This window comes from Oryctolagus cuniculus, chromosome 5 (genome assembly GCF_964237555.1).
Source record: "Oryctolagus cuniculus chromosome 5, mOryCun1.1, whole genome shotgun sequence".
In the NCBI taxonomy this organism is placed as follows: domain Eukaryota; kingdom Metazoa; phylum Chordata; class Mammalia; order Lagomorpha; family Leporidae; genus Oryctolagus; species Oryctolagus cuniculus.
Window position 1 is genome coordinate 123,088,900 of NC_091436.1, and position 282,264 is coordinate 123,371,163.

Below are 282,264 nucleotides of genomic sequence, written 5' to 3' on the forward strand. Positions count from 1 at the left end.
AATTTTCTTTTTTTAACTTTTATTTAATGAATATAAATTTCCAAAGTACAGCTTATGGATTACAATGGCTTCCCCCCCCATAACTTCCCTCCCACCCGCAACCCTCCACTTTCCCACTCCCTCTCCCCTTCCATTCACATCAAGATTCATTTTCGATTCTCTTTATATACAGAAGATCAGTTTAGCATATATTAAGTAAAGATTTCAACAGTTTGCACCCACATAGAAACACAAAGTGAAAAATACTGTTTGAGTACTAGTTATAGCATTAAATCACAATGTACAGTACTTTAAGGACAGAGATCCTACATGAGGAGTAAGTGCACAGTGACTCCTGTTGTTGACTTAACAAATTGACACTCTTGTTTATGGCATCAGTAATCACCCTAGACTCTTGTCATGAGTTTCCAAGGCTATGGAAGCCTTTTGAGTTCACCAACTCTGATCATATTTCAGCAAGGTCGTAGTCAGAGTGGAAGTTCTCTCCTCCCTTCAGAGAAAGGTACCTCCTTCTCTGATGACCTGTTCTTTCCACTGGGATCTCACTCACAGAGATCTTTCATTTAGGTCATTTTTTTTTTCCAGAGTGTTTTGGCTTTCCATGCCTGAAATACTCTCATGGGCTCCTCAGCCAGATCCAAATGCCTTAAGGGCTGAATCTGAGGCCAGAGTGCTGTTTAGGACATCTGCCATTTTATGGGTCTGCTGTGAATCTCACTTCCCATGTTGGATTGTTCTCTCGAAGGGATACATAAATTTAAAAACTTGATACAAACTTACTGACATACTCATACCAGCTGTATATGAGACTGCTAATTTCCTGTTAATGATCTTTTGACTTTTGCTTACCAGACAGGTGAAACATGATATTTCATCTATCCTTTATTCTTTAATTTTAGAGTTCTAACAGATATTTCCTTTTCATTTATTTTAAATAATTTGTATATTTTTTGTTTATTCATATCACTTCTTCCAATTACCTCTTTTTTATTTATTTATTTATTTTTATTTTTTGACAGGCAGAGTGGACAGTGAGAGAGAGAGACAGACAGAGAGAAAGGTCTTCCTTTTGCCGTTGGTTCACCCTCCAATGGCTGCTGTGGCTGGCGCGCTGTGGCCGGCACATTGCGCCGATCCGATGGCAGGAGCCAGGTGCTTCTCCTGGTCTCCCATGGGGTGCAGGGCCCAAGGACTTGGGCCATCCTCCACTGCACTCCCTGGCCACAGCAGAGAGCTGGCCTGGAAGAGGGGCAACCGGGACAGAATCCGGCGCCCTGACCGGGACTAGAACCCGGTGTGCAGGCGCTGCAAGGTGGAGGATTAGCCTAGTGAGCTGCGGTGCCGGCCCCAATTACCTCTTTGATTACATTGTTTGTTTATTGATTGTCTGGATTTTGACCTTAATTTAGAAATGACTTTGTCATTAAATCAACAAATCATTAAAAATGTATCAACAAGAACCTTCTTTTCTCGTCTAGTTTCTTTAGGGTTTCATATTTTATATTTAATTTTTAATCTATATGAAACTAATTTTGGTGTATACTATGTGTGGGAGGGATTCATATTTGTATAATCTCTAATCTCTAAATGAGTACCTTTGCAGATGAGGGCTGGTAGGCTTTGGACCAAGGATATACAAATATTTCTTTGTAATCTTTAGTTTTGTGTCTTGTTCAATGTGAAATATACCAAACTGTCATCAAAACAAGGAAATTTCTGGACATCTGAAGAAAAGCACTAGGAAGGGAATTTTTGCTGTGCTCCAGTTGAACATCACCCTGCAAGAATACTGAACCAGTGTTGTCAGATCTTCCTGTTTTGTAAAAGAAGCTGTAATCTGGATTTTCTTGTGAAATCCCCTGATGTTTAAATGTTGGCAACTAATTCAGAGTTCTAAAAACACAGCATGGTCCAAACAAAACACATCTGCTGGCCAGATGGGGCCCACAGGGTGCCAGTTTGGGACCTGTGGTTTAGCCATTTCTTCCTCTTACATCAAAGATTCATTCAAGTGCCTCTTCTATGGCCTTCGGTAGTGTAATGTGGTCATCCTTCACACAGTGTCCTTCAGCTGATTGCTGCTGGCCTAGCCTTTCCATCGACCCATAAGACCCATGAAGGCAGTGGGTAGAGATTTTGAGATCTCAGGGCCTCACACATGATCTGTAACTAGTAGACGTTTTATATCCATGCTTGTTGAATGAATAACCATTGCTTCACCTGGAATCCTTGCTCTGAAGATCTGGACCGGCAGCTCAGGCTTACTTCCCCATCAAGTTCCTCAGGGAATCAAAACAATTGAAACCCACAGTGTTTAAGGAACAGGTGGCCTCTTCCATGCTGTGACTCTTGGCCACTAGATGTCTCCCTTTGCTCAAATGCCACTGTGAAATGCAGGGGTCAACCTGCGGTTTGCTAAAAAGAAGCAACACTTAAGTGAAAAATAGTGTCTTCATCCCAGGCCACATCTTTCAGATGCTTGTCCTCATGAGGAAGTTGAGCACAGCCACAAGATCAGGGCAGAAGTGCCCAGGGATGGAATCAGATTTGTTTTGTTCTAGGAGAGTGTCTCATCCACAGGAATGCAGCCTCTACAGACTGAGTGACAGGCTGCCGGTTTTAGCTGCTAATCCAGCAGATTTGTGGAATCTTGTTTGTGGTACTTTTCTCTGCTACCTTGAGCTGGTGGAGAGATGTATTTTCCTGTTAACAGTATAGGCCTCTAGAATCTGCATGGTAAAGAGCAGGACTCTGAAATCAGAGCAGGTTGAGCTTCTCCTTTGAGGCTGTCCTGACCCCAGTGTGAATTACACCTGTGGCTATGCTTCTCTGTGATCTCAGGAGGGTGGTTTTTTTTTTTTTTTTTTTTTTTTGTTTGTTTGTTTGGTTTTTTTTTTAACAGGCAGAGCAGACAGTGAGAGAGACAGAGAGAAATGTCTTCCTTTTCCATTGGTTCACCCTCCAATGGCCGCCGCAGCTGGCGCACCACGCCGATCTAAAGCCAGGAGCCAGGAGCTTCTCCTGGTCTCCAATGCGGGTGCAGGGCCCAAGCACTTGGGCCATCCTCCACTGCATTCCTGGGCCACAGCAGAGAGCTGGCCTGGAAGAGGAGCAACCGGGACAGAATCCGGCGGCCCGACTGGGACTAGAACCCTGGGTGCTGGTGCCGCAGGCGGAGGATTAGCCTATTGAGCCATGGCACCGGCCAATCAGGAGGGTCTTTTGAGCTTGGAGAGGTGAACTACAGGAGGCTGTATAATTATCATCTTAAAGACAGCTGAATGACAGAGAGAAGAAAGCACATCTATTTTATAGTCCACAGCTTTTTCTTCTCAATGTAGCCCTCTCATATTGAAACACAGTATATTCTGCATTGATTAAAGGTGGTGGAAGTTGTCTTTTTGTGGCCTTACCAAACTTTCCCAGGCCATTGAATTTGGTGGTGCTTAAAATGTAGGTGTTAAGTAAAATGGGAATATGTGTTCTAAAGGTTTTTTTTAAAGATTTATTTATTTATTTGGAAGTCAGAGTTACACAGAGAGAAAAGGAGAGGTAAAGAGTGAGAGAGAGAGGTCTTCCATCTGCTGGTTCACTCCCCAACTGGTCTTACTGGCCAGAGCTGCACTGATCTGAAGCCAGCAGCCAGGAGATTCCTCTGGGTCTCCCATGTGGGTGTAGGGACCCAAGGACTTGGGCCATCTTCTACTCCTTTCCCAGGCCATAGCAGAGAGCTGGATTGGAAGTGGATCAGCTGGGACTCGAACTGGTGCCCACATGGGATGCCGGCACTGCAGGCAGTGGCTCTACTTGCTACACCACAGCAACAACCCCCTAAAGGAATCTGATGGCTCTCCAATTGGTTGTGGAACGTTCAGATGAAAAGAAAGCTCTGTCTCCTTAGCATCTGTGTTTGCCTCTGCATTTTCTTTGATTGCTTATCAGGGATTGGTGTCTTCTATATATGGTTCTCATCTGCCCTGGGAAAGCAGTTGAGAACAGGTTAACAAAAGAGACTTTGATGTCAGGCTATGTCAGTTTCCTGGCTCATCTTTACTTAACTGCTCTGTAGGGATAAGACTCATAATGACCCACATAGTGCACATGGAAACTGCTCAGAACAACACTTGCCACATAGTAAGTACTCAGTAAATCTTAGCTGATGCTAAGTGCTTGGTAGTTCATGTCATCATCTAATTTGCTGTTATGCCAGCTCCCTTGTTTGAGGTTTGCTGTTCTTGTTTCTGATTTAGTATGGTAAATGTTTCCCAGTTTTAAGAACTCTCCTGTTTATTTGAGTGTCCTTTATTTTACTGCCAAGTAGCAATACAAATTTTATGCAATGCCCACCCCATCCCTCAACAAAAGAGAGTCTCAAAGTCCCATTGATCGACCAAAGCTTAGCCTCCAATAGTCTAGTCATTCCCTATCCTCTTCACTTTATTTTGAGCATGGGTTCAGAGTGTCAAGATTCCATTTCAGCTTTAATTCTTACCATATTAGCCTGGAAAATCTTTTCAGTATCATCTATATTTTATAGTCAACTCTTCTTTATTATTCTTTTCAGTTTTTAAAAATTATGTTTCAAGTATTTTTATCACACTTAAACATTTGGGGATTATGAAATAAAGTCAGGGCCTTTATGAAGTACAGATTATGAAGTAGTTCAGGGCTTTCATTCCCTTGAATCCCCACATCATTCAAGCCTGCCTTTTGTGTTTGCAGGTGCTGTAGTAGAGCTTCTTCCAGATCAGCTCAAGTAATGTCCAGCGTATCTGATGAATGAACCTGCCATCAGGATCTTTGTCTGGAGTGATCTACATGCCAACCTGTCTGATTTAGATGCTGCCCCATATCTGTAGTGACTCATGAGAAATTTGTTGGCATACATGATTTTCTTTTCCCTTTTAATTAATGCCTACAATTGTATGTATTTATAGGGTTGCATGGATATTTTGATACATGTATACATTATATAGAGTCCAATCAGAGTAAATATATCTATCTCTTAAACACTTATAATTTATTTATGATGAAAGCATAAAAAATTATTTCTTCTGGCTTTTTTTTTAAACATGATGTCTTTAGTTACCCTACTGTGTAATAGAACACTAGGACTTCTCATTCCCAGTTGATTACTACTGAGTTTCCTTTAGCTACTTCCTTTATGTCTTCACCTCTACTATCCTCTCGAGTCTCTGTTCACCATGATTCTGCCCTCAACTTCTCTGAGGTCAGCTGTTTTAGATCCCACTTACGAGTAACATCATGCCATACCTGTCTCTCTGTGCCTGGTTTGTTTCACGACATTATGATTTTAGATAACTAGTTCTAATAGCATGATTCTTTCTGCCATCTCCTTCCTCCCAGAACTCAGGTTTGCTGCTGCGTATTCCTGCGACTCTGTTCCTTTGCAGGGAAACCAAGCCATCAATCTGTTTAAAAATTAATATAAACAAACAGATGAAGTTAAAAGGATTGGAAGTTTTCCTTAGCTCCAGGCTTTTCTTCTTGATTTCTGCATTTGTGGAATGCTGTCTCTAGAGTGGAGCCTTCTAGAAAAAGAAATGTAAAGTAGCCAGATGGACCCAAATGCATTTGTTTAGCTGGATTTGTGTGATCAGGTAAATAGCTTCTTTGTGCTTTATAGGCTACCCTGTGATATTTTGCAGTAGATGGTGAATAACAATCAATCTAGAGGGGCAAATCTTAATTCATTTCTGCCCTCAAGGACAGTTAGCTTTGTGCTAGGTTCATAATATAATGATATCCCAATGCAGTTGCAAACGCCCAAACCCATATGCTTCCTTTTGTTTTGTCCTTCGCAGGGACCAGGAGCCCCACAACCCAACCAGAAGTGTTCACCACAGATGTGATAGCAGATTCAGAGAAGGAAACTAAAAGCTGTGAGTGAATGGCTTATTGGTGAGTCACAGGTTTCAGAAACACACCCAATTTTTGAAATAACCTCAATGTTGGACATAATATAATCTCCTATCAAATATGGAATTAAAAAAACTATAAATGTATTCATTTTTTGGATTCTGATTTTCTTCAAAACCAATGGACACATGAAATCACTGATGTTTACTACTTGTCCAATTTTATTGTATTTGCTAAAACATCTTTGGTCTAACAAGAAACTGTAGGATTTTCTTTGGTTCTGAGGGCCATGTGCTGGTCCCTAGGGAATTACTGGGCTTAGTGACACCATGGGCTGAAGGTAAGAAAAAGAACTTGCATCTGAGCCTCAGCCTTTGTCACCTTCTGCTCCACACCACCTGGTCATTCTATTTGTCCTTCCATGGCTTCCTTTACTGCACCTACCCAATTTTATAGTCACTTTCCTGCCCAAATAATCTCTAGATTACTAGACCCACATATAAACCCTTTCCTACTAAGATGTCTGTGATTTTTTTTTACTCCTACAAGCAGCTGCATCTTAACACAAACAATAGGAAAAGGGCAATGCTGAACTGAAAAGATGGGGTCACTGGTCTCACTGGATTGGAGGAGCTGGATGAGAGTATGTACTTCTAGAAGTCCTTCACCTCTGTGTTGAATGGAAATTTGGTCTCCACCTACAGTATTCTGAAAAAGGCAAGGCCCTGCAGAAGAAGCACATGAGGAAAGTGGAATTAACTTGACTAAATTATGAGATCAGCTATATTTCACACTGAATGGTAGGGGACAAAGGAACAATGAAAGGTTCTCAGGTCGGCCCCTTTCTCTTGACAATGTTTTTTCTGGGGCTAGATGTGGACTTGATGATGAATAGCTATGGTATGGATCAAGTGATTCACCTGGTATGGGAAACAAGAGTCATGAGTGGGTTTATGCTTGCATGGTGGTTAAAGTCTTCAAAATGAAATTAGTGGCCCAAATGTCATCGGAAATATTGTTAATTCTAAAAAAGGCATTTCTGTTAGAACGTACTGCCCCAAAGACCATTTCCAATACCCTGGGAAGATGATGCTTCCTCTTATCTGCTAATGAGAATAACGTGCCTGACCAACTACCCCCCTCCTCCCTTTTTTTAACTTCCAGGAAGTCTTTTTCCATTGTGTTAAGTTCCAAATTTATTTATTTGTTTTTTAAGATTTATTTTATTTATTTGAAAGAATTACAGAGAGAGGTAGAGACAGAGAGAGAGGTCTTCCATCTGCTGGTTCATTCCCCAGTTGGCCGCAACAGCTAAGCTGCACTGATCTGAAGCCAGGAGCCAGGAGATTACTCCGGATCTCCCATGTGGGTGCAGGGGCCCAAGGACTTGGGCAATCTTTTAGTGCTATCCCAGGCCATAGCAGAGAGCTGGATCCCAAGAGGAGCAGCCGGGACCAGAACCAGCGCCCATATGGAATGTCAGTGCTTTAGGCCAGGGCTTTAACCTGCTGTGCCACAGTGCCGGCCTCAAGTTTCAAATTTATAAAACATGATAATGTCACAGGTTGTTATTTGTGTTAGTTTTTAAAATTGATTCTCTAGTTTTATAATTTCCCTTTCTGTAGTTCATAGAGTTTATATAGAGCTTTCATAGTTCATGTTTACTTATTTCTAGTCTAATACCATTTTGTTTCATGTGTTTGCATTCTAAGCTACTGTAGTCATTTGCAGAATATGGAGTACTCCAAGGAAGCCAAGGAAAATTAAGAAATTAATTGAATTCAGAGACAGCTTTTCCTTTCCTTTTGGGGGCATTTTCTAGAGTGAGCAAATCATCGCCCCCTCATTTTTGCGTTGCAGAATACACATGGCTGTCAGCATCTGTAGTTTCTTTGACCAACACTTACAGATGTAACACATAAGAGATTTGACCCTTCTTAGTTTTCAAATTGGATGGCCTCTGAGGAAGGAAATCAATCTTTATTAAAGACGTTCATCAGGTTTCACTTGAGATTTTTTTAGAGACAAAGAACAGCTGAAAACATTCGCCCTCAGCCTATACCCTGCGGCCCTCTCTGGCCAACATCCATTCCATACCATCACACACAGAAGTAGAAAGTTGACTCATCAGCCTGAGTGGTAAAGTTAAAAAAGAAAAAAATAAAATTTATCTGCACCCCACCCCAGTGCAATTACCCACCTCCCCTCAAAGGAATTTCACATGAAAGGTTACATTCCTTAAGCTTTACGGTGTGTGACCCAGAATGTCCAGAGGCTGGAAAGGAGAGCTCCATAGAACGGCACATTGTGGCAAACTAATCTAGGGCAGAGGTGTTCCCTGTTTACCTAAAGCATTTTCTTCCTACTTTTTTTCTGTGAATTGAGGCACCTGTCTGCTGGGAGAATCCACACCTTTTGGTCTGTGAACTCCTTCCTCTTACCAGACCTGGTATGGCCTCTAAAGTGGGAGGGAGAGTTAGCAGAAAAGTATTTCTCTCTTCCTTCTTGAAGGGGGTGTGTCCTGTGCTTGTGTGCCTGCAAGGGCAGTTAATGTGGGCCAGAAGTTGCTGATGAATCAGCGGACCTGTGTTGGTGCCTGGGAGTTGCGGAGGTCCCGGTCTAGAACCAGTGTTGTCTCTCTGAACAGCAGAAGTGGTTGAGCCACAAGTTTCTTGGAAGAAAGGCTCCCTCGGGCTGTGGTGTCACAGAGCCATCACCAGGTAAGCCCTGATGGCTGCAGTCTGATTCTTTGGAACAGCTGTTAATTTGAGATGGCTTTTTCTCCAGGCAGGAAAAAATTTGGGCCTTAATATCTTATTTCCTGAAGAAGGCTTTAAAAAAAAAAGGACAGATATGGAAAAAAGAATGAGGGAAAATAATAGAGTTCAGTTCCTAGCTATCTGATTAACTTGAAGTGGTGTGCTGAGTCCTGAACTCCAGGTTCTCTGAGTTGAATCACACTCCTCTGTCTCCTGATGGTAACACAGCAACCCTTATTCTTCCACTGTGCCTGAGAGAAATATTGACTGGCTCCAACAAGGATGCTTGTTAAAAATGTCAATCACATGATTTCCATTAATTAGTAACATGTTAACCAAATCAATCTCTTAAAATAAAATGGTGTTTAAGAGGATTAACCTTGTTTTCATTTTAAGATAAATTGGTTTAATCTTTATCTGAACCAGTATGCTCAGCTTACCCCTCTCCTTGAACTCCAAACAGTCACCAGATTAAGTCTCATAACCATTCCCTTACTCTTTCCACAATTAAAATTGAAATGATACCCTGTATTTTATGACCAACAGGCCTCGGAAAGTCATGAATTTCTTCTTTTTTATGAAAAATTCTTTCATATAAACTTGATACCCTGTGTAATCCACCAACGCTGGAGATTAAATGATAAAAAATACTGAAAGAGGCAAGGAAAGAAGGTTGTTTGGGAGAGGTGTGGAGAAGTGGTGACCTTGTCTTTTTCATAGTGATACCCATTAAGCTAACTTGATAGTTACACATAGAGGCTGCAGATGACAGAGGACAAAGCAACAAAAAGGAATATATTCTGTGTTTTGTCAGACTATTAGCACAAGCTTTTTATTATGCTCTTTTCCACATAAAAAACAATGTTGTAATGATGACCACATAAACCACTTACCAATATCACTGATAAGTATTAAATCCTGAGCAAATTATTTGACTTTTCTTGTTCTGATTACTTCATTTGTAAAATGGTAGCAATAAACATGAGCACTGAAAATCGCAATGTGTGTATGTTGAGTCTTACAAGTTTGACTTGCAAACCATTCTCATTTCAAATATAGTCACAAACTAATGTGAATTGTTGCTGAATGTCTCCTATGTCTTGTGTCTCCACAAAGGCAGTAAATTTCTTAAAAACAGAGTGCTCATTAGAGGACCTATGTCTTAAAGGGTTGACCACAAGGGTAACATCATACTTTCATTTCTTTTTAAAGGCTTAACCCTTGGGACTCTTTATTTGCTTATTTTAACATTCTGGTTCATTTATTTGAAAGACAAAGAGTCAGAGATCTGCCATTTACTGGTTTCACTTTCTAAATTTCCATAACAGCTGGGACTGAGCATTCCAAAGCTAGTAGCCAGGAACTCAGTCTAGGTCTCCTACATGGGTTGCAGGTAGCTAACTACTTGAGCCATCACCTGCTGCATTCTAGGGTGCAGGAGACTGGGATTTCGAGTGGAACTGGGCAGGCACTCTGATATGAATGTAGGTGACCCAAGCAGCATCTTAACTGCTACCGAGAATGCCTACCCTGAGCACTGTATTTTCACTTAAATATGCCCTCTGGTGTCTTTCATCCTAAATGAACAAAATTCTAATTTCCTCTCAGGAAAAAATAAACAAGCACGTTCATTCAAACTAGGGTATAAGTGAATTATTTTAGTGCTTTGGTTGGGAGCAAGTGAAAACTTGAAGAGACAGGAGGGTAGTGGGGATCTAAGGGATAGCGGTGATGGGAGAATCACAGAAGTGAAAAGAGAAGGGGCACCCCATGACAAATGTCACTGTAAACACTGTTTTGCTTAAGGTCAGCCTTAGGAAACCATGTGCCACGTAGACCACCCAGTATAAACCTATGTATTTGAAACTTTCAAACGATTCTGTCCAGTTCTTGTTCTTTTTAAAGCATTTATTTATTTATTTATTTAACAGAGAAGCAGGACGGGGGTGGGGGTGGAGTGACACCCTGGATTACTCTCTAAATGCTCACAACAGTCCCTGGTGTTTAGGGGCTGAAACTGAGAGCTGGAAACTCAATCTAGTCTCCCACATGGATGGCAAGAACCCAATTACATTAGTCATCACTGCTGCCACCCAGGGTCTCCATTAGCAGGAAGCTAGAGTCAGGAGCCAGACTGGGCATTGAACCCAAGTATTCTGATATAAAACCTCTAGGCCAAATGCCTGCCACTGGTTCTCCTTTTAACGCTGTTTGATAAGGAATAGTCATAGTTACATAGGAGTGGAGACACTTAGAATTTTGCCTATGCAGTCTTTGTCTTAGCATATCAAGTGCTCACATGATGTCAAGGTTTCTACAGTACTGGATGGATAGATATATGGTTTTAAGAGTTGTAAAATAAGTTAGGAACCTGTAGAGATAGTGTAAAAGGTCTGTAGCATTATAATCTGAAATATACTCTGTCCTAGCCTTGTTCAATTCCTCAGCTATACAGCACAAAACCAGTAGGGGGCCAGTGCTGCAGCTCACTAGGCTAATCCTCTGCCTGTGGCACCGGCACCCCAGGTTCTAGTCCCGGTTCGGGCATTGGATTCTGTCCCGGTTGCTCCTCTTCCAGTCCAGCTCTCTGCTGTGGCCCAGTAAGACAGTGGAGAAGGCCCAAGTGCTTGGGCCCTGCACCTGCCTGGGAGATCAGGAGAAAGGACTTGGCTCCTGGCTTCGGATCTGCGCAGCGTGTTGGCCGTGGTGGCCATTTAGGGGGTGAAAGGAAGGAAGACCTTTCTCTCTGTCTCTTTCTCTCTCTCCTTGTCTAACTCTGCCTGTCAAAAGAAAAAAAAAATCCAGTAGGGAGATAAGATCTCTTACCATACTCCCTCTCCAGTAAGCTACCTATAACCTCATAGAATTTCCTATTCAATGGATGATGGAAATCAAGGCTCTGGCATGTTGAGAATGAAAATCCATAGGAATTAATATTAGAGGTAGGGGGCCCGGCGCTGTGGAGCAGTGAGTTAACACCCTGGCCTGAAGCGCTGGCATCTCATATGGGTGCTGGTTCGAGACCCAGCTGCTCCACTTCTGATCCAGCTCTCTGCTATGCCCTGGGAAAGCAGTAGAGGATGGCCCATGTCCTTGGCTCCCTGCATCCACGTGGGCGACCTGGAGGAGGCGCCTGGCTCCTGGCTTCGGATAGGCACAGTTCAGGCCATTGCAGCCAGTTGGGGAGTGAACCAGCGGATGGAGGACCTCTCTCTCTCTCTCTGCCTCTTTTCTCTCTGTGTAACTCTGACTTTTGAATAAATAAATAAATCTTTAAAAAATTAGAGATAGAAAACATATCAACATTTCATAGAGTTACAGATACCACTAATTCTTTTTGTGCAGCTCGTTAAATACATAGAAAGCAAAGAGGTGAACATTTGCAGGGTAAGTTAAGTCTTGTGGTTGAGAATTATGAATTCTTCATGGTGTCTCTGGCTCTTCAGTGCAAATGTCAGCTTTTAGTCTCTGAAGACTCTCAATCTTGGAAACTCTAGAGTTTTGTTTGTTTTAGATAAAAATAAAAGATGAAGACGTTCAATAAAGACTTTAAGAAAATTTATCATTGACTTATTTACCATAAAATAAAAGTCTAGAAGGCTGACCAGAGGAGTTGCTTTATCATTTAGGCATAAGCAGACATTTATTATACATTTGTAATGTTAGGACAGCTCTTTTTGGGGCAAGGCGAGTGTGTGTTAAATAAATTATAATTCCCATGAAACTCTTTCACCCTTGTGTTTGTACTTTAGCCTACCTGAGGGTGTACCTATACTCAGTCCCTTAGAGAATCAGGCTAAATATTTCTAATATGACACTTAATGCCATAAGTTTCTTAGGCATATAACCCCCTTCTATGTTGTTGAATAAGACATGAATAAAGTAAATAATTAGTAAAAGAAAGGCACAAATAGCAACAGAGTTTTTAAATAAATTATCAGAATTTTAGTATATGAAAGGGTGGTCTTTAAAACTGATGAACAATTGCCAAGGTGGTCTTGATAAGGAACGGTTTAGTCAACAAATACGGTTGGCCCAACTGTCTATTCACTTTGAGGAAATGAAAGTAAATCTTTTTTCACCAAAAGCTAACTCCTGAAGGACTGAAGATTTAAATATATTAAAGATTTTTTTGTTGACAGGCAGAGTGGACAGTGAGAGAGAGAGACAGAGGGAAAAGTCTTCCTTTTACCGTTGGTTCACCCTCCAATGGCCACTGCAGCCAGTGCGCAGCGGCCGGTGCACCAAGCCAATCCAAAGCCAGGAGCCAGGTGCTTCTCCTGGTCTCCCATGCGGGTGCAGGACCCAAGGACCCAGGCCATCCTCCACTGCGCTCTGGGGCCACAGCAGAGAGCTGGCCTGGAAGAGGGGAAACAAGACAGAATCTGGTGCCCTGACCGGGACTAGAACCCTGGGTACCAGTGCTGCAGGTGGAGGATTAGCCTATTGAGCCACAGCGCTGGCCTAAAATTATTTTTAAAACTAAAAATGTATTAGGAAAAAACATAGAAAAAAAATTTTACAATGTTTATGTAGAAAAAAAAATCCTTAGCAAAATCTCATTTAAAATGTTATGGAAAAGATTGACAGATGATATTTCCTGAACATTCAAATCTTTTGTGCAGAGGAAAACAACAAACAAGGTTTGAAAATGAATCTTGATGTGAATGGAATGGGAGAGGGAGCGGGAGATGGGAAGGTTGTGGGTGGGAGGGAAGTTATGGGGGGGGGAGCAACTGTAATCCAAATGCTGTACTTTGGAAATTTATATTTATTAAATAAAAGTTAAAAAAAAGGTTAAAAGATGAAAGACATGAGCAAATATTTATGGCACAAATGACAAGGAGCTAATAACCATTGCATATAAAGGTCTCCTAAGGATTAATTCTTAAGAAGCAGATGAATATTCCAATAGAAATACTTAGAACAATGATTTAAACAAGTCAAACTCAAAAACATATAGTCAATAAAGATTTGAAGAATGTGAACTAGCCTTACTAATAATCAAGGACATGAATATTACTATAAGATAAAACTTTTGCCTATAAGTTGGGCAACATGAAGAGGGTGTCGGAGTCTGATCAAACAGACAATTCTACCCTTTATCAGGGAGAGTAAATGGCTACAAAGAGGCAGGGCACTTTGGTCATGTCTACTAAAACTCAAAAAATATATCAATCTTTTGAAGCAACATTTTACTTTTAACCTAGAAAATCCTGGTTTGTCTGGAAACTTAGCAGAAAAAAATATTTGAGAGTAAAGTGTGGGAAGTCCAAAAAGCTTTGAGAATGAGTTTGTTCTTCATTCTGTCCTCAGTGTGCAGCCTTGAATTTTTTGAGAATGCATTGGCATGGTGTTTTAGAATAGGTGGAATCCCAGGTTCTAGAAGAATCATTTGGGAAATATGATTGAAAAATTTGCTTTTTGCTCTTTGGAAATTATAAAAAATGTGCTATTAACGTGCTATGGCCATATAAACAATGTTTTCCAGTAGATCTGAAAGTTTCTGTCTCAGGATTGCATGAGAAATAATATATTTATTTTATCCTTATTTAAAAATAGATCACCCATTAAGAGTTTGTAACATCTTTAATTTTCCTATTCACAAATAAAGACCCCACAGAGTCCGTTTTGTAGATTCTTTACAGCAGGCCTGGTGATGTGTGTTTCATCCTTTGGCTGTCAGTCTCATTAGATACTAATGCTCACATTTGTTAGGAAGATTGATTAGAAACATATATTCTTCCTTCTGAAAAGAGCAAGCCAATTGGTAAGGAATTCTGATGGGGATCAAATCAGCAATTGTGACTTCACTTAAATCAAGTCAAAGGCTATGAATTCTAACTGGCTCACAGTCCGCAGCACATATTAGATTCTGTTTGAAGAGAAATTTAGGGAAATAGTTGATATATTCTTTTTCCTTAGAATTTAGGTCTACCCTTTTCTTTTTCTGCAAGTGTGAAACCGAAGTAATTATCAATTTATAAGTTTGCCCAAATAACCAAATCAATACATATGAAAGCATTTAGAAAAGTTGTAAAAGAACTCTTGTCATTTCTTCTTGTTAGATAACTGTCACCTCTTTGGAAGGCTGTTCAGATATTTTTCTAAAGCAAACAATTCAAGAGGAAGCTCAACTCTGCTTTTTACCTACTGTAATTAATCAATGTCAGGTGTGGAGATGAGAAGTAGGCTTGAGCCAGGGATTCCGGAAGGGCTCGGTCCTCATTGCTAAGCTGAAGGCTTGGCTGGAAGGGAGAATTCGGCACTCTTTCTGGAATGTTCTTAATCATCCTTCAAGGGCTTCCTGGTAAGTCCTGTTGCACGGAACTCCTGGTGACCAGAGAAAACCTCAGTCACACGGGCACTGCAGAGAGCCAAACAGTGAGGCTTGCAGTTAGGCCTTTGACAATCAAATCGGGCTGGGTTCATCTTCTGCAAGAAACAAACTCTACCAGGATGCCAGAAGATGTATTGAGTGATGAGCTAAGAACACCAAATCATGATGAATGAACTTTTCTGTGATACAAAGCACAGACTACGTAGACAGAAAAACAGAATCCTTGTTAACGGAGTGGAAGGTTGAGCAATGCTGAAAAACCAAAACAAGAGAAATGCTGTTAAGCTGAGGTTATAATGAATGCTAAGGAACCAAGACTCATTCAAAGTGTGTCTTAATTTGTGATAAAAAAGGTTCAGAATAAAAGCTGGGTCACAAATTATACTCTGAAAAGGCATCCATTCAATGAAACACGGGAAAGATTAAGTTGGGATTCTTGAACAAATTGACTCAATAACCCAGCAGTGTTTGCAAATTGGGTCTGGAGCTCATAGCTTTGTGAGTTTCTCATAATCTGTGGAGCTACAATCATGATGTCCCTGCAGGACTAGGAGGGTGCTCCAGAAAGTTTGTGAAGTGGAATTAAAAAATATTTATTTTGATGCAAAAAAACTGAAATATATGTATACAAAGGGTCTTCAAAAATTTTCTGGAAAATATGCATTATGAAAAATTTTGCATGGATTTCAAATTTTTTATGTATCAAAATGAACTTGTCTGAATTCCATTTTCCATGAACTTTCTGAAGTACTTTCACAGGTCAGTGAACAGTGTGAGAAGGTCTGCAGATCTGGAAGCCCTCAATAAAAATAGTGGTGGAACAAGTAAAAGTTTAGTGACTGCTCAAGTGTCCCAGGGAGGGTAACTAATTGAATAATCATTTTTGTATCTTCCAGACATAAACTAGGATTCTTAAAAGTCATCTCTCTGTTCCTAAATCTGAACACATGACATACATGGAATTTGTATAACTTAATTAAATAAAAATAAATAAATAAATAAAGTCTTTCCTGTATTCTGAATTTCAGGGCTGAATTTTCTATAGTTCTTGGGCCTTCTCAAGAGATATTTAGCAATGTAATGATCAGTTTGAGGAGAAAACAAAATAAAAATCAGTAAAAGTTTTCATTATTTCCAGGCTTAAATTTGGTAACTGGGTGACATTAACGAAAGAACAATTAAATTATCAGTCTACAAAGTGGGAAATAGACATATAGTAGACTCTGAATGTGAATGGAACTGAGCTCCCCTTATTTTATCTCTTACTTTATAAATGAGGAAACCAAGTTCAAGGTTTTTAATCTTGCACAAGTCCTCAAAGATAGGGGATAAACCTGAGAACAAACCTAATTCATCCATATCCCTTCTCACTATTATGATAAATATGGGGAAACATGCTAAATTATAAGATACACATTTAACACTATTGTGCTCACATGTATAGATGTCCACTGAGATTCTGAATAATCCGTGTTCTTCCAGAAGAAGTTTTCCTGGCTCCTAAAATCAACAAAACCTTGTAACATTTTTCTAGTTGTGTAATAGGTTATCTTTTCTGTATTTCCACATATTTGTCCCACTGTCTTCTGTATCTGTGTGTCTAAAGTAACACATACATACAAATCACACATCTTTTTTCCAAGGCAAGTGGCTCAAAAGGAAGATCTCCATGAAAAATGTTTCAAAAAAAAAATGAGAATTAAATAGAACCAAAGTTTTATATTCCTTTACCTAATTCTATTTGTCATGATATGTTACAGCTCCTTTGTGGAGACCTGCTCTTTCCATTGATGCATGTGTGCATGTGTGTGTGTGGTATATCTGTGCACATGTGGGCATGTGAACCCAAGACAGAGAGAAGAGAGACGGCTCTCTTGGGAATTCTATTTATAGAGGAAGAAACATAAGCCCATAAATACTGAACCCAGAAAAGCAACCCAGAGTTCAACTGTGCCTAAGATTAGGTTGTAGCTAAAAATGCTGGGAAGTATAGGTGTGAGCAGTTCCAACTAAGCACCACTGTTGATAAGGAGACAGCTGTTGACATAATAAATGATACTTGAATTCCATAAATACATAACTTAAAGAATAGGGAGATAACGGAGAGCTGTCTCCAGAGGCATACAGCAAATTCTATGATTGTTCACTGTAAACTGAAGGACAGGGATTATCAGGAATGAATTCACTTAAATGAATTCAAGGAAGTGTGTGGGGGGACTCCCACCATAGCCAAGCCTTCCCACAGAAGCTCACGCCGACACAGCTGTAGGTCAGGCATCACTGGTCTCCAGCTGTCACAGAAGGAGGTGTGATATAAACAGGCCAAACTCTAATGACAGCAGCAGTTGCTCATCTGTGGGAAGGACACAAGGATTCTGAGAATGTTTGAATTATCAGGACCCTTCCGTCATAGAAGAGAAGTGACGAAAATGCTATGGGCTTTATATCTACTAAATGCAAAGTGACGTGGAATTTATGATTGCTCTGTGCACGCACACACTACACGCACACACAAAGTATTTCCTGACATCCTCTGGCCAGGGAAATGCCTTGGAGGCAGATAATTCAATTTCTGTAAAAATGTACTTTTATCACCTTGAGGCTGGGATTCATCCATTTGCACATCAGTGGTCATTAACCCAGGAACATATTTTTGTGATAAGCTAATATGAATCAGAAGTCAAATTCATTTTTTAAAGATTTTATTTATTGAGTTGAGAGGTAGAGTTACAGACAGAGAGAGAGACAGAGACAGAGACAGAGACAGAGACAAAGAGAAAGGCTGGTTCACTCCCCAAATGGCCGCAACAGCCAGAGCTGGGCCAATCCAAAGCCAGGAGCCAGGAGCTTCTTCCAGGTCTCCCATGAAGGTGCAGGGACCCAAGGACTTGGGCTGTCTTCCACTGCTTTTCCAGGCTGTTAGCAGGGAGCTAGATCAGAAGAGGAGCAGCCTGGATATGAGCTGGTACCCATATGGGATGCTGGCACTGCAGGTGGAGACTTAAACTACTTCATCACAGCACCAGCCCCTTAAGTCAAATTCTAACACAACTCTAGAAAGAGATAAAGCAAGATAATGGCTAAGACCCTCAAGCAATCTTCCACAGAGACACCAACTTCAACACCCATTCAAATATCGTGTCACCCTCATAAGAGTCAAGGAAGCCAGGTAAAAGACCTCAGTGCCTGGTTTCTGCATGGTGATAAGAAAAGATGCATTGGGGTGGGCGATGTGGCCCTGGCCTGAAGCGCCGGCATCCCAAATGGGCGCCGGTTCTAGTCCAGGCTGCTTCTCTTTGGATCCAGCTCTCTGCTATGGCCTGAGAAAGCAGTAGAAGATGGCCTACGTCCTTGGATCCCTGCATCCCCGTGGCAGACCTGGAAGAAGCTCCTGGCTCCTGGCTTTGGAGCGGCGCAGCTCCAGCCATTGCAGCCATCTGGGGAGTGAAACAGAAGATGGAAGACCTCTCTCTGTCTCTACCTCTCTCTGTAACTCTTTCAAATAAATAAAATAAATCTTAAAAAAAAAAAAAGAAAAAATGCATTGAAGAAAAGGTTTCTGGGGTCACCAAGAACCTTTAAAGAAAAAGCAGATACAAAGTAACATATTTCATATAGCCTATTTTCCATGCATTTTTAGAACCCCCTAGGAAAGATCACAGCTGAAAAAATAGGCTTTATGTATGATAGTTCTTACCCTGCATCTGATGTGTGGGCTTGTCCGGTGAAGCCCACATTGTCGGCATCATGGGGCTACAGCATTCTTCGACAAGAAGCACCAGAGACACGTTTCAGTGAACATGTCCATTTATTGACAATCAGGTACAGACTTTTAAAGGGCAGGCAAAGAGGGAGTAACTGGTTCAGGGCAACACTAATTCTATAGGATAAAGCTGATACTGGCACTTCTATGCTCCAATCAGCTTGAGGGTCAGGTAGCCTACGTAGCCTTCCAGGTGGTCCTTATGTGTCTGGGCCATACCCGGGAGCTGTTTACCTGGTTGACAATTACAAGGCCCTTCAATGAAAGTGGAGTTTGGGGAAAAGTGCTTGGGGCTCCTGCCACCTGCCAGTAGTCAGGTCATGTGTGGCTCTCAGTGTGCTTGAGTCCCCGACCAGGGTCCTGGGAGGCATGGTGTGCAATGCCCTGTTAACCTCCTGCATGGGCTAGGCAGGCCGTCTGCCAGTCAGGCACAGGATCACCCACGCTAATGCTTTCTCTTTTCTCTTTAGATCAGGGGGCAGTGCTGGTGGAGATGATGCGGTTTGCCTGAAGCTTGGAGCACACCCAGGCAGCAAGGTAAAAACTGGAAAAAAACAAAAACAAGAACAAAACAAAAGCTGTGTTCTCTGTACTACTCTTGTCAAGGACACTTGGTCCAAGAGTAGATTATTGAGTTTGGGAATCATAACTTTTTATCTTTTACTGTGAAGATGTGGAAGAAACATTGAGAGGCCACAGGAAAGTGTTCCTTCAAGCTCCCTTGATGCTGTCCAACTAAGCTTTTAGCAATGCTCTAAAGTGTTCTGTATCAAACTACCCAACATCGTGGCCACCAGTAACATGTGACTACTGAGCAGCTGAAATGTGACTAGCATGACTGAGGAACTGACTTGGAAAATTTAGTTTATTTTAACCACAATTAAGATCTGGAGAGCCACACATGGGTATTGTATGAGGAGGTCTTCAAAAAGTTCATGGATAATGTGTGTCATGAAAGAATCAAGTATGGATTTCAACTTTTTTTTCTGCACTAAAATAAACATCATTTACTTTCATTTTCCATGAACTTCCTAAATCCCTCATGTAAGACAAAACAGGTATCTCTTTTAAATTATTTATTTAGTTATTTTTTATTTATTTACAAGGTGGTGGTGGGGTGTGTGTGTGTGAGAGAGGGAGAGAGAAAGAGAGAGAGAGAGAGAGAGAGAGAGAGAGAGAGAGAGAAATTGATTTTATCCACTGGTTTACTCTGCAAATGCTGGCAAGAGCAGAGGCTGGGCCAAGCTAACGCCTGGAGCCCAGAACTCAGTGCAGGTATCATACATGCGTAACAGAACTCAAGTACTTGAGCCATCACCTGCTGCCTTCAAAGATATGTGTTAAAAGGAAGCTGGAATCTCAGGTGGAGCTGGGACTTGAACCCAGGCATTATGATACAGGATTTAGGCATTCCAAGTGGCATTTTATCCACAGAAACAAATGCCAACCTATGGACAGAAAAGTTCTAATCTATTATGATTTTGCTTTGATACCAAATAACCTTGTTATAAATGATCAATTTTATGACCATGACAATGTGTTGAGTTTCGTCCAAATTATTTAAGATAACCAATAGACTTGAGGACAGTTTATTGCAAATTGGGTCAACTATAAAGAAGGAATCTGTTGGATAGTTTCCTTACTATCCTTAGCATTTTTGTTTAAACACTTTAATTCTATCCTTGTGATAATGGTTCTAAGGGTACTTGGTTATTTTAGTACTTACCTTTCTGGAGATGAAAAGGAAACTTCAGTGGAATATAAAACCATGGTTTTCAAAGAGCTCTGTTCCAGCACAATTTTCTTGTAAGTTTGTCAGGATGGAAATTTACTACTTCTGCAGTGGGAACAGAAGTAATGGTGCCACAGCCTCTGTGAAGTGGAAAAGTAATCAAGCACTCAGGGATGCTAATGAGCTCAGTGGGGCCCTACCACAGCATGCACTTTCACATTGTGGCTGGAATCACTCCCATTTGGGCCTCAGCCTTACATGGTACATTGCTTGTCTAGTCACAGACCGAGCACCTGGCTGTCCATGCACCGGCCAGTGGAGAGCAGAGGGCCTGCTGACAATGAGACTTGGAGTGCTGTGGCTCGTCTTTTTCTTCACTGTCACTGAGGGCCACGAGGGCTTCCCAGTGGTGAGTTGGCCTATGTCCCTTTTTCTTTTCAACCATCTCTCCTGTCTCCTTCTGATGATTTGGAAACCATCGCTTTTTAGACAACTGAAACTACAGACTATCATGGACTGGGGGTCAGAGTTCCTGGGTTCTTGTCTCAACATTACCAGTATTCACCATGAAGTTGTTTTCATCAGCTTTTGATTGCTAGAACAAAGTGGCTGAGCAACTAAATTTATTTAAAAAAAGGAAGTATATTTTGGCTTACAGTAATGGAGGTGCATATTGCAAGATAGAGTGGACCCCATTGGTTTGGCCTCTGCTGCTGGGGTTATCACTGGCGGAATCTAGAGGTGGCTCAGAGCATCCCACAGCAAGATGCAGGAAGTGTGTGTTTGTCTGTCCATGTGGTCTCTCACAAAGCCTCCAGGATTCAGTTGGGGGGCCCCTTCCTATTGCCCTTATCCGATCTAATCACTTTCCAAAGGCCTCACCTCCATACACCTTAATTTTATTGCTTCCATTCTCTTGGTACCATTAACTTAGATTAGGTTTAGACTTTGGGAACTAAATTCACAAGTTAGGGGAACAAATATTTAAGCCACAGCAGTGGCCTTGGATGAGTAATTTAATTTCTTGGAGCCTATGTGACTGAACCACAAAATGAAGATATTCAATTACACCATCTTGGTTATCTTTTCTAGCTCAACACATTCTCTACTATGGCCTCTTTGGTGCAGGAAAAGCACATGGATTATTACCAATCCTTGGACACCATTTCCTGTTAACACTCACTTTCTTGATATTTTGCTCCAGGGCCTTGTTTTAAAGTTCTCTTTGTGCTGATGACTCCACAGTATCCATCTCAAACCTCAACCCTGAACTTTTACGCTGGCCTTTTTACTTCATATTGTTACTTCCAGTTGGACACTCAATAGTCCCCTCAACTTCATATGTCCAAAGTCAAACTCTTGATTTTTCTCATCAGGTTTACCCATCATTTCCTATCTTAGAAAGTGGTCTTACCATTTGTCTAGCTGCTTGGCAGAAAAACTTGGTATCATGCTTAACTCTTCTCACATTTGAAGTCTAAGCCATTGGCATCACTTTTCGACTTTACTTTAAAATACATACAGAATTCCAACACTTCTTACTGTGTCCATGGCTGTCACCTAGACCTAGTCCTTGGACATCTCTCATCTGCTTTATTTCAATAATCCCTGACATGCTGTCATTACTTCCGTTTGTTCTCTACATGCCTTCATGATCGAGCTTCCAGAAAGTCAACTAGAACATGTGTTTTAGAATCTTTCAGTGGTTTCAAGTCAAAGGTAAAACCCTTTCAAGGGCCCATAGAGATCCACATGACCTGTCTCCCCCAAGATTCTCTGCTCTCACTCCTTCCTTCTCCCTGCTCCTCAGCTACTCCAGTGTCCTCCCTCTGCCTTCACATACCACATATTTTCTTATTCATGGGCCTTTGCACATACTGTTCCCTCTGCCTTGAAAGCTTTTCCTCCAGGGATCCTTAATTCTCCCACCTTCAGGTCTTTGCTTAAAAGTTGCCTCAATGAGGACTTTCCTGGCTTCCTCCCTGCTATACCTGGCTTTGCTTTCAGATTCAGGATTTCATTTTCCCTGGGAAAACCAAGATGGAAGGCCTTTGAAGTACAACTCTCCAAAGCCTCATCATAACTAACTTTTTCTTTTTAACAGAGAAATGATAACATGAAAACAAAAAGAGAATTCAGTGTGGATAAGAAAAAGAATTCAGGTGAGACATCACTAGATAGTGCGGTGCAGTGAATTTCTGTGCCAGGAGAGTTCCAATCCCAGCAGTGCCTGATAGATATTTGTTACATTAGAAAACACCCAAAATCTGCAAAATTAGAATAATAGCAGTTTCTAAAAGCAAGACATTTATGAAGAATAAATCATACAATATAGGCATAACATTTTGCACCTTACCTGGCAAATGGCTGCTCCGTATATTTCCTTTTCTTCTTTGCCCTGATTCTAATCATGTAATTAATTAATGGGCACAACTCTTAATCTTGGAATGAGTTGTGTTTTGAAATTTAGACCTGATGTTTCAAGTGCTGACTGCATTTCCTCACAGAAACAATGACGCACACTGGTGATATTAGGTGCCTGGTCAGTCCACAGAAGCCTTTCTTTCATGCAATGAATCTGCTATACAATGATGTGCTGATAGTACTATGGAATCCATCACCATACGAGGCTATGATTCCTTGGAAAAAGTCAAATCAAAAGTTCTCTTTTTTTAAGATTTATTTATTTATTTGAAAGTCAGAGAGAGAGAGAGAGAGAGAGAGAGAGAGAGAGAGATTGAGATTGAGATTCCATTTGCTGGTTCACTCTCCAAATGGCCATAATGCCAGGGCTGGGCCAGGCCTAAGCCAGGATCCAGGAGCTTCTTTTGGGTCTTCCACAAGGGTTCAGGGGCCCAAGTACTTGGGCCATCTTCTGCTGCTTTCCCAGGTACATCAGCAGGGAGCTGAATAGGAAGTGGAGCATCTGGGACTTGAACTGGCCAGCACCGCAGGCTGAGGCTTAACCTTCTACTCCACAGTGCTGGCCCCTCAAATCAAAATTTCAAGTTGGAGTGCCAAGAATACATTTTCCCCAACAGTACAAATGACAATAAAATACAAAAATTATTTATTTGGCTGTTAATATGTACCAAATAGTATTTAAAGTGCATGAGATGAATTCAAACCTCACACCGACCCTCTGAATTAAAGAAAATGTCATTTTTATTTACAGATAGTAAAACTAAGGCACAGAGCTAGGGGCAGGAGCCAGGATTCAAACCCAGTCAATCTTGCTCAAGACCCAGTGCTATTAACTCTTGACAATGTAGCTGGAGTAACTCTTTTTTTCTATTCTTCATTTCTCACCTTCTTGGGAAGTTTAAATGGTAATGCTCTTAGCTCCCACCTGACTTTCAAGACCTAGGGCATAGTTTCTAGCAGGAAAGAAGGTGCTGAGAGTAAGAGATGGACTGAAAGATTGGATTGTACATAGATGAGCCCCAAAGGATCTGAAAGCCCTAAGAATATCATAACAAGTTTCAGATGAATGAATCTAAAGGAATTTTGGATGGGAGAGGACTCATAAGGTTCATCTTCTCCCCCAAATCAAAAACAATGAATGGCTTCTCCTTGGGAAAAAGGACAAGTGCTCCTCGGAAATGATTAGCTGGAAATGAGGGTGCACTAAGCCTCAAGTTAAGGTGTAACTCTGTGTGGCTTTTGTATTTTACATAAGCACTCAAACTCGCCTAATTAATAGAAAAGAAGAAAGTGCTCTTTGGAAAGTGTGAGATTGGGGGCTTTATATTGAAGATACTTCATGGAGCCCAGAGAAGGAGTGATAAGGATTTTCTCACCTCCGGTCCTTTCAGTCTTGACATCTAGGACTTGAGTCTGCATGGAGATTGAGGAAGTATGTAATGTCAGGAAAGTGATGCTGGGGAGACTCAGAGAACACAGTGTTTCTTGCCTGGCAGAAGTACAGGTTGCATGTATATTAGGTTTATGTGGCAACTGCCTGATTATGTTTACTTAGGATGTTCATTTTGGGTAAATGCCTGATGAGCAGAACTCAGCACCAAGCAGCGTGTGCTCGTCCATGACCTTTAGCGTGAATCTAATGAGGGCTTTGCTGTCTTTTCCTCAGCCATATCCCACCCCACCCCCCAACAGCCAGAGACATTTCTGACTCCCTGTCTCTCTTTAGGACCCATCCAGGAATATGAACTGCTGCTTCAGGTGACCTATAGAGACGCAGAGGAGAAAAAATTCTTGGAGAATTTTCTGGAGCTCTTGAATCCTCCACCATTATGGTTCTACGGGCCAGTGAAGATCATCAGAGCAAAGGCCACCACGTGTAAGCCAGCAAGCTCTTGCTGGAGGGTGTAAACAGATCAATCAGTTTAGGTTGGATTATGCTGTAGAAATGGTCATCCTTAAATCTCTTTGACTTGAAGCAATAAAGGTTTCATTTCTTCTTCATGCTCCACTTCCATGGGAAGTTGGCAGAGGAACTGTGTCTGTGGTCGTCAGTTGGGAACCCAGGCTGATGCATCAGTCCCTATCTGAAATGTTCCGATAGTGAGCAATGAAGAAATAAAACCCTGGAGAACTTCACTGAAGTAATTGAATTGTCTAACTCAGAAATGACAAAAAATTCTACTTGTGATTTATTGGCCAGAACTGGTCCCATGGCCCTATTCAATCTCAGAGGGCCAGGACATGCAATTTTAATGTGTGCTTGGAAGAAATCAATAAATATTTGATTGACAGCACTAATAACCATAAAGGTGATATTATGAGAGGTTAAATGATTATTCTAAAGCAGGTATTCTCAAAGTACTGTGCCCAGGCCAGCATCATCGGCATCAGGAAATTGAATGAAAATGTAAATTCTTTTCCTTATCTCAGATTTGCTAAGAATCTCTGGAGTGAGATCTTCCAGGTCATCCCAATGAATAATGAAGTTTGAGCACCACTGATTACACATTGTTTTGCGTATTTTCACCAAGGTTTGCTCCATTTTTTTTTGATTATTAAAAAGGGTGACTTTTGGTGAGAATTTCAGGTGCAATAGAAGAAAATGAGCATACAAAATTGGCTGATGAAGCTTTGTCATCTTGACTTCCCCAGTTAAATCTCTCCACCTTTGCCATCTTGCTTGTAAGGCCTATATTGGGGTGGTTACAGGTTTACTGAGAGGGTAGTGACCAAAATACCCTCTAGATATTTGCCTACATTCCAGGTATTCTTTTCTGCCTCTCTCTTTTATTGCAACAGATAGCCACAGGGCACACATTATTCTTTGAGAGCTAAGCCCAGCCATTTTACTGCTATGTTTCTGATATCAACCTCAGAATTTATTGAGTTAGACATTTCCTTATGTTGCCATCCTGGACTCACCCTTCAGGATTTTGGTGAGAAACTCTTGGTTCAGATTCTAAGTCAGAGTCAATGATTTGAACTTTGCAGTAGTCAGTTCATAAATGAGGATCCATGAGACCAAGTTCTATCTTTTCTGCAGACTGTAGCAGCCTGAATGGAATATTGCGGTGTGGCTGTGAAGATAGCTACACATGGTTTCCTCCCTCATGCCTTGACCCCCGGTATTGCTGTCTTCACATGGCTGGATCACTCCCAAGCTGTGAATGTCATCTCAACAACCTCAGCCAGAGTGTCAATTTCTGCGAAAGAGCAAGTAAGCACAGGGTCTGTCCCACCCCATCATTTTTTTTTTTTTTTTTGACAGGCAGAGTGGATAGTGAGAGAGTGAGAGACAGAGAGAAAGGTCTTCCTTTACTGTTGGTTCACCCTCCAATGGCTGCTGCGGCCAGTGCACCACATTGATCTGAAGCCGGGAGCCAGGTGCTTCTCCTGGTCTCCCATGCTGGTGCAGGGCCCAAGCACTTGGGCCATCCTCCACTGCACTCCCGGTCCACAGCAGAGAGCTGGCCTGGAAGAGGGGCAACCGGGACAGAATCTGGCACCCCGACCGGGACTAGAACCCGGGGTGCTGGTGCCGCAAGGTGGAGGATTAGCTTATTGAGCCACAGCGCCGGCCTGTCCCACCCCATCATGCAACAGAGTGGGGACTCCAGCTGTTGGCCTCACTGAGGAGAGTCAGTGTTCACAGAGAAATTCAAGAACAGTGATGATATTCTCTACTAGGTGCAGCTAAATGCAGTGGGCCCTTCATAAAGGCAGAAGAAACAGAAACACAAGTTGATGATTGGGCTATCACTTCAACCTCTAGGTACATCCAGGTCAGCTCTGTAGTTACATGATTCTGTTGAGATTTAGGGAGATTCAGTAAAATACCAAGTAGGGAAATTGCTTGAATAAGCAATATTTCTCTCCCTAGCCCTTTTTCACTTCTTTTGCCAAGATCAATTCTGGGCAAAGGGAAGTCTAGAGGTGTGAATGTAGGGAGGAAAGAAATGCTCAAAATTATGAATAAGTATGTGTACTGAATGAATTACCAAAGCAAAACACAAGTAAATGTCTAGCTTAGGAGCATGTGGAAGCTGAGTGAACTACTCTTGACTTAGGTTTTTGTTCAATGAGGTGAGCCAAACATGTGAACTCCAGTACTGGAACAACTTTAAGAAGTTTTCCCAAAGACAACTCTAGTTATCTGAAAACTCCAGATTTTGGTGGTGCTGAGCAAGAATGAGGGAGGAGCCTGAAACAGACTAGGTTAACCATGTATCCATGGTACCCGTCCCCTTCTCAGGAATGCAAGTTGTGGCAACATATATTTATTAAGAACTGTCCTTACAATCAGATATGGGACAAATTCTAGGAAGACACAAAGAAGCATTTATACATTAGCAGGTTAGTTGAGGCCAGGTGGTCCAGTAAGAAAGAAAACAATGTAATTTCTTCAACAAGTATGGATGAAAGCCCACTTTTTGAAAGATGGTCTTGTCTCATCCAACTTCAAGATATACAAAGACGCATCAGACAGGGGCTTCCCACGGAGTTATGGAATCGTGTGTAGATGAGACATGCACACAGATGGGTGTTTGGGCACAGAAGCTATAAGGGAGTATGAACAAAGTACTGTGGGGATGCATCTGGGGACCAGGGGAGGACTTCCAGGAGTGGTGACATTTGATCAGGTCCTAAATGAAGGTTAGATAGGATTTTTCCATACAGAGAACTGTAGCCTCCTGAGAAGGACAAGTATTATAATGGATGAGTAATGGACAAGTAAACAACAGACATGTTGGGGTTAGCAAGTAGTGGTTTGCTTTTACAATTTTTTTGGGGGACAATAATTAAACTGAATGCCTAGTTGGGATACATGTCAGTGTTCAGTGACTGCCTAGTGATATGTGAATGCTCATCTATTTACTTACTTGTCATTTGTCCTGGTTTCCAGCACTTTCACATTACTGTTCCAAATCACCATTGAAAACTCTGATTTTATTCTTCCTATATTATTTTTTGCAAACATGTATTATGAAAAGAAATTGAAATACTACTGTTGAATAGATGAAATCTAAATTGTACTCCTGATAAAATCAAGTTAGTAATTTACTGTATTCATGAACTTTTTTTTTTTTTTTTAAATCTCCAAAGAGGTTTGGGGCACTTTCAAAATTAACGAACGATTTACAAAAGACCTTTTGAATTCATCTTCTCCCATGTACTCCAAATACACAGCTGGAATTGAACTTCAAGTAAGCACTTTCAACTTATTATAAGGAATTGATTGCTAAATACAAGTTCAGATGTTTTCAATTCAGCATGTATATTTGATGCATATTATTCATTTATTTTCAATGTGGTATTACACTCCTTGAGCATTTTCTTTCTAGGAAAGTTTAGCAGCTGACTTGTTTACACTTCTCTTGTTTTCAGTGTTGCTCACTTATTTGAGTAATGCTGTGCTAAGGGTTTTTGGTTATTTTCTGTTTTTTGATTGGCCAAAAGAAAATTTTCATGACCTGAGCTTGACCATCAGCACTTGAGATTCTTCCATGAAGAAGACCCTCTCGTTAGAGGCTGATGAGAGTCACCAGACAAAGCTCTGTAATTCCTTATGAAGTCACATAAAAGCTAGATTAGCCTGGGATAGTGGCTCAGCTGTGGTTCTAACCATAGGGCATGAGCAAATACATTGCAGGTAGATTTGTTTTAGGTACTTATGGAGATCAATGGCTTGTTTTTTAATAAGAAACCAGATTTTGAGTCAATTTTTATATTATCTGGCATCGAACATATGCCCTATTCTAAGTAGCTATTATCCACTGATTATTTGCCATCTTAAAAATACATTTTCTGTGTTTTGTGTGTGCCTGCCTGTGTGTGTGTACACATATGCACTCAGCTGCTATTTTCACTGTATTTGTATGACATTCAACTACTTCCCATTGTATTTCTTTGCCTTGCTCATTTGCTACTGTTGGTTTATTTATTGTCTGCATCTACCTTTTCCTCAAATGTCTTTCTGAAGGGAAGGGACAAAGATTAACACATTGTGTTTTGTTTTCTTTCTAAGCTTAAAGAAGTGTACAAAGGAATTCAAGGTTTTGAGTCAGTTCAGGTCATCCAATTTCGGTAAGTAACACAATGTCTTTAGAAAATTTCCCCCAGGAGCTGGCACTGTGGCGTAGCAGGTTAAGCCCCTGCCTGTGATGCCGGCATCCCATATGGGCACCGAGTTGAGTACTGGCTGCTGCACTTCTGATCCAGCTCTCTGCTATGGCCTGGAAAAGCAGTACCCATGTAGGAGACCTGGAAGAAACTCCTGGCTCCTGGCTTTGAATTAGACCAGCTCCTGTCCTCCTTTAGACGTCACCTTCAATGAACCATTACACGGGGAGCCTTCCCTGACCAGCTTTGTGTGATGTGCGGTCTCACTTCCATCTGCTTCTCTTATCATTGTCTCTGTCCCTCATAGTACTTAATACAATTTTTAAATGTATGTTTGAGTATTTGCTAGTTCCTCGTTTCCTATTTGCTTTGCTTCCCCAACTAGAATATAGGTTCCATGAAAGCAGAGACAAAATCTGTTCAGTGATTCCTATGGACTCAGTACCATGTATACACAGAATGGGCCCTGAGTGATTGGTTGAGTAAATAGTGAATCCCACTTTTCTTTCTACATCAATACTGCAGAGAAGGAAGCATTGCTGTTGGCTATGAAGTTATTGGCTCCAGCAGCACATCAGAGCTACTGTCCTCCATTGAGCAGGTGGCAGATAAGGCTAAGGCAGCCCTTCACAAGCTGTTTCCATTGGAAGATAGCTCTTTCAAAGTGTTCAGAAAAGGTAATACTGGATTCCCATTGTCTGCTTTGGTTAGCAAATTCCTTTAGTTAGTAGCTCATTTGTGTCTTCAGGAAGTAGGTGGGCAGTGTTTCTGATAAACAAATGGTCTAAAACTGACTTTCAGTAGAAATAGGTGGCTGTTTTCCCTCACTGTGATAAAACTAAACTGCAGCTGACTATTTCAATTCCTTACTAATGAATACTCTGATCTCCATCTCCCAGTGTAAGCGTTGTGGAAGGCTGATTTCACTGCAGACTGGTAAACACATTGAAAGAGCCCTGGGGCTAACAATATTTCTAAATCACAATCCAAGGAAAGAACGCAATTATCTATGGTTTCACACGCACTCACACAAATTCATTACTTTTTTCTTTTCATGTCTTTCTAAAAATTTATTTTTGATGGACACATGGTAATTGTGTGTATTTATGGAAGACAATGCAATGTTTCAATACATGTATATACTGTTTTATGGTCAAATCAGGGTAATCAGTGTATCTATCACTTTAAATATTTATCTTTTTTTCCAATGATAACATTCAAAATCCTTTCTTCTATCTGTTTTGAAATATGCAATATCATTCAACCATTAAAATGATTAAATAAAGGACATTATGTTGTGTGAAATAAGCCAGGAACAGAAGGACTAATACTACATAATATCACTCACATGTAGCACCTAAAAAATAGTTGATCTCCTGAAAGTTGACAGTTGAATGGTGGTTAGCAGAAGCTGGGGACAGTGGGAGGGTGGGGGAGGGGAGGTGGACCAATGGGTTGCAATTAGAAAGGAAAAATAAGGTCGTGTTTTGTTTCATGGTGTGGGGACTCTAGTTAGTGATACTGTATTGTATATCCCTTTTACTTCTGTACGTTTAATCTTAAACCTCTACTGCTAAAATATGTGCCACTTTTTCTCAGTGTTTATTTAACATTTACTAAGAGATCAAAGTGTCTAGGCAATTAAGACAACAATTAAGAAAACAAAGAAAGATAGCAGCCCTTGTGGATCTTCCACTCAATATCTTCATCCCCCAGTTCCGTTCATGCTATGTCTTTATTGTTAAGGGCCAGCTGCTAGGGTACTTCCCTACTGTTGCAATGGGAGAAGCTTTTAAAGGGGTTAAGAGGTAAGGGGTACCTTTACATAGCAACTGCTGATCTTCTAACGTATCATTACTGTTTTGTGCCATAGTCTCTTAAAGATTTTCTGGCTTTCTAGTGTTCCCTTAAAGAGTAAAAATGTTTCCTAACAGTGATCATATCTTGCTTGATTTTTACCTAATACTCATTTACATGTTGGTACATTGTTAAAGTGATATTGCCACAGATTAGACACCTGGAGGGAGGAGCCAGTTCAGGGAAGGGGACTCTTTAAGGAAAAGGATGGACACTGATAAAGATGAAGCTGGACATCGAAGATGAACTTCTGCTTAGAGAGTCTGCCTGGGTTTGGCTCTGCCATATGACTTCCAGAACATTTAAACATTTCTACATGGTTTAGAAAGCACACTAGGATATTCTGAGTCAGTTTTCCTTTCTGTTTTCATTATTTTTCAGCCCAGTGTAACAACATTGTCTTTGGATTTGGTTCTATCAACGATGAGTACACTCTTCCCTGTAGCAGTGGCTACAATGGAAACATCACAGCCAGGTGCCAGTCCTCTGGGTGGCAGGTCATCAGGGAGAACTGCGTGCTGTCTCAGCTACAAGAACTGCAGAAGGTGAAGCATTTCTACTTTGTGGATGAATCCTGGTGTTGAGACTCACATGGGGATTTCCCAGTAAGCCTGGCTACTTGAGAGTGAAATATATCTGTATGATCATTGTTCACAATGCATAAGGCAAGGGTGACATGAAACCCTGGGAAACCCAGAGAGCATAAATATGAGGCAGAGTCTAGGTGGCAGCTGAAAGGGTCAGAAAATGTCAGACTTGATGTTTTTTAGGGAAAAGTGCAGAGGAGTTAATCAGAGATCTGTGACAGATGATAGAGTGGCAAGCTGGCCTCAGAAGTCCAGAAGGCCTGGAAATCAAAGCTCAAAATGCAGGTGTGAAACAGAGCCAGTTGATTAAAACAAGTGAAGATACACACATATGAAAAATCCGAGCAGGGAACGGATCAGGCAGAGGCAAACCACACAAAATGACAGAACTACAGTGGACCTTAAGGGCCATCAGGTTTACCAACTCCTTTTATAGATCAAGAAACAAAAGACCAAGGGACCAACAGTCTCTCTGGTTGCAATACTGTTAAACTTTCTAGTTTCTTTCACATTTGATTTCCAGTTCAACTCTGTGACCTTCATATGATACTCTAAGTTTCAAGTGTTAAGCAAGGTGAATAGAAAGAAGGAAGTAAATAGTAATTAGAACTCAAGTCACAAAAGAAGAACTTCAAGACTCCAAGTTCACAGACACTGTTCTGCAAGTAGATCTTCATGTTGAGCAGAATGATTGCCCCAGCCGGAGACCCTGCTGTTGCCCTAGAGAACCTCAGAACGCTATTTTTTAAGAGAAGGCTGTGGAATCTTTACTTTTCTTTTTCAGACCTCAGGGAAAGCGGATTGGGTCAGAAAGCTTGTGGGGACTGTTGTTGCTCTTGATTGCTTTGTCTCAGTTCTGGATGTGGAAAATAGTTGTGACTAGAGTGTCCCAGGGCATGAGTGCAGGCAGATCCCAGGTGCCCTGGCCAGGGAACAGCACTGTCAGCTGAGAAGAACAAGAGGGATCACAGGTGGATCTGAGCTCCTGGACCAACTTGTATTGGATGGATATTTTTCCTTTACGACTTTCCAAGTTATTGCAATATAGTGGAAGTGGATGGGAGCTTCCAGTAAGTAAAACTCCAAATCCAGTGACTAAGTGGAGGCTTGCACAGCCCAGTGCTCAGAGCACTATGTATGTCTCTCCATCTTCCAGTGCCTCAAAGAATTCTCAACATAGTCCTTATAACACAGGATTAGTAACCAGTAAACTTTATTCTACCCTCTAGTTTAGCACTCTTTGGAAGGCCATCAAATCTAACTGAAACTCAGTTTTTATATAGTTTAGATAATAATGAATATAAAATTGGTTTTTAATGAAATTTTTCAAGTTTTAGTTTCCTTGGTTTTAAATAAGAATGTTGAAGAGACCTCCCTCAAAGGGTGTTGCAAGAATCCAGTCAGAGGCCGGTATTGGGGCATACTGGATTAAGCTGCTGCCTACGACACTGACCATAGGGGTGCCGGTTCAAGTCCTGGCTGTTCCACTTCTGATCTCTCTCCCTGCTAATGTGCCTGGGAAAACAGTGGAGGATGACCCAAGTGCTTGGACCCTTGCACCCATGTGGGAGACCTGGAATAGGCTCCTGGCTTTTGCCTGGTCCAGCATTGGGCCATTGTGGCCATTTAGGGATTGAACCAGTAGATGAAAGACCCCCCCTACCCCCCCCACACACCTTCCTCTCTCTATTTCTTATCTATGACTTTCAAACAAATAAATAAATCTTAAAAAATAAGAATTCAATCAGTGAATCCCTGGTAAAGTATTTTGCGCAATGGCTAGAATAGAGAAAACATCCAGTAACAGCTGTTGTTATCTGTGCTATATAATTATCCTACATCAAAATACACAGTGCAAATGTTAGTTTTGTGAGGCCAAGACATCTGATTTAAATTTGATGGAACATAAGCACTTCATAGTTTTTAAGAACTTAACCACTTTTATTTTTAGAATTTCAGTGTAATTGCAGACAATGCTACTGAGGCAGACATGTCATCCTTGGTGCACAATCTTTCAATCATCCTTCAGCAAAATGCTCCGACCACAGCTGGGAATCTGGCCTCAGTGGTGTCCATCCTGAGCAACGTTTCATCCCTTTCTTTGGCAAACCATTTCAGGGTGTCCAATTCGACAATGGAGGTATGGTCTGCCTGGGCTTGAAGGGCTCATGTTCAATGCTCTGTACTGTAGGAGAAATGACAAAAGCCTGAATGAAGAAGAGCCACTGGATAAGACAGGAAAGTTGCATCACAATCCTCTTGTGAGCTTTATTGCTTTCTCTGCAGTATACAAGGAACCCAAGCAGTCAATAGTAGGAGTTCAACTTAGGAGAGAGCTTTCCTGTGGAATCTTCCTGGGAAGCACCTGGTTTAGAGGAAGGAATAAGCTTCTGACTAAGTGACATGGTGCCAGTTTTTCAATATATGTTTATGGTCTGTAATTTTTCTTTCCTGTGACCACAGTTATGACTTTAGCAGTATGTATTTTAAGAACTCCCTTCTCTAGACTGGAGAATTCATAGTTTAGTTTGAGCATTAATAATTAATTTTAAACATTAAATACAAGATACATGGTCATTATAAGAATGTCAAAAAAGTGAATAATAATAAATGATCTGTCATCTGATCACCCTAGAACAGCCACTGTTAACATTTTAGGTAAGAAGAGAAACATAGGAGTTGATCAATAACTATTTATTTAACAAGTATTCTTCCATTTTAGATGTATGTGTTTTATATGTTAAAGTTTATTTCGATGTAGTACAATGAGTCTTCTAAAAATTTTTGGGAAATGTATATGATGAAAAACTTATGCATGGATTTAAAAAAATATATACCAAAATAAACTTACATTTTAATTCCATTTTCCCACAAACTATTGGAAGTATTCTTGTATTGTGTATTATAAAATCACAAATTTATGCATCATACATGATGTAAATATGAATGAGTTTAACTCAGGGAGTTAAAGAAAAGATACTCAAAAAAAATTTTTTTTTAGAAAACTTGACTACATGCTATTTACAAGAGACCAAATAAAATTAAATGCAAAGGCTAAAAATAAAATGAAAGATGAACACAGAGCAGACAAACAAAGCAAAAAAAAAAAAAAGCAGATTTTTTAGGGGTAAAGAAGTACACTGAGATTCTGGGCTAGAAGCCACAGAGATCGCATTAGGGTAAGACTCTACCAGCGTGACAGATGCCTGCACCTGAGGCCTGGGAACCAGGCCAGAAGTAAGACACTGGGTCCTACAGCAGAAAACGACAGTTTTCAAGGAGTTGCTTGGAAAAGGAATCTCTCAAGCTATCTGAAGTAAACAAAAGAACAAGAATGAATTCAAATTTGCACATCTTTGACATGAATTTAGTACTTCTGATGTTAGCAAAACAAACAGAAAATAGGAAAGCATTTTAAAGTGGTGTCTCCATCTTTGAGTGTCAAACCTTAGTCGCAGTGCAGTCATTTTACCCCCTCAGGAAGAAGCAAATTCACACTCATGCAGCCAAAATTGCAGGATGCTTTCTCATCCCATGCTGAAACTTCAGTGTGTTTACAAATGCCCGGGTGATCACCCTGGAAATGACATGATTCTGTTGACCCAAGTTCTGAACCCACAGTTCCCACAGGAACAGAGAAACAGAGCTGAATTGAATTGATGAGTTTGGATGTGGTTCTCGACTGAGCTGATTTCCTAGGCATTTTTCCTATACTTCATTCTAACGACAATCCATTCTTAGTCCTCTTACCTGTTTATTCAAAACACTAACTGAATTTCATCCTTCTATTTCAGGATGTTATCAGCATAGCTGACCATATCCTTAATTCATCATCAATAACTTACTGGGAAGTCTTACTGCAGGAAGAAAAGCATGTCAGCTCACAGTTACTAGAGACACTGGAAAACATCAGCATTCTGGTTCCTCTGACAGCTCTGCCTCTGAATTTTTCTGGAAAATTCATTAACTGGAAAGGGATTCCTGTGACTGAAAGTCAAGTCCAAGAGGGTTACAACTATCAGATGGAAATGTTGCAAAAAAACACCTCCATTCCTATCAGAGGCCACATATTAATTGGGCCAGACCAATTTCAGAGACCACTTCCTCAAACTATAATCAGCATGGCCTCATTGACCATGGGGAAAATTCTACCCATTACTACACATGAACATTTTCAGGTCAATGGACCTGTGATGTCTACAGTTATCCAAAACTATTCCGTCAGTGAAGTTTTCCTGACCTTTTCCAAGATAGAATCAAACCTGAGCCAGCCCCATTGCGTGTTTTGGGATTTTCGTAATTTGCAGTGGAACAATGCAGGCTGCTACCTCGTGAATGAAACTCCAGACACAGTGGTGTGTAAATGTACTCACCTGACCTCCTTCTCCATGTTGATGTCACCCTTTGTCCCCGCTGTGATCATCCCTGTTGTGAAATGGATCACCTATGTGGGACTGAGTATTTCCATCCTAAGTCTCACCTTATGCCTGGCCATTGAGGCTCTGCTATGGAAGCAAATCAAGAAAAGCCAGATTTCATACACACACCATATTTGCATGGTGAACCTAGCCCTGTCCCTGCTGATTGCTGATATTTGGTTTATTGTTGCTGCCACGGTGGACACTACGGAAAACCCTTCTGGACTCTGTATTGCTGCAGTGTTCTTTACACATTTTTTCTACCTCTCTTTGTTCTTCTGGATGCTCACACTTGGTGTCCTGTTGGCTTATCGGATCATCCTCGTGTTCCATCATATGGCCATGCCTTTGATGAAGGCTATCGGCTTCTGCATGGGCTATGGGTGCCCTCTTGTTATATCTGTCATCACCATTGCAGTCACACAACCTGGAGACAGCTACAAAAGTGAAGTGGTGTGTTGGCTTAACTGGTCCAGCGAGAGCAAACCACTTTTGGCTTTTGTTGTGCCTGCACTGACTATTGTGACTGTGAATTTTGTTGTGGTGATCTTAGTTCTCATGAAGCTCTGGAGGCCAGCTGTTGGAGAAAGACTGAGTCATGATGACAAGGCCACTGTCATCCGCATGGGGAAGAGCCTCCTCATTCTGACCCCTCTACTAGGGCTCACTTGGGGCTTTGGTATAGGAACAATGGTGGACAACCACAACTGGGCTTGGCACATAATTTTTGCATTACTCAATGCACTTCAGGTAAGAAAAATTAGAATAACCGGTTATATTTTGAACTAAATGGAATAAGTGTAAAGAACTCTGGTTAATACTGCTCTGGGAATTATCTCATCTCCTTGCCTCTAACAAAATTGAATCAAAACCAAATGGAAACAGTGAATAGAAAAACTCCATTTTCCCCATCATTTACCATAATATTGAAGCAAAATATTGGACTTTTTTAGTAATCCATTGCAAACCTTAAAGTAGCTTAACGTTCACGCAGCTGATGTTAATCTATCTTTCTGCTGATTCAGTCCTCTTTCTCTTTCCCAGATATCTAATAAAGCACACAAAGAAAGGAAATCAAAACTATTTGTTGGCTCTGAGTGGTGTAAAATAAATCCCCGGAGTGTAATAAAGCAGGAGCCAGCAAATGTGACCAGTAGCCTGTTTTTGTAAATAAGTTTTATTAGAGCACAGCCATGCCCACTAATTTACATATGATCTATGCTCTTGCAACCACACCAGAGTCAGGTAGTTGCATGATAGACTGTAGAGCTTGTGGAACCTAAAATGCTTCCAACTTGACTCATTATAGGAAAAGTTTTTTGATCCTTACTATAGAGGACAGGTTTCACACGGTATCGTCTGAGTGTTCAGACAGTGGGTAGACAAAGTAACACCTAGGTTTTGATGAATCTGGAAGAGAGCCTTCAATTCTGGTCCCGTGAAATTTTTGCTGGACTCCTTGGACCATGACTCAGTGAATCTTTGAGCTTTGGAGTTAAATAGGCCTGGACTCATACATCACTTAACCAACTATGTGACCTCTAACAAGTTACTTAATCTTTCTGTCACCCAATTCTCTCATCTGTGAAATAGACAATAATATGTTGCTTATATCATAGAGTAAACATGAGGGCTAAATGATAATTTAGCACTTGGGATAGTGCCAGGCACATAATAAATGCTCAATACCTGTCTTCTAACAACAGCTGATTCTCCAGTATTTAGCACACCAGCTATTCAGCACACCGCTATTCAGCACTTGTAGTAGTGTAGGTGGTAGTCATGGAAGGCATGCATCTAATGATGACGAGTTTGAGAGCTCTGATGAGAAAGTAAGGGTAGGTTCTTGTTGTCTGAACAGGCACCAGCTGAAGGTATTCTGACTTGGAGATGGATTTCAGGGTCCAAGAGAGCCTTTGCCAAGACTTCCCTGAGAGCTGTTCTTAAAGTAACAGGAAATCATACCCACTTTCAGGTCAAATCCCTTTACTTGTTCATTGGTTGGACCTCACTGCCTTCTTCCATCATGCATGGTGGATATTTATTAAATGCTTGGTCTAAAGAAAGGTCAAGATACAGCAGCAAAATGGAAGGTATTTTTTGGGGTTTGGCATGACTCAAAAAGGGAGAATGAATCTCTGCATGCATTTAAAACTTCATGCACACAACTATTTATTTATACACTCAATTTTTTTGAGTAATCTGTTTAGCTCTAGGCATTGTGGAGACTACACAGTATTATTGCCTTCAAGTAGAGAAAGAACAATTTCAATGTTGGGTAACAACAGAATAGTATTACATATAAATGCTTTCTTTACTGGAAGAGAAAAAGATAGCACATGTGATTTCTTTATTTTTGTTTAAGGGGTTTTTCATCCTATGTTGTGGAATATTCTTGGATAATAAGGTAAGTATATTACTTTCTATCTTCACCCCTTAACCCATGAAGTTTTTACTTATCCCTTCCAGTTATGAGGCCTTTATTAATGGATGGACTATGAGCACCTTTACAATAAAATACTGTAATTTCACAGAAAGCAGCCTGAAGACACAAAAGAGCTAAATTGTCACTGCTGCTAATGCATTTTAAATAGAAGTGATTGCAAGATGGATATGAACAATATGAGAAAAGAAGGGAAAGTCTTTTTACCTTTAATTTTTCTTAAAAATTTTTTATTTATATAAGAGAAACAAATTTCATATATTTCATAGTTTTAGGAGCATACTGATATTTTCCACCATGCCTTTCTTCCCTCCCTCTTCCTTCCTTTTTTATTTTTCTTTAATTTTTACAATGACATACTTCCAATTTACTGTATAATCTCCAGCTTAACCCTCCACTAAATAAACTATTTAACAAGTAGTAAGTAGAAAGACCACTGTTTTCAAGAGTCTAGACAAAAGCTACAAACAATAATCAAATCTCAAAATGTCAATTTGACTCATATACATTTCTTTTGGACTCTGTAGATCAGTTATCACAAATCAAGGAATACATACGATATTTGTCTTTGGGGGACTGGCTTATTTCACTAAGCATGCTGGTCTCCTGTTGCATCCATTTTATTGCAAAAGACAGGATTTCATTCTTTTTTTTTTTACTGTTGAGTAGTGTTCCATTGTGTATGTATGTGTGTGTGTGTATATATATATATATATATATATATACACCGCAATTTCCTTATTCAGTCAGCAGTTGATGGACATCTGGGTTGATTCCATAAATTATGGCCTGGTAATAATTCAAGAGCAAAATTATTCTACCAAGGGTGGATTCCCTCTTTCTCCTTTAGTTATCAATTTACTCCCAATATATTGAAATATATAGTTAATTCTATATTTCTAGAATTTTATATAGTAAATGTTAACTAGCCTCTCACAATAAATTAAGTCCCTAATGAAGAATAGTTCATGTAAAAGATAACAGAAAAATGTAAATAAACATGATTCATTATTTTGTCCAAGCTTTATTTAATTCTGTTGAGAGTGGTGAAGGCAATATGCTAATAGATGCGAATTCTCTGCCTTAATAAAGAGGTAAGACTATTTTATAGTTAACACAATTGTGAAACATGCACATAAACTCTTATTTATAAGGAAACAATTTACTGTACTTGATTGTACTACCTAATTTGTTTGCTTTTACCATTCACATGGTTGGCAAACTCTTTCCTTCACAAATAAATGTCAATTTACCAATTATTGCCAAATACTAATGTCTAGAATATGAATTATTATGGCTTATGGTACTATTGTTCTTTTATTCTAGCTATGATAATAGGTAAGGAGGCTAAAAAAATAATCTTTCCATTAGGTGCTCACATCTATGTCTACTAAGTGCTTCTGGGAGATGATATTATTGTATAACAATTTCAACCTGTGAGTTTTTCTTTACACATTTATATATGATTGTATAAGTGTGCCTCCTCTATATTTGTTTCTTTCCTTTACAGCTTCGACAACTTCTGTTCAATAAGTTTTCTCCATTAGTCAGTTGGAAGCAGACATCAAAGGTAATTACTTTATAATTCTATGCATCCAATGTCTGAAGTTCCAGTTTTGCATTTTTCTCTTTAAACGGTCTTGCAGCATTCCCACTTCTGTGTAAACCCCTTGAATTTCTTGCCACAATTATATTCCTGGTATGATGAGCAACCCATGGTCATACTCAACAAAGAGTTATTGAATGACTAAGGGTGAAAGCATGGACACATTTTTAAGGATGCTTGGTAGTGGAGGTGCTTGTTGTGGGCAAATATCTTTGAACAACATCATTTGTTGTCGTCTGACTTGCCTCCCAACACTAGAATCAGTAGGGGTCTTTTCTCCACCTGACTTTCTTGGCCTTTTGTAGATCATGGTTTCTTCTCTAGAAAGGAAAAGTGGGAGATCTTTATTAACTTTTAATATGTAAAAATTTGATTAGTCTCATATGGGATGTACTCTTTCTGAGTACTTTCTTTCTTTGGCTGGTATCACTGTCTCTGTCTCTTACAATCTGAGCTCTGAGTCTACAAACTGACAAGCTTGCATAGAAACAGAGAATTCATGTTTCATTTTTTGTCCTGAAAGTTATTTTTTGCAATCCATAGTTAGAAACAAATGGGAGTGTATTATTATACATATTTTGTATTTCTGATATTAAAATAAGCTTTTGCCTTTCAGCAAGGCCTTTCAGAAAGGGCTCTAAAGGCAGAGGTTTCTTTGCTAAAAGGTCAACTGATTTGACTGAATCCAAATCATCATGAGTATTTAGGGATTTTGACAAGCAACAATGTAACCCTTTGAAATAAAAATCAATGAGGAGCTCATCTTCCGGCATTAAGAAATCTTCCTTGGTTTGCAAGTTATAGCAGAAGGCCCTGCTGCCAATTAGGGAGCAGCAGCCTGTGAACCAGCAGACCTGCCCTGTATTTCTGCCTCCATAACCAATTGGTTGTGTGATTGTCGGAAACTCACTTGGTCTCTTTGAGCTGAAATTTTCTCAACTGTAAAAATTAAGTTTTGGACTAGGTACTCAAAGCAGAAGTTCTAACATGCTGTGACTTGGGTTTTATGTCTTTGAAGACCTAAAATCCCTTGAACCAGAAAATGTGAAACTAATGTCATTATCTACTCTTAAGAAGGGAGTTTCAGCACATGTGACTACATCAAAGAAAAACATTTAGTGAGTAAAATGAGACAGGACACTTGCCACCCTACAAAGAAGTAAGTCGGAATTTTCCTTATTTGACAATCAAAACACACCCAAAAGCACAATAAAACAAAATAAAAACACCTGACAGTGTTTCTCCATGTTTGTAACCCAGAGGTGACTTTTCAGAAGGCATCAGTGGTTGGTGAAGGATTTACTGCTTTGAATTTGTAATTCCTTCGCAGTTGTGGTATCAAGTCAGGTGAGAAAAATTAGATTTTGTTGTATGGTTAGGTAGCACATTTGCTTTAACATGAAAATGGATATTGCAGGAAAAGATGAGCATTTGTCATTTTTAGGAGTGTGAATAAAAAATCAGGAACCCAGATTATGAGTGATGAGAAGATGAAGCAGTGATAACACTGGGTAGAAACGTTCTTTGAAGACTTGTTGTGAGAGCAAGGGTGGTAACCAGGTACAGACAGATCAGGAGTGATGGGATAGTTCAAGTTGCTTTTATGGGAGGAAGTCTGTATGCTGGGAGTGCTGAGCCAGCAAAGACAGTTTGAAAACAAATGAGAGAAGGAGGATGATGGATACAAGAGCATTCCTGGGAGGACAGATGGAGTGGTTGGATTGAAAATAAGGGCACTTGCTTTGACACAGGAGGTATCAGATTGCTACAGACAGAGCAACACACACTTAGTGGAGTAATGACATTGAGAGTTCAGTCAGTCCTTGATACCTTTCCTTAAAGTGGGGGATAAGACTATCCATTGAGAGATGGCAGGAGTTGGTAAAGTAGGGATCTCGAAAAAAGCTATGACAACATAACCGGCTGAAGAGAATGGAAAAGCAGTCTGGTATGTAGACCCAGTCAGTGGCATCACAGAAAATCATTCTGTGTTTGGAGCTCACGGCCCTTTTCTCGACCCTTCTTTGTCCTTAGCCATGTTCTCGGCAGCTCTTCATCAAGAGACAGGCTCTGGTGGCCCCCACAGTACACCCTTCCATGAAGAATGGATTTCTTGAGCTACAGCTAATTTCTGTGACTCAGATCCTGTTATTGACCACAACTTAGACCGTTAGATGTAACTTTATATGTCTGAAGAGACTGAATCTTGCCAGACTACACAGAGTTCCTGAAAGTGTTGCAACATTAGATTCTGGATTTGGGACAGGATATAGTTTTAAATGCAATGTTCCTGATTTGAGGATTTCCTCTAGGGTTCTAACATTTTATGAGGATACCTCAAAAAGTTTGTGAAAGAATGGAATCAAAAGATAAATTGATTTTGTCACCAAAATATTAAAATCTGTGTCTATGAAGGATCCTCAAAAGTTTCATGGAAAATGCATATTATGAAAAAATTATGTGTGGATTTAAAAACTTTTGCATCAAAGTAAACTTATCTTTTAATTCCATTTTCCACAGACTTTTTGAAATTTCTATGTATATTTGCTGAACCCTGAATTCTGGGAAATCAATTCTTTCTCTTTGAAAGTTTCAGAACTTTTTCATTCATCATCTTTATAACCTTTCTCCCCATTAGTCCCTTGGCTATTTTGGTGAAAATTTGAAACACTACTATAGCTACTGTGTATAATAAAAAACTGTTTCTCTCATCTCCCATGTTGACTCCCTCATGGGCTGTAGCAGGGGATGAGAGTCATTCCTTCTAATATTTCCAGTGCCTAAAACAGTATTTGACACACAAAGACACTGTGTTTGGTAATTGTTTTAATAATTGTTGATTTGATAATTGTTGATTTTAATAATTTTTATAATTTTCAAATAATTGTTGGTTTGATAATTCAGTTTTAAAATTATTGAATTCTAAATGGTATCTATACCAATTAACTAAAGGATTATCCCCAAAGATATCTGAAAGGCATAGTTTTACTGGAGACCATGTTCTGCTGGGAGTGTTCTTTATTTTTCCCCCATGGGTTTCTCTTGTGGTGATAAATGTGTGAATCCTAAAAAAGGTAAGGATGAAGAGAAAATGAAAGGTGATAATATCTCCTTTAAAACTGTTTTCTAGTTTGTTGGTGGAACTCATACAAAAGTATAATAAAAATTCTCTTGGAAATAAATTCTTATACATTTAAATAGATGAAAGCAGAAGAAGCAACTACTCTCTAGTCTTGGAAAGTAAGAAAGTGACTATTCTATTCTCGGAAAGAGAATGTACAGATGGAATATTGGATCATTAATAGCACCAAGAAGCCAGGAAAAATAGAGTGTGATGGAAAGAATACTGTTGGTGTCTAAATGGTTTGTTGTTCTTTTGTATAGCAAAACTCATCAGATGTGTCGGCCAAACCCAAATTTATGAAGACTTTTAATCCACTGCAAAACAAAGGTGAGTTACAAGAAAACCAAAGGTTGTACAAGGTGGAAAGATAGAATATAAGTATATTTCATCCAATCCAATGGTGACTTTTAAAATGCATGTGAGAAGTGTATCTGCTGACTTTTTATCCGTAGTTCTGGATTGTGCTCAGGGATGACAGAACAATATTGGGGATTTGGTGCTCATGGAGACTAGCAAGTGTCATTAAATAATTGCATCCTACATTATCCCCATTTCTCAGTTAGACATTACACAAATCTCTAGCTTTGATCACTGATGTTATGTGGTGGAGTTAGAACAACACCAATTGTGTTCTTATTGGAGAATCACCAGTTTGTGCTACCCACTGAACATGGGCATTGAGTCATTTGCTTGTGTGCTGCTACCTGACATATTCTCTCTGAGGTGTCCTTGTGGAGTGAGGGACCATGCCTATAGCACAGTGCTTTCCACCTATGGAATCTGTTACTCTTATATTACATATTAGTGGTGAGTAAAGTCTACACTATTCAGCTACTGGAAGACAAATATTTAAGCATTGAAAACAGTCTTGGTATTCTTGGAGGATAACAGTAGAGCACGTAAAGAGAGGATAAGATATTGTGTTACAAGCTAAGTTGAAGTCACACTTAGCAGTCCAAATCCCATTTCACTTAAATGATGTTAATGTTGTCATTAAGGTAGGGCAATGGGCAATTCATTTTAGATTCCCATCTAAATTATTTAAATATCAGATAGTATCTGGAGAATATGCTCATGCAGGACCCTTGAGTCTTGTTATCCCTGTCACCAAACAGCTTGAGTGCTTTTTACAAGTCTCTTTACCTCTCTAGATGTTTATTTTTTATCAGCAAAGCAATAAACTAAGAGACCACCGAAATTGTTTTCAGCAATAACATGCTGTGATCTCATACCTGCTTTATCTCATTTTCCAGCAATATCTGAAAACATGGTACTTATCTTCTCAATTCAGAAATGCCTGACAAATGCAAGCTTCTATGGTGGCAGTGACATACTGTGTATCATGACCAACCATGTTCCTAACAGCTTCTTAGGATTGTTCCTAGCATCTTCTGCAGACTTGTTTTCATTTTGGCTTTGTGCATGACTCCAGTGTAGCAGCAGTTAATTCTTATTTTCTTTTTTTCTCCCTCAGGCAATTATACACTTTCTCACTTTAGGAGTTCCTCCAACCACATCATGCTAACTCAGTTTTTATCAACTGAATCAGGCAAAGAAGCCTAATATCAAGGAGAACTTTTTGAAGCACTTGGACATTTTGAGCTAAATGTCAGTGAGAAAATATCTTATTAGTTGAGATTTTTTTTTGGTTTAGGAATCTTGGAATAAAACAAGGTGGTCTCAGCACCTTCATCACCACCTCCTTTATCTTCAATTAAATGGAAAGATTTATTCTCATATTGTAGATTCAAAGAAATTGCTCTATAAATGCAGAAGTGTATATTTTGTTGGAAATTTTGTCAATTGTGCCATCTTCTCACGACTGCAAACTATGGTTTCCTTTTCATAAAATAACATTCATGTAACATTTCAAATCATATGGATTGGAACAAGAAAACTTCATGAAATAGCCTTATTATTAATGGGCCATGTTTACTTTCTTGTTAAAAAGTCATTGGAATAAATTTTCTAGACAAAAAGCATTTTATGCTTGTTTTCACTTCTTAGGTTCAGCCATTTAACTTTGAAAGTTAGAAGTAAAATCAAAGCTTCCATTTCAAATACTTTTTCAGCCATTTAGCAGAAAGTATAAAACATGATTTGATATGTAGTAGGGTATTTTCTAGTTTACAAGGCAATGTGAGAAGGAAGTTGAAGGAGGATTTGGTTGTCATCTTTCAGAGAGACGCCTTGAAGCATACCTGATTTTATTCCATCTTCTTTTGAAAGTTGTTGATTTGTGTGGCTAGTGCTATTTTTGGATGAGATTCAGGGCAGCAGGTAAATAGATGCTATGTGAAACAATATTTCCCTTCCATACTTATGTCATTTCTGGTTCACCCAAGTTTTATCCCTCACCACAGTGCCCAGAATACACAAGCCCTTGGATTTAAACTTGCTATTTTGAGAATTGTAAAGTCTTTGAAGCATCTGTTAGCTTCCCAACATGAAAAATCTTTGTGGGGTTGGCATTGTGGCCAGCATCCAATACAAGCACTGGTTCAAGTCCTGGCTGCTCCACTTCTGATCCATCTTCCTGCTAATGCATCTGAGAAAAGCATTGTGATATGGCCCAAATCCTTGGGTCCTTGCACCTACGTGGGAGACCAGGAAGAAGCGCCTGACTCCTGGTTTTGGCCCGGCCCAACCACAGTGATTGAGGCTATTTGGGGGTGGACCAGTAGACAGAAGGTCTCCCTCCCAATCTTTGTGTCTCTTTGTAACTCTGTCTTTCAAATAAGTAAAATAAATCTTTTTTTTAAAAAGAAAGTCTGTTGTATTCAAATAAAGGTATCATGAGAACTTTCTAGTTAAGAACTAAATAGGCAGGAATAGAGAAAATTCAAACTTAAAGGTCGACAAAGCCCCAACATGCAGTACTCATGGAATATCAGAGGAATATTCAAAGGAAATTTGCAGTTGGATAATTCCATACCCTAAAGATATACAAGAATCAAAAGAGAATTTTATAGAAAGGATTTCCTTGAAGAAGTTACTCTGCATAGCCCCCAATGTGACAGAAGAAGGAATGCCTGACACCAACCTCAAATTGAGTGAGACAGGACTTCTGAGATAGCTTTCTTTGGGACCACAACAATTAAAGTGCATGCTGACTGGGACTTGGTTTTCTCCTAAAATTGTGGCTATAGTTCTAGTGGCCAAACCCTGAAGTGACTCTGTTGAGACTAGCCTGCCTGCCCAATGTGCCATAGCAAAGACTGTGTGTGTGTGTGTGTGTGTGTTTCTCATGGACCATAGTGAAATGTGTGTATGAGAGAGAGGAAGTGGGGAAATGAGCACCAGCATGGTGCTGTGTTTGGTCTTGTCTCATTGTATCATCCAAAGAAGTAGCGAGATCCCAACATCAAGAAACTAGAGGCAAAGCCAGGTTGTACAACGAGGAAGGATTCACAAATGACTACCCATAATACAGAAGAGTCTGCACAGGTTAAAGGAATTGCAGATGAGAGATCAGGGGCATGAAAATTTCTAAAGACATCTTGAGTACTCCCTCCATTATTCTATCTAGTTAGGAAGCAGACAGTCTTGACACCATATAAAAGGTCACCCTGTCTTATAAAACAACTCCCTCTTCTCTGGGATCTGGGGGAAGTGGAGGTCAGAAATCTCAATACATGAGGTAGGGTAGACAGAGAGTGAAAAAAAGTTAGCAAAAATGTCAACCAGTAAGGGAAGGTGTGCTAGTGTAAGTAGCCACCCCAAAACAGGACTCAGTTGGGAAAGAAGAAAATCTTAATGCTGATTTGTTTATACTTTTTTATTATTGAATGATGCTGGGCATACTAATCACCGAACTACTTAAAATGATCAAAATGTTATTATCCAGAAATGTTTGGAGTATCCAGAAATGTTGGTGTATATCTCATGAGAATGAAAACATTTTCTCACTAAATAAATTTTAAAGGATGACAAGAGGCAAAGACAAGAGACAAAAATAAACGTGTTTGATAACTTACTATGGTCATGTTTGTCTAATCCACCGAGTACAATAAAAACTCACCAAAAATGCTATTAAAACAGCAATAAAGAATCAAAAAGAGAAAGGCATTGTAACACTTTTCTATTGCTACACTTCCTTTTATAATCATGTTCTACTAATGTACAGAAAATGCCACAAACTTAGAAGATTTTTTTTTTATTTATTTGACAGGTAGAGTTATAGACAGTGAGAGAGAGACAGACAGAGAGGAAGGTCTTCCTTCCGTTGGTTCACTCCCCAAATGGCTGCTATGGCCGGCACTGTGCCGATCCGAAGCCGGGAGCCAGGTGTTTCTTCCTGGTCTCCTTTTCGGGTGCAGGGGCCCAAGCACTTGGGCCATTCTCCACTTCCCTCCCAGGCCACAGCAGAGAGCTGGACTGGAAGAGGAGCAAGCAGGACTAGAACCTGGTGCCCATAAGGGATGCTGGCACCACAGGCAGAGGATTAACCAAGTGAACCACGGCACCAGCCCCAAACTTAGCAGATTTGAACAACACCCGTTTCTTATCTTACAATATTTATAGATATGGATTTCATGTACAGCTTTGCTGGCCTTCTGCTCAGGATGTCAAAAGGCTATAGTCCAGATGCTGGTTGGGACTGTGTTTGTCTCAAGAAGCCCAACTGAGAAGAAATTCATGACCAATCTATTTAGGTTGTTGGCAGAATTCATTTCCTTGCAGATCTGAGAATGAAGATGATAGGCTTTTGCAGAATATTGGCTGGAGGCTAGCCTTAGACCCTAATTTGCTTGCCATATTTGCTTGCTACTTGCATTTCTCCAGGTTGGCCACTTTCATCATTAAACCCATAAGGAGATATGCTAATTTCTGTCTATGTTTAAAAAAGTGCCTTGTTGTAATACAGGGAGATAAAGAGAGGGACATCCCATAACTTTTCCCCTATTCTAGAAGAAAGTCACAGTTCCCAGCAACAATGAGAGAAGTAGGGATCACAGGCATGAACTCCTAAGTTCAGAGAGTGAGAGAGGAGTTAACCTCAGCAAGAAAACTTTGGAAAGTAGGTGAGATGTCAGCTGACTTAGACTACCTAAGAAAGTTGAGTATTAAGTAGCTGTAGGAAAGCAAGAAGCAATCTGCTTCATACTGCTGAGTCTCCCAAGAGACTAAAGAAATGGCAGCACCAGGTACCTTAAGAAGTGGGGCTATTTTGGGGACTGAATAGCACAGTTGGATCACAGTCAATGTTGGAAGGAGTTAGATCCTTAGATCCCCATCAACTGTCTCTTCATCCCAACAATACATTATAGGGAGCTCTGGGGAAACATGGGCTATTTGTGCTACAAGGCACGAGAATCAGTTGAGAGAGGTTTCACACCTACCCATCTCTACCCCACCCTGGAAAGCAAGGGGTTTAGTGAAAGTTGATGTATAACACTGACAGCAAGTCTTACATTTTCCAGGCCAGTCTGACCAGCCATCTCTGGAGAATCTGATTCTATCAAAAGAAAATACTTAAGATGATAACTTTCAGTATTTGCTGATGAATTGTTTTTCCAAGGGTCACCATATCTCACTTTCACAGACCATGCAATCAGCTTTTTAATGTCCCAGTTTTGAACATAAGCAAATAGTTGAGGATTATTAGGTACTTTGGGAAAGCTTCCAGTATTAAATGCAGAGACCAAAAACCAAAACCATCGAAAAAAGCCTCTATTCTAAAGGCTGAAGTAGGGTAATGAGAGAACAATCAGAGAAATATAAATTGGGGGAAGAAAACCATACTAGAATACTAGAAGGCAGGAGACTTAAGGGACCATCAATGTTTTTCTCGAACAGCATATTGTCTTATGAGTAGATGTTAGAAAATGGAATATTCAACCAAAATAAGTATATCTTTGAAATTAAAGATAGCATAAATAAAATGCCTTGTCAGAAGGATTAGAAGATAGAACTGAGGAAACAACCCACAAAGTATAATTAAAGTCATGAACTTCAAGAAGTTCATGGAAAATTACTATTATGAACGCAATGCACAGAATTCAACTTTTTGTACACCAATAAACATTATTTTTAAGTTTTTTTATTTAATGAGTGCATTTTTTCATAGATAAAACTTTGGGAATATAGTGGTTCTTTCCCCCATACCCAACCCTCCCACACCAACTCCCATCCCACCTTCCTCTCCCTCTCCCATCTCCTTCATTATGGTTCATTTTTAACCAATAAACTTATCTTTAAAAAGTTTTTTTCTATATTTAATTAATTTGAAAGACAAAGCCAGAGAGATCCAGAAAGAGAGAAAGAAGAGACAGAGACAGATACTCTCATGTTCACATATTATTTGAAAGAAATTTCCTTACTGGGAGGATGGGAATGAATTTCTTATTAGAACATGGAAATCTAAGCAACTGAAAAAAAGTTTTACACGTAACAGAAGCAAAAAGCTGTGCAGAAAAGAAAAAGAAGCCCCAGTCAAACAAATCACCTAGCTCAGTTATGAATAGAACATACTGTGTCCAAATCATGTGAAGCAGTTTTGATATAACCACAATAATAACAATGTAACCATATTGAGAATAGGAAGAAAATGAGGGGATGGATATTGACAAAGGAGATTTAAATCTTCATTCTTTGTTGCTGTTTTAAAAAATATTTATTTATTTATTTAAAAGGTGTAGTTACCGAGAGAGAGGAAGAGACACACAGAGAAATATTCCATCACTGATTCACTCCCCAAATGGCCCCAACAACCATGGCTGGGTGAGACAGAAGCCAGAAGCCAGAAGCCAGGAGCTTATTCCAGGAGCTTATTCCCACATAGGTGTAAGGGCCCAAGGACTTGGGTCATCTTCCACTCCTTTTCCTAGAAATATTAATAGGGAGCTATATTGGAAGGGGAGCTATATTGGAAGTGGAGCTGCTGGGAACTTGAGCCACCACCCAGATGGGATGCTGGCATCACAGGCAGAGGCTTAACCTGCTACGCCATAGCACTGACCTCTTCAAGCTTTGTTTTTGGAAATCAATACAACTGTGTAATCAAGTAGCAGCATTATAATCACATTATTTAGAAACAATGGAATAACTATTTTTAAAATGAGGTAAATCAGTTGAACATGATTATCTCTGAAAAGCAGAGAATTGCATTATTACTTGACCCTTACAGTCCTATGTGTGTAACTTTGATTAAGTACCCACAAATGTGCATAGATAGGAGAGAACATCATGGATTCCCTAACTTTGGAAGTTCCTTTGATTCATTTTTTGAACGCAGAGTCCACTGTGCTTTTTCAGCTTTGAGATGCCTGTAAGAAATCCAATTTGAAATGTCAATTGGGTATTCTTAATCTATCACTCAAGGGCAAATGTGGACTAGAGATACACTCTTAGGGTCACCGGCAAAATGGTGGTGTTTAAAGCCTTGGGAGCAGGTGAAATCATTGAGCAGAAAATAGTGGAAATGTGAGAAGGTTCTTGAGGCACCACATCATTTAGATGCAGGGAACAAGAGGAAGATCAAACAAAAGAATGGAAAGGCACAGCCTGTGCGGTAGGAGGAAAACATGTTTCAGACACTAAAACAATCATTTTAAAAATATTTATTCATTTGAAAGGCATAGTGGCAGAAAGGGAGAGATAAAGAGAGATCTTCCATCCCCTGATTCACTTCCCAAATGGCCACAACAGCCAGGGCTGGGCCAGCCCAAAGCCAGGAGCCAAGCTTCCATCTCCACGTGTCAGGATTCCAAGCACTTGGACCTCCTTCCAGTGTCTTCCCAGGCACATTAGCAGAGAACTGGGTCAGAAATAGAGCAGCTGGGACTTGAACAGGATCTTGAACCCATGCTCTGATATGGGATGCCAGTATCACAAGTGGCAGCTTAACATGCTGCGCCGCAACACTAACCCTTAAGAGAAGCATTTGAAAGAGGATTATAAGATAGAGTATAAGATGGCATTTGAGTTCAATAAGGAAGATTAAGACACTGACTTGACTATTTTAGTTTGAAACACAAAGGGTGCTGATGTACTAATGTAATAGGCACTCTGAGTAAGACATTCCATCACTGGAGTTTCACATGGAATGCATAGAAAGGAACCACATTTAGATTTCTATGGCCTTCTGTTGCATAAGCTCTCCAAGACCTCTGAGTAGCTATTTTAGAACAACTAACCTCCACCATTGTCCTAATGCTTCCATAACAAATGAAGGGCTTGAGAGAGGTTCACTCTGTAGCCTCTAGAATGTTTCTCAGACTTACGACACTTTTGGTAAAAGCCTCAAATGTAGTTCCTTTCAAGTGCTTCTACAGTACAAAGACAACTTGCCTTAGCTAAGAAGGCAGTGGAACTGTACTATGATTACCCTTATTCAACTTTAGGGGGCAGGCTCTGACCAAGAAATAAATTCTGGACAAATTGCTCCAAGTTTAAAGACACCTTAGATCCACCTTAGCATTGGTGGGTGGTGGTATAAAAAGCATTGCAATCCTCCCTACTCTAATTAGGCAAGATTTACATCATTGCTGCTATGTTTTGTATAGCAAAAGAGATTAGGGATCTATGAACTTAATAGCTCAGTTTCCAGATGGCAAACAATATCTCTGTTTCCTGGGTTGATGCCCAACAGTGCTGGTAAACATAGAAGGCTGCTGCTAGGCAAAACAAGAATTAGGCAGATTGGGCACGCAATTTTCTCCTACGGGAAAGCAGTGCTTTATTTATCTTGGGGATATGTCAGTGGAATGTACCTTAGACATCTTGGGTAAATACAGTTAGTTCAAGCTCATGGTGCAAAATAGATGGTGAATATCCTGTGCCTTTTGGATTGAACTCTTAATTTGCGAAGAAATAATTTGGAAAATTTTATGGTTTTGTCAGAATTAAGCCACGCTTCCATGGAAGAATTACCCAAATTTTTTACAGATTCAATTGTGTTTCCAAGGCCTTCAGGGCAGAGGGAAGGAAAGCCAAACAACAAACATAAAACAGTGATTTGCGTGCAGAGCAGGGATTTCCCAGGTCCTCAAGGGCTGGTGGCGAAAAATCAGGGATGCTTGGCAGACAATTCCTCAAGCCTCACTGCCGTGGTCCAGGATTGCCTCAGCAAGTTCAGGTCCTTTGTTCAAAAACATTCCTCATCCAATCTTACTTGTTGCTATTGGAAACAGCAATAGATCATATTTTATTCACAGGGGTTTATTGCTTTGTTATAAAAATCAAGCCTTAAGGATATCCTTTCAAAGAATACTATTTCTAACACCAAATTATGGGGAAATTTTTCCAAACACTTTACCCTCAATTCTCCTGATAACCTGGGCACAGCCGTGGAGGGGCAGGAACCAAAGAATAAAGAAATGAATAGGGAAGATGCCTGTAGTTCACTGATTGCCACCGATTCTCCCCAGATGGGTCTGCCTTTCACCAGGCTCCATCCTAGCCAATTATGTCTAGTTCTATTTCCTTGATTGGCTGTAATGTGGAGACTTCTCTTGAGACAGGGAGTCCTGGGGCTCCAGCTTACTCCTGTGGACTCTACATTTTAGTTCCACTTCTGCAAAACCATGCATCTGAACTCATTAGAGATGCTTTCCAGTCCCTTCCAGCCCTGACTTGCTACAATTCTGTGTCTTTTCCTAGGTAACGCCCTGGGAGAGGAGACCACTGTAGAATACCAGCCCAAATGGGTTTGGCAAGACCTTATCTTGCTGGATAGGAATAGCAGACAAAGCATCGCCAACAGCTACATTATGCCAACCAAAAGGGAGGGAACACCCTTTGGAATCCCGACCTGATGCTAAGCCAGAGCAGAGGAGCTCCTCAGTATGATGTGCTGCCAAGGCACACACTGGTTTGATGGATAAGATTTCCTGGTTCCTAGATCTCAGCCACATCCCTCAACAGGGCATGGGCAAGGCAGCTGTGAATTCCATGACAATGTGCAGCTGGGCACAGCCAAGGATAACTGTTTGCAGCATTAAAGCTTTGCCTGGTGCTGGTGATAATGTGGCTTTGTTTTCCTGAAGTAGGCTGGACACAAGAACTAGCTCCATCTGTCTTCCACTTCACCTGACTGTGGGAAATGTTATGTAGTGTCCTCACCTCCACTAAACCACCCCCAATAACTTTAAAAGGAATAAATATAAGACATGTTAATTACTTCCAGAATTCATATTGACACCTGTTCACATATAATATTTTGCAGGAGGATGTAGTGCACATGACCTGCTTTGTCTCAGACTAGAGAATGATTCTCATAAGTGTTCTTCAAGGAGCAGCAGCAGCAGCAGTGCTACATTGAACTTGTCAGAAATGTCAGTTGTTGGACCCCACCCCAGAACTCTGCAGTGGGGCCCAAGGAACTGTGTTTTAGTGACCCTGCTGTATGCTGAAATTTGGAAACAGCCTGGTAGTTAATATATTCACATCTCACACTGACACACCTGGGTTCAGTTCCCAGCTCCAGCTCCTAACTCCAGCTTCCTGCTAATGTGGACCCTGGGAGACAGCAGTGCCGACACAAATGATTGGGTTTCTGCCATTTACATAGGCATTTATGTAAGAGACCTGGATTGAATTGCTAGCTCCCAGGGTTGTGGGCATTTGAAGAGTGAACCACTGGATGGGACTTCTCTCTATCTCTCTGTCTCTTGCCTTGCAATATATATATATATATATATATATATATATATATATATATATATATATTATATGCTTAGAAAATATCAACAAACCATGAGCATAACTTCTAGTCAGGACATTTCCACATGTGCCAGGCTCTCAGGCTCCTGAGATGCAATCTCTAGCCCATGTCTTTTGCTGCCTTTTGTTTTCTACTTTAAGGAAGCCCAGCTGCCAGTCTCTGAGAACTTTTCTGGCCTCGCTTCCTTTTTCCCTCCTTCCAACCCCTCTATATTCATTACATTGCCTTATCCTGGTATTGCAGGTGATGGAGGGGTCATGAAAGTAATACACATGAGTGAGTGTTTAAGAGAATCCAAGTTTACATTCAAAGTGTAAGTGCAAGATGTATAGGAGGTGTGGCTATGAGGTACTAAGGTTGCCTCTTTGTTTCTCAGAAAGGAGTTTTCACTTATATTTGTTTATTCATTCAAGGAGGCCCAGTACAATGGCCAGAAGCAAAGAATCTGGGCTGTACATCTTCAGCGTAGAACTTACGCTTAGTTGTCTTCTCTCCCTACATCCCCCAGTCCTACATCCTGCCAATCCAACATCACAGTCAAACCTCAAATTAAAGTGTTATTCTGGTGTGCTCTCTCCAGAGCAGTCAATACTCTAGCTTAATGTACAACAATATGCAATGGACACACATGGGATTATGAGCAACGTGGCTTAATACACGACATGATTGTGACCAGCTTTGTGGTGCAGCAGGTTAAACTCTGGCTTGTGATGCTAGCATCCCATATTAGAGGGCTGCTCTAGTCCCAGCTGCTCTTCTTCCTACCCAGCTTCCTGCTAACACATCTGAGCAGGCAGAAAATGATGGCTCAAGAACTTGGGTCCCTGCCACCTCACTGAAGACCTGGATGAAGTTCCTAGCTCCTGGCATCAGCTTGGCTCATCTCTGGCTATTGTGGGCATTTTGAGAGTGAAACAACACATGAAAGACCTATCTCCTTCTGTCTCTCTCCATCCTTGTCACTTTGCCTTTTGAATAAGTAATAAAAAAATAAATAAATCCCTTTTTAAAAAAAAAAAACAGACCTGGCATGATCAGCACCTTTCAGGGGCCATGACATCTATAGCCAAGAATTAGACTTCATTTCCAAATTCCAGGGTTTTTGTTTTTCCAAAGGATTTTTCTCAAGAAACAAAAATATATTACAATATATGATTTCTAGACATGTATGGCTATGTTACAACAATTCCAGGAGTAGCAACAGCAAGGAATCCAGGAGTGAGGATCCATGTATGCCTTTTTTGCACACAGCTCTGGATCCTTGTTAAATATTTGCCTGGGTACAGCTGTACTTTCCTGCAGCTATTCTGGCTGAATGCTCATGTTTATCATTTCTACCTCATCTAGAGAAGGGTCACTTAAACCAGTCCCTCAAGGACATATCCATCTTCCTTGTCAGTTAAACATCTCACTACTAGAATCCATCGCTTGGTTCTCATAGTTACCCTCTCAATTGTGTAGATGAGGAAACAGAGTCCAGATTCACTTAGAAAGTGACAAAAGTGGGATTCAAACCCAGGATTCTCTCACTCTAAAACCCATATTCTTGCTGCTTCAAAACCATAACCCGCTAAAAGACTGATGAGGGAATGATTATTAATAAACTTTCTGATATCCATATTATTCTGCCGTGGTTATTGTTTTCCTATCAACCTGTTAAATTGTTCCTAAGAAGAAGGGCTGGCGCCATGGCTCACTTGGCTAATCCTCCGTTTGTGGCGCCGGCATCCCATATGGGCGCCAGGTTCTAGTCTCGGTTGCTCCTCTTCCAGTCCAGGTCTCTGCTGTGGCCCGGGAAGGCAGTGGAGGATGGCCCAAGTGCTTGGGCCCTGCACCCACATGGGAGACCAGGAGGAAGCGCCTGGCTCCTGGCTTCGGATTGGTGCAGCGCTGGCTGTAGCGGTCATTTGGGGGGTGAACCAACAGAAGGAAGACCTTTCTCTCTCTCTCTCTCTCTATCTGTCAAAAAAAATTATTCCTAAGAAGAAAAGTCATTTCCTGGTCACTTAAATGGTGGCCATGGCCATGGAGTTCTATACAGGCTATTTAGCTGTTTGAAGTGTTGGGAGCTCCAGATTTGGAGCTTAACTCACACAATGCATGCACTGACAAGAATGTCCAGAGAGATGAACAAGCTCTCCAGAGCATAAGGACATGTCCTTGGCTTCTAGGGAAATTTAAACTAATTTAAATTTATTTGGAAAGCAGAGAGAGAGAGACAGAGAGACAGAGAGAGACAGAGAAAGAGAGAGAATATCTTCCCAAATGCCCACAATAACCAGGGCTGCATCAGACTGAAGCCAGGAGTCAGGGACTCCATCTGGGCCTCCCCACATGGGTAAAAGGGAACTAAGTATTTGAGCCATTATCTGCTGTTCTGCTATTTCTCGAGGTGCACATTAGCAGGAACTGGATTAGCAAGTGGAGCCAGGACTTGAACCAAGGCACTTGGATATAAAATATAGATGTCCCAGGCAGTGGCTTAAATACTTTGTCAAATGCATATCCCCAGGCTAAGTTTCTTACCTTATTTTTGTAATACTTGCTAAAACTTGACTTGTCATAATTTGTCATTAATATACAAAACAACAAGCCTTTAAAACATATTTATTAAGGTTCTGGCAATAGCTTTATGTAATGAAATGATAGTATACTAAGACTGCCACTCAACTTGTTTGTGGTTAAATATCAGCTTCAATATGAATATTTTTAGTAGGAGGAAAGAAATACTTAAAAATTAGAGAAAAATAGAACTGAATTTAAAAAATATAAAATATAAGTGAAATTATCTTTGAAATGGTATTTTGAAAAAATAAACAAAATTGATAAACCACTGGCCAACTAATCAAAAAAAAAAGGCCAGGAGTGGGGTGGGGAGAAGACCCAAATTAATAAAATGAGAGATAAAAAAGGAGATATTATAACAAATACCACAGAAATAAAAAAATCAGGAATTATTACAAACATCCATAGCCAACAAACTGAAAAATCAAGAAGAAATGGGTAGATTTCTGGACATGTACAGTTTACCAAAGTTGAGTCATGAAGACCTAGAAAACCTAAACAGAGCAATATCCATAAATAAATAAATACCCTTTCAACAAAGAAAAGCCCAGGAATGGATGGTTTCACTGCTGAATTCTACTAAATTTTTGAAGAAATTATCTCAATTCTTCTTGAACCACTCAAAATTAATTGCAATGGAGGGAATCCTCCCAAACTCCTGTGAGGCCAGCATCACCTTAATTCCAAACCAGAAAAAGAAACAACAAGGAAAGAGAACTATAGACCAACATGCCCGATGAACCTAGATGCAAAAATCCTCAACAAAATACTAGCTAATTGAATCCAAAAACACATAAAAAAGATGATCTCCCCAGACAAAGTGGGATTTATCTCTGGTATACAAGGATGGTTCAACACATGCAAATCAATAAATGTGATATTTCAAATTAACAAAATTGAAGAATAAAAACCATACGAGTATCTCAATAGATGCAGAGAAAGCATTTGATAAAATATAGCATCCATTCATAATAAAAAAAAATTCTTAAACAAATTGGGTATAGAAGGAACATAACTCAGTACAATCAAGGCAAAATATGACAATTTCACAGCCAGCATTATATTGAATAAGGAAGATCAAGAAGCATTTCCACTAAGATTTGGAACCAGACAATAATTATTCTTACCATTACTGTTCAATATAGTTTTGGAAGTTTTACCCAGAGCCATTAGACAAGAAAAAGAAATCAAAGCGATACAAATAGGAAAGGAAGAAGTCAAATTATTCTTGTTTGCAGATGATATGATTCTATATATAGGGAACCAAAAGACTCCACTAATAGATTATCGAAACTCATAAGAGAGTTTGGCAGAGGCCAGCACCATGGCGCAGTAGGTTAATCCTCTGCCTGCAGCGCCAGCATCCCATATGGGCACCAGTTCTGGTCCTGGCTGCTCCTCTTCTGCAATGGCCTGGGAAAGCAGTAGAAGATGGCCCAAGTGCTTGGGCCCCTGTACCCACGTGGGAGACTGGAAGGAAGCACCTGGCTCCTGGGTTTGGATTGGCGCAGCTCCAGCCACTGCGGCCATTTGGAGAGTGAACCAATGGACTGAAGACCTTTTTCTCTGTCTCTCCCTCTCACTGTCTGTAACTCTACTTCTCAAATAAATAAATAAAATCTTAAAAAAAAAAACAAACAAGAAAGGAAGGAGGAAGGGTAGGAGACAGTGAGGGAAGTAGAGTAGGCTGAGACGTATCATTGTGTTCTTAAAACTGTACATATGAAATTTGTCACCTTTGTATAAAAACATTAAAAATAAATTGAAAATCTGGGGCTGCCATTGTGACGTAGTGAGCAGGTTAAGCTGCCACCTGCAATGCCAGCATCCCATATGAGTGCTGGTTCACGTCCCAGCCACTCTACCTCCTATCCAGCTCCCTGCTATGGCCTGGGAAAGGCAGTGGTAGATGCCTCAGCTGTTTGGGCTCTGAAACCCCTGTGGGAGATGTGGGAGATGAAACTCCTGGTTTCTGGCTTCAACCTGGCCCAGCCCTGGCCATTACGGCCACCTTGGGAGTGAACCAGCAGATGGAGGATCTCTCGCTCTCTGTCTCTCCCTCTCTGTAACTCTGACTTTCAAATAAATAAATAGCTCTTTTTAAAAAATTAAAATCTTGCTTTGTACATGCTAAATATCTTGGCAAGTATACTATTAAACATAGTAACAAACTTAGGATGGCAAAAATCAGGAGTTAACAAAAACTGAACATTGTTGCCTAAATACAATTCATACAAAAATTAAAGTAACTACCACTGGTTACATAAAACTTTTCTGTTTGAAATTTAACAATATAAAATATGTATTTTAGAAGCTTTAGCTATAAAGTTCAGAAAGAACCTGTATCTATTTGAAATGCTTCCTCTTCAAAGCCAAAGTGTACTGAAGATAAATTCTAATGATACACATTTTAATGTTAAAAAATATGAAGTTATTATTCAGGTGGAAGTAAACCCTAGAGATCAGGGGCTTTTCTCATGCTGCAAAGGGCCTGTTTCTCTGGTCCACTCAAAGCAGCATTCAGGAGAATCCAAGTTTGAATTCAGCAAAGGGCAGGACCACTGTCCCGAGTTCTGACCTCCCAGGACGCAAGGCTACTGTGTCCCCAAGGAGGATGTGTGAGGACCAAATGTGCACTATTCTGCTAACTAAAGAGATAGCAAACCCTCCCTCCCACCAAGCTTCTTTCTCATGTCAATAAGATATAATGGGACAAAATTAAAATACAATTATCTACAGATTAAGGAGTTAATGGGAAGGAAACAGTTGTTCTTTCCACCCCAGTGGAAAAGCACAAAGGGCAGGTGTCTTGAGAAACCCTTGGGAAACTTCCACTTTCATTCTCAGCACCACTCTAGGGGAGACCTCTCTAACAAACAAAAAGAAACAAATAAACCAAGGGGAGAAAAAGCCCTTTTATTGGTTGCTGGAAAACATGCGGATGAGGAGAAATAAAAATAAGAAACAAACATGCCATTTATATTCCTGTTGCCACTGTGAGCAAGACTTGAAATTACTGAAGGGTTTGTATTCCTGGAAGGAACACAAAGCTAAGCACTGAGGGTGACCACGTGGAGGACACTAGCATTCTTCTTCCTAGGGCTCATGAGGCCACACAAGAAAAAATGGATGCACATTGAGGAGAATCTCTTTAAGTCCTTTTTCCATCAGTAGCAGAAGGGCAAGTCGGGAGGTGTAGAAAGCAGGACAGCAAATTTCCATTCTCAGAAAAAGCGCAAACATCACAGTTCAGAGTTAACTGTCAACTCCATGACAAATTAGTAGGCTAATAGGAAGACATTAACCAAGAGAGAATGTGATAGATACCAGTAGGCATCTCTTAGTTCTAGGACAAGTAACAAAACTGATCTTTTAATTTTCATTTTATGAAATGACATCTCAACTCACTCTGTGGTTTCTTAGTTGGAGCATATTCTCTTCCTATCTATGATCTATTAATCTTGGGACAGATCCTTTCTCAGTGTTGAAACTCAGTTGGACTAGATTTGACTAGATTTGAAATTATTATGCACAATAAACTCTGATATGTATTTTTCATTCTCAGATTGCACAGATGAAACAGGCAAAATAAATAGCTGGCTTGTTTGTAAAGGGCTTTTATGATCTTTATGAACATTAGTAGCTTTGCAGACTTTGGAATGAGAAATCAAATCTCATGCTTCTAGATTTCCACAAGGAGATTGGTTTAGGAAAGAACATTTGCCTTCACACAGTTCTGAAGGGAGAGAACATTCTTTGAGTTCTTTCATCTTTAATCTAAGGGGGAAATGGGCTTTTATTTTTAGCATACACCACTAGAGTCCAACTCATTCAGGAAAAATGAAGGCTGCATTAACACTGCAGGTCTTTGATATGCTCTTCTTCAGTGAGTATGAGCAGGGTCTCAGATTAAGCTTTAAACACATTTGAAGATTCATTCATTTATTTGACAGAAGTCATTTGGGTCCCTACTATGTGCCACACACTGTTCTGGGATTAGGGACACATTGTTGAACAAGAAAATAAGAGACAAAGTCCATATCCTTATGGAACTTTTATGTCTATCACCTGGCAGATATTTCCACATGGCTACAAACCCATCAAAAATCTACAACTTTGAACCTTGCCTGGTGGGTCTCTTCTTGCTTTCTCCTAACCTCTACTATCTTCCAAGGTGCTGTTCTTTTGCATTGATTTGAAGTACGTACCCTGCCAAGAATAATGCAGTAGCTATTCACTCTTTTAAAAAAAAATTGAAAGGGAGAGAAAGAGGGAGACAAAGATCTTTCACCCTTTACTTCAATCCCTAAATGCCCTAAATGTCTTAGAGCTGGGCCAGGCTGGAGCCAGGAGCCGGGAACTCAATCTGGGTCTTCCATGTGGGTAGCAGGGACCTAAGTCCTTGGGCCATTGGGTGTATTAGCAGGAAGCTGGAGCAAGAAGCAGAGTTATAAAATGAACCTGACATAGGATGTGGGCAGCCCATGTGGTGTCTTAGCTGTTGTGCCAAACACCTGCCTCTACTCATCTATTTTTATGCTTTAGTTCCAAAAGAGAAACTTATCACTCATCATGTTGTTTCACTCACCTAGAAAACATATCAAGTCTTTGTGTTTGCAAATCTCCTGCTTCTGCTTCCATCGACTTCCCTCTCCTCTGAACTTTGCAGTACTTAGGCAACTGCTAGAATGCTACAATGAGGTTATATTTCACATACTTTTTGGTTATCATTTGCTTTTTTTTTTTTTGCCTCCATTCATCTTGTGTCACCACCTAGATTATGCACTCCTTGCCAGTGAAGATTGTGCTTTCTCTTTGAAGGAGCAAACGCGCTAATATGAGAACTCTAATATGAGTTATACACATTTGAAATATTCCTTTTCATTTGTTAATTTAAAAGCTTGTAATAGTTGAGCCATGTTTTGAGCCATTTAATGTATTCTGCATTCCTATTATGTCTAAGATAATGTGGTATTCTGGGGAATAGAAGGGAAGTTGGAAACACAATAAATACACTTGAGGGACTCACATTTTCCTAAATGAGCCAAGAAAAGCCAAGGAATGACTCAACAATTTTGAAATAAAAAAAAACCCTTATGCTGTAATTCTCAGTTTCTGTTACCAGAAATTGCTTGTTGTGTATGTCTGTGTACATGCATTCAAGAGGGTATGTGATGTTCTTTTATTTTTTAAAAAATTTATTTATTTATTTGAAAGTCAGAGTTACACAGAGAGAGGAGAGGCAGAGAGAGAGAGAGGGGTCTTCCATCGATGATATGGCTGGAGCCACGCAGATCCGAAGCTAGGAGCCAGGAGCTTCTTCTGGGTCTCCCATCTAGGGGCAGGGGCCCAAGGAATTGGGCCATCTTGTACTGCTTTCCCAGGCCACAGCAGAGAGCTGGACTGGAAGAGGAGCAGCTGAGTCTTGAACTGGCACCCATATGGGATGCCAGCACTTCAGGCCAGGGCGTTAACCCACTGTGACACAAGGCCGCCCCCCCTCCTTTTAAAAAAAAATATATATATATACTGAATTGATCTTCTGTATATAAAGATAATTGAAAATGAATCTTGATGTGAATGGAATGGGAGAGGGAGCGGGAGATGGGAGGGATGTGAGTAGGAGGGAAATTATGGGGGGGGGAGCCATTGTAATCCATTAACTGTACTTTGAAAATTTATATTTACTAAATAAAAAATAAAAAAAATTATTTATTTGAAAGTCAGAGTTACATAGAGAGAGGAGAGTAAGAGAGAGAAAGAGAGAGAGAGAGAGAGATCTTCCATCTGATAGTTCACTCCCTAACGGTCAGAGCTGTGCCAATCTGAAGCCAGGAGCCAGGAGCTTCTTCTGAGTCTCCCACATGGATGCAGGGCCCAAGCACTTGGAGCATCTTCTACTGCTTTGCCAGGCCATAGCAGAGAGCTGGATGGAAAGTGGAGCAGCCGGGTCTTGAACCGGCACCCTCATGTACTTCAGGCCAGGGTGTTAACCCGCTGCACTACAGTGCCGGCCCCAATGTGTAGTGTTCTTACATATCATTTATAAGAAGAAAAGTCATCCTTAACCCATTTTAGAGAACTGTTAGATTATGCTAAAATTACACAAAAGGGAGGTAATTTGTCACAAACCCACAGAGATTCAGTTGATATTTTAAGTGTTATCAAAGTAGAGAAGACATCACCAAAAGACTGACCTGTATTTTCTCAAGTCTGAGCAATTAATTTGTGAACTAGTCCTGTGTAATCAGTTGTTCACAAACTTTTCCTTTTCATGCAATTTGAGACATGGGCGTCATTCTACACAGAACAATGTTGCTTTTTAAAGTGTGCATTTATAAATCTGGTATAGGAAATAAGCACTCTGGATGTGAGAGGGAAGATACAGCTAGAGGAGATGAGGATGTAATACCTGTTCATTTAGTATGCCTGGAGATAGCCACCTCATCGCACCATGATCCACAGCCACTCGTACCTCGCTGTTTCTTTTAATCCCAAAAAGTGGGCTGTGAAGGAGCTTTTTGATATTTTCCCACCTCAGTTATCTCTACTGTTTGCCAAGCCATTCTGGAGAAACCAAAATGAGACGCATTTCCTTCTAAGTAGTTGTTTAGTGTGTGCCCTCGCGAGTATATGTTCTTGTGTGTCTGGCTTGCAGGTAGATAGAGTTCTCCTGTACCTCTGGGCTTTGAATGGATCAGAAAAGGAGGAGCTTATTCTTTAACTTAGTAAGAACAATGATGACTTACTATGTACTTGAGAAAACACCTTATGCTGCATCAAAACAGTTGACCTGGACATTATACAGGCAGTTGGCTGTCATCAGAAGTGGAGGCGCTTTTTCTCTCCATCTCCTGATCTCTCTCTCTCTCTCTCTCTCTCTCTCTCTCTCTGTCTCTTGATCTTTCTCTCTTGCACTCTCTCTCTTACACTCTCCTTCTTCCTCTTTTCCTTCTTTACCCCTTCCCTCCAGTCTGTCTTGTTTCCCCAATAAACCTTTTCCCTTAAAAAAATAAGTGAAGGCAAAGACAATTTGAGGGGAGTCCTAGGACTAAAAATATTGGGGATTGAAGCAGATATCTATGACTTCTTATTTCCTGAAGCAGTGTATAATGACTTCATTTCTGTTTCTAAGTCTTTGTTCTGCTGTTATTGTGTGCTTTCCACTTTGTATGCATGCATGTATAAATAAAATTTGTAATTCATTCTTTCATTCAATAAATCATTGACTTTCATATAAAATAAACTGGTGATTTATATTGTGTTATTGTTTTGTTTGCTTGTTTTCTTTTACAATGCATGGTAAAGCTGGAAACAGTAGATTACTATGAGATCACCAGAGACTAAGTGCTGAAAACTTGGAGTTACTAGGGGCACATCATCTAGAGGACTGGTGTGCCATCCTACTGTCTTGAACAGCAATGAGATGCGCCTTTGAGTTTGAGGTTTATAATGGAGTAAGTGGTCAAATTTCGAAATAAATAGAAGAAAAGAAAGATTATTGGGATTCTGGGTCTATACTCAGGCCAGCTGCCTGAGTTCTCAGCCCAGTACTGAATCTCAGGTTCTGTTTGTAGCCTGGAAAGCATAAGACCATCAAAGAAAGGAAGGTTCTGTAAGTGTACCACCTTCAGCTTCAAAGTGACCTCTCACTGATTTCTAAGTTTCCAGATTGGAATTCAGGAGCATTTTGAGTTTTGATGGGGTAAGAGAATACAGTAACTTATCCTTTCTATCAGCAGATTCCAAGTCCTTTGGGTGGAACACTACATGGTTCACTTATCTGTACAACTCTAGTCTAAGCATGAAGTTTTTTCAGTTTTCTTCAATGAGTGAAGAAATGAAATAACACATTTAATAGCCTGAAAAAGAATCCTTACTGAGAACTGAACAACTGACTTTTTAAGGAAGACTTTTCCAAGAAAGTATTTCATTCTTTGACTAATATTGCCACAAAGCCTTTCTTGAAGCTAAAGCTAATGAGAGGAAAAGAGAAGTGTCTGTGTTCTATAAGGAAATACAGAACCTGACTGGAAGGGTAAGGGACACATCACGTGGAAACTCAGTGTGAGCAATAGATAAAATCATTAAAGCAGAAAAAATATATATCACTGGTTAGCTTAAGGACATCTCTCTCTCTCATGCATACACAGGCACACACACACATTGGATGATTTATATAAGATCGTGCTGTACAATTTTCCCTATGCTGTAAGTTTCAAAACAATTTTAACATACTGCACATTCCATAATAGAGCTGTACTGTATTTAATTTATCAATACCTTATTTGGAAGCTGTATAATGAAAGATTATTCTTATTCTAAAGATAAGAATATTCTTGGATACTGGGAGGTGATCTTAAGCTTCTTGGAATATCTTGCAAGGTAAGATTTTTTGTTTGTTTATGTGGAGGTCATGGGTCACACTGAGCAGTCTGACAATGTGATCTCTGGTGGAACTTTGGGCCACATGGTATTCACTCTCCTTCCAAAGGCACTGGAGACCAAAATTAGAAACTTGATTTCTGGAGGGGCGAGAGATTAAAGGTCAACCATGTGAATAATCAATTATAGCTATCTGAGCCCCAGTAAAATCTCTGGACACCCAAGAACTGAATGGCCCTCTGTGGTTGGCAGTGCTCTGTGTGTATCATCACACATCCTTGCCAGGAGAGTCCACGACTCCTCACTTTCCTGGAGGACAAATGGAAGTTCCATGTGTGGATCTTTCCTGTATTCTGCCCTATGTGCCACTTACCTTGACTGCCTTTCATCTGTATTCTTTCACCATGAGAAACTGTAACTATGAGAATGACAGCTTTCAGTTAACACTGTAGCTCCATCTAGTGAATTATCAAACCCAAAGATGGTGTTGATAATCTCCAGTCTCTGCAGTTGGCATCAGAAGCGGTTTGTGGGACTTTTCCCCTAACTTTGCAGGGGCATAGATGATATTTCTCTTTATCCTTTTAAAATAAATTTATTTATTTTAATTGTATTTGAAAAGCAAAGAGATAGAGACAGGAAGAGAGAGAGAGAACAAGAGAGAGAGAGTAAGAGCAAGAGTGCTTCCATCAGCTGACTCAATCCCCAAATTCCCAAAACAGCCAGGACTGGACCCCACTGAAACAGGGAGCCAGTGATTCAATCTGGGTCACACACATGGGTGTCAGAGACCAGACTGCTTGAGCCATCATCTGCTGCCTCCAAGGGTGCACATTATTAGGAATCTGGAATCAGGAGCAGATCTGGGATTCAAATCCAGGCAATTCAGTATGGAATGTGAGTGTCCCCAAGTGACATCTCAACACTGTGTCAAAGTACTCCCTTTATTCTAAATTGGCAATGATTTTCTTTTCTTTTTCCTTTTTTTTTTGACAGGCAGAGTTAGATATTGAGAGAGAGAGAGAGAGAGAGAGAGAGAGAGAGAGAGAGAGAAAGGTCTTCCTTCTGTTGGTTCACCCCACAAATGGCCACCACGGCCAGCGTGCTGCGCCAATTCGAAGCCAGGAGCCAGGTGCTTCCTCCTGGTCTCCCATGTGGGTGCAGGGCCCAAGGACCTGGACCATCTTCCACTGCCTTCCCAGGCCACAGCAGAGAGCTGGACTGGAAGAGGAGCAACCGGGACAGAATCCGGTGCCCCAACCGAAACTAGAACCCGGGGTGCCAGTGCCGCAGGTGGAGGTTCAGCCATGTGAGCTGTGGTGCCGGCCAATTGGCAATGATTTTCAAACCTGGGTTTAAAAATAACACTTTTTAGAATGAAAGAAAATTATATTAGTATATGTTTATTGTTCTATGCATTTGAAGTGTTAAATTTCTTGAAGTATGCCTTCTAAAATTAAGAAAATAAAATAGTTTCAGCCTTTTAAAATGTAAATGATACAGCAATGCATGGTATATACATTGTTTTTTTTAATCAGATTCATGAAAGTATGATTGATGGGTTAAAGGCTTGGACATAAATCTGGAAGGATATGTGGTATTTAGATGTGTGCAGTAGAAGGAGGAAGTGAGGGAAAGTCCTCTAGTTGGACTGAAAAGAAGAACCAAATGCATAGAAGTAGGAAAATAGGATTCCTTTTTTAAAAATTATTTATTTATTTGAGAGGTAGAGTTACAGACAGAGAGAGGAAGGTGGAGAGAAAAGACTTATCCCCTGGTTTACTCCCCAAATGGCTACAGTGGCCAGAGCTGGGCCAGTATGAAGCCAGGAGCCAGGATCTTCCTCTGGGTCTCCCATGTGGGAGCAGGGGCTCAAACACTTGGGCCATTTTCCACTGCATTCCCAAGCCATAAGTAGAGAGCTGGATCAGAAGAAGAGCAGCTGGGTCACAAACCAGCACTCATATGGGATGCCGGCACCACAAGAAGAGGCTTAGCCTACTATGCCACAGCGCTGGCCCCGAAAACAGAATTCTTGTGGATGTAGTCCGAGAAGGATCTAGGCTAAACAAAACAAAAAGATGGGCAGGTGAGTAACTGAAGGAAAAGAAACAAGAAATGTGAAATCATGTGAAACTTAAGTCATACAAGGTGCCTGGAGGTTTGCAGAACAGGAGGTTGTGAGGCTCTCTGACCTTGAAAGTTTTAGCTACTGTAGAACCTCTTTCCACAAGGCACTAAGGGAACTGAAACTCCTATAGAAGGCTATTTAAAAGCTAATTCCAGAGCATCCAGAGGAAAAAGGCAGCAAGCATATCATAGTCACGTATGAAGAGCCTAGAATCCGACTCATTAGCAAAAGGATACTTAGAATCCTCATAATTCTTAAAGTTCCTAGACAAATTTGAAACAATGCTGGGCTTTCTTCTGAAAAATAGTGAAGAAATGGTTCTAAAATTTTGTCATGAACGTGTCTCAATACTTTCAAGAAGCTTTTAACTAGCTCCCCAGCAACCATAACAGGCTCTTGCCAAAGTGAGTTCCTGATGAACGCTATCCAAGAATAAATGGTTGGATGGTTGGATAGATAGGTGGACACTGTTACCCAAATTCTAGACCTAGTGCTAGGAGAAATAAACACCTTACAAAAGTATAAAGTGGTCAAATATTGTGAGCTTTCCAAGGACTATTTTCTAGATAATTTGGAAAGATTGATGGAAATTACTGTATTTTTAGAGACAGTGCTCACTGGATCAGAAATGAATGGGAAACAGATGTGTGGCTTCTCAACTATTTGGTCCATGTCCAAGGATAATAAGGTCCTGCTCACTGTTAGTGATGCCCTGGGAATAATTTTCCTCTCTGAGTGATCCTATGAAAGCCAGGTTCATGGATTTAAGATGTGTGAGTCACATAGAGTCTCATTCAAAAGGACCCATGCTCGATTTAAATATCTGCTGTCATGGTGAGGAAATTCTTAATACTTTTTTAACAAAGGGCTTCAATTTCCATTTTTCACTGGACCTGATAAATTATGCATCAGGTTAGGGTTCCTACTGAGAAGTGAATCCTCCAAAGACATACTAATAAGAGCAACTGATGGCTAATAAGCATTTCAAAACTGATGTAGCCTTTTGAAGAACAGAACTCAGTGAAACAAATAGGGCCCTGCCAAAGCAGTTTTCTTTACATCTATTAACATTCACTTTGAAAACTTCAAGATGGATTTCAGTCTTTTCTCCATCCTGTGTCATAATCTGAAGGATTTTCACTTTGTGCTTATCTCGGACTGCCTTCTACTCCCTTCCTTCTTAGACCTTTTCATTTGATTTTTAAAAAATTCATCAGTTTTTAAACATTTTTTATTTTATTTATTCAAAATGCAGAGAGATAAGAGTATGAGGTAGAGAAGGAGGCAGAGAAAGAGAAAGACAGATGGAGAGAGAAAGAGAGAAATGGAGGTCTCCCGTCTGCTGGTTCATTCCCCATAGACTGAAGCCAGGAACCAGGATCTCAGGTCTCCCACATGGGTGGCAGGACCCAACTAGTTGAGCCATAAACTGCTGCCTTTCAAGGAACACATTAACAGAAAGCTGGAGTCAGGAGTGGAGCTGGGACTCCAATCTAGGCACTTCAGTATGGGATGTAGCATCCCAAATGGCATCTTAGCCACTCCGCCAACCATCCTTGGATCTTTTCTTGTCATGTCTATTTTTTTCTGCTTTCAGGACTCATCACTGCCATTACATGAAAGGAAAAAAACTATATTTGAAGTAAATTTGGCCAGTTTCATGGAATAGCAGGTACAGCCACTGTACCTGCTATTGGCACCAGCAACCCATATAGGTGCCAATTCGAGCCTCAGCTGCTCCTCTTCCGATCCAGCTCTCTGTGCATGGCAGTGGAGGGTGGTCCAAGTGCTAGGGCCTCTGCACCCACATGGGAGATCTGGAAGAGGCTCCTGGCTCCTGGCTTTGGATCGGCCCAGCTCCGGTCGTTGCTGCCACTTAGGGAGTGAACCAGCAGATGGAAGATCCTTCTCTCTATTTCTGTCTCTCTCTGACTCTCTCTCCCTCCCTGTAATTCTTCCCTTCAAATAAATAAATAGATCTTTTAAAAAAGTAAATTTGAATTTATTAAAAGGAAGTATTATGCATCTCATTTTATTTTTAAGCAAAGTAAGTTGACACTACAGGTTGAGCATCATTGATTTGAAAATCTGAAATCTGAAGTTTTTGAATGCCAACATTCGAAAGTACAAGTAGAAAATTTCACATCATGAAACTATTGCCAAAAACCCCTCTATTTAAAATATTGTACAAAATTACTTTCAGGCTAGGTGTATAATACATTTATGAAACAAATAGATTTTGCATTTAGACTTGGGTCCAATTCCCAAGATATTTCTTAATGTATGCAGTTATTCCTAAATCTGAAATTTAAAGCACGTCTGGTCTCAAGCATTTTGGATAAGGGATACTCAACCTGTGTACATTTGTATCATTCCACAAAAACTTCAAATGTGATTTTTCATCATATGGAATCCAACTAAATATTTTGTCCTATAAATTTAAAATCTATGCTAAATAAAAGAAGGAATAAAAATAAAAAACTTGCTAAGGGAGTCTAAAATAATCTCATAATGCCTAGAAATATGTTTCATTTTGGGCCCCAAATGTTGGATTTTTCCAAGAGACACTTATCTTTGTATAGTGGTGCATATCTTCCCTCTTTTCAAGCCAAGAGAAACTGAGAAGAAGTTCTTAGAGATATGCATTCTATCGCTTCATAACAATTTCCCACAATTCTAGTGGTTTACACTGACACCCATTTATTGACGTATAGTTCTGTAGGTCGGAAATCTTGCGTGCCATGACTGAGTTGTTTGTCCTGGCTGAAATCATGATGTCAGCGACATGCGATCACATCTGGAGCTCAGGTCCTCTTCCAGGGAAACGCTCCCTCTTCCTTGCTGACTGTACACTGAGGACCACAGTGGGAAATGAGGGGCTGCTCTGCGGCGCTTGTTCCAGGACCCCTCCATCTCGAAAAAGGAGATCCTCCCTACCGCATTCAGACTTTCCTAACTGCCTGTTCTTTTCCCAGCTGAGGGAAACTCTGCTTGTAGGGGACTCATGCTGGTTAGGCCAGGTCCACCACAGCATTTTCTTAAGTTCCACTGAGTAGTTACTTCAATTAGGTGAATAAAATCCCTTAGTACAAAGAAAATAACCTAATCACAGAAGTCACACAAGAGCACAGAGATCTCTCGGCCCTGTTAGAATCACTCCACTTGCAAGATAGGCTATGAACCTGCTCCGGGAAGGACTCCAGATGGGTGGAGTTAAACCAGAGAGTCTTCAAGTGTAGTCCAGGGATAACTGGGAGTCCTTGAGGGAGTCATAAAGGTTAGAACTATCTTCATAATAAAAACATAGTTTGCCGTTTTCATTCTTGTCTACTCGTGTGTGTACAGTGAAGCTTTTCCAATGGCTACATGAACTATGGCACCGGCACAGGTTGAATATGCTCTTGCCCGCTCCCCCCCGCCCCATCCACAGATTCCACATCTACTGGTTCATCCAAGTGCAGGTGGAAAATATTTGGGGAAAAATTTGCATTTGTGCTGACATATACAGACTTCTTATTGTTATTCCATAAACACTGTGGTACAACAACTACTTACATTGTGTCAGGTAGTATAAATAGTCTTGAGGTGATTGCAAGTTACATGGAAGGATGTGTGTAGGTTATATGCAAATACTGTTTCACATTATACAAAGGACTTGAGCAGTTACAGATTGTGGTATTCCCAGGTTGTCCTGGAACTAATCCTCTGTGGATACTGATGGTTGACTATATGTATATGTCTGTGTGGATACATGTGAGACTCTAGCTGCCTTCTTTTTTCTTTTCTTTTTTTTTTTCTTTTTTTTTTTTTTTTGACAGGCAGAGTGGACAGTGAGAGAGAGAGACAGAGAAAGGTCTTCCTTTGCCGTTGGTTCACCATCCAATGGCCGCCGCGGCTGGCGCGCTGTGGCCGGCGTACCGTGCTGATCCGATGGCAGGAGCCAGGTACTTCTCCTGGTCTCCCATGGGGTGCAGGGCCCAAGCACTTGGGCCATCCTCCACTGTACTCCCTGGCCACAGCAGAGAGCTGGCCTGGAAGAGGGGCAACTGGGACAGAATCCGGTGCCCCGACCGGGACTAGAACCTGGTGTGCTGGCACCGCAGGCGGAGGATTAGCCTAGTGAGCCGCGGCGCCGGCCTCTAGCTGTCTTCTTCTTTTTTTTTTTTTTTTTTTTTTGACAGGCAGAGTTAGACAGTGAGAGAGAGAGAGAGAGAGAGAGAAAGGTCTTACTTTTTCCATTGGTTCACCCCGCCCAAGTGGCCGCCACGGCCAGCGCGTTTCGGCCAATGCGTTGCGGCCAACACACTGCACTGATCCGAAGCCAGGAGACAGGTAGCTGTCTTCTATTAAAAGCATTAAAGAGGTGTGCAAATATATATAAAACAACACTCTTGTCATTCTGTTATTTGTTTTGGAAAGCACCATTGGTCTTCACAAAAATATTATTTGTTGTAAACATCTAACAGGTTAATTAATGCCATTTAAAATTAATTAATAAATATGTTTTAAAATTTATGATTGAATTTATTTATTTTTTAGGGATTTATTTATTTATTTGAAAGTCAGAGTTACACAGAGAGAGAAGGAGAGGCAGAGAGAAAGAGAGAGATCTTCCATTCGCTGGTTCACTCCCCAATTGGCCTCACTGGCTGGAGCTGAGCCAATCTAAAGCCAGGAGTAGGAACCTCCTCCAGTGTCCCACGTAAGTGCAGAGGCTCAAGGACTTGGGTCATCTTCTGCCACTTTCCCAGGCCATAGCAGAGAACTGGATCAGAAGTGGAACATATGGGATTCAAACTGGTGCCCATATGGGATGACAGCACTGCAGGCAACGGCTTTACCTGCTACACCACAGCACTGGCCCCCATGATTGATTTTAGATGACAGTTAATGTTGATAAAAGTTAACATAACAAAATAATGATATAATGATAGTTTTTAACAATGTATAGGGGTCATTACACTAACAAGTGTGAGAACTGCTAGTTTGAAGGAAAAGAAAATTCTTAGAAAACCTACTGGGAGAAAATATATTTTATCACATTGTTTAATTTGGATAGATAGGACAGATAGGGTTTTCATGCACTGTTAGCATTATAGAAGGAAAAAAGCTCATTCAGTTGAGTTTTCTAAATTAGTGACTTATTAAATACTTTCTAATTTGATGGAACAGAGAATAAAAATGTCATCAGTAGACTGTACTCTTCTTGGAATTTGCAACCCATAGATACCAGAAGAGACAGCTGGAACCATTTTTAGAGTCCAGGTCAAAATTAAAGTGCTTCTACTCTGTCCTCCTAAATATCCAGGGAGAAATACATTTCCCTCTTAAGTATTTGAGTCCCAAAACCAAAATCTCAATCTCAGCCGAAGACTGGGCCTCTCCTCTTCAGTTTTCTGGCTTAACTCTCTGTTGCTTTTTTGATAGTAATTCAAAGCATTTGAAGAGTGACAGATATATCAGGGCTGCATTCAGAATGAAACTGAGTTGGACAGGCCAGCAGCATAGTCTTTGGTTTACAGTCTGCATGGGCAAATCAGGGTAGTTCCACCATAGCTTCACTTGCCGTGTTACTCTGGACAACTATAGAATCTCTCCAAGCCTCAATTAAAATGTACACATTTGGGCTGCAGTTGTGGGGCAGTAGCTTAAGCCACATGTGAAGTGCTTATCACAATGCCTGATGCATTAGCTATTATACATGATAGACATTATTAAAAGCTTAGGAGAATGTGATTCTTCTATTTTTCGTAAAAAAAATATGGTATTCCATACTGTAGGAAACCTGTTCTCTGTATGTTCTACAAACACTGAGTATTATGCTTGTGAACTTACTAAGTAAATAATAAATACAATAATGATAATCAAAATTATTGAGTACTTACCATGTACCAGACAATGATCTAGGTATTTTATGAATATCATCTCATTTAATCCTCACAACTCCAAAAGAGAGCTATGCAACACTTGTTTCCATTTTGTAGATAATGAAACTGAGGCATGGAGAAGTTGAGAAACTTGCCCAATTCACATGCACAGTGAATGACAGAGCTGGGGTTTGCATGGTAGAAAGTTTTCTTTGTTTCTCTCTACATAATTCAGTCCACAGTCTTGGATTTTCCATTCTTTCCAGGTAGAAAGAAACTCTTTGAAGCCTGAGCCTGTGCCTTACATGACTCTTATCCCTTACAGAACTGCAAGTGCAGTAGATGATGTTTGTTCTTGAGTAATTAACCTCGCCTTGATATTATATTCAGATCTTTGTTTGGGAAAGAAATCTAATATTCAAAGAAACACATTTAGTAGACCCAATAAATGATTAATTATCAATCTTAAATTTGAAAATCTTTAAGCTTTTCCCCAATACTTTGTCCATTTATTTATAACAACTTTATTGACTCTGGGTTATTCCATCTCAAGGTTTTCTCTCCATTATGATGTACATTTCTGTCTTTAAGATGAATTTTTCAGGATCTTATTTTCTATTAACCACATTCTCTACTTCTATTGATCCAGATAATCAATAGCTCCCCACCCCCACACTCCGAATAGCTAGCTGATTTTTCTTCTGAAATAAAAGTATCTAAAGCAGTGTTCAGACAGGAAAAACAATCCTTCCATTTTCAACTGGAGGTGACTGGTAGTTCGCTTTGAGTATGTGCTTTCCTGTTTTTGCAAACCTGCCTTGGAAGAGCTCAGTGATTGGCAATGTCGTCCTTCTTAAAACAGTTTTGCTTTCCCAGGCCTAGAAAATTCGTTCTTGCAGATTGGGTAATACCAGCTTTCTCTCCAATAACATGCTCTCAGGGGATTTGCTTTGAAGCATCAAAATAAATCAATTCCCGTAGAAAGTGGAGTGACCTTCACGTGATGCCCTTTATTAAGTGCCCAGGGCCTGAATTTCTGTGTCAGTGCTTAACTTGAACTTTTATTGTATTGACCCTTCCCTCTCCTTCATAGATGCAATTATTCACCCTATCCTTGAAGCAGTTGCTTCACTGCTTTGATCAATCCGTTTTGGATGAGGTAAACAGAAAAGTTGATATTGAATGTCTTCATTCACAGGAGAGTCTGTTACCATACCAGTCTCTTTAGACTGGCAAATGAATCAGCCATCTAAATTATCCCACATCTTGTCTTTTTCTTCTTGTTGAAATCATACCCAAACTATCTCACGTATGTTTTTTCTGCTTCACATTTCAATAACACAAGAGACGTATCTTTGCCAGCATGCCTGTGTAATCATTTTGAGCACCATTTCTATTTGAAGAATGAAAAGAAAATATAGTCAAACTACTACTGAATAATTCCTTAACGAGATCTAGACTGCAGCATAAATCCTGCATAGACAGGCTAAATTGAAGCTGACATGACATGTTGTCACAAAGTCAGTCTAAAACAGCTGGTGTTTTCTCAAGGCTAGCAATGATGCTGTGTGCTAACTGACATCAGAAGAAATGGCTGCCTTACAGTCAGGAGCCATGTTATCTGAGAAATGTATATCTCTTAGTCCCAGAAACACACTCAGTGTGCCAGGAGTCACCCCCAGTATGAGAAGAACATAGGAATTGAAGCCATCTGGGAAAATGGTAAGGGTCCCTTCTCTGACCCTATCCTATATATTTGTAGAAACTGTGATAATAGCACCAATAGAGTCCACCCAACATATGTCTATAAACCTTGAGGTTAAAAATCAAACAGACTATTAAAAAATGCATTTCAGCCTTCTTCCTTGACCAAAAGACCTTCATGATGGTCTGGGAGGTCAGGTTTACATTGGATTTTTTTCATACTCCTTGGAGTTCTGTGTCAGAATATGAAAGTGCAGAAAGCATTCTCCATCCAGCCTTACCACCTCTCCTAGGGCACAGGGATGAGCCTATCTAGAGCCCATGCTGCACACCATCTGGGCTTCAGCTCAGCAATCCCAGACCATCGAACTCTGTACAAAAGATCCCAGTCCAGTTTTCTGGGCCTGTATCGGCTTTTTCCCTGGAGTGAACTGGAACACCATTTTGTGCACAAAGGTATGGTTGTTTGCAGGGTGTGTGGGCACAATTTATATATGCTGACCCAGCTCTCCATGCCCCTGTGCATGAGGCCTCTTGTGGGACAGGAGCGGGCAGGAGTGCACAGGCTGTCCTGCTCAGATCAGCAGGTGGTCCTGTTCATCTCTGATTTACTAGGTAAGCCTATGCTGAATAAGTGGGAAGGCAAGCAGAATCCCCTGAATTGTCTAAGTTTTTTTTTTTTTTGTCTTTTTAACCCTCTGCTGATGGTGTATTGTTGAATCAGGTTAGCTTGAATATTTAATGTGTTGTGGATACCCATCTGGCTAGGCTGGGGGAACAAGAAACAGTGTGTGGGTAGTGTGAGGTGCAGTGAGAATTCTACAGTCTTCCTGGGAGGGTTGAGGAGCTCTCATTCCAGATTCTGTGCTAACTTCTTTCACCCTTGCAGCTCTGTAGAAAACATAGCACAGTGAGTGCAGCACTCTGTGAATATTTGTGGATACTGAGCACCAAACAGGATCCTCCTCATACATTCCCTGTCTCAGGAAGTGTCCCTACATTGATCTTCTCAGTCTCTCTGGCCATCTTGGGCATTGTTTTCAGTTCCTTCCTCTTCATCATCTTGCACTCTCCCAACTAGCCTACTAGTAAATTCTTTTTTACTGCCTAAGTATTTTTCAAAAGGACCTCCTTGTCTGTATTCCCATTGTAATTACCCTGGAGAGGACCCTGGAGATAAATGTATGAAGCCTAGTATAGCTCAAGCCAGAGATTCCCAAAGAAAAGTCTAGCAATTGCCAGTGGCCCAGGATTGAAGATCAATTCAAGGTTATAATGTTCTTTCTTTTCTTCCATTGCCCTCTACAGGTGTGTTGTACTGTTGTTTCTGCAAATATTTTGTATTTTGGCAGAAATTTGTGCAGTGGAGTCTGTGTAAATCACACAAGATCATAACTGACTGTAAATTATGTCGCTTAGTATTTACTACTACACCATGCTCTCTGAAGAGCCCATTCCCTCAAATTAAGAATGTTATGTAAGAAAATAAAGACAGCTTTCCTTTACAAATGCTTACAAAGTTCCTCATGTACCTGTCAGTCTACTCTTCCATTACCGACCTTTCTGAGTCTGATATGTAGGTGAAAAATCTATTTTATGTCAGTCACAGCTATATTACCTGAAGGGTTGGGTAAATATTTACTTTTCTGTTTTGAAGGGATAAGAAGTGTTGAAATGAATGTTCCATTTGCCTTCAATATGAATTGTCCCAGTAGAGCTCAAAATATTTGCCTTCTAAAGGTAGTAGCTTCTCAGCTGAGTCAGTTGATCTACAACATATCTGAAGGTATCTGTACTTTGGAGATCAAATAAGAACATGAGGGTGAAATTCATGAACATGGTGAAATTAGAATGCTATTTATGAGGAGTGGATTAATTATCCTCCATTATTAACACTATGTCATATTTATAGCTGTGTGGGGAGATTAGCATTAGGGAAAGAGATCACTTCCACTTTTCCCAGGCTCAGCCTTTACCCTCTTCTCTCTCCTTTTAGAGGACAGAATGTCCCCCAGCACAGAAACAAGCAGGCCAGGTAACCAAGATATCTTAGAATAATCTCCTTTAAACAAACAGGAATAAGCATGCTTAGAGAGAGTTTCTCTTGTTTGATGCTGTTCTTCCGGCTGAGATTTTTTCAAATAGAAGTTTTGCAAACAACAAGTGTATCCCACAATCTCCCATCCCTAGATGCAGGAGAATATTTATTGTCCTAAAAGGTGTTTTCACACCCATCAAAATCAAAAGGTCTTTTTCTAAACTGCACCTGGAATTGTTATGACTGGATGTGTTCTTGAAATGTCAGTGGCTCTTTGAGTTGTCAGTGGCATCAGGCATAACTGTCTACATGAATATGAGCACCATGGAGGAAAATGGAACCTTTGTGTACACCCGGAGTTCTGGATTCCATTCTCATTTCTGCCCTCAGTGAGCAATGCTTCCTAAAACCAATCATTCCAACTTTCTGAGGTCCAGTTTCCCCATCTATAAAACAACAGATTGGAACAAGGTGATGCTCATGAAAATACAGCACACATGTGTCCCATTCCACTTCTATGTCCTTTGCAGACATAGTTAATTCTTCACTGATCTCTTTCCCACTTAACTTTGATTTGGAATTATAATTTTTCTGAATTAAATGCTATAGGCAGCTGCTACTAAGTAGACATAGTATGCTTAAGATGTAACCCATTTATTATCCCAGGGCCAGATAATATCTAAGGAACTCTCAGACCTGGGACCCTATTTGTTGTACTAACAGAGTAAGTCTTTGGAAAATTTTGAATGTATTATAAGAGTTAAATAAAGGAAAGTACTCAGCAGGATGACAGTCAAAAAATGGTAGTTCAGGGGCCAGCACTGTGGCACAGTGGGTTAAGCCACCACCTGTGATGCTGGCATCCCATGTGGACACTGGTTGGAGGCCCTGCTGCTCCACTTCTTATCCAGCACTCTGCTAATGCACCTGGGAAAGCAGCAGATGATGTTGCTAGTACTGGTATGTGCTTTAAAATGTAATTTCAAGATCATCTTGGCCAATGAAGATGCATATGAAGATATCTGAAAGAAACTATTAGGCTCTAAATAAAGAAAAAATGAAAGATAAATTAACAAAAATGTGCAAGCATGAGTTATTAAAATAAAAAATATGGTTGAGTAAATAGAAAACAATCAATAGTATTTACACTTTGAAATAAAACATTGGGTGATTTTTTTTTAACTTTTATTTAATGAATATAAATTTCCAAAGTACAGCTTATGGATTACAATGGCTCCCCCCCCCCATAATTTCCCTCCCACCCGCAACCCTCCCCTTTCCCTCTCCCTCCCCCCTTCCATTCACATCAAGATTCATTTTCAATTCTCTTTAAATACAGAAGATCAGTTTAGCATATATTAAGTAAAGATTCCAACAGTTTGCACCCACATAGAAACACAAAGTGAACAATACTACTTCAGTACTAGTTATAGCATTAAATCACAATGTACAGTACATTAAGGACAGAGATCCTACATGAGGAGTAAGTGCACAGTGACTCCTGTTGTTGACTTAACAAATTGACACTCTTGTTTAGGACATCAGTAATCACCCTAGGCTCTTGTCATGAGTTGCCAAGGCTATGGAAGCCTTTTGAGTTCACCGACTCTGATCATATTTAGGCAAGGTCGTAGTCAAAGTGGAAGTTCTCTCCTCCCTTCAGAGAAAGGTACTTCCTTCTTTGATGACCTGTTCTTTCCTTTTTTTTTTTTTTTTTACTTAATGAACATAAATTTCCAAAGTACAGCTTATGGATTACATTAGCTCCCCCCCCCCCATAACTTCCCTCCCACCCACAACGCTCCCCTCTCCCACTCCCTCTCCCCTTCTCTTCATATCAAGATTAATTTTCAATTATCTTTATATACAGAAGAACAATTTAACATATATTAAGTAAACATTTCAACAGTTTGCACCCACACAGAAACACAAAGTGTAAAATACTATTTGAGTACTAGTTATAGCATTAATTAAACACCTAAGAGTAATTGTGTATTGATTACAGAGTTCAACCAATAGTTTTAAGTAGAACATAAAATGCAACTTTTGTATTATTGTGGCTCCCCCCGCCCAACCTCCCTCCCTCCCGTGGCCCTTCCCTCTCCCACTCCCTCTCCCATCCCGCCCTTCATCACGTTTCATTTTCAATTACCTTCATATGCAGAAGATGAACTTAGTATATACTAAGCAAGGATTTCAACAGGCTGCACTCACACAACTGAACCAGGTATAGGGTATTGTTCGACTAGTAGTGTTGTTTTTAAGTTTCATAGTTAAACACATTAAGGGCAGAGATCCTACGTGGGGAGCATGTACCCAGTGACTCCCGTTGTTGATTTAACAATTGGCACTCTTATTTATGATGTCAGCAATCACCCGAGACTCTTGCTATGAGCTGTCTAGGCTATGGAAGCCCCTTGAGTACACCGACTCTGAACTTGTTTAGTCAAGGCCATATCACAGTGAAGGTTCCTTCATCCCTTCAGAGAAAGACGCCTCTTTCCTTGATGGCCTGTTCCTTCTGCTGGGGTCTTGTTCACCAGGATCTTGCATTTAGATTGGTTTTTTTTTGCCACCGTGGATGACCATTTATTTCCACTGGGATCTCACTCGCGGAGAGCTTTCATTTAGTTTTTTTTTTTTTTTTTTTTTCCAGAGTGTTTTGGCTTTCCATGCCTGAAATACTCTCATGGGCTTTTCAGCCAGATCCACATGCCTTAAGGGCTGATTCTGAGGCCAGAGTGCTGTTTAGGACATGTGCCATTTTATGAGTCTGCTGTGTATCTCGCTTCCCATGTTGGATCGTTCTCTCCCTTTTTTATTCTATCAGCTAGTATTTGCAGACACTAGTCTTGTTTATGTGCTCCCTTTGGCTCTTAGTCCTATCATTATGATCAATTGTGAATAGAAATTTATCACTGGGACTAGTGAGATGGCATTGGTACATGCCACCTTGATGGGATTGAATTGGAATCCCCTGGTTGTTTCTAACTCTGCCATTTGAGGTAAGTCAGCTTGAGCATGTCCCAAATTGCACATCTCTTCCCTCTCTTATTCCCACTCTTATATTTAACAATGATCACTTTTCAGTTAAGTTTCAACAGTTAAGAATAACTGAGTATTGATTACAGTATTCAACCAAAAGTATTAAGTAGAACAAACAAAAAAAATACTAAGAGTGATAACATATCAAGTTGCTCATCAACAGTCAGGGCAAGTGCTGATCAAGTCACTGTTTCTCATAGTGTTCATTTCACTTTAACAGGTTTCCTTTTTGGTGCTCAGTTAGTTGTCACTGATCAGGGAGAACATATGGTATTTGTCCCTTTGGGACTGGCTTATTTCACTCAGCATAATGTTTTCAAATTCCTAACAGGGATCACTTTTCAGTTAAAATTTAAACATTTTGGGTGATATTTTCAAAGAACTGTATTGTGTCCAACATTCATGCAAGCATAATGATGTCTTTGTGGCAATATTTACAGAAATATACAGATATAACAGAACAATATTTATAGAAAATAATGGAAAATTTCTAAGGTTAAGGAGAAATGTTTTTGAAATTTGATGTTTAAATGGTCAAACACATAGTACAGATAAAAAAGGAAATAAATGATCATTACCTGCAGTGGAGAATTTTTAAAGGGATTATTAATCACAAGGAATAAAATAAGAATATATAATTCATAGAAATTATAATGTCTAATTAGATCATGCCACTGATAAAAATCACATTGTATACCTGCGAAGTATTAAAAACAACTACATGAAGTAACAAGGAATAAACAATTTAAAAAGTTTCATTGACTTTTATGTCTGGCATTAAAAGTAGCAGTTTTGACTTATGAAAAATTTCAATTTTAGTCATTGATTTAAAAGTTTGTTGATAATTGTGCTCAGGTGGTTTCTAAAGGAAACTACAAAGAAACCATAACACTCAACATAGCTTGAATTTGTTACCAGGAGACGAATCCTTTACCAGTGTAAAGCAATGGCATTCTATGCAGCGATTTGAAGATTACATATGATATTGACTATATCTACCAAGAGACAGAAAATAAAGAAACTAAAGAAACAAAACAAAACAAAGAAACAAATCTGGCTATGTAACTGTCTTTTATTTGTTATGGAACTGTTAGGCAAAATAGTACCAAAAAATCTAAGTTTTGCCATTTCATGTGTAAAAGGATTATAAATGTATTTTTAGAGAAAAGTGTTTTATAAATCAAAAGAAATTGAATTTGACAAGTGCAGCAAAATGACATTTCAATAAGTGGAGCAAAGAAACAAAAAGCGTACATGAATATAAGTATTTGCATACAAACAATCCTGAAACTTTTTTATAAGGATTATTTTCTGGGCAATATACATCAAGGTATGCTATCCAATGAAGAAATATTTGAGCAAATTCTGTAAGGTAGTGCCATTTTTAATTTTATTTGTACTGTCCCTGCTTTGAAAAACTTGAAAGATATTTTCACAATATCATGCAGATCTACATTTTGCTTTAGAGATAGTTAAAATTCTGATATGTGATATAGCACTTGATATCACCTATAGCACAATTAAAATATCTCCTAGTATTCTCTATAATATTAAGTCATCAATGTGATTCTATTACGCTATTTAGAGAAGATCTGTAAAATTCAGAGTTAGTTCTGAGTCTATTACTTCAAAACATTTATTGGCAATTCTAGTTGCTGCTTTCCTACAGGGGTACAGAACAGTTTCTCTAAATTTAAATCAGTTTTATAGAACTATCTAAGAATTGCAATCACTCAGGAAATGTACAATTTGACATTTTACTAACAGAAAAAAAAATGTTGCTTAGAGCAATATCATTAATAATTTTGTTTAAATTTAGGCTAAACTCCCAAATTCATGAAGCAAGTATGTAATTTACCAATTATCATCCAGATAACTGACTCATCAGGAGAATACCCCCAGATATGTAGTGACTAATCTTTGATATATTGCCAATTTCTCAATTATTTGATTAACCATTATTTAATGCATACTTGCTATACTTTGATATTGACATCAAAATGGTATGTTTGTCAAGGAAGATGGCAGTAACATGTTTACTAAGTTTGTTAGTTCGACAGTTTTATGTATGAAATTGGCCCATTTATGGACGTTAATTACTCAATCAAATGCTGACTTAAATATTCCCGAGAAGGTACCTTGCAGGTGTTATTTCCATCTAGGATCAGTTGACTTGAAATGAAGGTTATCCCAGGTAGCCAGGTGGGTTTGATTCTATCAGATGAAAGGCCCTTAGCACATGCCTGGGGTTTCTTGATAAGAAGAGATTCCACTGTGGACTGCAGCTTCAGGGTGTGCCTGGGAGTGCTGCCTGCCCGTCCTGACTGGCTGCCCTGTGGATTTTGGACATACCTAGTGTGTAGCCCATCTACACAACTATAACAAAACAAATAATATATTTCTCACAGTTCTGGAGACTGGGAAATCCAACATCAAGACACAAGCAAGCTCAGTTTCTGGTGGGGACCTGGTCTGTGCATCCATGATGGTGCCTTGAGCACTGTGTCCTCACATGACAAAAAAAGGAAGAGGAGACCAAAGGTGAAAGAGCTAGCTGGCTCCCTCCAGCTCTTTTATAAGGCACCGACTGTGGCCACAATGATGGGGCCCTTCCCATGGTTGGTGACAGGTGACCATTCTTGTGGCCTGCCCATCTTCCCCCTTACTTAGTTCCAGTGACTTGTCAGTCCTGGCTCTGTGCCAGGCCACTGTCCACTCACACATCTCTGTCCTCAGTCGTTAATTTTCTGAATTCCTGATAGCGATTGAGTTTGCTCTCCCATGTCTATGTCCTTGCAGTTTCTGTTTTCTATCATCAGACCACAAATCTGCTCCTGTCTTCCACTGTCCTGTGTGCCTCTAGCTTCCAGGTCGTGGTTCTTCATGGGTTCCTGGTAGCTGTGTGGTGAAGGGATTGCAGAAAGTGTCTGTGCGGGATAAGGATATTGATTTACATTACTCAGTATTTCCTCAAACTTGTTATACACCTGAAGCAACATTAGCCTAATTTTTGTTAACTTAAAGGAAATTTCATTTGTGTTTCCACCAAAATAATACATTTTCTTCCAAAACAGATAGGAAAGGTTGATCGATAGATACATTTGTAAACATAATATATATATGAAGAGAGAGAGAGAGAGAGAGAGAGAGAGAGAGAATCTTTTGTCTGCTGCTTCCTCCCCAAATGTCTGTAACAACTGGAGCTGGGCCAAGTAAAACAAGGAGTCAAAAACTCCATCTGATGTACCTTTCTCTGAAGGGAAGAGAGAACTTCCACTTTGACTATGGCCTTGTCTAAATAAGATCGGAGTTGGCGAACTCAAAATGCTTCCATAGCTTTGGCAACTCATGACAAGACCCTTGTGATTACTGACACCATAAACAAGAGTGTTAATTGTTAAATCAACAACAGGAGTTACTATGCACTTACTCTCCATGCAGGATCTCTGTCCTTAATGTGTTGTACTATGTGAATTAATGGTAGAACTAGTACTCAAACAGTACTTTATACATTGTGTTTCTGTGTGGGTGCAAACTGTTGGAATCTTTACTTAATATATACTAAATTGATCTTCTGTATATAAAGATAATTGAAAATGAATCTTGATGTGAATGGAATGGGAGAGGGAGCGGGAGATGGGATGGTTGCGGGTGGGAGGGAGGTTATGGGGGGAAAAAGCCAGTGTAATCCAAAAGTCGTACTTTGGAAATTTATATTTATTAAATAAAAGTTAAAAAAAAAACAAATAAAATCCTATGCTTGACACAGTAGAAACAGCAACAACAACAGCAAAAAACCTCCATCTGGGTCTTTTACAAAGGTGGCAGGGATTGCATACTTGAGTCTCTGCTCCTCCCCAGTGTGTTAGCAAGAAGTTGGATCAGGAGTGGAGGTGGAGGTAAGACTCAATCCCTGGCACTCCAATATGAGGTGTGGGCGTCCCAAGCCACAGATTATCCTGCTACATCAAAATGCCTTCCCCACTCTATAAGATTTTCCAAAAATAATAGAAATTTCATTTCAAGTATTAATGAATGTATTTTTTCTGTGTTAGCACATGAATGTATTGGGCTTGTTGAGCTGTGTCAATGATGTTTATTACTGACTAAAATATTATTGAAATATAAAATCAGTAAGTATAAATGAGAGGGGGTCCCTCTGAACATAGTCTCTTTAGTGAGTATGGAGTGTTGGGCATATGAAGAGCATGGATCTTGTTTCTCCAAGAATTTTGTCCAGATTCTCTAATGATGACTGAAAGGTTGTGAGACATAAAATGTAAAGAATCATTGCCCTTTGAATTTCTGCCACTTATAATTAGACACTTTTCATTTTATTCTATACAATAGCCCAAAGGAAAGTTATCATGGTAGTAAAAAAAAAAGTATCTGATACTCCAGTATCAAGGGAAAAATAAAGCTAAAAGTTTTTGAGTGAGATTGGGGCCAAATTCAAAGTGACTAGAATTATGTCACCGATTGCTCATCCTCCTCTCAATGAACTGATGCCTCTCAAACATCAGACTTTAATGTAAAAGTGCTTTTCTTAATTATTGACTTTCTGCACAGTTTCATTACTAAGGCTATAATTTTGGTGCTTTTTGCATATGAATAATTAAATAGTGAGGATTGTTTCTGGAACTCACTGTGCTCTGCACAGTGAAATGAGAGGAATTAGCAATTTACATAGCAGGTAGGAGGTGGGACCAAAGAAAGGGAGAGAAGGAAGGCTCTGTCAGAAGGCTCTGGGAAGGAAGAGGAGCCTAAGCAACATGATGCAGATGGAGGCTGAAGAGCACATCAGCCAGAGCATTTCCCTGTGGAGTGTTGATCAAGGGTGTTTAGGATGATGACGTACAGTGATCCATTTAAGTCATTTCCTGGGCTATGAGACAGCTACCCTTCTCCCTTTTCCCAGACTGTTCAACTTGCTAGCCTTGTGTTAATGGGGCTTTGCTGAAATGGGGGATGCTCAACTGCAGAAAAAAAGAGCAACGGCCAAGTGGTAGACCATTCAATGTTGGTCGTAGTGCAGCCCCACTTCTTGAGAATCGCAGCGGAATGGAGAGTAGAAGGGTGAGTCATTGGTGGATTCATCACAATATATGAGTTGGAAACACTTGCCATTCTCTTTTCTATACTAAAGGAAAGGCTGAAAGCTTCCATGAGGTTGTTTGTTGAAGCAATTAAATAAGTTAATGTATATCAAGTGCCTGGCATGAAGTAAGTACTCAGTGAGTTTTGTCATTATTTTTATTATGATTTGAATAGCTTGGTTATTAGGTCATAAATGGATAACATATGAGGCAGGGAAGACTACCAAAGAGATACAGACAATATTGGCTCTAGGATTTTAGTGATAGGACAGATTACTTTCAGCACCATTTAAGAGAAGGGTTTATGGTGGAGCTAGACTTCCTGTGGGACATGGGACCTGTTTGAGACTCAAAAGGAGAATTCCAGCTGGATACTTAGTTCTTTGAAAGATGAAAGGACAAGGCTTAGAGGAGGCAGGGAGGAGATTAATTTGTGTCCTTTTGTGTTCAGAGCCAAGGCTGAGTATAAACAGTGGAGGAAGTTGCTTGGGAAGGTGGCTGGTTGTAGACTGGGACAGCCTTGAATAATAGCCTAAAGAGTAAAACTTCTTGATGGACAGGGTGTGTGTGCAGCACAGATGCCATGCAAGGAGTCTCAGAAGAAGGTTTCAAAATCAGCAGTGCTTTAAGGAAGTTAGCCTGTAGGTTAGGAGGACAGAGTTGAAAGGCAGAAAAGACCGAGGATAATGTTTCAGTAGTTGAGGCAGGAAGAGATAAGGCAGGCATGGACTGATGGCAATCGATATGATAACTGAGAAATATGAGAAGCATCTGTCAAAGGGAGGATCAGCAGGTCCTAGAAGCTGACTTGGGTCTGGGGAAGATGTGGAGTGGGGACAGGAGGAAGAAAAGTTACTTATCATACTTCAGATTTGAACGTGGAAACTGGAAGAATGGTAGTGCCAAAACAGAACACAGGGTGTTAGGTACTTTGGGAAATGTTCTCATTTAAGGAGGAATGAAGTTGAAAAGCCAGGTTAGGAGAGAGAACCAAAATGGAAGATGGAGACCCCAAGTAGTGCAGATGCAAAGATGAGAGGAGAACTTCATAAAAGATGGATTGGCATGCTAAAAGCTGTAAGATGAGAAAGATGAGACCTAAGAAAAGCTGTTGTTAGCCCAAAGTCATTGGTAATTTCAAAGAGAGTGGTTTAACAGGAGAGCTTCAGAGAGAGGAGGAAGAAATTCAGTTGGGTTGAGAAGTTGGAAGAAAATGGAAGAGAAAATATAGGATAGTAGTCCAAGGATGGGAAGAGTTAAGGGAAGGTCTGATGTCTAAATATTTGGGAGTAAGAGACATGAACCTATTCTCAGGCAAAGGGATTAAGGATTGATGAGTCGGTCAGATCTCAAAAGCTAGGCTACAGAGCCCTGGAAATTCTTGCCAAGCAGCTGTGAGGATCCAGATGAGGCTAGCTCTGCAGTGTCCTTTTGTGTTCTCTTTAACTACCTGTTATGAGCTTCTCCATTGGTTACAGAGAAAGAAAGAGGGGAAGAAGGATTGGTGGGTCCCTCAGGCACAGAGGAGTATCAGAAAGTGAGCTATAGTGATGAGAGGTTGACAGAGAGTATTCAAATGGTGGCATCTGAGGTTGGTCGTAGGTAAAAGTAGCTTGAAGTAGTCAGAGCGCTAGGAAGGAGGGAGAAGGACTGGGATTCTCCATGGAAGCAAACTTTCTATCGAAGTGAGGAGGGGAGGTAAACAGTACATCCTGCTCCCCCATTTCATCATCTATTTTGAAAGAACATTGCTCCCAAATGGCAACAGTACAGAGGAATTTGTTGAAGTGGGATGAAGCCATTGGTGACAAGGGGCTCAAGAAAGTTAAAGATTGGAGTCTTGAGAGTGAGGATGAAGAAATGACAGAGAGTGATGCATAGTGCAGGGTAGACATGTGAATCAGGTCCAGTCTTCAAGGAGAAGCCAAGAGCAAGGGGTGATGGCTAAGTGAAAGGAATGGGAAGGTGTAGGGCACAGAGGAGAATCTGTGGCTGGCAGGCTGCCAAGGTGATCAAAATGGACAGCTAGGTGGACAGCAAGCAATGTGGCGATGGAAGCTCCTTAGAAAGGAGGGGGCTGTTAACTCATCTCTGAGCTGTGTGTGCTGGGGCCCAGAAATGCCTCAGCAGAGAAGGAATCCAGGGTCCAGAATCAGAAATACCTGCATCTCCTGGGACTGTGGCATTAACCTACTAATACCTCCTTCAGGGGGAGGTGATTTCCCCCAGCCACATCTGTAAAGGGACATGGTCTTTGTTTATTTACTTCTCCATCTGAGACAATGAATGGGAGAGTCCGGTGTGAGGTTGAGACAAGGCTCATCCCTTGCCTAATATGAAAATGACAGTTTAGAGAACTTTAGGACATTTTCCCACAAAGCCACAGCTTCCTCCTCTACCCCCAATAGCTAAAACAAATAAAATAAAAATGTTTTGTGTATTCTCATCCTATGGTGGTTTGTTGCTAAAACGCCACAAACCAAACCAAGTAACCAAAGAAAGCAAACAGGATTACTCTGATACGTAGTGCCTTAGTTGTGAAGAACAAGTTCCTCTTTACATCACCCGAATGTAACCATTTATTCTTTAAATCTCCAATTATAAAAATTATAAACAGTTTTTTTAAAGAAAAAGCTATACTTATTTATTTGAAAAGTTAGAGTTACAGAGAGAGAAGGAAAGAGACAACAGAGAGATTTTGTTGTTGTTGTTGTTGTTTATTTGACAGATAGAGTTAGACAGTGAGAGAGAGAGACAGAAAGGACTTCCTTCCGTTGGTTCACCCCCCCAAATGGCCACTACAGCTGGAACTACGCCAATCTGAAACCAGGAGCCAGGTGCTTCCTCCCAGTCTCCCATGTGGGTGCAGGGGCCCAAGCACTTGGGTCATCCTCCACTGCTTTCCCAGGCCACAGCAGAGAGCTGGACTGGAAGAGGAGCAACCAGTACTAGAACCCAGTGCCCATATGGGATGCCAGTGCTGCAGGTGGAGGATTAACCAAGGGAGCCACGCGCCAGCCCCCAACAGAGAGATCTATCCACTGGTTCACTCCCCAGGTTGCTGCACTTATCAGAGCTGAGCCAGGCTGAAGCCAAGAGCCAGGAGACTCATCCATGTTGCCCACTTGGATACAAGGGCCTAAGTACTTGGGCCATCTTCTGCTGCTTTTCCAAGGCCATTACATGGAACTGGATTGAAAGAGGAGCAGCCGGACTTGAACCGGTGCCCATATGGGATGCTGGCATTGCAAGCGCAGCTTTACTTGCTATGCTACAATGCTGGCCCCAAAACACACATTTTTAAAACAAGTTCCTTTGGGGAATTTTTAGATCTATCAAGTGAAGTTTTACACATTCTCTGCTGAACCATATTAAATGGCACATGAGCATTCTCAGCTACCCATAAATAAAGTGCCTGGCGGAAGGTTGTAGAGAATGCTGTCTGCGTAGGGGCTCAGAGCTCACAGGGTTTCATCTCACAAGAAGAAGTGAGCAAGCCTGAGATACAGTCAATGATGACACACCACTGCCATTTTGCCAAGGATTAAAGATCATTGTGATCGCTCCCAGGGTTCTTGTCCTAATTGTTTTTTTTCTACTTCAGTCACAGATAGAGAGTAAGAAAACAATGTTTCCTCTAAGACTCAGAATGAATTTACTTTTTAAAATTATGTTTTAGTGACTTTCATTTTTTAAAGGCAAACTACAAGCATCTGTATTTTATGCCTCACAGAATTCAATATTGGTCTTTTGCCATTTTTTATTTTTTTTATATTAAAATATAGAATAAAGTGGCCAATTCTTTATTCTCTGATTATTCCTTTTCTATGCCTTCTCCCCATTGTATAGATTTTATTCATTTTATGTCATTGTTTATACATTTTTGTGACTGACTTTTTTCACTTTTTTCTCTCTGGCTTTTTTTCCCCCCACTTTATTTATTTATTATTATCTATCCATATTAATATACAGAGACCTGGTTCATTATTTCCATAATAATACCAAAATTTTCCTGTCCAGCTTCCTGCTAAGGCACAACAAATGTTTCTTTGGAATCTGGTTATTATAAAGAATGTGGCAACTGAACACCTGTATTTTTTGCTTATATACCAAGGCATGGGCAATAATTTTTCTAGGATATATTCAGTGATCAGCGTTTTGAACTAACGCTGACATTAGCAAATTGCTTTCTAAAATGCTTTACTAAATTTCATTCACTCTGTAATGTGTGAAAGTGCCTACGTTCCCCCACCAAAACACAGCAGTCTTTGAGAATTCTTAGTATCCTGAGCATCTGGCTTTATGTATGTACAGAGCTGTGTAGTTCTTTTTCTTAAAATTTCCCAACACCTCTATTTTCAGGGGAAGCATATGAAAATGATCAATTGCCTTACTTCAAGTGAACATTTATCTTAAAAGAGTTGTCTCTAAAATGTTCTTGGAAAATTCAAATTATGAAAAAAATTCATGGATTTCAACATTTTCTTGCACTAAAAATGCATCTTTTAATTCCATTTTCCAGACACTTTTGCCAAGTACCCTTGTATAATCTCTCTTTGAAACATTTGATGTACACATGCCTTTTCATCTCAATGAAACAGTGGAGGTTGTAGAGCTTTTAGCAGACCTCAGCAGTGCCTCTTATCACTGTTTTCATTGATAGACATAATAGTAGTGGGCCAAGAAAATAACTGCAAATGGAACAAGACCAGCCTCACTGCTAATGCAGGTGAAGCCAGCCCCAGCATGGCAGATTCTCCATTCCCAAGGCTAACTCCAGCTCTGAGAAACAACCACAGATTCACACTTGTGTGGGAAGCAATCTTGGAGTCCCTAGCAGATCTGTGTGTTTGTTACTTGCTATACTGTTTATACTTGTACTTCTCAGTAGGACTCCACATCAGGAATCCTTCTCTTAGGGGGAACATTCAGCTTACACACTGAGCTGTCAGCTGTGGCAATTTTTTCCTCTTCTAATGATAGAATTAATAACAAATTCACTTCAAAAACGTGAATAAAAAAAAACTCCAGTGTTGACCTGGCCCTGAGTTTCAGTGAGTCAAGTGGAATTGATTGGCTAGACCATTAATCAAAGACAAGTAATTCTGTCTTTGATATTAAAAATATATGTGTTGCAAGTGACATAAATTTAAAAATTTCAACAAGTATAGCAGACAAACAGAACCACACAGAGGCATTGATATTTCCTAATTTCTTTCTGTCAAATGTCACTGCCCCCTTTGTTGAGGGATTTGCTACACTTGATTGATGGTAGAGAGTTACCTATGTGACTGGAATTTCTAAAAACAGTGTCTAAAGAACCATGTAAGCTTATCAAGGTCTTCTCACTTCATGGTACTTCATGAAGTACCGGTTTAATCTGGTCCAAAATGGCATCTGTTATATGTGTGTCTGTTTGCTGTTCTACATAATCCCACCCTAACTGAAACTCTGTACTGATGGAAAAAAAACATAAGCCTCTGCCATTCTAGCTCATTACCCAAAAGATAAATAAAGATCAAAATGCATTCCTTATCCCTGAATCTTAATTTGGTCGCACACTGTATTGTCTTTACAACCCATCCCTGCATTCTTCCCTGTGGTGGAATGAGGTGAAAAGATCATATCAAGATGGCCACTGAGGTGAAAAGGTCATGCCAAGATGGCCGCTGACAACAGAAACTGCCTAGCAACAGGCTGTGATTGGATGGCTTCAGAAACCACATGACAACAGAGAAACCATATGACAACAGAGCCTGACTGATGGTAGGCCGTGATTGAATGGTTTCAGAAACTGCCTGGTGACAAGAGTCTGACTGGCAACAGGCTATGATTGGTTGGGGCATAGACCACCCCTTGACCAGATTGGCTGGTCTTGGCTATATAAGCTGTTGTACTAACTGAAATAAATGAGTCTGCGGGCTGCTCACCTCAGGCCTGCTTTCACCAGACTCCTGGGGTCTGTATGGTGACTTCGCACCTCTTGCCCCGACCACGCTCCTCCAACTGCAACACTTGCCCAGGTTCAGTGGCCCAGTGGCCACTTGAAAGACCAGTATGGAGGGATTCACCTCTGCCTGCTGCCCCCTACCGCCAACCTCACCCCTAGCCTTCCTAACATATAAAAAAGCCCAGCCTGCTACTGCCTGGGCCTCCTGTCACATGTTCCTTCATTGTGCATGCCGATGGTTGGTCACCCAACTCTGCAGATTTATTTTCTCCGAGTGAATTCAGTCTGGCTGTAAATTTTCACCCTGACTCCTCTCTACTCTGCTTTTCCTTACATTTTGGTGCCTGTGTGAGGCGGCACCAATATGCATTCTTTTCCTTATATGTTCCATCTAATTGTTCAGCTGATGTCACTTACTTTGAAAATCAACATGCTTAATTTATTCTCTGTTTTTATTTTACATGCTCAGTGAACAAATAAAACCAGGAAAAATATTTAATAAAGCATTTCTGCTGCTGCAAATTCCTGGTTATCACCTGCTGACTGTTAAAAGAGATTATGACTCTTATACAAATATAAAGTGAATATGTGTCAGAGATTTGCCTTAACTCTGAAAGGACCAGTAAGATGCTAAAATTTTTTCAAAGCAAAATCTCTAAAGCACATATATCTACATGTAGATAATCAGGAATGCTGACTTGAATTTGCTTATAGATGCAAAACAAGTTAATATCCTGTAATGCACTAAAATATAACACTTGGAATAATAATTTCTACAGGGTAGAAATCAGTTATCTCTCTACTGGATGAAATTAATTTGAATTTCTATAGACAAAATAATTTATATTACTATTAGTTTCTGCATCTTTCAGAATTATGACAGCTAATCAAAGATATTGACTCCTATAGTTTCAGCTCCTCATAAAGTCCATCAGCATTCTGTTGACAGGATACCCAGTCATCTTTCTCCATTTCAAAGTCTTCCACTCTTTTTTTCATTAGACATAGAAGTCATATTGATTCATTACAAGGCTTCAAAAGTTTGATCTAATAAATATCTGCAAGTTACTATAGATACACTCATACATTGAATTCTGATTAAGTGCACACAACTAGATATTCAGAAGCTTGCACATTTTGGTTATAATCTTGGAATATATTATGCTCTCCCTGGGGGTCTCTGTTACCATAGCTTGAATTCCAATCAGGCAGCTTTAGCTGGGTCTTTTCAGCCAAGTATAACTGAAAGAAGAAATCGGAATACGTGCTCAGAAATTCTAGTTGTAACATTGTCGTGGAAGCATTCAAAGCCCTGAGATGAAACATGATTATATGGCTTTAATAATGTCTCAAAGTCCAAGCAAAACCCAGAAGCCGCTTTTCGTGTTGTAATAAGAGCACAGTAGCACATCCTAGACTTCTCTCTGCCTTTGGACTTCTAGAAACACAGATTTGATTCTTTGGAGGAGTGTACAGTGATAAACGGGAGCCTGGCAGGGAACGCAGAGCCTGCCTGTGGTCCACTGCTTCTCCAAGGAATCCTGCCCTGAGACTGTGGCTTTCCTCCCACTGTCAGCCCCTCCCTGTTCTCTGGCCTTTGTCCCATCCTGGTTCCTCTCCCTGGCTCTGCAGTCTTCCCCCTCCTCCCTTTCTTCCTCCCCTAAGTCTCGCTCCTGTTTTCCTCTTTCTGACTCCCCTGCTTGTCATTTCCTTCTTCCTCTCTCTGTCTCCTCACTTCCAACAACTTCCCATTTTCCTCACTAACTTTTAAATTTTCCTTCTTGTGGGCATGTCTAAGGCTTCATTTTCTCAATAGAGGCCATTGTTGACTGAAAATACTAGAGGACTTAAAAAGGTCAGGGGATAATGGAATAAAAATAGAAGTTTATTTTGGTACAAATATTTTTTGAAATCCATGCACAGTTTTCTCATAATATACCTTCTCCATGAACTTTCTGAAGCCCTTGCCTATACACTCTGTGGGAACAGAAATTACAGCACATGACAGTGACAATTTGATAAATATTAAACAACAGCACTGCGACGTCACTTGCAGGATTCCTTCACTTTGTCTGCAGAGTTTAAACTGTAAACTCTAACAACCTTATGTTTTCCTCTGAGTCATGTGTTTTTCCTTTTACCGAAAGGTAATGCGTAACAGTAATTAATAATGTTCTTCCTATTAACCACGAACTTAAACAAAGCAGGCTTTGCTGGGTCTTGTGTCTTGAGGTGGTAATTCTGAAATGTAGATCCACGCCCTCAGCAAGAGTCAAAAGACAACTACACAGACCTCCTACCTTTGAGAGTTATGAGAGAGCAAAGCATAGCTTGCTAAGGAAGGAATTACATCAAAGGAGCCCAGGAACTGGACCAAAAAAAAAAAAAATGCTTTCTGGAGAATATGTGATTCAAACGATTAGAGAATGGGGATGGGGGAGGAGCATTCTTCCTGGAGAGAGGTGGGGAAGAGGAAGTGAAAAGGAGCGGTGAGGAAAGAGCAGGCAGAGGTGAGATTTGAGGAGAGCTTAGCCTGTGCCCTGGTAAAGTATTTGGTTTTGATGCTTAAGCTACTGGAAGATTTTCAGCCTGGGAATCACTCGCGAAGATCACATTTGAGACAGATTGCTCTGGCTGCTGGCAAGAGAATGGATTGGAGGTGCAACAAAAGCTTAGCAAGGAGACCACTGGTGGTCTTTGTGAAGTCTTTGTGATCTGTGCCTGTGCACACCCAGCATCTTCTCCTTGCACCAGCTCCTGAGTGTACTGCTGTTCAACGACTGGCACCTCACTAAATAGAGCAGAGATGGCCCCATACTCTTGACAACTCAGCTCGTTGAGATCAACACAGCCCAGAGCTCCCTTCATGGAAGCACAAGCTGCCCAGCTACACAGGGGCCCTGTGTTCAGGAGAGCCCCTATACATGATTAAATGCTTTCTTTTCACCATTCTGAAATTCCTAATTTTTGAACAAATAGTCTCACATTTTCATTTACAAATTTTCATCCACAAAATATGTAGAGGGTCCTACTTCCAAAAATCTATGGATAGTAGCCTTCAAATTATTCTTTAGGGCCTAGGGCAAAATGGACTGTGAAGTTTAGAAGTAGTTCCAAGAGTAGAAAAGAAGTCTCTCAGCCTTTCTGAAGACAGGGCAAAGGGGGGTCTGTTCTGAGGCTGAGAACAGATTCTCCCTGGTGACCTGCTTCTCACCAGCTGCTCTGTAACATGAAGTCTGGACCATTGCCAGAGCATGCTTCAGCTCAGAGGAAGAGGATGAGGGCATTCTTGACTTTTGCAGAATTAAACACTTCTAAAACTGTGGGAAAAAACACTCGGTGAAAGGTAAAGCTAGCTGGTCCATCAGCTCCCTGCCTATTGCCCTGTTCATTCTCATTATCAAGGTTCTCAGCGTGTTTTTTCTCTTCCTTCCAATGGCCAAAGGACAAGTTTAAATTTCTTATTTCCTCTAGGGAGCCTGGAGAGAGGCATGAGGCATCAAATACAGGAAATCATGTGGAGAGGATCTCTTATTTATTACAGTTCCCATATCACTTCCCTTCCCTCTGCCTCCACCCACACCTCCAGCCACACAGTATCTCACAGCTCTTTCCTGCAGCAGAGGACTGAAGGCAGTCAGCTCACCTCTGCTCTCTAAGGTCTGGAAGCTGCCTGAGCTCCAAACATCTGAAGTCTGGTTTTGTGAAACTCCACCCGACTCTGGTTGTATGACTGAATGGGATGCCCTTAAGTTTCGCCTCACCTAACAGAGAAAGTCTTCAGTACAGGGTTAATTTTCAGAAGTCAGCTAACCACAGGAGAGAAAGGTAGGTACCTGGGTTATTTTGCTTTGTCTTTTTGAGTATGGATCAAACTGTTTTGAAGGAGCTGTGTTTGTCCAGCAGGCATTTCTAGTAGCCTGTGTGTTTTGTGTGACTTGGGGAGATTCACTGAGTTATAAGACGCTGAAATTTACAAAGGATCGAGAGGGGAGATAACAAAGCGGTTTCTTTTTTTTTTTTTCTCTTTTTTTTCTTTATGTCTGTCCATCTCGGTAAAAAATGTCAGCCAACATAGAATATGAATGTGGAGCCGGTCCTTATACTGTTTGGAGGGCAAATATCATTAAAAGTTGTATCTTTTTTGGCTTCTGCACAAAGGGAAAAATGTTTCCCAACATCTTTTCTATAATGTAGAGCTCCACCATACATTTTTTGTTGTTGTTCTGAGTTTTTCAGTTGAAGATGTACTAGAATTGACAGGGGATTTTCTAAAAGAAATAGAAACAGATGCTTCTAACTTCGGATACCTGTCAGTTCTAAGTAAAAGACCAAGTACTATGTTCAGGGAAATGATAACTATCCAGGCGAACAACTGTTGTTCTCCCCAGGGTTCCTGAAAGTCAATGCAAGTAGTGACAGTGTGTACAGTGAAGGCTGGTGCCTTTACCCTGGGTGGTGACCACCCCCAGAGATGATGCTCCGTCCTTAGCTGGCTGCTCTGCTTGGTCACTGATGGAGTTCAGGTTTATGTGTACACTGAGACCCACTGAGGGGTCCAGGCTCATTCACACGCACTACATATTTCCCTGGAGGGTTCTTTTTGCCTCCTTTGTTTTTATTATTTCATTTTGTCCTCATAACCAGCTTCATACTGACTTCATACAGTATAAACCATTGTATGCCTATTCATTGGACCATTTCTATTCCTCTTCAGCTTATTTAGTTCAGAGGCTGATCATTTTTTGTCACTTACATGTTTTACCTCAGAACAATCCCCTCTAGTTCATCCTCCATATCTTGCTACTGGCTTCTTGAGAAAATGCAATTCTCATGGTGCCATCCCCCAACTGTGGAAACATTACCACTGCACCTTGTTGCTTGGATCTCATCACCTGTGGAGTAGCTCAGGGACCAGATGCACTGGGCGTGATTTGGGAGTTTATTTATTCAGTCATAAAAAAGAATGAAATATTACCATTTGGAGCAAAATGGATAGAACTGGACAGAATTATATTAAATAAGCCAGACACAGAAAGATAAATTCCCTCTGTTCTCTTACACGTGGAAGATGAAAATGTCAAATTGGGTGTCGAATGGTGAGACAGAAGCAGTTTGGAAGGGTGCTGGAAGACAGCACCAGAACACAGTTAGATAGGACAAATACATTTTAGGGTTCTACAGTGCATGGGGAGGTATGACTGTGGTTGACAATAATCTATTAAAACTTCATGAAGAACAAGAAGAGAGGAAATTGAAGGCTTTAAATATTAAGCAGTGATAAGCTAGAAATGCTGATCGCCTTGATTTGATCTGTACATGTTATATACAGGCACTGAGATGTCCCACTGTACCCCACACACATATACAGTTTATGTGTTAATCAAAAAAGCTGACAAAAAAGAAATGCAAATTCTTTATCCCCTCCTCAGACTCATGGAATCTGCATTTTCACCATGGCCCCCGGGTGATTGACATGGACGTCAAACCTCAGAAAGAATAGATAAAGCTTTCAAGGTCTGCTTCTTAATGTCCTGCCCAGCCTCACTTGTCATTACCTAACCTTCCAGCTGCACTGCATACTTTGCATTTCCCCAGGCCTGGAGTGTCCTAATACCTACCTCTGTCCATGTGTGCTGTTCTCCCTATCTGGGTAGCCACATTCACTTTCTCCAATTTCTACCCATTGCAGCCTGATTTGTAGCCACCCCCTACCCCCAAATCTCATCCAGGGCACTTTTGCCTAAATGCCCTTCAGGTCTGTGATTTTAAGTCAAGAGGTGAAATCACCCCTGTCAAAGCCTTTAGCACATTAATTCACTAAAAGGTGGTTGCTGTGTTTATTTTCACTTTTGAGGAGTGCTCAATCAATGTTCTTTGAACAAGTGAACAAACAGAAAGCACAGCTTGTCTGAAGAACCCAAATTGATTATCAGATTAAGAGCTATAGTTTGGGGGGGCCTGCATTGTAGTATAGTGGCTAAAGCATCCTATTTGGGGGCTGGTTCGTATTCCTGCTGTTCCTCTTCTGATTCAGCTTCCTGTCAATGGCCTGGGAAAACCAGGGGAAGGTGGTCCAAGTACTTGGGCCCCTGCCACCTAGATGGGATAATTGCAAGCAGCTCCTGGCTCCTGGCTTCAACCTGGCCCAACCCCAGCCATTTCAGCCATCTGGGAAGTGAACCAGTTGATGGAGGATCTCTCTGACTCTCCCTCTCTTTGTTACCCTGCCTTTCAAATACATAAATAAATCTTTGATTTTTTAAAAAAGATCTGTAGCTTGAAGTTTTCCAAGGAGATTGTCCACCCCTATGAGTTTTTTGCAGACTCTCCTTTCAGAAACATCACTGTGTTCATTTATTCACTAAATATTTTGAGTGTTTACTAAGTGCTATCTATGCCTTTTGGAATCTATTTCTTATGTCTCGGTGGATAGGCTATCTCACTAGGCATTTCCCTACCAGTGCCCCTCATACTTTATCACTCCAAGTCAGGCACTTACTTTTTCAGAAATATGTACAGAGCATCTTCTAGATGCCAGGCAGAGTGCCTTCTGCTAGGGATTCAAATGGCAGCTGATGTGAATCTTACCTCCATGCAACTCCCCGTCCAGAGGGTGTGCTTTTTCATAGGAAATCTAAAAAAAGCCTGATTTATAATCAGCTTGAAGATGGTGTGGTTATATTGAGCTATGTTTTAGAGACCTGAATTTACTCCTGCACCTGCAACTCTCTTTCTATGTGACCTTGAAAGTATTCACAAGCTTTTTCTGAATCTTGATTTTCTTAAGTTGTGAACAAGACAGCTACATGGAAGAGAAGTCCATGCCTTCATGGGATGCACAGAGAAAACCATATTCAGAGAAACTCTTCATTGACATTCTTTTTTATTATTTAACTTTATTTAGGCTATACAAGTTTCATAGATTTCATATATACAGATTTAGGAACATAGTGGAATTCCCCCTACGCCCCCCCCCCACTCTTCCTCTCCCTCTCTCTCAGATTCCCATTCTTAATTTTTACCATGTTCTATTTTCAGTATACTTTCATTACATCCTTGCAAGCCATGATAACTTGGAGGGCTGTGCCTTGTAGTTCCCCAAGTAAATCGGCAGAGATCTTTATGGTGTCATGCCACTGCCTTGCCTGCTCTTCTACTCAGCCATAGATGTTATCATTGGCCTTTGGTTCCTTTCCTAGGGTACAATGTAGCAATGGCTCCCAGGGAATAGTGCCCTGAGCTTAAAGGAATACACTAACCAGGGTTAGTTGTTGGGTCTCAGGCTGGTTTGAAGTAGGACAGCTGAGCAGGGAGGCAATGTCATCCTTAAGCAATCTCTGCTTTGGAAAAGCAGCCAGAAGAAGTAGCCCTACCAAATGGTGTAGAAAAAAAATCTAGAAACATGTAGGAATGTAACCTATCCCTTACGTTGACTTCACTGAGGCACAACTGCAAGGATTCATTCTTTTCTAACCACATGGAGGATTTTCCTTTCAACCTAAAGATTACAGTCTTTGCCAGATTTCATCTAGAAGCAAGTGCTGGGGTGAGGGGCAGTGTCATCTGCTTTCAGGTGGTGCACTCCCATGGCATGCATGGACAACTGAGAATCAACACATTCTTGGTATTTGTTCTCCACACACAGCCACCGGGCTTGGACTGAAGAAAACTGCTTAGGCACTCTGAAAACTCGTCTTGTCTTTGAGCCTGATCTCTTGCTCTCCCACCATCTGCAGCTTCCAGATGAGACGCCTCCAGGACAGCTTGAATTCCTTCTTGCTGTTGCTCAGCCATCTTTTTGCCTGCGTACTTCCTGCATATGCACCTGCCTTTCAGCAGCCTGGGTGTTTTCTGCTCATCATTTCCTTACTGCCCAAATTCACATGCTTCTCTACAGATAAATTCAAGTTATAGCAACCAAGGGAATGTTCATCTTGCTAGGAATTTACTAGAGACCTGGCATAGACCTCCGACTGTATCTGAGAGCAACTTTGGTTTATCTGGCTCAAAATGTCATTTTTTTTAGATTTATTTATTTATTTGAAAGTCAGAGTTACACAGAGAGAGAGGAGAGAGAGAGAGAGAGAGAGAGATCTTCAATCCACTGGTTCACTCCCAAATGACCACAATGGCCAGAGCTGAACTGATCCAAAGCCAGAAGCCAGGAGCTTCTTCCAGGTCTTCCATGCTGGTGCAGGGGCCAAAGGACTTAGGCCATCTTCTACTGCTTTCCCAGAACATAGCAGAGAGCTGGATCAGAAGTGGAGCAGCTGGGACTTGAACAAGCACACATAAGGGATGCCGGCACTGCAGGTGGTGGCTTAACCCGCTATGACTCAGTGTCAGCCCCAAATTTCATTTTTTTTAAAAAAGACTTATTTATACTTAAAAATTAAAGTTATGGTGAGAGAAGGAGAGACACATAAAGAGAAATCTTTTATCTGCTGATTCATTCCCCAAATGGCCACAACAACTTGGGCTAGGCCTAAATCAAGAGCCAGGAATTTCTTCTTGGTCTCCTAAATGGGTGGCAAAGGCCCTGGGACTTGGGCCATCTTCTGCTGCTTTACCAGGCACATTAGCAGAAAGAGCTGGATTGGAACTGGAGGAGCCTAGACTTGAACTGGCAACCAGGCAGGATGCTGACGCTGCAAGTGGCAGCTTAACCTACTGTGCCACAGAGCCAGCTCCTCAACATTTCCTTTTAATCAGAGGCATGCATTGGACTTGAAAGGGGCAGAGAAGCTCTTAAAGCCCCCATCAGCCACCTCCTTAAATAAGTAATTAGATCTTCTCAAGTCTTAGCTTTGTTTCTGAAAAAATATGCTACTATTTTGCACACAAGGTTGTAGAGAAGATTGATTCACCAAAACATTTAATACCTTGCTTCAAGAAATATACCAGATTTTTTTTTCTTTTTTTCTTTTTTTTTTTTTTTACAGGCAGAGTGGACAGTGAGAGAGAGAGACAGAGAGAAAGGTCTTCCTTTGCCGTTGGTTCACCATCCAATGGCCGCCGCGGCTGGCGCGCTGCGGCCAGAGCACCACGCTGATCCAAAGGCAGCAGCCAGGTGCTTCTCCTGGTCTCCCATGGGGTGCAGGGCCCAAGCACTTGGGCCATCTTCCACTGCACTCCTGGGCCACATCAGAGAGCTGGCCTGGAAGAGGGGCAACCGGGACAGAATCCGGCACCCCAACCGGGACTAGAACCCGGTGTGCCGGCATCGCTAGGCGGAGGATTAGCCTATTGAGCCGTGGCGTTGGCCTCGAAATATACCAGATTTTTTAAAAGAGAGCACTGGCCAAGATGGTGAAAATATGACAATTGTTATTTGTAGAATAGTAGAAGGAATTCAGGGGACGTTTGAAGTATAAAATGAGTCTCGCTGCATGTAAAGGGCTACTATAAAATAGTGAAAGTTTGCCTTATGTGGGAAAAGAGGATGCCAGACGAAGATCAGTGAATGGAAATTATAGGGTAATAGATTTCAGCTCAATGTGCGGAAGGATTTACCCAGCATTGAAATTGTCTAAGAGAGGGTGAGCTTGTGCTGTGGGGAACGCCCTGTCCCAGGCAGAGTTCCAGCACCCTGGAAGATTAGTGTCCAGTGTTCCCAAAGGGATGCCCACACTGGGTGGAGAACGGGTGACGACCTTGAAGGTCCCTTCCCGTTCAAAGCTACCAAGAGTCTCATGATGTCAGTGCCCTAATCCAAACCACCAAACAAAGATCTGCAAAGAAAATCATCAGGCTAGAATGACAAGAGCCGACTTTTTCCTTGCTAGGCCAACATATCTGCTGCAGTAATTTTCAAATGGGGTCTTTGCAACAACAATGGGGTAGGTTGGACTTCCAGGAAAATGCACAACAATTCAGAACAATGAGGAGGGAAAAGTTCACTCCAAACCACTCTTCTTGGGTTACACTTTAACTACAATTGTGGGCTACTTCTTGTGCTGCAAACACATTCCCATTTGATGGAAAATGGCTGCATTTTGGTTCATTTTCAGCCCAAATACAGCGAGACAAATAGCAGCAGGGCTCAGAGTTTCAACCCTGATGTGTTCTTTATTCATAAAAAGGAAATGTGCTCTTTGCCATTCAGAAATCTGATTTTCTGATTTTAAAATATAAAAAGCAAATGGTTCTACCAGTTCTCTGAATTTCAAGATCTGCGAGTGATATATTTAACTTTGGGGAGGGAAGAAAGCTGGCAGGAGCTGGCTGCCAGCTGTGTATCAGGTTCATCAGCACTGCCTTCCACCCACTTCTCCTTTCCTGCTAAATGAGCCACACTGATAATAGTCTTTCTGCCAGATAGTGACCTGGAGACTTCTAGCGTAGTGAAAATTTAGCTTAAGTCAGCCTATTCACAGCATCAAAAACTCTCAGCTGCCCTATCTTTCATGGACTCGGAAAAACTAGCCAGTCTTGTGATTTTTGGCTCCTCACATCTTTTTGGAGATGCTTGGCCAACATCTCGGTATGTCTCTGCTTTCTTCAATCTTGCTTTGAGATCTAAGGAGAAAAAGCAGGAGTAGGTATCCACAGACATGGGTATCAGCAAATGCCACTTTGTCAAATCTCAATAAAGCCATGATATATTTTATTCTCAAGGTTTACCTGGGCTTGCCTTCTTAAAAACAATGTAAAACAAACAAACAAACAAACAAAAACCTTTGAAATATAATTGACCGTGTGGGTCAAGAACCACAGAAAGCCTTGCAGACCAGACCAGTGTGTTTATTTTTAGATGCACATCAGCCTACCCAGCATAGCAAAGCAACTGTCTAATGTCCAAAGTATGGCCCTGGGAATTTCCTCTGACAAGGCTGAGTTTCCGCCCATTGTTACAGCACAAAAGACAGAAGGAGGCCTGAATGGAAGGCTCATGCTAGCCCTGCCTAGAGCGAAGTTGGGAACCCGACATCCCCTCCATCTCTGTGGGTCCCAGTGCTGGCGGTGAGAACTCTGGGCAGATGCAAATGAGAACAAATGCATGCTTATTTCACCTAAAAATAGCACTTCAAAAATAAAGGCTTAGCTTTCTGTAGCACTTGAGGATATAACCCTCACTCATGCTGAGAAGTGCCCTTTGGTGTAGCCCTGTAACCAGGAAGCCAGGAGAGGCTTCTGAGTAGGACTGCAACTCTTAAAGGGGTATTAAGCATATTTTAGTGAATAAAGTGTAAATGCGCATACATACACAAGTACACACACACACACAAACACACACTTGTGAAAGCAAGTAGCAAATACCTGAATCACCCAGAATTTCGCTATTATCCCAGGCCACCAACCTTCCAGGTTTGTTTTTCTTTTGCTACTGCAGAAAAAGAAGCCCAATTTGTTACCCTACTGGTACATTTCACTAGCAGAGATTGTCCTGGCTTTGTCAAGTTCTCTCCACTCCTGGAGAAGGTCACTGCATTATTATTGCAAGTTGCAATGCCCAGGGTTGTGTCTGGGGTCTCTCTAGAAGTTGAAGAGCTGGGTCTCAAGTCTGCACTCAGCTGTGCACATCCGTCATGCTCTTTGTCAGGTATAAGGTCTGCATTCCAGCACCCTCATTTCCATTCCAGTACAATCAAAGGGCAAGGCAGCAAGGGGACCCTGCACGTACAAACTCCAGGCAGGATTGTTGGCCTCTCCCAGCAGGTGGATGTCCAGGCCCCCTCAAGGTCTGCAGATGCAGGAAAACATGTTCCAGCCCTTTGGTGAGAATGCAAGAATGTTAGTAAAAATGCTTTTATGGATTGTTTTGTTTGAAAGTGTTTATTATCAGACACTCCTCAGGGGTTCACAGGGCAGGTTGCGAATGTCCGAAGTGTAGCCTGGGAATTTCCTTCCACAAAGGCTGCGCTTCCTCTCTTTGTTACTCCTCAAAGAACAAGTTGAAGCACTACTAGAGATCCTTATTTAACCCATTCTCCTTCCCCATGGCTCTGGCATCTGCACAGCGCAGCAAAATCATGGTGCCAGCCATCTAAGAGGAAAAAAGAATTCTGGGTTTCCATTGAATATGCGCACCTGCAGGTGTGTGCATACATATGCATGCCTGTGTGTGTGTGCTTGTGTATGCTGATGAAGAAGAAATAGTTAAGAAAGCATAGAACTTTTCATCTTACAAGCTTTTCACTGTGTCATAACATGCACTCAATCATTGATCAGAATAGATAAAACTTCTACTTTCTCCACTATAATATGTATTCCTACTAAAAATGTTGACTCAGTTTCATTTCTGTATTAGGCACTGAGGAGAGGTGGAAGTCCTACCTGCATGAAAATTCCAGGGCACATACTGTATTTATTGATACACACAGACACACATTGTCATCCATTGTGAGTGTGTGAGTGTGCAAAGAAGCCACATGGTGGTATAGCGCTCTCACGTAATCCCTTAATGATGCTTAGGGACTTCTCAAAACTATCGGAGCAGAGGCTCCTCCAACTCCCTATTATCCTTCAGCAGCTCCTCCAGTTTCCTTTCCCTCTCACCACAAACAGCTTTGAAAGAGTTGTGGAAGTTCCCATGTCATCACTGACCATTCACTTTGTTGTCTCCCTTGCCCCCAGTGCACATTAGCAGACGCTCTTGGCAAGATTTTCTATGACTTCTTTATCCTTAAATCTAGCTCATTCATTGTCAACATCTTTGACATTTGGGATGGCTACCTCCCCTGGCCTTGCACTTACCCACTGGGACACCATAGTCTTCTGATTTCCTTCTCTCCTCTCTGGCTGTGACTTCTTTTTTATTTTGTAGACTCCTTCCCCTCTGCTGTTGCCTAACTTTCTGGTGGTCACGACTTGTGCTACCTTCTTGTCTCCATCCTACTGTCCCCTTGCTGTAATTCATTCTTCTGTCTCAGGTTCTCCTTCTTCGCTTCTCTATCAGGTAACACAGATATCCTCCAAAACCCATTTTAAGTATCATCAGATTATTTGCTTTTACATCCCTGATGTCTCTTCTGGGTGCTACAGAACTTACTCCGAGTACCTTTGAAATTTGGGTTGCCAGTGATCGTTCACAGGAGCTCTTTCCTAGTACCTGTGGATGCCGTCTTATTCATCTCTATATTCCTACCCCCAGCACACTACCTGGTAATAGGTACCCAACAAATATTTGATAAAGAGTTAGCAATTCAGGACTACTATTTCACAAATGGCTCATCCTTGAACTAAAATAACAAGTACTGTTTCAGCATAGATGCATTAGTACATCTTCATTTTAACATACTTTTGAAGAGTTTAAACTATGTCAGTTTAGACTGCTAACAAATTTTTACCTTTTCTTAAGATTGAAGTCACAAGTCTTAACTGCTCCTACCTGAGTTTTCAAGCCTGTTTAAAAGTAGGTGTCTATAGAAAAGCAGACAACTTGGACTTCGTACTGTATTTAGAATCCACTCATGGAGAATTCCTTAATGTGTCATGAATGTCCCTATATATGCATGAACTTGAAGTGGGGTTGCCATGGTGTAGCAGAATTAATGTCTTGTCAAGGTGGCCCTTTCACTGTGAATCTGCTACTGCATGAACCTTCTACAGAGGCACCTGCAGAACCTGCCATCCCTTTCAAAGTCACAGCAGTTAGTTTACTGAGTTCTCTGAAGAACTGTGGTACCATGAGAATACTGAGTCAGTACAGAGTCTTCCAAGTCTCCTGTCACTTAAGACAACACAGGGTAGGGATGGATTGAGCACAGGACCAGAAACTCATCTGACTCTGGGTGATAGACGGTATGCCGTCACCAACTAGGCCACCAGGAAAACATATGTGTACTGCTATTTGTTTAGATAAATATAATCTCTTTAAAAACCTCTCTTGGGGCTTTAAAAATAATATGTGTAATATATTAGTGCATGGGAATTGTAAATGATGTATAAAATACTGGAGACACAAATTGTAGTTCATCTGAGTATGGTTTACTAGAAGAAGACAAATTGGTGATAGGACTGGTCAAAATGCAGATTCCCAGGTACCATTCCCAGAGCCTGTTAAATAAGAACCTCTGTGTATAAGGAAAGGGGGATAGACGGGGAAAAGGGATAGCAATGCTGCTATCCCATGTTGTTCAGTCGGCACCTTAGACAGTACTTTTGAAGTCTGATGCAGGAGGAGATCCAAGATGGCTGAGAAGGAAACAGCCATGCTGACTTGAGCTGCCCTGAGATATGAAAAGAACAAAGGAATGACCACATTTCCAGGGGTCGGTCTGATTGCTGGAAATTTTAAGTGGAGAAGTGACAAAGAATACTATGTGGGACAAGAGGAGAGAGCTGCAGCTGGCCACATGGTATAGCCATCTTCTGGCTGGGAGCCTTCTTACCAACCCAGGGCAGGATGAAATCTCCATGAGCCTTGGAGCTTCAGCTGTGAGAGAGAATGTCACAGCCACCCATTGACTCTTATTCACCCTGAGGAGCTGACTGGGGTCTGAGCAACTGCTGAACTTGGAGAAATGAAGTCACATTGCCTCCCTCACATCCTCCACCTCTACAGAGCACTAGATGGGCTGTGAAAATTCAAGCAGCAGAACTCCGTTCCGCTGATACCAGAAGCAATCAGAATAAGTCAGAGCAACTTGTGGGGCAAAGGACAGATCCCCTGCATCCTGCAACTGTGAGAGTTTGGGGGCATTAGCCCCAGAGCTACTTTTACTCACTCTATGTCAGCCAGGAGGGTCCTCCTTAGATTCTGAGGGCTAACACAAGCAGCAGTCCATAAAAAATCCTCTCCTACCCTGGGAGATCTGGATAATGACCCACCGTACCCTGCAACACCAAGACTGGAACAATTAATTGTAATTTCTTCAATCCCACTGGAATCTACCTAGGGACCTGTATACTTTGTAGTCACTGTGCAGGGCTGGAGCAGGCTTCCATGTAGAGCCCCTATTTCTGGGCCCAGGGCTATGGTGTTATAGGCCTCAGTACTAGTTGGACTTTTCTAGGAATACCCGCAGAAGGGCCCAATCATATAACACAGTCCTTGAGCCACAGCAATTGGTGCCACAAACCAGCAGTTTAGGTCAAGGAGAGAATTCTAAAACAATAGAAGTGTCAAGTGTTTGAGAAAAAGTGTCAGGTGTAAAGGAAAACCAATTAGACTAACATCAGACTTCTCAGCAGAAACCCTACAGGTCAGAAGAGTGTGTGTGGGATGGTATATCTAAAGTCTTAAAAGAAAAAAAACAGAACTTCCAACCAAGAATATTATAACTAAGCGAAGCCATCCTTTAAAAGTGAAGGTAAGACCAGCATTGTGGTGTAGTGGGTAAAGCTGCTGCCTGCAATGCCAGCATCCCATATGGGTGCCGTTTTGAGGCCTGGCTGTTCTGCTTCCAATTCAGGTCTCGGTTAATGGCATGGGGAAAGCAGGAAAAGATGGCCCAAGTACCTGGGACCCTGCCACCCACATGGGAGACTTGGAAGAGACTCCTGGTGCCTGGCTCAGCCCTGGCCATTGCTGCTGCTACTTGGGGATTAAACCAGCAGATGAAAGGTGTCTCTTTTTAAAGATTTATTTATTTATTTGTAAGTCAAAGTTACAGAGACAGAGTGAGAGATAAATCGTCCATCCACTGGTTCACTCCCCAGAGGGTTGTAATGGCCAAGGCTGGACCAGGTCAAAGCCAGTAGCCAGGAGCCTCTTTGAAGTCTTCCACATGGGTGGCAGGGGCACAAGCATGTGGGCCATCTTCTACTGTTTTTCCCAAACCATTAGCAGGGAGCTGGAACAGAAGTGGAGCAGCAGGGACTTGAACTGGTGCCCATATGGAATGACAGCTTCTCAGGCACTGGCTTTACCCACTAGGCCACAATGATGACCCCAGAAGGTCTCTCCTCTTCTCTCTGTAATTCTGAAATTGAATTAATTAATAAATATTTTCAAAAGAAGTGGAGAGATAAGGTATTTTCCCAATAAGTAAAAACAGAGAATTCACCACCACCAGACTGGCCTTATAAGAAATTCTAAGGGAGTCCCACATTTTTTTGGATAGGCCATATATTAGTCCACAAATCAAATCAAGTTTCAGTAAATTTATCAAGATAGAAATCATAGCATGTATCTTCTCAGACCAAAAAGGAATAAAACTAGAAGTCAACAACAAGGACAATAGAACACTAATAAATTCATGGAAATTAAACAATTTGCTACTGAATGATCAATGAGTCATTGAAGAAATTAAAAAGTAAATCAGACTGTCTTGAAATAAATAACAATGAAAACACAGCATATCAAAACATGTGAGATATAGCAAAAGCAGTATTGAGAGCAGTTTATAGCATTAAGTGCTTATATTTAAAAAGAAAAATGTCTCAAATAAAAGATCTGATGACACATCTTGAAGACTTAGATAAACAAGGACAAACCAAACAGCAAATCAGCTAGCGAGAAGTAAGAATCAGAGCAGAAATAAATGAAATTGAAACTAAAAATAATCCAAAGATCAAGAAAACGAAAGCTGTTTTTTGAGAAGATAAGCAAAATAGATAGACCTCTATACAGACTACAAAGAAAAAAAAGAACTCAAATAAATAAAATTAATTATGAGAAAGGAGGCCTTACAAATGACATCACTTAAATACAAAAGATCGTAAGAAACTACTATGAAAAACCATAAGCTAATAAACTGGGAAATCACTAAGAAATGTAAAATTCCTGGATAGATTTAATCTACCAAATTTAAACCAAGAATATATAGACAATATTAACAAATCACATGTCTCCCATCAAGGAAAATTCCAGGACCTGAAGGCTTTACTACTGAATTACATAAAATTCTTAAGGAGGAACTAATTCCAATACTTCTCAAATTACTCAACAGAATGGAACTCTGCCAAACTCTTTTTATGAGACCAGCATCACTTTGATACCAAAAACAAAAATACAATACACACACAAGAAAACTACAGACCTATATCCTTGATGAACATAGATGAAAATATTCTCAAAAAAATACTAGCAAGCCGAATCCAAAGCCAAATCAAAAAGATCATACATCCTGATCAAGTGAAATTTATTCCAGAGACACAAATGTGTTTCAGCATTTACAGATCAATAAACATCATGAATCACATCAACAGAATGAATAAGAAAAATCATATGATCACCTCACTAGATGCAGAGGAAGCATTGATAACTCAATACTGCTTCATGATAAAAACCTTCTATAAATCATCTATACAAGGAACATACCATAAAACTATAAAAGATATTTGTGACAAATCTACAGCTAGTATCATAATGAATGGAGAAAATCTGAAAGCATTTTGCCTCAGATCTGCAATAAGACAAGGATATCTACTTTCACCATTCTTATTCAGTATAGTATTGGAAGTTTTAGCAAGAACAATTAAGAAGGAGAAAGAAATAAAGGGCATCAAAATTGGAAAAGAGGAAGTAAAAATATCCATGTTTGCAGATTATTACCTGGAAAAATGTAAACATGCGATCAAAATGCTGTAGAAACGATAAACCAATTCAGTAAAGTTGCAGGTTATAAAATAAACATACAAAAAAGATAGTTTGTATATGCTAGTGATGAACTCATTGAAAGAGAAGTCAAGAAAGAAATCCCATTCACAATATCCACAAAACATGAAATATTTAGGAATAAATATAACCTAAGATCTCTGCAACAGACATTGTAAAATAGTGATGAAAGAAATCACCAAGAACACACACAAAAAATAAAAATATGTTCTTTGCTCATGGATGAGAACAATCAATATCATTAAAATGTCTCTACTATCTAAAGTAATCTATAGATTCAATGGACTCCCTATCAAAATACGAATGATATTCTTTATAGAGTGAGGAAAAACAATCCTAAAATTTATATGGAATCATAAAAGAACAAGAATAGCCCAAGTGATCCTGAGGGGGGAAAATCAAACTGGAGGTATCACAATACTTGACTTTAAAACATACTACAAAGTTATAGTACTTAAAACAACATGGGCCAGCACCGTGGCTCAATAGGCTAATCCTCCACCTAGCAGCACCAGCACACCGGGTTCTAGTCCCGGTCAGGGAGCCGGATTCTTTCCCGGTTGCCCCTCTTCCAGGTCAGCTCTCTGCTGTGGCCCGGGAAGGCAGTGGAGGATGGCCCAAGTCTTTGGGCCCTGCACCCCATGGGAGACCAGGAGAAGCGCCTGGCTCCAGCCTTCGGATCAGCACGGTGCGCCGGCCACAGTGCGCCAGCCGTGGCAGCCATTGGAGGGTGAACCAATGGCAAAAGGAAGACCTTTCTCTCTGTCTCTCTCTGTATCCCCTCTGCCTGTCAAAAAACAAAACAAAACAAAACAAAACAAAACATGATACTAGCATAAATAATATTTTCAGAGTGTTTTGTAACTTTCAAACCAATGGTTAAGAATGTTACTACAGTTTTTTTTTTCCAGAAAAATTTTATTTAGGTACACAAACTTCATGCATTTCATAAATAAAACTTTAAGAACATAGTGATTCTTCCCACCGTACCTACCCTCCCACCTCAGTCCAATCTTTCTTCCTTCTCCCTCTCATATTCCCATTCTTTTTTTTTTTTTACTAAGATCTATTTTCAATTAACTTCATAAACACAAGATTAACTATATACTAAGTAAAGAGTTCAACAAATAGTATGAAAAAAAAACTGTTCCTCAACAGTCGAGATAAGGGTTACTCAAAGTCATTGTATCTCACATTGTCACTTTCACTTCCATATATTTCTTCAGGTTCTCTGTTAGTTTCCACAGACCAGGAAGAACATATGGTATTTGTCCTTTTGGGACTTACTTATTTTACTTATGTGTTCCAGTTCCGTCCTTTTTTTTTTTTTTTTTTTTAACCGCTCTGTAGTATTCCATGGCTTACATATCCCATAATTTCTTGATCCAATCTTCAGTTGATGGACCTTTGGATTGATTCCATATCTTAGCTATTGTGAATTGAGGGCCAATAAACATGGGGGTACAGATAACTCTTTCATATTCTGATTGTTACTAGAGTTTCAATGATCTGAGGTTGCTTTGACATTTACTGTATATGGATGAAAGGGTCATGTTTTCCTGTGATTATTGCTAATAGCCTATTCCTATATTCCTGCTATACTGGGGTCTTTTGCTTTTTAATTGTTTAACTTTTTATTTGGTAGAGAATTAATGCCTTGGCTGTAATGTAAATTAAAAATATGTCATATCAAAAACTAAAAAAGAAAGAAAGGGAGATGGAGAAAGGGAATATCATTATATTCTTAGAATTGTATCTATGATATATTGGATCTGTTAAAAACTAAAAAAGCTAAATATAAATTAATAAAAAAGTAAAATGATGGAATCAGTTTTAGAAAATATGGTAGTGAAAATAAACCATAATTCTTAAGCTTCATCTATGATATGTAAATTGATTTAATATTTTGAATGTAAATTATGTACATTTGGGATAATAAATAGCAAGATATGTGGTTTAAATACAGTGATATCAATAATTACACCAAATGTTTAAATTACACTAAGAGTTTAAATTTTCTAATAAAAAGGCAAAGATTTTTCAAAGTATAAATAAAAGTCTGATGCACATTTAGGCACAGTTAAGATACAGTATTTGGAAAATATCTACCAGCTTACATTTAGAGAAGTGTTTGCCATGGTGGCATAGTGCCTCCTCCCTGCATTCCTCCTCTGGATAGGCTAATGATGTCACAGTCCAGGCTCACCTTTGCAAGTATATTATTCCTGCTGAATTTGTAATCTTTGGCCACACAGTTGGAAGAGAATCCTATTGTGTGTTCAGGCTTGTGGGGAGCAAACCGGACTAGACTGAGTTACTGGAATTAAGACTTATTCTATGCATCTGCTCTCCCACAATATGGCGCTGGGAGAGAAGTAAACAGCTTCCGCACAGCTGCCTCCAGTTCAACCAATAAACTGTAGGACTTGCTACTGATTGGAGGAGAGCAGCGTACTCGGCGTGTGGGCAGCCGAGTTAGGATTGGCAGAGGAGGACTATAAAGGAGGAGAGAGACGGCATGCACCAGGAACATCTATGGGGAACATCTAAGGGAACCCGTGCAGCCCCCGAGAAGAGCCGGCCGGCGGTGTGCCGCTCCCCTGCGGAAGTGGGGAATGTGGCCAGGGGGAACTGCCCTTCCACGGAGGTGGAAGGGATAGTAGCCAACCCGGGAAGAACCAGCAGCAAACCCGGGGAGGGCCGAGCAGACGAAAGAACAGCGCAGGGTCCTGTGTTGCTCCTCCACGAAGAGGGGGAGCGACATAATGGTGCCGTGACTCGGATATGAAGCCTAGGCAGGGCTTAGTGTCGTTCCTCCATGAAGAGGGGGAGCGACAAGGCTTTCATTCACTCATGTCTCAGAGCCTGTATTGGAGCACAGTGCAGTATAGTGGCATGAGATGGGTTTTGGCAGATTCTGCCCCTTTAAACTGCTTGAATTTCGGTCAACATCGTTGTAAAATGAAGTTTGTTTAACCTTTCCATGCATTACCCTTCAAAGTGAGAATAGCAGACTCTTTCAGAGAATGATGTGAAAATTAAATGGCAGTGTACAGAAAGCCAGTTTTTCAAAAGCACTCAGTTCAGACCCTGTGATCCAGTATGTTCCCAGTGAAAGACAGGGCTACTAATAACAACAATGCTGATTATCAGGGCCGGAGTCATGGGTCAATAGGCTAATCCTCCGCCTTGTGGCGCCAGCACACTGGGTTCTACTCTCGGTCGGGGCACCGGATTCTGTCCCAGTTGACCCTCTTCCAGGCCAGCTCTCTGCTGTGGCCTGGGAAGGCAGTGGAGGATGGCCCAAGTGCTTTGGCCCTGCACCCCATGGGAGACCAGGAGAAGCACCTGGCTCCTGGCTTCGGATTAGTGCGGTGCACCTGCCGCAGCGGCCATTGGAGGGTGAACCAACAGCAAAAGGAAGACCTTTCTTTCTGTCTCTCTCTCTCACTGTCCACTCTGCCTGTCAAAAAAATAAAAAAAAAAAATGCTATCATCACCACGGCCACTAACACACTTGGTGAGTCTGGGAAACACATGGCTGTTTTATTTTTGACAGCATTGAGACAATATTCTGTGAAGTAGGTCCTAAAAACTTTTGTCCCATGGATGAATATGCCATTTATGACTGTGAGTTCATGTATAGGTGAAAAGAAAGAATTTTTAAGATAGAAGTATGTAACATAAATTGCTGAGTGACATGCTGGGTGACTCGCAACTGAGTCTAGGCTGCTTTTAATAACTAGTAACTTTCTGCAAAACTCATCTGTTTTCCCATGTCTCTGTTCTCCTTGCCTACTTAATCAGGCCATTCTGCCCAGTGTTTATACTTGTAAGTTTTACACCTGATGTAAATCTCTAAGTTAGAGGTGTTTCTTTTTTTGCCTGAAACCCATCTTAAGTAAATACTTTCATAAATGACAATTTTCTGAAACATACAGGATTTATTTATCATAGTGGATTTTCCTTCAAAACTGAGACCTCTAATTTAAGTTTGGGTAATATTTATTTCCTATTTGCTGGTATATCTTAGCTCAATTTTTAATCTAAAAAACTAAACCACCAAACCACACAATCTTCTACATGTATGTGCATACACACCATAATACATAGTGGTTATGAACATGGAGTCTTAGTTGTGGACTTGTGGAATATTGCAGCAGAGACAGAGTAGGAGAAAGGTGTGAGAATTATTAGTAGCTTAGAGAAGAAATAAGTAGATTTGGAGAGAGAGAGAGAGAGAAAGAGAGAGAGAGACAACATGAATACAAACATTTCCTATATGGAGGTTTGTAACTACAAAAGGATATTCACATCTTCTGGTCCTTTCTGTTGTTAGCATTGAGGTCATAACACTTATCAGCCTCTGATTTAAGCATTTTACTTCTTATTATATGAGATAATTGCACCACCACTCTCTCCATTTTACAGTTGAGAAAACTGAGGGACAGAGAGTTTAAGTAACTCCTCCCAACTTCCATATGTCAAAAATGGTAGCAGTCTGGTGCCATAGGTGATATTCTTAACCTCATACAGCACCTGCAATAAAGCACCCCTTGAGGATACATTTGTAACACACATTGATAGAACAGCTGCTCCCAGTGTGCCAGCACCATGCTGAGTCTAGGCACACAGCAGTAGACAAACAAGATCCAGCCAATGTAGTGGTGTCACAGGGCTGTGGAAGAACCCCTAAATAGATCATAGACATTCAATAAGAAGGAAGGGGGAAGGAAGTGGGCACACAAATAGAGGGAGTCATTGGAGCCTTCAGTACAGGAACGACCTTGAACTGGGTCATGAAGGACATGGATGCATGCAGTGAAGGAAGCAGCAGCTCCATGCTGTCACGAGGCACACATAATGCTTGCAGGGTGTCAAGGGGGTTCAGAGAGGTGACAGTAAGAAAAGAGGACAGAGTAACTGGCTTGAATGCAGTAACCATTTCAAAATATACGTGTATCAAAACATCATATCGTACACAAAACATACATACTTTTTGTGTGTCCATTAAACATTAATAAACCTGTGAGGGGGTAGTATGGAATAGGAAGAGGTGCAACTGGATATGTAGGCAGAACCCCTACCAATCAAGTGTGATAGCTGAAGGTAATTGTGTGTGCCTTTTTGGAAAGACTGATGCCTGTGGACTAACTCAACAGCTCGTCTTTCTACCACTGTTTCTCTAAATTTACATGTGTCAAAAGTTCTGATTCAACTGCCCTAGGTGTCCTGGGGGACCAGGCATAACCATCATTCCAAAGTGAGAGCCTCTATGGTAAAAAATAATCAAACATACTGTATCTCAGTTATTGAACTTGTGCCTGCAACAGCATCTCCTGGAGAGCTTATTAGAATACTGGTCAACCTGGTCCCCGCCCCAGAAGTTCAGATTCTGGAAGTCTGAGTTGGGATCTTGAATTTTCATCTCTAACAAGTTCTCATGTGGTACTAACACTGCATCTTGGGGGGTCAATATTTTGAGCCACTGTTCTGTCTACAGAGCAGAATCTGAGTGTGAGGGCAAAAACGTAACCAAAATGACTTGGATATCCTTTGATCACAGTAGAACTTGACAATTCCTGGGAATACCTATACCTCTTAACTTCTTTGCTATCAGTGCTTCTTGTTCTTTTAATTACTTCTATAATTCAAGAAAATCCAACCATAAGATTCTTGATGTACCTGGTTTGGTTTTGGTCTGTACATGGTCAAATTATGGCGATTTGTAGGGTTCTTTGGAATCTTAAAAATGAGCCAGTTGGAATCTGTATTTGCAAAACAGGAAGTCACTTGTGCAGAACAAATACTTGAGTCAAGAGTTCGCCTCTTTGGAGAGCTTTGAGCTGTGGCTTTTGAGCAACTTTCTCCACCTTTTAGAACAGTTTGAAACGGAGCTTTTACAGAGTGGGCCGTGAGTGTGAACATATAAGATCCGTGTCTCTGAGTGTGGTCAGCTGGCAGAGACAAAAATAAATCCCAAGGGCTATTTCCTCCCCGACAGATAAGGCAGGAAGAGGTTGGGAAAGCCCACATCACTTCCTGCGAGGGAGGCCTAGAAGGGTGGCCATTCTTTTCTCTGCTTACCAAAAAAAAAGTCCTCAAACTACAGTAACAGCAACAAAACACAGCTACTTTCTCTAATTTCATGGTCACAAACTAAACTTCTCACATCCGCAATTTAAAAGAAAAAGATTCTTGAGAAAAACAACCCAATGGCCAAAACTAACAATCTTTAACACAAATGAGTAATAAATCGGAGTGATTTTATAATCAGCTCAGCAACCTAAACTCTGTAGTGTTGAATGGATTTGAGATTTTTTTCAGTGCTGCAGGGGTTTTCACCTTTAGTTTACTGATATTAATTAGTTGGAACTTCCCCAGGGCATATCCTCACTGAAAGTCACTTTTGACTTTTCAAATGAGTTTGCAGGGAAGTCACTAAAAATAATTGGGATTAATACTGATTGTATAAAAATACATCACTTTGGTTGTCTTTTTATTTCCTACATGTCTCCACGAGTCTGCACAATCCTTCCAAATCATTCTCTCCCTCTCTTTTCCCTCCACATGTTTAAACGACCTGAATTCCAATCCCAGTTCCAGCCAGCCTGCCCTCAATCTAGACACACTGAGACTGACCATGCAGCAAACCAAATTACAGAGAGATTCCAACCCCAGCAGGTAGAATAGAAGGACTAATTAAAGAAACAGCAACATGATCCTGGGACTTTTGCTTTGATACTATTAGAAAAATCAAGAGTGGAAATTCTGGGATTGTTCCACGAGGCTTCAGGTAGGTCACTGACAGGACCCAGAAATCCTGTCAGTAGGTACCCCAGGGGTTTATTAAGCATCCTACCCATGAGAATCACTGCAGCCTAGCCCAAGGTGCTGACGTCACCCACAGGATACTCCTTTGCGTATTGAGAACAGGAGGTGGGCTCCAACTTCATCAAAGACTCAGAGGCCAATTCCCCACCAATGGCCTCATAGATCAGAACTTATTTCCTTTTTGACAGCAACCTCAAAGTTTCTCATGCTGATTGTCTTTCTAGATGATTGAGAGAGCAAAACAAACAAACAAAACAGAAATAGGCAATGTATAAGTAGACGGCTAGTCAACAGCGTTTAATGAGTGTCAGAGGAAGTTAGAGGGAGACTTCACCCTCAGTTTTGATTTCTGTTTATGGAGTGGCAGGTAGTGGGATCTGAGGTCAACAGGAAAGAAAGAGAGGTTCATGCACCTGGAACATTGTAATTCTGGCAAAGAGTTTACACACTAAGCACTAAAATTTCTTCTGCTGCATACCTAGAGCTAAGGGGTGTACATAATACACAGTAAACTGAAAAACATGTCCAATCATAAGCCATATGGAATAGACAACTTTTCTGGTTATTTGTAACCACTAATATTGCCTGAGAACTGGAATGGTAACTGAGGGAGTGCAGTTTGATTGGGGGAACTGAGGTAGAAATTGGAAGGTAGGAGCTAGGAGAGCCTCACCTGTTCTGTTTAATACAGATGAGAAAACTGAAGATCCAGCAGCAACCACAGTAGCTTGAGATCTGAGGCAGTGAGTCTGGGTAGCAATAGCGTGAGGGTTAGAGAAGGATTTTCAGTAACACAGGAGGAAGACAGACTTACTGCCACCCCACTAACACACACACACACACACACACACGAACATGTGGACATACACCTTCTCTGCATTGTCCCTAGTATGCTTTGTTTCTTCATAGAATTTTTGCTCACATGATTTTTAACTTACTCACATATAATCTATATTTCTATATTCTATATAGATGTTTTGCCAGGAAAAGCTAAGGAAAGAGATGGGGTTAGTTAAGTCATCCAAGAATTGGCAGCATCAAGAAACCTTTTGTTGCCTCCTATTAGGCAAAAAGGAGCAAGGTGAGAATAGGGGTTGGATGTGGTAGCAGAGGAAGTTAGCGAGATCCATAGTCATGGGAGATAGGGGATCCCCCACGTTCTGAGGCTAAGGGTGGAGAATCAGTCACTGCCAAGCCGCAGCCCAGCTGGGAGGAAGGGGGTGAGTGAGAGTAAATGCCTGGGTCCCCTTGCCTTCTGTCCTACACTCTCCTGCTGGGACCTTCCACTCTCAGGTACTTCCCATTGTCTCCCAAAAGAAGAGGTGCTTGCTGTAGGCTTCAGTGCTGGGATCCAGGAGCTCCAAGTAAGACAGACAAGCGTGGAGACGGACCAGTGCTCTCCCTCAACTAGTATGCAAGTTTCAAGGACACAGTTCTTACAGCTACTACTTGTCCCTAGGAAATGGAACAATGTCTGGTGTGTAGATTTCAAGAAGCATTTGGTGATGGAGCAAATGCATGTGTGACCTGGGAGAAAAGATATATTGAATGATGATTTGGGCAGTTGACTAGGGTATGTGAGGTGAACTCTCAGACTGTCCCTATTTCATAGCCAATTAAATTCAATCTTGGTCATGATACTTTTCATTTGAAGAGATGTTTTGAGGGGGGAAGGGAAACAGGTAATGCAGGCAGGTCTAGAAGAAAAAGAATGAGCAGACACTGGCATCCATATGACACGCATGTTCTATTTGAAATTTGCTGAACAGATTTCCAAATCATGCTCTAGAATTTCACTGAGAAGAGAGGGAATTTGAACAAGGTCCCCAGTGATGCAATCTTGAATGCCTGAAGGTTAATGCTCTGGGGTCTACAGGTGCTAGAATCACTGGAATGTTCAGCCCCAGGCAGAAAGGCCTCAGATGAGAATCAGCTCTGGGTTCCATGCTGACCAGGCCAGCCCCTGTGAACCTGAGTCTCCTCATTGGCACAGTGGAATATCAATGGCCTCTCCTTGACAGAGTGGTGAGGGGCTAAACAGTTAGTAGTAGCCATCAGCATTGTCTCTTCCACAAGATGAAGTCTCTCATTTTGAAAAAGTGTAAACAGCTGGTGGAGCTCCAATTTTTGTGTTGGATACACTCATTTAGCCAGTCTTGATTAGGGAGGGGGTCAGGAGGTGATAGGACAGCCTGTCCCCGAGGACTGCTGTCCCCTGTCCCTAAGCAAGGCTTCCTGCTTCCTTCCTTTAGAGTCAAGTGGAGCCAAGACTTGTTTCCCTTCTAACCCCAGGTCAGCACCACACACCACACTTTGTTTATTTCAGGTGGCCCAAGGGCTGGTGGGTTTGCAGAAGGCAGGTGGGAGGGGCTTGGAACCATAGTGAAAGAGAACAGTGCCTGCCTTCCTTCCTCTGAGTTGGGGAGATGTTTCCAGATGAAGCTGAAATCAGGAGTAAGGGAAAGAGAGGAAGGCAAGAGTAGTTCCTCTAGGAGCAGATGGGAAATGCCTTAGTGAGCCTTGGGAGTTGCCTGGCCTTCCTTTTGAACTGGAGGTCTCTCCACTTCTACAGGGGAGTGACAAGCCCCTCCTCACTGTCTCTGTGTCTGCATGCTTGAAGGAAAGAATAAAATAAAAACTGTATTACCTTTTATAGTTAAAATGTATGGGACCAATGAAGAGGGAAGAGGGCAGTCTCTGAAAGCAAAGTCTCCTTGGTTTGCATGAGGAGCCCATGACCCTGTCTGGAATTGGTCCTACCAGGATGGACTGGTGGGAGGGCCCCAGGGGGTTACTGTCTAAAGAGAACTTAAAATCAATAGCAAAAGTCTTTAAAAAAAAAACATTATCAGGGAGCCAGCACTGTGGCATAGTAGGTTAAGCCTCTGCCTGCAGTGCCAGAATCCCATATACATGCTGGTTTGCGTTCTGGCTGCTTCTCTTCCAATACAGCTCTCACTTATGGCCTGAGAAAGCAGTGGAAGATGGCCCAAGTGCTTGGGCCCCTGCACCCACATGGGAGACCCAGAGGAAGCTTCTGGCTCCTGGCTTTGAATCTGCCCAGCTCTGGGCATTGCAGCCATTTGGGGAGTGAACTAGTGGATAGAAGACCTTTCTCTCTGTCTCTGCCTCTGCCTCTCTCTGTAACTCTGCCTCTCAAATAAATAAATAAATAAAGAGATATTTTAAAAAAGCATTATCACCATACAGCAGTAATTCCAAACAACAGTACTGATAAAATATTCTTCCTAAAAAATCTTCTGTTGGTCTAAATTCTAAACAAACTGCTGCCATCTCTGGTGAGCTTTAGCTATATAAACTCCAAGTTAAGGCAGTTTAATTAGTTATCTTTTAATAAACAATATAATCTCCATAGAAGCTAATTCAGAAAGGGCTTGGTTGGTTATACAGTGGCTATGACACGGAAGGACTCAGCAACACATGTATGTTTCAAGAGTAAGTTCCTGACTGCACCTGCCTGAAGTGTTGCTAACCTGTACAGTGTGACAGATCCCTGCCTTTGAACAGCAAATTAAAAATAAGCAATGTTATCACAGCAGTTGTAAAGATAAAGACGCTCATCAGGAGTTGCTTTGATTCTGTCATTCTCTGTGATCTCAGTCTTGTGTGTGAACTTCAAGTCAGTGAAGGATGTGCAGACTGCTTTTATTGGGCAAGTTCATATTTTATTTCACACCTAAATGCTTCTCTGAATTTTAAGAAATTTTTTGAAGATTTATTTATTTATTTGAAAGAGGGAGAGAAAGAGAGATTTCCATCTGCTGGGTCACTTCCCAAATGGCCACGCCAATGCCAGAAGCCAGGAGCTTCATCCAGGTCTTCCACGTGCATACAGGGGCCCAGACACTTGGGCCATCTTCCACTGCTTTCCATTATCACCACACCAGAGAGCTGAACTGGAAGTGGAACAGCTGGGAATCGAACCAGCTACAGTGTGGGATGCCGGCACTGCAGATGGTGGCTTAATTTGCTGTGCCACAGCAATATCTCCAAGAATATTTTTAACTGAAATGTTTTCTTTGGGGATCGATTGCTATAAATCTAAAGAATCAAGATTAGGAGTATATCTAAAACTAGTCACATAAAAGAAGGGGAAAGTTCACAAACAGTCTGGTTTAGGTGTCAAACATGAAGGCACTTCAGAAAACTGCATGGAAAATGAATTTGAAAGATACATCTATTTTGCTACAAAAATTTTGAAATCCGTGCATATTTTTTCTTGATATGTACTTTCTGTGAAACTTTTGAAGACCCCTAGCATGCATAAATTTCAATATTTTGTGTGTCCAAATGAGTTTATCATTTAATTCCACTTTTTTTTTTTTTTTTTTTTTTTGACAGGCAGAGTGGATAGTGAGAGAGAGAGACAGAGAGAAAGGTCTTCCTTTGCCGTTGGTTCACCCTCCAATGACCGCCGCAGCCGGCGCACTGTGGCGGGCGCACCGCGCTGATCCGAAGCCAGGAGCCAGGTGCTTCTCCTGGTCTCCCACACGGGTGCAGGGCCCAAGGACTTGGGCCATGCTCCACTGCACTTTCAGGCCACAGCAGAGAGCTGGCCTGGAAGAGGGGAAACCGGGACAGAAACCGGCACCCCGACCGGGACTAGAACCCAGTGTGCCAGTAACGCAGGCGGAGGATTAGCCTATTGAGCAGCGGCGCTGGCCTTAATTCCACTTTCCACAAACTTTTTGAAGTTTCTCATATGCCAGATACCTCCATGGTCCAGAACTATGTGTGCCAGGTGCTACCTCCTTTCCTCCAATTTGCAATGCATAAAAGTGTGAGTGTGCAGGTGTGTGCTCTGGTATACATGTGGGTGTATACGTTTGTGTGTTAGGAAACCAGTTTTTTCTCTTTACGTTGTGATACAACTCTTCAGAAGATCTTAGTACTTTAAATTTAGAAACATACTAAATATTGCTCATGTTAGTTCGCATAAGTAATTCCCAAGTAGGCATCTGATATATAAAGTGACTCTGGCACTGGGGATGATTCCAGGTGATTCCAGGACCAGAGGTCACTCAGGTACTGCCCATGCTTAGAACCCAGTGGGTTCAAATGAAGAGTAGATAAGTTGTAAGACAGAAATGTGTCCTCAGTGGGTGCACACAGTAGGATACAAAACACAAATTCCAGATCTGGATGATCTTCAATAAACTGAAAAAGTGAGCAGCTAGATAAATTCAAGAAGAGACTAACTCTGTGTAGGTTTTCCCTCCCTCAGTGTTCCAAGTCAGAAGAGGCAAGTCCAAGAGGTGTGGGCCTGGAACCATCTTGTGATTGTTGATATGCAGCTGTATTTTGTGTTCAATGTTTCAGGTCCAAAAATAGTTCTGGCAGGCTCTGAGAAATAGAAAGCAAGGTAGTTGGGAAAGGTCTTGAATTTGAAATCCTGGGCCCCTCGTTGAGCTGATTTGGGCCATGGAAACTGTGGAAGACTGGGAAATTTCACGAAAGCAAGGTGACAATTTTTATAGTGTTAGGACATTTCCAACAGCAGTGGCTGCCGCTGTGAGCGTCTTTCCCTTTAATCTCTTACTCCATCTATTTCAGGAAAACGCAAAAAGCACAGCTAGAACCCAAAGCAGCTCACCTTCAGGTTTATCAGCCTGAACATCACCAGGTCAATAGAATATCAGTCTTTCAGGGTTTGCCATAATGATATGAAACAGAACAGACCAGTGAAGACAGAGAGCACCCAAACCAGGGTATAGCCACGGCTTGGATCTAGGGAAACACAGAACTCAATGGTTTTGTAGCAAGCCACTTGAAGTGAACAACTACTTCTTTGCCTCAATTTAAAACAAGCTAGTTGATGTATTTTTTAATTAATTAATTAATTAATTTTTGATAGGCAGAGTTAGTGAAAGAGAGAGACAGAGAGAAAGGTCTTCCTTCCGTTGGTTTACCCCCCAAATGGCTGCTACGGCCGGCGTGCTGCGCCAATCCAAAGCCAGGAGCCAGGTGCCTCCTCCTGGTGTCCTATGCAGGTACAGGGCCCAAGCACCTGGACCATCCTCCACTGCCTTCCCGGGCCACAGCAGAGAGCTGGACTGGAAGAGGAGCAACTGGGACACAGTCTGGCGCCCCAACCGGGACTAGAAGCCGGGGTGCCGGCGCTGCAGGCAGAGGATTAGCCAAGTGAGCCGCGGCACCAGCCAGCTAGTTGATTTAAATAGGAGTTGCTTTACTGTTGTGTACAGAATCTGAAAATGATGTACTCTTACATTTTCTTCAAAGAAAACGTGGTGCTCTTGGTCTGACTACCCAATTAATATTTAGTTCTCCCAATGCCCAGTCACAAGCTCTGTCATTTTTCATCACCCTGTATCTCCGTACTTTTACCAGGCACATTATTTCTTTTCCCCCAGGGAGTTGAACTTCAGAAATTTTGATTGATAATCATTTGTGCTTCATTTTCCATTCTCACCACTACTTCCCCCAACTGTGTGCTTCTCCTTGATGAGATTATTTATAGCCCCTTCTTGGGTTGAATTTTGGAGCCATTGTGTTCACAGACACAGACATCAGGCAATGTTTCTCAGATTTCTGTCTTAAACAAATTGCCATTGTGCCCAATATATTATTATGTATTCTTGAAAGGACATTTTAAAATGAATACATCATCCCTCAGAGGAATTGAGAACAGTGTTAGTACAGGGACATGACTCTTGCCCAGGAGCACTGATGCAATAGGGAATTGAGATATGTTTTCCACCACAGGGATGGCTGTTCTCTGGTTGCCTACAAGACAGTATTGACCTATTAATGTAACTCTGATGTTGTAGGTGTCAGAAAATATATTGAGTATCTGTTATGTCCTAGATATTTCTAGCTCTCCCTCAGAAATTACTTTCACTATCCCTGAGTGGGTGGAACATATCCTTGGACACAAAAGAGGGACCTCTGTACCCCTATTTACAAATAGTGGGGCTTCAGGGAGTGTTGATGTGCACAGAAAATCTTGTGTAGATCTCTTAGCAACCAAAACCAGGTTGTGACTTTGCCTTTGGATATACTGAATTTCTCTAAATGGTGTATATTCTAGCTAGCTGAAAAAAAAAGTTGAGATAAAAACAAAATCTGCCTTTAAATGGTTTATATTAAAAGTGTTGAATGCATACTATATTCCCTTTTATAGATACTTTGCAATGTCAAGGAAATATTTTTCCCTTCTACTTCATTAGTCTCTTACTGAAGATTAGTTTTTGATAATAAAAATTTGAGAGCAACAAACCAGGAGTATATTTGCATAGGGGATAGGAAACTGCAAGCTGTGGAAGATCAGAAGCTTCTGTGACCCTACAGAAGGTTCAACGGGAGTCCAGACTCTACAAAGGGGTGGGCTCGTCTTTATTCCTCTCCCCAGTCTCAAATGACTGAGATGGGAGGTTGAACGTGAAAGCTGCTCCTATGTTTTGCTCTTAAACCATTTTTCTCTTTGATCCCATACATTCTAGACTGTCAAATGGACTTGTAATAAACTTCCAAGATGAGGAGAAATTACTTGTTCATTGCTCCTCTGGAATTCTGGTATATGTTCATCTTGTAAACAAAACATTTGCTCTCAAAATATCCATAAGTCTGGATACTAAAGTTTCTGTAGATACCTTTTTTGCCTGTGGTTCTGTAACATAAGCTATCCTATGGCATGCAAAAAAGGAATATTTTTAAAGAGGGATTCTGGAGAACATTTGTGTGTGGAAGAGACTGAACTGGGACTGAGGAAGATGAGGGGCTGGGATCCAGAGCCCAGTAAAGGAAGAGGCAGGTCCTCTGGAGGAGCAGAGATGTGTCATCCCCTGAAATGGATGAGGGGGACTAGTGCAGGTGCAAGGAGGTTGAAAGTTTGTGCATAGGAAGATGAGTGTTCCCTTTTAATCAACTCTGTTTTCTCAATGACGTAGGAAGCAAGCGTACTTCTACCAGTAAGGAGAGAAGAGAATGTGTGAAGTGGTCATTTTGAGGACTGGGGAAACTAACATAAATGCAGTCAGGCGCTGTGACTGTAGCAATTTCAATAGTTAGTGGATGGTTTTAATGTGAAAGCTGCATACACGCCCTCAGACGCCATGAAGAGCTACTTTCCGAAATCACCATGCCCACTCCATCTCTTTTTTTTCTTTTTAACCTCATTGTCCTCCTATCATCTCTAATATTTTACACATTAAATCTTGAACTACAGATCTAGATTATTGCACACTAATATAAAACTTATTGGACATGAAAATGGACAATATGTCAGCCTTTCAAAGGTATTTCAGTGAAAATAGAGGCTGTTCTTTCACTTAAAGTAATCTGCCTCTAAAAGTGTAATTTTAGAAATCAGGTGCCACACAGGTTCTTCTGTTGCTTCTGAAATGCTGCCACAGAAGTGACCATTTACACCTCTGATGTCGCCTGTCATCATGCTCATACTTTTCAAAGCACTGTCGTGCCATCCACTACACTGTCAGTTCAGCTACATTGTTTTTTTTTTTTTTTTTTTTTGACAGGCAGAGTGGACAGTGAGAGAGAGAGACAGAGAGAAAGGTCTTCCTTTGCCGTTGGTTCACCCTCCAATGGCCGCCGCGGCTGGCGCGCTGCGGCCGGCGCACCGCGCTGATCCGATGGCAGGAGCCAGGAGCCAGGTGCTTTTCCTGGTCTCCCATGGGGTGCAGGGCCCAAGCACCTGGGCCATCCTCCACTGCACTCCCTGGCCACAGCAGAGGGCTGGCCTGGAAGAGGGGCAACCGGGACAGAATCCGACACCCCAACCGGGACTAGAACCAGGTGTGCCGGTGCCGCTAGGCGGAGGATTAGCCTAGTGAGCCGCGACGCCGGCCCAGCTACATTCTAATATGTTAGAATCACTAAACCTTCTTCCATGAAAAAAATAGGCCCTGAAAAAAAAGGAATAATTTATTTAGAATCATTTATTGATGCAATTAGATCATGAACCAAGTATTACAATGATGAGGCTACAAGCCCACTCAAGTTTAATATTTGTGTACTTAGCAATTTTACTCTTAGACACTAGTTACATGGCTAACCACCCTACTTGTACCTTCAGAATTGTCCCAATTTAGAGGTCAGAGAAAAAGGTATCTTAACAATCTTCCTTGGGAAGGAAATGCCTTTGAAAAACTACCTTGCAAGCACCATGAAAGCAATGGAATCCCTGGAAGCCCTTGGAAGAGTGTAGAGATTCTCAAGCATGAGATTGATAGAATCTGTTTGCTGCTCCCATGGGAAGGAGCCAGTGGGAAAAGAGTGGAGACTGTGGGGAAGAAGCCAGGAGAGAAGTCAATAAGAGGGAGGAATGGCACTCTAGAAGGGGTATCTACAGAATTATTCCTTGGTGGGATGGCCCAGCACTCAGATAGAAGGGTGATGTCACTTTTCCAATATAACCTGGTGCTTTCATCAGTCTGACTAATAAACTGTCCTGGGTCACCCTCTAACCCCTAAATGCTCATGTTCACACTTACAGCATATATATTGGCTGGAATTCAAAAAAGAGACTGTTTTCCATTTGTACAGATACAACATATGTGGAAAATGGGAGTCCTGCAGGTGGAGTAGGTCAGGACAGTACAGACATCCTTAGGAACTCAGTTTTCCTGAGCGGCACTCGAGACTTCCACAGGTTGAGGTAGAGCAATTTTGTCTAGATCTTTGATAGACAGTGACCCCCAACCAGCATCTGGATTATGCTTGGTTCTGGGAACACAATTTGTCTTGGGTTGTTTCTTCTGTTTCTTCTCAGGCCCCTGCGATGGGCACCTCATTTTGCCAAATCTCCATGGTTAGACGTAGGTGAAAGTCTAACCAAAGCATTTTAGCCAGAGGATAGTCTATGATTCTGACTGGGGGTGGTGGTGTGGTGGAAATAGCTATTTAGCATTATGTGAGCTTCATCCTATGTGGCTATGTGAAACGCAAAGAAATTTTTGAGATAAAGTTTGCTTGTAGACTTCTTGATGAGAAAAGTTTGTTTGAGGGGACATTACAAGAAGGAAGTTTCAGGCTTTTAATACCCACTATGGTTCTGTTCTGAGTCTCCTATCAAAGCCATAACCTAGACAAGTGGGTGGGACTCAGGGGTTGAAGAGAGACTGGTGCTGACCAACCTCAGGGATAAAGGTGTTAACAAGGGAATCCTGTGATTGTCTTGTGAAGGGAGTGTTATCTGTGGTTAAGAAACAGAGAAGGGATCAACGTTGAAAATATTTGGTTGTTTTCTTCAATGCAGAGGTGTGTCGAGGCTTTATCTCTGTGCCATTATTCTACTTAGAGTGATTATTTTTCCTTCCACAAAATTTGGGGATGGGAATGTGTATGCATGTGTACTAGGGACAATGTTAAGAGTAATGCATATGAAGACAGAAGATCTATACTCTAATTCTGACTCTGACACTGATGGGTGTTGTAGTCTTGGTTAAGCCTTTCAAGTTTCCTCTAACACAGATAGGGGGAGACTCCCTTTACTCTTTGATTCTGATTTTTCTCCTAACATGTTTGAGTCTTCAGCTCACATTTGGAGGTTTTGGCATTAAGGATGCTCACTAAGTGCAATGATAAATTCTGAGGACATTACCTCTGTAATCAAAAGACAAAATGAGCAGGACCTTCCTATGGTGGTGGTCAAAGGAAATGCTGAGGCCCTGAAAACAACATAGATCAATGGACTTTTAATGAGATGTGCTTTCATAACACAGGGCTTCACGGTTCCAAACCAGCGTCCATCATATGTCTGCAGATTACCATCACTGTTATTTGCAATAGACAGTGTCTGCCAATGCAGAGAACCTACACTCAGGCAGCACAATAAAGGAGAAGGGGTTAGGATAGGAGTGACTACCAAGTATGCAAAAGAACAGGTGCATTTTTATAGCAAAAGTGCAGCTTCCCTCTGAACAGATTCCCTCCTGGGTCAAGAGAAGGAGGAGTGCCCATATCTTCAAACATAGTGCTCTTCTCATGACACTAAGAGGTATGGGGACGGAGGATGAGGAATCAATTACAAATATGGGTAATCAATAACTCTGAAATCTCATGCACCATAGCTGAGGCTTGGATGACACTTGTCATGCCAGGAACATGAGTAAGCACTTCCTGCGATCTGGAAAGCATGTCAACTCTAAGAACAGAGGGAGAACTTGAAGTTTGGGGATGGCTCACAGGGCACTGGGAGCTAGCTCTCCTCAAGAAAATGTCATTGAGGTTCAAGAGTAGGCAATTGCTGATTCCTCTATTGGGTCATACCTCAAGTCTCCCCCTTCCAGGAAAAGGAAAGGAAGATATGGCTGGGAGTAGATTCCAAAACAGGGTTCCTGTCAGAGTGTGTGGGTTTTTGGCTAAAGCTGGGGCCGTCAGTGGAGTATAAGGGATGGTGGAAGGGAGCTGTCTACCATGTCCATTGGCCTCCAAAGATGAAAACACTGGTATTTCCCAAAGGGAAAGAAATAACATCAACACTTGAAAAACATGTACTCAAAGAAGGTGTGACAATTCTCTGGGCACAGTCACAGTGAGTTCAAATGAAGCCTGAGAGGCTGCAGCTGAGCACAAATGTGAACAATTCCATTAGCAGAGACTCTGCCAAAACATACACATGAAAGATAAGAATAAGACCATTTGTATACTATACAACTGCCCAATTATTTGTCAGTTCCTTCCTTGCATAAGGACAGGTGAGTGCCAGAGAAGAATTTCTCTGGCCTCTGTATGAAAATTCCAAAAGGAGCTGACCCCTGGTCACATTGGGTCAAAAGGGTTACCAACCAAAGGATTGTAGATTTAAAAACAAAAACAAACCAGGGCTAACCCTGCCAACACGTGGAGTGGGAGTGCTTTGCCACTTGAACCATTCATTGTGTGTTTTTTAGTATATACTCCTCCGGGGCTCTAGCCTTAACATCTGTGCATTTGTACCACTTTCAGATTCTCTCTAGTGAATCCATGCATCAGGAATGTCTTTCTCTTGGGCACTTATATTCTAGTGGTGGAATGGAAAGTGGAGACAGCCAATGAAGTTAGAAAGTGCAACATAGTGTACTAGAGGTGATATGGAAAAATAGTAAAGCAAGGGAGAGGATGAGGAGAATTGAGATGTGAGCTGTGGTGATCAGTGAATATTTCACTAAGAAAATGATACGCGAGAAAAAGTGCAAGTGAGGTGAGGGGTAAGTCATGAAGAAATCTGCAAAGAGCCTCCTTAAAGGAGAGAAGAGCAGGTGTGAAGACTGTGATGAATTTCTCTCTGGTTGGCAAGGAGGCTTGCATAGCTGGAGCAGGGTGAGCAATCAGGAGAGAAGTAGGAGAGAAATTAAAAGAGGAAGTTGGGGGGAGACTTGGAGACAAATGGTTCAGGCCACACCAGCTATTTAGAGAACTTTGACTTGGACTGCCTGAGATGGGCATGCTGGAAGGTTGAGCACCAGTGGACTTCATATAACTCATCCATTGTAAGAACCTTTCTAACTACAGTCTGGAGAACAGTCTGGACAAGAGGAGAAACAGAAACCAAAGTGATAATAATCCAGACAAGGGGCAAGGATGAGGATGAGGATTTGGCCTAGTGGTTAATACCCCACCGGGACACCCACATCCTGTATGGCAGTGCCTGGGTTCAGGTGTCACCTCTGCTACTGCTACTAGTTCCAGGTTCCTGCTAATGCACGTCCTGAGAGGCAGACATGATGGCTCAAGTTCTCCATTCCCTGCCACCCAAGTTGGAGACCAAAACTGAATTCTGGTTTCCAGGCTCAGCTCTAGTTGTTACAGGCATTTGAGTAGCCAGATGGGAGATCTCTGTCTTTCTTTGTCTCTCTGCCTTTAAAAAATACTTTTTTAAAAAATAAAACAGAGATAATGATGACTTGGAACAGCAGAGGTGCAAGGAGCAAGAAAGCTTAAGACACATAGATCTAGAAAACAGAGACAGCAGGATTTAATGACAAATTAAATGTAAAACGTGAAAAAGAGGATTCAAAAATGACTTAGAGTTTATGTCTGAGTAACCTGGAGGATGGAGATGCTTTTACTAAGGTGGGAGAGACTGTTTGGACACCTGGTTTTGGAGAGAAGCTCAGGAGGCTTGTCTGGGACCTGTTCCATTTGAGATCATATTGAGTATCCACAGGAGATGTCAAATAGTCCATTGACTGTACAGTGAGGAGTTCAGGTGGAGGCCTGTGATAAATGCATACATTTGGAAATCTTTAACATAAAGATTTAAACCAAAATTCATGGTGATCACCTGGGGAATACACATCAACAGAGAAGAGCCACTATGTCTGAGCCATGGGACACTCTGATGTTAAAAGGAGAAACCAGCAATGGAAAATGAGATGAAGTGGTTTAATTTGGTCTTCTTTTATGGCTCACCTGTTCTATAACAGCACTCTACTATGCTCTGAGCAAGAAATAAATCAGATTAGGGCTGGCCTTGTGGTGTAGTAGGCTAAACCTCTGCCTGCAGCACCAGCATCCCATATATGGGTGGCAGTTCATGTCCTTGCTGCTCCAATTCTGATCCATCTCCCTGCAATGAGCCTGGAAAAGCAGTAGAAGATGGCTCGAGTGCTTGAGCCCCTGCACCTACATGGTCCCTGGTTTCAGATTGGCCCAGTCTTGGCTGTTGTAGCCATTTGAGGAGTGAACCAGTGGATGGAAGACCTCTCTCTCTATTTCTTCCTCTCTGTGTCTGTGACTCTACCTCTCAAAAAAAAATAAAATCTTTAAAAAAGAAAGAAATCAGACTAGTCTTTGCCTTCAAGATATTCACAGTCAACACATGGAACTGATCTTTTGAATGCAGTGTGGTAACCTCAAAACAGCATGTCTCTGGCTGTATGCGACTAGAGAAAAGAAACTCTTGGCTCATTCTGGGAGAATTAGGAGGGTCTTTGAAAGAAATGACACTTGAAACTTAAAAACAGACTAGAAGTTACCTGGGTGAAGGAGGGGAGAGGGAAGAGAGGTCAAACAGTACAGAAGATGCTGGGAAATATGCCTATTTGGTGCTGAGCTTTCTGCCTGAGAGAGTAGGTGCTCTGTCTCTATTAAGGTTTTACCTTGAATACGTGTGAAAAACATCATGGGCAGTACAACTGGGAGTTAGTTACTCCGGCAACATTTGTGCTTTGGTTGAAGAAGTTTGGCTTCAATAGGCCAACAAATTCAGCATTTTAGAATTTCAGAGAAGGGCCTCTGTGATAGTCAGTTCCACCAGTGGCTAAGACAAAGGAAGGTCTCTATATCAGCAGCTAATTCTGGGTTGCAGCTAAGACCATATGGTGGTTCCATTTTTTTATTTGCTTTTGTGTGTGCAACAAGCACAGAATGTTCCTAGCAACAAGCAGAGACTGTGGACAAGAGGAATTGCTCCTCGGGGAAGGAAAGGGACAGCCACTTTGACAACGCCCTATTCCATGTCAGAGAACTGGCTGCACCTGACAACTGAAAGGCAGGAAAAAAGAGCATTTTGAAAGAAACATTTGTCTAGGAGCTCACCCTGACAATGGGATATTTCTTAAAGAAAAATGTTTCTTAATTCTAGCTATAGAATACAATTAGGAATCAGTATTTGGAGGTCAAATGATAAACTCTAGAGGATTTGTCTTCTTTTTACCCAAATACTTAGCTTTTGTCTTGTGACAGAGTACTATTAATGCTATGCCCATAGCAATGGCATGGCAAGAGGGGAAGTCAGGCAAGGAGACACAGAAGCAGTGTGGAGCAAGGAGAGCGATGGGCTTGGGGGTGCTGGAGCCCAGGTCTCCAGATAGCAACTAGTAGTTCCAGCAGAGCTGATAAACTCAGCACCCAGTATTCCAGTTCCACACAAAATAAAATGGACTCAGTGAGCTCACTTCATGAGTAAATGGCCATACAAGTAGAAATTGTTAGAACTACAGTTTGAAATCCTATAATCTGACTCTGGGTCTTCTCTCTCTGGCACTCTATAGGTTTCTCTAAATGCAGTCTTTGGGGATTACCTGTATCAAACTCACTCAGAGCACTTATTTCCAATGCAGATTCCTGGGCTCCGGGCAAGGCCTCATTCACCAAGCTCTCTGTGTATAAGAGCTCCAGAGAGCCGGTGCCGCGGCTCAATAGGCTAATCCTCAGCCTGCAGTGCCGGCACCCCGGGTTCTAGTCCTGGTCAGGGCACCGGATTCTGTCCCAGTTGCCCCTCTTCCAGGCCAGCTCTCTGCTGTGGCCCGGGAGTGCAGTGGAGGATGACCCAAGTGCTTGGGCCCTGCACCCGCATGGGAGACCAGGAGAAGCACCTGGCTCCTGGCTTCAGATCAGCGTGGTGCACCGGCCGCAGTGCACTATTGGGGGGTGAACCAATGGAAAAAGAAAAAAAGGAAGACCTTTCTCTCTGTCTCTCTTGCACTGTCCACTCTGCCTGTCAAAAAAAAAAAAAAAAAAAAAAAAAAAAGCTCCAGAGAAAGCAATTGAACAGCGTTCCCCATGCCAAAGTTTAAGAACAATTGGATGATAGCCTATTCCTCCTCCCCATCTGTGGTCTGACTTTGAACAGGTCATTCTTTCTCCTTGAGTCTCAGCTTCCTCTCTTACAACAAATGAGGATGGGCTCAAAAACTTGAATTATAATTCATCTTGCAGTATGCCAATTAGACCTTTTTTGTGTATCTCTTTATCTTTAAAACCACTGTCAGCAGGCAAGATAGAATTAGTATCACTGATTTTGTAGCTTATGGTACAAATGTTTACAGCTCGCCTGAAAGTCCAAGAGAACCAAACATTCCTGTATTTGGAATTTTGGAATAAAGTCCTCTCTAAAGTGCAGGGTCCACACTAAATGACTTATTTAGGTCTCTTGTGCTTTGGGGATTCTTTTATTCTTTGCCTCGTTGACACCGCTAGACTCAAGAAACTCTGTGATAATTTTAATTTTCCCATATACCATCTCATTTAGTGATCATCTGTCCAAGATTTAAACCAGGCATCTCGCACCACTCACCAGCTCTAACCTATTTGTGGTTTGTTCTAGTTTCATTTTTCTGGGTTTTTGTTGAGAGAAAAGAATGCGATAACAAGGGGCATCGGCCAAACAAGTCTGGCCACTTGGTGGAGAGCTTTCCAGATAAGAGAGATCTGAAGGACTTCCCATGGGCGTCAGGGAAATCACACGGCATCCGGGGAAGAGGACCAGGAAATCGCTTCTTGTTTTCCAAACAGCAGTCAGACTCTCAGGGATGGCTCTGTGAGGCTCGGAGGATCACAGCCTGGGGAGACCCTGGTGAGGCTAAACTTGGGTCCGGAGCTGCCTGAAAGTTCGAAATGGGTCCTGCCTGGTTCTCCCTCCACTACGCGTGAGGCCCCACCAGGAAGCTGCAGGGCAAATGGCCCTGTACTGGAAGGCAGGACGCTGTTAGGTGTCTGAGCAGAAGAGGAGCCAGCGAGGATCAGTGCTGCTGGACAGGTAACAGGCATCTCCCCTATGAATCTGTCTCCTGTTGTCTCCTAAGTCACTCTGATACCCCTCTTCCCCTTGTGGTCCTCCTTGTCCGGTTTCTTCTTGCATGATTGTGACATTCCGTTGAGAAATCAAAATGCATTGGTACTGTGCAGACTCACGGTCAAGTTACTGCAACTATTGCAGGGGGGTTGAGCATCAGACAAATTAGCTGCAATCCTTTAGGATTTTCTCTAGAACAGAATTCTTTTGTTTTGTTTTGCTTGTTTGTTTTTGCTTTAAAAAATAAATGCTCTCATTCCTGAGCCAGAAAAATATTATCAAGATCGAAGTACGTGACATACCACACTACTGCTAATGCCTTGAGCACGTCCATGGCCCGGCAGCCATGGTAGTGGCTGTGGTGAGGATGGGGGAGGCTGTGTTCACCGGCAGGAAGAGCTCAGGTCTTCTCTGGGTTCCCAGACAGTGTGAAGGCAGGGCGGGCAGGGATGATCTTGGAAATGTAAAACATGAGCTGCAACCTCCCACCCATGACCTAGGGGAGAGGAGTTTTTAGTTAGCACTGGGAGGGAGGGCAGTAGTGTTGCAGCTTTAGAGCCAGGCTGACTTGTCCCGAGCAATCCAGAAAGGATGGAAAGCTCTGTGAAGCATGGCTCACTTACACAGTGTTTTCTTACACTCGGTAGAAAGCCAGGTCATGCCACTTCACTTCGGCTCTGCTTTGCCTTTCATGCAGAACCAAGGCAGTTGATCCTCAATTTATGAAATACATGATTATTACACAAATGTATTTCTTACCATAAAAGAATATGTGTCGACAGATTTTTCAAACCCTGCATCCCCAATATCTGCTCTTTCCTCCCTCCCCCAAGATGGCCCTGCCACTACCCTGCTGTGTTGCCAGGTGAAGGACTTCCATTCTCTGTTCTTCTGGCCCCCCAGGACTAGCTGGGGTATAGGAACTCAGTGGGTTCCCATGGTTAGATTCATGTGATGATCCTTAACAACATCTTCCTCGTGGCGAAGGGATGAGATGATTCAGGGGGGATATGAATCGCTCTCTTAGCACTTAGATATGTCTGGAAGAGTTGTACTCATTTTTATGCTGTTACTATTTTATGTTGGTTTTGGTTTTGGCAATGAATGTTGTTAATAATGACCTACCAAGGATTAAACTCCAGATTTGTCAACTAGTGGTTTGGATTTTCCCTTGAAGTCCATAAAAGGTAGACTTGTTCTGGAAATGAAAAGAGAGAAATAAGAGAGTCTGGCCTCCTAGAGACAAAGTGGCTAACCTGAGATGGCAGAAGTGCCAGCAGCTGTGGGCCTCCTGCGTGAGGATTCTGGCTGCTGCCATCTATCAGAGGGGCCACACATCTGAGTGTGTGAATGAAGGGATCTCCCACCTCCTGACAAAAGCACTATTTTCCCAGTTAACCTTGAAACAGCCTCACTGAATTTAGTGTGGATCCATTGGCTCCTTGTCACTTTTGGATTTTGCAAGGTCAGATTAAGCATTCTAGGTAAACAGGGTGTGTGCGCTTCTACTGCCAGGTGACGATGGAAGTCATACATTTACTCAAGGTCACTTCAACATGCTGTGTCCAATCCCAAGGAAAAGGAAGGAAATAAAAGAATACTAATTAACCTCTGCATGAGCAACCACTTTCCAGGTTAAACTGAAAATAAATGTCATGTCTGCTTTTAAATCGTAAAATGTATCCCTAGAGCCCCTTCACCTGAGACTTTGTTTTTGATGAAATTCAAGTTAGTATCATTCGTCCACATGTTTGGCTCCTTTATTGAGAGCACCAGAAGGGGCTGTACCTGTGAGTTTCTGCACAGAATGCTTGCTCCAAGAAGGCTGGTTGAGTTAAATACGTGCATTGGCTACGGGCACATCGTAAATTCATGAGTTACTTATCAGTTCAGCGTTTCCGTTTACATTGTATGATCCTGGCCATGATAATAAAAATTAGTAGAATCTTACCTAATTTCCTAAAGATAATCCTCCAAGTAAAACCTTTAAAGTCACATTCTAGTGCCATCTCTTATGCTAGAGAGACTTGCTAAGGCTGCGGAGTTACAAAGGCAGAGAACACTTTTCCTTAATTAGATTCTCCATGGAAGGCAAGGGGCAGGTGCTGACCGTTTAAAGTAGTGTCTATCACTTACTTACATGTCAGGCACCGTGCCTGGTGCTCTGTAAAGATTTTTTTAACTCACTTAGTTGTTCTAATAATTTTATGTCTCAGGCGATGATAATCCCTATTTTATAGATGAGGGAATATACAAAGGTCGTGCAAATTGCTGGAGGCACAGAACTAGCAAGTAGTGGAGTTGGGGTTCCATCTCGGGCAGTCTGGTTTCAGAGTCGATGTGCTTAATGACTGCACTCAGCTACCAAAACAAGAGCTGCAGAAATATCTGCATGGTAGGGCCATGTGAGCAGCCACGGAGAGAAACAGGGTATTTGGAGAAAGTTGTGTGTCCTGAGAAGACAAGAACAAAGGCGACGTGCTAGAAAGGTTGATTGTTCAGACGGCAGCAGCAGGGTGGCTGCGTGACCTGGGCTGTTACTATATTCACGCAAGCTTCAGCTTTTCCCCTCTGTATGGTGGGGATGGTGAGAGTTCTCAGCATAGGATTACCCGGATCCCGCGAATCTCAGGCTTGCCAAGTCCTTACTGGCACCACAGTAAGCGCTTTGTAAGAGATAAAACTGTTGTTGCTAAGCGAGTAGATGGACTTGAAATGATGAGTGAAGCTCAGAAAGGAGGAATAGGGTATTTCAGGTGCCCAAAAAATAGTACAAGAAGCTGGCAGGTGGCAATCCATTCAACCAATACTTTTTGTTTGTGTTTATGACATATGTTGCAAGAAGAGGCCTAATAAAGGCATATAAGATGGTCAGTCTGTTCTGCAGTCAATTTTTATTTTTGAGAGGTAGAGTTACAGACAGAGAGAGGGAGAGACAGAGAGAAAGGTTTTCCATGTGTTGGTTCACTCCCCAAATGGCTGCAATGGCTGGAGCTGAGCTGTTCTGAAGCCAGAAGCCAGGAGCTTCTTTTGGGTCTCTTGTGTAAGTGCAAGGGCCCAGTGCTTAGGCCATCATCCACTGCCTTCCCAAGCCATAACCAGAGACCTGGATTGGAAGAGGAGCAGCTGGGACAAGAACCAGTGTCCACATGGGATGCCAGTGCCGCAGGTAGAGGTTAGCCTACTATGCCAGAGCACCAGCCCCTGCAGCCAAGTTTTAAGGGAGAGATTTGGCAGAGCTCACTTTACATTGGGTTGTGGTGATCACACTCACCAGGTGACCAAGCCCATGTATCCTCTGGGTATTTGGGAATGTTTAAAAGTTCTTGAGCATTAGATAGAAGTAAACTAGGGAAAATCATGCTCTAGACAAGTTAGCCAGCTCCTGTTGTGTTAGGTTATTGGGTGAAGAGGAAACGAGGCAGGGAGCCCCTTCAGGAGATCAGCGTGGCCAGCCAGGTGTGACATGTTACTATCCAGACTAATGAGGCAACCAAGGAAAAGAAGAGGAAAGCTCCGGGAGCATTGGCAGCAGGTCATTCACAGCACTTAGTGGCTGCTTGATTTGTAGCTCTCCACCATTCCCTTGCGACTTGTGTCCAACAATACCTGTAGGACTGGGAGACGAGGAACCTGGAGAATGAAGCCAGCAGATGGCAGAGCTGGAGGGGATGGGTTACAAGAGAGAGGTAGGAGAGAAGACGAACTCACTTCTTATTCTATGTATTTATTATTATTATTATTACTTACTTACTAATTTATGGTAAGGCCAGAGAGAGAGAGAGAGAGAGAATCTTCCAGCCATTGTTTCACTCCCAATGTTCAGAATAGCTGGGGCTGGGACAAGCCAGTGCCAGGAGCCCAGAACTCAGTCTTGGTCTTCCAAGCAGGTGGCAGGGACCTAACTATGGAGCCATCACTGCTGCCTCTCAGGATGCTCCTTAGCAGCAATTGGGAGCAAAGCCAGGACTCAAGACCAGACACTCCCAGGTAGGATGCAGGTGTCCCAAGCAGTGTCTTAACTGCTGCGCCAAACACCTGCTGAATTCACTTTTAGAAGAGCCAAATTTAAACCCAGATGTAAATGCCATAGAGGGAAATAGGTGCCATTATAATATTCAGCAAAGAGGCCAAGGTGGAAATAAAATTTTAGGAATCCTCACATAAATTGATAACTAAAACCATGGAAGCAGACAAACTCTCTAAGAGGAAGAGCAATAAGAAAGCAAACCAAGGACTGAAAGAGGTATTTGATAGGAGGTATTTGATAGGAATGAGGAGAAGGAATCACAGACGCAGGAAGAGAGGAGCAAAAATAGGACAATGAAGGGAGAAGCAATGGGATGGGAGAACCACAAAGAGGTGGCAATAAACATGCTCCATGCAAGAGGACACCTGGAAGAAAGAGGATCTGTGAAAAATGTTACTGGGTTCACCTTTATTAAAGATTTTTTCATAATGAGGTGAAGGCTAATGTCAGACTGTGCAAACAGGATGTCTTGGAATAGTAAGTGTTTCTAAAGCATTGTATGTTTGAAGGGGAAAAAAGTAATGCTTTTTTTTTTCATTTTGTGTAGCGCATATGTTATTGTTAAAGCCTGAAAAAAAAAATACCTAGAAAGAGAAATAAAAATGTCAGAGAAGTCAAGTCATACCAAGGACAGCAATTCCTGGTCTCAGGGAGATGGGGCGGCCAAGGGCTGTATAAAGGGGACTTGCAGAAGGCTAACATGGTCCTTCCAATTATTCAAATGTTGGGAGTATTTTAAAACAAATAGTAAAGAATTCTTGCCCTGAGCACCCTTTTCCTACCTCTACCTCAGCCACCCAGCTGCTCCCTTTTGGTCCTTAGACCTCCCCATTCCCCAGCAATGGAATTGTGAAGGTCTGACCCAGCAGGAGACCCCAGCCTTTGCAACTGCTCAGTGGACAGAGCCTGTTCTGTTGGCCTATGATTACGTGTACACTTCTAAAAGTTCTAGGAAAATTGAATTCAAATATGAGTTTCTGTTAACACAACAAGTTCTGACATCTGTGTGAATTTTTTCAAAATACATATTTTCCATGACTTTTTTGAAGAATCCTAGTATGGATTGCACAGGTTTTGTTTTTTGTTTGTTTTTGCACCAGCATAAACTTATCTTTTAATTCTCTTTACTGTGAACTTTTTGAAGTACCCTCATTTTTTAAAAATTTTATTTATTTATTTATTTTTTTGACAGGCTGAGTTAGACAGTGAGAGAGAGAGAGAGACAGACAGAGAAAAAGGTCTTCCTTTTTCTGTTGGTTCACCCCCCAAGTGGCCGTTACAGCTGGCGTGTTGCGGCCGGCGTGCTGCGCCGATCCAAAGCCAGGAGCCATGTGCTTCTTCCTGGTCTCCCATGTGGGTGCAGGGCCCAAGGATTTGGGCCATCCTCCACTGCCTTCCTGGGCCACAGCAGAGAGCTGGACTGGAAGAGGAGCAACCGGGACACAATTCGTTGCCTCAACCGGGACTAGAACCTGGGGTGCCGGCACGGCAGGTAGAGGATTAGCCTAGTGAGCCACAGCACCGGCCCCCTCATATTTTTTTAAAGATTTTATTTATTTTTTGAGAGTTAGAGTTTCAGACAGAGAGAGGGAGAGACAAAGAGAAAGGTCTTCCATCTGCTGGTTCACTCCTCAAATGGCCACAACAGCCAGGGCTGTGCAGATCCAAAGCCAGGAGCCGGGAACCAGGAGCTTCTTCCAGGTCTCACACGTGTATGCAGGGGCTCACACACCTGAACCATCTTCTGCTGCTTTCTCAGGCCATAGTGAAGAGCTGGATTGGAATAGGAGCAGACGGGACTAGAACTGGTGCCCATATGGGATGTCGGCGCTGCAGGTGGAGGATTAACCTATTGTGCCACAGCACTGGCCCCAGTATCCTCATATTATTATTACTAAATACTTTAGTATTTTGCCTCTTTCCTAATAATTGGCAGAACCACTGAATTGTAAGGTTTAACCCTATTCCCAGGCCCTCTGGTGCTCATTCCAGCACTGCAGCCAAACACAGGGCTACCCTCCATCTGCAATTGGAACACATCCCTGGCATTGTTTTGCCAGTGCTTAGGGAAACCCCAACACACGGTAAATTAAAGCAGCAAGATAGACTAGATAAGAACAGAGTTAGGAACTTAATGTTTTCATACAGATGGTAATCTCTTTCTTAAATGCTAACCCCCCCAGTGACTTACAAGGAAAGAAGGATAAAAGGTTATCAACGCAGCCCACATGTGCAGTGTGTTTTGGAAAACTTGACCCCATTGTGTACAAACAAATGTTCCTCTGTAATCTGATAGTACTGAGAAGCCCTGACACAATGCTGGTGCAGGCCCTTATTTCAAAGCAAAGGAAAATGAAATAGAAAAAAATTCTTCAGTGCAGTCCTTTAATTGGTATTGTGTTTCATGTGTGTGTTAAATAAATGTTTAGCTTATAATTCTGCAAGTGCAAGGGATGAATCATCTAATTAAACATGGTCAGCAAAGATAAGTCTTATCACCTCTGCAATTGAAAATGCAAATATGTGAAGGCTCTTAAAGTTGGGATTGAGGATTTTTATCTTGTACGCCTACAGTTCAGGAGGAAGGCTATTGCAACCTATCCTTAACCCAGTGCTCATGGAGACAAGCAAATCATCATAGTCTCAGCAGAATTCACAATGATAGTTCTGAAATTCTGTACTGCAATCCACCATCAAAATAAATTCTGCTTTGAGTTATTGTAGACTAACAGAATGGTATTTGTGCATTTCTACTTTCCATCTTTGGAATCTCCATTTTGATAAGGACATGTTTTATAAAGAGCTGCTGGAATGAAGTTTGTACTCCTTATTTTGAAGGGTACAAAAGTATGTATGGTTAGCCAGCGCAACCCGAAGTTCAGTAAGAGGCATGGCTTCCCTTGACGCTGTCCTAGCAGGCAATACAATGAGTTCCTTTCCTAGAGAGAAAGCTATGCATACAATATCAGCTACAAGTGAATGTGAAAGCTACCAGCTTACATGTGAGAAGACCCTCCATTCTCTCTTCTGTTGTGCAACCAAATTTCTTGAGTTTCGCTGTCTCTAAATGAGCACTTTCTGCCTACTCTACAGCTTTTCATGAGACGACCCCCACACACACTATCCCAAAGACCCCTGTGCTAAGAGCTTACGTTATCTACAAATCCCGGGAGCAATCTCAGTCTTCTCCTTAACGAACCCCTCAGCACCACTGGACACAAGTGACTGACCACATCCTACTTCTTAAAACTTCCTTGGATTCCATGAATCTCTGCTGGTTTTGTTTTCCTTCTTCCTCCCTGCTCTCAGTCCTTATCACCTCTGCTCAATTACCTTCTTTGATGGGACCTTTGATTGGTGGAATTCCATGGGGTTTTTGGTCTTAGACCTTTTTCTATACTTCCACAACTATCCTCCTAATTGATATTACCCAATGCTGAGATGGCAATAAAAAAGCCTGCTTACTCTGGCCTCTGCTCACCTCACCAGTCCTACCTCATTCCTGTCTCATCTTGAAGGTGCCATGCTTTTTTTAACCTCAGTACCTTTGCACATGATCTTTATACCTGGAACCCACTTCCTCTCCACATTCTAGCCTCTTCTATGGTTTTTGGTTAACTGCAACTCATGCTTCATGTTTTAGTTCAGTTAAATACTTTCCCAAATCATGACACGCTGCACAAAGTCCCAAGATGAGGTCATGTCCCTCTGTTACAAAACTTTTTAGTTTCTTTAGTGTAGTGATCAAAAGGATGGGCTCTGAATTTAGACTTCTTAGGTTTGAATTCTGGCTCCGCCTCTTACCATCAGTATGCTCTCAGGCAAGTTACTTGACCACTTGGTGGTTCAGTTAATTTTGTATCATACTATTAATTAGTTTTCATACTAAAACCACTTCATTAGTGATGTAGCTAAGTTCAGTATCTGGCACATAGTAAGGGTTCAACAGATACTAGTATTATGATTATTCTCCTTGGTAACACTTTCACAGTCATGGTTAAATGATGAATTGAGTCATTGCTTCTTTAATAATGTTCCTCTACTCCATTAGACTCTAAACTCCATGGAGACAGAAAGTGTTGTCTTGCTTACTGCTACTTCCTCTGCATCCAGTGGAACACCAGGCACTCAACAGGATGTAATAAATGTGTGTCCAGTGAATGAATACACAAATGAATAGATGTGTGGGAGAATAGATAGAGTTTACCTTATGGGATATTTACAACAGCAAATATAATACCAGCAGGAAGGCTAGGGCGCCTACTTTAAGTGCATGTAGCTGTCAGAGGAAGCAGGAACTGTTTGTAGCAGAACACATCAGGGAACTGCTGTCCAAGGAGGCAGCTTTTTGTCTAGACATTGAAAGAAAGACAGAATTTGAAAATGTAGTAATTTTTTGTTGGGGCTACAGGACAGGAAAGGATGGAGATTGACAAACCAAACAAATGTCAGGAGTGTTTTGTTTTTGCTAACCTCTGAAAAATAATTGGACAAAAATCACTCCTTTCCACTACCAAGATTAATTTCCAGATTGATTTTGGCCTCTTTACAAAAACCCAACGCATGAACACTAGAAGATCTCTTGCATTATTTCAGATTACGAAAATCAAAGTGACTTTGTTAGCAAAAATATGACAGATGCTAACAAATCACACTCATTTGTAATAGAAACAGCCCAGATCTTGAAGGGTCTTGGGTACCAGTGAAAGTGATCACCTTTACCTGAGCACAATGAGGACCCCAACAGGGAGTAGCTTGGGAGATGAGTGCTTCAGTGAGGTCAGTCTTGCCTCTGCGTAGAGATGAAGCAGAAGGGAAAGGAAAGACAGCTGTAGCTATGGTGTATGTGAGGGGCAGGGAAGGTCTGAGCTGGAAAAGTCACTGTGAAGCTCGGAAGTTAACCGAGTGGGGTTGCATTTGAGATGATGTCATTATGAGGGTTTTAGACTCTTAGAATCATAACGAGATCTCAGAGGCCAGCTCTTGCATCCTAAGTTCGAAATCAATCAGTTCTTTCAAATCCTTAACTTTGCTGATGAGAGTCTGGTATTGGTCTTGCGGTGAGCAGGTTGAGCTGCCTCTGGGAAGCCAACATCTTATATCAAACTAACAGTTCTAGTCACAGGTGCTACAGCTTGGGGGTGGGGGGTGGTTCTAGGAAAGGAGTGGATCTTAATCACGGATGGTTTCTAAGATTTGCAACAGCTCAGTGTCCTAACGAAGGTTCTTGGCGCATAGTTGCTCTTCCAGACAATGTCATTATTGCCTACTCTGAGGAACTTGGACCCTTCCTCCATCAAGTGCAAAGCTGTGGAGAATTCTCATGACCTATTCCTGGCATATGATGTTAGGGTGTGCTTTCTTTTCCTTTCTCTCCCTCTTAACTTCACAGACAGGAAAATGGAGTCAGAGGAGACCAGGAAGTTACTCAATGCCATAAGGTTAATCTGATTACATCATATTTCTCAGTATTTTCTTAAGATACAGCCAGCTCACATAGATCAGTAGATTTAATAGTGAGTGCCTTTGATTTTAACTTAAAAAGAGAAAGAGATTGGAAATGACACAAGATGACTTTCTCTCTCTCTCTCTCTCTCTCTCTCTCTTTCTCTTCCTCTCCCTCTTTCCCTCTCCCTCTCTCCCTCTCTCCCTCTCTCTGCCTCTGGTTCTCTCTGTGAATATCTTTGTCCTTTAATCCAGAAGTTTTAGAGATTTAGCAGATTTAAAGGGTCCTCCAGAAGACACATTGCCTGAAGGGGTTGGGGAGGCTGCTCCATGTTTTTAACTGCATGAATGTGGATTTATTCTTCCATTAGCCAAGGACAATATCCATTGGCTTCCTCACAGGTGAGAACACTGTGTACTGGTGGGTCTATGCAAGATTAGCAATGTAGGTAAGAAAAGTTCATCTTCTGGTATCTCTCCACATGTTAGAGAAGACTTGAAAACTGTTGTGGAAAATGTGAATTGTGAAACAAATTTCATGCTTATGTCCCACAAATTTTTACCCTAAAACAAACTCATCTTTTAATTCCTTTTTTCAACAAGCTTGTTTTTATTTGAGAGGCAGAGAGAGAGAGGAGAGAGAGAGAGCAGGAGAGAAAGAAACTCCCACATCTACTGGCTCACTCCATAAATGCCTGAAATGACAGGGGTTGAGCTGGGCCAGAGCTGGGAGCAGGGAAAACTCAGCCCAGGCCTTCCATGTGGGTAGCAGGAATTCAATGAATCACTACAGCCATTGCCTGTGGCCTGTCAGGGTCTGAATTAGCAGGAAATTGGAATCGGCAGAAGAGCTGGGGATTGACTTCAGGTACTTAGAGGTGAGATGTAGGCATCTTAAGCAGTGTCTTAACTGCCAGGCCGAATACCTACCCCTCCACAAACTTTATGGGCTGTCCTCAACAAAGTAGCCACAAAAGTTGAAATGACCTTCAGGTAGCATCACTGTTTCTATTGGCCAGGCCCATGCTGTACTGGCTGTCAGGTATTTGAGTATTACCTCCTCCTGAAAGGGGTGGCAATCTTCTTTCTTTCAAGTGGAGAACCTCTCACCTTGCTGTGTAAATGACAACCATGCATCCAGAGAATGCCCCTCCCCATAGTGGTTTCCTCCCTACATCTCTATCTCTTTCCACTTGTGATTTTGTCATCTATAAGTCAAGCAACAGAGAGAGGAATGTTAATTTTACCAACTACCTTAGGTGAAGCAGGGCTGGAGGAAGATGAGGACAGTACTGGTTGATGGCTTGAAAAAAGGGATGGGCATGACCATCTGGGGACATTATAATTCCTACTGACTCTGACAAACAAAGGAGGCACTGCCAAAGTCAGGAAAGGGTAGGCAGAGGTGGGGCCCGCTGTCGACCCCCTATAAGTACCTCTCTGGGTGTCAGATACTAAGAGAGGCTCATTAACTCTTCACTTACTAAGTCTCATCCCCTGGATGAACTGCCTCAATTTAGAGCCACCAAGGACAGTGCACAGTAAAGATTAAGTTGTCTCCCAAGTACCTGACTCATCCCAGGAATAGTTGTTATCAAGCAGGCTAAATCACCCTATCCCATAAAGGTTGGAAAGCCTCAATTTAGGAACTAAGTAATGCCTTGCTGTGATTTTCCCTACTGCAGATGCGTATTCCTGTAACTGAAATTGCAAGGTATAGTTTACAAAAATAAACATTGAGTTGCAGAATTTAAAAAATGTGTTTGAGTGCCAGATTTGCAAATTGGGTCAGTTTTGCAGAGCCCCATGTTTCCCTCTTTTCCTCTGGGGAAAAGGAAAAGGCAAGAGTCAGCAACTGGTGATGGAAATACAATACCCCTCTGGCATGTAAACCTGGGCCATCATCAGTGTGTTATGCAAAACACAGTTCCTGATGCTCCCTGCAATGCCTTGGCCAAGGCCGGCCCCTCCTCATGGTTGCCCTCTGGATTCCACTGATAATCAGGCGACAGTCATCACAGCCCGCATCGCTGGAGCTCTTCATGGCTTTTAATTTCCAGAAAACTCAGTGAGAAAACTAAAGGAGGTACAACCATTTCCGTTTTACTGATGAGGAAATTTACAGTTGGAGAGTGTTAAGTTACTTCTTCAAGGATACAGCTACTTTATAGTAATCCTGGATCATAGATCTTCTAGTTTAGTGCTCTTCTTATAACATTTGAACAGAGAAAAGTCAGTCAGGAAAGGATTCTCTACAAACTAGATTATCTTTGTCCTCAGACCTGATAAGGTTGAGATGCCATGTGATATTAGACTCTTAAGATGCAATAATGATTAATCTAGCCACCATAAAGGTCAGCTTACATCACCATCATTATAAAGAATTTTCATAAATCAATCATTCTTAGTCTGTTTTGTGTTACTATAACAAAACACCTGGTACTGGGTAATACATAAAGAAAACAGGTTTATTTGACTCTTGATTTTAGTGGCTGGGAGTGCCAAAGTGCATGGTGAAATCTCCTGGTAAGGCCCCCTGGCAACATCACAACCCATTGGATAAGTGGAAAGGGGACTGACTGTGTGTAGAAGTAGCTGAACATGTGGCGGTGACCTCACTTTGTAGCAACATGCTCTCCTGAGAACCAGTCAGTCACATGAAACAACCTGATCTGGAGAGATGAGCATTAGTCCTTTCTGATGGGGGTGCCTCTGTGATCTGATCCTCTCACTAGGCCCCACCTCTTAAAGCTGCCTCCAGATCAATGCCGTTACTTAGCAGATCAAGTCTCAATTTGAGTTTTGGTGGAGATAAATCACATCCAAACCATAGCAGAAATAGTTTGGGTAAGATAAATTATATTAATATTTTATTTTATAAAATATAGTATAAAATAATACTATAAAGTACAATTTATATTTCTACATCTAAGGCCAGGAGTGGGCAATATAGCCCACTGATATTGGTCATGAAGTCAATTTAATGGGCTCCTACCAGAATCAAAAGAAAAACTAGGGTAAGATAGGAACTAATGTAGAGTAAGAGAGTAAGAACTGAAAATGCCAAAGATTATTACACGTGGCAAAACCGAATGGTGTTCTCTGAATCCTTTTGTTCATGTGGTACTTGTCTTGGGTCACGATGTTAAAGGCTTTTCTTGCTGAGATGTCTTTTCCTTCTTTTGCTTTCATTCTCTGTTTCTCCTTCACTCTACTTCCTCATTTCTTCCCTCTCTCCCTCTCCAGGAAATGGCTACCTGTGTTCCATGTACATACAGGGACCACCCTCCCTCCTCTCTCCCCTACCTTCCCCTGACATTTCCTCATCCAAGGGTTGAGACAGAGATTCTACTTCAAAGTTACTGCAGTCATCTTTATTTAAAAAGGTCCTTGTGCAGTACTTCTTGCTCTTCTTTTTGTCTCATAAATAAAGTGCTCTGTCTCTAAACCATCATATTTCCATTTCAGGCAAAGCAACTCAAACTTGAAGAATGAAATCCCCAAGGAGAACCACTTTGTGCTTTATTTTTATTGTGATTTATTCTTCCAAAGCTATGCTGAACTTGAATTTAGACTCTACGGTTCATCCTTTGGTGAGTAAATCCATGTTTGCTATGTTTCTTCTTGTTGTATTTCACTGATTTCCTGAGAATATCGGACATGGAAAAGGGCTCTTAGAAAACAATAGAGTGGGGGGAGTACTTTAAGAAAATTTTGCAGATTGGAAGGGGGCAGTGATTGAAAAATGGATGTTAGCCTGTTTACGTGCCATACTCTGAAAGCAGTCATGGTACATCAGCATAGCTTCTAGAAAGATCTCCCAGCCTTCCCCACCCCCAACTACATTGTATTGTCTGGGCCTGAGGGTTCCACTCTGTGAAACCAACAACAATGACAATAAGCAAATTTAAAGGATTGAGCAGAACGTGTGGGATTCATTTTAACTTTGGCATCAGAATAGAACATATTTCGAAAGACATGAATCTGTGTGTCACAATCACAGATTGACATCATGGAGGGCAGCACAGCAATCGTCTAAGATCTCTGCTGATGACTTATTCAGGCTATGTTGTCTTTAAAACGTCAGTGGGAGCTTAGCTTAGGTAAAAGGGGATGATAAGAGTACCTCTTTTCCTCCTTCAGGGAATTACTGGGTTATTCCTTATCCAAATCTGCATGTGCCAGAGCAAGGGTATATTATTGGTTTAAAAATCTTGCAAGACTGATGTAATTCTCTCTCTCTCAGTTTCTTCATCTCTGAGATGATGACAGTAGCAGTATAGACTCCTTCTGAGTGTTATGAAAATGAAATCAGTTAATACAAGGGTGCTTCAAAAAGTTATTGGAAAAATTTGTGCTATGGAAAAACTATATGTGTATTTCAAGAAATCTCTGCATCAAAATAAATGTCGTAATTCCATTTCACTGTGAGTTTTCTGAAGTGATCTCATATTTATAAGTTCCCTTAGGAAAATCCTGACACATGTTAATGCTGTATAAATCTTTTCTATTATTATCTCTCTCCTTGCCATGGAGCTGTTTCTGCTGATGTAAATATTCTTTTGTTTTAGATATTTTAGTTCTCTTTTATTCAGTCTGCTACTATTTTTGGAACTTCATTGGTTCATTTCAGCATTATAAATTGTATCTCTCTTTCCTACCTGGTACTTTTGAATTAAATTCTTTATCTTCTATTCCATTTGTCAATTTTGGTTGCCTTATCTTTACTCATTTTGTTGTTTTTGTTCAGTATTTAATATTCTGTTCTTCTTTTGTCTTGCAAAAATACATGTAGTTGAGGTTTTTTTTTTTCTTTTAAATCAAGTTTGAGAACATTTAACTTTGATTAGGGGAGTATAATTTATTCACATAGATACCGCATTTGAAATGTTTGATCTCACTTTCAGAACTTTGTATTATGACTGTATGCATTTTCTTCTTCTTTTGGCTTTTGGGCCCCTCATTATTTTCTTTGTCTTTTTCTTTATTTTTCTTGTGACTTGGGAGTATACAGGATGTGTCTCCTCTTCCAGACTCCAGTGTGTGGAATTCCACCTGTGCAGTCATACGCAGTAGGTTGCTCATACAAATTGAGGAGGGAAACATTTGCACACTTTGTGAATTCACATGGCTTGTAGAGCCCTAGTTACCCAACTCATGTGGTGACAAAGTCTGGAGGCGATCTCAGCAGTTGGTGATTAGCCTCACCCCTGTTGCAGAATGCCTTGTATTCATGGCTGCAGCAGTGCCCTCTCACTGTGCCAGGTCTTCCCTCGAGGTAGTAGCTCTGGAAGGGCCCTTACCTCTGCCTGGTGGCACAGGCAGGGTGGGAGATAAGCCAGTGAATCTTTTGGAGTGGAATTTGAACCAAAAGCTCTCATTTTCCTAGAAGCTCTCACCCCCACCCTAAAGCGCCCCACTTTTCCTCCTTAGATCTGCCCTTAAAGACATGAAATCTTCATACAACCCAGAAACCAAGGATCTCCATTGGAGAGGTGCACTTCAGTCTACTTGGTCAGCTTATGCTGCTGTAAGCTGTCACCCAATCTCATGAGCTGACCATCTAGTACATTAAATGCTGCATATGGTGATGCGATAAGTTTTTTTTAAAAAATATTTATTTATTTATTTGTTTATTTGAAAGGCAGAGTTACAGAGTAGGGGGAGAGGGGAAGGGAGGGACAAAGAGAGATCTTCCATTTGCTGGTTCAGTTGCAACTGGCTACAATAGCCACAGCTGAGCCAGGCCAAATCAGGAGCCAGGAGCTTCATCTGGGTCTCCTACATGGGTGCAGGGGCCCAAACACTTGGGCCATCTTCTGCTGCTTTTCCAAGCCATCAGCAGGGAGCTGGATCAGAAATGAAGCAGCCAGGACACAAACCAGAGCCTGTGTGAGATATCAGCATTGCAAGCGGTGGTTTAACCCACTATCACCAGCCCCATGATAGGCTTTTTAAAACTGTTGTAAAATATGTGTAAAATAAAAATTGCTCTCTTAGCCACTTTCAAGAATGTAATTCAGTAGTGTTAAATATATTCACTTAGTTGTATATCCAGTCTCCAGTACTTTTTCAATTTACAAAACAGAAAGTCTCTACCCATTGATCAGTAATTTCCTATTTCCTCCTGGCAAACACTATTCTTCTCTTCATCTCTGTGCATTTGACTACTCTAGCTATCTCATGTAAGTGGAGTCATGCAGGTTTTTTTTTGTGTGTGTGTGATTGGCTTATTTCACTTAGAATAGTATCCTCAAGGTTTATCCATGTTGCAGGCTTTTTATAACTTGTTCTACTGTATATTCGCACCACATTGGACTGACTCATTCACTCATCACCATATATACTTGGGGTGCTTCCCCTTTTGGCTACTGTGAATAATGCTGCCATGCAATCAAGGTTAAAAATATGAGGTGTGAGTTTCTGAAATGTGGTGAATTGTGGAGCCTAGTGCATCCCAGATTTCAACGTGCACATGAATCTTCCTGGAGACCTTCTTAAAATACAGATTTCAACTCAGTGAGCCTGAGATTTGTTTCTGGCAACACACGCTCCTCTCCAGAAATCACCTTTGGAGTAGCAGAGATCTACGCTTAACTTTGACATTCACCTGGGCTTGAGTCTGTCTTTCACCCTTGCTAGCTCTGGAAGCTTCATCACATTTCTCCATTCCCCCCAAATCCATTTCCTCTATGGAGTATGAGAATTCCTCCTTCATTGATTTGCTGTAAGGATGTTTAATTCTCATACACATAAGCCTTTAGCGTTGTGACTAGCATAGAGCTCAAGTACTTCTTAATTGGTCACTATTTTGAAGACTAGTACAATAAACCTGCCTTAATACCCTTGTGGGAGGAGACATTCTAGCAACACTTCTTTTTTTTTTTCAACTTTTATTTAATAAATATAAATTTCCAAAGTACAACTTTTGGATTATAGCAGCTTTTTCCCCCCATAACCACCCTCTCATCCACAACCATCCCATTTCCCACTCCCTTTCCCACCCCATTCTTCATCAAGATTCATTTTCAATTATCTTTATATATAGAAGATCAACTTAGTATATACTAAGTAAAGATTTCAACAGTTTGCACCTACAAAGACACACAAAGTATAATGTTTGAGTAGTAGTTTTACCATTAATTCTCATAGTACAACACATTAAGGACAGAGATCCTCCATGGGGAGTAGGTGCACAGTGACTCCTGTTGTTGATTTAACAATTGACACTCTTATTTATGATGTCAGTAATCACCCTAGGCTCTTGTCATGAGCTGCCAAGGCTATGGAAGCCTTTTGAGTTCACCAACTCCAATCTTATTTAGACAAGGCCATAGTCAAAATGGAAGTTCTCTCCTCCCTTCAGAGAAAGATACCTCCTTCTTTGATGGCCCATTCTTTCTGCTGGGATCTCACTCACAGGGATATTTCATTTAGGTTATTTTATTTTATTTTATTTTGCCACAGTGTCTTGGCTTTCCATGCCTGAGAAACTCTCATGGGCTTTTTAGCTGAATCTGAATGCCTTAAGCACTGATTCTAAGGCCAAAGTGCTGTTTAGGACATCTGCCATTCTATGAGTCTCTAGCAAGACTTCTGCTGAGGCAATTGTCCAACACAGAGACAAAGATGGCAAACTGGGATTCCACGTCAAGAAAATGAGGAGTGAGTGACAGGGCTCTGGCAAGGCGAGTGAGATTAGTGAACTTTGGTGACCATTTTGTTTGCTCTACTGTTCCCTGGGGTTTTCTTCTCCACACATAAAAAGCCACCTCTCCTGAAATGACTGGTAACTCCCCCACCCTCCACACACTCCAGGCCACCCCACCCCAACACCAGCCATTATTTAGAAAGTCGTCGTGTCTGACAGGTGGGGCTCTTCCTGGAATTGGTGACCTTGTCTCTTCCGGCTGAAGCTCAGCCATCAGGAAATCCCCTCTGGACAGAGCTGGCCATTGTCGCTCAGATCCTCATCTGGACAACTGCACAGACAAGCAGAGGGAGGTCCAATTAGAAACTCTGTTTTCTTGTTATAAGTAAATATGCAGGCGAGTCCTGTGATCCCCTGGTAAGTTCTACCCTGCACCTGGAGTATAAGGCAAAGGCAAGTGTTGGGATGGCATGGAGACTCTGGACAGCAAGGCTTGTCATCCCTGGGGAGCCCCCAGGCCAGCAGGACACAGGGGCACAGCACACACCACCTCCAGAGACTGCATGGAGCACTCGATGTGCCTTAGCATGTATTTCTTAAATGTAAGAAACAGAGGCCTAAGCTGAGGTGCTGGAGTTTTGCCAGTGGTGTGACTGCTGCCTTTGCTCTACTCAAATCCAGATATAAATCAGCAGGCAGCTCTTTGCAAATTCCCAAATCTGGGACCACCAAGGCCATGTACCACCACCTCAAATCCCTTGAGGCTGTATTGCTGTCAGGGTGCCTTTCCCCCTACTATCTCCCATGATGGTTGAGCTGGAAAGAAAAAGTAAGCTATTCCCACAAAAATGTCAATTCTCACTGGACAACAGAAAGGCAGTGGGTGATAGGTTGTAGAAGCAGTACTTAGCAAAAGCATGCCCTGAACGTTTCAGGTGATAACCACAAAGATTCAGAAAATCTTCAAAAAGCAGTGCTTCCCAATCAGTGGCCTCACCCTCAGGGATGCGGAGCTGCTTTCTGGAGGACGCAGAGGCCACTGTCAGTATTCTCAGGGGGACTGGCAATACTCTGCACTCGAGAACTGAATGGTCCCTGGGTGTTAACACACATTTGACAGCTAGACTGGAAAACAGAATAACAATTCCACCTGGGAGAGCTATCCCAAGGTGACCACTGACAACCACATTCTCCAGGACTGTCTGAGTCCTCTGTCTCCAGCCCTGAGGAGCACACAAAGAGATTCCCAGGAGCTGTCCTGTCTCTCGACTCTGAGGAGGATGGAGGCAGGCATGCAGGAAGAACCTTCCTGACCATGGGCACAGAGCCCAACCAGGCGCCAGGGGAAGCTGGGTGGGAAGCAGCCGTATACATTGACTTTGCACCTTTAGTTCCTGCTTATTTCAGTTCCCTTTAAAGAACATCTATGCCAACAAAACAACAACTGGACTTTGGAAATTGCAATCATAATTCATTGTATTTCCATTCATTTCTTTAAGAGTGTTCATGGACTTTCAGAACATAGTTCTTCCCTGCTTCCTACTGACTTGAGTACTTTCCTCAACCTGTATATCCTAAGGAAAGAGAATGCAGGAGAGTACTTCAAAAAGCTTGAGGAAAATTAAAATCAAGAGATCATTTATTTTCGTGCAAAAAAATTTGAAATACTTGCACAGTGTATTCATAAAATGCATTCTACACGATCTTTTCAAAATACTCTTGTATTTTTTAAAGTGTTTTTATTTGAAAGGAAGTTACATGCACACACACACACATGCACACACACATACACACTAGAGAGAGAGAGAGAAACTCTTCCATCCTCTGGTTCACTTCCCAAATGGCCACAATGGCCGGGGCTGGTTCAAACCAAAGCCAGGAGCCAGGAACTCCATCCAGGTCTCCCATGTGGGTGCAGGGTCCCAAGCACTTGGGCCACCTTCTGTTACCTTCCCAAATACATTATCAGGGAGCTGAATTGGAAGCAGTGCAACTAGGACTTGAACCAGCACTCTGATATGGGATGCCAGCCCCCAAATACCCTTGTTTAAACTTCACATGGAGCTGTTAATGGCTGGCGTCTGATCATTTCCTGAAAATATAACTCAGTAAGGGGTGGAAGAAAGCTAAAAGAACTATTCTTGAAAAAGAGACAAGAACAGGAGGAGGTTTGGAAAAAGAGAAAAAGGTGCTAGGTAAGGTGAGATCCACTTCCAGAGAGAAACTCATTTTCCCAGGGCATCTCCTGATGAAATGATCAGTGCCTCTGTCAACAAGTGCAGACTCTGGAGCCTACTAGCTGAGTTGGAATCCTGGCTCTGCCATGAAAGGCTGTGTGACCTTAGACAAATTGTTTGGCCTTTCTGCACCTGTGCTTTCTTATCAGTGACACACGGATAGTAACAGCCGCTACCTCTTAGATTGTCTTGGCACAGGATGTTGAATACATCCCAGCAATAGTTATCTTTGTTATTGCTGTGCAGTGAAGTAACTAGAAAATAAAGGTAGACAGCCCAGAAGGCAGAATGAGCTCTGCACACCTGTGGTGTTCACAGGTGTATAGAGGTCGTAGCCAGGGATACGTCTCTATGGGTGTGGCTATCTGTAACCACTTCAAAGAGATGGGGCTCTTCCGCTGAGCCTTGAAGGATATTTGATTTTGAAGGATATTGTAGGAAATCTGACCTGAAGGCGGGATTAGCTAGGAAATGTGCATTATGTCAAAGTAGGGGGTGGAATTGTGGAACTGGGGGTGAGGCCATTAGCAAAGCCAATGAATGGCAGTTTTTCAGAAAAAAAGAAAAAAAACTCCATGATGAAAGTAGATGAATGTCATGAGATTAACCAGGTGACAGTGTGCACACAGAGACGGCAGTGTGAATGGTGTCTCTAGAACAGTGATGCCTGTTGTCCAATAGCTGTCACTATAGAACCAAACCTACTCTCAGTTCTCTACATTTAGCAGTCATTTGGTCTTTATAATAACATCGTGTGGTAGGATGCATTTATACCACAGTATTGGTAAAGATCAAGGCACAGAGAGATGAGGTAACTTGTGCAAGGTCTCACAGCCATTTTCTAGTCAACCTAGGATTTGAACTCACCATCTCCAGGGTCCTTATTTTTAACCATTGTACTATATGATAATAACTAAAAATTTTAAGAGCTTACTATGTGTCATGTTGTAGTTTAGTCATTTTTCATACAACCTTATGATGTTGGTACTGTTTTTATCCCCATTTTACAGAAAAGAAAACTGAGAGACATTAAGGATAACTAACTTCCTCAAGGTCACAGAGCTAGTGAATGGCACAGCCTTGTACCCAGGCTTCTTAGCCCTTATCACAGAAACCTGCAATAGAACCATCCAGAATAAAAAGGAGCGGAGGAGGGGGAAAAGCTTCTAAACAGGGGTCTGCACACTGATTAAACAGCCCCACAGACAGCAGAAACAGTGAGATGGGGATGGGCTGAGCATGAGAAGAGGTCGTGAGACTTGATTGAAAGGCCACTGGAATGACTCAGGGTTCAAGTCTTAGTCAGAGAGCACAAGTTTAAAGCATTGTGATTTATGTTTCTTGACAGGACTCAAGATGCAGGAACACTGAGACACTCAGATAGGGGTTTTTCTTCCGCCCCTGGATTCACAGGCTGGTCTATAAAAAGTGCACTCCCAAGTCCCACCACAGAGGCAACTCCATTTCCTTCCCCCACCCTTTCCATTGCGGTTTGCCCACCACCCTTGGGACACTTGGTGCTGACCCAAATCTGCAGCCTCCAGCTCAGCTCTAACATTTAAGGGTGTGTAAGCAGGAGGCCATAGTGAAAGAAACCTCTCTAACATGAACTGACAATTTTCAACAATGTTCTTTCAGAGTCTCCATGAACATGAGCTAGCCAGTGAGGAGCCACTAAGGCAAAAGCGAGCAGGTATGTACAATCTTTGCTTGACAATCACTTTTATAAACATGATCAAGTGACAAAGGCTGCAACTCTTTAAAGATCCTGTGATGGCATGGAAAGCCAAGACACTCTGGCAAAAAGATCTCTGTGAGTGAGATCCCAGTGGAAAGAACAGGTCTTCAAAGAGGGAGGTGCCTTTCTCTGAAGGGAGGAGAGAACCTCCACTTTGACTATGACCTTGTCTAAACAAGATAAGAGTCGGAGAACTCAAGGGGCTTCCATAGCCTTGGAAACTCATGACTGGTGCATAGGGAGATTACTGGTGCCATAAACAGGAGTGTCAATTTGTAAAGTCAACAACAGGAGTCACTGTGCACTTACTCCTCATGTAGGATCTCTGTCCTTAATGTGCTGTACACTGAGGCTTAATGCTATAACGAGTACTCAAACAGTATATTTCACTTTGTGTTTCTATGGGGGTGCAAACTGTTGAAATCTTTACTTAATGTACACTAAACTGATCTTCTGTTAAAAAAAAAAAAAAAAAAGAAACTATCAATTCCCAACTTGATTCTCACTGGGATTAAACATGACAATAGGTCTGATCTGATTTCATCATCATTTAAAAAAAAATCATCTATTATTTTTCACTTTATGTTTCTGTGTGGGAACAAACTGTTGAAATCCTTACTTAAGGTATACTAAGCTGATCTTCTGTATACTAAGATAATCGAAAATGAATCTTGATGTGAATGGAAGGGGAGAGGGAGTGGGAAAGGGGAGGGTGGTGGGTGGGAGGGACGGTATGGGGGGGAAAGCCATTGTAACCCATGAGTACTTTGGAAATTTATATTCATTAAATAAAAGATAAAAAAAAAATAAATAAATAAATAAAAAAAAGATCCTGTGATGACATCATTTAGTTTCCAGGCACCTCTGAGTCAAATAGTACAATTCCACTGCTAAAAAATAATCCCAAATGGGCGCCGGGTTCTGGTCCCGATTGCTCCTCTTCCAGTCCAGCTCTCTGCTGTGGCCCTGGAGGGCAGTGGAGGATGGCCCAGGTCCTTGGGCCCTGTACCCACATGGAAGACCCAGAGAAAGCTCCTGGCTCCTGGCTTCGGATTGGCCTGGTGCCAGCCATAGCAGCCATTTGGGGAGTGAACCAAAGGAAGGAAGACCTTTCTCTCTGTCTCTGTCTCTCTCTCTCTGTCTATGACTCTACCTGTCAAATAAAAAAAAAATAATTACAGAGGACTCCATCCTATTCAATGACACTAGATGGATTGTAGCAACGCATTATAACTTTCCATTCCTCTACCATCACCATCACCGCTCCTCATATCCCCAAGATTTCCCTGTGGCTTTCCCATATCCTCAACTGCCCTCTGGCATCACCAAAAAGCCCGCTTCTTTACTCAATGCAGCAGTCTTCTTTTCAGCTTCTTGTTTGCTTTCTTTCTGTTTTTTTTTTCTTTTCCAGCTACTTCTTTCATTCAGCACTTTGTTTTGTGGATCACGTTGAGACAGAGGCTCAAGCCCTTCACCTCTGTTTCCCACTCCGTTTTTCCCACTGGACCCCAAGGAACTGGACTGGGCAACTGAAGGCTCTTGGAGGGTCAGGAGCAAGTGGAGAGCTGTGAGCACTGCCACACTGATCCTCAGTGTCCAGTGCCAGATGCAGAGCCCTGTGTGGGTGTCATTGTGTTCCCGCAGGCTGGATATTCCCAGGACCCCATCCTCCTACTCCTATCACAGTGACCTTTGAAAAGCATACATGGGATCCTATCATTGCCCTCCATAAAACCTCTTCTTGACTCCCCACCACCTTGGAGCTACAAGCCAATCTTCTCATGCCTCACCAGGCCTTGCATGCTTTTCCTCTTCATCTCCTTTGGTTCTTTTTCATACGGTTGATGCCCTGCCTGTTGTTCCCCTTTGTTTACCTGGGGGACTCTTTGAGCCTTGGTTACACCAGCTCCTGCTGTGCAAGGCCTCCCACAAACTCCCCAGACCACCAGGGGCTGCTTTTCCTGAGTTTCTCATACTCTTTTTAAAAGATTATTTATTTATTTGTTTATTTATTTGAGAGGTAGAGGTACAGAGAGAGGAAGAGACAGAAAGTTCTTCCATCTGCTGGTTCACTCCCCAAATGGTCCTGATAGTGGGAGCTGGGCTGATCTGAAGCCAAGAGCCAGGAACTTCTTCTGGGGTCCAAGAAGCCTGGCAGGGGCGCAAATACTTGGATCATCTTCCACTGCCTTCCTAGGTATGAGTAGATAAACTGCATCAGAAGAGAAGCAGCTGGGACTCAAACCAGTACCCATATGGGATGCCAATGCTGCAGGCAGAGGCTTAGTCTACTGTGTCACAGTGATGGCCTCTACTACCCTTGAAACATGTCTGTACCCTAAGATTTGCCTCAGTGCATACTAGTTATTTTACTTCCTTATGGCCATCCCAAATAGAAGTGAACACCCTTGAACTCATTTCATCTCCATTGTCTCACATCCAGTGAAGTTTCTCTAATGAAAAAATGAAGATCTTGCATATCATGTCATAGATACCTCTGTCTGAGTTTCTATTGGCAAGGCTCTGCTGGTCTCATGGCTGTACCACATTTCTAGGGGGTGAAACTTCATAACCTGTCACATCTTCAGGCAGCTGAGACTTGATCCGAGTAGTCGCGTGGTTGACAAGAGATACCAGGATGCCCAAAAGAGCATGTGCAACCTGTGATCAGAATAGAGGAGTCTGTTAGAGCCCTCACGGTGCAACAACCAGACCCCACGACTTCCCAGTACTTTCATGAAAATTTGACCACATTTTACTAGGTTCGGGAAATGCTCATGGATCCCCTTCTTTTCTTTCTGCCTTCATTTCATTAGCCCTGTGATATCCTTCTCTGTGTTTCTGTCTCTTTCTCAGAGTGGACAGCAACCCAACCCAGATGTGCTGTGTTCTAAAGCCAGAATCCTTACCTCTGCCTCACACTGACAACCTGTTGAGCTCTCCCACACTCTGTGAAAAAGCACAGAGCCAGAGATTGCCCTTTTGGTGTTATGGCTTTTAAAATCCAACCATTTTCTCTAGGTTTCTGCCAATTTCTTCTAGGGCTCAGGCCGCCAGCTTCCTCTGGGGCAGTTGGTGACCCTACAGCTGTCAAAGAAACATCTTCCCGTACTTCCGAACTCAGCTGTTTATGACCCATGGTGACAGTGTGAGGGGGCAGCCCTTGGGGAGGAAACCACTTCTACATCTAAGGATTTTTCCAAAAAAATTTCCAGGCACGCTTTCATCAAAAACAATCATGTCGATGATAAATCACCATGAAAAACATGTTTTCCATTTATTAGACATGGTCATCTGCTCTCTTGGCCCTCTAGAGGGAACTAAAAAAATCGATCCATCATCTGCAGAAAAGGTATTGGCCTTGGTACTTTTACAAAACCACTGAAGTGAGAAATGGCCATAGGAAGGCCCAGGAGCTGGGTCCCTGGAGAGTGGAACTGTAAGTTGCAATTAATTCAGAGCAGGACTTTCCAGGAAAATGAGAAAAGAAGGCAATAGGAATGTTACAATGGGCAGGGTGCCACAGGGAGGTGTCTGGGTTCTTTCTTCTTGGTGTGTGAATTAAGTTAGGTGTTAGGGTTGGGCTATGATTTTCTGAGAGGTATTCCCTTTCATATACACACCCATTGCCCTTTCTGACACCTTGATGCCTCTCTTGTTCCAAGAGAAAAAGAATTAGATCAAAAATTTCCTCTTGAGTCACGGGGCCCAGTCTTTAAGGTTTGGAATGCAGTCATCTTTAAAGGTAGGAGCAATTCTGGTATTTATTCTTAGCATACCATGGACCTCTGCCCAAGTAACAGTGGTCTGTTCTATAGCCTAACTGGCCCGTTGATACCTACAATCTTTCATTGCTATTGTGAGTTCTGCATCCAGGGAACTTACTGCAGTTTGAAAATACTCAGAAATTTCATCTGTGCAGACTTCTTGTTCCTTATTATTTCCTAAGCAATACTGTATAAGACCTATTTATATAGTACATACATTTTATTAGGTATTGTAAATAATCTTGAGATTATTTAAAGCACAAAGGAGGATGTATGTAGATGATATTGCAAATAATACTCTGCTTTATCTAACTGGAGCATCTGTAGCAGGTCCTGAACCCAATTCACTGCAGATACTGAGGGATGGTTGTACATATATTATGTATGTAACCTGTAGGTGTCACATCCATCTCTCTCTCTCTCTCTCTCTCTCTCTCTCTCTTTCTCCCCCCCCCCCCCCCACGTGCACTCACACACATATATCATAGTTGTTTCCTGACAGGATTGTGGAGGGGATTGGAGAATGTCATGTACACATTAGTTTAGAAATGGTAATAGAATTATCTGGGGTTTATTTATTTTCTTCTTTTGACCATTTGAAAAAAGGTAAAAACAAAACCACAGCCAACCTATTTCTTAGTAAGAATGATATTGCCTTTCAAAGGTCTGATGCACCACTGGCACATAGAAAATTGTGGTTAAAGGCATGAGGATGAATGGCATAGGTACTGGCATGTTAGGAAATTGTCCAAAACACCACTGAGGAAGATGCACCTGCATAAACACCCAGGGGCCCACTGCAGGCAGGAGTGTGGAGCTCCCTGCTAAAGCAGAATGGCTGCTGCAGAACAGAGGGAAATCATAGTGGGCCAAAGAATGCAGAATTAAGTTGTGATCACATCAGGAAGTAGATCTTAGGTCAGCTGAGGGACTGTGACAGAGGAGTGACTAATGAAACTCACCTTAAAGGAAAATGATGCAAGTGATTAGGGTTGAAGGAAATACATGAAGAAATCTTTGGAGACTGACTAGGAGGCTCAGCAGCCTGGAGATGCATCCCCTGCCATGGTGTAGGGGAGGAAGGAAGCAGAGAAAATATTTGCCAAGGGCATTTTGAGAAAAGGAACAAAAGGGTGTGGATCCATATGGAATGAGGTGAAGGCAATCAACATTTTTCCTGACTCTCCAGAGGTGGATGGACTTGGGAGAGGTGTGTTAGGGAGGCCACAGGTAGAGACTGGAAGGAAAAACATATGCTGGAGGTTTACCTATAAGCTCAAAAGTTAGCTTTAAAGGAGATTGTCATAGAAGACTGAACATGGACTTTGATTGTTTAAAAGTAACACAAGTGCTCAGTTGTGTTAAATTTGTTAAGTTCCTGATCTTGATTGGGAAAAGTATCTTGGGCCTTGCACTGGAAAGTCCCATTGCTTCTTCTTTGGCTTCAAAAAGAATGCTTGGTCAGAGGCGAAATAGCAGGACAGGGAGGTCCAGGATGTCCAAACCCTTCATTGGCCACTCCAAAAAAATTTTCACACCTGTTTAGTCTGAGCGAGATTCCTACCATACCAGGTTGCTGGCTGCTGATGCGGAAATCCTGACCTTTCTGCAGATCTGGCATCTGGGTGTGCTGACCCCTTCTGATCTGGGTCCAGGAAATGTTGTGCTCTTGCCAGACTGAGGACAGATTTTTGGGTTTTTATACTTATGACAAGTAGCATTTAGTTCTCTGGGTAAGTAGTGATGATGGGGGAATGAGAGGAAAGGATTGACACTTCCTGGCTGGTGTGTGGATTTGGTATTGGCTTTGACATAGAGGGGTAGGAGTGTTTTGCTTTTTTAAAAAAATCCTGATTAATGTTATTCCTCCTTTTTAAAATTTTTATTTTATTTGAATGGAAGAGAGAGAGAGAAAGAGACAAAGACCTCCCATCCTCTGGTTGACTTTCCAGACCCCTAGGAAATACGAATTCAGTTTGGTTCTCCTATGTGAATGGCAGGGCTCCAACCACATGAACCATAACTCCCTGTCTCCTAGGATGTGCATTAGCAAGAAGATGGAATTAAGAGCAGAATTGGGTCTCAAAGTCAAGAACTCTGATGTGGGATGTGGGCGTACCAAGCTTTATATATATCTAAACCACTTGGCAAACACTCACTCCTAAAGTTCTTGTTTATTTCAAAGGTGATACCTGATCAGATCAGCATTAGTTTTTCTTTACTCACCAACACACATCTGCACAGAATGTAATCACTGGTTATTCTAGCAAAACTTATTATTTTTTTGAAGATTTATTTTATTTATTTGAAAGAGTTTCAGAGAGAGGTAGAGACAGAGAGAGAGGTCTTCCATCCGCTGGTTCACTCCCCAGATGGCTGCAACAGCCAGAGCTGCACCAATCAGAAGCCAGGAGTCAAGAGCTTCTTCCGGGTCTCCCATGTGGGTACAGGGGCCCAAGGACTTGGGCCATCTTCTACTGATTTCCCAGGCCATAGCAGAGAGCTGGATTGGAAGTGGAGCAGGTGGGTCTCGAACCAGTACCCATATAGGATGCTGGCGCTTCAGGCCAGGGCTTTAACCTGCTGTGCCACAGTGCCACCCCTCCCCCCCTGTTTTTTAGCCAAATATTATTACTACTGGCTGCTAAATGCCAGACACTTAGCAAGAGGTTTCCATATAAGATCCCAACTCCATTTTCAGATGAACAAAGCATGACTCAGAGTTTAAATGAACTTCCTAGGTAAGCAGGCGTTCCACCCCAATTGTCTCTGGCTCCTAGCTGAGAGTCACAGTTTTCAATACGTGTTTCTGGTTCTTGTATATGATTCTTCATGATTCTTGGAACAGCTTTACAGAGAAAACAGGAATGACATGGCATCTTTGTTTCATGAGAGAAAGAACTGTATACAGGGTTAACTCTGATGAACTGAGTATATGGAGCCAATGGAATCAACTCTTCCCTACAGGTGTGTTCACCTTCTCCTCTGTCCACACCTGTCAGACAGGCCATACCCTGGGGTTCTGGTGGTTTTCCTCTGTGTGAACAAACCTTCCCGAAACCTAACAGGAGAACAGACTCTTTTAACTGTGTCTGCTGAGCAATGGCACAGGAGGCTAGAGACAGTGCTGTCAAGTTGCCACCCTTTAGAACTAGTGAAGATTGGGTATTTTTTAGGATCTACTTGCTTTGAGATCAAAGTGGAGGAAGAAGAGAGTCGAATTATCAGAGATCAGGAGCATTGTCCCCTTAGGTCAAGAGAAAACTCCATCAACCCAATTTATCTGGGTGAAGTCCGCAGGCTTCATTCTCTAACAGGTAGAAGATTAATTTATGCATCTACATGGGCTTTGACTCTGAGATGCCGTAGTTTCCATTAGTGTTGCCAGGCAAAAGTCATCTTGTTTGCTTAAGCAGCTGTGATTAAGACCCAGAGTTGCTAGCCGCAGGTTGCAGCCAACTTTCCAGAAATGTCTTTTTAAGATAAGTGCTGTGGGGCTGGTAGTGACTTATGGGAAAGGAGAGGGGGGAAATCCTGGTTGGTTTATGCCTCCTGGGCCTGCTGATAGGCCTCCATCTGAAACACTGGTGACACCTGGAATTTGCTACCTTCCATGCCAGGGCATCCACAAGCCAGAAAAATCCAGACAAACAACCCCAGGAGTAAAGGAGCCTGAGAAAAGGAAAACACATGGAGCAGTCAGGAATGAGGTGGTGCAGGGGCAGCTGAGGAGGCTGGAGGGGCATTGAAAATATACAGAGAGAAGCAGAGGAGCAGGCCTCTGTCCTTGTGGTGCCTTATGATCAGGGCAGGACAGAGTGTTGCCTGCCCAGGTTATGAAGGGTTGGGAAGGGAAGGGATGGCAGGGGTTGGCATTTCTAATCCCAAACACTGGGCCTGACCTGTCTGAGAGAAGTACTTCTGACCCCACCCATACAGCTCCTGTTGCTCTTGTGTTTGACTCTCTGTCCCTTAAACTCAGGGGCTCATGCTACATCTGTGACACCATTCTAGGATATAGAGGAGAAGGAAAGACGCACATCAGAGGGTGTCTTCTTGCTATTCCCCAAACCAGCCAGGAGGGCTGCTATCTCAGGGCTCTCAGGCTTGTTCACTCTTCCTTGAGTTATTACCCAGAGACACTGCTGATTCACCCCTCACTTCACCCCAGACCCTGCTCAAAGTTCGCTCTTTAGGAAGTCTTTTCCAACCGTTCCATAGAAAGTAAAATCCTAGCTCTCTTGTCTGTGTCCCTCAGTTTCCTGATTCCCCCACCATTTTTCTCCATGCCCTATGGAACTTAGACATTAAAGTCTAACCTTATCACTTGCCTCCAGCATAAGGATGGAAGAGCCAAGAAGGCTTGGCTTGACACCCAGAACAGTGCCAGGAAATAGGCACTCAAAAAGTAGAAAATTGCAAATAAATAAAAAAAAGAATAGACTCATGAAACTAGCAAGATTTAATGTCAAAATCTGTATCTGTCAGGCAGGGTCACAATGCATTTTTCCTGAATGTGGGTTTCTAAGGCATTTGTTACGCTGAACAGAATTAAATTGTTTTACATAATTATTTGATTTATTATTAATAAATTAATGAATTTGTGTTTGAACTTGATTTTGTTTTAAAATTTACTTTAGGAATTATGCATGAAGTTCTAAAGACATATTTGACAATAATACTTTATGTGTCTGGCCAGCGCCGTGGCTCACTAGGCTAATCCTCCGCCTTGCGGCGCCGGCACACTGGGTTCTAGTCCTGGTCGGGGTGCCGGATTCTGTCCCAGTTGCCCCTCTTCCAGGCCAGCTCTCTGCTGTGGCCAGGGAGTGCAGTGGAGGATGGCCCAAGTGCTTGGGCCCTGCACCCCATGGGAGACCAGAATAAGTACTTGGCTCCTGCCATTGGATCAGCGCGGTGCGCTGGCAAAAGGAAGACCTTTCTCTCTGTCTCTCTCTCTCATTGTCCATTCTGCCTGTCAAAAATAAAAAATAAAAATAAAAAATAAGTAAAATAAAAAAAATAAGTAAATACTTTATGTGTTTTATAGTACTTTAAGAGTTTACAAAGTGGTCATTTTTGCTGTCTTCTTCCATTTGAGTTATGGCTGGGAATGTTTCGAAGAAAACAGGCTTTGGAGTCAGGAAAATGAGATTTCAAGTCTCAGCTCTGATATGTGCTATTATTGTGGCTTCAACTCTTAGGATCTCAGTGTTTCCTTCTGCAAAAGCAAACTGTTCACACTAAGGAGAAATGGTTCCCGTTATTGCTGGCATTACTTTCACTATGCTCACCTTCCATTCATCCAGTATCATTGGAGAGAAGGATTGAGCAAGTATCAGCTCCCCCTACAGGGCAAAAGAGGGAAAACAGGAGCACATAAATAAATTTGGAGACTGCATGATTGTTTGCTCCGATTGTTTGCATAGTTGGTACCTGAAAAACAAAACAAAGCAAAAGCAAAAGAGTAGTAGGAGCTAATAGCAACTGTCCGAGATTATCTTCTTTGTTTCTTCATTTGGATTAGAACATTAGACTCAAACCTCATGGTCATCAACTTGCCCAGTAGGAACTGAAAATAGTACATATTTCTCTACCTAACCCATGAAGATTCTACTCTGGTTCACCTTAGTCAAGATACCTGAGTGTAGTATCTCCTGGGTATACCTGATCATCAACAAAGTTGGTGGATCGCTGGAAAGATGATTTCCAAGGTTAAGCCCACAAATGACCAGATGACAATGGTGTTTTTGAATCTGCTTTTAAGAGCTGGCTGTTTGCAAAGGGAAGGCATTTCCTTTTCTAATACAGCTTTCTCATTCATAGCAGCCTGTGTGGGAGGTGATGTTTAGGCTGAGGGTTATTCTGAAACTCTTACAAGTTGTTGAAAAGCATAAAAGCTAAGTAGGAAAAGAGGTCCTCAGAAGTGGTGCTTCAGTCAACACTTGCACGAATCCCATAGACAAACTTGCTAAAGCCACAGGAGCCTTTCCTCTCAACATTTTATGCTTATGGCTCAGCTCCAGGTAAAATCTGAGCAGAGAAATTGCCTTGGTTTGAATGGAGAGTGACGACTTCCACGAATCACCGTTTGCTTACCAGACATTTGCTTGCTTTACAGTTACACCTGAAAAGAGCACAGGGAGGTGGGCTCAGGGGCCAGCCGTGCCCTTCTGCTCAGACAGGCATGGAGACTGTGCTGGAATCAGAGCTTGGGATGCAACCCACAGATGATGAAGTGAGGGATAGGGGATTGTTACTAACCCCTCCCACCTCGAAGGCAGCCACCGTCCAGGAAATCCTGTTTACATTCCTGGGAGGAGAGCAGTTTGGCTTCAGCAAAAAAGGATCCTGGAGCCAGTGAATCCTCTGCAGGGAATAAACCCTGCTGCACTACTTTTCAGGAAAAGAAAATGTGTTCTGAGACGGATCTCACAAATACCACATAGCCATCCTGCTTGCCAGTGTTCCTCGGGTGCAACAACAAAATATGTCCAGAGTTAGAATCACACAAACTATGATGAGCAGTTCTTCTAGGAAGCTTGTTTTCATCACAAAACACATTTGACAACCAGAAAGGAAACAGGAAATTTGAGGTGATGTCATAGGACCATCATAGACTGATTGCATATTGTTTTTTTTTTTTTTTTTTTTAAGAAACTGCCAGGTTTTTTTTTTTTTTTTTTTTTTTTTAAGAATGGCTGGGGCTGGGCTAGATTGAAGCTAAGAACCAGGAGTTTCTTCTGGGTCTCCCATTCCCACATGAGTGGCAGGAGGCCCAAGCACTTAGGCCACCTTCCACTGCCTTTCCAGGTGCGTTAGTAGGGAGCTGGATCAGAAGCAGAGATGCTGGAACTTGAATAGGCATTCTGGTGTTGGGATGCCCGCATTACAGGTGGTGCGGCTTAACCAGCTACACTACAGTGCTGGCCCCATACATTAGGTCATAGAAACCACTTGAATCTACCTGAAAGTCCATTATATAGAGAGGAAATATATCCTAAAATGCATTCTTCATTTTAAGAAAACCTACTTTTTTTTTTTTTTTTTAAGATTTATTCATCCATTTAAAAGGCAGAGTTACAGAGAAGTGGAGGCAGGGGCCCAAGGACTCGGGCCATCTCCCACCACCTTCCCAGGCCACAGCAGAGAGCTGGATCAGAAGTGGAGCATCCAGAGCCCTTTATGGGATGCCGGCGCTAGAGGTGGTGGCTTTACCCACTATGCCACAGCGCCAGCCCCTACACAGAACTTTTTAAAAGTTTGAATTAATATCAGCAAGTTGAATGACTCCAGAATGAAATTCTGAACAAGGTTAATGGGTAGAAATAACCCCATGAAACAAGCATGGCTTAGAACTCCAAGTGAACAAAAATTACCACTTTCTCCGGTATACATTTGACAACTGGAGATTCCTTCAAGGAACCTGATCTGTTTTAGTGGTTCAGGTCAACAGTCCTCAAAACTTTGCAAACAAATCTTACACTAGGGGAAAATTCTTTACCTTTTTAGAAAACAGACATATAATTTTTATTTTATGATAAAAATACATGAGAAATTTGACTTAAATTTTATAGTAATACTTTTGCATTCGCTAATCTTTCATTTAACTGACAAAACAATAATCTCCACGCGTCTGTGTAAAATGTCCTTTTTAAAATTTTTATTTTTTTTAAGATTTATTTATTTATTTAACAGGTAGAGTTACAGAGAGAGGGGGAGACAGAGAGAAAGGTCTTCCATCTACTGGTTCACTCCACAAATGGCCAGGCTAGAGCTGGCCTGATCTGAAGTCTGGAGCCAGGAGCCTCTTCTGGGTCTCCCATGTGGGTGCAGGGGCCCAAGGGCTTGGGCCATCTTCCACTACTTTCCCAGGCCATAGCAAAAAGCTGGATTGGAAGAGGAGCAGCTTTGACGTGAACCGGTGCCCATAGGGGATGTTGGTGCTGCAAGCAAAGGCACACAGCGCTGGCCCTTGTGTAAAATGTCTTATTCTTCCAAGGTTCTTCATTCACTGCTAACTGAGCCCATGACTTCTGCTCCAGTTATATATTCCAGTCAATACCGGATCAAAGATTCTCTCAGTGATAGAGAGGTGAATTTGCCACCTGACTCAGTCACCAATTTTGTAATAAGTTGACTTAGTATGTATTCTTTATGTGGTGAGCTCTGTGCTTGATGAGTAAGGCATGAGAAGGGAAGGAAACAGTTCCTGCCCTTGGGAAGCTTACAATTATTGGTCTAGACATGATGTAATATGGGAAACTATGAAAGAACAAAGAACCAACTATGAAAGGACAAAGATTGTGTGTGTGTGTCTGTGTGTGTGATTTTTTGGAAAAATTCGTGACAACTGGAATTAAAATGTAAGTTTATTTTGGTATAAAAAAATGGAAGTCAAGGCAGGCCTTTATTTCATGCAGTGGTTAAGGCACCATTTAGGAAGCATGCATTCCATGTTGGAGTGTCTGAACTCAAGTCGTGGACCCCCTTCCTATCCCAGTTTCTTACTAATGCACACCCTGGGAGGCAGCAGGTGATGGTTCAAGTGCTTGACCCTACCACCTACACGGGAGACACAGACAGAGTTCTAAGCTTTTGACTTTGGCTGGCCCAGCCATGGCAATTGAGGGCATTTGGGGGAGTAAACCAGTGAATGGAAGATCTCTGGATCTCTCTCTCTCTCTCTCTCTCTCTTTCTCTCTCTTCCTCCTTCCCTCCCTCCTTTCCTCCTTCTGCCTTTTAAATAAAATGAAAATAATTTTTAAAGATATATTTAAATCCATGCATATGAGAGATCTTCAAAAGTTCATGAAAAATGTGTATTATAAATTAACTATACATGAATCTCAAAATTTTTTGCATCAAAGTAAATTTATCTTTTAATTCCACTTTACCATGAATTTTGAAGTGCCACTGTGTGTGTGTGTGTGTGGTCTTGCCTGCCTTTGGTGTGTATGTGTTGGGAATTGGAATATTACCCATTTAGAATGGCAACCATTGAACCACCTGGGAACAATTTGGAAAAGCAATGAAGAACTGAACATCTTTTATTTTACTTTCTAATTCACCAAACTTTTGTTGAGTACCTCCCATGTTCTGAACAGTAGAAATGTAGACTAAGAATGGAGAGCACATGTTCTATCCATAGACTGAGTGCAAAGGGACTTAACCATATAACTTTCCTAGAGGTCTTCAAGCATGCATGGTTTGCCTATTGAAATATGTGTATGGGGGGCCAGCTGGTTAAACCACCATCTGAGACACCAGCTTCCATATGGTTACCAGTTCAAGTCCCTGCTGATTCACTTAAAATCCAACTCCATGCTAATGTGCCTGGGAAAGTAGAAGAAGATGGCTCAAATGCTTGGGCCCCTGCTACCCATGTAGGAGAGGCAGAAGCAGCTCCTGACTCCCAATTTTAGCCTGGCCATTGCAGCCATTTAAGGAGTGAATAAGCAAATGAAGGAGTCTCTCTCTCTCTCTCTCTCTCTCTCTCTCTCTCTCTTCCTTTTAAATAAATAAATAAATTCTTTTTTGAAAAAGGAGTGTGTGTATGTGAACTGAAAGGTGCAGGAAACACATTCATTTATGTGTGTCAGGAAAATATCATGTATTATCTGAATGGTTGCTAGAGCCTCAATACTAATTATTTCTGCTTCCATTTTTGCTCTATTATTGTCCATCTTATGCATAATTGTCCTTGGCCTTAGACACCACAATGGGTGGTCAGTAGTTGGTGATGACTAGACAAATTTTCCTTTTTCTCTTAAAGGAAAATTTTCACTAGAAATTCATAAGGGCAGATGTGCCCAACATCCACTTGCACCTGTTATTGCTGAAATCTCCATTATAATCTCTCTCCCTCTCCTGTGGTTAAATTCTCACAGCCTGCTTGTGCTTTCATTTCAGTTGTTGCTAGCAGTCCTGCAGCTGAAGAATACACTGTGGATATTGAGCTCAGTTTTGAAAATGCATCCTTCCTGGAGCCTGTCAAAGCCTACCTGAGCAGCCTTAGTTTTCCAATTCCAGGAAACAGCAGTGCCCAAGCTGCTGACATTTTGAGCATAGAGGTGACAACAGGTGAGTACCAGGAGAGCAATTGCTTTGGTGTGGTTGATGGGACATAGCAAGAGGGAGAATGTCTGACTCCTTGGTATTAGACCATGTTACCTGGCTGGCAAGTGAAATGACTCAACAGGCCTGTTGTGCTGTTTTATGACTTCATAGCCACCCGAGATGAATTTTCTTATTTTAAATGGTGACCAGATGGTTCCTTGGTGGTTTCTATAATGATTGTCAGAAAATGGTCCCAATATATGGCCAAGGCCTTCATGACAATCAACTGGGTCCTCTTTCCCTTGGTAATTAGTTCAGGATTTCAATAAAGTAGCAAATTCTTCTCTCTTTGGCATCATGGGTCAGGAAATAAAGACCAAGCACAAACTTGTATCAGAAAAAGGCATTACGCAGACTCTCTCAGGCCACAGATGGGACTTTCTGGTTACAGAGTTTCTTCTAGGTCATACCAGCTCCACTATGTCTCAGTGGATAATCACCGGAGACTTGTTAATCCATAGAAGCTCTGAGATGCAATTTCCTCTTGTAAAAGGTTATTATTCTGTAAGTTGGAGAGCACTAATAAATACTGGGTTTTATTATTCTAAAATGGAGTAAAGGATAAAATTATTGTTGTCAAAATTATTTTTGAATTATCAAATATTAGTCTATCCCAATGTCAATCCATACATTTTAATGTTTGATTATGAATATATGCTACTTGAACCTGATTCCATTTCCCATCAAATTCTATGATTAACAACTTCCTTGAGTTAGTGGTTTTCCAGTTAGGTGTCAATGTGCATTATAATTCCCCCCACAGTGGTGGGCTAATGCAATATTTCCCAAATGGTTTTGTTAGCTCTTTCCCACAGAGCATTTTTCAAAAGGGGGGTACTTTAAAACATAAGGGGAAACATCCCTCAATGTCTCACTCAACATAGATCCTCTGCCTCTGAAATTAATTCCCCTAATTATGGGGAAAATAAATTATTGAAAATATTTTTAATTAACTTTGTTGCAATTCTCATAATGGAAACCTTCAATGTCTCTGTGGTGCTAGAAAGAAAATCTGGGCCAGCTCCGCGGCTCAATAGGCTAATTCTCCGCCTGCGGCGCCGGCACACTGGGTTCTAGTCCTGGTCTGAGCGCTGGATTCTGTCCTGGTTGCTCCTCTTCCAGTCCAGCTCTCTGCTGTGGCCAGGGAGTGCAGTGGAGGATAGCCCAAGTCCTTGGGCCCTGCACCCGCATGGGAGACCAGGAGGAAGCACCTGGCTCCTGGCTTCAGATCAGCACGGTGCGCCGGCTGCGGCAGCCATTAGGGGGTGAACCAACGGAAAAGGAAGACCTTTCTCTCTGTCTCTCTCTCACTGTCCACTCTGCCTGTCAAAAAGAAAGTTAAAAAAATTAAAAAAGAAAGAAAATCTGGTATATAAAACAGGCCAACAAGCATAAAATGTTAAATTATTTGTTTTCATTGACCAACTTGTGATTATGAACACTTGAGATTTAGTTGTGAGTTTGTTACATGTACTCAATATAGATATCAATATAGATATATTGCTATTGATTATTGATAATAGATATATGTGATATTCAAAAAAACATGGAAATGCACATTATGACAATAACTATAGATGTTTTTGCTTTCATTTCATTTCATTTTTACACAAACTCTTTAAAAAGTACTATTGAATTAACCAACTGTCCATGACCTAGATGTCTACTAGAGAAGACATCAAGGAGTTCCACTATTTAGACCATTTTAGAAATGCAGGTGAACAGATTTCTTTTGAAATACGATTGCTTTTGGAAAGTTTAATTGCTTCTTCCAGAAAGACTGGTCATTGATACATTGAGGGGGTGAATCCTTTTTGATAGTTAATTGTGAAAGAGATCTGACAGAATAGATGCTTCAACACAGCAGAGTGTTCCCGAGGCTCAGAAAATTCAGGGCCAGCAGGAATAAGTAGGGAGAGTTGGCCACCAAGAGGAGTGAATGGAAAGGGGATGCAATGAAAGTTGGACTATTGGCTGTCATTAAGCCTAAGAACCCAAATTTTCACCACCTCCCTCTTCCCATTCTCACATGCATTCTTCCAACAGCTTACCTTATGATCCTTTCAAGAATCATATTTTTATCAATAATTATAAAACAGGATATTTAAGGCCAGGCACTACATGTACAACACTAAACAATACCTGGAACATGGTAGGTAATCTGAAAATGAGAGTTTTTACCACCCTCCTAAGACATGTTTTCATTTTACATGGGAGTCAGGCATTCTTCAACTATTCTCCCTTAAACCTCCCATGCAACAAAGAAAGAGATCAAAGATGGAATTTCAGGTGAGGAAGACAGATTTTGACCATGGAGTTTTTGTTGGCTATCCTCAAAGTACTCCCTGATTGATGCTCACCACCCTCTCTGACAGCACTGACTTCTTCTGTCCCCAAACCTTCTCCCTCCAACCTATTGCTGGAACATGGGACTGCATGTCTCAGGGATCACTAGGACTTCATTGTCCCTTCTGTCTCAGGAACAACTGTGTGATGTTGTTCCTTTGCAGAGGCACCTTCTGAGACTATGCCTGGGCACCCATTTGCAGAACAAACAGCTCCCAGTGATGTGACTTGGGTCCAGTTTTAGAAATTGATTCAGAGTACTCTGTTTTCAGAGCATATTGGGGCTGCTCATATTGGACTTGAAATATTATAGGCAAAACTTTGCTTGCACTCTATATTGGTCATCTATGGCTACACAGCGAATTATCCTAACACTTGGCATTGTGCAACAACAGATATTTATTATCCTGCAATTTCCAAAGGTCAGAAATCTGGAAGCAGTGTAGCTGGATGAATCTGTCTCAGGGTCTTTCAGGAGCTAGAAAGTGGTCATCCAAGCTCACTCCTGTGGTTCTTGGCAGGTCTCAGCTCCTCACTAGCTGCTGGCTGATGAACTTATTCCTTGCCATGTGAGCCTTTCCTGATTATCTTCATACCAAGGCAGTCAGCTTCCCCAGAATGAGTGAGAAAGAGACACATAGAGAGATGCAAAGAGGGAAGCTACAGTGTATTTTATAATTAGTCCCCAGAGGTACCATGCCATCATTTCTGCCATATTAGTCATACAAGACCAAACCAAATACAAGTAAGAGACTATTCCAAAAGGGCATTAATACTCAGAAACTAGGATGGCCAGGAGCCATTTTGCAGTTGGTTATACACACTCTATGTCCAGGAATCGGAACAGTGTACCGGATGGTTCAACATAAACATCTGGTAGGTATCTACTATCAGGCATTCTCACCTAAAAGGTTACTCAACATCTCAGTCACAGCAGTCATCTTTCAAAATAACATGGTGATACATATGTGCATACATGAATACCGAACTTCGCAGGAAAGCAATAAGGAGTCAAGGTAAGATTTGTTACAAGTACAGATATTTGCTAGTCTGAATATGCAAAGACAGTGACCCCTTCTCTTCCCTACTGTTCTGGTTGATGATAGTCTGCAGACCTGCTGGAAACGAAGTTTGGTGCTCCTGTGAGAGAGGCTATGGTTGGCCACAGGAACAGTGCCTCCATAATCTCACTTGTCAAAGGCATGAGAGCTCCTACCCAGGACACCATTGCAGTTGCCTTAAAGAACTGCCTCCTAATGGACCTTTTTGCCAGCTCCAGGGAGGTAAGTAAATGCTCATTAAATGGTTGTTGAGTAGCTACTTAATATCAGCCAAAGCAAATGATTTCTCTGTTCTGTGTGTTCTCAAGTGCTAACATAGGGTTTTCAATATTGCCCTGTGATTTTCAGCGGCTGTTACCCTGAGAATGTCAGTCAGACTAAATGTGGGCTTTCAAGAAGATCTCAGGAACACATCCTCTGCCTTGTACAGATCCTACAAGACTGACTTGGAAACAGCCGTGAGTTTTGGCCCCAAGACCCTCTTAATCACCAAGCTGTTAGGCTTGATCTAACATCATAGCATTCGCTATGGACAGTTTGCTTGAATCATTCAGAATTTATGAATGTTGATTTCAAATTAGTCATACCCATCTGTATTTGAATCAAACAGTATTCAGGGGGCAGTGTGATAGTGCATTGACCTATAGGTAGGAGCTCTTTAGGTAGGATGGATTCAGACAAAATCTGCTGGCATCAGTTCTCTGAAGCCTATAGAGAGGCTCTTGAGTCTGATCTAGATGAACCAATTGGTTCTTTCTATACTTTTTGCATACCACATGGATGAAAACCCTAATACCTTTTGAGCACAGAGGGTTCAATCCATTGTACACTAGAGATTGCTAGACACTCATAAGATATATTTAAATTCACTCATGGAAAAAACAGAATACTCCATGAGTGTTAACTGTGTGCCAGACACTGTTCTACATGCTTTACGTTGGATTAATTAATCTAGACCTAAAGCTTTGTTTGAGTTAACTCATTTGGTACAGAACTTCCCAACTAGTGTGGCACCAATTATTAAAGATGAGCCGACAAAATTACTTTCTTTAAATCTCTGGGCAGTGGAGCCACTGACTCAGGCCAGGATCAGCCTCCTTATCCCATTGGGCCATACAAATATTGCCACTTTCCATGGCTGCCTTTAAGAAGTGATGACTGGGGGCTGGTCCTGTGGTATAGTGGGTGAAGTTGCTGCCTGCAGTGCCAGCATCCCATGTGGGCTCCAGTTCAAGTTCTAGCTGGCCCACTTGTGATTGAGTTCCTTGCTAATGCACCTGAGAAAGCATCGGATGATGGTCCAAGTGCTTGGGTCCCTGCACCCAGGTGGAAGACCCAGAAGAATCTCCTGGCTCCTGGCTTCAGCCTGGATCAGCCCTGGCCATTGAGGCTATTTGGAGAATGAACCATCAGATGGAAGATATTTCTCTCTCTCTCTCTCTCTCTCTCTCTCTCTCTGCCTCTGCCTCTTTGTAACTCTGCTTTCAAATAAATTTTTTTTAAAGTGATGATTCAGAAGACCTTGGACATATGATTGACATATCCAGCATGGAATAGTTCTGTCCAGCAGAAAGGACCCTCTTCATAAATACCACACACTGAATTATATACTTATAAGGAAAGATGGTTATTTTGGGTACTACCCACCTGGCATCATACTTAGCATATTATAACCCCTATAAATGTAACTTGTATAAATAGAATCTCCTATGGGGTTGTTATTTAGAGAAACAAAGTGGGAGTAAAATCACCATTAAAATCCACATAGGCTCAAGCAATACTGCAATATGCCGATGATGGATCACGTATCTCAGTGGCTATGAAGATGCACCATCCAGACCTCCAACTACAGGAAATGTAATTGAGCAAGGGCCCCAGATGCTGCCTGCAATGCATCACCATCTAAGGTGTTTCTTGCCAATGAATGAACACATCAAGTTGGCAGATATAGGGATTCCCTGGAAGGCATTAGAGAACCTCATCCTCAGTCTCAGATGTCTTCATACAACCTTCCTTCTTTGTCTCTTTCACTGGGTTCTGATGCTTCTTCTTGCCTTCCCACTGCCTCACCATTTTCTTTCCTAAACATTTCCTTGAGTAATATGTGCTGTAATGTGCTAAGTACTGTGCCATCTAAGCCAGGATCTGCTTTCCAGAGAACTGAGACTAACAGCTATAGTTAGGAATTACTTCTTCAAAGATCTGCTCATGCCAGGGCTAATAAGATACCCAGGTGGGAGTGATAAGGAATATGCACTGTTTACTCTGTTTCATATCTTTGACATATCTCTCACTAGACCTGGGTACATGACAGTCATCTTTCTTTATATTCTAGTTCTTGAAGGGTTACGGAATTTTACCAGGCTTCAAATTGGTGACTGTGACAGGGTTCAGGTAAGAACGCTCTGTTTTGCTTATTTCTATTTGACAGCAGGGAAGTGAAGGAAGAAAAACTCATTAGAAGGGCATTACATGGAATGCTCTACATGAGATATTGGTGGAGGTAGAGACTAAGATCAGATTCTAGCGACTTAAATAGAGAGAAAATAATGATAGTAGCTTATGCCTTACCTGTACATCTAATTAAAAGGCATGAGGGGAAAAAAGATTCATGTTCATTCTATGCATGCAAGAATTTTTCAACTGAATATATGGCGTAAGTTTGTAGTTTAGAAATTTCTAAATACAAAAATGAGACAACGCCATGCAATGATGCCTTCAGATGCAGACTGGCAGCCATCAGAATCACTGAGCTGCAGGCTGCACTGTCAACCGCTCCCCCTGGTGGTGGATGTCATGGCAGCTCCAACTGGGTTTGCACAGTACTTCATCCAAGTGCTCCTCTTAAAAATCAGGCATCTACAGGAACATCCAGATTTTTGGCTTTACGTAACATTCAGTATATCTGGTAACCCAGGCCAGCCTTGGTTATGTGACAGCTGTCCACAGTTTCTGCATTGTGGCTGCCTCCCCACGAGTGCCTCTGTGACTCAGTTCACTAGTCCCTATCCGCCAACTTTCTTCATTGCTTACCTGTCCATACACATTTGTGGATGCAAGCCCTGTCTTGGGTTTTGTCTAGAGCTTGGAAACAGATTATTTCAGCGAATCCCTAAGAATCATTGTACACAGGCTGTCCCTGCTAGTTTATTTCCCTATGCAAATAAACCCTAAGGATCTAGTTTCTTCCCGATTGGTTACTGCTTTATTAAACTGAATGGTCTCTGCAGGCCAGGAAGTGTGGTTGTAACTTATGAAGTCACAACAACAACAGTTTCACCTGAATTAATACATAAAGCCAACGAGCAAGTCATGCAGAACCTCAATCAGACCTACAAAATGGACTACAATTCCTTCCAAGCAGTCACCAGTAGTAAGTAAAACATTGCTACCTTTTCCCTGAAAGCAAATTCTGCTTAGGTACGGTAATGGTGTTCAATACTATGCTTCAGCCTAGGAAACTATGTTATGAAGTCTTCTGTGGAAAGAGGCATCCCAGTTACAGTTTCCAGGGCCATCTCTCCATCTTAAGCCAATGTCACCCAACCTGGATAATCTCACTGCATCTGGGATATGGGGGAGAGGGAATCAGGCAGCTTATGAGGGAGTGCCATTCTTCCTGGGTTTGTGGAATTTCTAGATTAATATGCTCAGGGTCCAGCGTTCTGACAGAGTAGGTTAAGCTGCCACTTTTTATGCCAGGATCCCATACCAGAGAGCCAATTCCAGTACTGGCTGCTCTGCTTCTGCTAATGTTCCTGAAAAAGCAATGGGTGATGGTCCAAGCACTTGGGCCTCTGCCACCAGTGTGGGAGAACCAGATGAAGTTCCTGGCTCCTGAACTGGGCCTGGCCTAGCTAGAGCTATAGTGGTCATTGAGGGAATAAACTAGCAGATGGAAGATCTCTCTCTGTCTCCCTTTCTCTGTATCTGTTCACTCTGCCTTTCCAATAAATACGAATGAATATTTAAAAAAATAATAAATTAATGTATCCAGCGTATCCAAAAAAGTAAAACTAACATTATACAGGAATTGGACTATCCATAAAATACACTATGTACCAACTAAGGGGCCATTGTTGTATGAGGTGAGTTCATCTCAGGGTGTGCCTCTCAGACCAACCTCAGTACTGCCTGAGAACTTGCAGGAAAGACACATTTCTGGGTCCACTCTAAACCTACCAGGGCAATCTGTAGTGCAACAAACACTCCAGGTGATTTTAATGCATGGAAGCTTTGAGAGCCACTGCTTGAAATCTCATATAACAGTGGTAAATGCTGATACTTCCTCCCTGTTTGACAAATGGAGTTCAGAGTTGGGCTCTATTGTATTAGTAGGAAGGGGCACATGTTGTTACTTGATAGGTAGTATGCACAGCCTACCAGGTAGGGGTTTGGAGGACAGGGAATGGCAGGCAGATGTATTGGATACTGCAGGTCTGCAGTTGTGGTCTGAAGGCAATTCCTTGTGGGAATCTATTATGAAGGAGCCACTGAAAAGACTGTTGGAACCACTGGAGGAACAGCCCCTTTGCTCAGGGATCAGGACAGACTCATAGCAGATTTATACCCTTTCTGTTTCCATCCACTGCTGGTATTTTTAGACTTTTGGTCATCTTTAAAATAAAATATTGAAAATGATGAAACTAAGTAAAGAAAGGAGATATATACAATATTAAGAAAGTGCTACAACTGGAACAAGACAAGGAAATATGACAAACATTCAAAATAGATTAGACAGCAAAAAAAAAAAAATAAAAACCAGAAAATTAAAGAAAAAGTAATACATGATCTTAAAGTATGGACTCACACAGGTAGTCTCAGCAATGCCACCCCTTCCCAACCTGTTATGTTACCCAGCAACCAACAGCTTCACTTTTGTTGGCATGAAAAATTCTTTTATTTGGGGGCATACAACAACAATCTTCAGAATAGTCAAATTTCTGTTATAATTTATTTTTCTAAAAATTCTAGTGTGCTGAAGATAGTTAACTATTTAAATGAGTACATTCCAGAAATTATACTGATAGAGCTGACTATGAATCCAGGCACACAAGCACACACTGCCGACAGTACATTTCACAAAACTGTGGTCCTATCCATGATTGTTCTTCCAAAGAGCAATGAAGTTATTGTGAATGGCATTCAGCATTGCCCTTTGCAGAGAGTCTATATCAATCTCTGTCCGCCTTTAAAGACCAGAATGTGATTCTGTGGGGTGCACAGGTCAATAAGCATGAACTTATGTCATGTATAATTCCATGGAGGAACTCCGATACCATCCTGTTCGACACAGTGTCAGTGTTGCTAACTCAGAAAACAGGCATCCAAAAATTCATGTTGGCTGGGTTTTTCCTTTAGGTTATTCTAGTTATAATCATATTTAGAGACTGAGGAGCAGAAGAGAACAAGAAAGAAACATTTTTGGATGAATTAGTTATCAGGATTATTTTTAAGCTCATCATATGGCATTGCAAAGAGCACATGGCAGTACTCTGAATAGCTCCACCTGATTTGCCATACATTAATCCTTTGTGATGCTTAATTAATCACCAGGTCCCTTAACCACAACACTTCTTCTTTCATTATTCCTGATAAATTTATGGTCAATTCTACCTAACCATGTAACACTGGAAGTTCAATCTTCCTTATTAGCAACAATAGTAATGAAAACAATGATGGCCTACATCTTGCCTGTAGTTAATCATAGTGTGTTTCCACATACAAGTATTTCATTTTCCTATATCCAGTGATGTAGCTCCACTTCCCAGGGAATGAGGGCTTGCAGAGGGTAAGAGATTTGTTCGAGGACATTCAGTGAGTAACAAAAGTTTGTGAGACTTCAAATTCAGTAGATTTCATGCTTTAACTACCCTTAGATGATCTTGCTTCTTACTAAATGTCATTTTCTTAAAATCCTGTTTTAACCCAGGAAATATTTGTGTATCTTGATATTTTGGTTAGAATATCATACTACCCAAAATCAATTTTATAGTGTTTTATTCTCATAATTATAGTATGTAGGGGATACGGCCTGAGTATAAACTCCCATGCAGAAGAGGACACTTTGAGGCTCCTCACAAATGAAGCTTGATGTGAATGGAATGGGAGAAGGAGTGGGAGATGGGAGGGGTGCGAGTGGGAGAGAAGTTATGGGGGGAAAGCCATTGTAATCTGTAAACTATACTTTGGAAATTTATATTTACTAAATAAAAGTTAAAAAAAAATAAAAAGTAAATGCAACTGTAATTTAAATTAGCTAAGTGGCCAACGCCGCGGCTCACTAGGCTAATCCTCTGCCTTGCGGCGCTGGCACACCGGGTTCTAGTCCCGGTCAGGGCGCCAGATTCTGTCCCGGTTGCCCCTCTTCCAGGCCAGCTCTCTGCTGTGGCCAGGGAGTGCAGTGGAGGATGGCCCAAGTGCTTGGGCCCTGTACCCGCATGGGAGACCAGGAAAAGCACCTGGCTCCTGCCATTGGAGCAGCGTGGTGCGCCGGCCGCAGCACACCGGCAGCGGCGGCCATTGGAGGGTGAACCAACGGCAAAGGAAGACCTTTCTCTCTGTCTCTCTCTCTCTCACTGTCCACTCTGCCTGTGGGGGAAAAAAAAAAATTAGCTAAGTAAAGTTAGCAGGTTGACACAGTCCTTTTTAGCCTTTTTTTTTTTTTAAGTTCGTTCTAGCTCCATTGCTTTCCTTCATCTTATGTAGTCGATTATTTAACTGACAGTAAATGGAAACTAGGATTACAGTTATTTGAGTGAAGCAGACTTCAATAGATTGTTATAAAATGCCTCTTTTCCAAAGCAGAGATATAATGTAAAACATACTCCTTTCTGAACATAACAATTCATATAATACATATATTATAATAATATTATATAAGTGTATATATACTATATACATACATTTTATTTCCAATATATGAAATCTACTTGATTTATATAAAGTTTGATATATTCTATTTAGGTAGTAACTAGAACACTAGCATAGTACTACCGTTTTTCAAATGATTATTATAACTATATAACAAACAAAAAAAGAAAAAGAAAAAAAAAGAACTTAATACTTTACCCTTTTAGTATTTTTTATGTTCTACTTAAAACTATTGGTTGAACTCTGTAATTAATACACAATTACTCTTTGGTGTTTAATTAATGCTATAACTAGTACTCAAATAGTATTTTATACTTTGTGTTTCTGTGTGGGTGCAAACTGTTGAAATCTTTACTTAATATATGCTAAATTGATCTTCTGTATTTAAAGATAATTGAAAATTAATCTTGATGTGAATGAGAGGGGAGAGGGAGTGGGAGAGGGGAGTGTTGTGGGTGGGAGGGAAGTTATGGGAAGTTATGTTCATTAAATAAAATAAAATATCAATATTAAAAAAGATTATTATGCAATTTTCTTACTTTTGTTGCTCAATATTATTAAATCTTTCCTATGCTATTTTTTTCTGAAGTTGTGAATTACACATAAACATAAATGAATAAATGAATATTTTAGAAAAAAAAGAATATCATACTACCCAAAATCAATTTTATAATGTTTTATGCTCATAATTATAGTATGTAGGGGATTTTTGAAATATCTCTATTACTACCATTAAGTACTCTTAGGTTTCTTGAGACATACAGTGCAAAGACCCCAAACCGGAAACCATGTTCCAGTGTCTGGCAGGCTGCAGCTTACTGGGCTTCAGGCACAGCTGTAGAGGATAGTGGAAGGCAACACGTTGTCTCAGCCAATACAGCCCCACACCTGCTGCTCATTGAGCAGCTCTGTGGTGGTGGCATCAGGAATAGCATGAATTACATTGCCTTGCTTTGAAGTCCTAACGTCTTTTCTTTGGATTTCCAGATGAAACGAAGTTCTCTGTCACACCAGAAATCATCTTTGAAGGGGATACAGTAATTCTGATATGTGAAACTGATGTTTTGTCCTCCAACGTGTCTTGGCACCACGTAGAAAGGCGCTTCGACATCCAGAACAGCAGTAGATTCTCAGTTTACAACACCGTGCTCAACAACATGACCTCAGTATCTCGCCTCACCATTTACAACATCTCGGGGGATGATGCCGGTGGGTTTCCATTCAACAACCTGTGTGAGGGGATGAATGAAGGGTTCATAAGGAAGCAAGTCATATAATAGTGTAGATTGTGTTTTTGTCTTCAAAAAGAAATCCCCTGGCTCAGTTGATCAAAATCAAAAATTAATCCCATGACAAAAACTTTATTTTTATTATTTTTATACAAGTAGTCTTCAAAAAGTTCACAGTGTTATTAAAAATGTGTGCATGTAAGTAAAACATTACACCAAAATTAACTCATCTTTTGGATCCATTTTTCCATGAACCATTGGAAGTTCCCTTGTACATTTTTATTAATTCAATTTTCAATGTATTTCTTAAAAATTCAGAGTAGCTTTATTGAGGTGGAATTGACATAATAAACTTCAAATACTGTGAAGTTTGCTACTTAATAAGTTTTGATACATGTATACCTGTGAAACCCTTATCACAATCAAGTTTATGATAATAATAATCACCTTCTCCCTTAAATTTTACACTGCATTGCCATCCCTTCCTCTGCCTTCTTCTGCCCACTCCAAGCAACAACAAAACAGTGTAGTAATTCTTCACTGAGACTAACGATGAAGTGGATGCATTTTAGAATTTTAGAACTCCACTTAAGCCCAGGGATCAACTGGGCCATATCCTTGTCTCTGCATGAGAAGGTGGACACATGGGTTCTATCTCATCTTTGTTGCTTCTGAGTTTGCAAAGTGTTAAAAGAGATAGCAACATTATTTATGTCTTTCTAATTCTCTAGGACTTACCAATTTTTCTTCCATTCTTAAGCTTTTTTTATTCTTACTAACAAAATTCCCAACAGTGCTGCCATTTCCTTAGGCTATCTTTATACCCTTTACCTTGTGGCATCAGAAATACCTGCATTGACCTCTGCACTTCCTGAATGTTCCTTTAGGATTGTGTAGGTTAAATATCAGATGTTTTTGAAAATGATGCTTTATGAAACACTGTTGTGATACATGAGATGAGGCTATCATTCATCTAAGATAAACATATTTAGCAATAATAAATGATTTTGTGTATCCTATGAAGGTGAATATATTTGCAAACTGGTATTGGATATTTTTGAATATGAGGCCAGAAAAAAAATAGACGTTGCACCTATTCGAATTTTGGCATGTGAAGAGATGAAGGTGATGTGTGACAATAATCCTGCATCTTTGAACTGCTGCAGTGAAAATAAAGCTAATTGGAGCAAAGTGGAATGGAAGCATGAAGGGCAAATAAGCATTCCAGGTAAGAATGTCAGATAAGTCCTTTTGCAAATTAGTATTTGCCTCTTGGTCAAGTGAAAAATGGGAGATTCACTGAGTGGAGGGGAGATGTCAGATGTTTGCTTCCCTTTGTACATCAGATTGTGAAAAAGCACAATGTATGATGCCTGTTCAAGCACTGTTGAACAAGTTCAAAACACTCATCTACAAGTGTCATGCTTGGGTTAGAGTCCTATTCTTGGTAGCAGAAGACCCAAGTGGGAATGAACCTAGTGATTTAGGTTCATGTCATTGTCAAACCTATAGAAAAGGTTATCTCCATTATCCTTTCTATTCTCAGCAAAGAGCTAGGGATGAGGTCATTGACTTTTCATTGAGGTCTGAATTGGCACTTCTCACTTCCGTGCCTCTTCTTTTGGTGTCTGTCCTTCTCAATTCTCTGTCTTTGGATTCTCACTCATTCAGTATTTTCTGCCCCTGTTTCCCCTGCTTAGTATCTCTCTGCTCTCAAGTGTTCCATTGCAATTTCTGACCCTGTTTGCATTTGTTTTAGATCTGAGATCTTACCTTTAAAGTTCCCCCACCATCCATTTTGTACAGATGAATGATAATAACAAGGATAAATTAAAACAACAATATTGACTCTGGCTTGCGCTCAGCTAGAGTGTATGATTAACCTCTTCTAATCAAATCTAATATTCACTGAAACACTGAAGCTAGTATTTTTGCCTCCTATTTGCAAATAAGAAAATTGAGGTGCAGATGAAATGACTTACCCAAAGTTGTCACAATGAGTAAAGAAAACAAAGAATTGGGACTCAAGATAATCCTTGTTTCCTAAGACCAGTGTTTATCTTGGTCACAACCATATTATCCATTCCTGATGACTTAGAGCTGGAACCAATGTTTTGTATTTGGAAACTTCGTAAAACAAGATCTAATTCTTTTAAGAAGCAACAGTATTGTGTGTTCACCTTTAAAGGAAAAAAGAATCTTTAAAGCAAAATGTGGCTTTGTCCATGAAAAACGTTAGTGTTGTGAGTCTTTATTTTACCAGTCTTTTGCTATTCAGTTATACTTAAGAGTAAAAGATAAAAAAGACCACCAGTTTACATGCACATTTTCCCGGAAACATCTATTTTGCACAGTATTTTCACCTGCACCATTTATATTCAACTTTGCCCAGATGAATGGGAAAGGCATGTGGCAACTGTCAAAAATATTAACGTGTGAGCTGTTTAGTCACTTCCCTGATTTTTAGGGAAGTGGAGGTGTAGGCATTCTGAAGGGACTCCCAGATGGAGAAAGACCTTGCACAATTCCCCTGGTACTGACTTAGAAGCTTTCAACTCAGAGAGGTGAAAAACCTCGCCCTCTGGCAGAGGAACCAGGAAGTCTGTGGTGCTTCTCTGGCAGTCACTTCTCTGGACACTGCCAATGCCCAGGGCATGCTGAATCAACTGCAGAACAATAGATTTCCTGCCACAGGGCCAGGTGCCTGAGACCTGCACAGTCGGTCCTCTGATGAATTTAGCCTCTGCTCTGGCGCCCTGCCTTTCTTCCTCCACCACTTGCTGCTGCTCCTCTTTGCAGCTTTCTTCCTCCAAATGTTACACATTCTTTTAGCACCCATTTTTCCAGGTCAGAAGGAAGCAATCTAGCAAAAATAATTCACCCCAAAGCATTTGAACTGAATTTATGACCTTCTCTCAGAAATAGTTAACATTTCAAAGCATCCTGGAAAGGAGTAAGACGGAAAGGAAATAATCAACAATAGTGGAATTTTTGACTTTAAAAGGAATAACATTTAACGAATATTTTTTCCACTTAGAGGAAAAGTGAATGGCTGTTCCTTTAGAGTATCATCATTACCACAAAATAGTTACTATGACAGATGCAATGCATTCAACTCTGTTTTCAATGTTTACTTTTATCACCTTGGCTTTTTTCCCCCTGATGCAAAGGTCTTGTAAAGTACATTCCGTTGTCATCATTTTATAGACTAAGGTCTAGGATATTACCTAAGCTTGAGCAGCAAGCTTGTAATTACCTATTCTCTCCTCTAATAATCAAAGCACCAACCTATAGCGGCATTTAGTACCTCCTATGCAGGCCACAAGTTGCACATCCCTAGGGGTATTGCATGAAACACAGGTGTATGTTGCCAACTCTGAGGTCCTGCTTTTGTTTTCTGAGTTTGCCACCCCTTTGCAGACTTATCTCCACTCTCAGTCTGCATGTTTCCATCCAGCAGAATTACCTATCATTCTCTGAATAAGACCTGCATATTGTTGATTTGTGCTTTTGCTCATATCAGTTTTCTCATTTAACTGCACAATCCCTTTTTCCAGCAAAATCCTGGTAAGCTTGTCTAATGAAGGGATTTCAAACTCTCCATTGACATTTTGGCCCAGATTATTCTTTGCTATAAAGAGCTGTCCTATGCATTATCGGTTATTTAGCACCACCACTGGCCTTTAGCTACTAGATACCAATAGCATTTCTATTTGTGGCAACCAAAATTGTCTCCAAACATTGCCAAGCGCCCATTAAACAGTTATTGTCGAATGTCCCACAGGTAGGCAAAAATGTCCCCAGTTGAGAGCATATCTGAAGAGTAAAGCAGCCCAGAATGGAGCTGTTCTAGTTAATGAAAGTATGGAAGACAGGTGGTTGGCATAAAGGCTAAGATGCCCGCATTCTCCACTGGACTGGCTGAGTTTGATTCCCAGCTCTGGCACCTGACTCTAGCATTCCTCCAGTTAAAATCATACTCAAACATTTTTTCTTCTCTCTTTTATTTTTTCACATTCCAATGTCCGCCATTAAAGGTCTTTACTGGGGGCAGGTCTGAGACAGTCACTGTCCTAAGTGTTTATTTGCATTATCTCATTAGACCTGACTGCAGTCTTGGGAGCAGCTATTAGTATTTATTCCCACTTTACCTCCAAAGAAATGGAGGTACAGAAGGGGCTGAGCGAGTTTCTGAACAGTACTCAGCTTGTGAGTAGTAGAGTTTGGGAGGCCAGGTAACCTGGATCTAGAGTCTACCAACCTGACTACTGTACTATCCCACCTTTCCATTCAAAGACAAGAAATCTAATTAAAATAATAACTCATTTACTGATTTGGCATCTTGGCTACTAAGAAAGAGTTATGCAGTCATGGCAGCAAAAGAATTGCTTCTGTCATTGCAGGAGATTCTCAAACAGACCTAGAATCTAGCTGCAGCAGGTACACCCTCAAGGCTGATGGGACCCAGTGCCCGAGTGGGTCCTCTGGAACAACGGTCATTTACACGTGTGAGTTCATCAGTGCCTATGGAGCCAGAGGCAGTAAGAACATAGAAGTGACATTCATCTCTGTGGGTAAGGACTTTTTGGTTAGAAATTTTAATCACAAAATTTATTTTGTTTCCTAAAACAGTGTGCATCCTCAATAAAAAAAACGGCCAATCAACTGGGAGCATTTAGAACAAAATCAAGCATGGCCTTCTTTGGGAGTGGGGGTGTGGTTGAGGCAAATTTCACAATGGTAGATAGAGGAGGGCTTCTCTTTCCACCACTTAAATCTAGATGGAATCTTCTTGAAATTGGGAAGGGTAGTGATGGGAGAGTAGTTACACTGAGGGAAGTAGCTTCCATTGCACTGGTAAGGCAGAAGAGGACTGGGAAGTAGAGTTTCTCACTCAGGTTAGTCTTACTATAATTCAATGAGTGGTGAGGTTAACACCCTTAATGCCTCCCTCTTGTGCTCCCACAACCCCATTCTCCCTTCCTTAAATTCCAACAGCCCGGCTCACTCCTTCTAAAGTCCCCAACTCCTTCCATCGTCCCCCCTGCCATTTAACTTATTCTAGTGATAATGCTATAGAAAGATTTTATAATATGACTCATGATCATTATTTTACAGTTGTAACAACTTTTTTTAATCTCTCAATCAATTCAGTTTAATTAGGCCTCTTTAATGTGTCATTTCTCCTCATAGCATAAAGCATTATAATTGCTTCCCATGAGCAAAAATAGGGCAGTCAAGCTTGTTTTTCCATCTGTTTTGGAAAAATTAATTGTTTAGAGAAATCATCAGGCCCTTTTTGAACAAGTGTGAGAAAGGACAAATACAAACAATACATGGTACTCTTGTTCATGTTTTCTACTATTGTGAGTTGTAGGATCTCTGTCCTTAATGTGTTGTACAATGTGAATTAATGCTATAACTAGTATTCAAACAGTATTGTACACTTTGTGTTTCTGTGTGGGTGCAAACTGTAGAAATCTTTACTTAATATATACTAAATTGATCTTCTGTATATAAAGATAATTGAAAATGAGTCAATGTGAATGGAATGGGAGAAGGAGCGGGAGATAGGAGGGTTGCGGGTGGGAGGGATGTTATAGGGGGGAAAAAGCCACTGTAATCTATAAGCTGTAATTTGGAAATTTATATTTGCTAAATAAAAGTTAAAAAAAAAAAAGAAAGGATCAAGGGTAAGTTTATGTGGGCACTCATTAACACAACTCTCAGAGTGAGAACTGGAAATGTATAACCTCTGTCACTATGGAAAACTGCAAATTGCTCAAAATACCAGGAATGCTTCTAGGCCATTAATGCACCCAGATAAACTTAATCGTTCCCCAAGCTTTTCATTGTAACTTCACCCCATCTACATAAATGGAACATGTCTTAGGGACATGTTTAGCCTTTGCTGAAAAATCACTGCTCAACAAAATGTGTGATTCCATAAGCCTTTTCATTTCGACTCTCAGGAATAGGTGATAATTAAATGTTTATAGACAACAGGAGCAATACAAGGACACACTACACCATGCTTGAGTGACTTTCAGGCTGTGTATGAGCACTTGAAGCCCAATTCCTGAAGGGTATAATATAAAGTTCTGATTTCTTTTGATTGTGATTAAGATTTTACACTGGTTTGAAAGGCAGGCTAGTGTCAGTGGGCTCAAGGCATGAAGCTGTTCACCAATAGAATACTACAGTGAATGGCATTTTGAAATGTCAACCATGTCAAAGACATGCTACAAGTGAAAGCCAGAGGCAAAAATAGAAGGAAATTTCTATAAGCTTTTATATTTGTAATAATCTAATTGATGATTTTGATGAAAAATCTCTATGCCAATGAGGAACTTCTCAGAGAAGTAAATATATAGTCATTAATTACAGTTATTATTATTATATATAAATAATTATATTGCCATAGTTATATAATCATAACTATAGTTGTGATGTTCATCCATCCCAGTTTACCCGAGACTGTCTAGATGTAAATATTTGGGCAATAAACTCTGTAACCCCTCTACCTAAAATGTTCCAGAACTCACTCTTTTGTTTATTAAGTACTGAGTGTATACTAGACCCAACACTAAGCGCTAAGAATGCAAAGACGCAAAAGCAAAAGGCTTCCTCTTAAAGGGTTCATATTTGCTGGGAGGAGAGGAATGGAAGGGGAGAAATTAATATACAGTGTGGCCTTACAACAAAGTATTTTCTAAGAGTACAGACTGAAGTTGTTGTGAAAAGCCAGCCATTTATTCTCAATTTTGGTGTCACAGAAGAGGTTGGATGGGAGCTTGGGTTATGTCAACATCCCTAAGTTTGCAACCTTTTGCCCTGCTAATCATCAGGAGATAATTCCAGCCACAAAGGGGAAGTGCACGAGTTCCTCAGGCATGTGATGGAAGTGAGTACAGTTCAGAGCACCACCGGGAACAGCCTAGAAACAAGTAAAGCCCAGGAGCAGCAAGGTACCAGTCCCGCGTTGATGCAGTCGAGTCAGGACGGCCATTTGTTTCTGTCTCTATCTTAAATTGCATGCACATATCTATGTCTCCAGAAAGACTAAATCTTGGATTTGTTGTCAGTTTTGTTTTGTCTATTTTCTTTGCATTCTTTCAGCCAACATAACAATAACCCCGGACCCAATTTCTGTTTCTGAGGGACAAAGCTTTTCTATAAAATGCATCAGTGATGTGAGTAACTATGATGAGGTATACTGGAACACTTCTGCTGGAATTAAAATATATCAAAAGTTTTATGTCACGAGGAGGCATCCCAATGGAGCAGAGTCAATACTGACAGTCAAGACCTCCACCAGGGAGTGGAATGGTGAGTGAAAGTCCAGATACTGTGTTGTCTGCCTGGACTCTAAGAGACACAGTTCTAATTACCATCTATGGAGGTTCTGCCTTGGCACATACCTATGCAGATACTTGACATAAAAGATGAAGGGGTTTTGTAAATACTGCAGAAGATAGCATTTTAAAATGTGTTTATTTTGGTGCAAAATAATTTTATATCCACACATTCTTTTTCCATAGTATTTATTTTCTATGAACTCTTTTTGACAATCCCTTACATGCATGAACTTTACAATTGTTTTTGCACCAAAATAAACACATTTTCTAATTCCATTTTCTATGAAATTTTTTAACTTCATATGTCTTGATATTTTAAGCCTTGGAGCAGGACTTGAGAAGCTGACTTTAATCCGAATTCCACGTGTAACTGGCTATGTGACCTTAAATAAGCCATGTAATTTTATTTTTAAGTAAGCCATGTTTAGGTAGACACTGATTAGTCCCTCAAACTCATGGAGTCCACAGGAGGGGAGTCAGTCAAGCATTTTCTCCTCCAGGATCCAGGAAGGTGTGGTTTCCCCTCTTACCCAGGGTTGAGAGGGGAAACCATGTCCTTCTTAACCTCTCTAGCAAATGACTTTTGGGAGCAGTTATTTCATCTCAGCTCATTTTTTGCTTCTTTCCACTCAGGAACCTACCACTGCATATTTAGATATAAGAATTCATACAGTGTTGCAACCAAAGAGGTCATTGTTCACCCACTGCCTCTAGAGCCACATATCATGGTTGATCCCCTGGTAGCCAGCATCTCGTGCGATGGTTCCCATCACTTCAGTTGCTGCATCGAGGAGGATGAAGACTACACAGTCACTTTCCAGACAGGTTCCTTGTCCTTTCCTACAGGTAAGATGGCAACTTCCCAACTGTTAAGCTCTACTACTTCACACATGTGCAGTCTAAATGCGTACACATAAACTAGGGATCAAGAAGCATAGAGACTGTATGAGAAACAGAATACTGAGCAGAACCCCTTGAGTCTTTGTTAACTTCTTCTGGATTGTGTGGCTAGAGGCTCAGTGGTTTGTAGCAAAATCTTGAGTGTCTGTGAGGGTGAAGACCATTCTTTCCAGCAAGAACTGCATAAGACAATGTTAAAATGACTTTCTAGGATTCTCACTTTCTCAACAGGGCAGAATAGATATTCTGATAGCTATACTTCATGCTTAGAATGCTATAAAAGTGCTTTAGTCAACCTTTCTTGAGCATGCAGGAATGTAAGAAGAATGATCAAGTGCCAAAAATGTAGAGGAAAGGAAACTAGAAATGACAGTTCAGCTAACCTGGAGGTTCCCTGTGAGTATTTGCCAATATCAGAAACCCAGCACCTTGGCTTTTAAAGCTCAGAAGGGTGAGGTGAGGGGGTGCATAATACAAGATACTTTGCTCCCTAAGCAGTAATTATGGCACTGCTACCCCATCAACACAACACTAGGGCCTTCAATGTCAGACACACTCAGTAAAACAGCAGGCTAGAAAAATAAAATCCATGTGCTGGAGTGAAGAACTTGGCCTCATCTCTGGGTAGGGGAAAAGTATCCTTGAGAATTATAACCATCCTGTACTTGCCCAGATTTGGGTTTTAAATTTATACTGCATATGTGGTTCAGGAACTCCCAGCTTGGGAGTAATCAGGGTGAAGTAGTCCACTGGTTAGCATTGAATGCCATCTGGCAAAAAGGAAAATCAAATGCTTTCTGGTAGGATGTACCCCTAATCCAGATCCTTCAGGATTCCCAGGGATTAACATCAACCAAGCGTGAGTTTATAATCCAAAACCTTCAAATAGAGACACCTTCATGAAGAATTTATAAGCTCATTCATTCTTTCAATAACTATTCTTGAGAACTGGACAAATATGACACTATGGTAGACAGTGAAAGGGAGACAAAAGAAGTGATATACATATTTCTCTATCTATAAAGGTCTATGTCATAAAAGTCAATACAAATAACATTACATAGCCACAATGGGTAATACAGATGAAGAGGACAACAGAAGTTCAGAAAAACAGGAACCCAATTAAGACTAGAATATTTAGAGAAGACTACATGATAGAGAGACATGGGACCACTCTAGATATTGAAGTATTCAAACATTTCAACATTAAGAGTTCAATTAGCTTATATTCAGTACTTTTTATGTGCCAGACAGTGAGCTAAGCACTGTGAGATGCAAAGATAAATAAGACGGACAGACCCAAAAGGAAGTGACCCTAACCCAAGGTGGTGAAGGTAAGATAAGGAAAATGTACAGAGCATGATGGGATTTGGATAGGTAAAGGGACCAGAGGGATGCTAAAAAAGCATTCTGATTGCCAAAAATATGTAAGCCTAGGTTTGGAATCATGAATGATAGGGGTGAAGTTTTGACTAGCCACATGAAAAGGTCAGCTTATTTACTCCTACAAGCCAGAGGCAAAACCATGTAAAACATGAAACCTTATTTAAAATCAATGTGACATATTCCTGGAAAAAGGTTTGGGCAGGTTTATACATATTCGACCATGTTAACAAAATTTTACTTTGAATACTCATGCTGTAATTCTTTCATTAACTCCATCTTTAGCAAAAGAAGTCAATGGAAAGCAAGTGTGCTACAAACACAATTTCATGGCAAACTCAGTTTCTCGGTGTCCAGAAAATGTTGATATGTTTTGTCACTTTATTAATGCTGCTAATAATTCAGTCCGGAGCAAATCTATCAAGCTGAATCTGGTTCCTGGTAAGTTGTGGTTAAAACTGCTTTAAAACATAAGTCATGAGTAGAGATGCATGCATTCACGTCCTTATTTATCCACTTAATAAATAGATGTTAAATACATTATCCATGGCAGGTTTTGGCTGCCCCTAGGGAGCTGAAAAGAAGTAGCCCATGTTTCCTGTCCTTGAGCCTATGGGAGAGGCAGACATGTTAAATTTTTTTTATCACTTACAACATGAAAGGGCAGAATTATAGATATTATGGGTGACCAGAAGAGGCTACCTGGTTTAATTCTGCTGATGGCAGGTGGAGAGTGAGTGATCAGCAAAGACTTGCAGATGAAATCATAGTTCAGCTGAGTCTCAAAGGCTAAGATGTTCACCAGGTAGATAAGAGTGGATGGTATCTGTGAACAACTGAGATTCCTTTGAGATTTCAGCAAAGTTATTTTTTTTCTCACCAGCACCCTTTTCCTAAGACAGGGCTATGTGAGAGTAATTGATCTAAAGACTGGCAACTGCCTTTCCCATCCTTCAACATCTCTGTGTCAATATGCCCCTGCATCATATCCTCAAGGAAAAGGTCATGATTTATGGAGTCATTTCTGTGACCACCCAACACTGAAGAGCCTTGTTCAGTAGCAGCCCAGGGGAAAGGGGACCCATGATGACCCCTGGACTTCTACCATAAGCATCCCCTACCCTATTTGAATAAGACTTGATAGAGGAAGGATCCATGGCTCCCTCACCAAGCTTGTCTAATTTACTGAATGATTTGCGGCCATGCACATATGTGTTGGTCACTGGGCCCTGGACTCCAAAGCATGAAGAAATCTAAAGTTCTTTATCCTTTGGTGTCACCATCCCCTGGCCCTACCAAGCACAGCCCCTCCATGTGGCAGCAATGGTTACCTCTTCATCTGTCTAGCTTAGCGAGCAGGTTCTATTCACTTTTCTTTGTTCTCCTCTTTCGTCCTTTTCCCAGAAGTTACTTATTTATTTCAAGACTTTATGCAGTGGTTGAGATCTCAATTAATGATAAATAAACATGCTGAGGACACAAGAGTCTGCCCACCAGAGTCAGGATTTCCTGCAGATTGGAGATTTTGCAACAAATGTCACTTTCCTATTTGTATTTGGTTGTCAGTAAGGTGAAATAGATGAAATAAAGTCACATAGGAGTAAATGCTTAAACATATTGCTTAAACTATTCAGGTCACAGGTGCTTGGAATTCTAACTATTGATTATGTCTTCAAGGCAGTATGGGCTGGGCCTTTGGCTTAGTGGTTAAGATGCTTCTTGGGATGATCACATTCCTTGGGATGATTATATTCCATATTGGATTGGGTTCAAATTCTAGTTCTGCTCCTGTTTCCAGCTTCCTGCTAATACACACCCCAGGAGTCAGCAGGTTGGGTCTCTGCCACCCACATGGGAAGCCTGGATTGAGTTTGTGGCTTCCAGATTTTGGCACTGGCCCAACTGTTACAGGCATTTGGGAAATGAACCAGCATATGAGATGTCTCTCTGTCTCTGTCTCTCCCTCTCCCTCTCCCTCTCCCTCTCCCTCTCCCTCCCCCTCTCCCTCTCAAATAGAATTCTTTTATTTATTTATTTATTTATTCATTTATTTTTTGACAGGCAGTGTTAGACAGTGAGAGAGAGAGACAGAGAGAAAGGTCTTCCTTCCGTTGGTTCACCCCCTAAATGGCTGCCATGGCCAGTGTGCTGCACCAATCCAAAGCCAGGAGCCAGGTGCTTCCTCCTGGTCTCCCATGGGGTGCAGGGCCCAAGTACTTGGGCCATCCTCCACTGCACTCCCTGGCCACAGCATAGAGCTGGCCTGGAAGAGGGGCACCCGGGACAGAAGCGGCACCCCAACCGGAACTAGAACCCGGAGTACTGGCACCACAGGTGGAGGATTAACCTAGTGAGCCGTGGCGCAGGCCTCAAATAGAATTCTTAAAAAATATATACAATAAATTAAGGCAGTGCTTCTCAATCTCAGCAGCTTCCTGGAATCGCCAAGGAGGATTACAAAACTGCTGATATCTGAATCCCATCCCAGAGATCCTGATTTACTTGGACTTGTGTAAGCTGGGTCAGCAGCAGGCTCAGAATCTCCCCCAGGTGATTCTAATGTCCTGGAACTGAGAAGTCCTAGGTTAAGGCTTTGTGCCTAAAAGATTCCTGGTAAACTGAGTTATCTCTTATGCAGATAAGCTCATCTTAAGCTCTCATCATTTTCCAGGTCTAAATTTCTTCCACAGCAGAAAAGTTTCCTGGGGCCTGGAGGTGAGGATGCAACATAGAGGAAAGAAATGCTGTTAGGAAAAGCAAGTGTAGGTTAAGGAAGTCAGGTTTGTGTGGAAGGTAGTGAGGGACTTCGGAAAATCAGAGGCATAAGTCAAGAAATTGTGTAGCTCCAAAAATATCACTAAGATTGAGTGGAAATACTAATTCAAACATCAAAATTCTACACAAATCTGGTCCTGTTCCCAATATTTTTTTCCTCCTTTCCCATTGTCATTTTTAATTATGTGTTCCCAATGCAGGAAAGAGCATCACATGCCAAGATCCCATCCTAGGTGTTGGGGAACCTGGGAAAGTTATCCAGAAACTATGCCAGTTTGCAAATATTTCCAGCAGCCCTGGAAATCCCGTTGGTGGGATCATCATTTACAAATGTGTGGGTTCCCAGTGGAAGATGGACAGGAATGACTGCATTTCTGCTCCAATAAATAGTCTGCTCCAGCTGACCAAGGTAACTCTTAGACCTTTGACTCTGAGCCCTTGGTGGGGAGATCTTTCTGGCTTGTCATGTTTCTTAGCACTCAGGAAAGTGTCCTTGGGCTGGTTTGTGTTGCTCCCCAAAGTACTTTATTTCCAAAGAAGATGCACACCAAAAAATACATAAAAAAGTATGTTTTGCTTGAATTTGAATCTGAAGGCAATGCAGTATGTGTTCTACCCTAGGGCCAGCTGAATACCTGAAGTTTGACTTCTCAGTACCTTGTATCCAAAAAAAAATCCAAGGGGCAGTGTATTACCCTATCTCTTACTGCTCTCCTTTAAATACTTTTGATATGGATAAAATAGCTATAATCTTTTCAGAAAGATGAGCCATATGAAAAAGCAAAGTATATCAATTTTTAAAAAAATGGTTGAGCTTTAAGTTCTTGGAAGTTTGAGATCTCTCCCAATCTTTCAAGATAAATTATGAAGATGGAACTACCCTGCCTCTTACCTAAAATACAGCCTACCACTATGTAGCAAGGGATAATTCCGGTCAAAACTAATGAATGTCATCTCCACATTTAATTTTTTGTAAGTTAGATACTACCAAAACTCAATGACCTACACTAAATAAATGTTGTTGACACAACTAGTGTTTATACCTGCTGGTAATAACTTCAGAAGGCCAGTTCCAAATCCTCTGAACGACTGGCAGAAGATTGAGAAAAGGAGTAACACTGACTTGTGTTTTATCAGATTACCTTCTTTCTCTCATCTCACACCAAATTAATTAAAATACCTACTATGGACAAAGCATTATTATAGGTTCTGTCAAAGTAAAAAGGCTAAAGCAGAACACAGCCTCTGATTTGTCCGAAAATATAATCCAGTTGGATAGGTATAAACAAATTAATTTCAATAGGATAAATCAAGAAATGTGACTTGAAAAACTTGGTGTCTGAGTTAAACCTTCAAAGATGAAGCATGAGGGATATAAATTATCCTGATCTATAAATAGGAAAATTATAATTTGAATTCAGTGGTGGGCCCTGGCCCCAATCCTAGGTACATTTTCAATGGAAAAGGGTAATGCTATTCTATCATATTCCATTTGATTTGTCTGTTCAACATAGATTTGTTAGATGATGAACCAAGTTATGTGACTTGTATTACGTTGGGTGTTAAGAATTATGAGAAAGATGTAAAAGAATACATCCATGTAAAATAATACATTCATGTTGTTGAGGAGCTTATATTTAATTGGAGAGATATTAAAATTAAAACATAAAACCCCACTAGCAGAGATGTCACAGACATAAGGTATATAGAATAAAACAAGTATTTATGCATTCAGAGGAATTCATACTCTCATTAAAGCCTTCCTAGACAAGATAGAATTTGAGCTCATTCTTTAGAGAATACATTATCTTCTGGGATGTACTTATGGAATAGAGAAAAAGAATCTACAGATATGATAGATTTTGTCATGAATGGGTCAGCAGGGTATGATGGGTGGACTCAGTAACACATCTTTGTCTGTTTGTTTTGGCTTTTGCTTTACTAGGCTTTGGTCAAAAGCCCTTCCCAAGATGAGAAGCTGCCTACATACCTGAAGGATCTTTCAACTAGCACAGTCAAGGTGAAACACGAAATCAGCTTATTTCCTGGAAGCCTGGGAGCCATTGTTAGCATTCTTGATTTGCTCTCAACAGTCCCAACCCAAGTGAATTCAGAAATGATGATGGTGAGTTTGCTTAAGACTTACAGAAGTTTTGGGTCTTAGCTTTTCACTCTTGGGGCTTGTTTTCAAGAAGCTTAATTCCTCAGTATATTAGTCACCTTTACATTGCTGTCACCAAAATGCCTGGGAGTAGTTATTTGAGAAGAAAGGAGGTTTGTTTTGGATCATGATTTTAGAGTTCAATGTCCAAGATGAAGCAGTACTATTGCCTTGGTGTTTGGTGAGGGTGGCAGAACACAATGAGGGAAGGGTCACATGGTGAGTTAGGAAGCAGAGAGACAGGGAACAAGCTCTCCCATGTTTCTGTGCCTCTTCTGATAAAGAAAATAGATAGAATAATGGCAACTTCACCCTAGTAATCCAGTTCAATCTAAGCACCCTCCAAAGGCCCCAGCTTCAGATGCCATAATTACACTACACTTAATCCATTAGCATAAGACTTTGGGAACCCTTTCTCCCTTCTGTCTTCCTCTTACCTATATACTTGCAACCAGTTTCCAGGAAGGTGAAACTTTTTTTAATCTTTTATGATTGAGAGAATTTGGTTTGACTCCATGCCTTGTTGCTTACAGCATGTGCTTGCCACCGTTAATGTCATCCTCAGCAAGAAGATCTTGAGCACCTGGGAGGTTTTACAACATCAACAGACCAAGCAAAGTTCACAATTACTGCATTCAGTGGAAAGATTTTCCCAGGCACTACGGTCAGGGGATAACACTCCTTTGTCCCTCTCCCACCCAAATGTGCAGATGAGGAGCATGGTGATAAAATCTGGCCACCCCAAGCCCTACCAGCAGAGATTTATTTTCCCAGACTCTGACCTCTGGGGCAATGTGGTCATTGACAAGTGCCAGCTGGAAAACTTGCAGCCTGATTCATCTGTTGTCACAGTGGCTTTTCCGACTCTCAAGGCCATCCTTGCTCAGGATGGTCAGAAAAAAGATGTTGCCAACAGCTTGGTGATGACAACCACCATCAGTCACAACATAGCCACGCCATTCAGGATTTCAATGATTTTTAAGAACAACAATCCTGCGGGTGGGAAACCACAATGTGTCTTCTGGAATTTCAGCCTTTCCAACAACACAGGAGGGTGGGACAGCAGTGGGTGCTATGTCAAAGAAGTCAACAGGGACAGTGTTTTCTGCACCTGTGATCATCTGACATCATTCTCCATCCTCATGTCCCCTGACTCCCCGGACCCTGGTTCTCTCCTGAAAATTCTGCTGGATATCATTTCTTACATTGGATTGGGATTTTCCATCTTGAGCCTAGCGGCCTGTCTAGTGGTGGAGGCAGTGGTATGGAAATCAGTCACCAAGAACCGGACTTCCTACATGCGCCACATCTGCATTGTAAACATCGCTGCCTCCCTTCTGGTTGCTGACACCTGGTTCATTGTGGCCACTGCCATCCATGACTATTACTACCCACTCAACAAGACAGCCTGTGTGGCTGCAACCTTCTTCATCCATTTCTTCTACCTCAGTGTCTTCTTCTGGATGCTGGTGCTGGGCCTCATGCTCTTCTATCGCCTAGTTTTCATTCTCCATGATGCAAGCAAGTCCATTCAGAAAGCCATTGCCTTCTCTCTTGGCTATGGCTGCCCCCTTGTCATCTCAGTCATCACGGTGGGAGCCACCCAACCACAGGAAGTCTACATGAGGAAGAATGCCTGTTGGCTCAACTGGGATGACACCAAGGCCCTGCTTGCCTTTGTCATCCCAGCACTGATCATTGTGGTGATTAATGTGACCATCACAGTTGTGGTCATCACCAAGATCCTAAGGCCTTCCATTGGAGACAAACCTTGCAAGCAAGAAAGGAGCAGCCTGTTTCAGATCAGCAAGAGCATCGGGGTCCTCACACCACTCCTGGGGCTCACGTGGGGTTTTGGTCTTGCCACTGTGTTCCAAGGGAGCAATGCTGTGTTCCATATCATATTTACACTCCTCAATGCCTTCCAGGTAAGTTCTGTAGTATAGGGCTCTCAGTAAGTCTCTATTCCTGTGAAACAAACTAATGACAGAAACACAAACAGAAGTAGGAATGGGGAAGGACTTTAATCTGGAAGAAGCACTAGCCCTAAAGGGTAGCAATTACAAAACCACATTGAGACAGAAAGGACACATTCCTCTGCTCCCATGGAACCCCCTAGCTCTTATCACCTGCATTATGACTTAGTTGTCTACCAATCTCTCTTAAATGCCCTAATAATACAAGTAAGAAGAAAGCTCCTTCCCTAAATTGGATTTCACCATTTCTGTAACATTATCTTGATTCAGTCCATTATCTGCTAAATAAAAATACCACTATTAAACCAAGTAATATTTCTAATTAATTTCCATGGGCATTCAGTGAGCTCTGTGTTGTGAGGACAGGGATCACATCTCTCTTGTTGCTCACTATATCCCGAGAACTTAGCATAGACCTTGTTCTAGAGTAAGCTCTCAATAACCACATGAATGAAATAAATGCTGTGTGCCACACAGTAGGTTCTCTGGAAACATTTATTGAAGAATGAATGTGGCCGGCGCCATGGCTCACTAAGCTAATCCTCCGCCTGCAGCGCCGGCAACCCAGGTTCTAGTCCCAGTTGGTGCGCCGGATTCTGTCCCGGTTCCTCCTCTTCCAGTACAGCTCTCTGCTGTGGCCTGGGAAAGCAGTGGAGGATGGCCCAAGTGCTTGGGCCCCTGTATTTGCATGGGAAACCAGGAGGAAACACCTGGCTCCTGGCTTTGGTTCGGCGCAGCATGCCAGCTGTGGTGGCCATTTGGGGGATGAGCCAACGGAAGGAAGACCTTTCTCTCTGTCTCTCTCTCTCACTGTCTAACTCTGCCTGAAAAAAAAAAAAATGAATGCCATGGAATCTGATTATCTGATTATAGTAAGATGAAAAGATATCTTCTATCTTCTCTCCTACAACACATAATTAATTACAGTGCAGGCCAATCTGTTAAAACAGCCATAGCAGAGGGGCAGGCTAGATGACTTTGGAGTACAAGGAAGGGAGGAATTAATTCTACTTCACCCACTGAGGTGTAAGGTTAGAAAAGTCCTGCCCCAGGATGCAGGCTCCTGTGTATTAGTGAGGAGGTAAGAGGTCTAGAGGTGAAGTTGAGACATCACTTCCTGGTACTTTTGCCAAGACCATACAACCCTAACTTCTGCTACTAGGCCTGTAGCTCCAAGCTGTCAGGCTCATTCATGTTTAATGACCTTCAAGATATGCTTGAGTGGGAAAGAAAATAATTATTTCCCTCTGTGCTCCAGAGTCTCATCACAACCTGTAGCAATTAATGAAGAATAATGTAGGTATAAGAGGAATCAATAGGACTGCCCATTCATAATTGGAAATAGAAAATATTTTCATAACATTATAACATTTGGGACCCCTTAGTGTGTACTAGACTCATTCCATAACCTCAGATGAGGAGAGGGGTAGCAAATATTCACCACAAGGTTAATAATTGTACCAAACAATAGAATATGATTAAAATGCACTTTTTCTTAATCTTTCTCCCAGGGATTATTCATTTTACTCTTTGGATGCCTCTGGGATCAGAAGGTAAGAACAAAGACAGTTTCATGTTCTTAGAAAAGTCCAAAGTGTGCATGGCATGATGAATTTATGATGGCATCTTTCAAACAATGCAGGTCCAGGAAGCTTTGCTGAATAAGTTTTCATTGTCAAGATGGTCTTCTCAGCATTCAAAGGTAATACTTTTCAATAAGGAAACTCTCCATATTTCATACTTGTGAATTCCATTTGTGAGACAAAGTAGAGGGCACTACATTTTCCTCTTGGAATTTTGATCAGTGAGATTATATACATTGCATACCCAAACCCCTCTCTCTCCACAGCTAATTTGTACATGGGTTGTTGATTGATTTTTGCTTCTCACCTCATTCAGCCTGATAAACACAGCCACAGAACTATCATTAAAATGCGACTCCATGTTTTAAAATTTATATTTAAATGACAGTAACTTAAAGTTGAAACTTTGCACAAGAAACTAACTTCTGGTAGAATTAGGAATGGGTAGAATTTTCTATAGTTCATTTTGGAGTATAAATATTGCCCTTAAATACATCTGAATGCCTTTTGCATATCAGAAGATACTAAAAACCTTTCAAAAAATAAGACATATCCTAGAAGATTTATTTTCTTTCTCTTCCTTTCTTTTTCTTCTTTCCTTCCTTTCATCCCTTCCTTCCTCCCTCCCTCCTACTTTCCTTTCTCCTTTCCTTCCTTCATTCCTTTCTTCTATTTCTCTTTCTTTCTTCTTTCTCCTTCAATGTTATAACTGAACAGGATTAGAAATACAGGAAGTGACCACTAAAGAGCAATAACCCAACCTCTTAGTACTCAAAAAAGCCTTGATCTAACAAATTTGCTTTGTGACTGTTTTTTTCCCCATCTGTCTTCTAGTCAACATCCCTAGGTTCATCCACACCCGTGTTTTCTATGAGCTCTCCGATATCAAGAAGATTTAACAATTTGTTTGGTAAAACAGGTAAGTAGTGACTTCCAAGTGCTTCTTGATGGGGACCTCAACATTCCTACTTTTTTGGCCCCCACTCCCTAGAATTTCCTTGAAATGGTTTCATTTGGGATAGAGGCCAAATGTAAGGAACTGCTTACATTTGCACAAATCACCAGGAGGTTGTACAGGGGTAACTTCCTTCAATGGACAACCATTGATCCCTTATGGGGTATAAGACATTGAGAACTTAGATAAGACTTTGGAGAACATTTGTCAAAACTATCAGCTTTCAAAATGAGGATTGAAAGTTGCTTGCCTTGTCAAACATATAGTTCCTCTCTATCTATAGTGGATAGGGATACATAGGTCATGTTTCTGGGTTATGGTTATGAATATATTTAGAAAATTCTACATAATCTCAGAATCTCATTTGTGGATTTATTTTCCCTTTTTTGAGTATGCTGGTTTTACTCTTTATGTTTATAAAACTATATACAAATATGAGGGATCACCCAAGTTAATTATTCTATTAGAAACATTCTCAGTTAAAATGTCCACCTTGGTGATATAAAATGAATAGTACTAATGACTTTGTGCAAAGGATCTCAACTATTCCTGCTCATTGAATCTCCTGTGCCATATCACCATACTCCTAGGGAAAATAAATTCCAGGATTTCTTCCAGTTTTTTGAAACTGAACAGATCTCACAAATGAAATATGAAAATATGTCAATATTCCAGACCAAGCTTTTCACATGAAAGCAAGCTCTGAGAGTCATTACAACTGCAGAGGTCTTGGTGTTTTCCCTTTCAGTTTGATGAATTACAGATGAAAGTGGTGGATTTGCACTTTTGGTTTTGAAACTCACTGATTCTACCTGTTGAGAAATGAGCAAACCTTCAGGGTATATTAAAACTATTGCATTTTGCTAGGACTGTTGTGGGAACATTTACCATTTATTAGTGAGAAGGATGAAAACTCTATTAAAGAATTCCATGAAGTCATAATTAACCATGTGTGAGGTCAATAAAATGTGTTCCTTGTTTCTGAATCAGTTGGATAAAAGTTGGGGTGTGGGCTCTGAGATTTCTGGCCATTGCCGCCGGATGGTCTCTCAAGGGTCATGAATAGAGCTCCACTTTGGCTTGTTTGGGGGGAGTAATCACTTTCACTCTGGTTTGTGTTGTCAGCAGCCCCAAAGGTCCCCCCAGGCAATGATGGAAACCTTGTTAGCAGTGGCAGTTCACCAGTGTGATGGTAGGGTGGGCCCTTCAACCCTTCTCTTGCCCAGCACATACTCCCTACTGTCTCCCTATGCACAGTCCTCCAAATCTGCCCACACCAGCTGTGCAGTCCCTCCGAGGCTGGCCTTCTTGCTGTACTGGTTCTCGACACTTTCACTGGTGTTTCTGACTTCTGTTTCTTTGTAGTCCCACCTTTTCTTCCCTTGCAATTTTCTCTCTTCTTTCCCTTTCTCCCCTTTACAAACCTTGACCTTCAGCTCAAACTCCAGGTCCCTCCAAACAGCTTTCCCGAATCACCCAGGGAGTTTCCCTCATGCAGATGTCCCCAGGCCAGTGCATGTGGTGGCATGTGCAGAGGCTTTCCACGTTGTGATCTTCCTGTCTTTTGTGAAAATCTGGCTGCTGGTGTGATGTGAAGTAGTTAGTGCTTGTGAGCTGCACGCATGCTTGAGAACGACAGCTCTGTTGGTTCTCTGGCTCCCTGGGGCCTTGGGAGGAGCGCAGGCACGCTTGGTTTCCAGGCATGGCCAAGCTTACCTGGCTCTAGGACTAGAGCACCTCTTGGTCCATTAGGAGACGTTTGTAGCTCAGGGATCAGGAAGGCTTGTCTGCAGGGCTGACTTGCCGCTTTGTTTTCCAGGAACATATAATGTTTCCACCCCAGAAACAACCAGCTCATCCCTGGAAAATTCATCCAGTGCATATTCGCTGCTCAACTAAGAACAGGAAAATCCAATCTGTGTGACCTCTTGAGAACATGGATATGCTCTGAAAAACAGACTCTTCCGGAGCCATGGGTAAATTGTTCTCACGCAGGCTTCTGGGAGCAGACACTGAAAAGACTTTCTCATTGGAGAAGAGGCTTTGTTTTGTAAAGATAGACTAAAAAGTCATTGTTATCCTTATTTCTACTCCCTCCTCCAGCCCCTTGTATAGCCAAATGTGTATAGTATTTAAGAAAACTCAAGTCCCCCAGATCCAACATCCCTGTCTATATTGTAAAATAGCATTTTGAAGAGACATTTTCACTTTTCACACATGGGGCACAAAGATAAACTCTTATTAAAATAATAAGTAAAGGACTAGTACCTAAGAAATACTTTGATGAATTATAGGAAGGGTGAGAGGGACAGAGGAAGAGGAGAGAAGGAAGAGGAAGAAAAAGAGAAAGAAAGAAAATGAATGAAGAAAAACATTAAAGACAACAGATTAAAATTTCCATGTTAATAATCTAATATAAACTCTCAGATACCAAAACATTAAGAATTTCTAAGTTGACCAAAAATGGAAACTGAGAATAAGCCATTGAGAATGGGTTTGATATCTTCCTGATATTTTGTTGGCTAAGAAGGGGGAGAAAGGTAAGAAATGCCATCATCAGGATGCTTTCAAGTGGATAATAATATTTGCAAGAATTGTAAATAGGAGACTTGATCCTCCTGACGCTGTACAGGTGCATATGTTCTTGTGCATGTCCATGTTCGAGCTAAGTTGGATGAACGAGCAGAGGAAGTTGATAACCATTCCTGATTAGAACTATGCAGGTTGAACTGTGATTAGTTGTTTTAGTTTATTAGAAAACCTTTATGTTTTAGTTTGTTCCACATTTTGAAAGCAAAAAGATATATATTTTTATACCCATTAATCACCAACTCTGATATATTGCACTGAAAACAGATTCCAACTGTCTCATATGTAACAGCTTTAACCAGGTACTTCTCTGTGCATTATAGAATAGATTTTAATCATCTCAGAGCACTGTGTATTGTTGTTGTTGCTATTACTTGTTATTGTTGCTGTGACTATAGCAGTCCATGGTGCGTGTATAGCTTGCTGTACATTATCTCTTTCAGTCTTTAGGTTCCGAGACGAATATCCATTATGAGTGCTATAGGGTCTAATTTGTGTTTCGGCCACTTGGAAAGTTTCCAGAAAGAAATTTACAGCTGATTATTCTGTACTCCTAATGACACTTTACCATGAAGAACAAATGGTAGAGGTTTTCCCAAAAATTTGATTGTTTGTGAATTACGTGTGTGGGTGTTTTGTTTTGTGTATGTGCACTTCATAAAAAATACAGATATTTATTAAAACAGCATCCATAGTGGAGTTAACCACTGAGTAGAGTGCTGTAGATACAGCAACCATGCAGCCCAATCAAAGTCTGATCCCAGAGGGAGAATGAGACAGAGGTAAACTGTGGGACCATTCGGTATATGTGAGCTTTGTGCTCCACCTGAGGCCTGAGAACATAAACGGTCCACCACTAGGAAGATGGGGACAAAGGGGCCAAGAGTCAATGCTTTTTTATTGAGGTCTGAAAGAGTTTCTTTTATAATATTTTAACCTCTTAAAATCGCTTCCTTCCATTGTAAAATTTGGTTCTCCTTCTGCCTCACTCTTCTTCATGGAGAGTGAGAGGCATGGAGCAGAGGAGGCACAAATAGAACTCCTAACAGTGCTTTGTGTCAAACTCTATTTCTGTTTTTGCAAATGACATATGTGTTTGCTTGAGAATTGCCACAGCCCTCTCTCAACTGACCAAGTCATTATTTAAAGTCACTAAAGGAAATGATTGGTAGGATATACATGTGGATGAGGTTCTCCAGAGAGGTTCCAACTTTGGGCAGAGCTCAGATAGACACACATGTTAAGTTAGGGCATCAGTTGAATTAGAATTAAATACTCAAGAAAGAATGGCTCTGACTTGTTTCTGGAATTATTATATCAAGGAGAATCGAGGAAGGGCAGTAGCACAAGGTAAACTGGGCAATTTTGACATGATCAATCAAGGAAAGTACCATATCCAGGAGAAGGCTGTGGTTGTCATGTTCAAAAACTCAAAGGTAGCAGGTGCTGTGGTGCAGTGAGTAAAGCCGCTGCCTGCAGTGCCAGCATCCCACATGCCCACCGGTTCAAGTCCCTGCTGCTCCACTTCCCATGCAGCTCTCTGCTATGGCATGGGAAAGCAGTAGAAGATGGCCTAAGTGCTTAGGTCCCTGCACCCAATTGGGAGACCTGGAAGAAGCTCCAGGCTCCTGACAAGTGAACCAGTAGATGGAAGACCTCTCTCTCTCTCTCTCTCTCTCTCTCTCTGTGTGTGTGTGTGTGTGTGTCTACCCCCCCCCACGCCTCTGTAACTCCTTTGAAATAAATAAATAAATCTCTTTAAAAAAAACTGCAAAGGGACAAAAAACACTGACCTTCCACCCACTTCAGCAGAGATCACTAGGGAATCATTGTGTTTGGCCTTGTAAAGGGAACCTTGATAATGACAGGAACTGTCAGTTGCGTTCCACAGAATGTCAGGCTGGCCCCGTGCCTGTAGTCATTAACCAAGGCACGTTCTCTTACCTCCAACACGCACACACATACACTCAGGAGAGCTTGTCCTTCCACACAGCCCTTGATGCAAATTCCAGAAAAGCAATGAAAACATAAAATTGGGGAAACATGGGTTAGTTGTCTGCCCAATCACAGTTGTAGAAGAAAGTAGTTCAGGGGTCTACAAAGGACAGGAAATCAAGAGGCTCGTGTGGCCCTGAGATCACCGTTTCTTAACCAGTGGTGACTCCAGGGATGTTGGTAGCCAGTCTCTGAGGGAGGGAGACACAGCGGCTCAGACATTGCTGCAGGTTGGGCCTTGTGGTCCACTTGACTGGAAAGCTCCCAGGGTTCCCCATGCTCGTGACCTCGCTCAATATCATGAATCACAACTTTCTCTCATTAAGGGACCTTTCAGGGATGGCGAGATTGGGGCACTCACAAATGAGCGATTAATAGAAACATCAGGAATAGTCTCTGAGACTCCTGTAAGCCCCCGATAACACATCGTCCCCATGGATAAGTCATTTCTTCCCATTTCTCATCGTTTAGATTGGTAAAGAGGTAAATAAGTGTTCACGGATTATTCAGAACATAGCTGGAGAAGACCAGTCTTCTGTGGTTTGTGTAGAGAACGTCAGAGAGAACTGTGTTGGAAGACTTCAGGGAAATAAGTGACAGGGAAACAAGACAGACACAGCTGCCGGGGAGTGCAGAAGGGTGGTGTGTGGAGTTACTCCGAGGTGAGAGGGGCAGAAAGGCACCATCATGGGAGAATACAAAGGAAACATTGCAGTCCTAGAAATGCCCCTCAAGTGGAATGAATTTTATCCATGTCATGTGACTGTGAAGCCCAAGAGGTCCTCTGTGTGCCAAGGAGAAAGCCAGCCATCCAGACCAGCGAAAGTCTGGTTCTTCTAACGTCTACAGTGAAAGAGGATCTTGCCATGGAGATATCTATCTTTTGCAGTTTTTAAAAGGTAATGGAAATAGCGGCTCATTCTTTCCAAGAAGATGCCAGCTTTGAAACTGGATGCTTTGGGTTTTGACAATTATGACTCAGGATCTTAAATCATGCCTTAACAGTCTGCCAGCACACCCTTGTCTTCCTTTTCCATGCTTGTAATAATAAAGTATCTCATGAGATTTTGTGAGCTTTCTGTGTCAGTTGGGTACTCTTGGGCAAGAAGTTGGCATTGTAGTTTCAGACTTAGCCACATTAACCAGAATTTTACCTCCATTCTGTAAACAGCGAGTGATCTTTGTCATTTTCCAGCCCTGGGAAACAACAGAGCTTGCAACTGAGCCCAGTTATTGCAGGGCTGGTGGCTTCTTTCCCACCATCCACACTCCCGGATCACATGAGGGTTCAGCACCTTAGAGAGGATTTCAGCAGGCGTCCTGGAAGTGACATTTTCCCAGCCCAATTGTCTGGGATACAAATGGATGTCTAGCCCAACAGTTGTATGTGGGACCATTGCCATTTTCACTGTGAGCTGAAAATAGAGTCTGCATGTCCTGTAGACATTCGAGACAACAACCATATTTCATACATGCTGTCTGTGATTATATCTCCCTCAAAGTTCAAGTGTTGGAAACTTCAAACTCGTATGTGAATAGTGTTTGGAGGTGATCCTTTGTGAGGCAGTTAGGATTACATGAGTTCATGAGGCTGGGATTGGAGGATTTCTAAGAGAGACCTGAGCATGCACACTTGCTGTGTCTCGCTGTGGGATGCCCACCAGCAAGCTGTGATACAGCAAATGGCCCTCACCAGATACAGAGCAGATGCTGGCGCCATCTCTTGGACTTCTCAGCCTCCAGAATCATGAGCCAAATAAACTTCCCTTCTTTATAAGTTACCCAGATATTTCATTATAGCAACAACAATGGACTGAGACCATGAGCTTCCTACTCGCAGTGAATATGGAATGCACAGAGGAAGAAAGCAGGAAAGCCAGGACATTATTGAAGCTAGTTACGGTGCCCGCTGCCTGTTACTTGTCTCCAAACACCATTTCATGTGGTGTGGCTGGGCCTGGGAGGCCTTGGTTATGGTGTCCTGTGTTTGGGATTGAGCCATCATTTTTAAATGATAATTTTATAAATGTCTATTCTTTCCCTTTTGCCTGGGAACTTCGACATAGAAGAGCTGAAAGGCCAGCTCTGTCCCTGACAAGGAGAGAGCTGAGTCTGTTTGCACTCCAGAGTTTTTCTTTTGTTCTTTGGAGATTATGTATTTATTTAAAGAGAGAGGGAGATAAAAAGAGAGAAATTTTCCATCTGCTGGTTCACTCACCCAAAGCCCATAACAGTTGGGGCTGGGCCAGGTGAAAGCCAGGAGCCCAGAACTCCACTGAGGTCTCCCCCATGGGTGGCAGGTACCCACATATTTGAGCTATCACCTGCTGCCTTCCATGGTGCACAACAGCAGGAAGCTGGATCAGAAGCTCAGAAGAGCCAGAACTCAAGCCAGGCAGGTGCCCCAAGCTGGCACCTAACCCGCTGCACCACAAAGTATTGACGCTAATCAATCAATTAAATCCCAGAATTTTGGACCCTGCCGCCATTCTTTGAGCCAATTTCGAAAGTTGCAGCCTTATCTCCTTTCTCCTGCCCGCCAACCCCCACCCCCAGTGGTGGTGGGAAGAGACGTCTGATTTTGATTAGCGGTGGAAAATTGTGCATCCATTGACTGTTCTGAAACCGTGAGCTTTTTCCCATGCCCCAGGAGCGCTCTCACAGCTGTACTCCTCCTCCAAGTCTTGCCAGTCTTCTCCAGCTGGGTTAATGAGTGACAGCTGGCCTCCCAGAGCTGGAAGCCAGCGCTTCTCCTAAGACTCGACCGCCACCTGGTGGACGGCAGAGGAGGCGTTTCCAAGATCACAGAGGTGATGTTTGGCCAGTGGATGACGTGCCTGTTTGGCACATACAGAGGAATAATTTGGGTCATATGAATAGGTTGAAGGCAGGGCCTGCAGGAGGAAAGTAATTGGAAATAAAGGGCTCACTCTCACTCCCCACCTCGCAGAGACAGCGATGGGGGCATGGAGAGAGAGAGCTCTCCAGTCAGAGAATGTACATTTCTGAGATATACTAGCTAGGCTAACTCCCTCCTGTTTCTTTCCAACATTGCTGATTGAATCTTATTCATGGAACCCACAGCAAAGCTAAAATCAGCCCCAGGAATGGCCTGGCCTACCCTCTCTGGATGGGCTGCTGGAAGGCAGCTGAAAGAAGCCAAATGCATTCCTTCCGCGTTTCATGGACGCTTAACACCTTCTCCAGTGGCGCGGCTGCAGGAGGATGAACTTGGACGGCCCTATTCCCTGTTCTAAGTCATCTCGTTGAGAATTATTGCCAGGCTGGATTTTCATATTCAAAGCACACTGCGTCTGCTGCTGTCCCTGCACTGGCTGACACGCAGCCAGCTGCAGAGGCCCAGTGCTGAGTTTGGTCTGAGAAGACTCAGGAGAAGCAAACAGGATGGTGCTGAGTTGGGGCAGCCACTTTCCCAGTGTGGGAGAAAGCTGTATGTGGCGGGATGCTGCTCAGGCCCCTCTGAATCCCTAAGTGGTACATTCATTTAAAAGAAAAAAAAAAAAGGTTAACATGCAAATACCTCTGGCAGAAGCACAGAGCAACTTCAGTTTACCCTCAGGTGAAAGTGATGGCTCTATGAGGATACTTGAAAGAGTTCATGGAAAAATGAAATTTAAAAATAAGTTTCTTGGGGTCAGCGCTGTGGCATAGCAGGTAAAGCTACCACCTGCATGCCAGCATTCCATATGAGCACCAGTTCATGTCCTGGTTGCTCCGCTTCCCATCCAGTTCCCTGTTGACACACCTGGGAAAAGCAGCAGAGGATGGCCCAAGTGTTTGGGCCCCTGCCATCCACATGGGAGACCTGAATGAAGCTCTGGCTCCTGGCTTTGTCCTGGCCAAGTCCTGGCCATTGCAGCCCTCTGGGGAGTGAGCCAACAGATAGAATATCTCTCGCTCTCTGTCTCTCCCTCTTTCTGTAGCTTTGCCTTTCAAAGTAAATAAATAATAAGTCTTAACAAAAAAGTGTCTTTTGCTACATTTTTGAAATCTCTGCCTAGTTTTTCTGTAATATGCATCTTAATGGACTAGGGGAAAACATCTCGTGCAACTGTGCTAACCAACATTTACCAAGCTCTTAGTGTATCTGGTGTTTTTCTAAGAGCTGTAAAGGTATGATCTCATTTAAGCCCCATAACCACCCAAGGCTGAGTTAATATTTTTCTCTTCATTTTTCAGATGAGAACACTAAGCACGGAAAGATTAATTACTTGCCCCAGGGTCACACAGCTACTTAGGAAATATATACTGAGTGTCTGACCTAGCCCATGTGTACATAGCCACTACGTACCTTCTCAGCACCAATGACTTTCTATAAAGTCAGCTGCTATTATGGGGAGAGTTCTAAGTACACAAAATGAGTGTAAGAGGAGAACAGAGACAGAAAGAGGGGAGAAGTTAAGGCCTCTCCAAGCTACATCTCACTTTAATTTCACACAGGAGCAGCCCCGAGTTGGAAGGACTGGTGTCCTGGGCAGACTGGAGAGCCTTCTTCATTCTCTGAGGGTCCATCAAAGGATTCCTGCTGTGTCACTTGATGGAAAGTCAGTTGGCCACCTGGTGGACGCCCCAAAGGGAAGTGTGACTGAATGTGCTGTTTTAACTTTTAGTCTTCATTCAAATGATCCTCCCAGGAGATCCCGATTGCCAATGGTGTTATTTTTATTCCTGTCACGGTTCCATCAAGGATCCTCAGAGTGTTGGATGTCATTTAGACATGCAGAAGGAAAATTTGACTTACAAAAATTCTGGGGCTGTGTTCAAGCACATCATGCTTAGAACTGAGACAGTTGCCCTAATAGATCTGGCGAAGTTGTGACTGCCCATGTGATACGCAGGTGCAACCAGCAGCTGATTTGCAGCTTGAATTGTTTGGGTTTGCTTTGCATGGGTCAGTGCCCAGAGCTGTTCTTTAACATTAATTAATAGCTGGTCAGTGAGTATAGGGTGCTGGTTAAGAGCATGACTTTTGGAATCAGATTCTGATTTCCATTTCTTAATTTGTAATCTTAGATAAAAGAACTCTCTCATGATCCAGTTTCTACAATATAAATTGGGATAAGAAGGGGGCACCATAGCTTGTTATGAAATACTTTTCTAAAAAAATATTTATTTGTTTATTTGAAGAAGAGAGAGTTTTCATCTATTGGTTCACTCCCCAAGTAGCTGAAGTGGCTGGGGCTGGACCAAGCCAAAGTCAGGAGCCAGGAGTACCATCCAGGTCTCCCATATGGATGGTAGGGTCCCAGAGACTTGGGCCATCTTCTGCCATTTTTCCAGACACATTAGCACGGACTTGGAGTGGAAGTAGAGCAGCCTGTTCTTGAACTGGTGCTCATATGCAATGCCCGCATTACAAGCAGTAGCTTAATCCATTGTGCCACAGTGCCTACCACATGTTATGAAATTCTTATAAAGCCCACAAAATAGGGTTTGGAACATAGTTATTAATGAATAAAATTAGCCAATGTTTTGTATCATACTGTTTATGTACTAAAATTGCACACACACACAAAGTGAGAGATACAGAGAGAGAGGGAACCCAGACCTAAACATGTTCTCTATGCAGAATGAAAGTACAAATACCCTCCACATTTTTCACTTAATTCAAGTTGGGAGTCTTTGAAAGTAATCCCAAAGATACATGGCATCCTAAATAACCATGTTACCAAAATGTGGGATTAAATCATGCCCAGTATGAGACCAGAATGAGAGAAGTCATATAACAAGGTCATGAGGTTGGTTCGCTTCCTTGTGTCAGCCTCTCAAGGCAGCTTTGGTGATCTCATGCATTACAGGATTTTATTTAATCCTCAAGTTAATTCCACAATTCGTTACCTTTATAGTTGAGTCAGTTGTGAGCAGCCACAGCAATAAATCTCTCGGTCACAATGAACAGAAGCACAGCACACACTAGACTGAGTAAACATGGGTGGTTATTAGCTCCACAAGTGGGGAAGGTACTCGATTGGCACATCTTCAGGCACAGCTGGATTCAGGGGCTCAAGCAGTGGTCTCACTTCTCCTTCTGTGACTTTACCTCCCACTGTGTGCTTATTGCATTCCAAGACAGATTAGTAAGCAAAGCAAGCTGTGAGGCCCACAGACCCTAGACCAAGACCCAAGAGGAGAAGATGTCTTTTCTCTCCCTTCACATACCAGTGGATCCGGTGGTGCAGTCTGGCATACATGCCAACCCCACAGAAGGCATCCCACTGGTTAGGAGCAAGTTTTTTGTGAGTTACAAAGATCCAAGATAATAGTGACTTCAGACAGAAGCTGTTTTTCTCTAGCACATGCAAGTCTTTAGACGGCAGCTCAAGGCTGGGATGGTAACTGGACTCAATAATCCACATAACTTCTGTTTGATCTGTTTCCCCCAGAGTTACCTCCTGGCCCCAGCTCTCTCTCTGGCCTTCTGGTCGCCTTATCAGTCATCAAGGTAGAGGAAGGGGCAAGGTGTGTGCACTGAGACTGTTCAGAGTTTCCCAGAAGCTAGCAAGCACCATGTCTGCTTCCAGGAGTAGATTACCCAGCCCAGCTACCTGCAAGGGAAGGAGGAGACTGTGGGGGTTTGACCACCTAGGATCTGGGGATTCTATTGCTGAGAAAAGAGACAGAATGCATGTTGGTGACCGTTTTTGCCTGGAGCTGATAATCTGCCTCCTATTTTGGCTTCTCTGCATCTCCATCTCCCCTTTCTCATGACCCCACTTGCTGCTCTGTTTTTCCCCTTGACCGGACAGAAATCTTTAAACAGAACTGATTATTTCCATTGAGGGGGTGAGTCACACATGGGTCAGACTATCCTGAGCTTGTCTGGGCCCTGAGGGAAGCTGTGACCCAGATGAGGCCATGTCTCAATTCACTCTAGATTCTAGGACAAGCCCCTAGAAACTGTTAGAGGTGAAGAGAGATGCGTCTGTGTTCAATCCTATCTCACTGTTGGCTCCATTGCTTGCACACACTTACATGTAAGCACACATACACACACACATGCAAGCCTTGGTAGGCTGCTCCACCCATGTCAAATCATTCCTGTCATTTTTTTTCACTTCTGCACTCATTAGCAGTCACCAGCACCCCACCCCACTGCCTCCCATCCCATCCCACTAGGGTTTTGCAATCCTTTGCCAGATGGTACCCACGGCAATAGCATAACTGTGACAGCTCTTTTTTGGAAATACATTTTGCTTAGAGATTTTTGGAAAAATGTATCATGTTTATATTACATTAACGTGGCCAAGTTGTTTTAGTCATATTGATACACACATGGAAATGTGAGTAGGTGACTCATTGGACACAAAATAGCATCCATAATAAAGAAAACCAAGCCCAATCCATAATGTCAGATGTAGACTAGCCTAAGTTGCATGGCACCCCAGCACCAACCCCACCACCACTGACCTCACTAAGCTTTTCTGTTGCCAATTGAGCACACTAGATGCTGCTGGCGAGTGGCTCTGGGACTCTGCTAGGCCCTCTGGCATTTTGGGGAGCTTTGTATTCAAAGAAGAGCTGAATGTTATGTCTGATCTATGATGAGCCAGAGGATGAGTCAATCATCAGAGATGACCACCAATCACCAATCTAAGAAGGCAGTTGTGCGGGATGAGAATCTACAGAGAAATAAAAAAGCATTTTACACTCAGTTTGGTCCCTCCTCATCATTATTTTGACCTGGCTGATTTAATGTACAGTACTAGATCAAAACACTAGCTTTCCCTTGACATGTGGGCTTCTGTTTCCTCCAGGGAACAACTCTTGTGTGTAAGAAATGTTGTCCTTGGTTTGGGATAGGGCCTCTCCCTCTGAGCTGGACAAAGCGTAAACAGGGCTCGGCTAAGAGCGTGATACTCTTAAAAAAAACAAAAGGAAAAGCAGCCGCAGCCAGAGCAGCAGCAGCACAGCCGTGATGCCTGGGACTCACTTCTAAAGTAGGGCCCTGGACCGGCACCGTGGCTCACTAGGCTAATCCTCCGCCTGCAGCGCCGGCACCCTGGGTTCTAGTCCCGGTTGGGGCGCCGGATTCTGTCCGGTTGCTCCTCTTCCAGTACAGCTTTCTGCTGTGGCCCGGGAGTGCAGTGGAGGATCGCCCAGGTCCCTGGGCCCTGCACCTGCATGGGAGACCAGGAGGAAGCACCTGGCTCCTGGCTTCGGATCGGCGCAGCGCACCGGCCACAACACGCCGGCCATAGCAGCCACTTGAGGGGATGAACCAACGGCAAAAGGAAGACCTTTCTCTTTGTCTCTCTCTCTCTCACTGTCTAACTCCGCCTGTCAAAAACAAACAAACAAACAAAAAGTAGGGCCCTGAGCAGAGTATTGGAAGGACTTCCCCAGGCCTTGTTCTGAGATCAGTTCTCGATATGCAGGAGTGTGGCGTACACTGAAATGAAAGCCGGAGTCTATTTTCAACTTAGTCATCGGAGATAAATCACTGGGCTGGTAGCTGGGTGATTTTCCACTAGCTACCTCTAGCTAGTGTGGAAATTTAACAGGCATGTTTGCACACATTTTGAACTCTAAAAATACGAGTATCATACCCAGGAGTCCATTTTATTACTCCGCAAGTCTGTGGCTGCTAAATTCAGGTAGAAGGAGGTGGCCAGCTATTGTTTCCATTTGACAGATTAGTAAACTAAGGCCAAGAGCGGAAATGATTTTATACTAAAATTACTCAGGTAATGAGATGGGCAGGCTAAGCCTGTGGTGAGGATACCCACTTCCCAGTCTCTAGAGACCCATTCTCTACCCACTGGAGCAGTCGTTCTCCAAGCCTGTCCCGGTACCAGAGTACCAGCATGGCCTGGAAACTCATTAGAAAGGCAGCTTTTAGCCCCCAAACCAGCTCTGCTGAATCAGAAACTCTGGAGATGAAGTCCTGCCAAGCAGTTTTAACAGCCCTCCTGCCTGGGGATTCTGAAGGACCTCATGTTGCAGAGGGATGGCCCCAGAGGCTCCGTTCTCACTGCCACACACTGTTCTCACACCTCTGCATTAAAGGGACTTTTCACAAGCCTTCATGTTTGTTTCCAGTGCATTTTAACCCCATGGAATTTCTCTCCAGTCTCTACTTCAGAAGCCTGGTAACCTGCAGTCTGGACTACTTGGGCTCTTTGAAATCCTTTGCTTTATAAAACTCCTAGAGCTGAGTCTTCGTTGACTCGGGCATGGGACCCTCAGTGTTCTTGTTACTCACTCTACCTTGGAACATTCTTACCCCAGGTAGATTTGATCTCCTTAAAAAACTTATGGAAAGAAAATTGCCCTAAAATATTTCCTTAAACATTCTCTTTTATTCACATGTATAGTTTGTTAATATAATATTTTTATGCATGAATAACATAAAATATACTTTACAACTTGAAAAGGTCTGAGAAAGTAATTTTGGACATCCCATCCTCCAACTCCAACACACACACACACACACACACACACAGAGCCATTCTTATGCACAATGCGGGACACATAGACTGCACTAACTAAAAGTTTATTGAATTTATAAAACTCCTTTCCTTAGATTCAGGGGAGGAAAGCAAATGTTGTGAAGCCCACCTGCCCAGAGGAATGAATCATTACTTGAAACCCGTTAATAAGAAACTTAAAAGAAAGTAACATCACTGTGTCTGATTAAAAAATGAGTATTTTATTCTGATTCAACCAACATATGGATTGCCTTCTACATTAGTTAATCTAAAGTAGAAATGAGAAAGTCCTGGTGTCTGATTCATTCATTTATTGGTTCATTTATTCAAGACTATGGAGTGCCCCCTGCCATGTGTCAGCCAGGTGTGCATTGGGGCTAGCATCGCGAATGAGGATAATAGCCCCCTCCCTTCATGGAGCTTCTAGTCTACTCAGAAGACAGTGGGGTGAACACTTAGAATGAAATGTGATGAGTGTTGCCACAGGACATACTACATACATTAGGAGCATATAACAAGTTAATAGAATCCTGCAAGGGGCAGCCAAGAGTACAGGTGACAACTGGACCTAAGGTTTTGGTCCTTGGAGGCCCTGTTCGAAGAAAGACTGACAAAAACTGCCCCAAACTGCACGGAGCACAAGAAAGGAAGATCTGAGAGGAGGAGGTGCTTCTGCAGTGTGGCCCACAGCAGCAGGCAGATCACTGCTTCGACCTTTGGAACAGGATGGAGACGATGGTAAAAGTCAGGACTATCATACCGGCTGTGCCTCCAATCATCAGGCCCAGGACACTGCCATGTACCTGCATGGCCTGACAGCGCTCCCCCGTGTAGAAGAAGGCATGTCCAGAGACGCACCTGTGGGAACAAAACAAAAGGAGAATGTGGGAACTACCTGGGCCTCAGGAGCTTCTTGGCAACACTCATCACCATAGTGGCAGTAATCAATGCTTGAGCACTTCCACGTGCCTGACCTCATGTGAAGCAATTAATTTAATCCTGCAATAATCCTTCAGGCTATTCTCATGATCCTCATATTATAGAGAGGTTGAATAACTTACTCAAAGTCACACAGTTAGTAAGTGTTTCAACATGAAGTTTAATCCCAAGAGGTATGCCACCAGACCCAGCATTCTTGGCCACCAAAGACTCAGGAGGTAGGTTCAGGGCACTTAATGTATATGTTGCCTGATACCAGCTCAGGTTCTAAACTGGACAGAGTCTGACTTGCTGCATTAGGTAGGTAGAACTTGAAACATGTAGACAGTCTTGGCGAAAAGATTACTGTAAGTTAGTGGACTGCCAGCTATCTCATAAGGTGGTGCTGAAGGTCACATGACATGAGGATATTGTGCCTACCCAAGTGTTTGACACACAGTAGGCACACAATGGCCACACCATTTTATTTTTTAAATGCCATTTGATATAAACATCGACTAATCTCAGAACTAATGCATGGAGGGTGATGTTTCATGCCCACCATTGTAACATCTCAGCCTTCATTCAAACATTTCTACCACAAAGTCTGCTCAACAGAACAAAAGATGATCAGAAGTCAAGACCTCTGTTTGTTAATCCTGAAACTATTTAAAGATCTCATCTCTAGCCTGGGAATTGGCTTCTCAAAAATCAGTAATAGCATTTTTTTTTTTGACAGGCAGAGTTAGACAGTGAGAGAGAGAGACAGAGAGAAAGGTCTTCCTTTTTCCATTGGTTTACCCCCCAAATGGCTGCTATGGCCACCGCGCTGTGCTGATCTGAAGCCAGGAGTCAAGCGCTTCCTCCCAGTCTCCAATGCCGGTGCAGGGGCCCAAGCACTTGGGCCATCCTCCACTGCCTTCCTAGGCCTCAGCAGAGAGCTGGACTGGAAGAGGATCAACCGTAACAGAATCCGGTGCCCCAATCAGGACTAGAACCTGGGGTACCGGTGCCACAGGTGGAAGATTAGCCAACTGAGCCGTGGAGCCGGCCCAGTAATAGCAAATTTGTTCAATTGTTTTCTTACCCAGTCTTCTCCAGGAATAGCTTCATTGTACTCCCTTGGGTTACCTTACCATAGTTTCTTTAACAACTCCCAGTTGTATATTGCTGGGAGAAGAATGATTAGGCTAACTAGGGGCTGACATGCAAGTGGCAACTCCTGGCCTTCCTTATTCTAGGAAGCATGAAGCCAGTTGGGGAGCATATTGGAATCTGATATTCAAGGACCTATCAGGTAAAAAAAAAAGTGCATACCCATGGCTGTGGAGCCCTCAAAAAATAAGATGAGCATTCTCCAATAAAAGGAAGTAGAGTGCTCTTTGAAAAAAATGATTAATTCTGGGGCTGGAACAGAGCAAACCAAAGATGAGTCTGGAGGATCCTCTGGTGCAAGAAAGTAACAATTCACTCATAAAATTAAGGGTGATTGTTGAAAGCACAGGCATCAGCCTGGAAGAGCTTCCAGAAATCAAAACTAGAGCAATATAAGCAACAAAATAAACAATGAAGTTATGGAAATATGGCTCAGAGATTAAATAGGCACTTATGGCTCCTTACGGATATACATAAGTAACTCAAAGAGTAAATGAGTGGGGTTAGGGTCAGTCACCCTTTGTGGAAGGATTCTAATTAGTGAGTGTGGAGGAAGCTGAGGAAATAACAAATCAGCACTGTAAGAGTTGGTGATGGCTGTGGGCAGGGCCCACCGATGGACAAAATTAGTGGGTGAGGGTTTGAGGAAAGCAGGATGTCTGCATGATCTCAGGGATGAATTGCAAAGGGAAGTGTAGCTGCTTTTTTCTGTAGAGTCCTGGTGGGCCGAGGAGTGAAGCTTAATGTCACCAGTTGAAACAGGAATGAACATCACATACGCATTCACATGGATGCTGAAAAACTTCTTTGATGTTAGTGCCCCAAATCATACCCTCAAAATGCATAAATTTAATCCTGAGACCAAAAAAACCTTACATTTTGGTAAAAACTGGTGAGATGTGCATAGGCTTTAGTTGGAAGTATTGTAACAGTGTTCATTTTTTGGCTTTGCTAATTATATTATGGCCATTTCGGATGTTCATATTAGGGAAAGGTGGGCAAAGAGCACAGAGGATCTTTCTGTAGAATTTTTGCATAAATATGTAAATCTCTAAAATCATTTCAAAATAAAAGTTTAAAAAAATAGGAAACAAAGTAGAGATTCAAAAGTAAAAGGAAATGCAGATGGTTTGAGATACCCAGAATGACTCCTACATCCACTCCTATTTTGTGACATGCAGCTGGTGCTCCTGTCATCACACACACACACACACACACACACACACACTCATGAAACTTGTTTTAGGTTCTTTATTCAAACAACCGTTATACCAAAATTGCCATTGAAAACAGAAACCTAATGCAGACAGGCAGATCTGGATGCAAGTCCCACATGGGTCATTCTAGAAAGCTCAACTTCCTAAAGCACTAAATGGGGGTAAGAATAGCCCTGTGCTATGGGGCAGTAGTGAAGATTGCTTTATATCATGTAGATATCATGCTCAGGAGGGCACATAACACATAGTAAGCAGTCAAAAATGATCAGATGTCCGTATTGCTATTATTGAAAGCCTGAGTAAAATAACAGCATAACAGATCTGACAAACCATTACATTAATAATAATAATTGTAACTAATAACTAAAAATATCATCTGCAGTTAGTGACAATTTAATCTTGGTCCTGATTTCCACTGCAGTAAGCTATGGTGTAGCCAAAAGCTATGGATCTTTCATAAGCACTGTGGTGAAGTCAGAAATTTCAACAATGTTCAAAGGTTGACAATGCCCGAGAGATGAAAAGACATCAAAGTCACAAGGCAGGAGACTTGACTGAGACACTGCTGCCCTGGCAGCATTAGCCCACGGGTCCAGGGAATCCCTTCGTGGAGTCAAGGCAAGCCACCTCCAGGTGACCCTCTCTGCCAAAGTCCCTGCTCCTGACCCAACGCCTGTGTCCCCTGGCCACAGAGCCTACCTGCAGCTTGCCATGCCCTTCACGTTCACACAGATGCCTTCATTTTGGCAAGGGTTTGGGTCGCATGGGTCTCTGAAGTACTGTGGCCACTTGTGATCCTCCATGGGGCCTGTGTTCTCCACGGACCGCTTCTGTCGGCTGGGCTGCCCCTGGCCAAGGCTGCCAGCTACCGCTGCCTCTGACAAGGTCTTTTCTGAACCTGCCCCTGCGGTCTGCTGCTCCTGGCTTTGAAGAACAAGGCCTTGGGGGATCATGCTTCTTTCTCTAGGGCTGACTTCGGTCTTCTGAAGGTGGGTGATATCTTCGGGAAATAGATAAAAGGTTGTTAGGAAGATCCAAGAGTGATAACTCATTACAGTTAACTTCCATTTTTGCAGAAAACTCCCCAGAGATCACCCAAGGTGACATGGAAAAAAATCATTCAATACAGCTGGTACGCATGATACCAGCACTTTCTATTTTAAAGTAGCTCACATTTTAATTTATTAAACTTGCAAAAAGGAGTTGAAAGTTAGCACAGATGTATTGATTAAAACTACATTGAGATCAGCAAACTTCCATATTTAAGAAATTACCCAAAAGATAACATTAGAACTTTAGTTCCCCCCAAAGGACAGTTAAAATAAAGATGGAAGTCCTTCACCAATCAAATAAAATTCTCTTCACTTACATCACATCTATTTTTTCAGAACAGATCCCCACCTCCTTGAACTGCTTCAAAGTCAGTGTGAATTAAGGCATACACCCAGCGCAGAGACTTATTCACTCAGGAAAACCAGAAAAAGTACCTTCAAAGTTCACAAAAATAATGAGGTCATCATGTTTCAGGAAACTCCTCCTCCTCAGCATTTCATGAGAGATTATACTATTCCAGCCATAGTCAATGGTTCTATAGCAAGCGCAGTTCTCATCATACGTGCCCACGATGGATGGTCTGTCCCAGATGACAGAGCCATTTATTGCTGCAAAGTTACAGGTAGCATAAAATCACATTACCTCTTTATACTTCACTTTCCATTTTGCTTTTAATGACTTTATGGGGTTTTGTCATTTAAAAAAATATAGATGTTGAAAAACATTGAGGTCATTTACTCTTTCTAGAAGAATTAACATTAAGGGTTGTGAGTTGGGAGGGACAGGTAATCACAGCTCTGAATGGTCAGTTGTCCAATATCCAGTGATTTCCTTAATGAAGAAAGAGGGACAGCTCTAGCTTCCTCCTTTTAAAGCTTAAAGCTCTTCTTTTTTGGGGAAAAAATAGCACTGTCATTTCTCTGTTGATGTAAGTTTATTTGAAGGACATGTTGGCATTCAGTAATAGTTTAGGAGTCAGTATGTTAGCTCTGCGTAGAGCCTAGCAAACTATGAGTATCTGATAAATAATCGCAGCATCTGTTCCTAATTCCACAGAGCTCAATGAAGCAGGAAACTCCTGATCCACTCATCTTCTAAGTACCCAGCATGGAGTTTAGCACATCACAGCCCTCAATAGATGCTTAATGGGTGAATTTAGGACAGAGAAGGGAAATAAGATGGCATTGAAGATGTTAATGTAATACTGCCCCATGACTATGTTGTTGATATGCGCAAAGGAAAAATGGAAGAGGAATATTATATCTTCTTACACAGCTGAGAATCACATCTGTGAGCCCTTCTGAGTTGAGGAAAAGCTCGCATTTATGCTCAAGCCACCTACCTGAAGATACGTGGAGGTTGGAGGTAGTTAATGCCATACTTGATGACATCCTATTCATGACATCAGGTTCCTGGTCAAGGATTGTCAGAATCGCCTGTCTGTTTTCCACTGGCCACTCCAGGATAGCATCGTTCTCCCCACTGCACACATGGAAAGTGAGTCCTAGGTAGTTAGTCCGTGTGGAGGTTATTCTGCCATGGGGGTATAAGGACACCCCAAAGCCATATCCCTCTGAATTGTAGAACCGAGGGCTCAGGAGTCTGTCTCCTTTAACAGTGCTCTGAAGGACCTGGGAGAAATTCCGCACTGTCCAAACCCCAGTGGGGCATGGAGTTTCTGTCAGAGTGATGTCATCTAGGAAAATTCCCCCAGCTGAGTTCTGAGGGTCACCTCTTGTGCCCTGGAAAAGGTAGCGAAACTTCTTTTCCTCCTGGAGTGTCACATGAGCAATTTTCCAATTCTGGTCAGAATCTCCTAAGGACAGAGAATACGATTGTAGACAATTTTGGTTAGTACTGTATGAGTGAGTCTTCACTGTGAATCTGGCACCGTCCAGATACTTTACATAAATTACCTCATTTCAGCCTCACAGCAACCTTATAAAAGAATTACCATTATAAAGTTACAGAACGTTTGCAAACTTGCATCTTTGGTCAGGGAAAATGTGTTGCAAAAGATACACTGCAATTTGAAAATTCATATTCACATCTTAATCATGAATTTGCTTTCCACTATCATTTAATTCCACATATTCTAGATTGCCCCCTGTTTGCTGATCCAAGTACACCCCACCCCCAATGTTAGCACTGAATGCTGGATTATAGGTTGTGAATGGCCTCTTAGGAACATCTATTTAAGTCTCACCTGGGCCCTCAGTGTGGCCTCAGAACATTCACAGAATGCATAAAACATAGCAGACATTATGCTAGGCTCTTGGAAGAGGAGGAAGGTTGGAGGAAAATGAGAAGGAGGGAGAAGAGGAAAGCAGGAAGAGGAAGAGTGTGAGGAGGAGGAGGAAGAAAGATGGTGGGTGAAATGGGATGGAAGAGAAAGAGCACAGCCCCAGATTTTAAACCAAACCAGTCTCTGTGGGAAGGCTTCCACGGACCTTGAAATGTCGCCATCTTGACCAGCTTCCGAACACTGCCCGTGCTGTCATCTCTCCTGACCCAGACCACGAGTCTGTCTGAAGGGCTTCCTGTCATTTTATAAAAAAACTGCAGGCACTGCTGCTTCCTCTTGGGGTAAAGAATCCGAGACTCCAGTAGAGCTGCCTCTTCTGCTGCCCCCACGCTGGTGTTGAAATGCATGAAGTAGCCGGCACCTGCGGAGAAAGTACCCCAACATCCCATCTCTGGCTTCTGATCGCCCAGGCTGCTATCCACCCAGACAGAGAGAAATAGGGAGCAAGAGCTGTTATCTGGACACTGAAAGCTAGAATTCCGGGGAAAATAAAAGGAAGGCCATTTGTCAGTAGAGTCTCATTTCACTGGCCATACTTTCTGGCTAAAGCCACAGCTGAGCACCATCTCCTTTGAATGCCTTTTCCCCAAGGCTGTGGAATGCAGCTTAAAGAAATAGGCTTCAAGCAAGATTTGATGAGATTTGGTGTTTGTAAGATTAACTCTGTGTTTTTTTTTTTTTTTTAAATTGACTTCATTAGAGATTTATTCCAAGGATATGAGTTGGTCTCCTGATTGTAAAACAATCTGTGGGATTCAAAGACTTAGGGTTTAGATTTCAAGCATTCACAATGTTGTAAAGTTCAACTTCCCCTGTTTCTAGCCTAATAACTGGGTATGTTATCAATGTAAACAATCATCTTTACTAAGTTTTGAGAAGGGATCATCAAGACACATTAGGTGTTGAGGATTTCTGCTTAAATGTAAAGGAAAATTTTGAAAAAAATTAACACTGAAACAGGATGGAAAGCATCTGTAATTAGTGCCAGAGCTGGGGTTTGCCGAATTCAAATGTCTGAAAACTCCTTTGCCTAAAAACAAGCAAGAGGCTAAGCAAATATGTCATTTGGAAAACCAGAATACTTTTCAAGTCAAGCATAATAAAAATTTTTTGCATATACAGAGGTTCTTTAAACTGTATTCCGGCACCCAACTCCTTAGCCAAATGCTCCAGTGAAAAAATCCAGAAGATTGGGGCTGGCACTGTGGCATGATGGGGTAAGCTACTGCCAGCGACATCGGCATCCCCTATGGGCACCAGTTCATATCCCAGCTGCTGCACTCTGATCTACCTGCCTGGTAATGCACCTGGAAAAGCAGTGGAAAATGACACTAGTACTTGAGCACTCGCACCCATGTGGGAGACTCAATTGAAACACCTGGCTCCTGGCTTCAGTCTGGCCTAGCCCTGGCTGTTGTAGTCATTTGGAGAGTGAACAGTGGATGGAAGACCCTTCCCTACCCCCATCTCTCCCTCTGTCTGTATAACTCTGCTTTTCAAATAAATACATCTTTTTAAAAAAAATTTCAGAAGATCAACAGGACATGAGCATCTAGGGCAGTTCTAGGTGCTCTGGCAAAGCTCCCTAGCATTCCTCGCCTCATCCTGCCTCACACATGGTGCACACACTTTCTCTGTCAGTAGTAGGCCTTGATGGTTACATATATCTTAATGACTTTAATGCTACATAAAGGGATCACTTCTCGGCCTTTTGGCTAAGATCAGTGTAATGTTGCATAAAGGAAAATTCTACTTTCTTGTACTAGTATGTTCTTCCCAATACTTGAACTTCCTAGTCTAAGATCTCTACATCATGAATGCTTGAGTTACAGAAAAGCAGAGTCAACAAGGCCAAAATGTTCAATATGGGAGAATTAGGCAGGGCATTAGGGAATGAATGAGCTGGAAAATTTTCCACGGTTTCTGTCTCTAGCCATGTGCCTTAACTCTACCCCCTTGTCTGCCAATTCAGCACACCCACTTTCCCATGATACACCTGGGTCTCCTCCATGATTAGGGCGAAGATACCATGACAAACGCGTGTAAGGTGAGCTCCACATGAAGATGCCAGGAAACCCTCCCAGAAGGCTTCGTGCACACTAAGCCCTGCACAAACGCCACTCTGTGTTTATATTCAGTTTGGCAGCACCCCCAACCCCATAAAGGGGACCACTGGACCTGGGAACACCACTGTCTTTGGCCTTCTCTCATGCTCTTTCCATGTGAGCAGCTGTCTTTCTGGCCCTCTCATGAGGAACTTTTCTCCTGGTGGGGTTGCCTGTATTCATGCTTGAACATATATTCAATTTCTCACTTCAAATAAATCCTTCTCTCACTATTGCACTTACTTATGCCTCTTACCTTGTATAGGGGCAAGATCCTAGAATAAAACTGGAAAACACATTCCTACAATAGGTTTTCAGGGGCCTTTGCTCAGAAATCTCTTTACAGGTGCACTAGAAAGTATGCAGTGAAAGTCAGGTAACTCAGTCTAGGGACTTAGGAGGCCTCAATTCGTGTTCCATGTATGCCACTAACCAGTATTCATTCATTTCTCTGGGTTTTGAATGAGAGGAGGGGTCTGTCTCAAAGATCCATTGAAGTTCTGCAAGTTTGTGCATCTACCTGAGCAATGCAAGTGCTCTCTCACAGGGGTACAGGGTCCCATTAAATGTCTCCTGTAGAAGAATAATGGTTGATCAAGTCAACTTAATAAACCTTGTCCAGATATTTCTTATTGGGTATAGTCCTTTCCTTTACTACTAAGTAAACATTCTTCTAGCAGACTCCTCTCATCTCTTTTAAGTTGGGAATTGCAGATTAGCCTAGCAACAAGCCCACAGGAGAGCATGGACTACAGGCTAAAATGGATGGCAATTTACAAAACATTTCAGGCTTGGGTCACCCTTTGGACACTTGGGATGGTATGTTTGATAATGTGTTGTATCATAGAGACTTTCACCCTCAGCCAAGGCCAGAGGAAGAGTGGCAACAACCGATGACCTCTTACACTCTTCTTGGTGGCTTGGCATCTGGGTGACAGTCTGGGCCCCTTCTCTGAAGGAAATCTAAGCAACTTTTAGATAGGCATGAACTTATGGCTTTTACAACTATCAAGTATACCTAAAGTTATTGTAATACATAACCCCACCTACTTCCAAAGAGGTGAATATGATGTGAGTGACAAGCACATATTAAAGATGAGAAAATCAGAGTGAAAAATAAATAGATCTTCTGGAAATAAAGGGAAAATGAAAAATAAATATAGAGATGGAGTGAAACTGCAGGGTTGCAAGTGCTTCCATTCCACTGTGAATGTCAATATCTTGATGTTCTATGAAGCTCACAAAAGTAAAATCATTTTTTAAAAACCAACTTCCTTTAGTCAAAATTAGTACGTGGTGGAGCCAGATTTTAAACCCAAGTCTTTCTGACTTCATGACTTTTTCACTACACAAACAGCATATAGAAGTTATCTGAGGCTGTGCTATCCAATATGGCAGCTGCAAAACCTGTGTGGCTATTTAGTGCTTCAACTGTAGCCAGTCCTAACTGACATAGCCTGTAAGGGCAAGAAGAACTTCAGATTTTCAATACTTCATATAAAAGTATATAAAAAGAGAAATATCTCATAATAACTTTTATATATATATGTGAAAATGCTAATATGTCTAATATATTAGGTTCAAGAAAACATGCTATAAAAGTAATTTCATATTTTAAAGTTGAATGTGACTCTTAGAAATTTTACATTACATACATTGTTCACATTATATTTGTACTGGAGGGGAGTGTTGTGGAGACATTAACTTTATTTACAAAGTCATGTCTTAACAATGCCCCATATCAGTTTTGTCATCACTTAAATACATGTTTCTTTTTTTGTGTTCAAAGTTTTTATTTAATAATTATGATAGTAAAAAATGTTATTTGTCTTTGTTCATATTTTCAGGTTTGATAACTAGCATTCATTTGAGGCAAAACATGATGGCTTCCACTACCTAATGGAACCTGGTGAACCATCACAATATATTTACTCTCCACTTTCACTGACCTGTACATTGTCCCTCCAATGTGTGATCCACTTGTCCAGCCACATCACTGTTCTCACGGACCCAGTCAGCATCATCTCTGGTGCCCTGAATCATCCCACAAATGTTTGTCTTCTCAAAAGCACAGTGGTCCAAAAGGGTGTGACTTGTAGCTGCAAATAATACATTTGTCACCCAGTTAAAAGTGTAGGCATCTCATTCCAAATAGCTAAAGTCTCAAGACTCTGAGATTTCATTGTTCAAATAGAACAGGATAGTGAGCCTTTCATTCTTCTTAACTTTTTCTCAAATGCTAATCTTATTGCCTTCAGATCTTAGCACAAGTCAACATAGATACAGACTTACTTACCCCACAGAGTCAAGATAAAAAGACCTATAATCACCCTTTGCTATATAAATGCTGCTATGAAAACTCCTCAGATGGAGAGCAAGTGACCTATAACACTGTGCTCTGTACACAGTGAGTCTTCTGTTCACACTCACTGAATAGATTTTGTCTCTGAAGACTACATGGGTCATTTTAGGAAATAGTCCACCCCAGAAGAATAGGTTATTCTAGGTATAACTAACCTGGGAAGGAAATTTGCCAGACACAAAATAGTTTCAAGCCCATCCTCTGTCAACTTTATACAATGCTGCACCCTTCAAAAAAGAAGGTAAAGAAGTCAGGCAATAACAGCTTCTTATATTTGCCTAATACTTCTATTTTATAAAGCTCACCTGCATACTCAATATTCATAACCATTTTTTCTAGTCTAAAGAAAGTAGTCCAGTCTAATAATGAAGGTTATGTAATTTGTTGTTGTTCCCTTAACTGGAACATTAAAGGTGAGGAGAGGAAGAGGTAAAGGAAAGCTTGAAGACTGAGGGACTCTGCTGAGGCCAGTTCAACCAGTCCTCAGCCCAGGGGTACTTACTGCAATTGTACATTCGGTTCAGCCTCTCCAAGTCGAGGGCACTAAAATCCAGGCGTTGCCCAATGACGGAATCAAATTCAGGGATCTTGGCCGTGATGGTGGGAACACTTGCATTCTTGTTAAATGAAAAAGGTGCATAATGCATCACAGACTCATAATCATAGGGCGTGTTGAGGTCTGTGATGATGCTGTCATTATAGGTGTTAAAGTTGTGCTCATAACCTGTTAGAGACAGAAGGCCAAGTCCTACTCAGTCATATTGTTTCCACCTCCATCTTTCCTCTTTGATTAGACACCCAAAGATCCCAAAAGAGCAATTAGAGATGGTGCATCTCTAATTTAAATATATATACCTATTTTATAATTATTATAATGTATAAGTAATATACATTGTTTATTATTAATACTAATCAGTTTGTGAATGGAAGGGGAGAGGGAGTGGGAAAGGGGAGGGTTGTGGGTGGGAGGGACGGTATGGGGGGGAAGCCATTGTAACCCATGAGTCGTACTTTGGAAATTTATATTCATTAAATAAAAGATAAAAAAAAATACTAATCAGTTAATATGCTAATATATACCATGTGCAAAATTATTGTGGACTATTAAATACATGTTATGATATGTATGCTTGTCAATTATTAAATATATGTATTTATTTAAATAGGTGTGTTATAAACATATATGCAGGTTGAGCATCACTAATGCACAAATCCAAAAGCCAAAATCCTCCAAAATCTGAAAGCTCAAAAAGTTTTGAAGCATTTCAGATCAGGTTTTTAGATTACGGGTGCTAATTGATAAATTGTATGCAAATCTTCTGAAATATGAAAATCTCTGAAATTTGAAACTCTGGTAACAAAGACTTCAGACAAGGGATACTCAACCTAAATATGGGTGTGCGTATTTGTGTATGTGTGTGCATAAGTCTTTCAGAAAGACAAGGTGACATAGCAAAGCTGAGGAAGCACTCTAAATGGAAGAAAAAGGAATTTTTGAATTCAGGAAAAGACTTACTGTATTCAACACCCATAGTCCTAATAGTCAAGTACATCAGTCACCTGAATGTGTTTGGAGATATACCTGGTCACCTCTAGCATTGGTTGGGAAAAGGAAATCTGAGGGGCAGAGGGAAAGGTGAACAGCTGGCAAGAAAGGAGCATCTTGGGGCCGGTGCTGTGGTGTAGTGGGTTAAGCTGCTGCCTGTGATGCCAGTATCCCATATGGGCACCGGTTCAGAACCTGGCTGCTCCACTCTTGAACCATCTGCCTGCTAATTCACCTGGGAAAGCAGCAGAAGATGGCCCCTTCACCTATGTGGGAGACCAAGAAGAGAATCTCCTGGCTTCTGCTTGCCCAGCCCTGGCCGTTGTGGCCATCAGCAGATGGAAGATATTTCTCTCCTCTCTCTCTCTCTCTGTCTCTCTCTCTCTCTCTCTCTCTGTGTGTGTGTGTGTGTGTGTCTTCTTCTGCCTGTGACTCTCTTTCAAATAAATAAATAAATAAATCTTTAAAAAAAATAAAGGAGCATCTTGTCAATCAAGACTCACATCCTTCTGTTCTAGAAATAATCTCATGGGCAGAAAAATAAAATTGAATGATGATTATTCTCCTATCAGAATAGGAAAGGTAAATGTGTTCCTAGGTTAGTGCAAGTGAGATTAGATGTGCCTAGCTAAATGGCTGATCACATGCTTCAGCTGTACTAATGGGAAGGTTGCAGGTTTTTCATTTCCTTTTTGCAGAGTGACAGAAAAACTGCCTGAGAAGCTCGTAACACTTCCAATCATAAACTCCGGCCCTCATGCCTTCTCTTTCTCCACCTCCCCAGTCAGTCATTTTTAACAATTTGAAAAAGGAAAGTGTAACTGCCTTTCAAAGACATCTTCAGTGCAGGACTGAAGAAATGTGGTGCAACCTGGCAGTACTCCAGCAGGTGCTGGGAAAAGGGTGTGAACACTTTAGAAGTCAATGAACCCCATCGTCTCAACAGACATGAATTTATGGGGCATTACTTGGATTCTGCAGGTGGGACAAGACTGATAGAAATAAATGGCTCAAACAAGGAAGGGAAAAAACCACTCCCCCTATAGAACTTGGTCCTAGGATGTCATTTGAAATGATGGGTTTGTCAAGAGCATCAGTGGTGGAGAAGATTGGGGCTTGGGTCTAGGATCTCCTGGTGTCTTTTGGCGGTACCTTGTTTCAGGTAACTTGTTTCAACTCATTATTGTTTTCTTTCACTTCCCATATAATTGGCAGGCTAGGATAGTTTATGTTTTATTATTATTCAAGTGATCTTATCAGAATGATTTGAAAGGAAATGGTCTGAATATTTTTAAAAAATGTATCCAAGAGATTTTATTATCATTGTGCCAGCTATCTACCTGGATCTATGCTGGGTAGCTGGTGGCCCCTGACAGTGAATAAACAGAATAGGCATTAACCTCCTTCAGAGAACTCACTTCTGGGGAGCCTTGAAGAGGGGTCAGTCAGAAAACTTTTTTCTATAAGCTGGTAGATGAGATTTTATTGGCTTCACAAACCATATTTTCTCTGTCTCAGCTACTCCACTCTGCCACTGTAGGACAATTGTGGCCATAAATAATACATAAACAAATGGACATAACTGTGTTCCTATAAAGCTTTACTTATAAAAGCAAGTGGATATGGTCCATGGGCTGTAGCTTGCTCACCCATGCTAGACCTTGGAAGTTGAGTTTTTTTTTTTTTCCTTAGTAGAGGGAAGTAGATTTGGAAAACATAATTGTGACTCTAGAAATGGTGATGAACTTGGAGTGAGAACTTTATTGTCAATACAGTGTTTTAGGTTAAACAAGACAGTCATCAGCCAGGGATGGCATACAATAAAAGTTATAAATAACCTTGAAAAATTATACTGTCCTGTATAAAGTTTATAAACTTACTGGATTTGATGTTGTAAATGAGAACAATTCTCCAGTGATTACAAGCAATTTAGATAGATGGAATTATAACTGATGAAAATATAGATAGGAGATGAGTAAATATTCATGTGTGTTGAGCAATCTGTGCTAAACTCAGAGCCAAGTACATCTTCAAATTACACTGGCAAATGTGTTGTCTCACTCTGATAAAGGGGACCTCATTTATACTAAAGCCTTCATGGGTCCAGCATCGTGGCATACTCAGTTAAGTCATTGCCAGTGACCCTGGTATCCCATATTGGAGTGCCAGTTTGAGTCCTAGAGGAGCTGCTTACCATACAGCTCCCTACTAATGTGCCTAGCAAAGCAGTGGAGAATAGCTCAAGTACTTGGGCCCCTGATACCCACATGGGAGACCTGCATGGAGATGCAACCATTTGGGGAGTGAACCAGTTGATGGAAGATCTCTTTTTCTGTCTCTTCCTCCTTCTCTTTCTCTCTTCTTGATTTTAAAATAAAGTAAATTTAACAATAACCACAAAAAACATTTTTAAGAAAGATTTTTTTTTGGAAAAGTAGAGTTACAGAGAGACAGAGGCAGAGAGAGAGAGAGAGAGAAAGTTTTCCATCTGCTGGTTTACTCCCTAAATGACTGCAATGGCTGGAGCTGAGCCAATCCAAAGCCAGGAGCCAGGAGCTTCTTCTGGATCTCCCATGTGGGTGCAGGGGCCCAAGCACTTGGATCATCTTTTTTTTTTTTTGAAAGGCAGAGTAGACAGAGAGACAGAGAGAAAGGTCTTCCTTTTTCCGTTGGTTCACCCTCCAATGGCCGCTGCGCCCGGTGTACCACGCCGATCCGAAGCCATGAGCCAGGTGCTTCTCCTGGTCTCCCATGCGGGTGTAGGGCCCAAGCACTTGGGCCATCCTCCACTGCACTCCCAGACCACAGCAGAGAGCTGGACTGGAAGAGGAGCAACCGGGACAGAATTCGGCACCCCGACCAGGACTAGAACCCAGTGTGCCAGTGCCGCAGGCAGAGGATTAGCCTAGTGAGCCATGGCGCCGGCCTTGGATCATCTTCTACTGCTTTCCCAGGCCATAGCAAAGAGCTGGATCAGAAGTGGAGCAGCCAGGACTTGAACCAGTGTCCATATGGGATGCCGGCACTACAGGTGGTGGCTTTACCCCCCAAAAAAAATCTTTCTTAAGAGCTCTAAGCATTGGGACCAACGCTGTGACATAGTAGGTTAAGCATCCACCTGTGGCACCAGCATTGCATTTGGGCATCAGCTCAAGTCCTGGCTACTCCTCTTCCAATCCAGCTCTCTGCTGTGGCCTTGGAAAACAGTAGAGGATGGCCAAGTGCTTGGGCCCTTGCACTCACGTGGGAGACCCTGGAAGAAGCTCCTGGCTCCTGGCTCCTGGTTTCAGATCAACTCAGCTTCCGCCGTTCCAGCTATTTGGGGAATGAACCAGCGGATGGAAGACCTCTCTCTCTGACTCTCCCTTGCTCTGTCTGTAATTCTGCTTCTCAAGTAAATAAATAAATGCATCTTTAAAAATAAAAGCTGTAAGCATTGCCTTCTTCAAAACCTAGAAATGGAAATATAACAGGCTTTATTCTGTAAATTTTATAACATCAGTTTTGGCTGCTCAGAATTAACTTTGTTATCCCATCCAAGATCTTTACTATATTCCAGATTTTCTAGACAGTTGAGCTCCAAATATTTGAAGTATTAAATGATTACATACAAGTGTATGTGTATACTCATGCAGAGACATGCATATATTTTAATTATAATTTATACTCACAGAAAATTTAAAAATATAAGCTATATAAGAATAAAAATCAGTCACAAGCTTATTATCCATTATCATTTTATGAGTGTGTGCTTAGTTAAAAAAAACTTTAAAGTTATGTTTGTTGTATACACACATAATTCTGTACCCTGCTATGTATGTTATAAAAACCTCTTAGAAAATATAAAAAAAAAGAAATAGAAACATCTTCTATTTTCTCATAAAATTTTGAGTAAAACCAAGTACGTAGGAAGGTAAGAAACTCAGGACTGTAGATAAAAATAGGTCAAGTCTAATAGTACCCTGAGCCTCACAATCAGAAATTCAGTACTATGACCTCTAACCCTGTTTCCTTTTCTATCTACACACACCCAGTTATAATACGATTACATCTGAGAGACTAATATAGTAAGTCTAATCTGTCGGGGCCGACACTGTGGCACAGTGGGTAAAGCCACCGCCTGCAGTGTTGGCAGTCCATATGGGCACCGGTTCAAGTCCCAGCTGCTCCACTTCTGATCCAGCTCTTTGCTATGGCCTGGGAAAGCAGTAGAAGATGGCCCAAGTGCTTGGGCTTCTACACCCATGTGGGAGACCTAGAAGAAGCTCCTGGCTTCTGGCTTGGGATCGGTCAGAAGCTCTGGCCGTTGTAGCCAATTGTGGAGTGAACCATCAGATGGAAGACCTTTCTCTCTCTCTCTCTCTCTCTCTCTCTCTCTCTCTGCCTCTCCTTCTCTCTGTGTAACTCTGACTTTCAAATAAAGAAATAAATCTTTTTTTTAAAAAAGTCTAATCTGTTATTGCATCTCTTGGTGAGTACCATCCAGTTTTCCTAGATTGAACTGGAAGGCTTACCAGGCCTCTAGTCCAGTGGTTTGATGGTAGAGTGGGTGGACTTGTGTTAAATCCTGGTGCCCTATCAGGCTTTTAAAATCACACACTTTCCCCCTTTCTGCATCATTACACATTGAGATCAGAATATGAGTGACTGGGAGAGACTCGGGTTGAGAAACCCCACCAGTGATTTCAATATGATTAGCCAACCCTACCTAATGTGAGAACTGCTAACCACCTGACTCCACAATGAGCTTGTCATGGGAAAAGTGTTTTGAGGATTCATATTTAATTTTAGGGCTTTCCAGCGTTTTCAAGTCCCTCAAATTTAAATTACTATTAGAATGCACAGCACTATATGCACCCACATTTGAAATTGTGATCTCAATAAAACAGATAACCACTGCTACAACTTGTCTCCTGGGCTTTATGTGTTGGAAAAACCCCTAATATTCTCAGAAACTTAATCTAGTTTACTCATTAAGCCAGAAAAATAGAGACTTTTGGGATAGTTTCAATGAAAACACTAATACAAAGCAAAAGCTTTGATTAACTTTCAGTTAACTTCCACATCGAGTTAACCAACACACACTAATTCCCTGAGATATTTAACTGATAGTAATAATCAGATCAGCACAGCTCACAGGGGAGGTCAACAAATGGTGACCTCCTCATAACCTGTGATCACTTTGAAGCTCCTGTCCACCCATGAATTTGGCCTGCTCATCTAGGGTGCATCTCAACAAGTAATAAAGATGGCAACCATCTCCACCCAGCTATGTCGGGTTCATACACACCTGAAATAATTTCATCCCACCAGATGGTGACGTAATCATCTCGGTCACTTCTTGACTGCTCATGATAAAATCCCAAAGCATGCAGGATCTCATGTTCAATGATGGCCTTATAGTCACACCCCTGGCCAATGGAAAGGTTCTGTCCCACATGATGGTCGCCGACATAAGACCAGCACCTTTAAAGAAAAGAGGGTATTTTTCTCCTAGAAAATTCCTAAGTGATTGTAATTCATAGGATTCCAGAACACAAATTAGAAAAAGACTTGATTTTAAAAATAAATGATCATTCCTGTGTGGTGAGAACTTTAAAAATCCTCTCATCTAGCTGTTTTGAAGTATTCAATACAATGTTTTTAACCATAGTCATTATACTGCACAATAGTTACCGAAAACATTTATCCTGTTGCTTTCTAACTGTTGACCGCTTATTATACAGTGTATATGTGTATTGAGACATCACACACCATAAATATGTATCAATAGTATTCTTATATGCTGATGGTTTAAAGATAGGGACAGAGTTAAACTAGAGGGAATAAAGGCCTGACAAGTAATGTTCCATTCTAAAAGTGAAACACATTCATAAACAAGTTAATCCTAATACTGAATCAAGATGGAAGGAAGTAAAAAATGGGTATTCTTCCTCCCCTCTACAAACCCACAGACACTCTAAAGAATAACACTGTTGTCCTTATACAAAAATATTAAATTATCTCTGAGCAGTAGCTGTACTTGATTTAAATTTTCTTTTTAAACATTAGTAAACTTTCAAATTTCCTATAATGAGAAGGTGTAAATTTTAGGAGCATGACAAAGAAACTCATTGAAAAGGCAAGTTGGTGCATCTGTCTTCAGATGTAGGCAGATCTATGGAGAATGTTATGGCAGCACAAACAAGACTGCCTAATTTCTGAAGTGCCCTGGGAAAGGAGGACCCTTAGCTTCCTTCAGAAACCAATGGGAGCAGGAATCTCTGGCAGATTCCCTAAGTTCTTCACCAATTTGATGTGTAGAGGTCAATTAATTTTAGTAACTGTACCAACTTGTGCAAGCATAACTATGATCAACTTGCCTCTCAGAGTTTATTCTGCAAAACCTTCACAGCCCAGAGGAAGCATTTGTTATTTGTTTCTTTTTGTTTTCCTATTCCTTTCCCAACAGAAAGTATTTTGCAAGTTGCAAAAATACCAGAAATTCCAGCACTATGAACCTCTGACATTGTCTTTCTGAATGATCCTAGCTGAATACCTGTCAGAGAACCACTGCTCTGAAAGATATGGGGCACTTTGTGCCAGTCCCTTCCTTAACCTGCTTCTTCCCTTTTCCCATCCCTAACTTAAATGTAACAGGGGCACCTGCCAGCCATAGACCGTAAGAGTCTCCCATATTCAACTTTAACAAAGAATGTCTCTCGAACAAGACACATCCCTTAATCAGGTACCAAAAACTGACTTAAAAGCAGAAGAGAAATCAAGAGAATTTTGTCAAGAAAGAGAGAATTTTTAGAAAGTAATCAAGTAGATATTTTATTTTTGGGTTTCTGCTTTTTAAAAGAAAAAAGAATACAGTAAGATTAGTGGTTAGACAATGAAAATGGAAGTGCTAAGGAAACTTATTTTTCCCTCGAAATTTTTAATAAATAATTTAAGGCTTTGATATTTTCTGGAAGTTCAGAAGTTGCTAAGGAACAAGATGAAATAGTCAAAAGCAGAGACCCTCTAACATGTGAGGATTTAGCAATGCCTAAGACACACTTTAAATGTTTTCCCTTCACATAAAATGAAACTACCCAAATCTTTTGGCTATTTCCATTTATATGCCCTGCAATAACCTCAAAGAATAAACCACATGACCCAAACAGACACTTTCAGCAGTATTCCCAACCTAAATGAACGCAGTCATTACCCTCTAGTCATCCTAACCATAAATCTCAAAGGCTTTCTGGTTGTTATAAATCTGTTTCTTTACATGTGTGTGGAATAATTGACTCTTCTTTATTTTGACCTCTTCCTTAGTGTATGTCCCTTTCAACTCTCTCCTGAAGGACTGGAGCATTCGTAAATTGGTCTTCCACCAACAGCATTTCTCTTTCAAGTCCTTCATCCATCCTAATCAAGTAAACTTTCTAAAATGGAAAACTGAGCATCTGATGAATCTTGCACAACACAGTAGGTTCCCTCACACATGGTCCTTATTTCCGGCCTCCGGTTTATCTTCCTGGACCCCTGGTCCTTTCTTCTGCCCCTTGCACTCAAAGCGTTAGATGTATCAAACTCAATGGGTTCTCTATCCTCCTACCCTGTTCATCCTTCTCTTCTCTATCTCTATATCCTTCTCCCTTCCTCGTTGATATAATCATTCATTTTGGTTCTGCCTGATATTTCACTCAGCATTTCATTCAAGGTCCTGCTACAGCTCAATGCTGTATGTAGAAATTATTTATTTGCTGTTTGTTCATTGTCCCCACTTGCCAGCTATAAACCTTGCAATGTCTAAGGCTGCATCTCATGCTTCTTTGCACACTTCCTGCTACATAGCAGGTGTTCATAAATTTTTTAATTAAAGAATGAACCAGGAAAATAACATTCTACAAGGTATTTAATTTGTATCTAGATAATAATCAGTATTTTGCTTTAACTGGTATTTCTTTGCCTACATTTTTTCCTTGTCTTCCCTTTTATCTCTATTATCCATCCATGATTCACAAAAGCCCCTGGTCAGAACTAGACAGACATGCAAGGAAAACTTAGAGACATAATGGGAACTAGAGCATAAACAAACGCTTCCATGAGGCCTGCAGACTGACTTCATTTCTCAAGTTCGCCTAGCCCAGGCTGGTTAACATGAAGAACCTTGAAATAAAAGAGCTTGTTTCTTGATATAAAATTCATTTCTTCTTAGAAACTTCTTAGAAAGTAAGTCACCGACAATGAAAAGCAAGTTTATATCTTGAACTTTAACAACAGAGTACTATAACTTAATGTAGTACCATTAAAAGGACATATTTTATATTTCAATAAATCTGACTTTTTAAAAAGTACTTCAATTTAAAACATGACCTAAGCCCAGGAAAGGAATTGAGATAAATATCCCTGGAATCCAGATGTATCCAAAAATGCATTCTCTGCTAAGCACATTAAAGATGCTGCATAACTGAATAATTCAGTGAAATATTTGATTTTGCTTTTAGTTTCCTTTCACTTTCTTCTTTTATCATTTGAAATATATGTGTCACTTTTTATAAGCAAAAATGCATGTTCATTTTCTGTAAAATTTCATACCGACCCATCAAACTGCTGAAATATGATGTATGAGCTTTCTCCTTCATAGGGCTTAAAGTCCACACAGGACTTGAGGCGAAACATCTCAAAGGCATACAGAATGGCTCCTTTGGCATTTAGCTCTGCAGAAATTAGGAAAAATATCAATGAGAATTATTTAGATTTTGAGTAATATACATAACATAGTATAGAGAAAATCATGTTATCACAAAAAATCTACAGAGGGTTATCTAGACTTTTTTTTGGTGGTAAATAGATCCTTGACAATGAAATGGTAAAAGGCCAGCACCATGGCACAGCGGGTTAATGCCTTGGACTGAAGTGCCGGCATCCCATGTGGGAGCTGGTTTGAGACCCAGCTGCTCCACTTCCTATTCAGCTCTCTGCTATGGCCTGGAAAGGCAGTAGAGGGTGGCCCAAGTCCTTGGTCCCCTGTATCCACTTGGGAGACTGGGAGCAAGCTCCTGGCTCCTGGCTTCGGATTGGCGCAGCTCTGGCTGTTGCAGCCAACTGGGGAGTGAACCATCAGATGGAAGGCTTCTCTCTCTGCCTCTTCTCTCTCTGTGTAACTCTGACTTTCAAATAAATAAATAAATCTTTAAAAATAAATAAATAAAATTGTAAAACTGGTTGTGGATATAACATGTGCATACCTTAAATGCACAAAACAAATATGGCTACAAAATACAAATACATGCATGTGTGTGTGGCTGAATAAAGCTATATAACTTCCCCATTTTCTTTTTCCTTTGCCCCATGCAAGCAGAATTTTGATTGCAATGCCTCAGTAAAGTCACAAAGCAACGCAGAAAATAGAAGTGAATTGCAAGTCACTGTGACTTTTTTTAAAGATTCATTTTATTTATTTGAAAGGAAGAGTGAGAGCAAGAGAGAGAGATTGTCTATATACTGGTTCACTCCCCAAATGGCCACAACAGGCAGGACTGGGCCAGGCAGAGGCCAGAAGCCTCATCTGGATCTTCCATGTGGATGGCAAGTGCCTAAGCACTTGGGCCATCTTCCAGTGCTTTCCTAGGCACATTAGCAGAGAGCTGAATTGGAAGTAGAACAGCTGGGACTCAAAACAGCACCCATATGGGATGCTGGCATCCCAACCAATGCTTAACCTACTATGCCAAAATGCTGGCCCCAAGTCACCCTGACTTTGTAGGCATAGCTAGAGTACCTTGTAGAGAAGCAGTGAGAACAGAGTTTGTTACCCCAGTCTAAAAAGACATCCCCTCTTCCTGGAGGAAAAGAACAGAGTTTAGAGAATTTGAAGGGTTCAGAAAGCACAGGAAACACATACAGTCTCTAAACCCATTTTCCAAAAAGAACCTGGGGAGGTGACAATACAGAGGGACAGCACTGAACACAGCCTTGGAAAATATTTCCACATCTCAAGTTTGATATCAAAGCAGCAGAAGCCTAAGGGTCCTGGAAGGGCAGAAATAATAGACACTGACTACTAATCTGTGCATATCAATGTCCAAAGGTCAAATGGCTTTCCTCTCACTGAGCACACATATGCTTTGGCATTGCATGACAAGGATGAGGAGGGGAGGAAAGAAACTCTAGAAGAACTAAGACTATGTTTTACTTTGTGTTCATTTTTTTTCTCCCATTAACTCAACCAAGACTGGGATCTAAGTTAAAAATTAAGCCATGTTACATAAAATTAAATCGTATTTCTGGCATATGTGATTTTGTGCATTCTCTCAAGGAGTTTATAATTCTTGGCAGCCTACCAGGTGATAATATCATGTTTTTTTGGCCTTATTTCATTGAGTAAACTATTGATTTGGAGACTTCACAGTGCAGATGTCATAAGATCATATCAAGATCATTAAAGAAATAGTCCTTGGAATAGTCTATAAAGTTGTGGAAACAACACAGATAACAACAACAACATTCCTTAAACCTACTGGAGGATTTTAATATCTAGTTTTAATTAAGTCGTGAATAATATAGAGAAATATACATAAGACAGCTGAGTTGTCACAAAAGCATAAGAAAAACACAATTTGTGTGAAAATCAAGCTATGTAGAAGTCTGTGTTGCCTTGGTTATCCTCAAGCGAAATGCTGGGAGTTCGGAGCATAGTTATATTTGAAATCACATCCCTTATTTTTTTTCTAAAGCTAAAAGTTGTAAAGAAGGAAGGAGATAATTCTGTAACTATTTGGACCTCTCCCAACATCATTGGGCAGGTGTAAAAGTGGAAACAAAGCTCCCTGAAAGTTTCCCACTTTTTCCTGAAGTCAACCCTGAGGGCCCTTTCTATGAATGCAGGAGCCACCCTTGACTTTGGCGAGTCATCTGTATGTGTGTTCTGCTCCACTTAAGACACTGGAAGAGCCTCATGGGATAGGAGTGTATCTCCTATTTCATTATGTACCTAGTTCCTGGCAGGTAGGTTTTACCTAGTACTGTTTTGCACAATTCATTACTTGTGAAAACTACCAGTTGTTTTTTTTTTTTTTTTTTTTCCAGCATTGGAACAAATAGTTTGAGAAGAGTTAACTTCAAACTCCAACAATTGCACATACTGAAGGACGGCATTGGAAGGCTAACTATAATTAGCTTAATAATCCTCTAAGAGGGCTTTTGATACTGGTAATGGTGGAGGAGCTTGAATGTAACTAATCCTCCTACAAACAGTAATTGTGAAGTTTGGAAAACATTAAGAACAGAGGAAAGGGTGCTTAGTCAAGCATTTAAGACATCTGCATCCCACATGGGAGTGCCTTAATTTTATGCCCAGCTCTGGCTCTTGGCTCCAGCTTCCTGCCATAGCAGACCCTGGTAGGCAATGCTAATGGTTCAAAGAGTTGGTTTCCTGCCTCCTGGATTGTGTGCCTGGCTTCCAGCTTTGGCATGACCAAGTCCTAGCTGTTATGGCCATTTAGGGAATGAGCCAGCATATGGGAAGCTCTTTCTGTTTCTCTCTGTGTGTATGTGCACATGCATACACTTACACACACTCAGACATGCACACAAACCCCTAAAACTCTGCTTTGGAAATAAATAAATATTTTTTAGATTATTGACTACTGAAACTCACTGAATAATCTGAAAAATGAAAAAAACAAGAAAGAACTGAAGAAAATTTTGTCAGTTAATAAAGGAAAAGTCCTTGGTTAAGATTCAAATGTATACAAATTTTTTCCACAAAGATATTCCTCAGTTCTTTCAGTGCAAGGAAGAGAGAATTCAACTATAAACCTGCAAATACATTTTATTGAAATATACAAGGAAGAGTTTGGGGCTAAGTTCCAATCTGAGAGTCTAAAAATCAAGGGAAGAAATATTGGAAAGGAAAAAGTCATGGTTAAGGAGGACAATAGTTACAAAATCTGGGTGTAAGTTTCCTTTCAATCCTTGTCTGATGGGCAAAATTGCACAAGTACAAGAAGGTCCTAAGGAGCTAAGAAATCTCAAGTGGAACAGAAACTTCTGCATACCATAGTGGAGAGGAAATTTGCTATTTGAGCCATGAAATATTGGAAGGGCTCAGAAAACACATAGGCATTCCATTAAAAACCCAGAGATGCCACAGCCTTAAAAGTAAAGATTTCAGAACTAACAGTGTGCTTTAAACTAAGGACAAAGCCAAAACAAAGCCTTTACAACTCCCAGATGATTAGCCAATAAATTAACTGCTCTAGTAAAAATGAACACTATACAGAGAAAAATGACAAAATATTGTAATTCAAAATGCCTAATATATAACCAAAAATTACTGGACCTGTGAAGAATCAGGAAAATGTGACCCACAAACAAAAAAAAGGAAGAAATCAAATGCTGAAAACAGTATTCTCATATTACATTTAGATTCACCTAAACCAAGTATTAAAAGTGCAGGTTTTTGGTTGCTGTGATGCCAAATTATATTTCTTAAGATTTTTTTCATGTTGCTCCTGGTTTTGTTAGCATTTTAATGGGGATGCATTTTAAAAACTTGTTTGATTCTCTGGTTCTCAATCTGTTTAAATCAGCCCTGGTTTTGATGCAATGTCTGTCATTCTTTCCATGAGATAAAGAACTAGCAAGGCTTGGACCCCAGTATGAAACTGATCAATAGGTGGAGGGGAGGAGAGAGAAGATACTGGAGAAATTTCTTATTAAGAACAGGAAATATTACCCAGGTTATCAGCCAGGATGTAAGGAATGGGAAACTGCCACCTGGTGGTTGGGTCTCTCAGACCATTTCTGGATTTCTGTGAAAACAAAGGCAAACATGACTGGAAAGCCTGGTCCTCAGGGTCACCTTGACCTCTACTTCACTGGACTCACACCTCCACCCCACAAACTCTGTCACACGATGTCCATCCACAATTGCTTAGCATTTGCCTTTCAGTTATAAAAACAACAGAATTTCCTCTAGAGAGCATGTTTAAAATCAGATAAAACTTTAAGAACAAAATAAAGAGCTGGAAATTCCCTAAAATGGAGATAGTCTTTATAAACATATTGGTGGATTTAATAATTATAGTCTTTTTGGTGCTGCTTTGCTTGTTTTTTTTTTTTCCTCTGGTTTTTGTCACTACCAACAATAATGGAAGTTCTGTGTACACAGATTACACATTAGAATTCTGTCATCTCCCCTATGGTGCCTAGTCCAGAGCTGGTCACAGAACAGAGGTTCGAAGTTCAGTGGTGCAGCCAGTCCCAAGTCACATTCATGTGTCATTGGGAGTTACTCACCGGCAGGACAATGTCCCCTTCAAACAGATCCAAGCCTGCAGCTAGGTGTGAGAAAAAAAAGAAAAAACAAACATTGAATCAACATTGTTGAAGACTTCTCTCATAATAAAATTAAATTATATTATATATACTATATATAATATAATTATATATTATATAATATATTATATTTAATTTAATTAATCACAAAAATTGATAGAATTAATCCAGTCCTTGTTCTGTCTCTGATCTAGCATCCTGTTAATACATACCCTGCAAGGCAGGGCTCAAGTACTTGGGTCCCTGCCACCCATATGGGAGACCTGGATTGAGTCCTGGACTCCTGGCTTCAGCTAGCCCAACTACTGCAGGCTTTGGGGGATGAATTGGCAGATGAAAGAGCCCTGTCTGTATCTCTTTTTGTCTATGTTTCAAATAATAAATAAAAATTATATTAAACAATCTTTAATGATCAACCTTTATGTGATGAAACTCCTTTTGAAGTAATGCAAAAATCTCCTCTAATTGAGCAAATGTGAATGGCCAATAAAGATCATGAATTGTTACATACTCTGTTTTCAGTTTCAGAACAAGAAGAAACCTTGTAAGAATCTTAGAAGTAAGATATGAGCTTTAAGAGATCTTATTGATTATTGGATGTAAACCTCTCATACTTCAAAGGAAGAAATGAAGTCCAGAACAGATAGTGACATATCAGGTGCTCAGTGGTCAAGAGGGCCTGACTTTCTATACAGCACCCTTTCTGAGGTTCTGCCATCCTGCTCCTCTCAGTAAATTGGTTGAAAAAGCAACAATACTTGCTAAAATCAAGATCAAGTACCACTTCCACGTACTGCTTAATCCTGCCTCTTAATACTTCCAAAAAGAAGGTTTTTAAAGGAAAGATCCTTGAGGGTAAACTTCCCAAGCACTTGTAAGAACCTCACTTATTATCATATGACTAGCAGCATTCCCTGAAAAATGCAAACACCTTCAGACAGGATTTCTGGATTGTACTAAATATTCAGGACAGTCTTTCATGTACAACTGGGAAACCAAGCTGGAAACGAATCACCACAGCTTTGCACGGCAACAGAAACCCGATTTGGCAAAACCTGAGCCACTGTGAGCTCAGCATCTGACATCCTGCTTCCACTTGCTAATGTCTAACTAAAGCTGCATCACCCCTTCCTCATGTCCACAGTTCCTAGATTTGTGTAACCTCCTTAATCCTGATCCATTCCTATGGTAACATTACAATTAAACATCAAACAGCAGAGACACCACTGCTCCACTGTCATAATGGCCTAGGCTTCAAATTGTCCTTTCAGTAGCACTTGGGGCGAGTCTAGCTGTATACTCACCTAGGCTTGGCATAGGCAAAGGTGTGCATTTCCTGACAGCTGGCCTAGATTAGTTTGGGATATGGGGAGAGGAGGCAGGGGAACACTTCCAGAGTGATGTAAACAAATCCACACAGACTTGGCCCCACTGGTTTGTCAGCATGGATGGGTTCATGCAGGGAAGAGAGCATTTTCCAAACAAGTACATATCCAAGGAAAACAAGCCTCAATCTGTTCACTACCCAAGTTTTTCATGGAGCACGTGCTAATTAAGTACATAATGTTTTTTGGGCATTTTTTTTGTCTTGACGCTGGGAATATAGCGGTGAATAAAACAAAGCTCTTAGGCATTGCCATGCTTGATTTGGGGAATGGGGAGATATGTAAAAACACAAATAAATATAGAGTATGGCAGATGGTGAAATGTGCAGTAGAAAAAGGAACATAAGACACAACTGTTTGGCCTAGATGCTAAGACTCTGAATGAGAGTGCATGAATTCAATACCTGGCTCTGGTTCCTGACTCCAGTTTCCTGCTAATGCAGACCCATCATAGAAGGGGGAATAAAGAAGACTGTTGGAGAGAGGTGACAGTAGATAGAAAGGTCTGGAGGCAGCACAGCCCTGATGCCTTAAAGCAGTGGTCCTCAAACTTCAGCACCAGAATCCTGGAGAGCTTATCAAACACTACTGAGCCCCAGCCCTAGGATTTTGGATTCAGTTTGTCTAGGGCAGGGCCTAAGAATGCTCATTTCTAACAAGTTTCCTGGGATGCTCATGCTGCTGGTTGGTGGCCCACATACTGAAAACCACATGTTCACAGGAGAACAGCTATGCAGTCAGGGTAGCTGGGGAGCTCAAGTAAGAAAGGGGGAGAGTAGAAATAAATGAGGTGAAAAAGGCAGCCAGGGTCTGATGTCCTCATAGAATAACGTCCACAGGAATCACCTGGGATCTGTCAAAGTGGAGCTGCTGATCCTGTAAGTCTGGAGTGGGACCCCAAAGCCCGCATTTCCAGCAAAGCTCATTAGTGAAGCAGGCAACGTTGGCCTACGGACCACATTTTGGAAATCAAGGCTCTTAGGCCTACAGATGGTTTTGGAGGAGGAGTTGTTAGAAGGTTGGGTGAGAAAAGTGATGGTATCTGCATGCTTGCCTAAGGAGAGCTCTGTCCACGCTGGGTAGAACAGTCTGTCGGGGATGGAGGTGAAAGGAAAGAGAAGTTATGAGGCCACAGATGAGCCCATGAGGTGGCTTGCATTAGCAATGAAAGTGCTGAAAATTTCAACTGTGATGTAGTTGGAAGATAGATCTAGTAGCATTAGCTAGCAGCTTGTGTGTGAGATGTAAGGAAAGGCTAAGAGTCAGGGGCAGCTCTGGGGTCTGAGCCTAGAATCTAGAGGAAGGGAGTTGCATTTACTGAAAGGAAAAAGAGGAGAGGATCAGGTCTTGAGACAGAGATAAGAAAGGTTAGATCAGCCTGTGAGGCATGGAGAGGAAGGAGCAAAAGGCGACAGCTTTCTTTTTGTGATTTTTCCCGGCCAATTTTCCCAGATCTTAGAACTGGCTACCATTGCCCCAATCAGTCCTGGTGGCTTGGCTGAAATGGTTTCATATGTAGGAAATATTTGTCTTCACTGAGGTCCAAGTTCAGAGGTTGGGGGGCAAAGCCTAAGAAATGACTCAGAGTTAAATGAACGAATGTTTACTAGATAACTGAGGATGAGGTTAGGAAAACTCCAATTCCAGTCATGTTTTATAATGGGACAGTTCCTCTGAACTGTGTGTACCTTGACTGACTCTAAAGAGAGCTCTTTGAGTGGATGACTCTGAAGTCTTGGGACCCATTCACCCATACACCCATTTACCTTACCAAATCTCTTTTGCTCTTCCCAAGTTGACATTCTCAAGCTATTTCCATTAAATATAAACTAGCTGCCTTCTCTGTAAATGACTCAAGACCAGAAGCATTTAACCCTTAGGTAAGGATTTCCTAGTTTTAGTCTTCAAGTAACACTGGGTTGTTGAAGTGTGAGTCAGGAGACTCACTGCTGCCTGATCTCAGCGAGTCACCCTCGCCACAGGAGCCTGCTGTCCCCTCCTGCAAAAATGAAACCAGTGCCCACCCCACTACAAGGCTGGGCAAATAAATGAGCTGGATAGGAAAAGCTTTTGCAAGTAGTAAGGTGTTCATGATCCTGAGTATTTCAGCTTGCACCTACCCTAACAATGGCACCTGATATGCGGAGGCTTCTCTCTCCTCTCAGTAATGGATGAGAGCATTGGATTTCCTCAAGAAATAGATTTGTGAGAAAGATATTTAAATGAAACACCCTTACACTCTTTTTAAGTCCCAACAAACAGCTGGCAGTGAACATGATGGCCCAGTGGAGACAATGGGTTTTTTTATTTTACCCCATTAAGAATAACCATGGGTTTACTCCCTATATTTTCTGGAGCAAGCAGAATTCTCATACAGTTTTCTGTCTTTTTAAAACAGAAACTGGAAAAATGAAATTGTTATGAACAGAAAACACAGTATGTATCTCTAGGTTCAATTGAAGACTCACAATTTCTCTTATAAAATGTGGCCTAAACTTCTTTTTCTTTCCATAGTATTAATATGTTTTTAGGGAACTGTAAATCTTAATGAGGCACCAATAAATATTTCTCCCCCAAAGTAACACAACATAGTATTATGAAGGTTTTAATAATTCTACCACTGAGCTTTAAATTTTTTCCATACATTAATAATGTAAAAATTGAACTCACCTACATTGATTTCTGGAATATCCTTCTGTTCACCTAAATCTCCATCTTTTACTGTTAAAAGAGGCAAAATAATTGTTACTAGTCTTGCTGGGATAAAAGAGAGAAAATTCAGTAACACTATGCATTTGCAAATTTATTCTTACCATTTCTTTTAGAAAGATGCTTAATCTGAAAGGAAATAAATACATTGAAAATGGATAACACACACTAGAATTAAATTTTTAAATATCCAGAAAAGTGGAACTCTACTTACCGATACAGCTGCTGTGTGGGCAAAAAACAAGGTAAAAGAGAGAATGCAAGCAGTTCTAGTACAAACCATTGTTGCAAGTGAACTGATCTTAGCAAAGACACCTCATCATAAAACCCTTTTGGACTTTGCCTTGACTGTCATATTAGTAACTTTGACCCTTCCCTATGGACTGCAGTGTTGTGTAGTCACAGAGGATGGCATTAATGCATCTGAGGACAGATCCCAAGTCTACCCTAAAAGCTCAAGCTTGAGAGACTGGGAAAATTGAAAAATTAACACTGAAAGGAGCACATGAGAACCAGTAACATTCCTGTATAGCAGTAACTGTTCCTATAATAGGTAAAACATCCCCTACACAATGGAAATAATCAATAAAATGATGATAAAGTATTTAGCAAAATAAAAATGAATTAGAATTTTAGGGAAATGTTATAAAATTATTGAAGGACACCAAAAAGACTCTCTCTCTCTCTCTCTCTCTCTCTCTCTCCTTCTCTCTCTCTCCCCGCATATGAAGTATTTGTGGATAACTCTGGTATTAGTCTATAAATTCAATGTCATCCTTTTGTAAAAATACTTACAGGATTTTCAGCGGATTTGGGCAAACTGACAAACTGTTTCTGACATTGACATGGAAGAATAAACTTACAAGAACAGGTAAGAATTCTGAAAAGGATGAATAAAAAGAAATCCCTTATCAAGAATTTTTATAAATTCATGGAAATTAGAGTGTGATGTTGCCAAAAGGAATGTTCAATGAGCCTACAAAAAGGAATGGAGAGTATCAAAACAGATGCGTGCGTAAGTGTGACTTTTTATATGAGAGGAAACAAAAAAAGTCAATAGGGACATTTTGGTTTCTTCAATAATAATGTTGGAAAACTAGCATTTCCATATGAGAATAATGTAAATTCTAACCCTGTACTATTCACACACACACAGAGAGAGAGAGAGAGAGAGAGAGAGAGAGAGAACTCTAGGTAGCTGAGTGGAAATGGTAAGTATAAAAATTTAAACTTTGAAAAGAAAACAAAAAGCTTTGAGGTCTGGAAAGATTGCTTTAATGAGAAAAAGAAATGCATAGGAATCATAAAGAAAAATAATAATAAATTTGCCTATATAAAAATTTATATTCCTTTATGACAAAACACAACAGTATTAAAAGAAAAGATGAGGAAATATATTTATATTGTATATAGTTACATAAGTATCCAAGATAGATAAGGAATTTCTATAAATTAGCAAGAAAAATAGGAATTATATAAAAGAGGGAAAAAATATGAATGAAAAATTCAAAAAAAGAAAACCCAAATGTCCAATAAACATGTAGGAAAATTTCAGTCTTACAAGTAATCAGAAAAATGCAAATTCAAACAACAATGAAATGACACTTCAAGTTCAGATTGGCATAAGTGAAGAAAGCCAATGTGACAGGTGTAAATAAGAATGTAAGGAAATAGCAAAGCTCCGACATTGAAATGTGGTAGTTTATAGGCTAGAGACTCCACCTCTGGTTACATGCACTAAAGAAAATCACACATGTGCACACATTATCACATAATATATTAATTTCAGTTCTTTTTTGTAAGAGCAGGAAACTTTCAAAAATAAATTATGGGGGCCGGCGCCGTGGCTCACTTGGTTAATCCTCCACCTGCGGCGCTGGCTTCCCATATGGGTGCCGGTTCTAGTCCCTGTTGCTCCTCTTCCAGTCCAGCTCTCTGCTGTGGCCTGGGAGGGCAGTAGAGGATGGCCTGAGTGCTTGGACCCCAGCACCCACATGGGAGACCAGGAGGAAGCACCTGGCTCCTGGCTTTGGATCAGCGCAGTGCCGGCCATAGCGGCCATTTGGGGAGTGAACCAACGGAAGGAAGACCTTTCTCTCTCTCTCTCTCTCTCTCTCTCTGTCTGTCTAACTCTATCTGTCAAATAAAAAAAAAGTAAATTATGGGGGCCAGCACTGTGATGTAATGGGTAAAACTGCTACCTGCAGTGCCGGTATCCCATATGGGCGCCGGTTGAGATGCAGCTGCTCCTCTTCCAATCCAGCTCTCTGCTATGGCCTGGGAAAGCAGTAGAAGTTGACCCAAGCCCTTGGGCCCCTGCATCCATGTGGGAGACCCAGAAGAGGCTCCTAGCCATTGTGGCCAACTGGGGAGTGAACCAGCAGATGGAAGACCGACCTCTCTCTCTCTCTCTGCCTCTCCTTCTCTCTGTGTGTAACTCTGACTTTCAAATAAATAAATAAATCTTTTTTTTTCAATTTTTTTGATAGGCAGAGTGGACAGAGAGAGAGAGAGACAGAGAGAAAGGTCTTCCTTTGCTGTTGGTTCACCCTCCAATAGCCGCTGTGGCTGGCGCACTGCGCTGATCCAAAGCCAGGAGCCAGGTGCTTCTCCTGGTCTCCCATGCGGGTGCAGGGCCCAAGCACTTGGGCCATCCTCCATTGCACTCCTGGGCCATAGCAGAGAGCTGGCCTGGAAGCGGGGCAACTGGGACAGAATCTGGCACCCCGACCGAGCCTAGAACCCGGTGTGCTGGCACTGCAGGCGGAGGATTAGCCTATTGAGCCACGGCACCGACCACCATTGAACTTTTCACAAATTTGGAAACAATCATCATGAAAGTATTTGTATATTCTGGAGGTCAGAAAGTAGAGGGTTGATATTTTGTTTTCTTAAGAACAAGGAAATGCTGTTGCTTTGATAGGACTCCCTACTAAATCCAAGTGTTGAGATTTTTAAATGGGTAATATTAGAATGGTTAAATTCTCTCCACCTTTCCTTACTTTCACCCAGATGTACTTATATCTTTCCCTTGCTTCTTAAACTTATCTGAACAATATATTTTAGAGATGGCTTTGGAGTCAGATGGACAGGAATTCAAATGTCTGTTCTACCATTGACTAGCTATGCCAACTTGAGCATCTGCTTTCCACCTGTCTAAAGGATAGTGATGCCTGCCACAGGCAGGCAATGGAAAGCTTCAGTAGGATATGCAAACCACAGGAACCAGATCCGTGGGAAGACTCAAGAAACAATTGCTCCCTCTCTTTATAAAAAACATTTCTTTATTTACTTGAAAGGCAAACAGACACAGAAAAAGATCTTCCATCTTCTGCTTCACTCCCCAGATGCCCACAACAGCCAGTCTGGACAATGAAAACCAGGAGTCATGAAGTCCATCTGGGTCTTCCAAGTACTTGGGTCATCATCAGCTGTATTCCCGAGTGCCTTAGCAGGGAGCTAGATCAAAAGCAGAGCAGCTGAGACTTGAACTGGCACTCCAAAATGAGATACTGGTGTTGCAAGTGGCAGCTTAACTCAGTGTGCTGCCATGCCAGCCCCTCATTGCTCTTTCTATCCATGCACACTACCTCCTAGCAAAGGCAGGCAACAGGAACAGCAAGCGGGGTCAGCACTCTGCCTGCTCAGTGGGACTTCCGGTGATGACAGTACAGGTCCTGAGCATACACACTCACCCCTGGTGATTGGATTTTTATGATCAATTTTGCAGATTAATTAGTTACCAGTTATTGGCCATGCTAGGCACTTCTTCACTGCTCTAGAGTGTCAAGTGAGTGAGGCTGGAGCCTGAAGTCCTCAGTGTGAAGTGTTTATGGCTTTGCAGTTAAAAAGTAGCTTATGCACTGTGTGAGCAAGGTCCATGTGTGTTTTTCTCTATCTGCTCCAGTGTCTGGCACACAGCAGGCAAGGAGTTATCCTGTTGGGTGAAACAGTAAAATATAGTTGTTTTTTTTTTCTGAAGGTATTGAATGAAGTGGCTTGCTTTGATCTCAGTGAGGACATTTTACAAACTGACCAGGTGACAAAGGGATCTGAAACTGGAGGAAGGAAGCCAATGGTGGATGGAAAACAGGGAAAAATCCTCTGCTGTCACCAGACATGGTCCAGCCTCTTTCTTTATGAAAGTAAACAAAGGGGCATAGTATACTGACCCCCGGGTTTTAGAGAATTGAACATTGTGGAGATGGAGATGTGATAATCACACAGAAACAGCAACAGGAATATGCATAGCATGTACTACGAGCTTGGCCATCTTCTAAGTACCTAAGTTCTAATCATCCATTAAATCCTCACAATAGTCCTATTAAGACCACACTGCTATTATCCCCATTTTACAGATCAAGACACTGAGACACAGAAAAAGCGAGAAAGGTGCCCGAGATAACACAAATCCTGGCCACCTGAGAGGCAGCTACCCCTACTGGCCTCTGGTGACCCACAGGTGAGGTCTCCACCATCAACCTAGTGTAGTAGAGCCCCAGGTTCCACAGGCTTCCATCTCCAACAGTTAACTGAAAAAAAAATTTTTGCTTCTAGGAAAAGATTCCCAAGCTATAGAGCTCTTCAAATCTTCTGGAAAGCTTGTTAAAGCACAGATTCCTGAGCCTGAGGTTTGGGAATTCTGACTCAGGTCTATGGGTGAGACCCAGGAATCTCTATTTTCTATAACCACCCCATGACGCCATCAACAGTATTCTATGGGATATTCTTTGATGAACAGAGCTCTAAAGAATTTTAAGTAACCAGATGGTTGTGTTCTGCTTATGATTATTGGATAACTTTTCTCTGATTTCCCCTTTTCTATGAAAATCAAACATCACAGGAACCCCCAATTTCCTGGTGGAGACATAACAGACATTAAAAATCCGAAAGGGGCCGATGCTGTGGTGCAGCAGATTAAAACCTGCTACCTTTCTCTGAAGGGAGGAGAAAACTTGCACTTTGATTATGGCCTTGTCTAAACAAGGTCAGAGTTTCTGAACTCAAGAGGCTTCCATAGCCTTGGCAGCTCATGACAAGAGCCTCTGGTATTACTGATGTCATAAACAAGAGTGTCAATTGTTAAATCAACATCAGGAATCACTGTGCACTTACTCCCCATGTAGGACCTCTGTCCTTAATGGGTTGTACTATGCAAATTAGTGGTAAAACTAGTATTCAAACGGTAGTTTATACTTTGTGTGTCTGTGTGGGTGCAAACTGTTGAAATCTTTACTTAGTATATACTAAGTTGAGCATCTGTATATAAATATAATTAAAAATGAATCTTAATGAAGAATGAGATGGGAGAGGGAGTAGGAGATGGGATGGTTTGCGGGTGGGAGGGTGGGTATGGGTGGAAAAGCCTCTATAATTCCAAAGTTGTACTTTTGAAATTTATATTTATTAAATAAAAGGGGTTTTTTGAAGCCCCAACCTGCAGCGCCATCATCCCATATGGGCACCGGTTTGAGTCCAGGCTGCTCCACTTCCCATCCAGCTCCCTGCTGATGGCCTGGGAAAGCAGCAGAGGATGGCCCAAGTGCTTGGGCCCCTGCACCCATGAGGGAGACTCAGAAGCTCCTGGCTCCTGGCTTCAGATTGGCGCAGCTCCAACCATTGTGGCCATTTGGGGAGTGAACCAGTGGATGGAAGACATCTGTGTGTGTGTGTGTGTGTGTGTGTGTGTCTACCTCTGTCTCTGTAACTCTTTCAAATAAATAAAATAAATCTTTAAAAAAAATCAGAGAGATCATCATATAGAAATGCACTTATGAACGGCTCCTGAAGCAGCCTCTGTTGGAACATGTATTTCTTTTTCTTCTTCTTTTTTTTTGTTTTTGTTTTTGTTTTTGTTTTTGTTTTTGTTTTGTTTTGTTTTGTTTTGTTTTTTTGACAGGCAGAGTGGACAGTGAGAGAGAGAGAGAGAGAGAGAAAGGTCTTCCTTTTTTCCTTTGGTTCACCCCACAACGGCAGCTGCGGCCGGCACACTGCGACCAGGGCACCAGGGCACCGCGCTGATCCAAAGCCAGGAGCCAGGTGCTTCTCCTGGTCTCCCATGCGAGTGCAGGGCCCAGGTACTTGGGTCATCCTCCACTGCACTCCCGGTCCACAGCAGAGAGCTGGACTGGAAGAGGAGCAACTGGGACAGAATCCGGCGCCCTGACTGGGACTGGAACCCGGTGTGCCGGTGCTGCAGGCGGAGGATTAGCCTATTGAGCCGTGGCGCTGGCCCGAGAACCTGTATTTTTTAACAAGTGTGGTTGTCATTCCTCTATGGAAAACGTGAGACACACTGACTTTTGTCAGCATCTTTATCTTGGGTTGTGAAAACCAATCCCAGTGGGGCAAGTTGGACAGGTAAGGGGAACTTCTTATTCATCTGTCCTGATGGCCTTAATAAACTACCCTCCAGCTCCAGGTGGGCATTCAGCTGGTTTGTGTTTAACTTCTCATTTGTAGGCTCCAACAAACACATTGTTGCCCTTCAGAGTGTGGGGAAGAATCAAACAGCTAGCTTTTTTTTTTTTTTTTTAACTAATTCTCTTGCTACTTCTTGAATGCTCACAAAGTATTTAAACAGAAATCAACTCAGCTGAGAGCTACAAGGCTGCCCTTCACTTTCAGGAAGTTTCTAACCTCTGCAAAAGATGAAAATTATCACTTCCCAGGAGGCTCCCTTGGGCCACAGCACCTGGGAGAAAAGACTAAACATGTGGGAGCTGTTGTGTGAAAGGAAGATGCAACTGGGCTGGGCTTTTCTGAAGGGAAATGGGATTCTGTGGAAGATGAGAAATGTTTTCTACTGTTTCTGAAGTTACAGTGCCAAGAAGCAGGCTTACATGGCTAAACTAGCAAAAGGAGCATTTCATTGCTAGAGATTAAGACGTTTCTGGTCATCTGAGGATGCTTGGATCCTCAAGGATTTAAGGAGGGAGCCAGTGTTAGTCATAGAGAATAGGGCCATGGATACAGACTGGGGGTGAGGCGAGCACAGACGGATGAAATTTTTCAAACAGAGATGGTGTTGGAGAAAGGGCGGAGATTGGCTTGGAGATTTGTCTTCGTCCTAGGAAAAGTCATTCAGTTTTGAGGTCTTTAATGGAAGCAAGATGCTGCTAAGTCATGCATGGAACTGATCCAGAGAACAGAAGGCTCAGCCCTTTTAGAAAACAAATGGGATTTGTAATCTCATTTCCCTTTGAAAACCACAAAATTGGTTTTGGTACAGCTGATTCTTTTATGCAACTGGTCAACAGCTCAGTTCAGGGCCAACTGCATTATCTGCTGCTTCCGCAGGAATCTGAACTGAAACAAGGGGAAGGCAGTAGGGGGGACTGAGTGTGTGTTGGGGCAGGAGGCGGGGGGGGCATCAATGAGACTTCTCAGGGTCATTGATCAAAGTTAATCCTCTGGAGAAGGAGGCTTCCCGAATTAGAATTTCATATGCATATCATGAATTGACATGGTTAGTATAAGTTCACCTTTCAATTGCCAACTGTAGGAAGAGAAAGACCAGAGTGACAGCCACTTTATAAACCAATGCCACATGTTACACAGTAACAATGACAGCTTTGCACAAACATGCAAGAATGTTAGTCCCCGATGGGTCAAATTATTTTATACCAGGAAAGGGACAAAACCAGCCACACCTTGGTTTTGCATTGAATTTGTGGGAATAGCAGTTTGCCAACCTTGAATGCCATTTCTTATTGAAATAATCACAGTTATTATAACTAGGTGACTTATTAGGCACTTATTACATGAGAAGCGCTGCGTAGAGTGCTTTACATAGTCTTATTCCCAAAACAATCACGTAAAGTTAAAAATTTTTGCCCCCATTTTATAAAAGACTGAGCTTAGAGAAGGTAAGTGTATTGCCCAGAGCCTAAAAAGTATCAAAACAGAGAAATTAATGATTATCCATGTGTTTCTCTTCCTAGGCCAGTCTCCACTTTCTTTTTATTTTTTCTTAAAGATTTGTTTATTTAGAAAGTCAGAGTTACAGAAAGAGAGGGAGAGACAGAAAGAGAGAGAAAAAAATCTTCCACCCACTGGTTCACTCCCCGAGATGGCTGCAAAGCCAGGGCTGGGCCAAGCTGAAGCCAGGAGCCAGGAGCTTTTTCTGGGTCTCCCACATGGATGGTAGAGGCCCAAGCACTTGGACCGTCCTCTGCTGCTTTTCCCAGGCTATTAACAGACAGCTGGATTGGAAGCAGAGCAGCCAGGACTCAAACCAGCGCCCATATGGGATGCTGGCATTGCAGGCAGCAGTTTTATCCCCTGTGCCACAAAGCCACCCACAAGTCTCCCTTTTCAGTTAGCTAAGCCAAGATATTTCTCCATTTGCTCATTCTTTTATTTGTTTGTACATTCATCTGTAGTATTTTTATTGAGTGCCTTCTTAGCACTATGCTTTTATTAGGCACTGAGCCAGACAGATCTTGTCCCTGCATTCATAGAACATAGATAAGGGTAAACATCATAGGGAGGCTGGTACCCGTAAGTGGGTTCCAAAGTGAAGATGGATCAGCAGGCAAATAGATGAGCACATTGTGGTATATTCACAGGTCACAGTACAATCCTACCCAGCAATAAAAGGGATTGAACTACTGATACACTGGCGTAGATATCAACAGTATTATGCTAGATGGCCAGACATAAAGCCAAAGGCTGTGTGATTTCACTTATCTAAAATATTAGAAAAGCCAAATCTGTAGTAACAGAATCCAGACCCATAGTTTCCAGGAGTCAGAAGTTGGAGGTGGAAGGAGATTGACTATAAAGGCAGCAGGAACCTTCTGGGGTATGATGGAATGCTCTATATCTTTTTAAAAAGATTTTACTTATTTATTTGAAAGGTAGAATTACAGACAGAAAGAGGGAGAGATGAAAGAGAGGTCTTTTATCCACTGATTCACTCACCAAATGGCCGCAACAGCCAGAGAAGAGCTGATTCGAAGCCAGGAGCCAGGAGCCTCTTCCAGATCTCCCACAGGGGTGCAGAGGTCCAGGCACTTGGGCCATCCCCTACTGCTATCCCAGGCTATAGTAAATAGCCAGATTGAAAGAGGAGCATCTGGGACTAGAACCCGCACCCATATGGGTTGCTGGCACTGCAGGCAGGGGCTTAGCCCACTATACCACAGTGCCAGCCCCCATGTTCTATATCTTGATGGTGTTGATGGTTGCACACCATAAATCTGTCAAAACTCATGGAATTCTACACTGTAATTTGGTGAATTCCACTGAAAGTTATACCCCAGTAAAACTGACTTTAAAAATTAGGAATAGGGGAGCTGGTACTGTGGCACAGCAAGATAAAGCCCTGGCCTACAGCATCAGCATCCCATATGGGCGCTTGTTCGAGTCCTGGTTTCTCCACTTCTGATACAGCTTCCTGCTAATGTACCTGGGAAAGCTGCAGAGGATGGCTCAAGTCCTTTGGCCCTTGTACCCATGTGGGAGACCCAGAAGAAGCTCCTGGCTTCTGGCCTCAGATTGGCTCACCTCATTCTGTTGTGGCCATTTGGGGAGTGAACCAGTGGCTGGAAAACCTTTATCTGTCTCTACCTCTTTATGTAACTCTGTTTTTCAAATAAATGAAAATAAATCTTAAAAAAAAATAGGAACAGGGGCAAGAATTGTGACATAGCATGTAAAGCCACTTCCTGCGATACTGGCATCCCATATGGGCATCAGTTCTAGCCCTGGCTGGGAAGAGCAGCAGATGATCCGAGTATTTGGTTACCTGCTAACCATGTGAGAGACCCAGCTGAAGCTCATGACTCCTGGCTTTGGACTGGGCCAGCTCTGGCTGCTGCAGCTATCTGGGGAGTGAACCAGCAGGTGGACAATTCTCTCTCTCTCTCTCTCTCTCTCTCTCTCTCTCTCTCCCTCTCTTCTTCCCTCTCTCCTTCCCTCTCTCCTTCCCTCCCTTACTCTTTGTAATTCTGACTTTCAAATAAGTCAAAAAATCTTTAAGATGTTAGAAACCCTGGGGGTCACATCTCATCTCTTCACTGATATCCCAGATAACAGTGGGCAAAACACTAACTCTATCTTGTAGTTGTGTGTGTGTGTGTGTGTGTGTGTGTGTTTAATATGGGCTAATTAGCTCTGTTGTGCCTCTCCTATTCCTAGGTTAAGAGAATTTCAAATAGGCAAATTAAAAGCTTAGCGATATGAGGGGGCTTCGAAAAGCTTATACAAAACAGAATTAAAAGATAAGTTTGTTTTGATGCAAAATTTTTTTAAAATCCATGTATAGATTTTTTATAATACACATTTTCCATGACCTTCTTGAAGTACTCTTGTGCACAGCATCTGGTATATGCGGGTCTCTAAAGGCATATTGTGAAAAAACCAATCACGAGTTTCAAAAATGTTTGCGCCAACATTACCTTCTCTTTGAATTTCATTTTCCATGAACCTTCTGAAGCCTCCTCGTCAGTATGTGACTTCCTTGTTATTGTTACCTCAGTGAAGACTATTCTACCCCAGTTCCCAGAGGCCTCGAGTGGCTTTAATTCGATAGGTTTCATAACATTTTGGTTTTTGATCTCGTAAGAAGGGCAGCCTCAGAGGCCGAGCCAAGACCTCATAGTCCTGGGCCCATCCTCTGCTTTAGACCAGACCCATCTGCTCTGGATTTGGACCATCAAGTGTCTGAGCAGTTGGAAATAACATCTTTTGAAGCTTTTTGCCAATGACCACACATCCCTAAATAATTACTATGTCCCTGTCCCCTGTGAGGCTGGAGGCTGAGAGCAGCCCTCAGCGCCTGCTCATGGAACACAATGAGCCGCTGAAGGTTTGCTTTGTGGTTAGAGATGCCTTGATTCTCATCCAAGGATTATCCCCTTGGGACTGACTGTTTTCCTAAAGAAGCAAGAATATGTTTTCCTCAATTCTGAAAGCAATTCTGCCACCAATTTTTATTTAATTCTATTTGTCGTATGGTTCGATATGCCATCAGCTGCAGAACTGTTCCTGCTAAGAAGGAACATAAATAACACAGGTAATCCATCTTGATGTACTACCCATCCGGTCGCCGACAGGCACATGGGCCCATGCTGAATGCGGAGGGGAAAATTTCAAATAATTGTACCCATTCCTTGTCCTCAGGGCCTTTAAATTTAACTTTTCCTGAGAGGTCAGCCTCTTCAGTGAATGGCTCAGGGAAAATGCATTGGTGACATTAAAACATGTCCATTATGGAATATTTATAGAATTTTAAAATCATTACTTTTCTTAATTTAAAAAGCATATAAAGAAGAAAGTTCACCAAGTGCCACTGTTGACAAATGGCTGTTTCCTTCCAGTTTTTGCATATTTTTATGTGCATATTCCACAATAATGTAACTACTTATCTACTTAAACTTTGGCTGCCAGGGCTTTCAAGGAGTCACAGCATTGGAATGTCCCTATCTCTCCTGAATCACCTTTCCCCAGAGTCTCATCAGTGCTCAATCCTCTCCCAGCAGACTTTGACCAATGCAAAGCTCTGCCAAAAACACTGTGGGACCTTGGACGGCTCAGCTTTAAAAAATGACTTTCATTTCATTTCATTTCATTTCAACGGTAGAAAGAAAGAAAACTTCCATCTACTAGTTCACTCCCAGATGCCTGCAATGGCCTGGGCTAGGCCAGGCCAAAGCCAGGAGCTCAGAACTCAATCCAAGGTCTCCCATGTGGGTTGAGGGACCCAAGTACTTGACCCATGTGACTCAACTTTTGAAAAAATTAAGCATCCCTCTATTCAGAATTCATAAATGTTGGATGTAGAAAACTGGGGAAAACAATAGGAAATGGCTAACTTTAATCCCACTACCCAAAATAACTGCTGCTAACATCTTGATGTACGTCCTAGACTTCATCCTCTATGTTTATTTTTCTTCATGTAAGTATATTAGTTATATTAGGCTTATAGCCTGGCTCGCGTTTCCCCATGTTGATAATGTTCTTCAACAACCTGCTTTTCTGTGGCAACCTATAATTCCACTAAACAGATACGCTGAATTTAACTCTCCAAGCCTGTGCTGGGAGGACAGAGGCTGTTCCCAGGTGATCTTGCTTATCACAGGCAATGCTGTGGCAAATGTCCTTGCATTTGCAATCATATGTACCTCAGGTTATTGCCTTCTTAGAACAAATTCCAAGTGGAATTGCTGAGTCAAAAGGTATTGAGATGTTTTACTTTTTTAAAAAAATAAATAAATGAATTTGCAAAAGGCAATTACCCTACCCTCTGAAAGCATCTCACAGAAAGGTGTGGGTAGTTTGAATGCCTTCAGCCAAAGACCCTAAGAATGTACGAATCAATTCCTCAACAGGGAAACCATAATCGTAGTATGCCTTGGTGGCTTATAAAAGGTAACAAAAGGCTTTACCTGCGGCGCCGGCACACCGGGTTCTAGTTCCGGTCAGGACGCCGGATTCTGTCCCGGTTGCTCCTCTTCCAGTCCAGCTCTCTGCTGTGACCTGGGAGTGCAGTGGAGGATGGCCCAAGTGTTTGGGCCCTGTACCCCATGGGAGACCAGGATAAGCACCTGGCTCCTGCCATTGGATCAGCGCGGTGCGCCGGCCACAGTGCGCCAGCCACAGCGGCCATTAGGGGGTGAACCAACGGAAAAGGAAGACTTTTCTCTCTGTCTCTCTCTCTCATTGTCCACTCTGCCTGTCAAAAAAATAAATAAATAAATAAAAATAAAAATAAAGGTAACAAAAAAGTGAGGGACCTCAGGGCTAATAACAAGAACCAAGCGGTTCTTTTCCATTATTTGTTAGATGGTATGATACAAGTGATAACACATTTAGCAGGATGTAACACATGGCAGAATGTAAGTTTTCTATAGTAAATTTCTCAAATAGAAGGTGGGAGTGAGGAACACGATATGCAAGGCAGCTCTCTTGAGGGGCAAAGAAAGTGAACTTTTGTTACCTATACACCACATCCAGAATGGAGCCAGGAGCCCAGCACCGTGATATCACTTCATCTGCATTCAAGCCCTTTGACACGTGTTGTGAGCTGAAAGTTTGTGTCTTCTGCATAAGTCATGTGTTGCAGCCATAACCCCCAGCGTGGCTGTGTTTGGAGATGGAAGGTAAGCAAGGTTAAGTGAGACCAAAAGGGCGGGGCCTTATCTGGTAAGATTGTGTCCTTGTGGGAAATGCTACCAAGTCTTCTGCTCCTTCTCCCTCTCCCCACATAGGCACAGAGGAAAGGCCAAGTGAGGAGAGAGAGAGAAGCCAGGAAGAGAAGACAGCCCTCACCGGAAACTGAACTGCACTTCTCAATCTCTAAACCTTAGGATTTCCCCCAGTCTCTAAGCCTTTCTGTGTATAAACCACTCCACCTGTGCTTTTTTGTTACAGAAGTCCAATCAGACTAATGCAGCTTGAGGATTGTCACTGTCATCTACATTTCAGATGAGAAAACTTTGAAAAGGGCTAATAATTTGTACAAGGCCATGCAGTGAGTGAGAGCGAGTTGTTAAACTCACCTCTGTTTGTTGCCACAGCCCCAGTTCAACCTGTGTTATTTTCCTGACTCAACAAGGATGGAAGTTGACAACTGTCTTTCAGGCATGCTTTGGAACTCTATTCAACTCTCATTGATGCCAACATGTGTCCTTTATCAACTGTCTCAGTTCCTGAAAAATCCTCCATCAAAGAATCTTTGCCCGGTATTGGTGAATGGGATTGCCCTACAAAATTCTGAAAGCCCTAGAAATAGTTGTATTTTTAAATTTTTGTTTATTCTAGTTTGTAAAGCAGATGGAGAGATACAAAAAAATATTCCATCTGCTGGTTCACTCTCTCAATCCCACAACAGTTGGGCTGGGCAATGCCTAAGCCAGAACCAAGAACCTAATCCTGATCTCCCATCTGAGTGGCAGAAATCCAAGTACTTAAACCATCATGACTGCATTAAGGGGAAGTTGGGATCAGAAGTGCAGCCAAGACTCAAACCCAGGAACTTTGATATGAGAAGCAGGCATCTCCAGTTGCATCTTAATCACTGCACCAAATACCCATCCTCAGAGTACTAAGTGGTCTCGTAATATGGACCGGATAAGGAGACCAAGCAAGCCTAACCAGTTGCCTACCAATGCAATTATGATATAAAGAAACATCAATCAAGAAAACTGGAATCAACAACTAATCATAATTGAAGTAAAATGCAGGTAGTATATAATGTAAATTTACTTAATCCTACTACAATCATATCTTGAAACTGGAGTATTAGGATGGTTTCATGGCAAAATGAACACAGAGAAGCACAAAAAGTCCTTTATATTCTCAACTGTGTGTGTGTGTGTGTGTGTGTGTGTCTCATCAACACTTGCAAGCCATCCAGGCAGGAACTTTCTCCAATCTCCTTGCTATCAACTAAAGATCCATATGGACAACATGTACCTACACAAACACACACACAAACACAGACACACATACAGGGTTTCAGGTCATGTATGGTCGGGGAATAGTCCGCGGCGGTATCACTAGGCAGAGGTTTTTACTTTCTTTTTTGACTGGGGGGCTTTCCTACGGGCGGGGCTCTCCGGAGGCGGAGGGATCGAGGTCGCGGTGAACAACAAGATGGTGCCAGGACCCCCGCAGTGAGTCTGCCTGCCTGCCTGCCTGCTGCGTGACACCTCACCTGATTGGCCGAACGACGCGTGCCCTTCACGTGAACAGAGACCGGATTGGTGTGCCCGATGCATGGACTCTAGCTTGCTCCTGATTGGTCGCATTTTGTATATAAGCCGCGGGTGTAAGGAGGAAGCTCTCTCTCCTCTCCTTTCCTCCTTCTTTTCTACCTCTGTCATGTCTACTTTCTCTAATAAAAAGTCTACTGAAGGCCGGCGCCGCGGCTCACTAGGCTAATCCTCCGCCTAGCGGCGCCGGCACACCGGGTTCTAGTCCCGGTCGGGGCGCCGGATTCTGTCCCGGTTGCCCCTCTTCCAGGCCAGCTCTCTGCTGTGGCCAGGGAGTGCAGTGGAGGATGGCCCAGGTGCTTGGGCCCTGCACCCCATGGGAGACCAGGAAAAGCACCTGGCTCCTGGCTCCTGCCATCGGATCAGCGCGGTGCGCTGGCCGCAGCGCGCTGGCCGCGGCGGCCATTGGAGGGTGAACCAACGGCAAAGGAAGACCTTTCTCTCTGTCTCTCTCTCTCACTGTCCACTCTGCCTGTCAAAAAAAAAAAAAAAAAAGTCTACTGAAGACCGATAAACATGGTTCCTTCTTTTCTCGCCCGAGAAACCGTCGTCGCGGGCCCTGGGTTGAGTCTGCTGGCCAGACTCCCCGAGACGCTCGCGGCAATGTAGCACTTTTTTTTAAGATTTTTATTTATTTATTTATCTGAAAAAGTTACACACAGAAAGAGATGCAGAGAGAGAAAGAGAGAGAGAGAGATGTTGGTCTTCTATCTACTGGTTCACTCCCCAATTGGCCGAAACTACTGGAGCTGTGCTGATCCAAAGCCAGGAGCCAGGAGCTTCTTCCAGGTCTCCCACATGGGTGCAGAGGTCCAAGGAGTTGGACCATCCAGCACTGCTTTCCCAGGCCACAGCAGAGAGCCGGATTGGTAGTGGAGCAGCCAGGACTCAAACCAGAGCCCAAATGGGATGCCGTCACTGCAGGTGGCAGCTTTACCCTCTACACTGCAGCACTGGCCCTGTGTAGCACATTTAAACCTGGATTGAACTCCTGGTTCCCAGCTTTGACCCTCTGGCTGTTGCAAGGATTTTGTTGTGAATCAACAGATGGCAGCTCTGGCTCTCTCTCTTTACCGCCCTCTCTCTCCTCCTCAAATAAATAAATTAAATTAAAGCAATAATATCTCGAGAATACTGAACAGTAAAGTATTTCCAAAGTTTTTACATTTCTGTGCTAGGTGTATGTGTTTCTCTTGGTACATATTTCTTTCTCAGCTTTTATGGATATTCAGCAGGCTAATGCTATTTTCATGAAAGATGTTAAATTCCTAGTAGATTTGTGAAGCTTTATGATTTGAGGACAAATCACTGAAGTTTGAACTTTGGTTGCTTATCTGTAAAGTAACGTTATACCTTTTTGATATCATTTTCAAATTCAAAGGCTCTCTATTAATTTACTAATGTTTTATTTGCTTTTATAATCCATATGTAGGGATTCAGTGCATATATCAATCACTGCTACTCTGCTTAGACTCCTTAATATTCCTGATTAAAATCCATCTTTGTCTGGTATTATATGTTCCACAAGAGGGCGCCCACTTTCCACCAAATTGCTGCAATGGTTTCCGAAAATCATTCTCTTAAATTTCAGGGAAACTCTCTTTGCGCAGAGGCTTACAAGTAATGTAAATGGCACTTGGAACTTATTTATTTATTTATTTATTTATTTATTTAACTTTTATTTAATGAATATAAATTTCCAAAGCACAGCTTATGGATTACAATGGCTTCCCCCCCCCCATAACTACCTCCCACCCACAACCCTCCCCTTTCCCTCTCCCTCTCCCCTTCCATTCACATCAAGATTCATTTTCAATTCTCTTTATATACAGAAGATCAGTTTAGCATATATTAAGTAAAGATTTCAACAGTTTGCACCCACATAGAAACACAAAGTGAAAAATACTGTTTGAGTACTAGTTATAGCATTAAATCTCAATACACAGCACATTAAGGACAGAGATCCTACATGAGGAGTAAGTGCACAGTGACTCCTGTTGTTGACTTAACAAATTGACACTCTTGTTTATGGCATCAGTAATCACCCTAGGCTCTTGTCATGAGTTGCCAAGGCTACGGAAGCCTTTTGAGTTCACCGACTCTGACCATATTTAGACAAGGTCGTAGTCAAAGTGGAAGTGTGGAAGTTCTCTCCTCCCTTCAGAGAAAGGTACCTCCTTCTTTGATGACCTGTTCTTTCCACTGGGATCTCACTCACGGAGATCTTTCATTTAGGTGTGTGGTTTTTTTTTTGTTTTTTTGTTTTTTTTTTTTTTTTGTTTTTTTGTTTTTGTTTTTGTTTTTTTTTTCCCAGAGTGTCTTGGCTTTCCATGCCTGAAATACTCTCATGGGCTTTTCAGCCAGATCTGCATGCCTTAAGGGCTGATTCTGAGGCCAGAGTTCTGTTTAGGACATCTGCCATTCTATGGGTCTGCTGTGTATCTCGCTTCCCATGTTGGATCGTTCTCTCCCTTTTTTATTCATCAGCTAGTATTTGCAGACACTAGTCTTGTTTATGTGCTCCCTTTGGCTCTTAGTCCTATCATTATGATCAATTGTGAACAGAAATTGATCACATGGACTAGTGAGATGGCATTGGTACATGCCACCTTGATGGGATTGAATTGGAATCCCCTGGTATGTTTCTAACTCCACCATTTGAAGCAAGTCAGGTTGAGCATGTCCTGAATTGCACATCTCTTCCCTCTCTTATTCCCACTCTTATATTTAACAGCGATCACTTTTCAGTTAAGTTTCAGCACTTAAGAAGAATTGTGTATTGATTACAGTATTCAACCAAAAGTATTAAGTAGAACTTATTTAAATATTTAAAAAGATAATCACTAGTACAAATTAATTCCAATGTTTATTTTAAAAATATCTCCACTAATGAATGAACTTGTAATGTAATTACCCATGACATTAAAGTGAGGAACTTGGTGGGAAATGCATTTTATAAAAAACCTACTATGGAGCTCAAAAATTTTTTGCACTAAAGTAAACTTATCTTTTAATCCCATTTTCCATAATTTTTTGACATATCCTTGTATGTGAAATTTAGATGAAACTAGATTTGAGGTTCTATTCAAAACTATACAGAGTCCATTTTCTTGACATACCAGCTTCCTGCTTCATAGTCTTGCTTGCTAATTACATATGCATGGTCTACCTCTCAGGGTTTTATGGATGTTAATTCGGAGCATATGAAGATGAGTGGGGCCAGCGCTGTGGCATAGCCAGTAAAGCTGCCATTCACAGTGCCGACATTCCATATGGGTGCCAGTTCAAGTCCCAGCTACTCCACTTCTGATCCACCTCTCAGCTATGGCCTGGAAAAGTAGTAGAAGATGGCTCAACCAACTTCTTGGGCCCCTGCACCATTGTGGGAGACCAGGAAGAAGCTCCTGGCTCCTGGCTTCGGATCTACGCAGCTCCAGCCGTTGTGTCCATTTGGGGAGTGAACCAGCGGATGGGAGACCTCTATCTCTCTCTCTCTCTCTCTCTCTCTCTCTCTCTGTGTAACTCTGCCTTTCAATTGAGATCTAATGCTATAACTAGTACTCAAACAGTATTTTTCACTTTATGTTTCTGTGTGGGAGCAAACTGTTGAAATCTTTACTTAATGTATGCTAAACTGATCTTCTGTATATAAAGAGAATCCAAAATGAATCTTGATATGAATGGAAGGGGAGAGGGAGTGGATAAGGGGAGGGTTGTGGGTGGGAGGGACGTTATGGGGGGGAAGCCACTGTAATCAATATTCTGTACTTTGGAAATTTATATTCATTAAATAAAAGTTAAAAAAAAGGAAAAGAAAAAAAATGAGTTGAAACACTTCTTAAACGAAAGATATTATTATTAGGCAGATGTTTATTGCTGAAATACAAGGACTCAGGATGTATATTAACTATCTTAATTATAATTCTATAGTTGTGTAGGAATATGTAAACTAAAATAATAAAAGATCCAGCTTTTCATCTTGATGTACATTTATCTGAAATTTTCATCAAACAGAAGAAAGGTAGCCATATATATAACATGTCTGCACTCAGAAGCTCACATGTGTTATGCTACATGGTGATTTTATCCAAATAAGGCCACTGAGTCACACATTTTTAATAAAATTTATGTTTTGGTACAGTTCTTCCCCCCAAAATTTAAATATTTTAGAAAGCAAACGGGTAGTTTTGAGAAAAGATTCTTCCAACCATTGGGGACAATTGATACAAAGAACCACATTCGTGGGCATGAGGTAAATTGTAATGGGGTTTGGTGATGGGATTGTGATGTGGATGAAGCCGCTGCGGCAGTAAAAGACGGGAAAGAAAGGAGCTGGGGGATGTTATGTGGGAGAGAGTGGGGGGCAAACTGATAGTACCAGGGACCCAGCAGGGAGTCAGACATGAGACCAGCACTTCAGACACCACACAGCAGCTGCTGGGCAAGCTGGACCCCAGGACTTACAAAGTCACAAAAATGCAGCCACCCAGCTGGCTGGCCAGAGAAAGAGAAGGCGCGAGAGATGACATCCACACAAAAGATTTTCTGTATGAGATCACAGTAGAAAGAGCTGGGCTTTCAACACAGGTTTGAATGACCTTGAGAAAGCTGATCAATATTTCTGTGCTTCAGCTTGGAAATGAGAATAAAACCTCTCTGTATTGTTGCAGGATTTCAAAAAGAAATGCATAGAAATCCATGCATGGTAAGAACTATAAAAATAGTATCTCTAACATCACCATCATCATTCTCCTCCTTATCATCATTTTATCTTTATCAACACATATTGTTTTCCTTCTAAGGCTTGAGATGCAAATCCTTCAGTGAATGGATCCAGCCAAAGGCTTTTACTGCCTTCTCACACATGGCAGCTAAATTTAAAAAGATGAAATTCTAATAAAGTTAATTTACATCTACTCAACAGCAAAGATATTCCACCCCTAGTATTTACTAAGGAGAAACGAAAATATGTGACAATAATAGGGCTTGTGCCCGGGGCAGGCATTTAACCCAGTGGTTAAGATACCCACCTCCCACACAGATAACCTGAGTTCAGCCCCAGCTCCAGCTCTTTACTAATGCAGACCCCCGGAGGCAGCAGCAATGGCTCAAGAAATAGAGTTCGTGCCCTCCACGTGGAGACCTGTATTAAGTTCCTGGCTCTGGGCTTCAGCTTGCTTCCATGCTGGCTGTTAGAAGTTTTTACAACATGTCTCTCTCCCCCGCTGCCTCCACTGCCTTGCAAATAAGAAAAGAAACACTTCTAAAGAAGCATAAGTTTGGATGATGGGTATCAAATCAGGGTGAGACCAGAAGAATAAGTTCTTGGTGTTATACAGTATACTGGAAGACTGTGGTCATGATAACCTCATATGTATTTTGTGAGCAAATGGAAGAAAGAAACTTTACTTTGATTTGAACAGAACACATTTTATATATCTATAAAATGTCACACTGTAGTCCATAAATATGTATAATTATTAATAAAAAATTTAAAAGGTATGGAAAAAATGTTCATGACACTTTGGATTGTTAAGGCCTCAAACTGGAAGCAACCCAAATTTCTAACACATGTTGAACTGACAAACATATTGTGATATATTCATCCAGGGAATAAGGCTGCAGACATAATCCAAAACTTGAGGATATTCTAGTCCTGTTCTAGGTATGATTTCGTCTGTGCATATATGAAACTATTCACTCAAGTTTTGTGTGCATTTGACATACATAAAGTATACCCTGAAGGAATGTTAATTCTGGCTAAACAAGACGGAAAGAACAGGCCAGGCTCGGTAACCAGCCAAAAAGAGCTCAGAAAGCAGAGTTGAACTACCAAGATTGAGTGAAGGGCAACACACACAGACATAGCTTCCATGGCAAACAGACGGAAGCATACAGCAATGAATAAAGCAAGAGCAGCTTTCCAGAAGAGTGGACACATCCGTAGCTATTCAGAAAGATAGTCAGCTGACAGGGGCCACTGCAGCCAAAGGGTTCCCTCTGTGAAAGCCGAATTGTCATCACACATAATCAAGGACCGTGAAAAAGGTGGATGGGGCACTTCCCGAGTGTTTGCCTTCGCACCCTACAACTCTTCCTCTGCTCCCCTGCCAAAGGATCTTAGGGATTTTCAGTCCCATTATAATCTTATAGAATCACCATCATATATACAGTTATATAATGCATGACTGTATACATACTTTCACGAAATTTTGTATATTGTATCATAGAACCCAAATACCTATTTTATTTTTCCCACATATAAATTCCTTCATATAAATTCCCAAGAGCCAAATCATTGCCTCATTCTCTGCTGCAGATAACTGCCCAGCACTTAGTAGGTGCTCAGTAAGTAATCAGTGAATGAATTCTACTTGAAAGCCTTCTTCTGCTTGAAAGATGGCTTAGGAATACACAAAAGACTTTCTCTTCCAACACTACACATCAAGATGAGTGGTTCTCTGGTTACATGTGAGAATCAATAAGGCACTTTAATGTATTCTATTTTAGGCTTTTAAAACGTGATTCTGAGTAGTAGTCTATATTGAGCAGTGAGTCGTGGAGAGGCCTTGGTGGACTCTTGATGTCCCAAAGCTCACAACCATACAGCATGGTCTTTGCTCAGAGCGCTGTGTAGAATGCTGCTCAGGGCTCTACCACTCAGATCTCAGCGCCAGTCCCGTGAGCAGAGTACTTTCACTCTCCCAGCTCACAGACGGTTAAGGAATTCTCCCAAGGCCAGATAGACCTCCCAGATGTGGCTGACTTGAGACAGGAAGCTTTTAACCACTGGGCAGTGCTGCCTCCTGCAGGCGACTCTCACTGGGTTTCTCCAACAGCTTTCTAAAACTTGGCCTGTATTCTTGCCCTGGTCCAATCTATTGGCAATGCCATGAAGTCACAATCAACCGTTGCACAGACTTGCAAGGGTTTGTGGGTGCAACCAAGAGCAATATCATGGGCCTTTGTGACTTGGCTCCATCTACTCTCCAGGGCCACCCCAAGGGTCACCATGTCCCTCATCTTTCTCACACACAGTATGCTCTAGCCTTATGAGACTTGTTTTGGCCTCTCAAATTCAGTGCACATTCTCTTATGTCTGTGCCTTCACAAAGCAGTTCTCCAGCCCAGAGTGTGCTCTCCCCTCTTCTGGTTAACTCCAGCCTACTCTTGTCTTATCCATTCAGAGGCCGCTTCCTCCAGGAGGCCTCCCTGATATTTTTAGACTATGTTATGAACTCCAAGTAAGCACTCCCAAGAATCCTGAGTCTTTTCTTTCACAGCCCGTTCTCCGCCTCCTTTGATTATTTAACTTGCTCCTTTCCCAGATGGATAAGACCTAATCTATTTTGTTATTTTGTTCATGTTAGGATAGGCACCTAGCACCTAGCATAGTGCCTGACACAAAATATATCCTTAACATACATTTCTTTTTTTTTTTTTTTTTTTTTTTTTTTTTTTTTTTTTTATGTTTTTGACAGGCAGAGTGGACAGTGAGAGAGAGACAGAGAGAGAAAGGTCTTCCTTTTGCCGTTGGTTCACCCTCCAATGGCCGCCGCTGCAGCCGGCGCACCGCGCTGATCCGATGGCAGGAGCCAGGATCCAGGTGCTTTTTCCTGGTCTCCCATGGGGTGCAGGGCCCAAGCACCTGGGCCATCCTCCACTGCACTCCCTGGCCATAGCAGAGAGCTGGCCTGGAAGAGGGGCAACCGGGACAGAATCCGGCGCCCCGACCGGGACTAGAACCCGGTGTGCCGGCGCCGCAAGGTGGAGGATTAGCCTATTGAGCCACGGCGCCGGCCCAACATACATTTCTAAACTGATTGAATAAAAGAGTAATAGCGATATAATTGTCTATTCTTCTTAGGTTTATTTATTTATTTATTTGAAAGGGAGAGAGAGAGAGATCAATCTTCAATCTTCAGTTTACTGGTTCACTCCCCAAATAGCCACAACAGCCAGCGTTTGGCCATGCCAAAGCTAGAAGCCAGGAACTTTATCTGGGTGTCCCACATGGGTGGCAGGGACTCAAGGACTTGAGCTATAATCTACTGCTCCCCAGGCATATTAGCAAGGATCTGGATTAGAAGTGCTTTAATATGTGGTGCAAATATCTCAAGCAGCGACTTAATCTACTGCACCATAACACCCACTCCAGATTGTCTACTCTTAAAAACTCCTCTATCCATTCATATGAAATGGCCAGAAAAGGCAAGTGTATAGAGACAGAAAGTATTATTGGTTGCCAGGGGCTACAAATCAGAGTGAAGAGTGAAGAGTCGTTGCTACTGAGCAGGACAGGTCTCTGTAAGGTGGTGGAAAATGTTCTAAAACTGGATTGTGTCAGTGGTTGCACACCTATGTAAGTTTGCCTAAAATTATTGTCTTGTTCACTTAAAATGAGAACAATTTTACCTTATACCTCAGTAAAGCTTTTTTTTTTTTTTTTTTTTTTTTTTTTTTTTTTTTTTTTTGACAGGCAGAGTGGACAGTGAGAGAGAGAGACAGAGAGAAAGGTCTTCCTTTTGCCGTTGGTTCACCCTCCAATGGCCGCCGCGGCCGGCGCGCTGCGGCCGGCGCACCGCGCTGATCCGATGGCAGGAGCCAGGAGCCAGGTGCTTTTCCTGGTCTCCCATGGGGTGCAGGGCCCAAGCACCTGGGCCATCCTCCACTGCACTCCCGGGCCACAGCAGAGGGCTGGCCTGGAAGAGGGGCAACCGGGACAGAATCCGGCGCCCCGACCGGGACTAGAACCCGGTGTGCCGGCGCCGCTAGGCGGAGGATTAGCCTAGTGAGCCGCGGCGCCGGCCTCAGTAAAGCTTTTTTATTTATATATATAAAAAAAGAATAAGAATCCACCTGGTCTGTGCTAAGATTTCAGAGATTTCTCCGATGACAGGAAAGATATCCCAAAATCTCATGCAGCTTAACATTTTCATAGAAGCAATAATATTCAGACCTCAAATATTACTATTTCACAAGCAACTTTGGCTTTTCAGTATAAGGTATTTTCTGCAATTGTCAAGCTTCATGGAAAACTGATAAAGGCACAAGTCACCTGGCCAGAGGAGTTCCCCACTAAGCATCAAAATGAAAATCTCTGCGGTTCAATTTGCTTGGAGACTAGCATGATATGCACATGTAGTAGATAAGGCCAGGTTCCCCATGCAGTTATATCAGTGATAGGAAGCTAACTATAAGGCAAAGCTGTTTTCCTAATTTCTAAACCCATGGTACAAAGTTGCTAGTCACATGGCTGTTGAGGTTGGAAGGTCTCTGATTTCTCTTCTGCAATTTTGGGAAGAATTTGGAATTCCCCAGCCCAACAAAGAGGAAGATAGTGAGGAACAGGCTGGCCTTGGGACTCCATTCATATCCTGCAGGGAAGTTCTTTCTTGGCCTTTGTCCTGTTGAATGAGATGGAACAAGACATCTTGGAGAAGGGCTGGTGCTGTGCCCCAGAAGCTTCTGCAGGTCAGGCCCACATGCCCAAACAGAAAGTGATGGTGATTCTAAACACCCTAGATCTCTAGAGAGCTCAGAGACGGCTGCGCCAACATCCTTTGACCCTACGGAATCTAGGACAACCAAGTGTTGAGAGCTGAGTAGCAAAACGCATGGGGAGAGAACTTTACTGCTGAAATTTGCTGTTCTGCATAGGAATTAAAATGGTGATATCTGATTGCCGTGTAGTTGGTCTATATAATTTTATATTATGGAAGGAGGGGCCAGCACTGTGGCATAGTGGATAAAGCCACCGCCTGCAGTGCCGGCATCCCATATGGACACCAGTTTGAGACCAGGTTGCTCCACTTCTGATCCAGCTCTCTGCTATGGCCTGAAAAGGCAGTGGAAAATGGCCCAAGTGCTTGGGTCCCTGTACCTGCATGGGAGACCTGGAAGAAGCTCCTGGCTCCCAGCTTCGGATTGGAGCAGCTCTGGTCAGCTGTCACAGCCATTTGAGGAATGAACCAGAGGATGGAAGACTTCTCTCTCTGGCTCTGCCTCTCTGTAACTCTGCCTTTTGAATAGATAAATAAATATTAAAAAACAAAGATGGAAGGAACAGTTCTCAAGAGGAGAAGTGGTACAGGGGGCAGATCACTCCCCTGGAACACAGAAGACCTGAAATGACATCTTAGTTCCACAACTAATCAGCTGTGTGACCCTGGGGAAGTCATTTTCCCCTCCCCTGTATATCTCATTGTCATCTGTAAAATTAGAGTCCTCAGTTAGATGAGCTTTAAGATCTTTTGACTCTGATAATAAGAATAGCAAGGGTAGGGCCTTTGGTCTAGCAGATAAGCCACCTGTTGTGATGCCCACATCCCACATTGGCGTACTTGGGTTCAATTTCCAACTCCTGCTCTGATTCCGTCTTCCTGATAACATGGATGCAGTGAGGCAGTGGTGATAACTCAAGTTCTTGCCATACTTGTGAGAGACCTAGATTGAGTCTGGCACCAGATTCTCCCTGTCCCTGTCCCAAGATTTTCTGGGCATTCGGGTAGTGACTTGTGGATGGGCATTCTCTCTCTCTCTCTCTCTCTCTCTCTCTCCCCATCCCTTCCTCTCTCCCTCTTAAAAAATAAATAAATAATAGTAGTATCTGTATTTACTACTAAGAGTGTCGGGTATACTCTCATTCCTAAGAGATAGATATAGTTATCCCCATTTACAAATGAGGGAGCGGAGTATAAGGCAGGTGAACCAAACTGCTTGGAGGCAGAATGGCTTGGTTGGGCTAAAATATATCTACTCTAAACTGGATCCTGAACTCCAACCACACAGCAGAATGTAAGGGATTGTTCCTCATTTCCTGGACTTATGGGCAATGCAGGCATTGCCAAAGGCCATTTGGTTCTATAGAAAGTCTTTAGATTTTCTTCCTATCTGTTTATTTAGAAAATCTTCAAACAGACATGAAAGTGGAAAGAATTTTGCAATGACATCTATCTATTTTCTATGAGTTCTTTTTGCTTAATTTCACAGATATCTATTTACGTCTGACTATTCCCTCATCAACCAATGTTATATTTTGAGGAAAATTGGATCTTGATGAGCTTTGAGAAAAATTTCTCCCATCAAGCTTTCTCAGTTCTCTCTCTGGTCACAAGCATCAGTCCCCACAAGCATTGGTGAATGCAGCACAAGCCTGCCTTCTAGATAAAGAAAATGAGGTTCACAAAGTTAGCAGTTTGCTCAAGGTCACTGGGAGAGGAAGTGCTGTGGTTCACTCTATCTTGAGCCAAATTCTAGGCCTTTATCACTGTGCTCTAAGGCCTCACTACACAGTGCTTGGCCAAAACATTTGCATTATGTTTTCTCTTTGACCAGACTTCTCTCATTTCTACTGGTGTTTTCCCCCCACCAGATGATTAACTTCTTTTATAAGAAAATGAAACAAAGCAAAAACAGCTCATGAGAAGTCTTCATTATTCTAGTGAGCCCCCCCATATACACGTAAAAATTACTAAATGAAATGTGTATTCTTATCTCCTGTTTTTTAAAAAAATCTCTCACTGGAAAGCCAAGACACTCTGGCAAAAGATCTCTGCGAGTGAGATCCCAGTGGAAAGAACTGGTCTTCAAAGAAGGAGGTACCTTTCTCTGAAGGGAGGAGAGAACCTCCACTTTGACTATGACCTTGTCTAAACAAGATAAGAATTGGAGAACTCAGAGGGCTTCCATAGCCTTGGAAACTCATGACTGGAGCATAGGGAGACTACTGATGCCATAGACAGGAGTGTCAATTGGTAAAGTCAACAACAGGAGTCACTGTGCACTTACTCCTCATGTAGGATCTCTGTCCTTAATGTGCTGTGTATTGAGATTTAATGCTATAACTAGTACTCAAACAGTATATTTCACTTTGCGTTTCTATGGGGGTGCAAACTGTTGAAATCTTTACTTAATGTATACTAAACTGATCCTCTGTAAAAAAAAAAAAAAAAAAAAAAAAAAAAAAAAAAAAAAAAGAAATTATCAACTCCCAACTTGACTCTCACTGGGATTAAACATGACAATAGGTCTGATCTGATTTCATCATCATTTAAAAAAAATCATCTATTATTTTTCACTTTATGTTTCTGTGTGGGAGCAAACTGTTGAAATCCTTACTTAATGTATACTAAGCTGATCTTCTGTATATTAAGATAATCGAAAATGAATCTTGATGTGAATGGAAGGGGAGAGGGAGTGGGAAAGGGGAGGGTTGTGGGTGGGAGGGACGGTATGGGGGGGAAGCCATTGTAATCCATAAATCGTACTTTGGAAATTTATATTCATTAAATAAAAGTTAAAAAAAAAATCTCTCACAGTTAATTTGCTCTGCTATGTCCAGAAGTTCAGGCACAGTCCTTTTATTATTAAAAGATGTATTTATTTATTTGAAAGACAAGATATACAGAGAGAGAAGAGAGGGCAAGAGAGAGACAGAATCTTCCATCTGTTAGTTTACTCCCAAAATGGCTGCCACAGCTGGGGATGGGCCAGGCTGAAGCCATGAGCCAGAAGCTTTTTCTGGGTCTCCCACATGGGTGCAGGGGCCCAAGCATTTAAGCCATCTTCTGCTGCTTTCCCAGGCGGATTAGCAGGGAGGTGGATTGCAAGTGGAGGAGCCAGGACTTGCACCAGCACCTGTATGGAATGCCAACACTGCAGGTAGATGTTTAACCTTTTATACCACAGAGCCAGCTCATCAAGCACAGTCTTAAAGAGGATCATTAAGTTAAGTGGTTCTTCTCCCATAGAGTTTAATGTTTACTGTCTAGTTTTGTTTCTGTGTTTGTGTGTACTTGTATGTAATCCATAATATCTGTTTACTTCTACAAATCAGTGCCTTGGACTCTTAGTTGTTTCTTTTGCCTGTGAGTGTGTGTATGTATGTGTGTGTGCCACATCCTTGAACTGGTAGAAGAGGAAGTTTCATTAGGGTGAATGAGTGTAGGAGCAGGCACTCAAGTGACAAAGTATTGCTCATGTTGTTCCATAAGTCTCTCAAGACCCAAGCTTGATTGTCCTCAGCCTATCAGTGGGATCATGAAAGTAAAGACACACCCTTGACAACCTGAGTGAGCAGAGGAGTGTTGGTAACCAGAAACATCTTAAATGCTCCAAAATCCAGTATCCACTTTCATTTTAGTCTAACCTTTCCCCTGATTTCATTTGGATATGGAAGTGTTTACAGTTTGGAGAGCCATACTACTTTAAGTAGGGAAAGCTTGCCATGAACGTCCTTAAATGGTTTGTCCTGTGGGTCCTTTGGCCAGTTGGTAAAGCTCTGGACCTCTTTCTGGGGAAACTATTTCTAAGGAAAGTAAAATGTAAAGAATTATAAAAGTCACCAATTTTATTAAAATGCCAATTTTCAAAATATTAATGGTTCATGACATAATATTTTTGTTTATGAATATATTCAATTGGTAGACTTATGGATAAGTCTAATGGCAATCATACTTTTCAGCTAATTATGAGTATAAATCATATTTCAAGATATCATCCAAATATTTCATGATCTGAAATATCATGTTTGGAAATATTAATGAGGATAAAATATACCATGAAAGTATCTGAAATATCTATGTGCAGCAATGTCACAAGAGCTGCTAAGACACCTTAGATTGATACAAAACACCTGCATACATGCAAAGCTCAGTCAATAGAAAGTTCTATTATTTTCCATTGCAGCCAGCTCAGTGACTTGAGTTAAAATTAAACCTGTGCCAGGGGCCCACGCTGTGGCATAGCAGGTAAAGCATTGCAGTGCTGGCATCCCATATGGGCGCTGGTTCAAGTCCCGGCTGCTCCACTTCCTATGTAGCTCTTTGCTATGGCCTGGGAAAGCAGTAGAAGATGGCCCAAGTGCTTGGGCTTCTACACCCATGTGGGAGACCTAGAAGAAGCTCCTGGCTTCTGGCTTGGGATTGGTCAGAAGCTCTGGCCGTTGCAGCCAATTGTGGAGTGAACCAGAAGATGGAAGACATCTCACTCTGCCTCTGCCTCTCTGTAACTCTGCCTTTCAAACAAATAAATAAATCTTAAAAAATATGTGCTGGTTTCTAAAGAAGACTAGGTTAGGAAAACAGAGGTCAGATTCCTTTAAATTGCAGAGAAAACTATTCTTTACTTCTCAAATACTCCAACCTAAGCTCTATGAGTGTTGAGGGTTTTTCTCCCATAGTTTTCGGGGGAAAAAATCCTTCCTCAGCTTCATCTAGAAAACACTCAATGACTCCATTGTAGTCAAAGTGTACATTGAGCATCACATGTGACTGGCATTGTGCTAAGTGCTATGAGGGAAACAAAGGGAGCATATGCTGATCCCCTGCTTTTAGAGAGTTTAAAATAGAACAAAACTTAAAGTAGCAGGAAGTGATACTGATGTATCAAGAAGAAAAGGAAATAGAAGCAGGCATTTAGCCTAGTGGTTAGAAGATCAGTTTGTAGTCATTACCCGTATCAGAATACCTGGGATAGATCTCAAGCTCTGGCTCCAAAATCCAGCTTCCTGTTAATACAGACTCAAGGAGGCAGCCGTGCTGGCTTAGGGGGCTGGGTTCCTGACACCCATGTGGGAGACATGAACGGCATCCTCGGGCCTCCAGCAGTTGCAGGCATTTGGAGAATGAGCCAGCAGATGGGAGCTCTCTTATTCTCTCTCTCTGCCTCTCGTACAAATAATTTTTAAGCAACTATAAAATATAAATTTTATATTGTTAAAAAGTAAGAACTCATAGCAGAACTAGATAGAATGGGCCTTCTCGGAGACAGCTTCTGGTGTGGGTGGACTCTGAAGGAGGAAGAGATGGAGAAGTAGGAGGGAAGACAGAGTTGTAACAGAGATAAAAGGAACCACAGTCCAGGCCTGCAGGCAGGGTAGCACGGGGATGGGGGTGAGGCTAGACTGTGTGACTGGATTACTCAGGTCCAAATTCCAGCTCTGTCTCCTGCCAGCTGTGTGACTTGGGAAGATTACCTAACTTTATCAATTCTTAGGTCTGCAATTATACACCTACCACAAACAATTATTGAATGGATGAAGTAATAGTTTAGAACAGAGCTTGGCACATAAGGCAGATATTACTCAGCAGAGAGCAGCCCTTGGCAGGCATGAGAGGTATACAAAGAGGAGTATTAGGAAATGAGATTAGGTTAGGATATTGGATAAAATAATAAAATTCCTCTAATTGTTCATGACTTTTATTTCTGTATTACCTCTATTTCAAAAATCCAGTTTGTCTCTGAAACGTATAGGGGTGGGCATTTAGCTCAGCCGTTAAGGTGGCACTTGTGACACCTGCATCCTATACTGTATAATTAAGTCCTGGATACTCAACTTCCTGTTCTGGCTCCCTGCTAATGTGTCTGAGAAGCAGCAAGTGATGTCTCAAGTACCTGGGTCCCTGCCCCACATGTGGGAGACCTGTAATGTGTTTTCATCTTCTGGCTTCAGCCTTGCCCAGCACTGACTGTTGAGGGCATTCAGAGAGTGAATATTGTAGTTCCTTGTAGAGTATATTAATCTTGATCAAAGTATTGTTGGGTATTAGGGTTCTCCTTCATGAGAGATTCTTTAATACACATTTTAGTAATCTTATCTTCTGAACTTGCTTTCCCTTCATTTAATAATGTGTGTGCATTGAGGGGGAAGCAATTCATGAGTCAAGATACCATTGTCAGGGACAGTATTGTGGCCCAGAGTGTTGAGCCACTGCCTGTGGTCCCAGCATCTCATATTGGAGTGTCAGTTCAAGTCCCTGCTCCAATTCCAATCCATGTCCCTGTTATTGTACCTGGAAAGGCAGTGAAAGATACTACAAGTATTTGGGGCCCTGCCAACCATGTGGGAGACCAGGATGGAATTCCAGGCTCCTGGCTTAAGCCTGACTTAAGCCAACCCTGGCCATTGCAGCCATTTGGGGGGAGGAGTGAACCAATGGACAGATACCTCTCTCTCTCTCTCTCTCTCTCTCTCTCTCTCTCTGTAACTTTGCCTTTCAAAACAGTTATTGTTAAAATCAATCATCATATTAAAAGATGGACTGAATCAATCATCTTAAGAATTACAGAATAATTCTATGTGAAATACATGATCTGATTAATTTTGTTCAAAACTTTTACTTGCTTTCACTCGTGAACTTCATCTGCAGGGACTTTTAAGAACCATTGTCAGGGCATGTGGTATGGCACAGTGAGTTAAGCTACCACATGGGACATCTGCATCCCATAATGGTTCACATCCCAACTACTGCACTACTAGACACTTGCCACACAGCTTTTGATTAATGCTCCTGGGAGGCCGCAGATGATGATGACCCAAGTACTTGGGTTTCAGCCACTCATGTAGGATATCTGGATGGACTTCCTGGCTCCCAGCTGCTGTAGTCACTTAGGGAGTGAATCAGGAGATGAAAGTTGGATCTCTCTCTCTCTCTCTCCATCTCTCCTTGTCACTCTGCTTTTCAAATAAATAATTAATTTTTAAAGGAAACATTATTTGTAAAAAGAGTATATAAGTTATGAACAAAATTAAATGTTGGCCTATACTCACAAGGTCAAAGAAAGAAATTGGAAAACTGACAACAAAAACTTTAACAATGTTTTTGATTGAAATCAGGCTATTTAGGACTGCCTTTCAAGTAAACCAAATAACTATGTTAAAAAAATAAATCCTAGGGGTCAGTGTAGTGGCAGCACTGCCTCCAATGCTGGAATTGCATGTCAGGGTGCTGGTTGGAATCCTGGATATTCCACTTCTGTTCCAGCTCATGGCTAATGCTCCTGTAAATGGAGCAGAAGGGCTAAGTAATTGGGCCCCTGCCACTCACGTGGGAGACCCAGATGGAGTTCCAGGCTCCTGGCTTTGGCCACTGGGGCAGTGAACCAGCAGAAATCTGGAAGGTCTCTATATGTCTTCTCTCACCTCTCTTTGTCAGCCTTTCAAATAAAGAAAAAAATAGGGCCCAGAGCTGTGGCATAGTAGGCTAAGCCTCCATCTGAGGTGCTGGTATTCCATATGGGCACAGGTTCCTCTCCCTATTGTTCCTCTTCCAATCTAGCTCTCTGCTAATAGCCTGGGAAGGCAGCGGAAGATAGCCCAAGTACTTGGGCCCCTGTACCACATGGGAGACCCAGAGCAAGTGGCGGGCTCCTGGCTTCAGATTGGCCCAGCTCCGGCCATTGTGGGCATTTGAGGAAGAAACCAGCAGATGGAAGATCTCTCTCTCTCCCTCTCTCAGTTTATAATTCTGCCTCTCAAATAAATAATTTTTTTCAAAAAATTTAAATAAATAAGTAAAAATGAATCCCACCAATCTCTTTAATAACATAAATACTGAACAATAGCATTTTGTCTGAAAAGTTTTTCACGTTCTGCTAGTTGTTTCGGTTTCTTGGAAAAATACGCTGCATGTGCTGTTTTGTTGTTTAATCCTTGGAAACAACAGATTGATTTTTAAAATAAGATAAGGATATTCTATGACAAAGAGAAGATTTGCATGTAATTCAGTCATTGGCCAAAATAAAATCTAAGTGCTTTGTCAAAGTATACTAGACACACACAATGTTATTTATTCTCTTGGTATATTGGAAACAGCTTTGAATTAAGAGTCCAATACTTTATAAACTTAATTCTACCCTTTAATAGTCATGATGTTCAATTTACAAAATCAAATCAATCATCATCAAAATAGCCATGACATTTTTCACAGGACTAGAAAAACCTATCCTAAAATTCATACGGAATTGCAAAAGACCACAAACAGCCAAAGGAATCCTGAACAAAAAGAACAAAGCTATTAAGCATCACCAGATGCTTTAAGACTTACAACAGAGCTATTGTAACCAAAAATATATGCTACCAGCATAAAAAAGACATATACACCAACCGGACACAATAAAGACTTCAGAAGTGAATCTATGCATCTATAGCCAAATAATCTTTGACAAAGATGCAAAAAAAACATACACTAGCAAAAGATTGGCCTCTTGAATAAATGGTGCTAGGAAAACTGGATATTCACATGCATTTTTCTTCCCCTACACAAAAGTCAACTCAAGTGGCAGTGTTGTGGTACAGCAGGTACCTCTGCCTGCAATGCCAGCATCACAAATAGGTATCAGTTCAAGTCCCAGCAGCTTTACTTCTAATAAAGCTCCCTTCTAACACTCTTGGGAAAGCAGCGCAAGATGGCCCAAATACTAGGGCCTCTGCCACCCACATGGGAGACCTGGATGAGGCTCCTGGCTCCTGGCTTTGTCCTGGCCCAACCATGACCATTGGGGTTATCTGGGGAGTGAAACAGTGGATGAAAGATTCTCTCTCTCTCTCTCTCTCTCACTCTCACTCTCTCTCTCCCGCCTCTTCCCTCTCTCCTCTGTAACTCAGTCTTTCAAATTCATAAATCTTTTCTTAAAAAATCAAATCAAAATGGATCAAAGATCTAAATGTAAGACATGAAACTACTAGAAGAAAACATAAGGGAAACACTTCAAGACAGTATTATAGGAACAACCTTTGGGATAAAACCCCAAAAGCATAGGCCACAAAAGCAAAAATCGACAAATGGGATTATGTCAAACTAAGAAGCTTCTGCATAGCAAAGGAAACAATCAAAAGAGGAAAGAGTGAAGAGACAACCTACAAAATAAAAGAAAGCATTTGCATATTATTCATCTGACAAGGATAAATATCCAGGATATAAAAGCAACCAAAAAAACTAAACCACAAAGAAATAAACAATCCAGTTAACAAATGGACAAATAATCTGAATAGAGATTTCTCAGAGGAGGAAATACAAATGCCAACAAATGCATGAAAAAATACCACCAGTAGCCTTCAGGGTAATGCAAATCAAAACCACAATGAGATATCATCTCTCTCCAGTTTAAATGAATATTGTCAAGAAGAGAAAAAGTAACAAATGCAGGCAAAGATGTGGAGAAAAGAAAAATCTTTTACATGGTGAAAATGAAAATTACTGGGCCAGCACTCTGGCACAGCAGGTAAAGTGGCCACCAGAATTGCTGACATCCCATATGGGCGCTGGTTCGAGTCCCGGCTCCTCTACTTCCAATCCAGCTCCCTGCTAACGTGCCTGGGTAAGCAGCAGAAGTTGGCCCAATTCCTTGGCCCCTACACCCACATGCAAGATCTGGAAGAAGCTCTAGGCTCCTGGCTTTGGATTGGCCCAGCTCTAGCCATTACGGCCATTTGGGGAGTGAACCAGTGAATGGCAAGACCTCTCCTCTCTCTGCCTCTGCCTTTCTGTAACTCTGACTTTCAAATAAATAAATAAATCTTAAAAAAAAATTCTTTAAAAAAAGAAAATGAAAATTATGGCACCCATTATGTAGAATGGTATGGAGGTCTCTCAAAAAAACAAGATGACAGAAAAAGATCTTCCAGACATCTGCTGGTTCACTCCCCCAATGGCCAAAGCCAGGAACCTGGAACTCCAGCTATCCTACTTCTGGGAATATATCCAAAGAAATTGAAATGAGCATATGAACGAAATACCTACACTCAATCCAGCACTATTCATGATAGCCATAATATGGAACCAACCTAGTTGTCAATCAATAGATGGATGATGAAAGAAAGTGAGGTACATATACATAATGGAGTGTTCTTCAGCCATAAAAATGGAATGACATGCTGATATTTGTAGCTATGTGGATTGAATTGGAGATCCTTGCACTAAGTAAAATAAGCCAGACACAGAAAAACATATGTGGAAGTTAAAAAAAAAAATAGAGTGTATCTGAATTTAGAATAGCGAGTACTACAGGCTGGGAAGGATTAAGGAGGGAAGAAAGAAGGGAATTGAATAACAGGGATTAAAACACACTCGGAAAGCAGTAACACATTCTACTGTTCCATAATACAGTGGGATGACTATAATTCACAATTTTGTATTATATACTGTATGAAGAACTGGAGAAGAGGAATGGTAGGTTTCAGATAGACAGAAAGGCTGCTTCTCTGGCATAAGTTTATGCTATTACATGTATAGAAATGTGGCACTGTCCCCATAAAAATTTATAAATACTATATCAATAAAAATTCAAAATAATAAAGTAATATATTTAAAAAATGCAAGAAACATCTGTTAAATTCTTCTGGCATGCTCAATAACTATGCTCAGAGACATAGCAATGAATTACCAGAAAAGCTCCTCTTTATGAAATCAATGCTGTTCATAAAAGTCTTCCAAGTTAGTTTTCTAAGGTTGCTTTAACAAAGCGCCATGCCCTGGGTAACTTGAACCAGAAATTCATTGTTTTATAGTTCTGTAGACCAGAAGTTCAGAATCCAGGAGGTTTGGTTCCTTCTGAGGACTGTGGGGGAAAGATGTGATGTAGACATCTCTCCTTGGCTTTAATGGTCATCTCTTCATCTCTTCACATTGTCTTCCCACCATGCATGTCTCTTTTTGTAAGGACACCACTCATATACCATCAGGGCCACTCTACTCCAGGGCTCTACTCCCCCAGTTTAACCAATGACATTGACAGTCCCTCTATTTCCAAGTAAGGGCACATTCTGAAGAACTGAAGATTATGACATCAGCATATGAATTTTGGAGGGACACAATTCAACCCGTAACAGCTTCCACTTCTCATTTCAAAGGCAAGACAAAGGCATCTTTTAATATTTTGATTGTAACTTCATTTTCTTTTAGCCAACATTTATAATTACTCTTCCAGACAATCAATATGCAAAATTGAATAAATTACCCTCCAGAGCATACAGCTCACATGGGCCTTATTCATCTTTTGATTCTTAGAAACTTATGAGTCTATAAATATTTGATGACTGGCAACAAGAAAAGAAGGAGGGAGAGAAGGAGAGCGAGTGGACTCTGCTTACTTTAGATCTTCCAGGCTGATAAAATTTTATTACTGTCATTTCATTACTGAGTTCAGTGCTTGGTATAGCTCCAAAAATAATAATCTAGGTAAATATAAACATTAAATATTTAACTTAAATGTCTAGATTGGATTCCTGATGTGAACTCATCAGGCACAGCAGCAGCTTTATCTTAGTTTCTGATTCTGGGTCTAAGGGTCCCCGACTGATATGTAATATCAGCATTAGTTATGAACTTGGCCTTTGCCCTTTTCCACTGCCCTTTCCATAACATGAGGCTTCCATCTCTGCCTCCCACACACCATTAACAGCAAATTCCTACCCATGTGAGAATAGAGGAATACTAAATGCCGCAGCCTCCACCTGCTGTAAATCCTGATAGGCCCCAGTGAAAGGGACTGGTATCATGGCAGGGTGGGTATGTGAAGTCCGTCTGTTGTCTTCCCTGTACCTTGTGATGGTTGAGCCACAGTCACTGTGAAAGAATCTCAGCCCTGTGGTGACTCTGTTGCATGTTTACCTTGGGGGCAGGAAAATAATGAAGCACTTTCATTCAGGGCTTGAGAAAGAACATTGGTCCCCCAAATCCTCCCTCTGGCCTGATGCAGATGCTGCTGCTGTTTAGCAAGCCATTCTTCTTGGTTACATGTCTGGGACACTCAGGTGTTGAAAAGTCATAGCCATAATAACATGTGGCATTTCATGACCGCTAACCATGTGGGAGACATCCTTCTAAGTACTTGGCATGCATTATCTCACTCAATCCTCACTACAACCCTACAGCATAGGCACTGGTGTCAGCCCCAGTTTACACATGGGGAAACTATAAAAAGGTTACGTAACCCGCTCAAAGCTCCAGAGCTTGAAGAGTTTGTGCTGCATCCAAACCCAAACCTAAGCAGGCCTTAAAGACTGTGTAAATATCAACCAGGTGGTCTAGATCAATGTTTTTGACTTCCCAGAGCTTCAGCTTGGGAAGTCACTTGGGAATACTGATACCTGCCTTGCAGACATATCACTCACTTGAAATAAAAGTTGTGTAAAATGCTTAGTTCAGAGTCCATGTTATACTAAATTTTTCACACAGGGAAACTTTTTGTGTCCTTTTACTGTTATTCTTATATGAGACATGGATCTCTCAATACACTGATGAGAATAAGTATGAAAAGAAGGCTCAGTGATGGCAATGGGAAGCCATTGGGAATATGGATAGAGCAATGTACCTTTACTTATCACAGTTTGGTGTAGGTGTGTATTACATGTCTACATGACCAAGGCCATAAAGCTAGACAAGGCAATATTTATGGACTGGACAATGGACAGCCTCATTTGGCCTATGAAGGGAATTATCCCCAGTGGAAACTGAGGTTACTTCTATAGTAATACAGCAACTATTGCATGGACCAGTTACAAGTGACAATGCCAGCACATCTTATTTTCTCAGGAACCCCAGAAAGTGGGGATTATTTTGCTTATTTCATGTAGCTTGACTCATGTGCCCATGATCTTCAAAATACTATACTTACTGGGAATGTCTGGTTGCAGGGGGAAAATCCCTTAAAAATATTTAAGCAAAGGGGAACTTTTATTATGAAAATATTATTTTACATTTCTGAGTAAGAAATCCAGAACAAGGAACTAGAAAGTTCTCCCTCCTCCCCATTCTGTCTCACTCTGTCTCATTCTATTTTTGCCTCAGTCTTCTTTTCTGTAGAACACCTCTATTCCCTCAGCCTTATTGTAGAATTAGCTACTCCGTATGTCTGAAGGTATCTACTGTTGATCTAATTTGTCATGGAGACATTTTCAAGGTCCCATAAGAAGGATAAGATTTTTTAGGCTAATTCATTTATTTGAAAGGCAGAGCAACAGAGAGAGAAGAGAGAGAGAGAGAGAGAGAGAGAGCACTTGCATCTGCTGCTTCACTCCCCCAACAGCCAGAGTTGGGCCAAGCCAAAGCCAGGAGCCAGAAACTCCATTAGGATCTCTCACCTGGGTGACAGGGACCCAAAAACTTGAGTCACCATCCCCTGACTTCCGAGGGTGGATCAGAAGCAGCACTCTGATATGGGATGCTAGTGTCACAAGCGAAGCCTTAACCCCAATCCACTACAACACCAGTCCCTCCCAGGGAGAGAATCTTAGTAGTCCAGCTTGAATCAGGTATCATCTGGTGTGTATACTGGTTGCCAGTAAAATTTTGCAAGCAGGAGCCTCTCTGCAAATGGCAGGATTTAAAAAAGAATACTGCTGCTCAAGAGGCAGATAAACCCTAAAAAGGTGAGCTCCATAGTTACACTGCTTCCCTATGAAACCTAAAAGCATTCTTTTCCCCAAAAACTCAAACCAAACATGGCCTGTATTAACACAAGCATTAATTGAAGAATGTGTAATAAAGATATCCAGACACCAAAAACATTGAATTAAGCTGAGAAATTAATACAGACAACTAGAACGTGGTCTCCAAGTGGAGGATTTCTATGCTCTCTGACTTCTACAACAGAAATGTCAAATAGAGATCAAATGCAAACCGCATAGGTAATTTTCAACATTTTGTTAGTTATATGTCCTAAAAAGTGAAAGGAAAAAGAAGTAAAAGTCATTTTAGCATGTATTTTATTTATCCCAATATCCAAAATAATATTTCAACATGAAATCAGTATGAAATATTATTAATGAGACATTTTACCTTTTTTATACTAAGTCTTCAAAATCCAGCATACATTTTACATCTCGATTTAGATGTTGTATATTTATTGGAAACATCTGGTCTATATTTAAATGTTCTAGAACTCACAGTAGAAGAAGTAGATCTCTAGTAATATGTTCCAGTGTTTTACCTTCTCTCTCATGAGTGCTGTGGCATGAATGAATTCATGCCAGGGGTTTCAGTCACTCCTCTCTGCACTGGTTTATGGCCTGCGCTGCTCCCTTTTGTAGAAATGACCGTGCTGAGACTGTGGACCCCTTCCACACAAATCAAAGAATAGCTAGAAACTGGGAAATGCATCCATTCACTTCTTCACTTGACAACAAATCAATTTTTCCCCATAGATTGGCCAAACTGATATGTTGAGGATTTTTTGTTGCCTTAAGAGAACTTTTCCTTTATCCTCTGAAATTCTACTATTGGATGTGTTGGGGGTGGCAGACGCATTGTCAGGAGATGCTGGCAGTGCAAATCAGCCAGGACGAAATGCAAGCAGCAATCGGCCCCTCCTGGGAACCTCTTTGCACAGCGGATTTTAGTGAGGGACAACAGCCGCTACGCTAGCGCTAGCGCAGGGAGCTCGCCCAGGAGAGACTTGCAAATGGAATGGCATTGTTGTGCCAGACCAGTCCCTATCGGGAAACCAGCCCAGCCCTAGGGCGCCTTACACTCTCCGCTCCCTGGGTTTGCTGAGCCTGGGGGCCCCTCGGCTTCTCTTCTCCTTTTTCCTAGAGTTTGGATTCCGGGAAGGAAGAGTCAGCTCCAGCTCCCTCTTCTTGGCTTCCCATTCTGGGTCCCGCTCCTCTAGCGGCAGCCCCTGCTGGAGGGCGGCGCGGCGATGGTCCTGGCACTCGGGTTCTGCCCTGCGAAAGTAAAAGTGGCCGCTGAAAGCATAGGCGGGCTTTGGAGTTCGCAATAGAGCCCGCGGTGTGGCCTCCTGCACCCTGCACGCTGCGCGCACTCACAGGGGGCTGGGCGAGAAGGCAGGGGACCAAGCGTGCACACTTCCCAGTGTACACTCAGGGAGGTCTCAGACACTGAGAGCAAAGGTGTCACGCAAACCACGTGTCACCAGACTCAAAGGCAGTGATTTGGTTTGCAGAAGATGCTGTTCATTCTTAAAGTGTGGCTTGAGTGTGTTTTCCTTTGACTATTTTTAATTGTATGTTTTTCCTAATTAAAACAGTGATGTATGTTCACTGTATGAAATTTAAAAGTACAGAAACATGCAAGAAAAAAATAAAAAGCCCTCACAATCACATATGAATAGAGTGTTTCTATATAAAAATAGATAGCCATAGATGCATGATGGAAGGTAGACAGACAGATGGGTTCAAATGGATCAACAGATCATCAGACACACCTGAACAATGGGAAGCATTGTGTGTGGTTTTGCACACGAGGCTAAAGATGAGTACCTAAATTGCTTAAAGACCATGGTGAAAGCCCCTGCGTAGAAATAAAACTTAAATCAGTGTGGAAAAATGGAATCTGAGAGACTAGATGGTGCAACAGGCAGAGTATGCAAGTGCCAATCATCGTGAAAAGCACAGATAATTGAAAGTACAGTGCGGCTGTCCTCACTGGCAAACCCTATCCACATCAAGCTGGAAGTGACCTTGCGGTCCTTTGGTGACAGATCAGAGCACCCACCATCTGCCATGTCATTTTCGATCTTGTATTAGTGTTATTTATGTATACAAGTAATTTCCTCTTGTAGGCAGGGAGCATCTTGATGTGCAGCCCTATATCTGATTTATCTTTCTGTTCTTTTTAATGCTTCACCTAATGCCATGCACATACTAGGACTCAAAAATACTTGTTGAATGCAAGACTTCCCACTTAGGGTGAACCAGAAGTTGAGCTGTTTCACAATGGTCCCTAGGATACTCAGAAAATTATCAGATATGGTCTAGGCTTCTCTTGAAGTTCTTTAATATCCTTTTAGCTTAGCATCCTAGATCGGGAGCTCATCTCCCCACAGTGGGAACCATGAAGAAGCTGTGTAAGTGATTGGATAACCTGGAGTCTAAATATCTTTAATCCTTCCATGCATAGCCTCACTGCCCCTCCTCCTCTACTGCATGAGTAGCTTTGCCTGCACGTTTATTTCCGCATGTCCAGCCTCTGAGGAGTCCACACGCACTCATGTGCTGGCCTGACTCGTGACGGTCACCCGCCCACACCCAGACCTCATCCTCCACTTCTCCCTCACTGAATGCTCCCCTTAGCCCAGTCACTCATCCCTCCACCGTCCCTCCCTCTCCTCACATGGACACACAGCCTAGGTACACTTCCCTCCAAAGCAACAGTTTTTCTCACCTCCCCATAAACAAGCTCTTAGCTTTCTTTCAAAATTCAGATGAATTCCCCCTTCCTCCAGGCTTCCTTCTCTCTACCCTCTAACTGTCAGAAGGGGAGGTCCTGATGGGAAATGCTGAGAAGTGGAGATGACTCACACACCATGTGGTGGGCCTTTCTTGTTTTTGTCTGCTCAACATTGCCTGCTGCTTGTCGCAGCAGTAGTACTTCTCACTATTGGGACAGGCACTCCTCCCCCATTTCATTTATGCTGAGGCCATTATCATGTTAGTCCATCCACTAGTTACAAGGGTGGGCCTGAAAATATTTGGAAAATTCTGTAGAAGAGAGCCAAGGACTTGACTGTGAGGGATTTAGCATCTAAAAGGCATGCAAAAATAGATCATGAGATTTTTTTTCCTTAGGAAAAGCATATAAAAAAATCAGAGAGTTGATCAGAGAGATAGAAGGAAAGCCAAGGGCACTGTGGCGCACTAGGTTGATCCTCCGCCTGCAGCGCCGGCCTCCCTTATGGGCACTGGTTCTATGCAAATGCTAAAAGCAAAAGTGAAGGGAAAGAATCAAAAAAAAAAAAAACCTATAAAATGGAGTAGAAAGAGTAAAAATGCAACAA

General features: G+C 41.6%; 4 protein-coding genes and 1 long non-coding RNA gene across 17 annotated transcripts in view; 2 read left to right on the plus strand and 3 right to left on the minus strand.

The window, feature by feature from the left end:
* The first annotated feature begins 8,288 nt into the window (after positions 1-8,288).
* On the plus strand, positions 8,289-45,822 carry ADGRF1 (adhesion G protein-coupled receptor F1). 2 transcript variants are annotated; one of them, XM_008263018.4, is made up of 16 exons: positions 8,290-8,600; positions 19,213-19,279; positions 20,753-20,883; positions 22,579-22,636; positions 24,625-24,774; positions 25,942-26,115; positions 28,002-28,102; positions 28,924-28,982; positions 29,544-29,695; positions 31,257-31,420; positions 33,414-33,602; positions 35,257-36,630; positions 38,246-38,287; positions 39,834-39,893; positions 43,314-43,380; positions 44,528-45,822. In XM_008263018.4, the coding sequence occupies exons 3-16, from the start codon at positions 20,815-20,817 to the stop codon at positions 44,614-44,616; spliced, it is 2,748 nt and encodes a 915-aa protein (XP_008261240.2). In that variant the 5' UTR covers positions 8,290-8,600; positions 19,213-19,279; positions 20,753-20,814; the 3' UTR covers positions 44,617-45,822. The 2 variants fall into 2 exon arrangements, with proteins under 2 accessions (XP_051710630.2, XP_008261240.2); XM_051854670.2 differs by lacking the exon at positions 20,753-20,883 and having other exon boundaries at positions 8,289-8,600.
* LOC127493033 (uncharacterized) lies at positions 14,218-23,173 on the minus strand. The gene is made up of 3 exons (XR_011388667.1): positions 20,469-23,173; positions 16,416-16,479; positions 14,218-15,231 (listed from the first exon to the last, which is right to left on the minus strand). It is a non-coding gene; the product is annotated as an uncharacterized lncRNA (long non-coding RNA).
* A 48,017-nt stretch (positions 45,823-93,839) lies between the features above and the next one.
* On the plus strand, positions 93,840-202,571 carry ADGRF5 (adhesion G protein-coupled receptor F5). 12 transcript variants are annotated; one of them, XM_070074015.1, is made up of 23 exons: positions 94,034-94,328; positions 144,282-144,406; positions 152,340-152,394; positions 166,116-166,286; positions 169,775-169,951; positions 170,078-170,187; positions 172,065-172,123; positions 172,960-173,102; positions 177,590-177,811; positions 178,856-179,059; positions 182,235-182,405; positions 184,680-184,799; positions 184,951-185,160; positions 185,823-186,035; positions 187,758-187,913; positions 190,448-190,656; positions 192,193-192,372; positions 192,942-194,336; positions 195,896-195,937; positions 196,027-196,086; positions 196,802-196,886; positions 198,048-198,114; positions 198,742-202,571. In XM_070074015.1, the coding sequence occupies exons 2-22, from the start codon at positions 144,305-144,307 to the stop codon at positions 198,110-198,112; spliced, it is 4,149 nt and encodes a 1,382-aa protein (XP_069930116.1). In that variant the 5' UTR covers positions 94,034-94,328; positions 144,282-144,304; the 3' UTR covers positions 198,113-198,114; positions 198,742-202,571. The 12 variants fall into 12 exon arrangements, with proteins under 12 accessions (XP_069930114.1, XP_008261236.2, XP_069930118.1 ...); XM_008263015.4 differs by lacking the exon at positions 94,034-94,328 and adding an exon at positions 130,701-131,302; XM_070074013.1 differs by lacking the exon at positions 198,048-198,114 and having other exon boundaries at positions 93,840-94,328; positions 166,116-166,290; positions 169,782-169,951.
* Positions 202,572-211,165: 8,594 nt separating this feature from the next.
* MEP1A (meprin A subunit alpha) lies at positions 211,166-241,310 on the minus strand. Its single transcript, XM_051855964.2, has 13 exons — positions 241,242-241,310; positions 241,132-241,156; positions 240,989-241,039; positions 236,895-236,935; positions 232,192-232,322; positions 228,907-229,082; positions 222,573-222,794; positions 221,658-221,807; positions 217,749-217,964; positions 216,641-217,114; positions 215,733-215,906; positions 214,945-215,245; positions 211,166-211,813 (listed from the first exon to the last, which is right to left on the minus strand). Exons 1-13 carry the CDS (start codon positions 241,308-241,310, stop codon positions 211,657-211,659), a joined length of 2,187 nt encoding a protein of 728 aa, XP_051711924.1. The 3' UTR covers positions 211,166-211,656.
* Positions 241,311-276,837: 35,527 nt separating this feature from the next.
* Positions 276,838-282,264, minus strand: part of ANKRD66 (ankyrin repeat domain 66) — a 19,501-nt gene continuing 14,074 nt past the window's right edge. Inside the window, exon 4 of the mRNA XM_008263012.3 lies at positions 276,838-280,192. Coding sequence (XP_008261234.1) covers positions 279,994-280,192 — 199 coding nt within the window. The 3' untranslated portion in view covers positions 276,838-279,993. The remainder of the gene's footprint in view (positions 280,193-282,264) is intronic.

Bases quoted from the DNA above. Each gene is read 5' to 3' on its own strand.
- MEP1A (XM_051855964.2), bottom strand. From the start codon at position 241,310: ATGGTTTGTACTAGAACTGCTTGCATTCTCTCTTTTACCTTGTTTTTT. The intron at 241,040-241,131 runs GTAAGAATAAAT...CTCTTTTAACAG, and splicing joins GCATCTTTCTAAAAGAAATG to TAAAAGATGGAGATTTAGGT. The intron at 229,083-232,191 runs GTCGGTATGAAA...TTTTCTTTAAAG, and splicing joins ATATTTCAGCAGTTTGATGG to GTGCTGGTCTTATGTCGGCG.
- ADGRF5 (XM_008263014.4), top strand. From the start codon at position 144,305: ATGAAATCCCCAAGGAGAACCACTTTGTGCTTTATTTTTATTGTGATT. The intron at 169,952-170,077 runs GTAAGTAAATGC...TGTGATTTTCAG, and splicing joins TTTTTGCCAGCTCCAGGGAG to CGGCTGTTACCCTGAGAATG. The intron at 182,406-184,679 runs GTAAGGACTTTT...GCTAATCATCAG, and splicing joins AGTGACATTCATCTCTGTGG to GAGATAATTCCAGCCACAAA.
- ADGRF1 (XM_008263018.4), top strand. From the start codon at position 20,815: ATGAGACTTGGAGTGCTGTGGCTCGTCTTTTTCTTCACTGTCACTGAG. The intron at 26,116-28,001 runs GTAAGCACAGGG...AAATCTCCAAAG, and splicing joins CAATTTCTGCGAAAGAGCAA to AGGTTTGGGGCACTTTCAAA. The intron at 38,288-39,833 runs GTAAGTATATTA...TTTCCTTTACAG, and splicing joins GAATATTCTTGGATAATAAG to CTTCGACAACTTCTGTTCAA.